Raw genomic sequence first — 271,635 nt, 5'->3', positions numbered from 1 at the left:
ATCTGGTCAAACTGAGGCCTGGACACATCAACGTAGTGCTGGTGCTCACCAACGCCTCCAAGAATGCCCTGCTCAGGAAATTTGCAAAGGAAGTTTTCTCTTTCTCTGGGTAAGTCTCAGCTTTCAGTATGGTGGAGCTTTTTACACACATTTTTTATGAAGGTTTTGTTTTATTGTTAATTATTTGAACACTTGTTTCTTGTTTCAAGCAGACTTTCTCAATAGCGCATATGTGTGCTCCCTGTATTAAAAAGTGTATAAATAGTAATACTACATATACTATGTAGATGGTAATATGGTATGGTATTATTATGGTTGTAGTTTCATAATAGAGAGGTAATATAAAGGCACCATTATTAGTTATTCCATTGGTCAGTTGGTCTATAAAATGTCAATTATGTGGAGCAAAGAAACCAGAAAATATTCACTTTTAAGAAGCTGGAAAGTTTGAAAGCTTGTATTTACTATAATTATAATATCAGTAATTCCTGCTTTGATTTTTGATTCTTATCAACTTATTGTTTCAAATTTTTCAGCGGTACAATATTTATTATTAAATATCACCATTTTCTTGACCAGTTGCTCCAGTTGCACATTTTCATGAGTAATTCTTTGTTCCATTTATTGATCCTAATCTGCTGTGCTGCTACAGGACACAGACCCTCCACTTCTCTTTCCTCAATGCGGACAAACACAGCTACTGGATGCCGTCGCTCCGTCACTCATCCTCAGGAGCTTCAGAGAGCAGCGGCCATTCAGATGAAGACGAGGAGCCTTCAGATTACACAGGGTACGTTCTGGCCCTGAACGGCTACAAGAAGTACTTTTGCCTCTTTAAACCCATCTTCACGGGTGACGATCCCAACGAGTCCTCATCGGAGACCTCATACTCCGCTGACAGTAGGAGAAAGTCCCGGTCCAGGTCCAGGTCTAGCTCCCGCTCTCGATCCCGGTCCCATTCCAGGGAAGATGGGTCCGGTTCCAAGAGAGGCTCCAGCAGAGCCACCACCTTAGAAGTGCACCATAAGCTTGATAGACTGGGACTGTGGATGGAAAGGCTCATGGAGGGAACCCTGCCTAGATTACACGTCCCTGCTTGGCCTTCACTTGATGAAACCACTTCCAACTCCTCCAGCTGAGGTCAAAGTAAGACTGGTACAAACGGTAGCACATACACTTGACTTGTCTCCCGATTAAGAAAAGGGTTATAGTTTTCTAATTATTATTTAATTTCTTTCTCGCGTCATGAAGTTGCTGCACTGAGTCTTTGCGACCAGTTTGCTGAAGGTTTTATTTCACCTGCTGTAGCATGGAGCAGTTCTCAGTCAGAAGATTAGAGTAGTGTAATCAACAAGCCCCTCAAATGAACTTGTTTGCAGGGTTACTGATCCACTGTGTCAGATTTAGTGACCTCTAATGGTCAGAATGCAGATCGTAACATACAGAGGAGTCAAGCGACATGAGCTGACCAATCTTTATAAATCATGGCAGCAAATGGTTGATGACTGATGTCGATTTGTTTCAGTTCATACATTTCGCTGAGTTACTTTTTTCCTCCATCTGATAAAATACAACTGTTGAATTATAACTAATTATACAAAAAATTACTTCACTTTAATTTATGTTCTGTCCCTCCAATTGCAATGCGTGAAACGGGACATTAAAAAACCTAAACTTTTGTTTTAGCAGAATTTATCAAGTTTCTCAGAACAAAAATGCATTATTTCTAATAAATATGTTAATGAATTATAATTTGCCAAGGCTAATTATTAAAAATGGCTAATATCAGCCCTCTTTTGCATACCAGAAAGCATGTTGACTGTCTTCTTCGTTCACATTAAAAAAAACAATGCACGTTTGTCAAATCAGATTGCAACCACTGTAAAGAAAGGCCCTCATTTAAAAGTACAAACAAAAATGATTATTTTAAGACATTGGAAGGAAACTATTTTTTTACTTTAAAGAGATAATACACTTAAATAAACATACCTATGCATAGTATATTTCATTTGTGCAATTAAATCTGCCTAAATCTACACACTTGACCTTTAAAGCGTCAGACGGACACATGTAGATGCAAATGCAAAGTGTGAGCTGCTTGACACAACCTTGTGGCTTCTGTACAGAGACAGAAGGAGCAAAAAAGGGAAATTCAGCTTAGAATATATATCATACAAAAATAGAAATTCATTTCTACAGAGCTAGAGCACAAACACACACACATAGATGTGTGTTGTTGGCTAGTTACAGTATGTCATTTTCCTCTTTACCACTTGTGTCCATTGTCATTCATTTACCTTTTTCTGAAAGATCTGACGTAATCTTCTTGGTTCCACGTATGAACACTTTTACAGTTTCACAGCAATAACTCGACTTGTACGCGTTCACCCGTGTTTGTAGAGAAGGATTGAAGACTGGAGCTGGTCCTGGTATTTTTCTGCTCGCACCAGGTTGCTCTGCCATGTCTTGCTGCTGTTTTGTTTTTTAGGGATTTGACATTAACTTTTTGTTGAGCGGTTCCCGCAATGTCAAAATTTGCCTTCTTGTCTTTGAAGTTGCTGTCGATTTGGACCTGTTTTTATGTATGTCTTGTCCATCAGGGAGAAATAATACATCCCACTTACTACCATCTGCCCCTTTTAGATCAATGCCCTAATACCATTATAAATGTTAATGCATGTAATACGTAGACCTAAAATAAATCGCTGATAAACACTTAGTGAATGTTTCACCCCCTCTCTAACTGAATAATTTGCAGCTCAAGAAATAGTTCCTCGGTACACTGTAACTCAAAAGTAATGTTCTTATTTTCTTGTTATGACCTTACATTCATATCCCACTGTAAGAAATGAATTGTAACTTATTAAAAGAAACTCCTTTTAAAATGTTTATTTATTAAAATATGTGGATGACTTTGACCTGCTTTGATATTTGTCATTTTCCTTCTTGCTTTATCTTATAAATATGTTTTATCTACAACAGAACAACACTCATAATGTCAATGTAGGTAAATAAATGATTAACAATTAATTCATGAGTTCATCGTCAGGCTACTGTCTATGTATTAGAACATTTAAATACGTGTTTAAAATTAGCACCTACAAATAAAAGAACACGTTTACCATAAATATAAATGCCACCTCACGCTTTTGCGTAAAATGCAGGACATATCATGACTATTTAAGTACCATTATGTATTCCTTTTTGTTTTTTTGTGTGAAGGCATAGGCTCAGTACTCATTTGGAATGTCAAACACTTTCTTCATGGACAGGTCCTCGGGGCCAAAGGAGAGCGGCAGCAGCTCGTCCACGGTCATCTTCACGCACGAGCCGTTCGGCTTGGACAGGTACACGTCCCAGTTTGATCCAAACTGTAGTGTTAAAAGGGAAAAAAAGATGAGTCACAAAGACTGCACACAGCACCTTTTAGAAGAGCTTGCATGTTGTGTGAGTGATGCTGCTCTGCTTTACTGTCTTTAAGGGCTGAACAGTTTGGAGGAAAACAGTGATATCTCTGACATTATTTATCCAAACAACATCAAGGTCAGTACTGCACACACTGGTGTCCTTTGTCAGTCATCTTTAAAGCCTGTCCAGCAACGTTCCCTGCATTTTTAGATATCATTTATGTCTCTCACCAACATTCTATATGTACATACAGTATATATACATTCTATTGTATATCGAGACGGATTAAGGCAATGGTTCTCAAACAGTGTATGCAAACTTCCTGTGGTGGTACTTGGAGGAAAATACTATTACTGTATAAACAGTATACATATTAAATTAAATTAAAATAATTAGAGTCTCTGATTAGAGAATCACTGTACCAGTGTGTGAAGTATATGTGAGGAAGTGGTGGATGATGAGCGGACAAATGAACATGTTGGGAATAAATCTGCCTCCTGTGAAAAGTCTGTAGCTGACTTTGCTCGACCTATTTACACCACTGTATTTTAACGTTGGCGATAAAGGTGTTACTTCAAGAGCTCAGTATATTCTCAGGTGGTACTTTGTATGAAAACATTTGAAAACCACTGGACTAAGGCAACAGTAACATTGCGGTAGTAAAGCAAACCCTGTGACTGAAAACAAAGAAGAGTCCATGAAAATTCTCACGTAACCCGGTCATTTCTTGTCCCACAGCCTCTGTGTTGTTTAGTATTTGGAAGTGGATAATGTTTATGGGTATGGTTGGAATTGTGGTTAGTTTAAGGTTTAGCCTGTCCAAATGCCTAAGTCGGTGAGAATTGGATGCGTCTTCCTCACAGTGGTGTCTCTGTCACTCAATGCAAAATCTCAGTCCATGTCTGTTTTTTATTTCCAGCAGGTGTTTATTGAACTTTAGACCACAACCGCTGAGAAACTATTGGGAAACGTGTGTTTTTGAGACCCGCCGTCAGTGTTTTGACAACAGAAGTTGCCTAACTAGTTACCGTGCAAACATCACTGACTTAGAGCTAGTTGTTCATTAAACCAAGGCGAGCAGAGGTAATACCTCTCGCATGAACTGCCGGCAGCCACCACAGGGGGAGATGAACTGGTCTTCCAGGTCACTGCAAAGAGCAAAGGACAGGCTTGTTGATTTCAAATCCTATGATGCAAATATAGTGAAAATGTCCTCAAGCAAACATCATGTCGAATCAGTGTTAGCTGGTTATGTGCATCAGCCTCTGTATTACAGTACCATTAGAAAGTGCAGGAAATGCGATTGCCGTATTAAAATATTAATAACATTATTTTCAGAAAAAAAAATATGCTTCAATAGGCTCAAGTTGCAAATATTCTGTGGGACCTTCCTTTGAACATTTGAACAATAGCAGGAACCTGTCTCTCTTTAACCCAAATGGAGTGGAACCCTGAATATGGTAATTGGTAAAAACTGTGTTGGTTCGATTTCACGTCCAAAACCTCTGTTGTGGAAAAGTTAGGTGAGGTTTATTTAAGTCATGCTGGGGCATTGGCAGTTTATTATGTAAGAACAGCTTGATAGATAACATAGTGATAACTTAGCAACAACGTTATTCATTTATTTTTTGCAAAAAAAAAGAAGTTATTTTCTCATGTCAATTGAAAAATAACAAACAGATTTAAAAGTAAGGTAAAAAGTAAGTAACTTAGAGTATATTAACTTTATGACATTAATTCAGTAAATTAACCTTTTTTTCTCTCTTTTTGCTAGGATAGAATAGAATGCCCGTATTGTTATTGCATGTGACATTCAGTACAAAGAGCCCATTCTTTGAGAATGGGTTCATATTTCTATGTAAACATGAGACGATCACCGTTTAATGTGGTGTCTCATGAGGACTGTATACGTTCACACACACACCCTCAAAGACTTTATATGCAGGCTTGTGTTGACATTGAGCGTCATTACTTCGTCAACTCGTTCACCTCATTCTTGCTTTTGCCCGTAATGTTTGACTCACTGTCTGTGACGTTCAGTGCATTGAGTCATGATTTGGTAACAGATGAGGGGAATGTGTGCATTGCACATGTGCACATGTGCACAACACCCGCACCGACAGTTATTGGAGAGTGAAGTGTACCTGGAGATTGCGATAGCCTTGAAAGTCCTGTAGCCTTCTGACACGGCCTTTGATAGTGCGTTCCTCTCGGCACACACCCCCAGGTTGTAACATGCGTTCTCCACGTTGCAACCTGTCGATTATAACAATGATCAAACAGGATACTGTGTCGTCACATTTGCGACAACCATAAAGATAAAACCTGGAGTTGAAATAATAATAATAAAAAAAAGAAAATCCCTGCCAAAGCCACAGTCGATGTTTACTTCTCCTGCTCTAGTTAAATAGTTGCTTAAATAGGGCCTTTGCACTCACAGGTGTTTACCTGCCATTTGTCCCTCAGACATTTTGGACACATAGTTTGCATAGTCCATAAAAGGGTAGGAGTTTGTGCAGATTTCTGTGCAGATTTCTGTGCAATGAACAGTTTCACATTCCAGTCAGTGTAAACCAGGGGTTCTCAAAGTTTTGATACCTGAGGGCCAATTTAGGAACCCAACATTGGACTGAGGGCCGCCAAAGGAAAAAAAAGGGGGAAAAAAACCAGAAAGAAATCCCATTTGTAATAATTTTAATGACCTGATTGCAGTTTAACGTTAAGTAATATAAGCGTTAATATAAAGCAATTTAAGTGTTAATATAACTTAAGCCTTAATATAATAATGCTTTATAATTTACTGGGTAATTACCCAGTATTTTGGCCATTGTTCTTACCTTCTAATTACAGGTTAATACCAAGTAACACATTTCTGTTACCATATATTTACTGGGTAAATAGCTAGTAATTGGGGGCTGTAGCTACCTGCTTATTACCAGCTTATAACCCAATAATACACTAAAACTCACCATATAGAAACCAGGTAAATACCCAGTATTTTTGTTTACACATTGGTCTGTATCCAGTAATGTCCAATAAACATTTAACAAGCTTAGTAGCTCCTGGATTAAAACTATCAACTGTAATTCATTGCGGGCCGCCAGAAATGTTTCTGCGGGCCGCCATTGGCCCCTGGGCCGCACTTTGAGAACCAATGGTGTAAACAGTGCTGCCTTGGAGAATTTCTGTCTAGAACATAATCATAACACTAGGTCACAGGTTATCATGATTGCTTATGTACTCTTATCAAACATGTTAATATTCATTCCACACAAACTGATTATGACTTGTTTATTATATATATTGAAACAATGAATAGATTACTCAAGTCACAGTGTTGCTTGCGTGACTCAAACTAGGGTCCACGTCGATCTAGCGCTCCATGCATACATTCTTGATTGTACTTGCTGCTGTTTCTCGCAGACGTTTACCGACTTTTGCGTGTCCTTAAATCCCTTTACGGTTGAGTTGAACACGTGTGGCTACAACTCGCATAATCTAAAGCAAGTTTCCATGTATTTTGTCTTCATCGCAAAAAATAAGTGGTGCACGACACCAAATGGCAAGACAGGTAAGCGTTTGTCTAAGACAAGTCCACACAGACCACCATGGAGATGCAGCTTCTTGGCATCTGCGGTGCGAAAACTGCCTAAAATTAAGAAACTTCTGTTCTGCTATTTGTAATTGTTGAAATATTTAAAAAAAAAATTGCCTATTGAAAGTAAATGGAGAGAAATGTGCAGCTTGGCAAGTAACAACCTTACCAACCGCAACATGAGAGTCGAAGATGGCTGTCACTCTGACAAATGCCACCATTTTTACTGATAATTGCCCCTCTGTCTTACTTGTTATTAATCATGCATGTTAAAAGTCAGGTTTTCTTGATGTCACTAATGTGATTACATTAGTCAGACTATTCCAAATGGTGAAATGCATTAGATTGTGTCACTTCTTCCACGTCAGAGCAGCAGGAACTGAGTTAACTCAGACACAAGTTACATAATACTGTAGCTCTGCAAACAACCCAGAACTTGACACATTTCAGAGGTTTGGTATAACACCTGGCTATCTTGACACATTACAAAAATAGAATTAGAAAGCAACCCAGGGGCTGAGTTTCAAATGTACTTTACCTGTAAACATATGGTTGTCCAGGGTAAGGAGAGCAGCCCCCACTCTGAATTTGCTGTATGGACAGTAGGCTTGTTCCTTTGCCTCCTGTGAGAGGTGGATCAGCTTCTTGATTGTTTCTGGGGCCAAGTGTCTGGAGCCCGGGTCTTTAAAATGCATCACCCGGCTGTTGAAGTTCACTTTGTCCATTCTTGCTTTAAGGCTGTTCTTCAGTTAGTGAATGAGTCAGCTTGCTTTGTTGTTCAGTTTTAGATGTAAATGAGACGGAGGGAGGAGCCAGCGGGTGCAGTCACAGCCAATCACGCACAAGGAGGATAACTCTATGTCACGAGGCAATGGCACTGCTTGTTTTGCTACAATTATTAATTAAGTAACAGCAGTGAAGGTGTGGTTTGCTAGGGTTGTAGGCCTGCGGTAACTAGTCATCCTGCTTGAGTTCCTTATCTGTCGTGTTGTCGTATTTTGCAAAACACTGGCACATCAAAGCATCAAAGGCTATATTGTATAAATATTTTATAAATATTTCAAAAATTCATCTTAATCAAGAAATAATGTGCTTTACTGTTGTTTTATGGGAATTATTGAGTGAAAACAGCAATTTTCTCTCAAGATTTTTAGGCGTGTCTAAAAATATGGCTTCATGACATACTGGAGCTTTAAGCCCATGGTATACTTCAGTGCGCTCGTCACATATATCGGACCCTGGTGTACTCGCATGTCAGGGTCCTGTATCTATCAATCAATCAATCAAATTTTATTTATATAGCCTACAGTCTACGAAACACAGTTTGTCTCACAGGACTTTACAGGGTTGGTAACATCCTCTGTCCTTAGACCCTCGACGAGGGTAAGGAAAAACTACCAGGGGGAAAAAACCCTTATAACAGGGAAAAAAGGTAGGGAGAAGCACAGGTGAGGGATCCACTCCCTGGACGGACAGACATGCAGTAGATGTTACCCAAAACATACAATACACAATTACAACAGATAAAGAGTAGTATCCCAATTCATCGTTGGGTGGTGGTATAAGACTGCAGGCCATAGGACACATTTCTACCAAAGACGAAGAGGATAAACGCACGGGTCCACATGAGAGATTCATTGTGCAACCATGGCAACGATAAGGATATGGAGAGAATTTTGTTCCTTTGTTATCCAATCAAACATGACAGATTTGAAACCAAAAAAGAGATTTGAAATTGAAAAAGAAAAAAATATGAGAGAACATAATATGTTCTCTCATATTATTTCTTCAAACAAAACTAATGTTTGTAACTAAAAACATACAACCATTTTGCTTATAAATCAGTCCTCATTGCTTTCAAGTTAAAAAAAACTTTGCTTGCAAATCAGTCCTCTTTGCTTGCGAGTTACAAAGTTTTGTTTGCAAATCAGTCCTCTACGGTGGCCCAGAGGTGTCAGGCCAAATGCAAACGCCACAACACAAATACAAAAGCCACAACACAAACACAAATGCCACAACACAAACACTCCCGTCTCCGGGTCACGGGTCCCGGGTCCCGGCGGTCCTACATAGTGGAAACTGGCACCGCGTTCAGCGGCGACTCTGTTCAGGCTGCTGCTGCTAATCAGTGTGCTTGCAGCAACAGGGCATTATAATTCAGTACTTGTGTTGTTGTTGTGGTTGTTGTGCAACACTAAATGTTTTAATCATAGCCATACGCTGTAGCAGTGGGTGTGATGCAGAAGACGTAGCTGCGCCGGAGTCAGGTCAAACCAACCAATAGAAACTCTTCTCCTATCCACCAGCGTAGGCCAGTAGAGGGAGCTCTGTCGAGCCGTAGAAGAGCAGCTTTGTCGCTGTTGCGAATAAGACAAGTGTGGCCACTCAACTTCAGCAAAACCATTCTTTTTTTAACCACACAATTCTCACTGATTCGAAACACTTTACACCAAATGTAAGCCAAAATGCGCCCCAAACTGGTGTTACGTCATTTCATTTGCGACACAAATGCTAAAACAAGCAAATTTGTTGTTTTCGGTGTTATTAGAATCCGTTGATTAAAACAATTAGTTCAGTACTTCCTGCATGAGCGGAGCACAGACTCTGTCTGACACAGTCACTGAACTGAAATACTGCTGAACGTGTTCATGATCGCCAGTTTTCAGCAGTGATGTCGCAAAATACACCAGACTATTTTATTTCCGAAATTTCCTTGCTATATGTTGATTAATGCACGTTTTCAGGATTTTTAAATTCCTTTTAACTGATCTACACTTTGGTTTGATTCTTGTCTCGGAAGTCCCGCTCACGACTCTTCCAGTGACGACGCCCTCTGACCAATCAGTGGACGACAGTCTGTTCACGTCACATTAGTATCGGCTCAGCTCGTTTGAAACCTCGCCAGAGCAGGTAGTAAAAAAAAAAGCACCAGGTGCAGGTGTCACTAAAAAAAGCAAAAAAGAGTCGAGCCGAGTAGTGATGCAACATCTGTATTTTATGTCTGCACTGCACTGCCATTATGTACGTTATTTTATCACAAAAATAAACTGAATATATAAAAGCGTTAAACACGCCATCAAAAAACACTTTGTTTTAGTGACAAAAATGTATTACAAAAGAAAAAGCAAAAATATTGTCCCAACCAATTAATCAGTCTACCTCATGAGTGCTGGTGATAAGGTGTCATAAGATGTGTGATGTGTGTATCTGTGAGTGTTTGGATCGGTATTCTCTAGGACTCAGTCAAGTTCTGACAGAAAAATGCAGCCTAAGCCCAACTCTAATTAGTAAGCGAAAAAAACAGAGGAAACCGGTTGTGAAAATCTTTATTGCCATTTTCTTTTAAACTTTAAAGGTGATATATACAGTAGCATCAAACGCCATAATGATCCCTGAAATGATCAGAAACGACACCAAAAAGACAGTAGAGTAACAAAACAATACATTTTAATGTGCATTTAGTGTCATTCATATATTATGTGAAGTGAAATTTGCTTTATTTTCTGTAATAACCAGAGTCATCTTCTCTCTCCCTGGTGATTTTCACATTGAGTGAGATAATTTATTTTTTAGCATATGAATTCATTGATATATACATATATTCATTTTTATATGAAAGTAACATACAACAACAATAACAAAATCCATTGAGGATAAATAAAGTCCATTCAAATTGTCCTCACAGCAGCGTCTTGGAGAAGTTAGTCTCTTTCATCTGTATCTCATTACCCAGTTAATCCAGCCGAGGTAGTTTTTGACTTTTGTGTAGACACCGGGGTAGTAAGGGTAGGCACAGCCGATTCCCCACGATACAATACCTTCAACTCGACCGTTACACACAAGAGGTCCTCCCGAGTCTCCCTGAGGACAGAAAAGACATGTTCCTGTAAACTGAAGTATCATGACAGATGGACCCTGTGGTTCTGAACTGAGAAGAGTAAACATTTTTGCTGTTTCTGTATTTCCACATAAATGTACATGCCGACGATTCCAAAATGTTGCTTTGTATACACTACTCACAAAAAGTGATATTCGACAAGAATATCCCTATGAAAAGTTCATGCTACAGTGATATTCTCCCATGAAAGCAGGGCATTCAAGTAGAAGGATGCAATGGTAATTTCTTTATCTCAAACAAGAAAAAAAAATCTCAATGTCTCAATACCGTAATAAATAATAATAATAATAATAATAATATGTGTCATCTTGGTCTCATGATGTCAAAATCTGAACATCATGATGAAGACGAGTGTTTGAATACAAATTGTCATTGAACCAGAACTTTTAGTGAACCACTACGTCAGACAGTTGTGATTTTTGCGGTTAATCACCTTGTTAGAGAACTGAAACGTTGACCAATTGGACATGTGCATTCAAAAGTTTAGACAAGGTTAACTTGAGTTCACCTGTAAAGGTTACAGTGCATTTTAGGTGCATTCTGAAAATGAATCCAAAAGCCAAACATCCCTAACTTTTTGTTAGCATTGTGCAGTATATCACCTTTGCATTAGCATATCTTAAAATGACGCTTCACACGTGAACTGTTTCGTTGAATAGTTGTGCTTACATTAGCCATTAAACGTTTCCAACACTTGCTACAACTAGTTAGCCAGTGTGTTGTCTTTTTGAATGTTATTGTGTGTATTTATAACTAATGGATCACTAGTAATTTGAATTGGTCACTCTAAATTGAGCGTAGGTGTGAAAGTGAATGGTCGTTTGTCTCTATATGTGTCCCTGCGATGGACTGGCGAGCTGTCCAGGGTGTACCCCGCCTATCGCCCTATGTCAGCTGAGATAGGCACAGTGAACCCCCCCCCCCGGTGAAGGATAAAGTGGTAGATGATGGATGGATGGACGTATCACTCGTACTAGCTGGCTAAAACTGGCTATTGACTATATCACTTTTTCTCACACACACACACACACACACACACACACACACACACACACACACACACACACACACATAAACTTTTCACTTACCCGACAGGAATCCCTCCCACCCTTGAGAGAGCCAGCACAAATCATGTTGTTTGTGATCCTGAAGTAGTAGTACTGCCTGCAGTTAGGGATGATGTCCACGGTCACAGACCTCAGGTTAGCGGACAGTTGGTAGCCATTGGGCCGGGTCACGCCCCAGCCGCTGACCGTGCATTGGGTAAAGGGCGACAATGGGGGAGCTGCCGCGTCAGGCAGGTTGACTACTCTTACCGCTGAGTTGAGGACCGCCGGCCTGTCCAACTGAACCACAGGGAGAACATCTGGTCAGTCAGTCTGTCAGACGCACTGTACATGTTTGATTCACAACGCTAGTAAAGACACAGTAATAGATGATGGATGTGACTCATTAAAGGTGAAATATGTCATCAATTATTGTTGTATTAAGGGCCACATGGTGGGGTAACGGCTAGCACCGTTGCCTCACAGGACTATTGAAAAAGACCGAAAACCTAGTGTTCGAGACCATTAACTCCATTTAAGTTTGCTCATAGTTCCTCACGTTTAATTATGGAAGATTTGAATGTTAAATATAGTGTCTTATATCCCTTTTTTCCAGCAGTCATTTATATATAAACACACCTGAGCCAAAAGTACTCAAATTTTTAAAAATCGGATTGAATTTGTGAAATTTGGAAATACATGACAGTTCAGATTTGTTCAGATAACCGGCTTCGTTGTTCAAACCAGATTCAAATCACATTTCACAGCTCACAGTTCATGTGTGAGCACTAATCATACGTTAATGTGTAAATTACAAATTTGTGGTTGACATTTAGCTCTAAAGCTGTGTTTTCCAAGCAAAGATGGCAAACTATTGAGACAATATCTGTCATGAAACAAAGCAAAATGTCTGCATAATGACGTGACTTACAATCTTATCTGTATAACCTAATATCATTTCGCATTAAAGAGAACACAAATTAAAATTTAAGTCAGAATTCTGACTTTAATCTTAATTTTTTTTTTAAACTTTCTTTCCAAGACTTTTTTTTTTTTTAAATGTGGCCCTAATACTCTTCCATAGTAACGAGTAACAAAGATAGTTAGGGGAAATGTGTTGGAGTAAAAGTATACAATTTATTTAGTAAATGTAGTGATCATCAACATGAATTGTACTTTTGTACCGTATAACAGTGAGTACATCAAATGAGTCATCACACAACCTTGTCTCACCTTAAGCAGCATGATGTCACTATCAAACGTCCAGGGTTTGTACCGGTAATACCGGATGATTGCTTTGACCCTGAATTTCTGCTCAGTTCTGTCGACCTTGCGGATGTTTTGCTCTCCGAGGTAAATGGTCATCAAGTGACTCCTACAAAAAAATAGGGTTACAGCTTCATCAGATACTGATCAGACAAAAAAAAAAAGCATCACATCTTTCCAAGTCACATAAATGTACCAGATTATGATAAGATTCTGTCAAACATAGCTTTGAAATTCAGAGACGCACTCATTCCCACTTCAGAGAGGGCTTGATTCTGTGTGTGAGGGCCCTCTAGTGGTCATTTTCACAATTTTACATCCACCTGCCCTAAGTCAGCATCTTTGCAGACTTTGCTTGAGGGGACTTCCGTCACAGTATAACCCTAACTGGGGCCACACGGTTGGTGTAGTGGTAAGTGCCTTTTGACTTCGGGTTCGAGCCCCAGTTGGAACAAGGTCCTTTCTGCATGGAGTTTACATATTAGATGTTCTCCCCGTGTCTGACTTTTGACCGTTCTCTGACTTCCTCCCACAGTCCAAAAAACATGCAATACGGGGATTAGGTAAATAGGTCACTCTAAATTGACCATAGGCGTAAGACAGAACGGTTGTTTGTCTCTATATGTGGCCCTGTGATGGACTGGTGAACTGTCCAGGGTGTAATCCGCCTATCACCCTACACTCTTAGAAATAATGGGTCCTTCTACAAGGGCTGAGGTTCTACCTGGAACCATTTGCTTCTGAATAAAGGTTCAGGAATCAAGGTTTCTTGGTAACTCTAATGGTTCCAGTAAGAACCATTTTGAACCCTTTAAAACCCCTTTCCTGAATAGAGGGTTTTCAAGGGGTTCTTGGTGGAACCCTCCAAAAGGGTTCCAGGTGGAACCTTTAAAAAAAGGTTCCAAGGTGGCACAGCAGCCTTCATGGCAGTTAGTAGCCACATTTACACACATGCATAGAACAAATCTGGTTTCCAGTATGGATCAGAAAGCCAAAGTCTCTTTTCAATCCTTAGTCACTGAACCCTGACAGACTTTGATGGGACAAATAGTTTAGTTCTCTGTCTTGTAATGTCAATAATAGAGCTGGTTGTTAAGTTGCCTCTTGGTTTGCGACCTACATGCTATGAACTGTGGGTAATTCCTTCAGGAAAAGTCTGTAGTGACTGCAAAGGCTTATGGAAAGTGGCCAAACGTGGCAATGGAACAAGGCCACAAAGCAAGAAGGTCACTGGTTCAAATCCCGGGCCTTTCTGTGTGTAGTTGGCATGTTCTCAGCTTACGTGCATTTCTTCACTTTCCTCCCACAGTCCAAAAAAACATGCAGATTAAGTTAACCGGACACTCTGGAATGGTTGTTCTCTCTGTGCGTTGATCCTGTGACGCACTGGTGACCTGTCCAGGGTGTGACCCTGTCTTTCACCCTATGTCAGCTGGGATTAAATCCAACCCCATGTGACCCTCATGTGGAGGATAAAGTGGTGAAAAGAAATGAATGAAAGAACACGTCCCAAAGTCACAGTGTGACTGTGAGGTTGGACATTGGGACAGGGCTTCCGTCCTCTCCATTTCAATGTGTGTTTTCCTCTAAACAGGAAGATCATTTACAAACTGAAACTACGTAGTGAGACCTTAAACCTCAGGAAAATATTAACTGACCTGGCCTGTGGGAGCGACCATCCCCGATAATGACATTACAAGATTTAAAAAAAAAAAAAAAAAAGTATATAAAAGTGAAAAATTACTAAAAACTGTAGTAATCAATCATTTATTTATTTTTTGCATAATAATGATGCTTTTTCCTAAAAAGGTAGCTAATTATTTTTGAATAACCCCTCGTCCACTCTTTAAGTCAACAGAAAGGAAACATTAAATAAAAACAGCCAAATTTGACAAATTACGTGACTGTCATTAATGCAAAATGGGGCTAAATGGTAATAAATGGTTGTCCTGGCTCCAGAATCTATTATATTAAAGTGAGTGCCTCAGGTGTAAATGTGCAGTGACTCACGGCCTCCAGCAGTGGGCAGCAGACATCACCCACTGTGAGCTGATGAGGGTGCCTCCACAGAAAGGGTGGTTCAGGAACCTCAGGGACGCTTGATACGTAATCTCCCTGGCTGATACCACCTCACCCCCGATGATTCTGTCCCCAATCACACCTGAAAACCCAGGACAAGAGACAGACATGTCAAAACTCAAAGGGACTCAAAGGGATTCAGCAACACAGACGTAGCTCAAAACTTCCTTGTTAATATCTGCAAGTCACTTTTAAAGCGTTAAAACAAAGATGATGCTGTCAAACGCCATTGTTTCTCACCTGTTACGTTTATAACCAGCAGAAGGACCAGTGAGAGGTGACAAGATGGAGTCTGGCTCATTTTCGAAGCTTCTGAAAATGTAGGTGAGGAAAAAATTAACACATTCACATTAACATATCAAGCTTTCATGAACCAAAGTAGTTAATGTAAAGCCTTTATGCAGAGTAAAGGTTAGTTACATAGGTAAGGGGAAAACATAAAACAAATCATAGTACTTTTTAACCTCAATCAAGCCATGAGTGACTTATTTTAATATTATCTTAACTAAGATTATCCCCAACTTTCCAATGAGAAGGATAAAGGATAATACTTTTATTTTTATTTTTTAGACAAACTTTTTTTTGCCATAGCAGCTCCACAAATCACATGAGATAACAAGACAAGTGGCTGACCACATACTACAACTATAACCACATAGACCAGTCACAGTCAAGAGAGAGAATCCCTTTCACGGTGTATTTAACCCTGTTTTAGTTTTTCCATTAAGTTTGAGAATGGATAAACGCACAAGCACACACTTCAATCCCATCCATCCATCCATCCATTATCTTAATTTGGGACTCCACTGGAGGATTGCGGGGGTGCAGTGCCAATCTTGCTGCAAAAGGCAAGAGCGCTAACCACTACACCAACCACATGGCCCCACTTCAATCCCATCCTATTAAGTCCTGTATCCATGATTTTCTGGTAATGGTTCTTCTTCATCACACTATGTTGTTGGCTTTTTAATCATGATCCACTGTGTTTTACATTCTACGAGCTGTATAAATAAAGTTGACTTGACTTGACTGACAATCTCTGAGCAGGTTTTTTGTCGCAGACCCTCACTGTCTGACAGTTTAAAAAAAAAAAAACAAAGAAAACCCCACAGAAGCAAAGCTGAAACACGTTGGAATGGAGAAAAGGCCTTACCTTATCAAGTAAGAAAACAGTTGAAGTCCAGCATCGACACCCTGACACTCTCACACACTCCTCTCATACCAGGACGTACACCTTGAGAACGCTTAGACTTCTTTTATATACTGTAGCCTTATCTGTCACTCTCATTGTTCCCTGCCATTGTCCGCCAAATGTCCTAGTGCCTCACACACACACAGAGAGTCTGACCTAGTACAGGGGAGAAAACACACATATCAAAAGCAAAAACACGGCCCTGTCTTTTATTGTGCCTGTCTTTCTAAGGCCTTTGTGCTCATTGATGCGGCCCATTGTCCAACAGTGGAGACAAAGTGAAGCTTAATAGAGATGAAACCCAACAAGGCAGAGAAATGATAGAATATACTCGCCAGACATGTTTTTCTCTGTATCCAGTGATGTTTCAGAGGGCAGGACAAAAGCTGAGTGTGATATGACACGAACATAAGACTGAGTAAGACTCTTTACGTGGACAAGGAAAAGGCTTCTTTTTTTCTTCTTCTTCTCAGAAATTACATTTAATTGATGTGACACATCACAACATGTCTTGTTGTCACATTGAATTATTGTCTTTCCAGCATTTTATAGCAAGAAGAGCTATAATTATTACTCCATGTTGATAAGTCAGATTCAGCAGGGAAGAACTGCGTTGTTGCCCACGTCTTCAGTGTGCTTGCGCTTCTCTTTTTTTTTGGCCTTTTCCATCTCCCCAGGTGTTTTTCAGCAGTTCCCAGCAGGGTGTTTTTCCACACATGGTTTGTAATGCAAAGCCTCCATGCAGTCCACACTCCCCAAGGTGTCATTCCAATTGTGAGGGTGAAAGGCGATGCTACCCAAGCAAAGCTGAAGTGACACACAAGGAAAAGGAGTGCGTTAGTTTTTTTTTTGTGTGTCAGAGACAGAAAGAGAGAAGGCGAGATAAGGAGGCCTTGCACATGCAGTCTGCCTTACATACCTTACTCGTGTGCATGTGCTGCATGTGCATCTCATTGGTGAGTCAGAGACCAGCACGTGTCACTGAAATCTAGACAGAGCAGCGACGCTTTTATTTTGCCCCATGCTGACTTTTATGCTGATCTAACAATAGAAACAATACAGAAATGTTTATTTGTCCTCTGATTGAATCCAGTCATGTTTATATTATTGATGTTTCCGCACAGGTTATAATAAGAAAAGTTTCATCATTTTTGCATGTTGTGACAGTGTGACAATCAGCAGCAACAGCAGGACACTGACACTGAAGCATGGGAATTTTCTGAGTCATTAAAACACTCCAAACAGACATTTGGGTAATCCAGGAAGTTAAACCTGTGACTTTTAAATATAAACAAATGTTTGTGACATTCCAATTTTTGTCAAATGAGTTCACACGGTGTTGAGCCTATCAGCTCCACATGACTGTCGTTTTTTCGTTCGTTTTTTTTAGGTCTGTCAACGGATAACATTTTTTTTTGAATTGAAATTCGTTTATCTAGATTAATCATGATTTAAAGTTTGCTTTTCTTCTAATGACTAAAATTAATGAGAAATCAGTGTGAATTTCAGATACCATGGTGTCATTGTTTCTTATGTTTAAACACAAAACTACACGTAGAACTGTGTGATTTCAAAGAGACTCAGGTCTATCAAGTGCAGACCAGGTCGTCTTAAAGGGATCATATTATACCCTGTTTCTCCATCCTAGTGAACATGTCTTTGACTGTGATGCTTTGGTCAAAATACCATAAGGATGAAGCACCACAGCAGTTTAATCACTCTGCCAAAACAGCCCTGTTCAGAACGCTCTGTTTAATAGTATCTCTTTAGGTCCACCGTAAAAAAAAAAGAAAAGTAAAACAAAACTTAAGGGACAGGAAAGGGAGCCACAGAGGCTACTGGGAGCTAACAGCAGTTAGCATTTGGAAAAGTGATCATTTGCAGGCTCTAGCAGGCACATTGCTGTCATATAATATGTATCCACTGGACAGATAAATCCTCTGAGGCTGGAAGTTTGTGTAGGACTTTGTGCTGCACTGTGGAGCCAAGAATAGAACTTTTCGCGGACTTCCGGTTTTCGGTTTGACGTCCCAATGAGTGCAAAAGTCATTAGACTGAGGAGGACCACAAAAACATGAGTGAGTCATCTTTTTTCACACTTTTGCCCCCAGAGTCTCAAATATAAGTATTTAAATGATTAAGAAGTTGATTTTGCATAATATATCCCCCTTTAATATAAGGGATGAACATGGATGCCATCCTGTATGCAACAAGAACAAAAGAAATGTGTTAAGTACGTCCACCTGAGAATGTTCTTAGAAACTCAGACAGAGAGAGAGAGCGAGCCTTCATCAAAACAGATGAAGGCAACAGCAACATTGGGGTAGTAAAGCGAAAAACGGGTTGGCATATGACTGGAAACACTGGAAAAACCTCCAGAAGTGAATTATTTTCCGCCTCTGTGCTGTAGGTGTATACAAACAAACGCTCCCTAGGGTCAGGTCTGATAGTATTGCTTGTCAGAGCCCATTTTCAGTCTAACAATAGAAATAACAATGATAAGTTACCAAACAGAGGCCGATTAAAAACAACAAAAACAAAAATCAAAAATCAATCATTTTATGTTTGAATATTTCAATATTGCATTATTTCCATAAAGGTTGAACACATTGTGGAATATATGCACTCACCAGCCACATTATTAGGTACCAGGTTGTCTTCTGCTGCTGTAGTCCATCTGCTTCAAGGTTTGACATTATTGGATGTAACAAGTGTTTTTTTTTTGAGTTACTGTTATTCAATCATGTAGCTCCAGTCTGGTCAGTCTCCTCCTGGGTATTATATCGTTTTCTGACCATTCTCTGTAAACACTAGAGATGAAGGTTTCTGAAATACTCACTTAAATCACCCTTCTCTGATGCTCAATTTGAACCTCAGCAGCTTGTCTTCACCACGGGGTCACAGGGTGGTTTGTGCCAATCCCAGCCGAGGAAAGGCAGGGGGTCACACCCTGAACAGGTCACCAGTCCATCGCAGAGGAAACACACAGAGATGAACAACCATTCTCACACACATACACACACTCAAACCTAGGGGCAAGTGTCCAATTAACCTCTGCATGTTTGTGGACGTGTGGGAGGAAACCGGAGAACACGGAGGCAACACACACACACACACACACACACACGCACACACACGCACACACACGCACACACACGCATACACACGCACACACACACACACACACACACACACACACACACACACACACACACACACACACACACACACACACACACACACACACACACACACACACACACACACACACACACAGTGACAGCATGCCAACTCACAAAGAAAGGCCTGGACTGGCACATGGACCTGCAAACATGTGCAACTTTGCCAAGTCAAGTCAACTTTATTTCTAGAGCACATTTAAAAGCAACCACAGGTTGTGCTTTACAGATTTTAAAGGCACAGCAACATAAAAAGTATAAAACATGAAATCAATAAAAAGAGAAGTAAAATAGTGACACAATAGAATAGTAAAATGGTAAAAAACTACATAGAAATGTCTAGGGTGGCTGTTTTTATCTTGAGGTGAAAACCAAGGAGAAGAGGTGGCTCTTTAAAGGCGATTTAAAATGTTCAATGGTGGGGGCAGATTTAATTTCCGTGGGTAACCCATTCCAAAGTTTATATAAAGTTTAAATGCCCTGGGAATTTGGCACATCCAAAAGCAGCCTGTTATTAGAACTCAGAGATCGGGATGGATGCGTGAAGACAAAGACGTTCTGAGAGGAAAGATGGTGCCAAACCATGAAGAGCTTGTGGAAGAACTAGGTCACTCCCTCCCCGCTCGGCGCACGTTGGCTGGCGTCGTTTGCGGAAGATTCACGAGTGAGTGACGGCTTCTGCGAACGACTTCGCGAGTGATTCACAGAACGCGGCAGTTCCACTCCCGGGCTGCCATGCTCGCTGCTGAGCTCAACTGAACTAAGAAAGGAACGAATCAGTTCATGAAGTGATCCCAGTCAGTTCGTTCACTCATGACCGACACAACACTACTGTGCAACAGTAACAACGAGCACTCAAACACACCAGACCAGCAATTACTAAAAACACACACAAAAACAGATTTTGCACGGTCACTGCACTAGTGTTTGTCAATTTCCCAAATATGTGCACGGGCCATCTCTTCTCAGTGAGTTGTCAATTGGAAGAAATAACCCGATGTTTGAAGGTGAGCGTCTGCAGACTTGAAGAAGTGTTGGTCCAGGAAACACATGAGGCCTCACAAAGCTGTCTTTCCCATTCTACTCCGCGAGGTATCAATTATTCAGGGCGCTCTAAATGTGGGACAAGAGGAGGTCAGGCAAGATTCTCCTCCCATGCTGCGGGGGATGCTGACTTGCCAAGAGGTCGACGATGATATTAGTGCTGTTGACGATGACGAGTTTTGATGACACACACACACACACACACACACACAGGTTTGTGCAGCTACTCTTCTGAGGACACGGCTCTGTTATCCCTAACATTAAAACCATAACTAGTTAATGCCGAACTCTAACCTTAATCTAACCACAATTCAAAATGAACCAGTTCCGCAGAAAAGAGGTTCTGCCTTATTAGGACCAGGTTTTGGTCTCCAGAAGGACTAGGGGTCCTGACAAGGTCAGTGTTTATGCCAGAAAAGAAAAAAAGAAATACAGTCACACAGTCAGCCATTGAAACATTTCAGCACAGATGATCCTGGTTGATGACACAGACACAGAGTGTTGATACAGTATAGATGACAGTAGAGACAGTAGCCCGAGTTGCCATAGCAACGGTGTAAAGCCCTTTCCACGAGTCTGGAGGTTCAGGAAAAAAGGAGTTGTGATAATGTTTGGATGTGAGGAAGAGTGTTGAGTAGTTTCTGAAGGTGAACTTTGTTGCTCTCTCACATTTCTTTCCTTTTCAATCACCGCAGTGCAAAGGATGGAATTGAAAGCTTTTTTTCTTTCTGCCCCAGGGAGAAACTGACTCCTACTGTTAGCAAAAAGACGCTGACACTCAGGCTGATCCGTCACACAGGCACAGAAGACACCGCTGCTCTGGCTGCAAAGGTTTACCTGCTTGTACAGTTTAAGTATTTCGGGCAACATCCGAAATTCTCTCCAGCGACGATGAGCCTGCTCATGTGTTCGTGTGTTGTGCTACTGCAGATCTTGAAAGTCCACAGTAAGTACAGTTGTTTTTACGAACAAAATATGTTTTTTACTTGCTGTTTTTTTTTGACTCTTCTACAATCACAAACACGTGTCTTTTATTTTGTGTGGTTATTGAAAGTTGAATGACAAGATAACAGTGAAGTTTTGTATGAGACACTGATACACACTGTGTTGACTTCACGTGCACTGCCGTCATTCTGTCACTGACACTCAACCTTATTGAAATAACAGCTGCCACTGGGGACACAAGAAAAAAAACAGAATTTAACCACTTAATCAGTGGTTAAATCAGCTGCTTAAATCTATAATGTCTTAACGCGTTCATCGGTTTATGAAAAGCTCACCAGAATCCAGAGAGAAAATCTGTGTTTTTACCGTTGATTACTTCTCTATCGTTTGATATGTTTTTGTCTCTCGGTTCAGCCTAGAGGAAGAATTTCAAACTCAAGTACAAATACTTAAGCACTAAATTCATGTATCTGTACTTTATTTATATTTCTTGCCACTTTTACTTTTACTCCACTACTTTTCCACTAACTATAAAAAAAACTAATTCCTTGTATTTATATAGACCTTTTCTGGTCTTGATGAAGTGCTTTACACTACAGTTTTCACACGCTTCAACATGGCCTTAATTGAAGTGTATATTTTTTTTTATCACAAAATTACTTTTGATACTTGTAAATGTCATAAACTTTTACGTAATTAGTTAATTAATTAATTAATTAATTAATTAATTAATTAATTAATTAAGTAAGTAGTAATTACTTAAGTATTATTAAAAGTGACTTCAACTTCTAAGTCATTTTCTTGTAAGACACTTTATCTCAAGTATCCCTTTAATGTGCTTTATACCAGTGTTTTTCAACCGTTTTTGAGCCAAGGTAAATTTTTTTCATTGAAAAAATTACGAGGCACACCACCAAACAAAAATGTTAAAAAAATATACTCTGTAGCCTATATTAACAATTTAGTCATTCTTATCAAAGTGTCTTGAATATTTATATCCATATTATTTGCAGATAATTAATTATTTTATTTTAGTTTTTAGACCAATTAGGTGAAATTGGATAATTTCCCACGGCACACCTGACGATCTTTCACGGCACATTGGTTGAAAAACACTGCTTATACAAGACTTTTTGAACTAACCGATGATGGAGGCAGCGGTGGTGCAACAACTCCTGTGTGCTGTGATGTAAAATTGCTGATTTTCTCGATGGATTTTGGGTGTAGTGAGCATAAACTTCGGTTTCATTTGGAAAAGGCCGGCTGTGGCTGAATAAAAGCCTTTATGTGCCTTTATTAGAAAGCACGGCCTTTTGTCTGTGTGTGTGTGAACAGTAGGGCAAGCAGACATGCAGACTAATCTCACGTGTCAGACATAAAACGTGGATAAAACGTGTTCGATAAAACGTGCGAGATTGAACATGACGTCAGGTGGATCCTGTTGTCTTCACACAGTGAAGTGTTCTCAAGTTTCATGTTTACCGTACTGCTTTTGATTAGTAGTCATTGAACATTCAAATAGGTTTCCAGGTTCTACAGTTACGGGAAGGAATTATATTTTCCAGGAAATTGTCCCAGCGTAATTTCTAACAAGTTTCCCACTGTTGCCTGAAACCAATGCACAGTAATTTTTATATAAGGCAGGTGGTGGTGGTGGTGATGTAGTGGGTGGGAGCCCCCCTCTCTAAAGTTCCAGAGCATCTAAAGTGAGATGATGGCAGCAGAAGGTCATGCAAATATTGAGTTACATTCATTGCGCATTGGCCTCGCAGATGACAGGGGAAAAAACCCCTGCTGTTAGGCTGGGTACATGGGAAAAGGTGGGCGGGTTGAAAAGCCCCACTCTTTATTTTTCTCCTTTGTTCACTAAAGCCTATCCATTTTAATAAGGTAGACACTCTTTAAAGCATCTTTGAAATCCATACCAGTGGGGCTGTGGGATGTCGCCGATGAAATTCTCTGATATGACATTTAAGTCACTGGCTGTGGTTTTAGGGGCTGTCCACACCTGAAACAGCGTTTCAGGAGCCCACGGCCATCTCCAGCTTAGCCTTGCATTTGCTGCCGCTTATCTTCGTTGAGGGCCGTACCAATGGGATTTATTAATTCTGCTCGATATTAAATAATATATTTATATTAAAAAAAGCAATAAATTGTATCATTTTATGTAAATTTGGCAGCATACAAACACACAATAGACAAAATGAAAGTAAATGCAGATTTTATTCAATTATAACTAACTGTTGAAAATATAAAATTACTACACTATATAATGATTAATATTACACTATACCACTGTGGTGTGTGGTGTAGGGACTTGTGTACCACAAACTAAGCATAACTGTGCAGACAGACGCAGATGCGTGCGTCCATATGTAAATAATAAAAACGCCAGGCTTTTCAAAATAAAAGCAACACAGTTGTATTGCATGCACAGCATAAATAGTTGTTCATTTGTGTTTATGACTGGCATAACGTGGGCCGTACAGGGATGGCCTGTGGACCGTAAAATGCCCAGGTCTGATATATATTGTGTTATTTAAAATAGCCATATGTCATATGCTCAAACATCTAAGTAACAAAACCACCAACATTCAGGTACAATACAATTTGTGTATAGTGCAAAAAGGTTACAGTTACAGTACCACCAACATTTGGGTATAACAGTCACAATTGGCTCTTACAAAATTAGAGGTAACAATATAAACAACATTAAGGTGCAAATGGCCACAATAGGCTATTTCTGCAGAAATATAAGTAACAGTACCAATAATATTCAGGTACAACTGCTACAGTTGGCTCTTAGTGCAAAATATTCTGGTACATACATAGGCTGCCTACAATTACAGCTGTACTAGTATTTGCCAAAAAGGGACGCAAAGTATCACAAAGTGTTGCGAAGTGTGGCGAAGTGCCAGAAATAGGCGACGCTACGGTTTTATTGGCTTTTTTAATAATAAATTCATTATTTATGGGTTAATGGACCGCGGCCGGTCCTAATTGCTTGAAGGGCCTGATCTGGCCCCCGGGCCTTAAGTTGAATAGCCTTGGTTTAGAGTCTTTTTGGCCCTTTTGTGTTGATGAAGACATTTCCCTGAAACAATGCTGTTGTAGGCCTTGCCTCATTTATTTGTGAGATCTCCCCCCCCATCCCAACCACTAGGGGTTGTATTTTATTTATTTTATTCTACTTGAGGCTGACTCCGGCCCCAGGTTATTTAAGGTCCCCTGTCATTTTACTCAGGTGTTGCTGACTGATACAGGCAAACCAGTTTCTACTGTGTTTGGCTTTACACTACTATTTTTGAAGGAAAAGCACTTTTTCCCCAATTAATATAACATTAAATGAATCAGAAATACTCTTTACACTAAAACATTGTTAATGTGGTAAACGACTATTCTAGCTGCAAACGTCTGGTTTTTAATGGAATATGTACATTTCCAGTGTTCTAATGGTACATTGTGTTTGCGTTAGAAGGCTATTGATAATTAGAAAACCCTTGAAAACCCTTGTGCAATGATGTTAGCACAGCTGAAAACAGTTTTGCTGGTTCTTTGACCAAAGCAAAGTTTGAAGGGCAACATTATCATTAAATGTCAAGACATTGACAAGATTAGAAATAATGCTTTTTATTAAAAAATTTTGAATAAAAAGCATTATTTCTAATCTTGTCAATGTCTTGACTATTATTTTCTATTCATTGTGCAACTCTTTTGATGATTAAAAGTGTGACTTTTAATTGAAAACATAGGTAGATGACCCCAAACTTTTGAAAGTTTCGATTTGTTTAATGGAAATGGAAAAATAAGTGGACATTGGAAGAAAATAAATACCTATATATATATTTATAATATATAATGATATAATTTCAGGCATTAATATTCACTTTTCATACTCTCCATGCCACTTATTCCCAGAGACTGTGGAGAGAGATTTTTATTTAAATTTTATCTTTGAATTTGAATTAAGCCTATCTGTCCTTTTCTGACTTAAGTCCCTGAGGAATGCCCGATGACTTAGTGTAGTATCCAGAATCTGTATTTAAAAGTGAGAGTGTGAAAGCTTCAGCCAACACGTACGTCACAGTCTCCTCTTGTACACCTATCAGTGTCTCTTCTGTGAACTATGTCAAATGCATTTGTAAAGAATAATTAACATATGCAGAAAGTGAAGTTGTGATTCAAATCAAACTTTATTTCTGGTGCTACAGTGACGGCACTAATGTTACATTTGTCACGATCTCGTCTCATGCAATTCATATTGTGAATTATTTATTATATTATATTTGGTTTCCTTTTGCTTTGTCATTATTGTTTTGGAAACAGTGCTCCACACTGCTTTGTGAGTAACACCGTTTTAACATCTGAAAAGAAATTCTATATATGGTATATGATGCGGATGACGTCACAGTTCTATTCAACAATTGTACATGACTCTGCCACACCTCTCCCTGCTTTTCTTAGCAAATGTTTCTTTCTCTTTTTCTTTTTTCTCTCTCTTTCTTCTACACAGGCGCTGTGCCCATGCGGGGCCGTATAATGGGTGGCTACGATGCACTACCAAACTCCAACAGATACATCGTGTCACTGCAGAACAACGATGGCCGACACTTCTGTGGAGGATGCTTGGTCCACAGGTACTGGGTCCTGACGGCAGCGCACTGTAACATCGGGTAAGAAGTTCATTCAGCTCACAATCAGTTTTCATAATGGGAGGGTTTTGTGCTTCTTGACTTGTTTATGGAAATGTAGTGCGGTCTGTCGGGCCATGGACCTTTGTACAAGTTCATGTTCTCTTAATGACCTGGTGATCCCTTATTCTTCGTGTGGTGCCATCACCAGGTGATGAAAACCCGACAATGACGAAGCCAAAACTCTGCTTTTCCATGATCCAGTTCTATGGGGTCTTTACAACGGGGCACGAAACTGCCGTGACGTCCCTTTGCACGCGACACAAACACACAAACTAGTGACGAGCAAAGCAGTTTTTTTTCCAGTGTAACTGAATGCCAGGAAGCTGAACTCTGCCCTCGGACTGTAACTGTACTGTAACCCACGCATTTGCACATAATCACTACCTTCTGCTTTTAAAGTATATTTACGATCTGACTGTCTCTTGCACTTTTTTGCACTTTTACAGTAGCCCACTCCCGTATCTGCTGCGGTTACTGTCATTGATCATCTGCACTACTGTCCTAAAAAATGTCTAGTCCATTAGTTTCTGTTTTTTTCAATACTTTTATTTCCACTTTTCTATTCATATTTATTCTAATTTAGTTTTAGCTTTTCTAATTGCTTGGCACTAAAGTGCTAGGTGAGAGAGGATTCCTCTGTATGTCCTGACAATATAGGTCTTTGAATCTTGACTCATCCGTCTTCTACCACTTTATCCTCCACATGAGGGTCGTGGGGGGAGCTGTGCCTCAGCTGACATAGGGTGATAGGCAGGGGGGGGGGGCAAAATCTGGACATATCGTCAGTCCATCACAGGGCCAAAGAGACAAATAACCATTCACTCTCACCTACAGCCTAGTGTCCAATTTACCTAATCCCCATATTGCATGTTTTTGGACTGTGGGAGGAAGCCTGAGCGAACATGCAACTAGGGCCGTTTGAAGGAATTTGTGGGCCCCAAGCAAAATGGACATGTAAGAGGGGCCCCCTTGAGGGTGATCCCGATAACAGCGTCATTGCACTTTACTGCATTGACTATCAAAGGGGTGCTGGCACAGTTTGTCGTTGCATTTAATTCATAACCAGTTGTTGTCTTGGGGCCCCAAGCTTGGTTTGCCTGCCCTCTCGCAACTGGCCTGCATGCAACCTCCATGCAGAAAGGCCTTTGTTCCGACCGGGTCGCGAAACCGTGTCTTCTTGTTGCAAAGGCAAGAGTGTTAACCTCTACACCAACCGCGTGGCCCTCATTAGAATCAGTTTATTAAAAATATTGTTCAGTACTTCCTGCATGACCGGAGCACAGACACTGCCACAGTCACTGAATTGAAATAATAATACTAATAATGAAAGTGATTAACGCATGTTTTGACTGATCTACAGTTCAGCATTGTTTGCTTTGATTCTTGTGTCAGACGTCACGCTCATGACTCTTCCAGTGACGACACTCACTTACTCAAGTCACATTTTAGTGACTTCGCCTTAGCTCGCTTGGAACTGACCAGAGCGGGTACTAAAAAAGCGCCACTATCACTATTGGAAAAGCAAAAAAAGTGGAGTTGAGCCAAGCTGTGCTAAAACTGTATAATGGAAAAGCGCCATTAGATGGTGAACAGCACATGGACATGACACCTGCTTAACAGCAGCACATTGGTGTTGCTGTCGACTCGGTGTTCAAATCGCTGCTGTGCTGCGCCTTTTAGCTGCCAGCATGGCTGGAGGCTCAGTGACAATCCTCTGGCATATTTTTAAAATTCACTGTACGTACAATTCACTGCCTACTTGGCATGATTTCTCTTTGGGGAGCAGATGGTAACCAACAGATGCCTGAAAACAAGCGTCCATACTGTTGCAGGCATAGACGTGAACGTCAAGTGGACGCCGCTGCGATCGTGACAAAGTAAACCTGTAAACAGGCCTCTGGGAAGTCTGACAGCACACAGATGTGGTCGAGTTGGCTGACCTTGACACATCATCTTGGCTTGAGAGAGAGAAAGAGAGAGAGAAACCCAGCAAATTGGCTGTAAACCAGTTATATGGTCCCAGCCTTGTCTGCACACAGTACGCTGTTCGCTGGCAGGAAGACAAACACTTCATGGATTCACAGCGGCCGTTCACGGTCAACTTATGTGCACACGTTGTGACTTTGAAAACTAGCCATCATTTTCTAAACATGTCATTCAGCGTCACTTCCATCCTCCCTGTCCAGTTGTTCCCGCTCTGATTCAGATGAGAAAAATGATCAGAATTTGATTTGTTATGCTGATTGTTCCACCTTTCTCCCTGTGTGATCTACCTTGTTAATGGAAGTCATATTAAATTGAAATCACTTGTGTTTTAGGGTTCAGAACATGATGATAGTGGCAGGCGACTACTCGTTAGACATCTTCGAGGGTTATGAGCAGTATGCTTTAGCCGACCGGCTGATCACCCATCCCCTCTACAACAAGAGCAGCAACAATGCAGACATCATGCTCATTAAGGTAAGAACATGGCAGAGATTAAAATCACTGAGATCAATCTTAACAATGTGTGTCTCATCTTTACTTGATTACTTCATTTGTGTCTCCAGCTCAGCTCAGGCAAAACAACATAATAAAATCTGTGTTGAATGTAGTGTGATGTAGGGCGTTATTGTCTGTGTGTCTTCATATCTCCTGCATTATTTATTCATTTTCCTTGGCCTTTCTGGGCCAGAGGTTCAAGTCTGTAAACAACACATAGACATGTACGCTCGGCCGCGTTCGAACCTGATATTAACGTCTGATTGCTTGTTCAGACGTTACACCAAGCAGATTAGAAAAGTGGAACTTTGCAAGTCTGGTCGTTTTTTTCTCTTCGGAGCTCCCCCTACACTTTCGGAGTACGTAATTTTGACGACTCCATCCCCTTGTCGACGCCGTGGACTGGAGCCATGTCCATGACTTGCTGGTTTTCAATTCTCGCTAGGGGTGTGACGATACACTCAGCTCATGAGACGAGACGAGACACGATATTGGGTTCACGAGAACGAGACGAGATTTTGAGAAAATTACAATGACAACATATATATGACTGGACCAACAGATTTATTTAAACAATTTGCACATGCATTTTGAAATGTATAACTCTTTACATGCATGATGTAAGTAAGGATGAGCTTTTAATAAACTTCTTCTTCCACAAATTGAAACAAAATTCTTCTTTTCCTTCTCCTTCTTTAGGTCACAAATCTCGCGGGACAGTTTTTTACCGCAACGAGAAATATCGTCAAGTTTAATCTCGCAAGATCTTGTGGCACGAGATCTCGTCACACCCCTAATTCTCGCCATTTGAAAACTGAGTTCGTCCTCGGTTCAGTCAGAAGTGGTTTGAGGACAAATGTGGCTGTCATTCAGAGTCATTGTGGTGGTTAAATGTCTTGTTGCAGTGAGATTGGGGGCTGTCTCCCCTCTCCCTATTGTCTTTTGGCAGAAAACCAACCCATGACACCACACACACATACCCTAATTTGGTACTGGCTATTATTTTAGACCGCGCCGAAAAACTGTCTGAGGAAGTGAGGAAGGGGAACCGACTGTCTGACCGAGTGACGGTACGATGATAGCTCAATGGTAGAGCGAGTCATCTTTCAACTTGTTGGTTTGATTCCCGGCTCCGCTAGTCCACATGCTGATGTGTCCGGGGACAGCTCAGTGTTCCGAAATCCCTATGTTCCGAAAGCACTATGAGGTTTGACCTTCTTGCCCTGTTCCGACCAGTGCTTTGAGATTACAATGTAGTAACCTCCACATTTTAAATACTGGCCTGGCCTGTCAGTGGAGGGCGATATCGCGGCGCTGACAAGTCCGTGGTATGTGTTTCGCAGGGTGGCACGAGCCATACGCGCTGGGGGAAGCGTGGGTTTATCCATTCCCCAGTGTAATGGTCCAGATGGACCCGCCATCAATCGATGGCTGTTAGGGTTAGCATTCTGTATTCTGTAGGGCTTTTGGAACATAGGGTTTTTGGAACGTAGGTGTGTAACCGATGTTAACCCCATGTTGCTTACATATGAATTGGTATGAAAGAAAAGTGATAGAAAGATGTAGTGTAAAGCAGCTTTGAGTGGTCATCAAGACTAGAAAAGTGCTTTATAAATACAAAAACACAGAAGCAACTGGCGTGGCATGGACACCACTCCACGGCTTATACAATCGATGGACGTTTAAGGTGGAGTCGTAAAAATATCTACTCCGAAACTGTAGGGGGAACTCCGTTGAGGAAAAAGGCAGAAAAAGTGACCAGACTTGCAAAGTTCCACCTTAAGTGGTATACAGAAATCCTTGCTCTTTTGTAGCGAGTATACGGGGCAAACTTGTGTATTACGTCGACTATACGTCGATGACACCACTTATAGCACATAGTCTTTAGATCCTCTGATGATATAGAGAATACAGATGAGTTCAGCAGTGGTATCTGTGGACAATCACACGCTCACATGGAATCTCTTGTGGTTTTCTCCCCAGTTGCAGGTGCCCATGGTGCTGAACAGACCTGGGTTGAAGCTGTCGCTGTCGCACCTCCCCAGGCAGGGGACAGGTGTGGCTGAAGGTCATCTGTGTCAGGTGTCTGGTTGGGGCTACAGCAGTCTCAACGAAGGCCAGACCAGCTTCACTCTGCAGACGGTCACAGTGCCCATTATTTCGAACGCAAGGTGCAACGGCACTGAGTCGTATAACGGAATCATCACATCCAACATGATCTGTGCCGGATACATGACTGGAGGAAAAGATGCGTGCAAGGTACGAGGAATCCAAGCGATCACACCTTCTTTCATTAAAGTCGAGCCGTTATTTTAAACGGCCTCAGCTACCAGATCAGCGGGGGTCAAACATAACTGTCTGATCTTTGAAAGTATTAAGTCTGTTTTTGAAATTACAAAGTCTCCACGGCAGTGGCCTTGGTTCCCAGCGTATATCAAATAGCACAGAGTCATGTTCTTTCATCAGCTCACATTAGAGCAAAAACAATAACAGTTTTGAGAGGCTAATCCCCACGACAGAACCAGGATGCAGTTCATCATGTCAGTCAGTGTTGGTTCAGCTACAAGCTTTTATTAAACAGACGCAGCGCTCCACCCCCAGGAATTGTATTAGTTGTAATAAAGCAAACCAAAAATAGCGGCAGGATAGAAAAACTTGCTGTAACTTTGAGGTATAGAGTGAATTATCCGAAATCAAGTGTAGGTTATATTTGGCCTTAGGTAAGGAGATGTGTATTATAGTGTACCATATTTAATGCTACTCTTGGCAATTTAAGTCATATTTAAGATCAATATACTACACAATTAATCGAAATTATATCAAAATCGCAATACCAAAAAATACACAATCACTATGACATGTCACTAAACTCTGGTACATTCAGGATTTTAACCCTGAATGTATAATTATATTACAATTAAACGTGCATTATGTAATAAAGCTAAAGCAACTGGCCATAAAATCCTCCTAATATGTCACAGAGACTCAGGAATAATGTTCATATAACAAACTGAACTCACCAACAACAACAGTACAGACAAAATATTTGCATTAAAAAAAGTATTTTGCAGACTGCAAATCATGTTTATGTTTTGAAATTATGTTTTGGCATTTGGCGCCACTTACCGCCGTCTACCAATCATTGCAGTCAGTAGAGTCTCAGCTGCCGAGCAACCACGGGTTGCCAATTACGCCAGAAAACGAAACCTAAAAGACCTAAAGGTATTTTGAATTTGAATTTAGTAAAACCGTTTTTGGCCACATTCTTACATATGGCACCTTTAACACCAGTCCTATTGCCTGTAGTTGTGTCTAAATTGGCATCACATACACTGCAGCATATTTATATATTGCAAATAAAATGACTTTTACAATTTTGGTTTGAGTGACTTAGCAACATTCATCAATTTTCTGACAAAAAACAAAAGGGTGTAAACTTACATAAATGTGACAAATTGATGGCTCTATATCTGTCATTTTTGTCTGCTCTCCCACAAAGAAGTGACCTGATGTGGCTGAGACATGCGAGCTCTTGGAATAGTAAATAGTGTTTGAACTGGTTTGGCCCCTCTGCTGAGACTCTTTGTGTGATTTACTGTCTCCTGTGACACCCATCATCAAAGACATTAAAGCAGCTCACCGGCTAAACCGCAGCTGTTCTCCTGGAGGCGCGTTACATGGCATGGAAAAATGACAGAGGATGTGGTTTTTGCAGGGCGACTCCGGCGGGCCGCTGGTGTGCGGGGGGCGAGTCTACGGCATCGTCTCCTGGGGGAAAGGCTGCGGAGATGTTGGCTTTCCAGGAGTCTACACAGCCGTGTCCAACTTCCGCCGGTGGATAGATCAAACCATCTATGCGTCCTATGGACGCTGCACTTAGTACCAAATGAATTATGTAAAACCTCTTTTTTTTAATGTTCATAATCAACTTTTATGCCTTAAAATGGTTGATGTGACAAAGATGCAGCGGCTTCACAACAAACAGCAAATGCAGTTTAAGTCGTCCCACAGGAAGATTCATTATCAGTGCTCTTCAGATTTGGGCGATAATAGTTTGGAATAATGATAACCCTTCTCATGTTCACAGATTATCTCACTGATCTCTCACAGGAGCCACACACACACACACGCACACACACACACACACGCACATGTGAAGTTCCTGCACCACTTAATGAGAACACATTACAATTACAACAGAATGTGTGAGCTGAGTCGTAAATGCCTGGGTCTTGAGTTTTGAAGATTTTATTGTTATTTTTTTCAGTGAAGAATGATCAAACCAAAAAAAAGAGAGGGTTTTTATGTGACATGAATGTAGAGGGCAAATGTCATATACAAATCCAGGACGAATGAGTCTCTATTTCATTATCACTGGTTTATCCTGCTGTATAAAACATGGTCTCTTTGGGAAACGGCCTCTTTTGTCTGAGGCTGCACTAACAAAAAAAAAAAAAGCAGCTTTAAATGCTATTTTGTACTATAGTTCACTGTGTAAGATTTATTTTTATCTAACATTTGTAATTTTTGAGTGTTTTCTTAACTTGTTGCTTGTTTTAAACAATTAATATTGACTTTTTATGAATAAATACATCTACGTTTTCATCAAATTTTGAGTCAAACTGATCTATTTTAATCTAGCAGGTAGTGTGATGGGCTTTCTAAGCTCCATATAACAGACGTGGTTCTGGTTCCGTTCTGGAGTCTCAGAACCAGTTTAAGAAGCACCAAAGTGGGAGGACGTTATTCTGCGTTACTCTGGCGGATGTGAACATAACAATGGCACTTTTTCTTCATACTTTCTCTACTTCCCGCTTGTCATCACAACCCAGAATTTGACACGCCCACTGATGATGTCACGGTTCACAAGGAAGAACCAAACAATTTTTTTTGGTTCCAATTGCGAGATGTCTCTGATGCAACATGTCCTCCAACTGAAAATACTGTAGGTCTGGGTCCTTTTTGGTCAACCCCGCGAATACGACCCATAGGTAAGTTTTTTATCACACCGGTATTTCTCAACTCAACAAAGCACGAAGTGTTAGCGAGGTTAGGGTTAGGGCTAAAAAAAAAAAAGACAGGGTGAGGCAGCAAGTTACAGAAAATAGCAAAAAATAAAGTGTGGAAAAGCTTAGCAAGAACACACAAGGTACCAGATTGCTGTTATTTATACTAGCCATTCTCAACCTTGGGGTCCTGCCCCAATTGGGGTCGCGAGATGATGTCTGGGGTCGCCAAATAATTTTGGAAAAATATAAAAATATATATATATATTTTTTTTTAATGTCATTTTTCGAACTGTCCAGGGTGTACCCAGCCTATTGCCCAATGTCAGCTGTGATAGGCATTTTTAATCAAAATTAAAGGTGAAGTAAGTAGTTTATAGTGACATCTGGAGTAGAGGCTGATATTTACAACAAAGTCCTGCTCCTCTTCTCACCCCCTCCCTTCCCTGAGCGCTACGGTATCCTCAGCCGGTCAAATGTCGTCCTCGTCGTCTTTCTCCGTGGTCGCGGACAGCCGTGCATGTTAAATTGGGGGTCGCGACTCAAAACGGTTGAGAACCACTGATTTATACTACCACTAGGATGGCTTTAACACATGACTATGGATCATAATTCCTGCATATGATGGTTAGTAGTTAAAATAGTCGTTCGTTGCAGCCCTAGTCTACTTGAATCTGTGCATTTACTTAAAGGGGACATATTATGCAAAATCAACATTTTAATCATTTTAATACTTATAATTGGGACTCTGGAGGTCCTATCAGTAGGCAAAGTGTTAAAAAAGATGCCTCGCTCATGTTTTTGTGGTCCTCCTCAGTCTAAGTCCAGGAGATAAAACATGCGATGTTGACTCCCGCACTCATTGCTACGTGCAGGCGAGGGCAATAGTACAAAGTGCAAAGTGTTCTATTCTTGTCTGCACAGTGCAGCACAGAGTTCTACACAAACTTCCAGCCTCAGAGGATTTAGGTGTCCAGTGGATACATGTTATATATGATGGCAATGTGCCGGCTAGAGTCGGCAAATTATGGCTTTTTTCCGAATGCTAACTGCTGTTAGCTGCCGGAGCCGCTGTGACGCTGACGTAGTTTCCTGTGTCTCAGTTGCATTTAAAAAGACAGGATCTCAAAACAGAGTGTTCTGAATAGGGCGGTTCTGAACAGGGTGATTGAACTGCTGTGGTGCTTCATCCTTAAGGTATTTTTGACCAAAGCATGTCACAGACATTAGGACACCAGGGAACTAGTTTAACTTGGAGAAATAGGGTATAATATGAGTCCTTTAAGTAAACTCGTCGTTGTTCAGACCACAGCATTTAGATCTCGTGTCACCCAGTGACGTAAAAGTGACTGATTCTACAGCAGCAGTATTTTGCGGGTAAAGTGAGACGATTGCAAAAAGGTCGGAGTGAGACGCCCATGAAATGTTTCAGACGTGAATTGTACTGTTCAAAAAAAGAAAAGAAAACCCCAATCTTACAGCAATTTGACAGAATAAATGCTTCCTGTCTCCACCCACTCCTGCGCTGTCAGTGTACACAAACAAATGCCCCCCTCTGGTCTGATATTACTCAGATGAAGGACACAGCCTACATTGCTTCTGCTGACAAAGACCAAACAGAGGCAGAATAATAATCAAAAAATGTATTGAAAGTTACACACAGGAAGATTAAATGTAAGAAAGCATGATGATCTGAGAACAAAAACAATCCACATAGAAATCAGATCACGTGGAAACTGTGGCCATGTTTACTGGAAACTAAAATTACGAAACTAAGAGAGTTGTTATTGAAACAATCTGATATGAAAGGTGAGCCTCCGGTAAAATGGTGGCTTCTCCAAGTCCACGGAGAGTAGGTGTGTCAGGACTGCACCTCCTTCATGAATAGCCGGCAGCATATTCACCTCAGTTCTGCTGCGTACTTGAATTTCACCTTGCATTGTCCGTATAATGATATTTGATTAATTCTCCTGAGAAAGAATCGTCAACACTGTCTATTACTCCCCGCCTTTTGTTGACTGTTGTCTGTTTTGTAAGACCACCGTCTTTGATGTTGCTTCTATAGCGGGCACAATTTGTGCTGTTTACAAAATTTTTGTAAACAGCACGCACAGCGGTGGCCGATGAGTCCGATGAGAATATGTCGCGATTCAAGAAGAAGAATCCCAGGTGGTTTCATTTAACAAAAGATTTTGCGTCACATCAACGTTAACAAAACATTCTAAAATTGGATCTGTAAATAATCTACAGACTTAAATAATATCTACACTTCCTCAAATATTGAGCGGTTAGCGTTACATTTTGTTTTTTGAAACACAGACAAAACATTGGGCGTCTGCTTTTACGGGCTCCCGTACAAACCTGGCAACCGAAGGACACCAACACCACCATGTGAGATTCCATTCGACACGTGAATCAAAAGACCGTTATGATGAGTGTGTGAAACTCTGTAGACTGTGGTTTTATTTATTGTAATTTTCATTAATTATATTAGTTGTTTTTTTTGTTTTTTTTCAAATAAACAATTCAGTTGTATGGGACCATGAAGCAAACCTTACATTGTATGTGTAATACAGTGTTTCTGTTACTAAAAAACTGGCTTTTTTTCCACAGCACATTTAAATGTGGAATATCTGGAAAATCTCTCTTATAGTCATACGACTTGAATTGTAACTTGTTCAATTCTTGCAAGAATGACTTCAGACTTGGTTGAAGGTTAGAAGGTTAAGTACAGCACATATTTTTGCCTGTGTTGCCATCGGGAATAGCATCAAAAATAATGTTATAATAAGACTGGTTTGTTTGTGTCTTGTTTGTATCGAACAGGCACAGCCCACGCTCCGCCAAAGGTCAAAACACAAGCCTGACCCAGGGCTTTACCATTCCAAACCGTACCGTACTGAACCAAACTGAACTGTGGAAACACAGCGTAAGCTTAGAGTTATCATGACGTGTGTCGCTCATAATATCAGTGACATTTCTTCTTCTCCTTTTCTCGTCAGCTTTGAACGAAACCTCTAAAAACAGAAAATCGATAAAAGCCAGGATTCCTGTTTCAACACCGTCTTTGACAGAACTTGCACTCTAATGAGATTGACATGTGGTCACATTGTTTCTCAAAAAACCTTTTATACCGAGTACCGCCTGAGAATATTGAGCTCTTGAAGTAACTCCATTAAATAGGTCGAGCAAAGTCAGCTTCAGGCAGATTTATTATTCCCAATAAGCTCATTTGCTCTCTCATCATCCTCCTCTTCTTCACATTTACTTCACACACTGGTATAGTGACATTAGATTTTTTAATTAGTTTTTATTTAACCTTTATTTAACAAGGAAAAGCCCATTGAGATTAAGAACCTCTCTTTCAAGGGAGTCCTGGTCGAGATCGGCAGCACCACAGATTTCAAATGTACAGTTAAAACACAAGCAGAAGACAAATAAAAAGGAAACAGATTTGGCCTCAACAACTCTCAGTTTAGATTTAAAAATACTCAATGAATTTAACTCAGTTTGTTTCCAGTCTTTCTGCGACATATTTCATGCAAAAGGTGCAGAATGGACAAAAGCCCTTTTACCCATGTCAGTACAGGTACAGTATATGGAACAGACAGCAATAAATGAAAGAGTGCAGATCAGCACTTCTCTGTGCACTTAAGGTACAAATGTAGGGAGGCAGTAGTCTAAGTATTACCTATAGTGTCATGACTGATCCTTCAGGTGGCCTGAGTCCGCTAGACTTGGTACGATATCACAAACTTGAGTATCTACCGATACTGATATTAGTCCAATGCATTCATTTTAGACCATTTATGATCTACACTCTTAGAAATAAAAGTGCTTAGTAGAACCATATAAGGTTCTTCTGCTTGTCCTCATAGGAGAACCCTTTTTGGCTCCAGGTAGAACCTTTTTATAAAGGTTCCACCTGGAACCCTTTTGGAGGTACAAATGTTTATTCAGGAAAGGGGTTTTAAAGGGTTCTCTGGATCAAAATGGTTCTTCATGGAACCATTATTGTTACCAAGAACCCTTAAAATACCCTTTCTTCGGGAAAGGGTTTTTTGGAGGAAATGGTTCCAAAAAGAAGGACCCTTTTGGAACCCTTATTTCTAAGAGTGTATGAAGCTGTTAACAGCACATTTATGCTGAGTCATTTCAAAGACATAATTCTCCAACTGTAATATTTTTATAATAAAAAGACCAAATATGACTCAGCTAGCCTTTGCAGCAAGAAGACCCGGGTTCCTGGGTTCGAGCCCCGTTTGGAACAACTTCGGAACAAGGGCCTTTTTGCCAGGAGTTTGCATGTTCTCCCCGTGTGTGCGTGGGTTTTCTCCGGGTTCTCCGGCTTCCTCCCACAGTCCAAAAACATGTGATATGAGGATTAGGTGAATTGGTCACTCTAAATTGACCGTAGGTGTGAGAGTGTGAGTGAATGGTTGTTTGTCTCTATATGTGGCCCTGTGATGGACTGGTGAACTGTCCAGGGTGTACCCCGCCTATCGCCCAATGTCTGCTGAGATGGGCACAGCACCCCCCGCGACCCTCTGGTGGAGGATAAAGCGGTAGATAATGGATGGGATGGATGGATGACTCAGCTAAAATACTTTTGCTGGGGTTGTACATAGTGAAGCATGCAACATACGGTATATGATGTTTGGCTTCTACGCCTTTATCTGTCCGATATTCGATCCAGTGATTTTGACCAATATCGCACTGATACCGATTCCCTACACTTTTGCACTTTAGTGAAACGAATCGAACCATTTGAATAACCTATTCCCCTCCTCGCCTGAGGTGGCGTTGCATCAATAATTTGTTACGACCCCAGGGTTGTGATTGCTTTCTCCTTGTGTGTGTGTGTGTGTGTGTCTGCATGTGAGTGATTGGGATGGGTTGCAGGTGTGATCTTCAGTGGATCCTGGGAGCTGATTGGTCCTGCACAGGAGGAATCCCATTAAGAGGCCTGATCATCTCAGCTGTAGTGGACTTCCTCAAACTGCTCACAGCCAGACGGCCAGCAGACATATTGTGTTGCTGGTGGTTTCTTGGGAGTTGGGAAGAGGAAGTCTCATTATTCGTGTTGCTGTCAGGTTTTCCCCTAGGCCTGGTTCTAACAAATTACTAAAGGAGAAGAAGAGACAACTATGAACAAGAAAACTTGTTTATCCGGGCCCACGGTTGGTGTAGTGGTTAGCACTCTCACCTTTTCAGCAAGAAGGCCTGAGTTCCTGGGTTCAAACCCCCACAACTTCGAGCCACAGTTGGAACAAGAGCCTTTCTGCAAGTAGTTTGCATGTTCTCCCTGTGTGTGCGTGGGTTTTCTCCGGGTTCTCCGACTTCCTCCCACAGTTCGGAAAAAAAATGCTATGTATGAATGATGGTGGTGGGAGGGGCCGTTTGGCGCACACATTTACAGCCACGCTTCTGTCAGTCTGCTCCAGAGCAGCTGTGAGAATGTGTTAATTAATAATAGCCAATTTGTAAAGCGTTTTGGGTGTCTAGAAAAGCGCTCTAGAAATGTAATGAATAATAATAATAATCTGTCGGTTAATGCAGGGCTACTTCTGTTTCTTCCACATCAGAGCAAAACATGGCGCTGCATCAAATACTGTCTTTTTTGCAAACTTACGACACGTGTACGCTGCATTTGGTCCACAGAGATCGCGTCTTTCACACCTTTCACACAAACCACTTTCTGAGCAAACAAACTAGGGTTTGATTAAGAAGGGCTGGTGTAATGCCTAAAGACACTTTAACTCAAATTAGTTACATGAAGATGGAGCGGAAGATAAGATCTCTTATTATTATTATTATTATTATTATTTAATGTATTTCATGTTTTATTTTCTACTCACTCTGGTCAAAATTCCTCAGCTCCACTCTGATCACTGAAGTATCACCAGAGGAAGGTCACGTACCGCTGGTGTTACACATACCACAGTTTGAAAACTATAGTCTACAGCAATGAAAATGAAATTGAATACAAATTTCAGGGCATTATTGCACACTTTATTGAGAACTATAATGTCATGGGCCACATGAAAAAAACATTCAAAAACAAAGTTTGAAAACAACACAAATCCTTGTTAAGAGGGCACGAGGACAGGTGTCTGAGGTCCGTGCATCACCTCAGTCTTATGAAAACACTGCCATCGTCTGGTCACATCTGACATCATACACAGGCTCTTAATGACACGATAAACAAAGAACCATTTCCCTTCTTTGTAAAACGTTTGAAGGTTGTTGTTGTTGTTGTTTTTTACTTCTCAAAGTCGTCGAGTGGTGGCGCGTAAAACTAGGGCGTTTTCCCGCAGACCTGAGTGTGATTTGGCGCATATTGTCGTGCCATCTTTGAACCCTCGTTTGTTTGATTACCACCTGGAGAGTGGAGCTGTTCTTCTATTTCTTTCTTTTGAGAACTCGAAGCTTCTCTGGGCTGCACCAGAAAACCCCCTCAGTCCAGCTGCTCCCTCGCGTCGTCACCAGGTTTCCCCAGGATCCTTTTTTTTGCACATGATCTTTTTCTCTGTTTGCATTTCTTTCCTTTCCTTTGATTTTTTTTTTTTTTTGCGCGAGGAATCAGCCGCTATACAAACCAGCGGGTGTTTGAGCTCCTGCACGGCTCTGCTGTGCGCGCCTCCATTTCCAGGCAATACGCAAAGAGAGAGCGCGCGCGCGAGAGAGAGAGGGAGAGAGAGAGCGAGCGAGCGAGAGAGAGAAACACCTCTGGAAATTTTGAATAATGTTGCCGAAGCCGCACGAGCGAGGAAATTGAGGACATTTTTGATTTACTGTTATTTGCGCCGCGCACCCGCGAAGACAGACACTTGTCTTCGAGGGTAAACATTAATAAAAGGGCTACACAACGTGTCATCATTGTTTTCCCTCTCAGCTCCATTTGTTTTGTTGCTGAAGAAGGAGAAGAGGAGCGAGTCTGAGCTCGACGAACGCGCTTCTTCTCTTTTGTTTCGTGGTCACATCATTTCGGCTCGTGCGCCTTTTTTGGGGAGGCGATAAAAAAAAAAGACGCATTTCGGAGATGTCGGAAGTGCTGCCTTTCAACGAGGAGAAAATGAGTCATTATGGAAACGAGGGCGACGAGGGACACCTTTCCTTCACCTGTCGTCTCCAAGACACCAACAACTTCTTCAACGGCCCACAGAACAAACGTCCACCCAAGCTCGGACAAATAGGCAGAAGCAAACGAGGTAAGTGTTCATTTAAGGCGTTTTTCCCCCTGTGTGTGTGCGCGCGTGTGTGTGCGCGTGTGTTGTATGCGCACACATTAGAGCCATAATTAAAGGCTGTCTGTGTTGTCACATGTCTCCTTGTCACGTTAACTTCACAGAAGCCGCGGCTCATTGTTTCATGTGGGGCTTTTTTTTATTTATTTATTTTTTATTTTTTAAATATTCTGTTCGCATTGCAACATAAGTTGGATATACGCAGTGCGCGCGCTGAAATCTCGTGAATCTCACACAGACACAGTTGATGTCCTCAGTGTCTCCTCCCCATAGTGAATGAATGAATGGATGGATGGATGAATGCTTGCTCCATAATTAAGATTTAAATGCAGGGTAATTAAACATCCTGGTGTTTTTTGTTTGTTTGTTTTTTTGCAGCAGGTTGAATTCATGGTTTTGTTTTTATTCTTTTCTTTCCAGCTGTTGTTTGTCCTGCATTCCTGGTGAAACGAATGACACACGCACACACACACACATAGTACAGTAGTAGTGCACAGGTACATCATGGGGTAGACATGGTGAAGATGAAGGTGTTGCATCTGGAGGTGCAGATATGCAGACATGCACATCACACACACACACACACACACACACACACACCCTCGCTTGCATTATTTGTGTCCTTTCATATACATATTCATATACATATAAATAGGCTCTTTTTTCTTGTAATTACTGATTATTTTTGCATGCTTTTGCCCCTTTTTTTGACATCAATAAATGCCACTTTAGCTCATGAAGCAGCGGCACTCATGTTCCCACTGTCAGTTGATTGTGAATTTCCAAGACGCCACACCAAGATGAGCCCTCTCTCCCCCTCTCCCACTCTCATTAACTCCCTCTCTCTCCTCCCCTGTCATCCACAGTTGTGATCGAGGATGAGAATGGCGAGGATGAAGCACAGAAAAATGGAACAGAGAAGACCCCGCCAGAGGCTTAGATCACTCGGCTCATCGTCTTCCTCCCCTCCCTCCTCCTCCCTCCCTCCTCCCTACCGCCCCGACACACACACACACACACACACACACACACACACACACACACACACACACACACACACACACACACACACACACACACACACACACACACACTTACAAAAAAGACACTCTTGAAATTTTTTTATGGCGATATTTACTAGTTTTAATCCAAAGACACTGTATATAAGCACTTTCTCTCATGTGGCAGCAAGCAGCACTTCCACACCCTCCTCTACCTGTCAGTCATGGCCATCTGGGTGATACAGACTGACTGGCAGGGCTGGGAGACGGCAGCAAAAGGGGACCCCCCCAGGTGGACCTACCCCCCCCCCCCCTCGTCCTCCAACACACACACACACATATACACAAAATATCCAATGCCCTTGAGCACAGGGTTTCGCCATAAATCCAAAAGTGGAGAAGACAAACCAGGGGAAGAGGAGGGGAGGGGGGGTTGACGTGGAGGAAGGAGGCGACGCTGTCGAAATGCAGAAATCAGGGACAGGATACAGAAATGAATCTAGTATAAAAACTAAAGCACACACTTCTCCTACGTATATATAAGTATATATATATCGTATCAATTTAACTTATAATGGTACCATTCTTTGTTCACGTCATTTTAACGGAGAGAGAAGAATAAAAAAAAGCGCCGCGTTTGTAAATATGGAAAGGGTAGCCCATATTTTTCTTGCACAAAGTGGGAGTGAGTGAACCGGCTTGTTCTCTGTGTTGAAGACTTTATTTATTGATCCTTTGGAATATGTCTTTTTGCAGGGACCACGAGGCCCAGAGGGAGTATTTTTTTGTATGCGGAGAGAACTTTGAGCGAATGAGAGTTGATATTTTTTTCACTTAACAATTCTCGGTGTTGCCTGAGTGTTTTTTGTTACCATATTTTGCAGCTAACGAGTCATTTATATACCGTGTACCTCCCACCTGTTTGTAAGCTTCCCAGGCTTTCACCTGGAATGGTTGATACTGTAACTTGACTGTACAACACCCTATTGATAAACTATTTATATTGCATTGTGCATTATCGTGTGTGCCAAACCTCATGAGGGATATACTGTACCGGATTACTTTGTTTTGTTTTTTTTGTGCTTTACACATTTTACTCGGACAGTTCACGTTTGTTTCGTTGGTTTGCCATTTTTAGGGCTCTTTCTTAAAAAAAAAAACACTGAAATACCAACTCATGCATGGCAAATATGAAATCATGCATGCACGGCAGACGTTCTGAAACTTGTGTATTCTTGAAGCACCTCGTATACAGCTTTGAATGACAAACCTCGAGCAACAGTCTTAATTCTGCGTTGTACTGTACGACTCGCACTGATTTGTACAGTGGACTAATATCTTGTAATAAAGATTTGACAAAGTACTATTTACTGTTTAGTGTTGATTGTGGTTTCGCAGTACGGACACAGACGTACTTGCTCTCGCTTTGTGCTTTGTTTTTTGTTTTTTAAAAACCTGTAGCAAGAACACAGAGATATAGTTTTGTATCGGAAAGATAAAGATGACAGCAAACAGCTTGGCTGACTTTTGGATAATGTTCCTTGTACAGTTTCACCCTGTTGTTATTGAATTGCCTATGTCCTCTCTGCCAAGGAAGGTCAAGTCAGCATTTTCCACTGTGAGAAGTAGCATCCCATTCCCCTGGACAAAAAAAAAAGATCAGATATGGACGGAGACAGAAAGATGAGCAGATAATCTCCACAAAGAATTTGAATCCTATACTTTGTTTTGATTCATTTAGAGGCGAGCGGAAGGAGAACTGACTGTGACGACAGACCACAAACTCATCAAGAGCTTCAGTATTGCAAAAAGAAACAAAAAAAAAAGCATACTCTGTGAGGAAAATGTAAACCACTGCTTCCCGATGCAATAAACGTCTGTTTGCACCTGAAAAATCTCAGCTCCTCTCTTTAATCAAAGCCCCATAAATGGCGCAGATGCAACGATGCATGAGGAAACCGTGATGAGACGTGACATTTCCAACTCTGCTGTGGTGACTAAATGATTCATGCTATGTGACGAGCCTCTGTCAGCATCTTAACCCCCCCCACACACACACCACCGTGATGTGGATACACACAGGCACACGTGTCTGTTTCAGCTCCAACTGCAGGCGAGACCAACATATTGCTCGTCTCTCCCTTCCCAGTCTTGATAGACATGAAAGGAGCTGCCTGGGCCTGGGTACCATGGTAACAGATGCACCTTGCACTCGATGGGTGCTGCGGTGGATTGTTGTTTTTTTTTTTGTGTGTGTGTTTTTTTTTCAGTGCAGAGCAGTCTTTCCCTGAGCCTCTGCTTGATACCATCACCATCTTTAATGGAATGTTCTCCATTGCTCTTATCTCTGAACCTCGTCTCTCAAGAACCACAACCCCCCCCCCCCATTCACTCACACAGTGGTGTGACCGCATTATCCTGCCAAAATAGTCCCTTCTTCCAAAACGGCAGTCAACCATGACGCTTGCTGCAGTAACAGCTGATCCCTCCCTCACACAGGATGAGGAGATGTTTAGGGAGTAAAACTTTATCACCGTCTGTGCGGTGAATCCTTTCAGCCAGCATGTGAAGTGGGAAAGAATATCTAAGTGCACGAAGCGTGTGTGTGTGTGTGTGTGTGTGTGTGTGTGTGTCTGAAGAAGAAACCAGAAGACTGAAAACTGGACGTATGTTACACCTTTTTGCAAACTTGTATATTTAGATTGTCCTAACGCCAAGTGCACAATTCATGTTAGTTGGTGTCCTGTTATCATGCTGTCCCTCCAGGACACAAATGTGGCAAAGAGTCAGTGGATATAACTCAACAATATTGAAAATGTTCACTTCCAATAGATTGATAAAAACTCTAGACAAAGGTCTCAAACTATTGGCCCTCCAGTCAGTTCCATGCAGCAGGCCTTAGGGCTGAACTAATATCAGGGGGAATGGTCATTTTTACATCATTATTGCCATTTTCATTCATATTTGAAATGATTACCGTGTGATATTTGCGCAGATCTGTGAGAAACAAAGACACTTCTGTCTGTAGAATAAGATGTGCATGGATCAAAATAATAATAATAACTAATCTAAAATTTGATGTGTTTGTCTCTATGTGCAATCTGTCCAGGGTGTACCTGCCTATCGCCCTATGCTTTATTTTCCCATTTACAGAATCATTTTGTGACATAATGACTGAATATTGTGATAGAATTTTAAGCTCTTATTGCTAACCTCTACTAATTAGTAGAAGAAGTTTTCTCAGAAGTTTGACCCCTGCACCTTTTATAGAAACAAACACTCAACTCTCGTGAGCATGAGATAACATCATGTAGTGCAGCCTTGGCAACGATTCCAATCTAAATCCAATCCAAATGTATTTCTTTAGCACATTTGAACCAACCAAAGTGCTGTACACTTCGCATAAATATATGCGTAAAAAAGACAGGATATGAAACAATAAAACACAAAAAACAGCCAATAAACGATATAAATATATATAAAACACTAAAACTGACAGCTCTTATACATAGTCAGGGAACAACGCCAAGGAGAAGAAGTTTAGCTGTTTCACAAGTTTAATCTCCACCTTAGTAACACAAGAAGAATCCTTTCTGCAGACCTCAGTGATCGTGACGCTGAACAAGGATGTAAAAGATCACTGAGGTAAGTTAGGACCATTCAAGGCTTTCTAAGTAAACAGCAGAAGTTTAAAGTGAATTCTTAAATAAAATAGATTGGGAGCCAGTGCAGAGATGCCAACGCAGGGGTGATGTGCTCTCGGGTGTGTGTTCCAGTCAGCAGACGTGCAGCAGAGACAGGGCAGCCCGGGGCATTACAGTAATCCAGTCGAGTAGAAATGAAAGCATGAACGACCCTCTCACAATCATTAAAAGAACGGAAAGGCTTGACCTTAGCTGGATTTGACTTCTGAATTTATCTGTAGATACATTATTATAGAGTGCTGCTTTCATCCAAAATAAAAACACAGTCAAATCAAACATCCTCTCTTTTTTTCCCTGCGTCCACAATCAAAAAGAAGCAGGAGGAAGGAAATCTAATGACACAAATAAACAATGAATTATGAGAAATATAAACTCAAGTAGATTATTTTTTATTATTTACAAAATACAGTAGTGGGCAAACAGACAGGAACATCAGGTGCCCTTTAAAATCAGTTATGTGAAGGACACTTTTTGAAGGGCCTCAGCAGCTACCCTAGGTTGTTCCAAACTTCTTGAAAAACTAACCACAGATGTTCTGTGGATGTAGGCTGCACTCACATCCTTTCATCAATTTATGTAATCCCAGATGCATTCAGTGATGCATAGCATATACATCTGTGTGTGTGTGTGTGGCAGAGCATGAGGAGGAGAGGACAGAGCTCTGTTGGACACAGACTCACATTCCTGAGACCAGAGCAGGTGAACATCACGTCTCTACGTAGTTGTTTGTTGATCAGGATCATTTATGTTAATATTCTGCACAAATAACCGACTTTGGTACGCAGACTTTGGTCCCCGCTCAAGTGTAAATGTCTGCGTGTGTGTGTGTTCGGCTCCTACAGTGTCCTGAGACGATTTAGAGTGTTTTTGGACATGTGGGAGGAAACCGGAGAACCTGGAGCAAACCCACGCACAGAGAACATTCAAACTCCACACAGAAACACTGCAACACTAAAAACAACTTTTTTTTTAATCGTTCAAGTTTGGTACACCCTGGACAGATCACCAGTCCATCGCAGGGACACAGATTGAGACAAACAACCATTCAGTCTCACGCTCTTACACCTATGGATAATCTAGAGCAGGGGTCACCAACCTTTTTGAGACAGAGAGCTACCTTAAGGATAAAAAATAATATGGAGGGCTACCATATAATATTTTTTTGTTTGTTTACCATTTAAATGATTAATATTATGCATTCAACTGCATACACATTCATTCCAGTGCTTACTCCTAACGATTACCAGTTTTTATAAACAATATCAAAGATATTTTACTGAGCGATCATACGGATACATGCAAGTGAGGTGAAGTGAAGTGAGCCCGCGGGCACCGTATTGGCTGCCTGCGGGCTACCAGGTGCCCGCGGGCACCACGTTGGTGACCCCTGATCTAGAGTGACCAATCCCTAATCACCTAATCCCAATGTTGCATGATTTTGGACTGTGGGAGGAAACCAGAGAACTTGGAGAAATCCCATGCACACACAGAGAGAACATGCAAACTCCATGCAGAAAGGCCTTTGTTTCGACTGAGAAGTTAACTGGACACTCTAAATTGACTGTATGTGTATGTGTGAGTGTGAGTGTGAGAGTGAATGGTTGTTTGTCTCTATATGTTGGTCATGTACGGTGGCCCTGAGGTGTAAAACACAAACGCAAATCACAAAACACAACACAAATCAAAAACACAAACGCAAATCAAAAACACAAAAACATTAACTCAAAACGGAAACACAAATCACACAACACAAACGCAGAAAACACAAAAACATTAAAGGTGAAGTAAGTAGTTTATAGTGCAATCTAGAGGAGAGGCTGAAATTTAGAACAAAGAACTGCTCCTCTGCTCACCCCCTCCCTTCCCTGAGTGCTACGGTGTCCGCAGCTGGTCAAATGTCGTCCTCTATGTCTTTCTCCGTGTCAGCAGATGAGGTTCGTGAGGCGAGGGAGAGGGCGAGCTACCGTGGCCGTAGCAGACGAAGCGGAGAGAGTGGAGGCGGGACTTCCACTACAAGTAAAGACACGCTTGTTTTGTTCTCTCGTGTTTGTCCTTACAGGCTCCGGTACAAACATGGCGTCTCGCTGCTAACAGTGGCAATGCAACCGCGGCCCGTGACCATGTTATTTAACATGACACATTGAAACACTACGAAAATGAAACAAAAAATATTATACAGCCTAGATTGCGCCACAGACTAGACAATGCAGGAGCACATAATATGTATAAAAAAGTGGATTTTGGGTTATATAAACCCATAAATACTACACAGTGTCCCTTTAACTCACAACGCAAACACAAATGCAGAAAACACGAAAAACATAAACTCACAACGCAAACACAAATCACACAACGCAAACACAAAAGCAGAAAACACAAAAATATTAACTCACAACGCAAACACAAAAACGGGCTATCTGTAGTGTAGTCTTCTACATGGAACGGCAGCTCTACCAAGTGAGCTAAAGTGAGTTAATGTTTTTGTGTATTCTGCTTTTGTGTTCGCGTTGTGAGTTAATGTTTTTGTGTTTTCTGCTTTTGTGTTTGTGTTGTGAGTTAATGTTTTTGTGTTTTCTGCTTTTGTATTTGCGTTGTGAGTTAATATTTTAGTGTTTTCTGCCTTTGTGCTTGTGTTGTGTGATTTGTGTTTGCGCTGTGAGTTAATGTTTTCATGTTTTTGATTTGCGTTTGTGTTTTTTGATTTGCGTTTGTGTTTTTGATTTGTGTTGTGTTTTGGATGGAAGTTTGGTAAGGTGCTGGTTAGTAACAGATTTTCCTGTTGGGGTGACGAATGGCGCTTTTCCACCATACAGCTCTAGCATGACTCGGCTTGACTGTACAACAGTACAGACAAAATATTTGCATCAAAAAAAATATTTTGCAGACTGCAAATCATGTTTATGTTTTGTGGCGCCACCTACCACTGTCTACCAATCATTGCAGTCAGTAGAGTCTCAGCTGCAGAGCAACCACGGGTTGCCAGTTACGTCAAATAACGAAACCTAAAAGACCTCTGTATTTTGAATTTGAATGTAGTAAGCGTTTTTGGCCACATTCTTACACATGGCGCCTTTAACTTATCTACAGTTCACCATTGTTCGCTGTGATTCCTGTGACATCACGCTCATGACTCTTCCAGTGACGACACTCTCTGACCAATCAGTGGTCTGACGACATCACGTTTTCGTGCTGACTCAGGTCACTCGGAACCTCACCAGAGCAGGTACTAAAAAAAGCATATACAATAAAAGGAGTAGAGTCGAGCCATAAGTCATCACTTTACTGGGACTTTCATTGTGCATTTAATGGGTTAAAAGTTCAACTCTTCACCAGAAACAGTCACGACACGTCTACTTTCTACGCCGTGTCCCAGTGTGCTGCCTTCAGTGGGAACCAGGCTGTTATCCAGAGATTAGGCCTCCGGCGAGGGCTGCATGAAGAGTACTTGGAGTCACCTCTAGAGTCAGACTGCTGTGGCTGGCTGCTCCTTAATTGAATGCAGAATTGATTTCACACATTTCGACTGTTCCACTGGGATAGATAGATAGATGATGACAGTGGCTTTGTATTGTGCTGAAGGAGATTACATTGATCTTCGTTCCGCTGTCAACGCCCAATGCCAGTGTGTGTGTGCGCGTCAGTCCGAGTTTACCTACATGTATGTGTGTGTGTGTGTGTGTGTGTGTGTGTGTGTGTGTGTGTGTGTGTTTGTGTGTGTGTATGTGTGTGTGTGTGTGTGTGTGCACATGTCAGTCGATGTGTGTGTCAGCATGTGAGAGAAGATATACAGGGAGTCTCTCAGATCGTCAATTTGGAGACAAATTTGTCAAAGGCTTGGAAGAGCCCAGTTTATTGTTGCCTCCAATCAGCTGCCGTGCCGGAGGTATCCATGGCAACTGAAAGAGTAAAAGTAAGGTTTGAGGTCTCCGGAGAATTTGGAAGATTCGCAGAGAAGGACTTTGTATTGGCACATAAGGACTCATTTCGAGCACTGAATATGACAGAAAGGATATCAAAGTAGTGCGGTTCATGGTTTTTCTGCATGAACAATCTGAAGTAATATAAGCACTCAGCTCACAAATACAGACGTAAGAGCCCTCGAGCGGTGCTCGACACTCACACATACACCGCGTGTCACCATTTAGGCAGAATGATTACTCTCCTCTACATTTACAGAGTAACACCTTGTGAAGGTGTGAGCACAGGAGGCTGAATCAGAATCTGTCAAAGATGATCTGTCCCTGTAAAAAAAAAAAAAACATAAAAAAAAGAGAGAGAAGGGAATATGTTTGTTTGCCATTAATATTAATTAGTGTTCATTAGTGTCCACTTTCAGTCTAAACTAATTAAACACTAATATGGTCATGCTCCGCCTTCTTCTCCACCTATGTCTCCTCCTTTCTCCCCTGCACTCATCAGTTCACCTGTGGCAGGAGCACACCTGCTCCCACTCCCTTCATCAAGCACCTCCTTATTTCCTGGTTCTCCACAGACCTCTGCGTGCTAACGTCACGGCTCTCTTGAACACATCTAGTTCTCTAGAGCTTAGTTATTTGTGTGACTTCAGTGTTGTAAACTCCTGTGCTCTCCTATGCGCAGAACTTCCTCCCTTGTGTGTGCCGGCACGTTCACCTCCTTCACCTCTGGCTCCTGCATTAGTCCGTCTCATCTGTTAACCCGTTCATCGATAAACTGTTAAAACTGCGTTCTCTCTGTGCCTGCCTGCTCTTGGGTCCGGCACCACATCACCTGAACAAATACAACTGTACTTCTGTACGTAGCATATTCATTTTTTGACAGTCTAAGTGATTTCATTGTGTTTTCCAGTTTGATTTTGGTACTAATTATGACAATGATATTGTGAATTGCAGTTGTGTTATTTTGACACACATGCACATCAATCAGTGCTAGAGATTTTGATCATGTTTTTATATACAAACCAGTACTGAACACTCAAGCCATGAGCAATGGGGGGATTGGAGAGTGGCCAGTACCCCAGCCCTATTGACACACTCCTGGATTTGAACTGGCAACCCTCAAGTTACAAGCCCAATCCCTTCCCTCTTGGCCATGGGCTGCCAACAAGCGTCCCAGTGTTCATGGCATCATATGACGGTATGACAGTGATTATAGTTTTGTATAAAAAAGTTTGAGGGTAGAATATTAGAGGTCACATAGAGTGGTCCTGTTGCACATGTTAGTTATGGAGGTCTACTTACATACATTAACTTGTTTTTATGGTCAAAAACCTCCTAGTTGCTGTAAACGAGCCGATTGAAATCCTCTTTTCTGATGGTGTTCCAGCCGCGAGACTTGAGACTCAAATCTCTCAACCCGGAAGTGACATATCAGCACACCTGCTCTCAGAAGCGCAGCTCCCCCTTCTGGAACGGTGGATGCACTGCTACTCATTATCAAAACATTGTTTTAACAATGTTTAAAAATTGCTTCTTCACGACTCCCCGCCACAGTCCCTTTATGACTTTGACCCGGAGTCAGACCCAGAGTCAGAAGACACTGTCGCTCGTGAAACACCTCCACAACGGACGTTATTCTTCTTCTGCGGTTCAATGTACGCAACCGGATGTGCCTTGACTAGTGCCCGGAGCAGGACAATCTGGTGTTCAGGAGAACCGCTGTTTACGTAACCGGACATTTTTGATTTCAGAGATCTCGCTGAGCCCGAGATTACAATAAAACACAGCGTTCTCAGCAATGGCTGAACTGTTTGTTTAGAACCTTCAGGGCTTCATAAACAAGGTAATGACGCAGATACACACTAAAAAACAGCGTTAATTGGAAACTCAGCCAATCAACGCTCAGTATATGCTACAGAGTGGTCCTTTAACTTTTCTGTCTTTTCAAAGTCATTAAAGTTGTTCCTGTTTGGCTGTGTTGCATTTTAGTATTGAAGTGACTCTAAAAAGTCCAGTGTGTAAAATGTTGGTGAAATAATTTTCAGTTTAAAGACATTTAATGAATGAAACAATTTCACTGGTTCCAAAATGGTTCTTCTGGGGCTGAGGTTCTACCTGGAAACATTTGTTACTGAAAAACCCTTACCTGAAGAAAGGGGGTTTCAAGGGTTCTTGGTAACACTTATGGTTCCAGTAAGAACCATTTTGATCCAGAGAACCCTTTAAAACCCCCCTTTCCTGAATAAAGGGTTCTCGGTGGAACCCTCCTTCTAGGTGAAACCTTTATAACCCTACCTGGAGCCAGTAAGGGTTCTCCTTATATGGTTCTACTTGGCACTTTTATTTCTATGAGTGTACACATGGAAGGGTGAGATGAGAGAGACACAACTGCAACTTCACCAATAAATGTTGTTAAATTGTACACACTGCGCCTTTTAAACAAAGAAAATATTTTGGCAACTGATCCAATTTGACTTTAAAAAATGTTGTGTTTCACTGGCATAATGTATAGTACATTTGTCTATTTAGTAGTTTTGTTTTCTTTCTTTTGCAGCAGACTTTTATTTTGAAAATATTTTAGTCCGTGTTGAATGGTCACGTGTCATGTTATACCATGTTGGATAGTCGTCACAGTGTTATGACTAAGGTAAAATATTAATTACGCCACTCTCTTTCAATCATTCATATACTGTCTCGAGGCTTCTTCCTTTTTCTTTTTTTCATCAGTGAAAGGATGAACAACTCGTTCACACGTGGCCACTTTTGCTTTCAGTGTGGAGGGAAACACAGTTAGTCTTAGTCAAATAGCCAATGGATTTAAATAATAAAAAATAACTTCTCCCGTTAGTCACATTTGACTGTTTTTTTCTAATTAATATAAAAATGAACATGCAATCATTTTGATTATTGACACTTTTAAAACAGAAATTCCATTTTCAGCTAAAGGTGTTTGTTATTTTGTGATACATGACAATAAAATTAAAGACTTCACCTTGTTTACTGACATTTTATAAACAGGTAAAATATGAAACAAATGATGTTGTTGTTGTTGCAGAAATAATCACCACATTCCAAAACCATGAGCACATTTTGGAACCTACGGCTTTGATTTCGCTCTTCAGCCACAAGAACGACACGAGCAGTGGCTGACTGTAATCAGTCAGCCACATGGCAGCAACTCAGTGCAAATATTCACGTAGACATGGTCAAGATAACCTGTTGAAGTTCAAATTGAGCATCAGTGTGGGGGAGAAAGTCGATTTTGAATGTGGTTGTTTGTGCCAGAAATGTCTGTCTGAGTATTTTAGAAACTGCTGATCTAATGGGATTTTCATACATAACCATCACAAAGGATTTACAGAGAATGGTCCAAAAAAAGTGAGAAGATCCGCAGGTCAGCAGTAGTTGGATGGATGCTCGAGGTTAGAGGAGAATGACCAGGCTAACGGCGCTTTTCCACTGCACAGTGAGAGCGCAACTCGACTTGACCCAGTTTTTTTGATTTTCCATTACAGATCGTACCTGGTGCTTTTTCTGCTCTGGTGAGGTTCCAAGTGAGCTGAGCTGATACTAAAATGTGATGTCAACAGACTATCGGCCACTGGAAGAATCATGAGTGCCACGTCCGACACAGGAATCAAACTAAAAAAAGACTTAAAGCGGACCTAGACCGGAAGTTCCAATTAACGCTGTTTTTTAGTGTGTATCTGCGTCATTACCTTGTTTATGAAGCCCTGAAGTTTCTAAACAAACAGTTCAGCCATTGCTGAGAAAGCTGTGTTTTATTGTAATCTCGGGCTCAGCGAGATCTCTGAAAAAAAACGGTCCGGTTACGTAAACACCGGTTCTCCTGAACAGCAGATCCTCCTGCTCCGGGCACTAGTCCAGGCACATCCGGTTGCGTACATTGAACTGCAGAAGAAGAATAACGTCCGTTGTGGAGGTGTTTCACGAGCGACAGTGTCTTCTGACCCCGGGTCTGACTCCGGGTCAAAGTCATCAAAGGGACTGCGGCGGGGAGTCTGAGTTTAAAACCGATGAGAGTTGTGCTGTGCAGTGCAGACTGGAACTGTATAGTGGAAAAGCAGCATTAGACAAGATGATAGAAAGGCAACAGTAACTCAAAACTATCCTTACCAGAAGACTCTCTCTCTGAATGTACACGTTGGACCAACTCAAATCAGTGCCATGCCTGTCCTGTGTACTGAATAAAGTGGCCAGTAAATACACAATTTACACCAAAGTTATTCCTGGCTCAGGGTAGTTTAATTTTCAGAGCGAAAGACCTGACAAATTGGACCCTGAGTCGTCTATTCTGGCCCGGGGTGTACTCCAGGTTTATTCAAGACAACCCACCCCCTGGAGGTGAAGATTGGAGGAAGTGCAGTCAAAACTGTCAAGGTAAACAAAAAAAGTTACACTTGCCACAGAAAGGAACGTAGTTTAGTGGACCCTGACCATTACCTGAAATATAATTGTCCCATAAATTAGTGGTTGATCATATTTTGTGTAAATAGGCCGAGCAAAGTCAGCAACAGACTTTTCACAGGAGGCAGATTTATTCCCAATAAGATAATTTGCTTTCATCATCCTCCTCTTCCTCACATATACTTCACACACTGATATAGTGAGATTAGATTAAGATGGAGTTAGAGATAAAGGTGACTCTAATTATTATTATTTTATGTTTTATTTTCCACGCACTCTGGTCCTCAGCTCCACTCTATACAGCAGAGCAGTATTTCTGATTTTCCAACAGAGGAAGCTTTCGTACCAAGGGTGGTACAAGTACTACAGTTTGAGGCTGGCTTTACACTGCAACGCTCCCGGGTGAAACAGACACAATATTTTATCAGATGTGCCTTTCGTTGAGACGGCATCGGCGTTTTTGGGGCTTAAAAACGCAAAAAATATTAACCCACCCTCCAGAGTGGAAATCTTAAAAACGCTCCGCTGTCGCATTCCCGTCTAAAGGGTTGAAAACGTAAAAGTGTTCTCTGAGCTGCTCACGCTGGCTTATCCTCCTGTATGCGTTGACGTCAGATCCATGTGCAGTACAGACAATACCAGTCGGACATTCACGTTGCCTTAGCTGCTCTGATACCTATCCAGGAGTCATTTCAGCAATTACGGCGAGTTAATGTTTTGGTTTCCGACTGTGGGCTACTCAGCGCTACTAGAGAGAAGTAGAAGGACGTTTCAGCGCATGCGCGCGCTCCTGGTGTTGTTGTATGACAGTGCTTCACAGTGCCACCTAGCCACCTAGGAAGCATACTCAAATTTCACACACGTTTGCGTGACCGTGTGCATGCAGATTTCCACCCAAAGACGCTCGTCTAAACCAGAAATAAAAAGTTGGAACGCAACACCACTTTTGCGGTTTGTGTTCAGATCGTTGTCGTGTAAAGCCAGCCTAAGAACATGTCTTTAAATCACGATCTATACAGTAAAAGGCTATCAGGAACATGCTTCCATCTCAAAATGCTTTGTAACATGCTTCCATTCTATGGGCCTATGACCCAGCTATAGGTTTTTTACTGTGATGTCAAACCCAGAATGTGTCGCAGCAGGAGAAGGAGTCTCCTCCATCTTGTTCTGTCTGTCTTTAACGCTGCAGCTTTCAGGTCCTGGGTTGTCCATCGGCAGCTAATTAATCAGAATCAAAGGGAGACAAATCCTGTAAACACAGACAAGCTGTCCACTGGAGAGAGGGAGAGAGAGAGAGGAGTTTAAGGGCGGATTCTCCCCAGACCTCTTCTCCTTACTTTCTTCTTCATTAATTTTCATAACCCTCATCCTTTGCTCTGTGCTGGGTCCTCACTTCAAGAAAGAAGGAAAAAAACAAAAAAAAACAGAAGTTGCATACCCAGAATTAAAATGGTGATGCTGTCAACAGAGAGAGAGAGAGCATAGAGGAAGGAGAAAAAAGGAGAGAGAGAGGGAGAGTGTGTGGTGCTGTCAGCTGGTTGGTATTCCTGAGGCTTAGCCAGAGAGGCTGATGGTGCAGAGTGGACATCACTGAGGAATTTCAATGTGGAAAGAGCAGCTCGCTGTTGTCAGAGTCACAACTCTCATTTTAATATTAGAACGTCACAGGCCTGACTGTGCTTCAACCTCCTGTGTGTTTAACTGAGTGAAACACATCTTTAACTCTTTCTAAACTGTGTTTTTATGTTTACGTTTCACAGAATAGTCTGGCACCATCCTGGATGCAGGGTAGTGAACTTTTTAGGTCAATACATTTTTTTAACATAGCATTTTTTCACAGATATGGAATCACAAAGTGCTTCACAAGGCAGTATAATACATAAACTAAAGACAGGATCCATTAAAAACAGACTTTTGCAGATAATGCCGATATGTTGGTATTTATATTATATATACATATTTTGCCCTGTGTCCAACTGCAAAGGTCATTTAATCTCTTCTGAAGTGACATTGACATAATGTTTTACATACTCATGTCATCACAGCAGATAAAGATATACATGTTCTTCATTGTGCAGAATAAATAAGCATAAAAAGAATATTATAGCTGTAGAGGACACACACGTAGAAGTCAAGGAGGTTGCAGCCTTTTCAGTCTGCTGCTGTAGTCATTAGTCACATCAGGAGATATTTGTGTGTTTGCTGCTGTAGATGATACATTTTAAAGACAATATCAGCTGATACTGATAATATCATGCATTTGTTTTCACCTAAAATTACCTGGGATGTTTTATTCGGTCCATTTAAAGCTGCAGTGCGTAACTTTTGTTGAAATGACCAGGTGTTCTTAGAGCAGTTGGAGTAATTTCTGAAACTTTGCGAGCTTCTTTTGGTGTCCTGAACACAACTTAATCTCCAACATTTAGCATGACAATGCCCCTGAAATCTGATTGGACCCCCCAGGTGCCCCCCCAGATGATTGACATATCACGGTACCGCACGTCTTGTCGAAAGGAGCCAGTTGCATTTTGAAATCAGTGACGCCTATTGACTTGCATTGTACAGTCCCTCCTGTACACTAGTTGGCGCTATGTACCACAAAGAGTTGTAATCCACATTATTAGGAGAAGAAGAAGAATCGCCACATAAGAAGAGGAAGATTTGAACGAGAGGACCGGTTATCGCTGGTGGAGTGCGTTGAGCCAGGAGAACAGGACAGAAGATAAAGAAGAAGAGAAGTAGGATAAATAGACTTCATGGATAGTGAAATCCTCATTCTAAAGAAAGTTTTACGGCGTGTCCTAATTAGGTGTGTTAAATTATCGTGTTAATCGCAAGTAATTAATTACAGTCATATTTAACGTTATTTTTTTTAATCGCGGCACCAGAGTGTCAGCGTGATTATGTAAACAAACAAAAAACACGTGTCAACTGGACAGCGGAGAATCTACAGATTCTAACGGTACCATTTTTATCACTCTACGAACAAGATTCACGGATCCAGCCCCAAAATAAGAGCAAAACAACAACTGACTTTCAAGAAATACAAGCAGAAATGTTGTCTTACCTTTGCTGTTTATCAAAACAAGTTATTTCCACCGGAACAAAACCACTTCTAATGAAGAACTACACTTCCACATTATATGGACCTGATTTTTATTTGTATTTTCTAATCATTTAGAGTTTGACAATAACACAGCAGAATGTAAATGGCTTTGTCAAAACAATAAATTACTTTATAAAACCACTTTTTTATAAGAATCTTTTGATCTGCCACAATAATGTAGTAATGCATTTAAATGAAAATACCTCAAGTTGAGGGCTTTTCTCAGCAATTTTTAGGTGAGATTAAAAATTAGATTAATTAGATTAATTAATTGCACAATTTTTTTATTCGCTTAGTTTAGCACTAGACAGCACTAGTCCTAATGAGTCACTGTTTAAAATCACTTTTGTGTTCAGATAAAAGTTAGTTTTGCTAGAAGCCACGGGTATAAAGTTAACGTGAGTAAGTACCAGAGAGAGAGCATGTTGATCATTTTTGTAAAAAATTATGTCATTGAAAGATTTAGTAAATATATTAAATACATTTTGTAAATTGTTAATAAACTGAAAATTATACACACAAATCTGATTACCTGTGTGCTTAGTATGTACATTTTAACATTAAGAGACTCTGATAGCAATTCATTGCTCGAGAAACAAATTCATTGTCATAGTCTGTGGACCCCTTGAAATAGCCTTGACCCCCCCTTGGCCACCCCAAAGATAAAAGTCTAGCTCCGCCACTGCTAGTGCAGTATCACTTCCTGAATGTAGCACAGGATTGTCTTTGGTTCAAATTGTCTGTGAAGCAAATTGGCAATGTAGCAGACCTGTTTCTATTTAAAAGGTATCTGCTATAAAGTGTTTTAGTCTTTGAGAAGTGATTCTCAAAGACTGGGTCAGAACCCACAGATGGGTCCTGGAGGATGTTTTGTTTTGATTTGTTTGCACTACATTGTGCACAAATTTGCGAGATTTGGGTCGCGACAATTTGACATCGTTAAAAAGTTTCTTTCAGAGGTGAATATTGTGCTGAATTTTAGGGAAATTTGTTTTTAAAAAAATGCATGTATAAATATGCATTGGAATACAGTTTGAATGTGTAAACACAAATTTGGCCTCAATGTTGAGCTGGAAAAACATGATACATGGACATGGTTACAGTCGTGTGGAACTCTGTAAAGCTAAGAAGAAAACAACAATAATGAAAAAGGGGTAGGTGTAGGAGGGTTAAATTGCTACTCTATGTAAGGGGTATGAGAAAAGTGGAAAAACAACAACAGCAAACTCATTCTGGCCTGGATCCCATGTAAACTTAAAGATAAATACTCCAGACAGACATGTTATTATTAAGTCCCTCAGGTCATAGAGATACTGGACATTTACAGTCTCCTACTGACAAAATACAATTATCATCCGCACAATAGTTTCCTTCATGGAAGAGAAAGTATTGATAAAAATGTCCTCATTCAGCTCCAGTTTTTCTGCAGGTTTGGCCTCACCTGTTGGCTTTACCTCTGTATGTATGTGTGTTAAATATGAGGGTCAGGTGTGACGTAATGTAACAAATGTTTACTCGGAAGAAAGAAATCAGTGTTAGGGTTGGAACTGCTGCCCTGTTTTTCCTTGTGTTTCTTTCCACCTGCCTCTTGTTGTTTGTCCCCATTTTGTCCTTTGTGTCTGTGTGTGTTCAGCAAAACTGCATTCAACCATATAGGCTGTACTGTATACTCACTATACAGTATACGCCACTTCATTATGTACACAGGACACCTAATAACGTGGCAGCAGTGACACCCACTCCTGTGGCCCATTTAACTCAGGATGTGACATCAGAGCCGGTCTTCTTGCATACCTTGCTTTTAATGAGTGGTTATTATGAGAGTTACCATTGCTTTTCATTCCTCACAAACCAGTGTGGTCATTCTCCTCTGACCTCAGGCATCAAAAAGTCATTTTTGCCCAGAGAAACCGCTGCTCACTGGTCATTTTTTTTCTTTTTCTCAGTAAAACCTGGAGATGTTTGTCCCCTTACATCAGCAGTTTCTGAGATAATCAGATCAGTCCATCTGGCACTAACAACCATGCCACGTCCACTCACTTAATTCACCTTTCTGCCTTTATGGGCTGCCACTTCCTTTGACTCTATTTTCTCCTGTTTGTCTTTAATTAGGGAGGTCATTTGCTGTATTTATATGTTGAGAATTTTCAGGTAAGATAATGGTAATGGTGTTTATTTTCTAGTTACATTGCTTTCTTTGTTATTTTGGCCTTTGCCCTTTTATTTATCATTAATTGTAAATAAATTGCACTTAATTGATTCAGTGGGTCTGTGGCTATTTTTAAGTCTTGAGGAAGTTGAGTATTGTTTTGCCTTGGCCTGCAACTGCAGTAGGTTGTCTGCAAAAAAAGTTGTTGCATTGTGATTGGCTGATTAGATATTTGTGTTAATGAGCAGTTTAGCAAGTGTACCTAGTAAAACTCTTTGTACTTCCTAGTTTTTGCACTTGAAGTAAAAGTCATCAGTCTTAACAATATTATGTCCATCATCTATTTAAATCAGGGGCCTCAAAGTCAAAATGACCTAGGAACGTCTAGTCTGTTTTCAGGAGGGGGCCAGGGTACGGTGGCCCTGAGGTGCAAAACACAAACGCAACTCGCAAAACACAACACAAATCAAAAACGCAAATCAAAAAACACAAAAGCAAATCAAAAACACAAAGGCAAATCAAAAAAACACAAAGCAGAAAACACGAAAACATTAATTCACAACGGAAACGCAAATCATAAAACGCAAGTGTGAGTTAATGTTTTCGTGTTTTCTGCTTTTGTGTTTGTGTTGTGTGATTTGTGTTTCCGTTATGAGTCAATGTTTTTGTGTTTTTGATTTGCGTTTGTGTTTTTTGATTTGCGTTTGTGTTTTTTGATTTGCGTTTGTGTTTTTGATTTGTGTTGTGTTTTGTGATTTGCACTTGTGTTTTGCACCTCAGGGGCACCGTCCCGGGGGCCATGAAAAAAGTCCCAAGAAAAGTTAACTGTTTAGTGATTAGAAATTAAAATCATATCTTGATAATACGTGTGTTTGAGGTTAATATTTAACCTCTGAGTCTCTTAACTGTTCAACTAATCCATTCACATGCAGCTTGTGCTTCGTTCAGGTCTGAACACGTCCAATCTGTTCTGAATGTGTCTTCAGATCTGATCACAGAAACACGTTGGGAGGTGGTTTGAGGACGTGTCCACATTCTTCAGCTGCATGATGGATTAGGGACCAGCTTCTCATCCGATGTAGTCTGACCCTGCAGCAGAGTCACTTATTTTACACCAATCAGCACTCATACATTCATTTATACATACATAACTTCTAATGGTTAAAATCTAATTTCATGTTGCAGCAGAGTAAGTAGGGCTTAAATTCACTCAGGTTTCTCCCATCTCATTTTTTGAGAGTGCATACACAGAACACAATGGGCACATCTGTACAGACAGATGTATTAAAATTTTTTATTTTATTCTAGCTAATACTCTATGGTATCGGAGTGTTTTTTGAATAAAGGGCAGGGAAGACAGATCAGGGGACAAGAGCTTGACTGAATTTGTGTGGCGGAGCTACATGAATTTCCCTACATCTGATAAAACACTGCTGCTTAATGATGAACAAATTAAACAAAAATAACTTAACTTCAGTGACCAGTTTTTAACATTAATGGTTTGTCTCTCCTCTAACTACATGTATGTCCACACTGCAGTGCAATTATATCCAGTGTTTTCGATAAAAATGTCAAAACTTTTGGATGCAAAAATAAAAGTTTAGTGACACATTCAGGTGTGAACAGTTCTACATAAAGCTGTCTAAAATGTAATTGGATCACTGAAGACAGATGTTAATACCAGGTTGAAACTGGGCATAAAGTACTGTTTGTGTTACTAAATTGTGTGAAAGTAAGATAAGAAACTTATGTTGTGCTGTCGCTTTGAGATCCGACTCATTGCCAGTCCAAAGGATGACTCGGCATCTCCAAGCATCTGGATGCAGCCTCCCTCGTTTCTCCAGGGACGATCCACCTATCGCAGAATCCAACCAGTCCACTCAGTGCACAGCTGGAATATTACATAACATGTGACGGGAGCTAAATAGCCCTGCGATCTTTGAAAAACCTGGAAAAAAATAAGAGAATTAATACTTTTTCCTCTCACTCGTGCAGGTTAGGGCTCAACAGTCACTGACAATCACGTGGCTGCATTCATTCATTCATTCATTCATCTGTTGCGGCCAAAGAGATGCAGGGCTGTCAAGCCCCGGCTCAACAATTTTCAATTCCTTAATAATTTATTGATGGCAGGCAGTCAAATTGCATATCAATAATGTAGAAGGGCTCAGTACAGTGTTGATACAAAACACCCTTTCATTCGTGTTCATTCATGCTCACAGACCTGCAGACATATGTACTGTGTTTAGTCCCACGTGGTCTGGAGCTGGCACACTGCATGAATCTGCATCAGTGAACTGTGTAATGTAAGATGATGATCAAGCAGCTAAAAATCTTTTCCCATGTTTTCTTTTGTGACTCTGGACGGATGGAGCAATGGACCTTTTTTATAGGCAGAGAAAACCAAATATGGCCTATAATGAGACACTGATATAAGGAAAGAGCAAAAAATAAAAAAAAATACATTAAAAGTTCATTTCAAATGCTTCGCTTTCTTCATTTCCAATGCAAAAACTAAAAGTTTGTGACCTGTTCCTCACACTGACCACTCTTCCATGTCAATTGGACAGCTCAATTGTGTTTTTGGGCATGAGCCAATCACACATGTAGCACAAATTAAGTGACCAATGGCAGATTTCCATCTAGGTCAGCATCTTTTATTCAGGAGGCACGCGTACACAGTTACATGCCATCCTGCCCCGGGGGCCCTGCAGCCAGAGACCCACTCTGCCACTGAGGGACGGCCCACCATTTTGTTTCTGCTTTAAAAATTATCTCCATGCATGATATTGGCTGCGGGGCCCACGAGCAAGAGCTTGCCTTTGCGGTGTATTCCAGTTTTTCCGCCTGTCTGTGTGTGTGTGTGTGTGTGTGTGTGCACAGCAAAGTGCAAGGCTGCATTTGTGAGTGTGCATATGCATGTCTGTGTGTGTTTCAGCGTAGTGCACTGCTGCTGAGCTCGAGAACGCTTCTAGCATCTCAATCTGTCTGCAGTGTTTACAGCAATGCACACAAACCCTCCGCGTCCTTACATGCGGTAAATGCAAAGCAGGGTCAAAGTTAAAGGGGAGGCACTTAAAAAAAGTGTCACCAGAGACTTCCGTGACCTGTCCGTGACCTCCACAGTGGTGCACTGCGTTGTAATGCATGGCCATTTGCTCCTAAAGCGTGAATATTTTTTAGGGATTACTTCCATGGTAAGTATGAAGAAAGCTGCATCGCTTCGTGCAGTCGATACAAATCAGCTGTCGAGAAAACACAACCAGGAAGCAAAAAAAAAAACCAACAACAAACAACAGCAACACTGTAGTGGAATGTGTTTAAGTGGGAACACCAGTGTGTAAAGTTGGTTATGAGGCTTTGTGATGCCCCTGCACCAAAATCTAAAAAGCTGCCTCTCTCAGCCGCTGGTTTCCCTCCACAGACTTTAAGCAGCTAGAGGTAGAGAGAGAGAGTGTGTGTGTGTGTGTGTGTGTGTGTGTGTGTGTGTGTGTGTGAGAGAGACTGGGGATGTGGTTGCTATAGTAACCATCTGGTAGGTCTGAACTGTTTCTCCCTGGCATTCATTTCATCATATTGAGCCTCTTTCTCTCTCTTCTTTCTCACTCACTTTTGTTTTATCCCTCTCTTCTCCTCCTCCTCTCCTGTCTCTCCATCTCCCTCTCACACCATTCTCCTTCTCTTCCTTCCAACCTCCACCTCTCCTCTCACCTATTACTGCCTCACTTTCCTCAAAAAACAGTGAGAGTATGTTTAATGTCAACATGGAGTTGTCCCTCCATCACTGCCTCACTGAATGTTTATGCATTTCTCTCTCTCTCTCTCTCTCTCTCTCTCTCTCTCTCTCTCTCTCTCTCTCTCTCTCTCTCTCTCTCTCTCTCTCTCTCTCTCTCTGTCCCCACACACGTCCATCTGTTAAACCTGGACTTCTCTTCTTTGTTAGATAAGAGCAGAGCATGAGAACAGTGTCAACAATGCCAGAATTTGGGTGGGATTAAGGCGTTTTTTTTTGGAGATGGATAAAAAAAAAAAAAAGAAAGAAAAAGAAATGTGAGGGAACTTTTCCAAACACTGACGTCATCTGCAATCACGAGTTAGCTGCAACCAGAGTGGATTTAAAATCATATCATAGGCAGGTCTGATTCAGTTCTGCACCAAAAAAAAGTTTAATTTAAATCACACCTGGAAACTAACAACACTGTTCGGAAGCTGCTGTATTTCCCCTTGTCTGCTCTTATCAATTGTGCCTTGTGCATTCCTAGTAGGGCCTCAATTGGCAACAGAATACATGGATTCCAGACGCACACACATACACACACACACACACACACACACACACACACACACACACACACACACACACACACACACACACACACACACACACACACACACACACACACACACACACACACACACACACACACGTACATATATAAAAAAATGTCCTCTCAAAGATAGGTTTGACTCAAAATTTTTCCTTATGACCTACTGCAGACATGCATGTGTGTTTGCTCACATGCACTGGTTCCTGTGACTTCAGAGGGCATTGCATTGACCTAGACTAAGGGCCAATTCCAATTCCTATCTTAACCCTCAATCTTAACCCTCAAGCTCAACCCTTAATCATAACTGGCCTCAAAACCAAGTGTTGAGGGTTATTTTGTCACTTAGAAATGAGACACCCCTTAAATGCAGATACGTCTTCAGACTGTAGGGGGCAGAATAACGTGAAAGTTGCGTCCAGTCTGTCAACTCCAAAAAAGAATAAGAGGAACACATTTACGTCAGGATTATTTATTACGATCCGTTTGTCAGTCAAGTTATTAGGTTGTCAGTTAGTTATAAGATGATACTCATACAAATACCACAACCACGGACATATTCAGCTGACAGTTACCACACACCACGGCTTATTGAAAAGTAAACCATAACAAACAATCGCTTATCCGCACCAGCCGGCTATTGACAAAAGATCGTAAAAATAAAAATAAATGTTACACAACAATGACGTCAGTAATCCATAATATGGGCCTAAACTAAGATAATACAATGGTTTTCATCATTTTTATATCTCTATTAACAAAGAAAATACTTAATTTGTAGCGTACTCATTTCGCTGCTTAATTTTTCTGAGAATCGGGACAGCACTTGCACTAGAGGGAGCGCGCATTTTTGAGATTGAGGGTTAAGCAAGGAATTGGAATACACCCCAACTCTAACTTTAACCATAATTAGCTTACTACATGGCCTTATCCTAACCCTGACCCTAACTTTAACCTAACCATAACATTAACCTAACTTTAAAACATTTTAAAATGTAGTCATTTACATTATGGGGACTTGATTTTTGTCACGGGAAAAGAACACAGGAAAGATTTTTAATTGAATGTGACTATGTAAAGAGATTTCGTTATAATGTATAATACATTATTACCAACTACTACTTAGCTCTATGTAGTTTATTTTCGTGAAGACAAAACTACCAGCTTGAATCAGTTTGGTGTCATAAGCTAGTACTTAAGCCACAACTTTCTAGTTTCAGATGAATTGAGCAAGATGGTCCCTAAAAAATCCACTGATCGGTTTTATTTTCGTAAAAATGGTTTGGTCCAGTCTGGCGATAGAGCTAGTTTAAGTTAGCCACAACAGACACCCTGCGTACTCTATGAGTAAGGGTGCTTTCACACCAACAGCAGTTGGTGCGCACCAAACGATCCATTCGAACCAAAAACTCTAGTTCGTTTCCTTTTCGTTGGTGTGAAAGCATCAATCGCACTCGGGTCCGCACCAAATCAAGTGGACCGAGACCGCTAAAAAGAGGTGGTCTCGGTCCACTTGACTCCGCACCAAATGTCAGACTCTGGTGCGGTCCCTCTGGTGAGAACGTGAACTCGAGTCCAAATCATATTCTGCAGTAAATGCCATGGACATAGCCTACCTTGTAGGTCTTTGGAGCAATCTTCGTCACATTCATGAAAATATCGCGTCTCCTCTGCCTGAAATGACGCGCTATACGTCTTTGCCGACTCCAGCGCATCAGCTGATTGTTCTCCAGACGCAGCCGCGACTCATTCTCAAATTGGATATTTTGCCAAAAATGGCCAATACAGAGAATGTAATAAACGAAGATCAGAGCAAGTAGCAATGTGCGAACGTGTTGCTCCATAGTGAGTCAAAATTGGCGATTTTCTACCGGAAGATATACACATTGATGAAATGTCAATCGTGCCAATTTTGGTTCGTTTGCTGGTGTGAAAGCGGACCACACTGTGTCGTATGTTACATAATAACAATTGTATTTCCTGGTGCGGATCAAATAATCGAACTAGTGGTGTGAAAGCACCCTAAGTAGCTTTAGCACATAGCTGTCTAGTACTTATCTAGCAAAATGATGCAAGAGGGTGTTGAATGAATTACTTCAGCATTTTAAAATTTTGGTCTGTTTTTTGTATTAGATTAATTTGGCATTATAAATATGTTTATGTTCTGAATGATGTATCGTTCCACATCAAAACAAACACTTTTATTTGGAAATTCTGTGAAATATCATCAGCGATATAATAATTTTGATATATTGACCAAACTAGACACTCATTGGCCCACATAATGTGATGAGTGTAAACAGATTTAGGCCCCCACAACATAAGATATACCAGGTACACACACACATACAGTCAGAGGTGGGAAGTAACGAAATACATTTACTCAAGTTACTGTATTGAATACTTTTTTTGTGTATTTCGTATTTTTTAAGTACAATTTAAAATCAGGATTTTGTATTTTACTTGAGTACGTATTGACTCAAGTATTGTACATAGTTACTTTATAAATCCTATCCGTTACTGAGTAAAAATAAAAATTCAGCACAATGAAGACCTACAGGGGGAAAATATACACCAGAACCCAAAGTGACGTAATATCCTGTGTCGCGCCGGCCGCTCGAGCTCCAAAATAGTTTTGGATTTCTGACCCCTTGTATTATTTCTACTACCCTTACACCCCACGCAAAGTGACTAAGTAACTTTTACTTAAAGTACATTTCAAATGAACTAATTTTTACTTCTACTTGAGTACATTTTCAGATGACTACTTTTACTTCTACTTGATATATATATAAGTATGGGTACTTTTACTTGAGTACAATATTTTAGTACTTTTTCTACCTCTGCATACAGTGAGACAGAGAGGATCTGGATCTGCTGTACACTACAGTATTCCCACAACACACATACAGTGGAATGAAATGCAAATGTTGCCTTGTGCATTTGCATGCCATAAACATTCTGTGACAGAATCATACAAAGTCCATTGATTCACAATGGAAAAAGAAAAAGTAGGTGATTTTTCCAGTGAATGTTTCAGTGTGTGACGTGGCCACTCGTATTTCCCGGCTATGACGGGGTCAGATCCAGGAGCAGATGAGGATAAAGCACTGGGGAAATTGTGAATGAAAATTAGTCAAGTTAGTGTGTGTGTACTTGTATTTGTTACCTCTTTAGGACATTTTCTTGCATAAACACTGACCTTGTCAGTCAGGACCAGTAGTCCTCATGGAGACCAGAACATGGTCCTAATGAGGCAGAGGTTGTGTGGTTAGGTTGTGGTTAGGTTATTATCAGGGTTTGGCATCAACTGGGTTAGGGTTAGAGTTAGCCACATACCCTTACCTAACCGTATAGGCTGTTTATGAGTTAAAACATGGTTTTAAGGTTGGGGTTTAACTTTTAGGTTTAGGTTCAGGGTTAGGGTTTACCCTTACTAAAAATGCTGTACAATCGGGGTCTCAAACTCATCACAAAATAACCTGGTGGCCACTAAGTGTCTAGTTTGGTCATTTGGGGGCAGTCATTGTGAAAAAAGTAAATATATCGAAAATTGTAATAACAATGATAATATTTCACAGAATTTCCAAATTAAAGTATTTGTTTTGATGTGGAACGATAAATCATTAACAACATGAACATATCTATAGTGCCAAATTAATCAATTAATAAAAAATAACAGACAATAAAGACTTGATATTAAGTGGTGGGTCCATATGAAATTGATTGTGATGCTGCAAATGTGAGACCTCTGTTGTACAATGACGTGTGTATGAATGTGTGTACCTGTAAATCCACATAATGTAAATTACTACATTTTAAGGAGCTGTTTTAAAGTTAGGCTGAGGTCAGGCTTAGGATAAGGCCAGTAGTAGTTACAGTTTAAGGTCAGAGTAAGTGCAAGTAAATGCAATGTCCTCTAAAGTGATGTGTGGAAACGTGTGTGTGTGTGTGTGTGCGCGCGTGTGTGTGTGCTCGTTACAGACAGGTGGTGAGTCTATGCTAAACATTTTGGCGCCACCTAAAGGTGTGGCTGAGGTGCGTTTCTTAAATTTCAGCCTCCAGTTTGCTCCATTGTGACACAACAGATGGATTAACAAAAAAAAAATCTAATCTAAAAGAGGAAATCTTATGTATTTATTAATATCATGCTTTTTTGTTTGTTGTTGTTTTTCAACTTTATTGAAAGAACATTGAAACAGACATCTACTTAAATTTTTACTGTGTCAGTAAGCCACAAATACAAAATATAAATGAAGAAAAGTTCACAGTATAGGAAAATTAAGAAAATTGAGTGGTAAAAAAAAAAAATTAATTTACATTTGTGTATGTGACATTGCCAAACAAAATCAGCAAGTTAATTACAAAATAGTTGTATCTTAGAACATCTCTGTCTGTGATTTAATGTATGTTGTAGCTTTGCTTTTCAGATAATTTTCTAATCAAGCCCAGAAATTCATGGAGTAGACGTTGGTAAAACTTTAAAATCAAAGAGTCGCTGGGAATTTGCGGCATCTCGCGTGAACTCCACACTGATGGGATGGGAACTTTTATCGTTTGACGTATGCTTTTCTGTCCGGACATGTGAGCGGGTTGCACAGATTCTCAGAGTCGGACTCGGCACGCCATTGTGGGGAGAAGCTGTTACTTTCTCACTTTGACTGACTCCACAGTCTGAGCTAAGCTTTCCCGGCTGAGTTATTAACCCGAGTTTAGTAACAACAGGGGGAAAAACTGTCCCACGATGGCCACGGACTCATGGGCTCAGGCAGTGGATGAACAAGAAGCTGCGGCGGAATCGGTAAAGTGAAACTCACCCGACACGAGCTAACGTGTTGTTCACCTGCGTAAATGATGCTACGGCCCGTTCGGAGACACTTTTGACGCTCATGTAACATTATGTTTTTAAAAACTAAAGTGTATAATACAGTACAGGGATGTAACTGACCCCGCGGCTGCTTGGCTTTAAATGTTTTTTTTTTCATAAAGACAAAACTGCCGGCTTGAACCGGTTCGGCGTCATTAGCTAGTGTGAGTTAGCCACAACTGAGAGTTTCTAGCTTCACTTGTTAGCAGGCTAACTAGCAAATGGAGAAAGATGGTCCGGTGGTCGCTTTTATTTTTGTAAAACTATCGGCTTCATCCAGTCTGGCGACACCGCTGGTCTAGGTTAGCCACAACAGAGACGATGCGTGCTCTATGATTTAGTTGCTTTAGCACGTAGCTAACTAGCACTTATCTAGCAAAATGATGCAAGAAGGTCCAAAATATGTTGAATTAATAACTTCAGCATTTGAATTAAGTGACCGTTGTTATACATCGACAATGACCTTTGTTTTAAAATTTCTGAAAAGTATCAAAATTAAACGGGACTATCTAGTTTACTACATCACAAGTGTACTATTGCATATTTTGTTTATGGGTCAATGACATAGGTTTTTGACGGGTAGATTTAAAAATACGATAGCTATTAATGTCTGTTTCAATTGGTCAAAGCTTTACAATGTAATGTGTACATTCATACATGTTAAATCATTAATATGGTGGTTTGGTGCTTTCTTTCATTGAAAAATTGAAAACGATACATTCATGTATATTTTTGTAACCATTTCATAAATCAGTAAGGAACTAGATGAATTTAGACACGTCAAACTCGAAGACATCAAACTGTTCATACTGTAGAACTTTCCAGCAGGAAACTGCAGTTTGTCATCAGTCAGACATCAAAGCACAGCATTGATGTCATCATGGTACTATAAGTCAGACATCAGAGCACAGTAGTATTGATGTCATCATGGTACTATGTCGGACATCAAAGCACAGTAGTATTGATGTCATCATGGTACTCTGTTATAGAAGTTTGTATGAAGTTTGATGCTCTTGTGTGGTCATCAAAACCTGTATGTTTATCAAGACACTCGAGTTGTTCCTGCCGTACTAGTTCTGGTTGTCCTTCGCAGTGGGGAGTTTATTGAGCTGTCGTAGGCAGTTTGGTCAAATCTGGACAGTTGTAAACTGATAAACACAGGTTCTGATGATCATACAAGAGCATTGAAACGATGTTATACAAACTTCTATAACAGATAGTACCATGATGTCATCAAAACTGTGCTTGCTTGTTTTTTTTCTCTTGAGTCTTGACTTGCCATCAGTCTGCCTTGCCTCTTTTGAGATTTGTATTTCATCTTTCTCATCTCCACCAGGTTTTTCCTCAAATACACAACCTGCTTTTGCAGAATATCCTTGTCGTTTTGCAGTGTTTTTCTTCTGAACTACTCCTTCTATCAAGCCTCTCAACCTTCTCTAATTTGGAAGCCAATGGTGGACTAAAATCTGTAGTCAATCTGTATTTTTAAATTTCTTCAGCTTTTACAACAAACCTTTCTCTTCTTGCAAGGTACTTGCCCTCGCTGCAGGGTCAGAGTTCACACCCTGCCTGTGGCACACAGCCTTTTCTTTGCTTGAGAGCAGCATCTGATGAAATGCATAAAAAACGGCCAGAAAATACATTTAAATGTAAATAGATTTTGATTCATTTCAAAAAATTATCCAAAACTGGATGCATGACTGGACTGTCACACCACATGATGTTTTTACCCTTTCAGTAGCAAAACAAATGAAATGCATAATGATTTTTTGAAAAATCTAAGTGGACAGGAAGTAACTATATATGGTATATTTTAGTTTTCTAAAATGTGTTTTCAACAAGAAAAAATGCAGTTGGACAATATATTTAGGCATCACGTCATTGACCCATATACTCACGGAATTGAATACTGTTTACTAGAGATTATGCTACTTGGAACACCTTTTTAGGTAATTTAATAATAATGATTTTATGAGCTGCAATCGTCGCATAATTATGTCGAGGTGTTCACAGTAACAATAAAATCAATCATTAAAACACCAAAGAACAAATCATCAAACAGTATAAACAAGGAAGTCATTGTCGTGGTTTTGATTGTGCAACCTTGTTATTTGTGTTTTTATGATTGCAGTCATCCTATCGGTGAACATTAAATGTATTTTATTCATATTATCCTTAATAGTACTGCCACCACTAGTTGGGTATCAGTAACTGGACTTGCTTCATCCTGAAAATGACTATGGTTGTTTCCTGGTCAATTCTGAGTGAATTCACAATTATTTTTCTATACATTTTGTTAAATGGACCAGTTTTATCATGTTGATATTTGCCATTTTTTAATACATTATTGGCCAATTATTAGAAATGTTTTTTTTTTTGTAGAAACTTGATACATCTTGTTAAAGTTCTTATCACAGGTACAATTTTATCAGATTGTTGAAAAAATAGTAAAGAGCGTGTTATGGGACCAAAAAATCCAACATAAATTATTGGCCAACTTCTGCAGATAAATCACCTTAAAATCGACCTCCAACAGCTACAGAACCCCCCCCCCCCCAACACACACCGTATCTGTCTACCTCTAGTCCTCCTCCCTGACGTGCCTGATACTAAATAGTTTTGCAAACCTTCTGATGTTCACAGATCGGAAACCTGCAAATAAAAGACAAACCAGAAGAAAACGGTGAGTTCAAATGGATAAGGTGTAAATTTTTTATTCTCAAGAACATTTGGTTTTCAAGTGTTTACACCATTAACCGTAATTTTAAACATTGTAGGCACCGCTGCAATAGCACCAGACACGAGTTCTGCCACTGCAAAGTTACAAGGTGCAGGAGAAAAGAAGGAAACGGATGAGGATGACAAAGGTGAGTGGTTGAATATTCACATACTAGTAGATTCTTCTGGTAATTGTGTTCATCACATGGTCTTTTGTCGAGATGCTGAGATTTTACTTCTAACCGTGATTGTTATGTCATTTGTTTGTTTTCCAGATGACAAAGCGGCACAGTCGTTACTAAACAAACTCATCCGGAGTAATTTAGTCAATAATCCCAACCAAGTGGAAGTTCTTCAAAAGGACCCCAACTCTCCACTTTACTCGGTCAAGTCCTTTGAGGAGTTGCGACTGTAAGTATCTTTATAATTTAAATTTAATTATCAGTTGTTATTTTGAAGTCAATATTTTAAGGTTTGCTTGTGCACTCCCACATTTATCTCTTTTTTTTTTCTTCTCCCCATTGATAATTGCATTATACTAATTCAACATCATGTATATCAAGTCAACTAGGAGAGCCTTTTTTTATGTTCACCTGCTCTATTAACAGCTTCTTTACTAAAAATATGTTGCCTCAAAGTAGGATTTGACGAATCACAAAGTTAGTGCACTGATGGCAAGTTCTCCTATTACCTACACTTAAGCCTGGATAATACTTTCCCTGTGTCCACATAGGTCACTCTAACTTTAATTTACTCATGGTCCACATTGACGAACGGAAGGACGCATGCACTTTTGGGTCAGCACGAATGCTCATGCCCCTTATAGTGCATAGAATGTTAGAATGTTTCTGTAGACATTGATTGTGGAAAGTGTGACCTGTGCCTTAGCATGCATACAAACCTTATTGGAAAGAGATTAAAAAAAAAAAAAAACCAACAACACAATAAAACACATGTCCATGCTCCTCTGCTGAGGAGTGCTCAGGACAGAGACATGATCCCAAAGAATTTTAATAATAACATGCAGGTGAAACAAATCAACTATTTTGCCCACAAACCTGCCTATAGCAGCTGTAACACTTGATTATGTCCTCTTGTGTGCAGTAAACCTCAGCTACTTCAGGGAGTTTACGGCATGGGTTTCAACCGGCCATCTAAAATCCAGGAGACTGCCTTACCTATGATGCTGGCTGAGCCGTGAGTATTCCTGACATTGCATTACAATGTTTTGTGTCTTTTAATTAGGTATTATGTCTCTCGATACCCACCAAGATGCCAAGTAACTTAACACCTGCGTGTAATGCAAAATGTCAAAAAAATAAAGGTTGCTGCAACTGTCTGAGATTAATTCTTTATTTCTTCCAGTCCACAGAATTTAATTGCCCAGTCACAGTCAGGAACAGGAAAAACAGCTGCCTTTGTCCTGGCCATGCTCAGTCACGTTGACCCCAACCACAATTATCCCCAAGTTAGTTCATTCAAATATGGCTACACATTTCGATGTTTTTATCACTTTACTCATTCATCTCAAAATGTTTGTAATTTTGTGTCCAACAAGATAGAACACTCATAACTTGAGCTGAATAACAAGAATATTTATCTCTCCTGTTAGTGCTTGTGTGTGTCACCCACCTATGAGCTGGCCCTTCAGACTGGTAAAGTGATCGAGCAGATGGGCAAACACTATCCTGAGGTCAAACTCGTCTACGCCATCCGAGGAAATAAGTGTAAAGCTTCTTTGCTTTTAACATCGTTCCTATGGACAATACTGAACATAAATGCCCCTGAGAGGTTCATTTAAATGCTGACCACTGTTTGTTTCTGTTCCAGTGCAGCGTGGAATAAAGCTGCAGGAGCAGATAGTCATTGGCACACCTGGTACAATGCTGGACTGGTGCACAAAGCTGAAGTTTATAGACCCCAAGAAGATCAAGGTGTTTGTCCTGGACGAGGCTGACGTCATGATCGCCACACAGGGTCACCAGGACCAGAGTATCCGGATTCAGAGGTCAGTGGAATTAACGCGGAATTTAGAGTAGCAACTAACGCTTATTTTCTTCTGTCTGTCGAGTATTTGTCTGTAGCAATGATGTTTCTCAAACCTCAAAATTATGTTCTCAGATGTCTCGTTTTGTCCACAAGTTTTCGTGATTTCTTTAAGATGCTGAAAAATCTGAAAACTTGTTTCACTATTAAAATAATGTAATGATCGATTATCAAAATAGTGGATTTATAATCGATTAAACTAATAATCTTTGCAGCCCTAGTGGATTAATCAATTAATTTGAAAAGCTTTAATCATAAAAGGATGTATGTTAATGTTAGGGCTGCAAATACCAATTATTTTCGTAATCAATTAAGTGACTTATCTGGTCTATAAAATATGGATATGTGGTGGTCAGTGTTTCCCTAACCTCAAAATAATGATGTTCTCAAAGTTTGTGATGTATTTGTTAAGTGGAACAAATAAACTAGAAATTATTCACATAGCGGGCCCACGGTTGGTGTAGTGGTTAGCACTCTTGCCTTTGCAGCAAGAAGACCCGGGTTCCTGGGTTCAAGCCCCGTTTGGAACAACTCCGGAACAAGGGCCTTCCTGCAAGGAGTTTGCATGTTCTCCCCGTGTGTGCGTGGGTTTTCTCCGGGTTCTCCGGCTTCCTCCCACAGTCCAAAAACATGCAATATGGGGATTAGGTGAATTGGTCACTCTAAATTGACCATAGGTGTGAGAGTGTGAGTGAATGGTTGTTTGTCTATATGTGGCCCTGCGATGGACTGGCGAACTGTCCAGGGTGTACCCCGCCTATCGCCCAATGTCTGCTGAGATAGGCACAGCACCCCCCGTGACCCTCTGGTGGAGGATAAAGCGGTAGATAATGGATGGATGGATGGATATTCACATAGCTAACAAATCACAGAGCTTGTTTTATGAACGGATTCATTGATTAACAAAAATGTTGATTCATTTAGTAATCAACTGTTGCCGGTTAGTTAAAGGTGCATTATGTAATAAATCTAAAGCAACTGGCCATAACATCCTCCTAATATGTCACAGAGACTGAGGAATAATGTTCATATAACAAACTGAACTCACCAACAACAACAGTACGGACAAAATATTTGCATTAAAAAAAATATTTTGCAGACTGCAAATCATGTTTATGTTTTGAAATCATGTTACTGCCATCTACCAATCATTGCAGTCAGTAGAGTCTCAGCTGCTGAGCAACCATTGGTTGCCAGTTATGTCAGAAAATGAAACTTTAAAGACCTTGGTATTTGGAATTTGAATGTATTAACAGTTTTTGTCCACATTCTTACATATGGCACCCTTAACCACTTCTTCCGTGACCCTCTTTTTGGAGTCCCTGCTTGAAAATGACATGCCCAAACTAAATAGAGTAAACCTCTGCAGTTACAAGCTCTATGTGGATTATCTTGGTATCAAAATGAAGATAACACTTGTGAGATTCCACCAGAGGTGCAAGTTTCACTGTAGATGCCACTGTGTCAGAGTAAAATGTACATGGAACACAGCATAATTGAAGGATTTTTTTTTCTCGCCTAAAAAAATATTGCATTTTAAAACAAATATCACCTTTAAAATATGCAGTAGGAGCTTAAAGACACATGGAGGTCATGTAACAACATGTGGACATGAGCTGTGCAACGTCTGATGCTGCTGAAATGAAGCAGAGTGAAATTACAAAGGGTTTTATTAAAGAGATGTCTGTGCGTTCTCACTTTTGGCACAGCTTGGCACCATCTGTGCCATTTGAGGTACCAAATTATTAAAAACCCATTTAATTTTATTTACATGTCACTACAGATCTAAAAAAAACTTGTTTAAAAAAAAAGAAAAAAAAGAATGATAACTCGCTGTAAATCGATGCTTCCCGTGCGGTGCGTAATAATAACTCTGTGAGTCTGCAGCCTCTTTAGTTACCCAGCGCCATAGCTCTGGCTTACCTTGGTAAATTAGGGTGATTGGCAGCTTGTTTTAAACCTCTAAACTGGTAGAATCAGACCCCGGTCTGAATCACTTCATTAGCGAGTCAAAAGGACATAAATGCATATGACGCATTTGTGCAGACATTCGCCCTTCTCTAATCAGAACGATCTAATGTCGCTCTGTAATGATCAATCAGACCGGGATTTGTTCCCAAAGCATGCTGGAAAGTGTAGTTCTTCATTAGAAGTGGTTTTGTTCCAGTGGAAATAACTTGTTTTGATAAACAGCAAAGGTAAGACAACATTTCTGCTTGTATTTCTTGAAAGTCAGTTTAGCTCTTATTTTGGGGCTAGATCCGTGAATCTTGGTCGTAGAGTGATAAAAATGATACCACTGGAATCTGTAGATTCTCTGCTGTCCAGTCGACACATGTTTTTTTGTTTACATAATCACGCTGACGCTCCGGTGCCGCTTTTCAATGAGTGCGCTGTGACGTTTTTTTTCCGCTCCTGCTGTTTGATCCATCAGTGTTTTAACTGTGTTTCGTGAACATAAGAATGGTTTATATGAGCTTTTAGCTGAGTTTCTGACCTTTCTGTGGGTATGCATGTCTGTGTTTGTTAAAGTTAGATATGGTTTTATGACGCTTTTGTCGCTGCATCTGATGCTGCCCCCGATCCCGGGGGCAACCTTGAAGAGGAGGTTAATGCACACTGTCCTAAACCATAATAGATCTGATAGTTGTTTTTTAATCCAAAAATAAACTATTTTGCAGCTGCTGCCACTGACTGTTCTCTCCTTTCACACAGGATGCTGCCAAAATCCTGTCAGATGTTGCTTTTTTCAGCCACATTTGAAGAAACGGTGTGGAACTTTGCCCAGCGCATTGTGCCTGACCCCAACATCATCAAACTGAAGAGAGAGGAGGAGACTCTGGACAATATCAAACAGTACTTTGTGATGTGCTACAGCAAGGAGGAGAAATTCCAGGCACTCTGCAACATCTACGGAGCCATCACTATCGCCCAGGCTATGATCTTCTGCCACGTGAGTTCACATGAGTCTTTTCAACGAGTCCTTTTATTCCAGTTGACGGAAAAGACCGAAGCAATAGACGGAACCAGAATGAAAACCATATATATCATACGCCTGAGTCTAAAAATGGAACTGTGAACGCATGAAACTAAATCAAAATCAACTAAACTGAAAGTGTAAATACTGCTGTGCTGACATTTCTGAAGTAGCTGTGTTATTTCAGGCTTTCATAAAATGGACACACAGGCCAGAGTTGCTTTCAATGGACATATGTCAAACTTGACCTTTAACACTCTCCCCTCTCTATAATCCAGACAAGGAAGACTGCAGGCTGGCTGGCCGGGGAGCTGTCCAGAGAAGGCCACCAGGTGGCACTGCTCAGTGGAGAGATGCAGGTTGAACAGAGGGCTGCCGTCATTGAGCGCTTCAGAGATGGCAAAGAGAAAGTTCTGGTCACGACAAACGTTTGTGCTCGAGGTAATGACCACGCGTGTCTACAACAGGATCATGTGACCCTGACTTTTGTTTAGCTCAAGTAGATTTAGTATAACGTGAGAGCAGTGGCAAGTCATAATTGCAAATTGAGTGTTGGAAGTTTCTTTTTATAGCTGAGGTGTCCTGATCTTTCCCTCTACTTGTCTTGTATTCAGGCATCGATGTAGAGCAGGTTTCCGTGGTGATCAACTTTGACTTGCCGGTGGACAAGGACGGTAACCCAGACAAAGAGACCTACCTGCACAGGATTGGCCGCACTGGCCGATTTGGCAAACGGGGTCTGGCGATCAACATGGTGGACGGCCAGATGAGCATGAACATCCTCAAAAGGATTCAGGAGCATTTCAGTAAGTGTGACCGCAACTTGTGGCTCTCTTACGGATGAAACTGAAGACCATTTAGTGTGATCTGACACTGAGTGGAGCTGCTACTACTGCAGTGGCAGGTGACGGTGACTCACTGCCTGCTGACAGTGACAGTGGTGTACACAGTGAGATTAACCCTTTTGTTACCATCCTGTTGTCGCCGACTCGATTTGGCATGCATACGTCTCATTACTGAGACTCCTAGACTGCTTGTGATATAAATTCAAAAACTATGGACTGGCAATTTGACCAGGGTGTATCCAGTGATTTGTTTTATTTCAAGACAGACCAAAGCAACCGTCTAATAAATTCCATCTATTATTTGTTATTAAATCTATGCAATGATTAATTGTGTGTAAATGGGTCAACCCTCTAAACGAGCCCCTCTGTGTTCCGTGATCTCCTCACCCCCCCCCCCCCCCCCCCCCCCCACAGATAAAAACATTGAACAACTAGACACCGATGATCTGGACGAAATTGAGAAGATCTCCAGCTAAAGAATGGGACGTGGCCGCATGATGGATGCCGAGCAGACTTCCCTTCCCCTCTCCACTCTCCAAGGACTGTGTGCTCCTACAGTGTTTTATGCTTTTATTTTTTTAGCTGTTGGAGGAAAGGGCAAAATGACAAATACAGCATATGTTTACATGTGGATATGTCTCCTCTCAGACATGTGTTTTTGTATGTCTCTGGAACATACCCCATTTCACTCTTTGTACTTCTTTTGAATAAAGACCATGAGTTAATTGCTGTGTTTTGTGATGCTGCACAAGAGGCAGGATTTAGTTTAGACACAGTTTAACTAAACACTTCTGGATTTTATAAAACGACAACACTGCTACTATGTGTTTGCATGATATAAATGACTCTTTCAAAGAGACTCACAAAACAAAAAACACCTCATTGACAAATTATGTGCCACAAAGTTTCAAGGAACAGCAACTTGAATGAATGTAACTAAATCATGTAAACTGTATAAGCTCCTGTTGTTTCTTACCAAAATCAAAAAGAGTGAAGTTGGGTATGTTGCTCCAAGTGTAATCATTTATGATTGTTACTGAACTGGTGGTGGTCGAGTTTCAAGGGTCTATGCAAACTTCTCAAACCTGTGACAGCTCTGTAATCACATGACACAAAAAACAAAAAAAAATTATAATAATGAATCCTCAAACAACCTCAACTTTAGCATCAGGGTGTGTATTTTGTTAAATGCCAATAATGTCTCTCTAGAGTGATAATACACTACTAACTCCAATTCATGCTCACTTCTGATTTCTGTCTTTAACTGGTAATTAATCAGCCAAGTATACATTTTCACCTGTTATTTGTCATTTTAAAAACTATCATGGCCACGATCAGAAATATCTGCTCTCCCCTTCACCTGTGCTCATGAAGGTAAAACTAATTTTAGTTCCAAATGTGGCCATTAAGTTCTGACGTGATCGGTTTCCTTTTGTCAGTGGTGTTAACACAATCTTTTCAATCAGGGTCTCGACTTGAGCTCAGCTCCCTTCTTCACCCAGGCTGTGCTGTTTTTAGGGATTATAAGTTTTAAAAAACATAACTACTCAATGCTTTCCTCAAGTGCATTATATATACATTTGCTTTTTGTTACTGATATACTCAGATATTCTTGAAACCAAATGCTGAATTCACTTGAGGACCTATGCCAATCAGATTCACTGTGTTGCTCTAACACGGAATAGTAAACATGTACTTGTGTACATATTTAAAATTTTTAGGTAAAATAGTGACTGAACTATTGACAGTTTGTCACTTCTAAGAAGTGCAAAAAAAAACAAAAAAAAAAACGACATTCCTCATGAGGTTCAATTTTGACAGACACGCAGCACTTCGAATATGATGAGTTGAAACCCGTTGCATTGCAGGATGACTGGATGAAATGAATCTTGTGCGTTTGATCAAAGTGCTGGAACATTAAGGGCAGTGATTGGTCAGTCTGAACCTTATTTTGAAACCTCATGTGGCTCACAGAGCGACTGCCGGCGGGAGTCTGGTTTTAACGGACTGTTTATGGACAACTTGCCGTAACGTCACTCCACTCACTGAGCAGGCAAGCGAGTGTGAAAAGCGGTGTGTGCGTTTTATTTGGACATTTGGATGTAAACATGAAATATGAGCGTGTGAGTTTGTTGATATGTAATGAAAATGCCACTGTACGAGAGCCATGGACACAGGGAAGAACTTAACTCTCCTCTCCACATGTATACTCTGAGAATTGTGAGAGCCTACAACATCCAGTTCACATGTATAAATACACAAACACACAGATGTAGGAGTAAAAACTGCCTAACCAGGCTTAAAGCAAGTTGTCTGTTGTTACCTGAGGGTCGTGTGTGTGTGGTTATCTGTAGCGGAGCTGCATTCTTGGACAGTTGTATCTTCATAATGTTGAATTAAAAAGAACATATAGATGTACGTCTGTAGTGTGGAGCTTATTTTTATGGAACAGGATTCACAAGGAAGCCGCTGTGATACAAATATATAAACAAAAGTTTATTATATACAGTCTTTTCATGAATATTGTTGTGTCCATTTAGTCCTCAGGGTTCCCAGTGGAGTCAAGTTGCTCCTTCGATGTTTGTTGTGAAAGCTGCAAATCTGAGGAAGAAGAAAATACATCTGAATGATTTACTTAAAGTAGAAGAATGACCAGGATGTTAAACTGATTCTGATGTGTCACATTTAAAAACATTCGGGATGTAAGGGTTTGAATCATTTGACGTATAGCAGAAAATAATCAAATGGCTGGATCAATTCCGCTTAGCTTCTTCAGTTTCAGGTTTTGTACAAGCCCAGCCTGACCCATTGGGTCCCAGAGCCATTATTAATGTGATTGGGGACGCCTCTCTTTTCCTGTTTGAACACAGACACAATGCCCCCTCACCTTCATCTCTGTAGTCCACTCTGGTGAGGAAGAGGCCGTGAGCTGGAGCAGCCATACCCGGTTGGTACGCTAAAGGGTCCTGAGCCTCCAGCAGGTCCTTGACCTGGGACACTGAGAGCTGTCCCTGACCCACTGCCACCAGGGCCCCCGTCATCCTCCGCACCTGTACCACAGAACCACAGAACGTGTTGTGATACCAACATACTGTAAAGTCAGATATGTTGTGAATAATCCTCACTAATGGATCCACATATTTCAGTCATCTCCAGCAGATGGCAACGCCATCACAGAAATAAACTCACCACCCACAAAGACCTGCTGAAGTTTACGGCACAGGAATGAAGAAGGTGATGAAATGACTTGGTGCCAGACAGGCACTGGTGTGAGTGTTTCCAGAAACTGCTGCTTTTCACAGACACACACACACACACACACACACACACACACACACACACACACACACACACACACACACACACACACACACACACACACACAATCTCTGGGGTTTACAGAGAACGATCTGAGAAGGAGGAAATATCCAGGACAAAGCAGTTCTCTGGGTGAAAATGCTGGTCAACAGTTGCTCAAATAACCACTTATTACAACCAGAAATCTGCCTCTGAACAAACACACAACAACAACCCTGAAGCTGCTAAGAACTGAGCTGATGAAAACTGGACAGGAGAAGATTGTAAAACGGAGCAGTTTTCTGTAGTGAGCTGTAGGCGACTTCACCTAGGAAGCTTCTTCAGAAGATGACTATGACTATATTGTCTGGGCTGATGACTCTTGGGTTCTGCTGCTATGTTCTGAACGCCTGCCTCTATCCTGCCTTCACAAAGCTCAAATCATAGCAAATTGTTTTCCTGAACATGACAATGAGTTCCCTGGGCTCAGACGGCCTCCATTGTCACCACATCTCAGTCCAACAATAGAGAACCTTTAATGGGAGATTCACATCGCACATGTGCTGCTGATAAATGTGGTTTAAACTCTCCCAGGAACATCTCCAGCACCTTGTTGAATCAAAGCAGTGAAGACTCGAGGAAGCTCTGAAGGCAAAAGGTGTCCACAACAGTGTCCACAACAGCTCAAGCAAGGTGTGCCTAATAAAGTGAGTTGCACAATATCAGTGGTGAACGGTTGGATATTTTCAGGTTCAGGTTTTATGTCGTCAGGCTATATAATCCTTATTTATCATGTATATTTGTTTTTCCAGATATCCCCAGCGGGTGGCAGCACAAACACAGAAATAGAATAGCATTTAAAAGGGAACACACACCTGCCTGTAGAGGAAAGATCTGCTCCTAAATGTCAGTTCCCACAATGGGATGTCCCTGAAAGAGAAACAAATGGTAAGTGCACAGTATATACTGTATTTTCTGTGTATACAAATACAAATATACAGTTATTTGTTTATTTATTTGTGCCGTCTGCAGAATATCATGACATATAACTTCAAATCTAAGTGTCACTTCACTGGAAAGCAATCTGTAGTTTTCCCCTTGATTATTTGTTTGGTTCATAATATGTCAGAAAATGTTGAAAGATGTCAAATGGTGTTTGCCAAACCCCTTGAAATTATTCAGTTTTAAAGATTTCTTTCTTATAAGGAGCAAAGAAACCAGACAATATTCACATGTAAGAGGCTGAAACTGTATTGACTATTTAAAATATTAGAATCAATTTCTTTATCAAACCCAAATCTGAAACTGAAATGGCTCTTTTCATCTCCCGTCTCATGTCTGTCATGTGTGTCCTCTTTAAACAGTTCTTTTGTTAAACGTCTCTATAAAGCCTCCTGTCACTGTGTGGACAGCGCTCCGGGCTGATGTGACATTCATTCTTATGCCAGACATCAGATAAAAAGACGCTCATTTAAATGTCTGCCACTGCAGCTGAGGCCCAACAGGATTATATGTGATGCTTGACACTTTTATTTATTTATTTATTTTGTTTTCACAGCAGTCCCTCCCCAAAATAATCTTACTGACTTGATATTTTGGGGATAAAGGAGAGAACAGGCTCAGAGGAAGAATTGGGTCAAATGCAAATTTTTTTACTCAGAGCTTGCTGACGAGTGCAGAGACGAATTTATACAGCGGTGCACACATTTAAAGCTTGTGCAGGGACTCTGGTGAGGGACAATGTCTTTAGATGAGGCTGGAGACAGTGTTCTGTGTCTCATATTGAAAATGACAGGACAGAACAAGAGCAGTTAGACAGCACTTTCTCGATCTGTATTATCGTCTTACATAAGCATGACAAAATTCATCCTGATCTGTTAAGATGTCGCTGAGATATACACTATCTGAACTTGTTAAATGTAGGGTATCCGTGGGGTCTTGAAAAATAATCATCATCTTTTTCTCTTCCCATCCACAGACTATATAGAAAAACATCATCTTACTATTGCAAAATGTACTCTTATTGTGAAGCCTCCAGATTTCATTTGAACATTGCATGTCAGTTTTTGAAACTGCAAATTCAGAGACCAGACACTGATTAGATGATACCAGCCGTCAATCACACCCATGTCGAATTACTATATGATGAAAGGTAGACTTGTTTTCCCATAGACTTCCATTCAAACGGAGTCCTTTATGTAGAGTTGCCCCCTGGTGGCTAAGTGCTGCAAGTGTGGCTTTACTTTTTTTGGTAAAGAGTCCTTTTATTGTCAGGTCATCAGGTCACTGTGGTACATGTTTTACACATATTACCTTTACAGTTTTGAAGTAAAAGTACGATTTGGTCCCACTCAACCGAATAATAACAAATGAACTGTTATGTAAATGTAAGATTCTGTCAACAGTAAATGCGTTTTTCCTGCTGCAAACCCACAGTTCAGCATGTTATAACCAACGACTTGTGGCCTCAATGTGATGAGTTTTGCTTGATTTTACTGTGTATCCCACCTGTGGAAGTGTGCGTGAGAGAAGGAGGTTCCCGGCCGGATGTCGACCACTTCCATGGTCTTGACAGGGTTTTTAAAAGGCATCTCGGAGCTGACCGCTCTGAAGCTGTTGAAGTTGTGAGTCCCGAGCAACAGAGAAGCAGCTTCTCGCATGGCTCCCATATCCAGCTCCCTGATGAGAGGCGAACAAAAAATATCTCAATATAGCTCAATGATGCCTCAGAGCCATAATTGGCATAACTTCTCAAATGCTGTAATGGTATAAAAACTCTCATCGTGGTTAATCAGCATTTACTCGCGAGTCACTGCACCTGGTTCTACACTACTGCCTTTGATTTGCTGGTGAGTGGTAAGTCCAGGAAATGAATGTAAGTCAATGTAATGTCCCCTGAAGTCATGGAAACCAGACTGTGTGTGTATACTTGTGAGGACCAAAAAAAAAACTATAAAACACATGATGTGAGGACATTTTGTGAATGAGTTTAACCACTTCTTCCCTGACCCTCTTTTTGGAGTCCCTGCTTGAAAATGACATGCCCAAACTAAATAGAGTAAACCTCTGCAGGTACAAGCTCTATGTGGATTACCGTGGTATCAAAATGAAGATAACACTTGTGAGATTCCACCAGAGGTGTACGTTTCACTGTAGATGCCACTGTGTCAGAGTAAATGTACATGGAACACAGCATAACTGAAGGATTTTTTTCTCTCACCTAAAAGAAATATTGCATTTTAAAGCAAATATCACCTTTAAAATATGCAGTAGGAGCTTAAAAACACATGGAGGTCATGTAACAACATGTGGACATGAGCTGTGCAAAGTCTGATGCTGCTGAAATGAAGCAGAGTGAAATTACAGTGGTTTTATTAAAGAGATGTCTGGGCGTCCTCACTTTTGGCACAGCTTGGCACCATCTGTGCCAGTTGAGATTTCTTAGTTACCAAATTATTAAAAACCCATTTAATTTTATTTATATGTCACTACAGGTCTAAAAAGAACTTGTTTTGTAAATGGATGCTCCCTGTGCGGTGCGTAATAACAACTCTGTGACTCTGCAGCGTCTTCTGTTACACAGCGCCATAGCTCTGGCTTACCTTGGTCAATTAGGGTGATTGACAGCTCGTTTTAAACCTCTAAACTGGTAGAATCAGACCCCGGTCTGAATCACTTCATAAGTGAGTCAAAAGGACATAAATGCATATGATGCATTTGTGCGGACATTCGCCCTTCTCTAATCAGAACGATCTAATGTCGCTCTGTAATGATCAATCAGACCGGGATTTGTTCCCAAAGCATGCTGGAAAGTGTAGTTCTTCATTAGATGTGGTTTTGTTCCGGTGGAAATAATTTGTTTTGATAAACAGCAAAGGTAAGACAACATTTCTGCTTTATTTTGGGGCTGGATCTGTGAATCTTGGTCGTAGAGTGATAAAAATGGTACCGCTGGAATCTGTAGATTCTCCGCTGTCCAGTCAACAAGTGTTTTTTTTGTTTACATAATCACGCTGACGCTCCGGTGCCACTTTTCAATGAGTGCGCTGTGACGTTTTTTTTCCGCTCCTGCTGTTTGATCCATCGGTGGTTTATATGAGCTTTTAGCTGAGTCTCTGACCTTTCTGTGGGTATGCAGCATGTCTGTGTTTGTTAAAGTTAGACATGGTTTTATGACGCTTTTGTCGATGCGTCTGACGCCGTTGCCCCCGATCCCGGGGGTTAGAATTTGGCAAGGCAGTTACCAACACATTTTCCTGTTGGGTGACAAAGTCAGAAGAGATCATTTTTTATCACTTTACACGCAAAGTGTAGGAAAACCCACTTTCCCAGACGTTGCATTATTGTGAAATTATAAAGAAAATAAACCTGTGTGAACGATGAGGTTTTGTAATGTGGTTAGAGCTAGTTAAAGGCTTCCGAGATCCTGCTTTCAACAATTATTTATGTCGTATGAAATTTCCCAGGCCAACGTGAGCGAGCAGAGTGTCGACAATCGGCAAACTGAAAACAGGGTCAGATTAATGCACGTCCAAAATGAATAGTTCATATTTTTTTTTTGCAGTGGGAAAGGTGGCGTGAGAGGGTGAGGAGGGAAACGCAGATCAAAGAGAGAATGGAGAGAAGCTGCTGAGGCAGAGACGCTGGAGGATGAGCTGCAGCTTAAAATGAGAGAGAGAGATAACGAAGCAGAGACACTAGAGAGAGAGAGAGTCAGGATAATGTGTGCGGGTCGTTCTCTGCATGTCTAAAAGCCTGCAGCTCATCTTGCCCTACTTCCCACCCCCCCAAAAAAAGAAGTGAAGGCAAATGCTCATACATACGCTCTCTTTAATGACTGACTTTATGTTCCCTCTTGTCCAACTGTAGTGAAAAGAACATCGTCTGAACCATGAAGCTCTGTCTCTTTCCCCACTTCATCGTCCCAGTCTCTTTTCTCTCCTGCCTTTTCCTTTGTTTGTTTTTGGTTTGTCGATTCACATAAAAGACTACTGTGTTTGACTTGCCCTCATTTGTATTTCCACTGTGGTGTGTGTGGATTATTCATGTGTTTACTGTGCCACTGTTTCTGCAAGGCTTGGCACGAGCTTATTGAGGGGACATCTGTTTGAGAGCTCATGTATGTGGACCCCTTTATTAGACTGGCATTTTGTCTGATCTGCTTTTGATAAATTTAAGGGACAAAATTCACACAAAATGAACACTGAAGACTCACCTTTTTTTAAACCCATAATTCGGTTGAAACTATGGTTCAAAGGTGGGCCTTAAAAAACCCATTTGAATTCATAGTACACAGCCTAGCAGCAGAAGGTGCTTGGATCCATTTTGAATGTCCTTGTGGCTCTTGTTTACAGTGAAAATGTACAATCACGACACAAAAGCATCCGATAAAATGGCACCTGGAAGTAGTTTGTATTCTACACCATATATGACAAAGTCACAGACAAATAAACCAGCTTATCACCCGCTAGCTTAGCCGTTAGCTCCACCCATGCAGCAAAGAGGGAACCACAAAAAGACAGTGAACGAGTGTTAAAGCTCATGTGACTGATAGCTAAAGTAATATGTTGTCATGTTTTTGTTAATGTATTTGGTGTTCTACACCATATATGACAAAGTAACAGGGAAATATACCTCACATGACTCAGTAAAAGTAATAATATATAATAATGGTTTGTGTGAAAGTATTTTATCTTCTGTGCCAGAGTAACAAACCAGCTGAGTCATCTGTTAGCTTAGCTGTTAGCTCCACCCAGGCAGCAAATAGGGCATCACAGAAAAACATATACATGTAATACAATGTATATAACGTAATACATGCTGTCATGTTTTTGTGAAAGTACGTCATGTTCTACACCACAGATCAAAAACAAACCAGCTGAGTCACCTATTAGCTTAGCTGTTAGCGCCACCAATGTGAGGCGGCAAGTGTTAAACCTCACATGACCAACAGTGTAAGTTAAAATAATGTCATGTTTGTGCGCGTGTGCGGCAGAGGGGATACCTAAGTAACTCTGAAGGAATGGTGTGTGTCACCTAACATTCAGCTCTACTGAGGACACAGATAACTCACGTGCTGCGGAGGCTCCAGCACAGCTTTTGATCAGTGAGGGGAAGGAGGCAGGCACGAGAGAGACCCAGGGAGATCCGGTAGACGTAGGTTCGAGACTTAGCACGGAAACGGGCATGGAAGTTATCCGGCACACGGTGGGCAAGGGTTACCCTGGAAAAGTAAAACTACCATCAATTTTAAAGAGAAAATGTCAGAAAAAAATGTTATAACTAGTAATTTCTCATCTATAGCTCTGTTAACCTGTGTGTGTGTTGTGGACAGTGATAGAAAGTAGGTTACATTTCTAAGGGAGGAGATTTTATTTTTAACTTTATTATCAGGCAATTAACCTCATATAACAAAAGAGTAAGTCTAAAAAATTTTTTTTTTTTAGCTCCGTTTTGCTGCTCAGCAGTTTCCCCTTATGGGAAAAGGCCTTTTCATTTCACATTAAATGAGGTCAATTGTGTGAAGGTGAAGGCCGAGCACATGAGATAAGTTTTATCTACTCACAGTCTTCAACATATTGTACTGTAATTTTAATTGGAACAATAGTGTTGTCTACATAGTATTATTTATTTACCCCAATTTAAGGATAAGGGTTCAAATTGTATTTTTTCGAGGCATTTATTGTTGTAATGATTAAGGGTAAAGTAAGCGGTTAGGGAATGCCTGATGCCTATGAGTGTATAGATGTTTTCATCTTTAACACTTTATTTAATATATATTTCCCAGCTTTGGGATCAATAAAGTACACCTGTCTCTACTGATGACTTTGGTCTTACCGGATCTGTTCTGTTCCGAGGTGGTAATTCAGGGCCTCGACAAGAATGTCCTCAGTGAATGGCGGCTTGTTGTTTGTGCGCTGAATGTCAAAGTGGGCAGAGTTACAGAGGGCATGGACACCCGAGTCTGTCCGGCTGGAGATGGTCAGAGACACAGGGTTGAGGGGCTTCAGTTTCCTCACTGCATCCTGCTCACGAATAACAAGATTATCAGAGAAGAGATTTATTAATGAATGCCAAAAGTGAACGACATAACTTGTTTATTTAAAAGCCACATCCTATTATTCTATTACTGTATTTTTGTTTTCACTTATTACTGTCACTGCGTTTGTGTTAATTGTTCTGTTCTTGATTTGTCTACGTACTCTACTAATAAAAAATGTAAGTCATACATTTTGGAAGAAATTTATACTTTTATATTCTGTACTTTACATTTTCCAATTACATTTCTGAAGAAACATGACTTACTGTACATATTATATTGTAAAAATTATTTCATCATTTGACAGTGACGTAGAATGACAAACCACAATATTTGGCACACCTGATCGACTACTTGTATATCTAATCGACCAATCACACGGGTGCTTTTGGACAACTATTTGTAGGGCATACAAGCTGTTTACATCAGAAATAGTTTTACAGAAAACAAAGCAAAGACCGTTACTCATTTAATTGTGTAATACACATATAATAATCTTATTTTAATGTTTGTATCTGCAAACCTCACCTCCAAATGGTCCAGGACCCCTTGTCTGTGCAGCTGAGGTACTTTGGCTGCACCACTGCAAAATGAACACAAAGTGCTTCATATAAAAATAAAGGCAAACACACACACATACAAAGGCCAGAATGTCTCATTAAAAAGAGGAGCTCAGGAAACACCATGTCATTTTTGTTTGAGTTAATATATAGAAATGTATATTAACAATACATCCAATAAAACCCAAATGACACAAGAGATGGGCAGAATAATAACACACTGAATTAAAAACGGTTATAACTAAGCAAACCCGATTAAAATAGTAGCAAACATATACATACATAACTAATAATGGTTTATACCATTGAACTTAAGTTGCACTGAAATGTTAAGTCTCGTCATGCTGTGTAACTTACCTGTATTTAGTTCCAATGTACTGAAAGAAGATGAGGTATCGCGTGCATGACTGCATGGTTCCTCCGTGAACACAACACTGAGACGTGACAGTAGACTGTCGTTAAAATAGTCTAACTGTGATTTAACAAACGCTCACTCACTGCAGTTCTGTGTTTGTATGCTTTCACAAGTCAACTCACTGACTCTCACCTCGAAACTAACCCGAAGCGTTCCTTCACGTGTTTGAGGTCGGACACATAAACCAGGAACACACATGCAAGGGCAGGAGGCGGGACCCGCTTTTCCGCAAAGGCTCACGGTTACATTTGTAGTCCGAAAGGCACAATTCAGGGCCGGAAACTATTATTTATTATATGAATATAATACTAGATAAAGTGAATGTAAAAAGGTAAAAATAGATATTTATCATTATAAAGGAAATGATATGTGTCCTTATATCAAGAGTGATATTGTTTATATGTACTATCTAAGGCTTCAACAATTATTCTATGAATCAATTATTACTGTAATTCTGCTCCCAATATGAGGTTTGTGCCATAGCTACACTACATTAACAGCATTGGTAATGATCAAAATCTTTTTTCTATGTTTCTGTAATGGTTAAATTATATTTTAATGCTGTCATTTTCAAATGTACTGTTTTACAAAACCCCCCAGAAAAAATAGTATTGTTATTTATTGATTAAGATGTACTCACCGTATTACTTAGTTATTAACTTGCATTCCTGAACATAAACATGTGTTTGTGTTGGAATGTTATGCTTGATGAATTGCTCAGAGAAGCCCAGTGAGCCGGCTCATATTTGGGCATAAAAGGTGAATTCAGTTTGTTATTTGCAAAATATATAACAATGACATTTTTATTCTGCCTAATAAATATGTACATTTCATTTCCCTCCGTTTCAGTGCTTCAGGTCGTCGCCAGTCGGCGCAGTCCTCTCCTTTTTCAGTCTCCACCTCTGGTTTCCTCCACGCTGCAGCTACGCCTCCCTCCTGTCTGTGTATCGGCAGCAGCAGCAGTGAGCGTAGTAGTAAAATCTGCCTTCCTCACAGTCAGTTCGCATTTTGTGTCACGGTGTCACCGGGAGAAGGAGAGAGGAGCGACAGACTGCTGCTGCTGCGCGCCTGGGCCAAACCACTCTCTAAATCCACGCGACGCGTCGTTGCGGGCTATGACATTGGCGCTCTGAAGTGGGAATACACGAGAAAACGCAAAAATGACGGTGGACTTTGAGGAATGTATCAAAGATTCACCCAGATTCAGGTGAGACTGCTTCTGTCTTCATCACAGCGGTGCGCAATAATGGCACACCTTCTTTTACGCATGATTTTTCTCTGTGACACTGAACGTTTTCTTCTCATGCTGAGTATGTGTCTACATCAACAGGGTATGTGTCTGAATTCACCCATGTGCTCAGTGACAGGATGGCGGTTATTGTATTTTTTTTAATAAATCTGTTTTTATCTTTATTTTATTCATTTTTTATTATTATTCAACATCACTACAATATGCATGTTTCGTCACTTGGTTGATTGCAATGAAATACAATAAAACGTGTGTTTTGTTTGTGATAAAGGCAGACGTGTGTGTGTGTAGCTGATTTTTGAGTGTGGGTTGGATGTGAGAGGAGGGACAGTCGAGCACAGCCAGGGTCCATTTTCTGGAGTGTGAAAGATGTCAGTGATTTACATGTTTTATTCAAACCATCTATTAAATATCACTCCCTTTCAGCCCCTGCTTACATCATGAGAGTGTTTTCGTGATCCTCACGGGTGTATGAATGAGTGTTGGCATACATGTTAGGTGCAGTCTCCTCATGTGTTCATGTAGAGGAGGCCCTGCAGTCACCTGGTGTGTCTCTGTGGTGCAGCAGCAGCAGCAGCAGCAGCTGTGGTGGTGGTGATGATGCTGGCTGACTCTCTCGGCAGGGATGGAGTTTGTATCCTGGGCATTTATCCAGCTGCTTGGTCCTTTGCCCGCCTGCTGGAGCGTTGTAGACACACTCAGTCCACGTGCCAGTCTGGCTGCTCTGCTGTGCAGCAGATCAGTGGGAAACTACAGTAGATCCTAGCAGCCTTCAGGCCAGCGATCCCCCTCCTTAATGTGTCAGTTAGATGTGCAGCAAATGTGTGATCGGTGTGTCGCATAGTATGAAAAGAACTGTTTATATGTATATAAACAGATGGATATGTCTCATGTCAGTGCGTTTATGTTAAACGTTTGATTTTAATCAGACTATGACAATAATTAGGTTTTATTAATGTCATGTATACACACTTAGTCTGACTAAAATCAAGCTAGTCTTAGTCGGACTAACATATCGATAATGCGAGTCATAGTGCGATTACTTCTTGGGGTTTTGCGCATACAGCAACATTTTCTCTCGGTCTTTGACCTGGATTTAGTAGGAAATGACTTATGATCTGCAGTACTGCTGCTGGAAAAGAACACGGACAATACTTTAACCACAAGAGTCACATTCAATGTAATTTGTATCACGATTAACATGTACTGCAGCACAGCACGATTCATCTCACCATCCATCTCTCCGTTCACTGTTTTTCTGTAATGTAAAGGTCAACAGGTAACTGATACGTCAGACATACATGGCCAATATATCAATTTTCTCCTCCGCATGTGTACTCGGACTACAGCCATAGCTTGATTAAGCTGTGCGTGTAAACATACTGTGTTGTTTAAATGTAACTGGTGGACTCACACACTCTGGGTTGTGTTGCATGAAACCGTGATTCCCAAAGACTGGGTCGGGACCCATAGATGGGCCGTGGGAGATTTTTGTTTGACAAGTCTAAATTGAATGAGTTAGTTTTAGTATTTGTATTATTTAGGTCCTTTGTGTATCCCATGGCCAAGTGGAAAAGGAACTTGGCTTGTAACTGAAAAGGTTGTCAGTTCGAGTCCCCACAAGGTACCCAGTCCCCATTGTTCATTAGGAGACGAGACTCATACGTCCATGGATTTTAACAACATGGCTTCCTCCCAAAATGGCGTTGTTTCAAATCCGACTGTTGCATGACGGGATTCCGGGATTCAGCTCCTAGATCTGCACTGGTGCCTTCCACTTGTAATTAAAAGTTCTGAGTTCATGGTTGGAGGAGGTTTTAATTTGAGCGCTCCTCACTTTGGATTTCCACCTCGGAAAGTTGGAGCAACTTTAGCCCCCAAGATGGCTGCTGCTTGCTTTAATAGTGAAAACACTGCACTTCTGACGTATTTGTTTCACAATAAATCAATTCTACACATAGAGCTGTTGAATTGTTTATCTGTGGATGTGTTAAAACGCTTTGTTTGTGTGTGCAAAATCCTGAGAAAGAGCGTTTTTATCAGCTGGTATTGCTAATCGGCTAACGGTGGCTTACCTAAAATACCTTTCCCTCCATTTTCCCCCCAGACTTCTTGTCTGGAACAAGGTGAACACAGAGGTGATGTCAATTCTGATGTCCAACTTCCAGTGGAAATGGAACAAGAGCTGAACAATTAATCAAAATGTTGTCATCGCAATGCGGCACAATATTTGTTCAAGCCAAAAAATAAGCCGAAATAAGCTACAAATTATTTTACATACAGACTGAACAAACATCTTGGTTTTGCACAGATCTGCTAATTTCATGTAACACAGTAATCACTTAAAATATGTTTTTCAATGAAAATGAGAATGAATTAGGTCAAAATGACCATCGTTCAGCCCTGCTTCTTATTATGTGTTTCTCTCTGTGTTATCTCGTTGCTTCCCTCCTCCTCTCTCGGTCCAAACTCTTGTCCTGTTTGCTGAACTTGACAAATATACATGTCCACAGACACAACTACAGTCAGCGTTTTAGAGTAAGCAGGCAGACGAGTGTGGCCAACAAAGAGGAGCCTGAGCGAGGCAGACGTTCATCTGGCTGCTCCTCAGTGCTGGTGAATGGCCGGGAGACGGAAGGTCACAGGAAGAGAATCAGCGCACATTCAGACACTTCCCCCTTTTTTATGCCTGGTTCACTTTCCCATGATCTTTTGAGGGACTGTTATTTGGGAAAATACCGTCACTGTAAAAAAGAAAAAAAGAAAAAAGGGAAGCTAATGTGTCGTTAAATTGATTTTACAAGCAACAGGGAAAGTGTAAGGTTGTGTAATACAGTGACGATGGTGACGATGAGAATAATACTTTCCTTTGCAGACGTGCATGTGATGATTTCAGTGAATCTGCACACACACATCACTCCGTCAGTCATGACTCTTCCAGCTTTGATCAAGCTTTTGATAGGGTGTTTACTCGCAGCATGAGTGACCTTGTTTTTCATGTAATATTTCACAGGTTTTTGATCATATTTCGACACATTCATGTTTTCACTTTGGTTTCCAACCGCTCCGGACAGTCTGCTTAATTTTTTTGTTTCCATCTGGTGATTGTGTGAAGTCATGGTGTCATTTATTTTTGAGTTTCTAATCCTATAATGAGTTTAAGTTTGATTTGTTTTATGAACCAAATGAACTCAGTGAGCAAAAACGCTTCTGGCACAGATGCAAGAGGATGCTTTTCCAGCTCCGTCCCTGTCCTATTCTTCATTCATTCATTCATTCATTCATTCATTCATTGTCTACCGCTTAAAGGCCTCATTGTACTTTTCCAACTGCATAACGCGTTAACCGACTGCGTAACCACGGAGACCCATCGAGCCTTCATAGTTCTCCGTCGTGGTGCCGGATAGGCACTGCAATTTCCCGCCCGATCAGTAGGGGTCGCTACGCAAGGTTGTTGTGCTTCTGGCTACAGTGAGCAATGGCGTCCGAGAGAGAAATACTGTTGTTGTTGTTGCAGCTGAATAACATTGAAACAGTGGCCATTTCTCACATGAAATAAATATTTTTCTGTGTCCCGGAACGCAGCTTTAAGATCATTTGAGGCGAGAAATTGGCCATTTAGAGTCTAAACATGTGGTTTGTGTATTAAGATATGACATATTTATAGTTTGGCAGCGACGTTGTTGACGGTGATCAGCTCCGCCTCTGTGGACGCTTGGTGAGCACTGTGGGCAGGCACAGAGCAGCGTTAGCAGCGTTAGCAGCGTTAGCAGCGTTAGCAGCGTTAGCAGCGTTAGCAGCGTTAGCAGCGTTAGCAGCGTTAGCTCGGCCTGTCCAGTGGACCAATTAAGAAATATTCTGTGCAGCCGGAGACGACGGAGAGGCTCTCCGGCGAATAGAGGGAAAAAACGGAACTGCGGGTGTTCCAAAATCTGACCAAGGGCCGTGATTAGCCCACGGGCCGGACTTTGGACACGCCTACTTTTTTGAAAAAAGTGGGAGCAGTTCTGCTGTCAGTGTTAGACTTGTGTGTGTCAGGAAGACATAGTCATGGCCAGTATTGTCTGTTTTCCACACACACACACACACACACACACACACACACACACACACACACACACACACACACACACACACACACACACACACACACACACACACACACACACACACACACACACCCTCTCACAGCAGGTCCAAACTTGTGCCAGTGCTGTAAGTGTGTATGCATGAGTGGGTGAGCATGTGAAGGAATATTTAAGGTATGCCTTCATATTGCGAGCGCTCTTTCACACGTTTTCTGTTCACTTAACTTCCATTTTCCCTTAAAGGTGCCATATGTAAGAATGTGGCCAAAAACGGTTACGACATTCAAATTCAAAATACCGAGGTCTTTTAGGTTTTGTTTTTTGACGTAACTGGCAACCAGTGGTTGCTCGGCAGCTGAGACTCTACTGACTGCAACGATTGGTAGAGGGCGGTAGGTGGCGCCACATGCTAAAACATGATTTCAAAACATAAACATGATTTGCAGTCTGCAAAATATATATTTTTAATGCCAATATTTTGTCTGTACTGTTGTTGTTGGTGAGTTCAGTTTGTTATATGAACATTATTCCTGAGTCTCTGTGACATATTAGGAGGATTTTATGGCCAGTTGCTTTAGATTTATTACATAATGCACCTTTAACTTCCAATCATTTATTCGTCTGTCACCTGCCGCTTTCATTCATTTCACAACAATGACACAACCTGTGCACCTGCCTGGAAATGTTGGTGAATGGTTGTAATCTGATTCTTATCGTCTCTTATAAACCTAGTTCGAATTTTCACACCAGTTAAGTGAGGTTTTCATTTTGATGTGTTAGCACACGTTTACACTGAGGTCATCACTATAAACCAAAACCACTTGACTTTGATAAGCAGCACTGAGAGCAACACATTACTGTAAATGTTCCATTCCATTACTGTACAATTATCCTAAATAACCCCATAGGCAATGGTCCGCTGCTCCCTAAGGCAAGCATCGCACAATATTTATATTTAGTGTCTTCATATGAGTATTAATATGCTTATGTGGGTGTGAGCTGTTGCTAGGCAACTGCTCCTCTATAGGAGACAACTGAGAGCTTAGAGAGAGGACGAGGACAGTAAATGGAAGAATGGGAGAGAAGACGCTAAAGTGGCAACGATTAATCTGTTATCAATCGTAAACTACATTAATCACCATTAATACATTTTATTGGCAGCTTTTTAAAAGTGAATATCTTATGGTGTTTTTCTTCCTTTGTGTCCAGAACTATAGAAACCAAATTGCCATTTTCTGGAATTTTATGGTCCAAACAACTAATGGATGAATCAAGAAAATAATAATAACATAAGAAACACTGTCAATATTTCAAATTTCCAATAAGAGATTGTCGTGTATCTGTCAGTATTTACTGTTTTGGTATATTTTAGATCGAGCTTCCTCTGATGGTACTTAGAGGAAAATCAGAAATACTGTTCTACTGTATACCATGTGATCGGAGTGGAGCAAAAACCTCCTAGTTGCTGTAAACGAGCCGATAGAAATCCTCTTTTCTGACGGTGTTTCCCAGCCGTGAGACTTGAGACTCAAATCTCTCACCCAGAAGACAGAGTCTTGTGATTGGCCTGTATATTCAGCACACCCGCTCTCAGAAGAGCAGCTCCCCCTTATGGAACTGCTACTCATTATCAAAACATTGTTTTAACAGTGTTTAAAAATAGCTTCTTCACGACTCCCCGCCGCAGTCCCTTTTATGACTTTGACCCGGAGTCAGACCCAGAGTCAGAAGACACTGTCGCTCGTGGAACACCTCCACAACGTACGTTCTTCTTCTTCTGCGGTTCAATGTACGCAACCGGATGTGCCCGGACTAGTGCCCGGAGAAGGAGGATCTGCTGTTCAGGAGAACCGGTGTTTACGTAACCGGACCGGGTTTTTTCAGAGATCTGAGCCCGAGATTACAATAAAACAGAGCGTTCTCAGCAATGGCTGAACTGTTTGTTCAGAACCCACCAGGGCTTCTTAAACAAGGTAATGACGCAGATGAACACTAAAAAACAGCTTTAATTGGAACTTCTGCTCTAGGTCCGATTTAATCTAATGTCACTACACCAGTGTGTGAGGTATTATGTGAGGAAGAGGAGGATGATGACAGAGCAAATGATCTTATTGGGAATAAATCTGTCACCTGTGAAAAGTCTGTAGCTGACTATGCTCAACCTATTTACACCACTGTATTGAGGCATTAACGTGTTGAAAAGCCTCATTAACTGAGAATTAAGCAAGAGTTCAATCCAGATCATGATATGTTGTGATTTGGTGCGACGCAAGTGATATTAAACATTTCGATAATATTGAAGAAATACCTGTTTTACAGCAACTTGTCGAAACTCCAGTCTGATTTCTGGATTTAAACTGAACTGTTGTTATATAATATTCAGTATTTAATTGTGTCATATATGCCTCTGGCACTTTTTGTCTCAGGTCATTGAGTGTACACTCTTAGAAATAAGGGTTCCAAAAGGGTCCTTCTTCAAGGGCTGAGGGTCTACCTGGAACCATTTTCTACTGAAAAACCCTTTCCTGAAGAAAGGGTTTTTCAAGGGTTCTTGGTAACACTAATGGTTCCAAGAACCATTTTGATCCAGAGAACCTTTATAAAAAAGGTTCTACCTGGAGCCAAAAAGGGTTCTCCCATGAGGACAAGCCGAAGAACCTTATATGGTTCTACGTAGCACTTTTCTTTCTAGGAGTGTAGTTTTCTGATGTGGAGAACCAGCTGCACCTGTCTGCGTATATATATGTATACATAAATACACACACACACACACACACAGTATCCAGACTGAGTCTTTAAACCAAATTAACAACAGTGCAACACAGCCACATAAGCAGAATAATCAGGTGTCATTAATTACCTGTTGGACGGGATTGTGTTTGTGTAACCCTGAAACACGTTCAGGTCTGAACTTGAAATTTGCCAAACCTTACCTACATGTACGTATGTTATAACAATCATTTAAAAACACAATTTCATCACTTCAGGTTTGGGGTAGCGATGTCATATGAGAAATGCCACGTTATTGTTTTATTATAAAGAAATGCAGGGATATATTATACCATTTTCAAACTAACCTTCTCCGGTTACAGTCCAGACCTCCTCTCTGGTTACCATGGTTACTGGCAGAAGAAAAAAACTGATGAGAGGTCACAGCATGTCAGCTTTTAATAGAGTCACCTTTTAAGCACCAGTGTAAACAAAATAGATTCATTTACTCAGCAGTGTTCCTCATTTCATTGTATGCTGTGCTTACAAATACAATAAAGCTTATTCTATTTTTATCAAGTTCTAATTGCTTGTACTGCAAATCAGCAGAACATCTTATACACTTAATCATGAAATTGAAAGAGAAAATATGAACTTAAGTCAAAAGGTCAAGTTTGATTGAGTGAGGTAATGTTCCCCAGTGATTTCTGTTTTTGTGAACCAGGCTTAGAGCCTGAGGCTTGCTGTCACTAATGACATGGCTGCCGTCACGAAATGAAGGAAAAAAACTGATTTGAACCACTTGACAAAAGGCTTGCTTCAATCTTTAATATCTTGTGAATATGTTTGCTGCTTTATCAAATCATTAGGGAGCTTTTTGTTTCGCTGGAAACTCAAGTTTTAAAATGATAACCTTCCTGAACCGAAGTCCATAGAGAAATTTTTTAGCTCACAGTGACACAGGACCTGCTGGTCTTCTGCTGCCTTGTTTGGTTTATTTGTGTCACTTAGGTAGATCTGCATGAAGGATTTCAATCACAGAAATCCCAAGATAACATATTTTAACTTATTTATGGCAGCAGTGGATCAAGAAAACCTGTGTGCCGGCCGTGGGGTAAAATCACTGATTTTCGCTATGGACTTTGGTGCAGGAGAGTGAGGCGAGTTTACAAACTTAAGTTTAATGCTAGGAGGAAGCAACCTACATACTCTTAAGATATCATAGACTAAATGCAGATATTTAATTAAGCCTTTTGTTAAATTGCTAAAGAAAATCTGTTTTTCCTTGTGTCTCTGATAGCAGCCATGTTGTCAGAGACAGTGACACTTAAAACCACACATACGTCTAAACTAATCTTATAAAATGGAACAATTCTGAAAACACCTAATAAAAAGAAGCTTTTATCCCTCCCATTTCTGATTTCCTGCATTACTTTAAAACAGAGCCTCACTTATTGGCAGATTAATGTGATCATGTGATGCTTTAGATATCTTGAGATATCTGTCTGGCGCCCTGCTTTCTATTCCCCACCTGCATCATCATCATCAACATCATCTTCTTCATAACCTACAATCCTTTTACACACGTCACCACTTTGATTGGTCTGAGATAATGAGTTCTTTTTGGTCAAGTCGCTAATGTGAAATATGTAAAACTCAACCAGGCTGCCTTTTCTAGTCAGAGGAGTGGAAGCAGAGAAGCGGTTGCCATGGGTGACGATGAGTCCTTTGATGGGCCTGGCATCTACACAAGCCCCCATCTCACTCCAGGGTGTTAGTGTGTGTATGTGTCTCTGTGTGTGTGTGAGACAGAGAGAAAGAGAGACAGGCTAATATCTGTCCTCTTCATCACAGCTCCATACACAGCTGCTGTGTGTGTGCCAGCAGACAGAGAGACAGGGAGAGAGTACAGTATCATTATTCACAGTGTAAGGGAAAGACACATGGTCACCTTGAGAGAGTGCAGATTTACAGTAGAAAATAAATTGTGTTAAAGTGCAGAATTGAGTTGCTAGAGAAGGTCTGACTCTGATGTCCTGTGTGTTTTGTTAATGTGATGATGCCCAGAAAGTGTCTCAGTCGGATGACGATGGTATTAAATCCCAGCTTTTACCTCATCACCCCAATGTGAAAATTTCCTGTCACAATTGTCCAGACAAAAATAACTGTTATTGACAATATTATCGCAATAATTGTACAAATATGCTTTGCTTTCGGGCTGAAACAATTATTGGATTTATCAATTCTGATTTCTGATTTAGAATTTCCCATAAGGAGAATAATTTCATTGTTGTGTGCATGAATGCTTCTACCTGTGCTGTGACCTTGTCGTGGTGGAGAGGCTTGCGTGCTTCTATGATCCTGTGAGCTATACTGGAGGGAGCCTATGGCTCCTGGCAGGTTCAACCATACCAGATTGGTCTTGGGTGAGGAGCGAGACGAAAGGCAGCACCTGGTCCTCCAAGTTGGGGGTTGGGCGTGGCGCTAACAACGCCACCCCGTCAAAAAAAATAGTGTTACAGAAACTAAAATGAGAAATCCTATTGACATCAGGCCCATAGAAGACCTTGGCCACCCAAACTCTTCGGGTGGCAGTATGACCACTTCTGATGAAATCCGAAAGGAAGTCAGGAGTGCGAAAGAGGGTCTACTAGGGCCTAAAACCAAGATCCGCATTGGAGCATGGAGCGTCCGAACCATGTTTGAGAACACAAAATCCTCAGTTAGATCAAAAGGTACCACTTGGACATCCTGGGGATAAGTGAGAGTCACTGGACTGGCTCCGGTCGTCAAGCCCTGCATGATGGGTCTGTCATCCTCCATTATGGCCATGAGAACACCCACACACATGGTGTAGCCATCTTAATCTCCAAGGAGAAGGCCAAAACCCTGCTGGAATGGGAACCAGTAAGTGAAAGGCTGATCCGAGTACGCCTCAACTCAAAGTTCTGTAAACTCACCATCTTACAGTGCTATGCACCAACCAATGAGACTGAGGAGGAGGTCAAAGAAGACTGGTATGAACAACTACAAATGGCAGTCTCAAAGGTACCCCAACACGATGTTCTTCTCCTAACTGGCGACATAAATGCCAAAGTAAGAACAGACAATTCCAACAACGAGAGGGCAATGGGCAGGCATGGATGTGGCGAAAGAAACAACAATGGCGAACGCCTTGTTGATTTCTGTATGAACAACAACCTGGTCATCGGCGGTACCATCTTCCCACACAAGAATATCCATAAGATCTCATGGCAGTCACCGGAGTGTCAAGGCATGTGGCATAGATGCTATTCATTCTAAGATGCTCAAGGCCGACATTCCAACATCAACACGAGTGCTGAAGGACCTATTCCAAAACATTTGGAACAGTGACACCATCCCTGAAGACTGGTCCAAAGGTCTTATTGTCAAAATCCCCAAGAAAGGCAACATTAAGAACTGTGACAGCTGGCGTGGAATCACCCTTCTGTCTATTCCAAGCAAGGTGTTCTGCAGAGTCCTTCTCAACCGGATGGAGACAGCCATTAACACCAGGATAAGACAGGTGCAAGCAGGCTTCAGGAAGGGAAGAGGATGTATGGACCAGATCTTTACTCTGCGTAACATCATAGAGCAGTGCTTGGAATGGAACTCACCCCTCTACATCAATTTTGTGGACTTCAGGAAGGCCTTCGACAGTGTCCACCGAAACACCCTCTGGAAGATACTGCACTCCTTTGGAATACCATCAACGATCATCTCAATCAAACATAAATGTTTTTATGATTGAGAGTGGGTGCCCTGATGTGCCCTGATGATGATTAATATGAGGTAGCACGCAGCGTAGAAGTTCATCAAATTTTCCAGCCGACATTCTGATGTACCTGAAGTGGGTTTCTTCGTCCATGTCCCTCATAGGTCCAATGAGACTGTTAAATTGGCCTGCCATCAGTCTGGGTACATTTAGTGGACATACATACCACCTCCGGACACGTCTCCTCAGTCTTTCATGTCTCGATTTTTGCATGCAGTTGTAGAAGCATAATGTGGGCTTTAGAGCTGGGGGCGAGAACTGGATTGAATCAGAACTGCACTGTTGTAATTACTCAGGGGTCCACAGGGGGTGATAGAGGTTCCGCATGGAACTTAATAGAATAAAAAATATCAGTTTCTCTGGTGACGATCATCCCTATAATGTAAATTCCTCACAATCCACTGGTTGTGAGAGCTTTTTAAACTGCGTCTCATCCCTGTTCTGGAGAAAATCTCTGTCAGAGCCACCCTGACCCTCTTTGACCCTGACTTTGGCAGAAGGACGTTCAGACAGATTCCAGACCACTCACTCACGTTAAGTTGCTAATGTCAAGACTCTCATTATGAGCCACTCTCACTAATGCATCCATGTCCACAGGAGATGCGCTGGTGACAGAGACAAACTAACCCACCATCCTGAAACCACTCTCCTCTTACCCTCCAGACATGAGACCCTACTTTCATCAGTCCTGTTTTTTGTAACGCTAAAGATGTCCTGCTTCAGAATTCTGTCTTTCCTTTAAACCGTTCACTCCCAGCTCCACCATAACTGTTGGAAAACATCGTAGAACAGCGAGCTAATCTCTGACATTTGGCCCTAATCTTGATGGATTTGCCCCCTGAGCAATAGATTATTTCTTTGAAGCTATAGGAAGGTCAAACAATTTATTTCTGCTTCCACACATGGGAAGGACGTATTAACATTGGCGCAATATTTCTGTGGTGGGTTTAATGCATGAGCAGAAGTTTATGGAATTATTTGCATTTTAGAGATGGTTAGATAATACCCTTGGAAAATAATTAATCTGAGTTTAGAGGGGAAACTGCAGTTGTTTTAATTGAATTGCTCCTGTTCCCCCACTATACTTACATTTGAGTTTTAGTTTATATTCTGTATTTTATGTGTGTTATTTTAACTGTAACTGGTGAGTTGTCTTGGCCAGGTCTCCCTGGTTAAAGAGAGTTCCTGGTTTAACAAATAAGAAAAGATAGCATAGTGTGGCTTTTTTGTTGTTAATCTGATTTAACAATATGTCAAATTCTCTGCTCAGTTAATGTTGCATTGGGACAGATATACTGTATATTCTGTATATAGTGGGTGAGTTACTTTTATGTGGTGACTTACTTTGTAAAGATGATCATCGTGACCCAATTTGCATTTATGCATTCATTTAGGTTCATTTATGTTTTTTTGCACTATAAAAGAAAACATGACCTAGTCTCTGAGAGTGATTAGTCTTGGTCATTGGATTAGAGCTACAACTAACTAACTAACAAATTATTTACATAAACAATTAATCTAGCGATTATTTTCTCGATTAATCGAGGACTTGTTTGGTCCGTAAAATGTCAGAAAATGTTTAAAAATGTTGATCAGTGTTTACCAAACATGATGACGTACTCAAATATCTTTTTTTGCCCACAAAATGATTTCATTGTTCTGTGGAGCAAAGGAACCAGAAAATATTCACATTTAAGAAGCTGAAAAATCTGAAAAATCAATTAATTTAGTAATTGGTTAATAATTGATTAATTTAATAATCTAACAGCCCTACATTGAATTGAAAATTAGCAAAATTATTATTTAAATTCTCCATCAGAAGTTGCAATATTAGTGTTATGAATGAATACATTTGTAAAGTTTCACTATTGCATATTCAGCAGCTGTTAGCTTATATGTTGTACATTGCTGCATATTGCTTTATGTTTAAATTATGAATGGGTCCTTACCTAAATTTAGTTTCTTTTTTAAAGTATGATACAATAATTGAACTTTATTTAAGTCTTGAGGTTAAATCAGGTTGACGATGACACGGTGGATGTTTTTTGTTTACCCTCAAGGACATTTAACCACCAGTTGACCTTTTCAACTCTTCTAACCTGTAAATGTTATAAAAAGACAGCGTTGGTAGAGCATCAGAGCTTGTAAAAATATGTGACAGCCTCCATCAGTGTGTATAAATATTTTAGTTATCAGTGTGTGCATAAGAGAGAGAGAGAGAGAGAGAGAGAGAGAGAGAGAGAGAGAGAGAGAGAGAGAGAGAGAGAGAGAGAGAGAGAGAGAGAGAGAGAGAGAGAGAGAGAGAGAGAGAGAGGCCTCAGTGGAGTGTGTGAACCGCAGGAAACAAGTCTTTCATGTTTGATGCCCGAGAGAATGTGGCCATGAGATTTGGTGCTGCAGCATTTTACTGTATGTGCTGCATAAGATTCTAATTCTAACAAACCAAATACAAAAAAAAACATCCACAATTGAAAGACAGCTGGTGAACAAAGAGGAGGTGAACAAAGAGGACGGCCCCACCCATGTTTGTCCTGTATGTGTGCACTGAATTAATGCTCCTATAACAAAATGACGTCATGGGCACATTCATTTGGATTAATTCATTTGCTCAATGAATCGATTCATTGTTCAAATGATGTTTTGTTTTATCCACAAATGAAAAAATGATCTATTTGTTATAAGGAGCAAAGAAACCAGTCTTTATTCACATTTAAGCAGCTGAAAAATCAAACAACTTGTTTTGATTATTTAAACCAAATAATTTTTAAAGTAAAGTCATTGTCACAGTCCTAATCTGAATGCTTAGTCATTCATAAAGATGATCCGTTCACATGTCAAAAGAACAATTAATAGAAGATTTGAGAGGAAATCTACAGCAATAGAATTGGTGAGTCACCAGAGAACTGATAGTGTTCCATGTGAAATTCAGCTTTTAATCCAAATCATTTTCACCAGCACTGTCTTTGGACATATTTGTGTAAATGTACAAGTCACAAAGACAAAATGCATATTGGAGAGAAGTCATTTTACGCGATAAATGTTCATTTGAAGCTTCAGCGTGTATAGAAAAACCCACGATGTTCGAACTCCAGTTAAAACAAGATTAACTCAGCGTTATCTGATTGTTTAATGAGACCATTCAAATGATTTGATCAAATCAGTTAATGACATTTCTTCTTGTTAATTTGGTCTGGTTTGCATTAATAATGCATTAATAATGCAAACCAGACCAAATAGGCAGCATAATTGGCAGGCTATAGCTGCACTGTAAAAACTGATGTAAAATAAGCCCAATATCTGGGAAATTATTCTTACTTTTTGCCTAAAATTTTACCTAACAATCTTGTTTTGCACTAGAAAATAACCTAATTTTAAGAAAAACTATATATTTCTTTGTTTTAATAAGATATGACGGCTTAGTTTTTAGATTTAATCACAAACAAAACGCTAAAACAGAAGTACAATTCAACTGTGAACCGTAAATGAAGGATTTGTTCCGTATTTGAAAGATACGTGTTCTGTATTTAACAGATAAGGAACACTTTGTTCCTGAATCAAGTCAGGGCAAAACCATAACGCATGAAGATTACGTGATTTGTATGAGGGGGTGCAATGCGTGTTCCTTATTTTCTTATCAGGATGTGTGTGTGCAAATATAAGACATTCATTTGATTTAAAAGCAGACTAATTTGCTTGTGATAAGTACAACTTTCTTACATTTTGTCCAGTTTAGTCGTTTTTGGGGCATTTTACAGTCTAAACGTGGTTCAATTTAGCTAGTTTGAGGTTTTCTAGCCAAGCTAAATGCGCTCACACCATTAGTCTCCTGCTTCTCCAACAGTGTCACCAAAGACTACTTCTTCTGGAGGTGAGTGACACTCATTTAGATTATTTTTCATTTAACAAGAAAGTTTAATCAATTTGAACATTTGGCTTATCTCCAGAAGAGTTGGATTTTTTTTTTTTAAAGTGTATGTGTGTTCACTGGCCAGCTAGCATGTAGGCTAATCATGCTGCTGTCTCAGCTGACATGTAGTGTTTTGACATGTTCATAAAAGCGCATCATTCCTGCACGTGGACACTTGCGCTGCAGATTTCCTGCTGCTGTGCTACACGTGTAGCCGGCCGGGGGACTGAGTGTGCAACCCATTTATGAAATGGGATTATCAGTAACCACACTCTCTGATTAAATCAACGGGATGGCCTACACACCCTATTAAATCAGCCTCATACCCTGGGAATCTCAACGCAATTTCACATCCCATTCCGTGGAGGTGGTGTGTGCAGGATAACGCACAACTGCAGCTATGAGAGTGACACAAATATGAGTGTTTGCAGTTCAAAGGAGCTGTGGATATTATGCGGCACATGCTGGATTTCTCTGCTTGCCATAGATGGTTTTATTTATCCGTAATCTGAATCTGACCTTTACAGATTGTCCAGCCTGGATTATTTTAGGAGCTATGGCATAAGCTGATGATATGCTGCACAGTATGATGCAGAAACCACATTTAAAGTGCCAACTGTGTAACCTTTAGGGTTTATGGGCAGAAATTGAAGATAATTAAAGATAATACCCTATAATTATGTTTATTAATGTTATCAATTAATCAGTTTGAGTGTTTTTTTCTTAAATCAAACATTTTCTGGTTTCCTTGCTCCATATAACAAACAAATAATTTTGGTTTGTGGCAAATCAAGGCAAATCATTTGTAACGGCAGACTATCGATGTAAATATCTGTGTTGATAGAATGTTTGAAATAAAACCAACCTTGCGATTTAAAGGATTTATGTCTCAGCAGCAGCAGTGCGTCATATCGCATGAACTTTCTCTGCCGAGAAAGTAGTCCCTCAAAAATAAATGCGATGCGACGTTAGTTTTGTTTCAAATATTATTCTATCAACACAGATATGTACATCAATAGTCTGCCGTTACAATCGACTTGCCTCGGGTGCACTGTGGAGTCAGTATGAGTGTTTCTAATGCCATGCTAACTTGTGCTAGCCATAGCACCAGCGAACTCGGCAACTAGAAGAACTGAATGAAATTTCTTGAAAACATCTCCAGACGTCTCCATCACACCGGCTGAGTTGGAAATTAGGTCTTATGTCCAAAATTCCCTTTAATATTACTATTCCCTCTAGTGAATCATATCGCAATTTCAGTAAAAAATAATTGCAATTATATGTTTATTCAAAACTGTTCAGCCTTCATCAGAATTAAGATTTTATTGTTGCCACAAAATTGATGACAAAGAATTTAAGAACATAATTTTATTTTTAATATGTGGTCACCCGGAGCTTCATGACGTATCTACTTGAATGCATGAATGAATGAATATCTTTATCCATCACAAAAATCAACTGTACCTCCAAAACTGGCACACATCTACAACTGATACTTGTTCTCCCTTTGCTAGTTTCAAACATAAATAATCCTCATAAATTATAATTTCCTTCCTTATAAATGTTTCCCCAAATTGAGTGAAAAATACAATATCCTACTTCCAGTCTGATTAACTTCAGCCGTGGTTGATGATGAAGAGAAACAGCCACTCCTCCTCTCTTCTCCTCCAGCGGAAATATGTAGAATTCTGAAAATTGCTGTAAAATGATCCCACGGGGCCTGAGACGTGAAAGACACAATGCAACAAATCACATCCTGTTCAGTGTGAGTGTACAGTTAGAATGGAAATGAGCCATTTACTAAATCTGGTACAAAGCATGTGTTCTGTTGCTGGGATGAATGTATTTAGTCAGGTAAATCTAATAAACTAAACTAACCTAATTTACATGCACCTTAGGTAAGAGCCTTGCTATACAGCGTTACAGTTTCTTATCTTCGTTCGTCCTCACTGACATCAGGACTTGGCCGGAAGTTTGTGAAAATCCTGCCAATGCCGGTTGAAAGTCAAATCAAAACTATTAAGAAAATGTCCTGCAGCTTGTTTCTCTTCATTTTGGCAGCGCACTTGTCTTTCCTTGGGCGTCATTGCCAATTCAAACTCTGCTTTTGTCTTCTCAAATGTTTCCCTTTGCTGTTTTTCTTTTAAAGCGTGCTGTGGCAGTTACATCTTTTGTTTTAAAACACCGTCAGACCAACAAGCTGACTGACAGGGGTTAAGCGCTCATAATGGAAGCCGTGTCTGAACTATGAACCCGCGAAAGTTGCTGCGGAGAGTTTGCTCCGCAGGAAGTCATTAAATCTCACAGGGGGAAACGAGCAGGACTGTTTGGCATGTGTGTAATATGTGGAATGCATCTGTGGTGGCCAGACTTCAGCGCTCACTGCCACACATTTAGGCGTGTGTTTGCACATACAGTACACGACAGGAAACCTGCTGGTGTGCGGCACATGCTTCTAACCTGTGACCATGGCCGCTGTCGTGTCAGACAGTTGTTGGTTTCTACTCTTACACTGCAAATGAAAATGATTTCAGAAGCTGCAAAGAAAGCCCAGAACTCTCAACTTCACGGTGGCTTTTTTTGTTTGTTCTGGAAGTTTTTAAACACAATTTTTCCATTTTCTGTATACAGTAGAAAGATCGGCATCAGTGAATCAGAGAGAACTATTTAAAATCTAAACTCTTCAGTGAAATATCATCTGCTGTCCTCACTGCTTACACGTCCAGTTCGAGTCAAAACATGCAAAAAAACGGATCTGGAAAAGCCTGTTTCACAAGACAAACTATCCATCACAGACGCACACATTCTTTTGTTGTTCATGTGTTTATCGTTGGAGGATCAGGGACGGTCAAAGAATTCCCTGCCCCCTGATGCTTGTGTGACTAACAATGTGTTGCTCCAGATATGGAGCCACAAGTGGGCGTTTTGTCGCCTGAACACGATGTGGGAATAAACCCGTGTTGTGGCGGTGCCCTGCTCGCCTTTTTAAAAAAAGTGACCCCACTGGTTTTAACAAGTGGCAGAGGAAATACAAACAAATACGAGGTCTTTTCATCTGTCATCTCTATCTACTCTCACCCTGTGTGTTTTATATGCACAGCTAAATCGAGCTATGATTTAATCTGGCTGCTGTCCTTTCCAGGGGCGGCCGGTGTACAGGGACGATTTGGGCGACGCCCTCCCAACTAGGAGGAGAAAGAGAATTTTTTCCCTCAGCAATTCCAAAGGTCCTTAGTATTAATATTCCTTTCAGTCGTCTCTGCCAGCAAAGGTAGTTATTATCAGTGTTCTAGACAAATTATCTGTCATTGTCCAATCAGAATCGTCAGATTCAAGTCACGTTTTATGGTTCCGCCTCTTCTGGGGCGATTTGACTGACGTGAAGAATCGCCCGAAAATTCTCCCATTGACTCTCATGTTAAAAATGTTTTTTTCGAAAAACATACCCTCCAATGCATTTTTAATGAGGATTTATGTGCATGCACTAACGTGCTTGCGTCATATGTAAATTGAGCAAAGAGAGGAGGGGATAACTTCTCTTCACCTCTTCACTTCACGTCTCTCGATAAGTCGTTTGCAGGTTTAAACTTCACGCAAATCAGACAATCGGACTGTTTGTGTAAGAGAGTATTGTAAGATGCATTTATCAACACATCTAAAGATCAAATTCTGCACTTTCCCTGATCCTTGGTCAGTTAATAAATACTTGACTTAATATGCTGCCCCTGTCTTTATGTGGTTGCTGGACACATCTTGTGTCCTGTTTAGCTATTTTACATCATACATTAGATTCATGTAAATATTTGTTTATCAAGTTGCCATCTAGTGGACACAAGGAGGACTGTTAATCTCCTAACAACAAATTGATACTGTCTTGCTTTATGCACCTATTGAATGGGTCAACTTAATCATTATCAGACAAAATTGCCCCCCCTGAAATTTTCTTCAGGAGCTGCCACTGGTCCTTTCACCTCGTTCTTATTTTTTTTGGTTGACCTAGTAAAACAGCTATAGCTGGCAACTTAAACAACTTTCAGTCGTTTTCAAATAGAAATCACAATTTGAAATGACAAAATTACCAAATAATAATGTTCTGATGGGGCTGTGTTTAATGCTCTATCATTTGTTTTAAGCAGTGAATATTGAATTGAAGCTTGGCTTAAAACTTATATTGTGATACAAGAAAAAACGTTTAGTCCTACTGGTGGCTAGTTGTTCGCATATCGAGCACCATTCCATGTCTTTCTACGTCTATTAACCTTAAAGGACTCATATTATATCCTATTTCTCTGTCAGACAATGACAATTTCTTCTTATTATCGCTGTAAACTCTCTTTTATCTCTGTCTTCTCTCGCTGTAAACACACTTTTTTCTCCGTCTTCACTCGCTGTAAACACTATTTAGCGGGATGCACAGATTTGATTGGCTTTTAGTGGCGTCACGTGGGATGGCTCAAGTTGAATGCAATTGGTCAGTGGATTTCCGGATTCGCTCAACCAGTACCGTAAAGTCTAGAGAAGCTGCGCCGGTCAAAACAGAAGCACCACGCCAACATTTAAAATACTTAAATAATTTATTCACTGTAGGTCCAGGTCCGTACAGGACGGCGTCTGGGTCCGGACTCGGACCGCGCTCCGCCTGTTAGTGACCTCTGCTCTACAGAATGAATGGATCTTGAGGAAAAGTCTTCCAAGGAGTGTGGAAGCTGTTACAGCTGCAAAAGGGTGACCACCTCCATAATAAAGTACTGGTGTAATGCTCAGGTGTCCCAACACTTTTATCCATGTAGTGTATGTATTGGAAAAGTCTGGTTTCAGTCAAACACCAAGCAAACATAGTGAGTGATTCTCTCTTTTCACTGCAGCAGTTTGTCACATTCATCTTCCTTTCATTTTCTCCTGACAATCTATCCGACAGACAGGTATTCTTTCTACTTTCACCTTTTCACCTCTTTACCTCTTCCTCCACTTCTGCAGTGGCGGCGATGCAGATGTGGGGATGGATATGAATCAATGTCAGCGCAGCAGCGCGGCGGTGTGTTGGGTTTCAGCAGGTCACCTTAGTCTGCCTGAATGTTTTCAAGCTAAATGTGGTTAGAAGGCTGCAGGAAGAGAGGGAATTATGACTGCGGGGCTGATAGATGACTGACAGGTTAGCGGAAATAATTGTTGGATGGGAGTTTCTGGGGGAGAAGGAGCACAGAGACAAAGCAGTGGGTGGACTGGAGGGATAAATAGACTCAGAGGAGGTGTTGACTAAAGGACAGAGGAAGGAAGACGGAAAGCGGAGAAAGATTAATGGTCTCCATCGTTACTGTGCTGCGGTCCCATCTTGGTAACCTGCCTGATATTTCACAGATTTATACACCAAATGCGTCATGAGTTGCACTGTGAGCCAGAATCCATTGAGGCACCGAAGAATGAATGAAAACACAACTTCACTCAAAACAATTCCCAGCAAATGATGCCAAAAAGGAAGTGGGAAAGGACAAAGGTGGAGCTGGGCAGAGGAAGTGGACAGATGTCCTGAGCACAGTCAGTCCCTGAAGTGACAAATGGAGTAGTCATGGGGTTTTTCGCTGTCTCAGGGCTGTATCATGCAGGCGAGGAGGACAGTGTGTGTGTGTGTGTGTGTGTGTGTGTGTGTGTGTGCATTTGTTACCTCTTTAGGACTTTCTCTGTCATAAACACTGACCTTGTCAGGACCAGTAGTCCCGATGGAGACTATAAAACCTTGCCATAATGAGGCAGAACCCCCACTTTTTTAGGAACTGATTAAGTTAAGGCTAAGATTTGAATTGTGGTTATGGTTAAGGTTAGAGATAACGCTTTGTTTAGGTTGACCAAATGAATGTAAGTCAATGAGAGTCCTTAAAGGGATAGCTGCACAAACCTGTGTGTGTGTGTGTGTGTCTCACCCTCTCACACATCTGGGATCCAGTCGAGCAGCTGGTTCAGATTTGACCCAACTTTCTCTGCCTTTGTTTTAGCTCTGCTCTCTCACTAGTTTGCATTCCAGTTTTCATTTACATGCTTTTATTATTGTTATTATTTATTAACGGTGTTGTTGTTATCATTTTCAGTTTAAATATTGTTCCTTCTTCCTGTTTACTCTTGAGCCTTTTCCAACTCCTTCAATCTGTCTCTATTCTGCCACCCACGTTCCTGTCGCCCTCGGCGATGTGTGATGCTGTTGTGGAGGAAGATGAACCGAAATGCGTCAGAAATGCTTTTTTAGCTGACTTTAACTTCTGAAGATTTTTTGTTGTTGTCGCTTTTTTTTGTTATTATTCCACCTCTAAGCAAAGCCCAGGATAGATGGATGGAATAAAATAGACAAAACATATGATTGGACACCATGTGATTGACAGTTAGTATGATCCAAGAAAAAAATGGAACATGTCAAATCTCGGGGCTTCAAAAGGTGAGTTTTGCCTTGCAACATTTGAACATAATTTGAAAGCAGGCTCTGTCAAGCAACACTATCAGACATGACTGGCGGAGCATTTGTGTGTATACAGCAGCAGCACAGGGGCAGGTGGATGTTTGCAATGTTGCAATGGATGGTGGGAGGATGTATTGAAACGTGTGTATGCATGTGTATGTGTGTGTGTAAGGGTGAAAATGTGCAATGAATGTGTTGTAAATTAATTTTTTTAAAGGGGAAATAAGTAGTTTATAGTGCCATCTAGAGGAGAGGCTGAAATTTACAACAAAGACCTGCTGCTCTGCTCACCCCCTCCCTTCCATGAGCGCTACGGTATCCACAGCTGGTCAAATGTCGTCCTCGTCGTCTTTCTGTCGTCAGCAGATGAGGTTCGTGAGGCGAGGGAGAGGGCGAGCTACCGCGGCCGTAGCAGACGAAGCGGAGAGAGAGGAGGCGGGACTTCCGCTACAAGTATAGAGACGCTTGTTTTGTTCTCTCGCGTTTGTCCTTACAGGCTCCGGTAGAAACATGGCGTCTCGCTGCTAACAGTGGCAATGCAACCGCGGTCCGCGGTCATGTTATTTAACATGACTTTTTGAAACACTACGAAAATGAAACAAAAACTATTATACAGCGACTAGACAATGCAGGAGCACATAATATGTATAAAAAAGTGGACTTTGGGTTATATAAACCCATAAATACTACATATTGTACCTTTAAGTGTATATGTGTTGACGCACTTTACTGGAGTAGCTCTATGAATCTCATTGTACTTAAATGCAATGACAATAAAGGCATTCTATTCTATTCTATTCTATTCTATTCTATTCTATCCTGTTGGCCTGAATGACTAGATTTTGAATTTAGTTGTAGAATTTACTTCAGAAACTTTTTGTCTGCCTTGACATAAAGTGAATCACTTCCTGTGTGCAGCGGGGAAAAATTTCCCCGTGAGAGCGCAAGAGCTAAACACTGGTATATATAGAGAGCTTTAAAGAAAACAAAAAACAAAACAAAAACGTATTTGACTATGCTTTGAATGCAACAGACATTTGTTTACATTTAAAAGTTACACACCACCAGAGTCATCATCTCACACAGGTTTGCGGTGTGTTTGGCCGCTCGCCATCCCCCAACTTCCTGAACACAAACACCTCCCGTATGACTGACTGACAAGCCAATCATCCACAGAGACAACAGGATGAATGGAAACAGATAGATTCTCCTGTCTCTCATTCTCACCCGTCCTTGCATTATCCGGCCCGTAGCTCTGCCTTGCATCTCTGTGGAATTCCTTGTAACCAAATGAAAACATTCCCATCTGCAGTGTCAGCAGCAGTCCCGCGCTTTCTTGGATCCGTAGTTCCGACCCCCCCCCCCCCCCCCACACACACACACACAAAATCACATATATACACACATGCACTCTTTGACACGGGGAGCTCTTTCTTTCCATTTGTTCCATGGATCGCATACATGCGGAAAAGCTCAGAACAGCTGAAACTGCGGTCAACAGTCGATAACGCACACAGTATGTCTTAGAGCAGGAAGGACGGATGCTCAATATACCATTACTCTGGTATGTGGGCGCAGGGAATAACAGTGTGTGTGTCACAGTGGAGTGGACAGATGTGGCCCAACAGTGAGGTTTTGTCAGATAGATTTTTGGCCCGAGTGGAGGGAGATTAAGACTGAACAGTAAATGAAACAAGCATGACTAAAAGTTCACAGTCACTGCAACTGTAGCGGTTTACTTTGGACCAGAGTGCATGAAACGGATCAGATTGTGTGTCGACATGACTCTGTTTTCCCCCTGCAGCCAAACACATTTTTCCCCCAGTTTTATGATGTACGCATTAAAAAGCAGAAGCAGTATAGTAAATCTGAACGTAATAACTCTTCCAGAATAATACAACTCTTGATGTATTGCCCTAACCTTTTTGGCAAGAACTATCATGAGTCCATTGATTCGTAATTCTGCCCCGTGGCCAAAATCAATTGGCTGTTTTGTGGTTTAAAATGTCTCCAAAAATCTCATTTCAGAAGGCCAGATTGTTTTTTACCCCGAGGCACATGTCAGCACAAACTATATATGTTTGCTTTCATGAATGAAGAGGTTTGAATGTCGTTCAGCTGATCCATCCAGGGTCCATTTACATAAGTTTTTCACTTTTTAATAGCATTTTAAATGTCTTATAAAATTGGTTCTCAAACTTTTTATAGCAAGTACCACCTGAGACAATATCAAACTCTCAAAGTAACGTAAGTGAGTAAAGCAAAGTCAGCTACAGACTATTCCCAATCATCCTGCTCTTCCTCACATACTTCACACACCGGTATAGTGACATTAGATTAAGATGCAGCGAGAGATAAAGAGATAAAGGGTGCGTTCACACCTACACAAATGCTGTAGTTCAGTTCGTTTATGTAGGTGTGAATGTAATCTCTGTACTTTGGTGCACACCAAATCAACCGGTCAGCCTCGGAACCTCAGCGGCGCGGTTTTGCGCCGTTCTCTGCCACTTCGATCCCCACCGGGCGCTTTACGGTGCAAGCCAGCCGTATTCACACAAGACGCCGCGGTGCGCCCGGTGGAAATGCTCACATCGATTAGAGTGGCAGCGATCAGCTCCGGTGACCATGGCGCTGATGTTCTGCGACGGTGAAACGCACAGTGGAAATTGGGGATTCTGGTGTCGATGGTCTTCACGGTGTATTTTGCTTCATTTAGAACTCTGCATATGTCAAAGCAAACCGTACCCACGTCTGTTTGCTACATTGTAATTTTTCTGACTGGTGCAGCAAGCAATCGAACTATAGGAGTGAAAGCGCCCAAAGTTAATTTATTTCATGTTTCATTTTCTACGCACTCTATACGCACACTATACGCACACTATATACACTAGAACAGTATTTCTGTACCACCAGAGGAAGCTTGCATACCACTGAAAATATTCTATATATATGTATATATATATATAGGTTGAATAATCAATTAATCAAAATAATAATTGCAGCCCTTATCAGGATTCATTTAGTTGCAATGTGCAAGTTCACTCTTACATTCTACCAAATTCTACATACCGGTCCTTTAATATTTTGGCTTTGTCATGTGCGCCATCATCTTCTTAGGACACAGCATTGACTTCCTAAACCTAACTAAAGTGTTAATGTTACTTAACCAGTTTCTTTGGAGATGAGGTTCTGCCTCATTAAGACCAGGTTTTGGTCTCCATGAGGACTACTGTCGGTGCATTTTGACTGTAACGTCATACATGTTCCAGACCACGTCTCTCTGTGTCCTGCTTGCTTTGTTTCTGTAGCTGTGTCTCAGTGTCTCAGTGTCTCATTGTGTGTGGGGGTCTTGCGTAAGACCACCCGTCAAGTTAATGTAAACTAGTCTCTTCGTTCTCTCTCAAACCCTGAACTTTCCCCAAACTTTCCAGCCAGTTTCTCGTTTCTCCCGCCACATCAGTGTCTCGTGTTACGAGGTCGTAACACGTGCGCTGCTGAGAGACGTCACTGTCGTCTGACCGAGAGCTGAACATGTTTTCCATTGTCCTCAACTGTAAAATAATCCTCTGGTGTTGGCTGTCACCTCGTCGTTAATCCCTGCATTCAGCTGTATGCAGGAGTAAAAAATAAACAGGAATCAGGATTACAAATAGTAATGAAATCACAAATACAGTCATAAATTACATGAGCTTTCTGTCCTGTGTCACAAATGTGTCAAAACACAAGTTTAAACTGATTTTTGACATTCCCACTGGACAAAAACTTGATTGAATACACATTTAAAGTGGCCCTTTCCATTCCCACTGGACAAAAACCTATTAAAACACAAGTCTAAATTGGATTTTGATGTTCCCACTCGTCAAAAACTCAATTAAACTCAAGTTTAAACTGTTTTTGTTACATTTCCACTGGTCAAAAACTTGTTCAAACACAAATTTAAACTGGTTTCTAATATTCCCACTGGACAAAAACTTGATTAAACCCAAGTTTAAACTATATTTTTATATTCATACTGGTCACAACTTTGTAAAAACACAAATTTAAACTGGTTTCTGATATTCCCACTGGTCAAAATCATCAATAAACCCAAGTTTAAACTCTTTTTGTTGAATTCCCACAGGACAAAATCTTGTTAAAACACAAGTCTAAACTGGTTTTTGATTTCCCACTGGTCACATAACCTGTAATGAAAATTCCTGCATCGTTTCCAGTTTCACATTATGTACAGGCATCTTCCAGCCATCGTATACATGTAAAAAAAAAACCACATTATTGTTTGTAGTAAACATTATTTCAGTTCTTTTTTTAAATGTCATCATTCAGATCCAGATGCAGTGCTGGCGAAACAGCGAGATTAGTTAATTTACTCCGAGTTATGTCACTATTCAAACACAGGTGAGGCAAGAGTTGGAAAAAAATCTTTTAAAAAAAGGTTAAAAAATGTACCAGAAAATGGTTCTAGTTACAGAAATGATAATAATAATACACACATGATGTTATTCAAAATCAGGAGATTGTTGCCGTTAAATCAGAGGATGATTTTCTGCGTTTGCAGTGGACTGAGTCACGCTCTCTGAGTTCACTGGCATTTGGAATTATCGTCCTCCTTTTGAGATAAAATGAAGACGTGGAAACTGCAGTCACCAGCGTGAAGTGAGACTTTAATATCGCTCAGCGTGTAAACATGAGAACGCTCTGATTACAGGTTTTACTGTCTAACTTTGCCCCATAAAATGTAACTTCTATGATTAGATGTAATTATTGTCAAAATGGTGACTCCAGGAGCTGCAAGTGGTTGAACTGGTTAGTAAAAGTATGATGAACCTGATCATAGTTATCCAATTATAATTACAGGGTGGCACAGTAAAGTCATCGGTGCTCGAAAACTGAAGCTGTGTAAACAAATGTAAACAGAAGAGTGATTTGTTTCTGCCCTCAAGTCATTTCAAAATATTGAAAATTATTTTATATGGATATTCAGCTCATGCTGTATTTATCCTATCATATATATTGTACATTCATAGATGCTCAAATGAAATGCTGTTTTGACCCGTTGCGGGTAACCAATGAAAAGGACTTATCTTATTTTATTGTACAAACACAGTAACAAAAATATGAACAATAAAGCAGATTAAAGCAGATTAAATGAAGAAAAGACAAGAATTCACGCTTGAATATCCTAAAAAGATAAGTGTACCAAAACCAGACCTCGGGTTACTTTGTGGCCAAGATCTGATCAAAGGGCCTCGAGCGTAACATGCTGCACACGATCACATAATGACTCAATGACGAGCAGACGGCGAGTGTGTGAATTAATTCTTTGTTATGTGGGGCAAAGAAACCAGAAAACATTCACATTTAAGCGTTTGAAAAATCAGGAAAAAACACTCAAACCGGCGTATCGATTATCAAAGTATTTGATGAATAATTTAGTAATCGGTTAATCCAATAATTGTTGCAGCCCTATGTATTTATCATGATATACTTTTCTTTTGTATCATATAACAAAAGTGCAAACACCTTATTAGATACGACACATGACTGCTGTGAGTGTTTCACCTCAGATGTGTGAAATGTTTTTTACTGTGTTTAACAGATGATATCTATATTTTTTAATCTGGATGAGATTACAGATTTGGTGTTTAATTTAAGTGAAATGAATGTTTCAATCCCATCGGACACGTTCAGACGTGTACATTTCAGCAACATCTTTGCAGATGAGGATGAGTTTTGTCATGTTTATGTAAGATGGTAACAGCTGTAAGCAGGTAAAGTTCTGGATCCAGTGGATCAAAATGTAAAAATGTCAGGTCCCGGTTCCTAATAAAAAAATCTAATAACTTAGGGCTGAGGTTCTACCTGGAACCATTTGCTTCTGAAAAGCCCTTTCCTGAAGAAAGGTTTTTTCAAGGGTTCTTGGTAACACTAATGGTTCCAGTAAGAACCATTATGAGCCAGAGAACCCTTTAAAACTCCTTTCTTGAATAAAGGGTTTTAAAAGGGTTCTTGGTGGAACCCTCCAAAAGGGTTCCAGGTAGAACCTTTTTTATAAAGGTTCTACCTGGAACCAAAAAGGGTTCTCCTATGAGGACAAGCCGAAGAACCTTATGGTTCTATTTAGCACTTTTATTTCTGAGTGTAATAGCTGTTGTGTGTGTGATGTTTTGCGCTGAGAAACACAACGTGGATGAAGTCATGGCTGAGAAGACAGAATCAGCTTGGCTTGTACAAGTTACAGTTCTAAACAAAACTACGCTCTCATTGGTGATTGTAGCGTTGTGCTCACGCCCCCAGTCGTGAGTTGTTCAGTCCTCCTCGCTCTCCCATGCACATCAAGCGCGATGCAAAAAAATAAATTAAGAGGAGGAGGGGGGAAATATCACATACTGTAACTATTTAGAAGCAAACTGATACATGTTTATAAATGTTTGGACCATACATCATCAACAACGACAATCGGGAAGAACGACCACAAACCGAAAAAACAACAGTCACAATTGAATGGTGCCTTGATTGATTGGTGAGAATAATTTTCATAGAGAAAAAAATGTGCCTGGCATGCGAAGGCCTTCACGGTTTGAAATCAGGAAGACTCATGATGCATCCGATAACGTCAAAATAGCGTTTGTTAATCCCTCACGCTACAGGATAATTTGGCCAGATTATTTGCTCAAACCAGCCTAAAATCGGAAGACACCCATAATTGTCGGCGAGTTAGTGTAGGCTTTACACTATTCATTGTTCCGCTAGTATCGACAGGGGCTGAAATGAAGTATGTCAAATCAGCTTCGCCTGCAATTCACCGATTACTGCCGTTAAGTACCCACGTAACGTAAGTGAACTAGCGTTCGCTAAACTAGCTTCTTCTATGATTTTCTGACTGATAGACGTACGACACAAACACATTATGTACTTGCATCATAGGCTAACGGTTTAAAACGGTTTAATTGATAAATGAGCATGTGATTAAAAAATATCTACGATATATCTCTGCGGTACGTTGATGATACAGCGGCTCCAGGATGTCGGGAATCGTGTAAGGTGTTCGTGAATTGCCGTAGTGCTACCATGGAACGAGAGTTGCTCTTCGCAGAGATTGCATTTAACGTGTTTCGCTGGTTTATTTTCAGTGAAATGTTCCCAAACTTTGGGTCGGAGTTTTCGAGACTCTTCGCCTGTTTCTGCCATAATTTATGTGTTCTTCTTCTCTTCTCTGCTTCCTGTAGCTAGTTCTTGATAGGGCTGGGCGATATATCGAAAGTTTATCGAAATGTACAACGATAATCCACGTCATTTTGCCGTTATCGATATATTTGATTATTCAAATTAAATGAAAAAAAAAGAAAACTAAATAGAAGTCGTTTTTGGCTGTGTGTGTAGGTAGGCAGGCTACCTGTATGTTCATGTCCCTTTAAGACACTCGGACACTTATATTAGGCAAATAGTCAATTATGCAAATTAGGCGATGACGTCATCACGGCAACTTCGAACTTATCGTTCATTTATCGTTATCGAGGTGAGCTGCTCAATATATTGTGATATTGATTTGAGGCCATATCGCCCCCAGCTCTAGTTCTGGATCGCTCGAGTGTGTGTCTGGTCGTGATTGTTTGCGCTGCACTTACAGATGAGCATGAAGCGGCCGATAGAGTAAGTCCACTAATCGTTGCAGCCCTACTTGAATTCGTGTGATCTGAGGTGTGTGCTCTCTCTGAGTGTCATACACGTGTGTGTTTCAGAGTCTTATCTGTGTCACACATTCTTTAAGGAGGAAAGTCACTCTCTTCAGTCCAGAGCAACAGTGGCTCCTTGTGCTCAGCACAGCGGGAGGAATGCAGAGTTTAAGCTCACCGGCATCTAAACCTGTCTGTATCAGCTTGTTAATATCTTCAGCCATATAAGGACAGCGAGCAACGCAGTCAGAGAGAAACTGCGATGACATGTGATGAGATTTTGTTTTGATAAGATGTTCGCACTTCCTGCGTTCTTAGCAACACAGGTTTAAACAGGTGTTTCACAGAGAGAGAGAGAGAGAGAGAGAGAGAGAGAGAGAGAGAGAGAGAGAGACGGCCTGAGTCCAAATTCTTGTTTGCAACTTGACTTTGACGACTGTTGGCGTTTGTTTACAGTGAAGAATCGTGCTAGTGTGTGTGTGTGTGTGTGTGTGTGTGTGTGGCCTGAAAAGCCTGTTTTGGTGAAGGTTGAAATATCTTAAAAGAAAACACTTTCATTCTGATTTTTAGTTTCTCTTTCTGTCTCTCCGCTCCAGGCTTATGGGGGCGATGATACGTAGGTGTGTTAGTCACTGGCGTCAAAGTGTGAGAATTATCTATTAAATAGATCATTCTAATTTCAGTCAGTACAAAGTAGAAAATAGAAAAATGACACCTACATCCAGTTAAAAAAACATTTAGACAATGAATGAAAAGATCCTTTTATGAGTTTAAATTTGTTTGTTTTTTTCTATGAAAAACTATCAGTATTTAGTGTGATTATCCTCAATAAAAAAACGGAGATTTAATTGGATTAGATTTGATTTAATTGGATTAGATTTGATTAAATTAGATCATATTAGATTCGATTTAATAGGTTTATGCTCCACAAGGGAAATTCATTTTGCTCAGGTCAGCAGCAACAAATAAGACAAATAAAAAACAGAAATAAACTTGGAACTCGGAAAAAAAGTAACACCCCCTGAACTCAGAATACCAACAAGTTGGGATTCCAAGACCCCATTTTGTCACGTGCGGGTCCATCACATACCCACCACTCCCTGGTCAATTAAGACTCATGTGGAAATATATTCACATGCCTGACATACTCACATTTTTCCACTAGTGAACAGATCACTTGAGATGTGATGATGAGTCTGTGGGTGGTTGGATGCACATGAGGACGGAGGCGAAAGAGTCCTGGGAACAAAGTAGTTCCACGCCGCAGGGAGTCTTCTTCTGATTCTTCTTCCTCCTCCCCTGCTTTTCTCATGCATCTGTGCTGTTTGTGCTGAATGTGCTGGTTGGTGAAGAAGTTTGGGAGTCGGGGATGAGCATGAAGTCCTTATGTCATCTTACTTTCAGGAAGTTTACCCATGAGGATTAGTTTGGGAGAATCAGCAAAAGTTTTGCGATAGCGTCAGCTTTCTCTCCAACATAGAACCTGTGTTTTGGGAGCACTCAAATGCTATTTTTGGGAGAGAGCAGGTCCCAGAGTGAAAAGACTGAAAATACTTCCACATTTAAATGCATAACTTTTTTGTTTGTTCTCACCTTGTGTGAGTGCGTGTGCGCGCTTTCTCCAGCTACTTCTGTTTCCTCGCACAGTCCAAAAACATGTAGAGGGTAATTGGACACTAAATGAAACGTAGGTGTGAATGTGTCTCCTGTTGTCCTCAAGATGAACTGGTGACCTGTCCAGGATGTACCTGTCACCAATAAAACAATTGAAGACAATGAATGAATGAATGAATGAATTAAGTAATACCCCCACCTAGAGCTGCAGCTAACGATTATTTTCGTAATCGATTAATCTGTCGATTATTTTCTCCATTAATCCATGAATCGTTTGGTCCAGAAAATGTTAAAAAACGTTGATCGGTGTTTGTCAAAGCTGGAAATGATGATGTTCTCGAACGTCTTATTTTGTTCACAAACCAAAATGATTCAGTTTTAATGATTTCTTTGTTCATGTGGAGCAAAGAAACCAAGAAAATATTCACATTTAAGAAGCTAAAACAATCAGAGATCTTTTTTTAATAATGAAAAAAGCTTCAAACAGATTATCGATTATCAAAATCTGTGGCGATTAATTTAGTAATCGATTAATAATCGATTCATCGATTAATCGTTTCAGCTCTACCCCCACCTCTTTCTCTTGTCGTTGTCTTCTTGTGTTTAAAGGTGCCATATGTAAGAATGTGGCCAAAAACGGTAACTACATTCAAATTCAAAATACCAAGGTCTTTTAGGTTTCGTTTTCGGCAGCTGAGACTCTACTGACTGCAATGATCGGTAGATGGCGGTAGGTGGCGCCACATGCCAAAACATGATTTCAAAACATAAACATTTTACAGTCTGCAAAATATTTTTTTAATGCAAATATTTTGGCTGTACTGTTGTTGTTGGTGAGTTCAGTTTGTTATATGAACATTATTCCTGTTCCTATACTATTTTCTGTGACATTTAGATGGATTTTATGGCCAGTTGCTTTAGATTTATTACATAATGCACCTTTAAGTCCATTCCCACTGATGTCCACTCATGTGCTTTATGTTTTCCTCTAAATGGGAATATGAATGACAGAATTGACATCATGTTCTACTGAAGGAATTACAAGGTCAGATGGAGGTTTGATCAGAGCCACACAATGGACCAACCTCACCCATGGAAACACACACACAAAGGTCCCAGACCGGGAATCAAACCCAACACCTTCTGAAATGAGCAATTCAGACCATTAACTATTCAGTAAAATGTGTGCTGACCTTATGAATCAAGTGAAAATCAAACAAATGTTCCCATGGCTGTTTACAAAGCTGTCACTCAACCTGCAAACTGCACGACTATATCCACTTTTCATTCACACCGGCTGACACTTTATTATGTGTCCCTGTGTACCTAATAAAATGGCCAGTTTGAGTTTTTAAACTCTCTGCTTCTTGCTGTCACGCGGGTTTAAGGCATTCGGGCAACAGAACGATGGTCGTGTGACTCGATGATGATGTAACTCTGGTTGTATTTGTCAGAGTCAGCAGTGTGGTTTCCTGTGGAAGTTGTCGTTCTCCCTGTTCCACTCCCTGCCATCATCTCTCAACGGGAGAGGGAGGAGAGAGAAACAGCTCTGTTCCACCTGGCCTCGGTCGCGGTTACAATACATTAGAGAGGAATTATTTCTGTCTGCTTTGCACTCTGCAGCTTCCAGCACACTTCCTGTGGTCTGCTGCTGGAATGTACTCAAGAATGATAAAATGATGTTACCACATCCCAGACAACTCTACTGCACCGGGAGTATTCAGAGATGTATTGTGTTTATAGTGTGTAAGAGGGAAAATATCAGAGACAACATCACATTCTGGTCAATGTTGGGCTTCATTGAGGCCAGCGAGCAGGTGGTCTGACAGCTGCTGAAGCACTGATACACTGTCTTCTCTCTTAAAGTGAGTTTGGCCAGTCGGTTGTAGAATGGATCTACTAAAATGCCTCTGAGAAACAGCCTGGCACTCACTCAAGATTTTAGCCACTTAACAAAAGGCTCAGCTGACAAAATCTATGCCTGCTTCAACCCACAATATCTTGATGTTTCACTGTTTTCTCCCTGAAAATTGGAGAAAACAGTTTTCTAAACTGCTCACGCCCTGCACCAAAGTCCACAGATCCACGCAAGAGTTGTTGATGCCCTGCTGCGTCCATCCAAAAGTAAGTCCAAAAGTGTCATATGATGACTTCAGTGTTTGAAAAGCTTAATTCGGAGTTACTCAAGTGACACAGACATACCAAACGAGGTCCCGTCAAGCTAAAAACGCTGATTTTCTCTATGGACTTTGGTGTGGGAGGGTGGGCACACTTGAGATGCCAGCAGGAAAAGGCTGTCTAACATCTTAAAAGGTGTCTATAACATAAGATATTGTAGACTTGAGCAGGTGTAGATTTTATTACATGAGCCTTTAATTAAGTAAAATCTGTTTTTCCTTGTTTCTTTGTCTGTGCGGACACACTGTACCACACCAGTTCTGAGAGTCGGCAACACAACCGCACTTAAAAAGTGTCACCACTGTCATCTATTATCCTATGCTGCTAATAACATCCTGTACGTTATTAGACTGTAACTTTATCACATGTATCTGGGTTACACTTACACGGATGTGAGGCATAAATCCACCAGTACAGTCGTGTCAGAACTTGTTGTAACGGCTCTGTATGTGTGCATACAGAACACTAATTAGAGTTAACTGTTGAACCCTGTAGCACATCAATCTCTGTATCATTCTTTCATTTGTTTTTCAAAATAAAATTAAAAAAATGGGTAACGAGTGTTTCAGTTATGGAGGTCTACTTACATACATTAACTTGTTTTTATGCTCAAAAACCTCCTAGTTGTTGTAAACGAGCCGATAGAAATCCTCTTTTCTGACGCTGTTTCTAAGCCGCGAGATTTGAGACTCAACTCTCTCACCCAGAAGACAGAGACTTGTGTATTTTATATTCAGCACACCTGCTCTCAGAAGTGCAGCTCCCCCCTCTGGAACGGTGGATGCAGTGCTACTCATTATCAAAACATTGTTTTAATAGTGTTTAAAAATAGCTTCTTCACGACTCCCCGCCACAGTCCCTTTTATGACTTTGACCCAGAGTCAGACCCAGAGTCAGAAGACACTGTTGGTCGTGAAACACCTCCACAACGGACGTTATTCTTCTTCTGTGGTTCAATGCCAGTATCTCGCTGAGCCCGAGATTACAATAAACACAGCGTTCTCAGCAATGGCTGAAGTGTTTGTTTCGAAACTTCAGGGCTTTTTAAACAAGGTAATGACGCAGATATACACTAAAAACAGCGTTAATTGGAACTTCCGGTCTAGTTCCGCTTTAATCGTGGATGTTCAAATCTGGGAATATCTTTCTAACTTCACTTTCTAACATTTTTCTTTTGAACACAATATCGGAAAATGGAAAATGAATTTCAAGTGAACACACGGATTCACATCTCTGCTGTGAACTGTCACAAAATCATTCAAACAAACAACATTGGCTTTCTTTTCCTACAGGCTGGTGGATAATGGGATGAACCTATATTTATAGATTACTTGATAATAATTATTAATTGCTTGTGAAATTCTGCTTTCTCTGCACTGTTAGCCGTCCTTTATCATAATATGTAAATAAGTGTTTGTCTAGTTTGACCGCATGCTTGATTAATGTAGCTGACGAACACTGGATCAACACATTACTTTGTTTGTTGTCAGCGAAGTTGTTTGTGAAACCACAATGCCGAGGCTGCAGGACACAAGTGAGGGTTGTCCCTGTTTTTTTGTTTTTTTTGTCTGCATCATGTTTGGTCTCTTTGTCTCCGCAGCCATCGCTGCAGTCAAATGTTTTTTCAGGGGAATGAGTGTGATGTTTTGTTGTGTGTTGGGGATGCAGGGAGGCGGGGCTTATGGGGAGTGCAGTGAAGGCATCTTTGTTGACCACATATAAGATACTAGTGTTTGGCTTGGCTCCTTCTTAGAGTGAAAAGAGAGTCTGTTTCAGTAAATGTGTGTGTTACTCTTTTGTGCCGATCATTTAGTGAAAGCTCTTTTAATTTAGTCTCAGTGTGTGTGTGTGTGTGTGTGTGTGTGTGTGTGTGTGTGTGTACATTTAGTGGTATGGAGCTATAATGCAGAAATAATCATACAGACATTTTTAGCTGAGTCATGTTTTGGGTAGTTTATTTCTTTTTTGGGGGAGATCAATATTTGTTAGATGGAGAATTATGTCTTTGAAATGACTCAGCACAAATGTGTTGTTAACAGCTTCATAGTTCATAAATGAGCTAAAATGACTGTATCGGACTTAAAAAGGTATCGGTAGATAATCGTGTTTGGGATATTGCTATTGTATGGAAAAAATGTGGTATTGTCTAGGGCTGTAATGATATGCGTATCGAAATCGTGATACTCAGAGCCACGAACCTGTCTCGTGGCGTGAGAAAACAGAATCGCGACACGCCCTTTCTAACTCCCAGTTAGTTTTCCAGTCAGCCACATGATCTGAGCTGTTAGTGCTACCAAACTTATTTTTATTAGGGGTGTCAACTTATCGTGTTAATTGTGATTTATTAATTACAGTCATCATTAACGTGTTATGTTTTTTAATCGCGTTAATCTCTTCTTCACTGATGTCCCCGCTACCGGGGCAGCGTCAGACGCAGCGACAAAAGTGTCATAAAACCATGTCTAACTTTAACAAACACAGACATGCTGCATTCTTATGTTCACCAAACACAGTTAAAACACCGAAAAAAAACGTTCACCAAACACAGTCAAAACACCGAAAAAAAACTTTACAGCGCACACAAAAGCGGCACCGGAGCGTCAGCGTGATTATGTAAACAGCGGAGAATTCACAGATTCTAACAGTACCATTTTTATCACTCTACGACCAAGATTCACGGATCCAGCCCCAAAATAAGAGCAAAACAACAACTGACTTTCAAGAAATACAAGCAGAAATGTTGTCTTACCTTTGCTGTTTATCAAAACAAGTTATTTCCACTGGAACAAAACTTCTCATGAAGAACTACACTTCCCAGCATGCTTTGGGGGACAAATCCCAGTCTGATTGATCATTTACTTTGTATTAAAGAGAGTAAAGAGAGAAATCTTTGGTTATTCATTTATTTATGTTCACATCTGTTCACAGTGTTCCAAAATATTGTTATTAAATGTTACATTAAGTTGCTATATAAGTAAATGTTGTTTAAATAAAATGTTTTTTAAATAAAAAAAAATTGTGGAATGTATCGAATCGTGGGGTCAAAAATCGTGATACAAATCGAATCGTGAGTTTGTGTATCGTTACAGCCCTAGTATTGTCCAATTCCTAATCAAAATATGAGACTTCTGAAAGGATGAAACCTTTAACATAATATGTTAAATGAATATTATTCATTGTTGGAGGAGGAGCAAAGAAACTAGAATATACCCACATTCAACGTGTTTTTTTTAATATTTTTTTTTATGATAGAATATGTTTTTAGAAGAAGAAGAAACCCTCAGACTGATTATTAGATCACAAAAATAGTAGTAGGAGTAGTAGCTGCAGCTCTAACACTGCAGCCGTTGTAATTTGCTAATTGTGTGGTTTCCAAATGCAATTTCAATTTGAAAATGATTCATTGTTCAGACCCCCTCACTGTCTGTCTGTCTGTCTCTCTCTCTCAAACACACACACACACACCCCCCCCCCCCCCCCCCCCCCCCCCCCCCCACACACACACACACACACACACACACACACACACACACACACACACACACAGTCCATGGCAACAGCTGATGAAGGAGTGCCACAGACAGACAGTCTGGGCAGAGGGAGACATGCACGAACGAAACAAAGAGAAAGGGGAAGTGAAGGATTTCTGCGGGATGAAACTAAGACGTCGTAGAGGAAGAAAAAAATCAAAGCTAAACACTGAGACGGTTCAAAAACGTATCGAAAAACCCCTTTGAAGATGCAGACGCTTTAATGAAAAAGCTGCAAATGCTTGTTGCAGGTGAATAAAACTGTATTGAATGTGGAATTGTTGTTGGGAATGAAGAACAAAGAGAATTAGGGCTGGGCTGCAGTTACTGTCCCCCCCCCTCCCCAAAACCACCTGCTCACCGTCAGACAAAGACAATTATCCAAAGTCATCTGATCTCAGCTTCAATTTTGGGGGAAAATATGTGAATGTATGCAAGAGGTAAACAGATCATCACTGTAAAATATAATGTTTAAAAGGCATTTTTAGCTTTGTCAAAATGAACAGGGATTAAGCAAATTCCATCATTATTGAAATGGGGCTTTATTATAAAAGATACCCTTAAAATAACTGCAAAATGCTTGATTTTTATTATTATATATTTAACAGCACGTGTATACATATTTTACATTTTTTTCTGCTTCCTTATTATTAATTCTGTTTATTACCACCCTTTTTTTACACTGCTGACTTCAAGACATTTTTTTCTCTTTCTAAATGTTTTAAGAAAAATGAATTTTGCAGTAACAACAGAGCTTTTGGTAGCTTTAGAGGGATTTACGGGATACTTGCGGGTACTTTCCTCCTCTCCTCCTGACACACTGGGTCTTTCCATGGCTACATCAGCAGCAGCTTCCTGTATTTTGGTCAATGATGTTGATGCAGGAACACGAGTCAGAGGAGAAGGAGCTGTTTTTTAAAGACTGAAAGAAGGATGGACAGACACATCAGACAAAGAGGAAATTGGTCAGTAACAAAAAAAAAAGAAGCAAGGCGTGAGCAATGCTGATGCCTGTTGCCATGGTGATTGGGGTCAATGAATGGTTGCCATGGAGCTGCTACTTGGAATTCTGGGAAGGGGATATTTTCATGTGTGTGTGTGTAGTCTGAATTTGTGGGTGGAGCCAGATGAAAATGTCCTGTATATATATTATAAATGAGTTTACAGTGGAAGTCTATGAAAGAAAACGCACACAAAGAAAATGTTTAACAGGTGGAAAAAGTCAGGACAGAAATATCTGCCCAGTGTTAATCCAGAGAATGACGACACTTGTCGTGTTTCCTTAGAGTTGCCGTGGTTACTGCTTATGGATGCAACTACTGTCTGACAGCAACATGTTGATAAAAATATTAGACCACCACAAATACAAATTCAACCCAGTCACCTACTACATGTGACATGTCTGTTCTCTGTCACATGGTAATTAGAGTCTTCTGTACTGTGCTATATTAACTGGACATGTCAACAACACAATTATATCCCAAATAGATAGAGTACTTGTTGGTGGATTAAGGTGTAATCAGATGGAAAATACATACCAGCCATCAGATACACAAAATACAGAGGATCAGCAGCAGTCTTTTCTATAGAAAAACCCTTGACCTTGAATTATTTTTGTATGTCGAAGCAGATTTAAGTCAAGAAAAGGGTGTACTGGTGTCAATTAAATTAAATTAAATGATTGTAATGTGTTTTTATTGTGGTTTTAGGTTTTAGGTCTTGTAGTCAGTGTTGTTTTGTCATCCAAGACTAGACTGGTCTGTAATTAGTGAGGCAGATCCATTCCAATGTATTCTAGTCTATTCTATTCTAGTAGGTGTCTCTTTCTCTCTGTATGTGTTTTGCTTTAAAATCACCTGATGTCAGTGCAAAACGAGGTCACAGCTCATCACAGCCTGAGCTGCTGAGTCAGCTTTCAAATATCATCAGAATAAATTCACAGGCAACTGTTCATCCTGTAGTAATCTGTTCAGGTAATGGTATGTGTGTCTAGATTAGAACAACATATACAGTATAATTTTCATGCATTTTAGGTCAGTGGATCAGATTAACAAGCTCTGCACGTCAGGTTGACCTTAAAACTAAATCTAATCCAGGACACACATGTCCGGAGTTTAGAAATGGTCAACTTTTCGTTTAAGCAGCAGCAGTGGGAACGTTGGCCATTCAAATCATGTGCAATATTCAAATCATATGCAAATATTCCTACACAGGAATTAACCCATCAAATCACATGTATGTTCTGAACTCTAACACCAGCCAGTCTAGTCGTGGACATGGTTGTTGTCCCCAATTCTTATGATTTTTGCTGGACAAAATGTACCCAACATGGCTGTCTTCATATTAGCATTACTTTAGCAACATTAGTTATGACAAACACTGCTCTGCTAACCTCTGATAGCCACCTTTAGCACAGAGCGTCAGGCGACGTGTGAGTCAGCATGGGACTGTATCTATGTTCCCTGGCTCCTATGTTCCCCGCTTTCACCCAAAAGGACCCAGGGAACATAGGACCCTACCCCTACCCCTAACCCTAACCCTTTACCCTGGAGCTCCACACCCAGGCTTCCCCAAAGTGGGGAACATAGGACCTTTTTTGGGAAAAACAGGGAACATCGGACCCTTTTTTTAAAAAAAAGGTCCGATGTACAACTAACATCATTTTAAAAATAGAAAACATAAGTGCATTTAATTGTAAAAAAATGCAGAATTAAAAAAAATTATACATAATTATTTATTTTTTTTAAATGACATCTTGGCGTGCCATGACTTTCTGAAGTTGAAATCCGACCTTAGTGGACGTTTACACTTCTTAATGTAACTGGAAAGCACCAGTCTGCTATCACAGGACAAAAAAGCAAAGTTGTAAAATATGAATTGTAATTTTATAAGTAAATAAAAATTTTAATCTTTAAAAAAAAATGTTTTATTCGTATCTGATGAGAGCCATTGTTACATTTGAACTGTGCAAATGGAAAGCACCATGAGTGAGGCCTTGTTGGCTGTCAGAGGACTTGTTGGTCTTTCTGCTGCTGTTCCCCTGGTCCTCAGAGAAGCTGATGTGAATGTGATGCTGTGTGACACATGGAGTCTGGAAGACATGGAGGCTCAGATGTGCCGTATCTCTGGGCTGGAAGCCTTGCCATGTGGATTTGCGTGTGTGTGTGCGCTTTGCTCTCGTGTGAGGAGATTGGACTGGATTGCCACGTGAGCTTCACGCTAGAGTACACACACACACGCAGCGGCCAGAGTAGATGTGGACGCTTGTTGGAGCTGATGGGAGAACACATGGAGCAAGTGCACGTGAGGAACCCCTTCCCCCTCACTGGTGATGTCAGACTGTGTACAGTATGTTTGCACTGGCAGCAAATGAGCCCACCCTCCTCCTCCATCATCATCATCACCATCATCATTACAACAGCTAAAATGAGTTTATCTAATCTTTAAAAACACACACACATTTAGCAGGCGACACTGGAACACAATTTTCATCTACATGTAACCATTATGTCTCGCCACGTTACCCATAATCCTCTGTGGGAGTCAGTCTTATGCCATTTCGCTTTAATCCTATAACTCTCTGGTGCATTTAGCCCGAGGAAAATGAATAGCTGAATATGATACACTACAGGGGGGTGAATAAGGAAAAACATACAATCACTGACCACTTTATTAGGTACACAGGACAGGACACCTAATAAAGTGACAGGAGTGGCTTCCTGTGTGGTCTGAAGTCCAGCTGCTTCAATGGTTCAAACTGTGATGGTCTTCTGTTACAAGTGGTTACTACTACGAGTTATGTTTTCGAACTGCTTCAATAACTTTTTCAGTCCACTCTCTGTAAACCCCAGAGATGGTTGAGTGTGAAGATTCCACTAGATCAGCAGTTTCTGAAATACTCAGACCAGCACGTCTGACACCAATAACCATGCCACATTCAAAAGCACCTTCCTTCCTCATTCTGATGCCGGCTTCAAACTCCAGCACATCCTCTCGACCATGTCTACACGCCTAAATGCAGTGAGAGTCTGCCATGTGACTGGCTAGTTTAATGTATTTGAAGTTTCCATATCCCTTACATGTATTTCATATTTTTACATGTTATACTACCCCACCTTTATTCAGTGTGCTGTGTATGTGTAAAACTCATCTTTGTGGGCACATTATTGTCTTGGCCCCACAACTTAAAAGGGCCTTTTTAAGGGTTCAGACCTGGATTTTTTGAAACAATCAAACACTCAAACAAACTTGTCAGCTGAGAAAACACTTGAGAGTCCAGTCTGAGACACAAAGCACAAAACCCCACACTAACATTTTTTATTCTACCGCAGTTAAACTCTGACGGGCAGAGCATCGAGCGGCTGTGGTAAATCGATGCAATCGAATGTCAGCTAGCTCTTATTGGCAGTGTGTGCCGCAAGAAACACGACACGCTTATCCTCTAGATTGAACAGCTGTTTGACATTGAATGTGTTTGGTTCAGAGTGACTTAATGGCGAACATGATGCATGTTGGATCTGACTCCCTGCTTAGGGGAGCAGTATACGGTCTGTGTGTGTGTGTGTGTGTGTGTGTGTGTGTATATGTATACGTGCGTGTGTGTTCTTGTATTTGTGGCTTTGTGAGGGCCAAAAATCAGATAAACCATAGAGAGTGAGGACAATTTGTCTGGTCCCCACATCTTCAAAGGGCTTTTTAGGAGGTTAAGAACTGGTTTTAGGGTTAAGGTTAGACATTAAGGTAAGGGGCTAGGCCCTAGCTAGGGAATGCATTATGTCTCTATTTGAGGGTCCTGAATGAAGTACAAATATATGTGTGTTTTTACTTATATGTATATCTTTGTGAGGTCCAAAGACACACAAATCTTTCTTTGTGAGGACAATTTGACCTTGTGGTTTTAGGGTAATGGTTAGAACTGGGGTTAGGTTAAAGCTCACAGAGTGGTTCCGTTGCACATATATGTTAGTTATGGAGGTCTACTTACATATTAACTTGTTTTTATGGTCAAAAACCTCCTAGTTGCTGTAAACGAGCCGATAGAAATCCTCTTTTCTGACGCTGTTCCCCAGCCGCGATATTTCAGACTCAACTCTCACCCCGGCTACCCAACTGTCTTGTGATTGGCCAATACCCGGAAGTGACATATTCAGCACACCCGCTCTCAGAAGCACAGCTCCCCCCTCTGGAACGGTGGAGTCCTTACGAGGACAGCTGTGCGAACCTGTGTGTGCGTGTAGTATTTTTAATTTACGCGCAGCAGAAAAGCAGGAACTGTGAGCCAGTTTGATGGATTGGACTCCATGCCAGAAATTTCTCGGCAACACAAGTGCTACAAATTAAAGCGACAGCTTAATGAAGAGGCTTTTGCTCTCATCACCTCTGTTTTCCCAGCACTAATTCTCTCTGAAACAATATAAATCAGCTGTGTGCAGGCCACACAAGAGCTGCGGTCCAGAGATACAGCGCTGTCTTTATAAACACTGTGTGAGACAAGAAAACAAGTGCAAAACAGCCACAAGTCAAAAATAAGCAGCTCCCGGGCGTTGACTAAATGCTCAGGAGCAGAAAGGAATTCTGGGAATGTTGTTCTTTGGAGCAGGTGGTGAAGCGGTGATGACCCCGCTGTGCACTGCCCATCTGAAGCAGGAACAGTCGCAACCTTTGGAGTGAAGCAAAAACCAAACCATGTGCTGCTGGTGTTCAAGGGTTCACATGTTCTGAATGTTCTCCTGTCGCGAATCAGATCAGCTGTCATGGTGTTTGTACAAGTAGAAAAGCTGAGGCTGAGGGTGGGGCTGAGCTTGTGTGATGAGATCATCGTCTCCCACGTTCCCCCCCCCAGTTAACTGTCGACGTGTTCCAGCACATGCAGGGTGTGACGCAGATTCTTGGCCTGAGCCGTGAAAAATCCAGCTGATCCTGCATGAGGACTTTGAGAATACGTTTAGATTTATTTCTCTGAGGAGATACACCGTGTTCTTTTTAATTTAACGAGTCGCATTCCAAGGAATATGTGGTGCCCTTTATTATGTACTCTTGTTCAACTGCTTGTTAACACAGATATCGAATTAGCAAATCACATGGTAGCAACTTGTAACCATTTAGGTATGTCATGGTTGAGACAACCTGGTTCCTAACTTTCAAGTCCCACTTTGTTTGTGTCCAAGACAAACTAGGTCCCTGAACCTGAACTTCACACCACCACACACCAAAAGAACAATATTAATTATTACAAATGTTGAACAAGGGCCTTTCTGCAAGGAGTTCTGCATGTTCTCCGGCCTCCTCCCACAGTCCAAAAACGTGCAGATTCGGGGATTAGGTGAATTGGTCACTCTAAATTGCCCGTAGGTGTGTGAGTGAATGGTTGTTTGTGTCTCTATGTGGCCCTGCGATGGACTGGCGAACTGTCCAGGTTGTACCCCGCCTATCGCCCTATGTGAGCTGAGATAGGCACATCGACCCTCCGGTGGAGGATAATGGATTGATGGATTACAAACGTTTATATGCAAAAATAAACAGCAGTTATAGGTTCTTGTTCCTATTCTCACAGTATATATGGATAAAAACTATCCTGTGCTTCCATAAACTCAAAACCAAGGTAACTCTTGAGATATTGCCTTGTTTTCTTTTTTGATACCAGTGAGTCTTTGGTACTTTTGCATTTCTCAGACGTGATATTTATCACGTCATACAGGTGTTTGTAATAAATAGCCAAAGTAATTTTAAAGTGGACCATAAAAAGGCTTTTATGGGTGATACTGAGTTCTGATTATCCAATAGAGTGTGTAATTGGGATTTTCTAAATGTAATACGTAAAAATATGGTTTTAATAACCTTACAACCTCAGAGCAGACAAAGCTCTGCGCCCCCCACATGATCTTTGGTGACATCCTGAGGGGGGCCCTGACCCCAGGTTGGGAACCATGGGTTTAAGTGACAGTGAACATGGTATAGTTGTTGGTTGTTGCTGGTGGTGAGTATTTTCAGTAACTTCTGATCTACTGAAATGTTCCTGCACAATCATATGTAGGGTTTTTGCAGCTGGATTTTGTCAGGTTGCTTGCGATAATTTGTGCGTGACATTTATCTTTTGGAACACTTGTAAGATACTTTGGACATAACTCAATGAATCATGTTTCATTTTCACCTGTACATGTCATTTAAAGACATTCTTGCTGCTCTACGTCTTAGACACAGGATTGTCACAAGTTAGCACAAGTTCCACATCCTTACTTCAGGTTCCTCGTGCCGGGAGTGAATCTGCTTTAGTGTCAGTGCCGCAGTGTCTTAGAAACATTGAATACCTCCCTCAATTTATTATCTTGTGCACATATGCAAAAGAAATATACATTTCTGGGTCTTAGTTTTCAGAGAATGGTTGGGGGAAAAAAGAGAAAGCATTTCTCTGAATGTCAGGACAGAGCAGACTGTCATCTCTGAACATGTCAAACCTTAAATTAAAAAAAAACCCACACAATTCCACTCCTGTCACTTTATTAGGTGTCCTCTATACCTAATAAAGCGGCCAGAGGGTGGAGGTGGTGCATTTGCCGGAAACATAATGTATACAATTTGACATATTGAGTCAACCTTTGTGCCCCACATGCAAGGAATTACCATAACAACTGACTGGTCGTGAGTGTGTGTGTGTGTGTGATAATCGAAGGAAAGTCCTCGGGGTAGAACAAGGTAAAAGCTTCTTGTCCACTGAGAACCATCAAATCCCATTGTATTCAAATTTAATAAACAATAAGATACAAACAAAAAGTGATAACATATTAGTGCTGTGTGTTATTGTATTGTTGTTCAGCGTTGTTGTTGTTACCTTCCCTGATCGCTGCTGATTGTCCTATGGTTGCCTAAGTAACGGTCAATGTCTCCGCATGATGTCATTCATTGATTTTTTTTCCATCCTGCAGCTCGGCCGTGGCCACTAATCTTCCAGAGCGATGCCTCTGTCGATGCAGTCATCGGGGCTGACGTTAGACTGTGAGACTGTGGTGACTGATTGCACTTTGATTGGCAGTGAGGGGAGGGGAAAACATAAAGAGATGATGCTGCTGCTGCTGCTGCTACTGCTGCCGGTGTTTGAATACGGACAACTTTATTCACACGGCACCACACTGACACTCTTTAGAGCCTTCTTTCATTCACGTTCTACAATAAATGTTGGCTGCCTATGGGTCAAAGCCTGGATCAGTACTGTGATCTTCCTATGCATTTTATGATTGATTTTAGTTCCCATATTAAGCAAAATCAACTTTTTAATCATTTAAATCCTTATATTTGGGACTCTGGAGGCCCCACAATTCGCTAAAGTGTGAAAAAAATGACTCACTCATGTTTTTGTGGTCCTCTAAGTCTAAGAACAGGAGATAAAACATGCAATGTTGACTTCCGCACTCCCTGGGACGTCACTATGCGCTACATTCCTGGAATTGTTGTCTCGCGGACAAAAGTTCTATTCTTGGCTCCACAGTGCAGCACAGCGTTCTACACGAACTTCCAGCCTCAGAGGATTTATCTGTCCATTGGATACATTATATGACAGCAATGTGCCTGCTAGAGCCTGCAAATGATCACAAATGCTAACTGCTGTTAGCTCCCAGTAGCCTCTGTGGCTGATATAATTTATTTTATTTTAAGGTGGCCCTAAAGAGATACAAATAAACAGAGCGTTCTGAACAGGGCTGTTTTGGCAGGGTGATTGAACTGCTGTGGTGCTTCATCCTTATGGTATTTTGACCAAAGCATGTCACAGACATGTTCATTAGGACACCAGGGAACTAGGTTAACTTGGAGAAATAGGATATAATATGGGACCTTTAAAATTGTATTGTTATTTTTTAAAGCTCTTAATGGTTTGACACCATCTTACCTCTCTGAGCTTCTTTTCCTTCACACCTCATCCCAAGCTCTGAGGTCTAATAACACGCTGCTTTTAGATTTTCCAAAATCCAGACTAAAACCTCTGTGGCTGCCCCCAAATTATTTCCATTTCAGTTAACCATGGAAATGAAATCTGCCCCGACTGTTGAACATTTTAAATCACTTTTAAAGAGCCACTTCTTCTCTTTGGCCTTCACTTTAGGATAAATAAAGTCAACCCGGACATTTCTATCTAGATTTGACCTATTTACTATATCATTATGTCACCATGTCAGTATTTTTCTGTTTTACTATTATTTTATTGCTTTTAGGTTTTGTACTTTTAATGTTGCTGTGTTTTTAACTCTCTAAAGCACTGGTTCACAGTACTTCTGTGTACTGTACCCGCATTTTTATACATCTCATGAGATGCCTGTACACTGTTTAGCCTGCCTGTCCAATCCAATATTATGGCCCAGATTAATAATTTATTGGGCTGCAACTAACAATTACTTTCATAATCAATTAATCTGTTAAGTACAATGATGATGTTCTCAAATGTCGTTTGGTCCAGAAACCATAGAATATTCACATTTTATTTATTGAAAAAACACTCAAGTATCAAAACAGTTGACAATTACTTTAGTACTTGGTTGATAATCGATTCATCAAATAATTGTCATCAAATAAACCTAATCATTTCTCAGGCTGCACTATGTGACTATCGCTCATTCTTGCGAGAGCGCCCCCTAAAGGTACAAGCCAGAAAGAACAAGAACAAGAACAACTACTCTGTGATTGAAGTATAAAGCAATCAGTCCAGTGTTTAGTTATTTTAAACAAATAGATGTTGTGAACAGCACCAACATCTTCTGGTATCTTCTATTTACTGAGGATTTTCATGATTTAGCATTGAATCACTTAGTCATACCAACCTCACATACCCGCCTCATATGGCACTTGTTTTTCACTCTCTGGTCTAAAATCTGTGGAGAAAAAGTGCCAAGAAGGTTTGTTTGCTTAGAATGATATGTTATTTATATTCTCCTCTGTCTTACTGGTTTAATCTCTGGATAACACAACAATAAAAAGAAGGCTGTCAGTCATATTGTGGTTTGCTGCTGCTCATCATGTCATTTGCTGTAGCTACCAAACAAGAATTTGAATCTTTTCTCCATCTGTGGTGGTTTACAGAAATGGCAATGCCAATTACTGAGGCGCACATGTGATTAACTGTGCGGCTTTGTGTGTGTTTTCTCCGCAGAGCTGGCATCGACGATGTGGAGACGGATGTGGTGGAGATCGAGGCAAAGCTCGACAAGGTATGAACCGCACTGCACAATGTTCAGCTCATTAAAACGTCAAATCGGATAATATATACACAGCACAGCGCGTGTCGGTCGCTTTACAGCGTCTGAAACTGCACCAATGTTTGGAAGAAAAATACACAAATACACATGAATATGTGAGGACAGTGCTTATCGACTCACAGACAGACATTTGGGTTTTATTCATTAACATTTCTATTGGGTGATCACATCAGCTTATTTTATTTTGTAACAACATTTTGCAAAAACTTTTGGTGATGTCATTTTTAATAATTTTATAGCTTTATATATTTTTTTAATCATAACATTATGTCATATTTTCATATGTCATCTGAATAATAGTTAATAACTAGGGCTGTCAAAAGATTAACATTTTTAATCAGATTAATCACAGGGTAGCTGTTGATTAATCACGATTAATTACCATATGCCAGAAAAATTCAAATTTTCTCTTTATATTGTTGTAGGAACGGAGAGATAAATAATGTATGTGAAAATATAAATGTAAAGAACAATAAAATACTGTAAATAACTTGTAAAAACCTATACAAACTTAGTAAAAAATAAACATTACATTGTAAAGAACCCACATTATAAGACAAGATAAATAAATAGAAAAAATAAAATACTGTAAATAACTTTGAAAAAACTACACATTGCACTGTAAATAACTCACATTATAAACAAAATATAAAGTATAGAAGTTAAATAGTTTTCTTGGGGGAACTAAACCCACAGCAGGAGAAGCACTGCTTCTACTAGTTAGCGTTAGCATCAGCTAGCATTCTGACGCTAATGTTAGCTGCTGTCTGTGTCCCCGTTAGTTAGACAGTGACTGTTAATGTTATGATTATATCATTATCTGCGCCAGTAGCGCCACTTACAACTGTGTGTCTTTCTTTCTTTTTTCTTCCTCCTCTCTTTTTTCTTCCTCTTCTAACTTCCTGATTGATAACTCCTCTTCATTTTCCTTCAGCTTCACACAGGTTAGCGTGAGGTGACGTGGGGCCCCTTTAGGGAGGTTTCCTACTGAGATGTCATTGCTAATCAACCATTGTTGTTTAAGGGGGACGGGGATGCAGCTGCTCACTGATGAATTGCCTGTCTTGCCTGTTCATAAACTGCACGTCTACTCGTAGCACGATGAAATTGAGAAAGTGCGTTAAAAAAAATGTATGCGTTAATTCCACAAATTAATCATCCTGCGTTAATGCGTTAATTTGGACAGCCCTATTAATAACATAGTTTTGCTACACTTTATCAATTTATGACATTTTTTGAAGTTACATTTTCTAACATTTAAAGGTGCGTTATGTAATAAATCTAACCCTGGATTTCCACTGGACGCGGAACGGCCGCGGAACGGCAGCGGCGCGGTCGCCGTTGCCAATCGCTTCCATTCTAATCAATGAGAGCATTCCCACCGGCCGCGCTGCGGAGTGTCTCAGCAGCGGCCCAGAAGCGGCTCGCCGCGCCGCAGCGATATCGATAGGAATCAGTTCAATTTTTTCCGTTGCCGCTGCTGAACCTCGTAAATTTCAACGAAGCAGATCGCACCAGACAGGAAAAGCGACACAGAATCAAAGTAAAACATTTCCGCCCCCCTTTCAAAATAAAACACAATACGCAGGTAATATCGCCTGTCACAACTTCACATCAACATTACGTCGTCACTGCTGCTGCCAGGTAAACAGTCAATTAATCAGAGCGTCTCTGAGAGTCATAATGTACGACGAGAGACTGATTGTTGAAGTGGAGAAACATAAAATCATTTATGACTCCAGATCAACAGTTCTTCCACGTCGGAGAATGAAAAGAAGCTGTGTTGTTGTTGTTTACTTTATACACACAGTCTATCGCTGGATCTTGCGAACTCGCGTCCGATCGAGATTATCGTGCGATCTTCCGTGAATACCGCCGGCTCCCAAGGCTCCGCGCCGCTGCCGTAACGCGCCCGGTGGGGATTGCCGCTGGGGAGAGGACGAAGCAGAACCGCGCTGCTGCCGTTCCGCGAATAATGTTCATGGTGGAATTGTGTTGGGAAGGTTGTAGGTTTGATTCCGTGTCAACATTATTTACCTTATTATTGTATAAAGCATTAATAAGCTTGCGATGCATAAAATATTACCATAAATATATATATTGGGTGTGTGCTGGTAATTTGCCCTGCATGCCACGATGTCTCACTCTAAGGTTTTGTCAGAAGTTGGCATCCCTGCTATATAACATTGTAAAAGGGGAGGCAAAAATGAAGGACAGTTCTGTCAAATATCATGCATAAAGTTATTCCATCTGATATCCATCCCTAGTCAACAGCTAATGTAACAATAAATTATTATACATCTAGATCTTTACTGAGAGAACAGAATTGTGTGTCTTAGAGCCACTTATTTATGATAAAACGCTCGCTCCTCGCTCGTTGCTGACAGAGTTACATGTCAACCGTTCTGGCAACCTCGACTCTGGAAGGGAGGGGTGGAGTGGGAGGCGGTTATGACTCGAAGCAGTGTTAACCGTTTTTGGCCGCATTGTTACAGATGGCGCCTTTAAGGTTAAAACATTTTACTGCAATTTTGGGTAATGTCAGTCGTGTTTTTAACATTATTTTTTTTTTACTACATTTCATCATTTTACAGCATGTTTTTGTAACATTACAATACTTTTTGGTCACCTTTTTTGTAAAGATAGTTGTTTTCTTTTTGTCATCAGGGATTTGTCTTTGATGTAAATTGTTTCTATTACTTTTTGATTTCTTTCTTCCAAATATAGTTTATAGACATATTTTTTGTTACATTGTGCAGAATTGTTTGGTAATGTCAGTGACTAAAACACTGTTAATCTGCTTCCTGCAAACGGCAAAGAAAATGTGCATGAACACAGACATATTGCAGATGGAAGGTCCTGACTGTTTACATGTACAAAAAAAACAAAAAAAAACACTTTCTTCCAATTATCACAATAATATGGTGAATTGTGATTATTTTTGTCACAATAACTGTGACAGAAAAGGTCCCTGTTGTAACCTGCTCCCGTCTTGTGACAGAGTGAGAGAAAGTGATGAACAAGCTGTTTAAATGACTGTGACATTTCTTCAATGGTGCGGTCTCCAGGTTTATCGATAGGTGCACGCAGTCACTGGCCCCACTCTTAAATTAGCAAGCCAGCAGGCAACACTTTGACATCTCAGACAAATCACACACCAAACACACATCCCATGATTATTTCAGCCCCTGAAAGGTCAGGACCTTCTATTGAACCCTGAGCACTGGAGGATGACCGCGTCAGGGAGAGAGAGAGGTTTCAATCAGGCTGATTTGTTGTGTTCAGCAGTGTCCTCACTCCTCACACTGCTCTGTCACTGAAGCTCTGGATCTGCTGACGGATGATCTTGCGGAACATATTTGAGATTAATGACAGCTGACGCTGCCTGCAGTCAGTGTCCTAATGACTGATTCTGCTATAGAGCTGCACAGTGTACTGTATGGAAAATTTATGTGATATCAACACGGTCAGTTGACAATTCTGTGTAAACTGTATAAATATTGTGCTTTTTTTTTTCTTTTATAGATTTGATGACCACTCATTCACTCACACAATCATTCAGCACAACATGTGCAACACTTTTTCGATCACACATCTTTTTTTACCCAGTCACACTGCAGCTGTCACTTTCGGTTCAAACTTTGATATTAATTTGAACGTGGGATGTAGAGTTCACATTTGGATTGTAATGACTTGCTCAAGATGCAAGCTGCTTCTCTCATATGCTCCAATTTAAAGCGGACCTAGACCGGAAGTTCCAATTAACGCTGTGTTTTATTGTAATCTCAGGCTCAGCGAGATCTCTGAAAAAACCCGGTCCGGTTACGCAAACAGCGGTTCTGCGGAACAGCAGATTGTCCTGCTCCGGGCACTAGTCCGGGCACATCCGGTTGCGTACATTGAACCGCAGAAGAAGAATGACGTCCGTTGTTGAGGTGTTTCACGAGCGACAGTGTCTTCTGACCTTGGGTCTGACTTCGGGTCAAAGTCATAAAAGGGACTGCAGCGGGGAGTCGTGAAGAAGCTATTTTCACACACTGTTAAAACAATCCTTTGATAATGAGTAGCAGTGCATCCACCGTTCCAGAGGGGGGAGCTGCGCTCTGAGAGCGGGTGTGCTGAATATACTGGCCAATCACAAGACTGTCTTCTGGGTGAGAGAGTTGAGTCTCAAATCTCGCGGCTGGGAAACACCGTCAGAAAAGAGAATTTCTATCGGCTTGTTTACAGCAAATAGGAGGTTTTTGTATATTAATGTATAAGTTAATGTATGTAAGTAGACCTCCATAACTAACACATATGTGCAACAGGACCACTCTAGGTCCGCTTTAAGTAACTGGCACAAAATCAATATTCACGGATTTTGATTTCGTCACCAATCTGAGACAGTCGATCAAACCGAACTTTCCAGAAAAATTACTCACACTATTGAACCACCACCGTCCATTAAAGTCTTGGCTTTGTTGTTTTGCTAATGCAAAATCGTGATTTTATGTATGTCAATTCTGTGATCTGTGGTATTTTTAATGGAATGGTTATATGATATGAAAATATATTAGAAACTGTTAAATTAGTTATTTTTATAGCAGCCTTTTTCAAACACAGACATTTGAATTGTAGTATTTACTTTATCTAGTACAACATGGGCTTTTATGTTACAGTATGTGTGCCTAGAAATGAATAAAATGCAGTAACAATTTCCTGTGGAATATTAATAAAGTATCTATTTATTTAGAGTGAATAATTGTTCAGTATTTTTTTGCTTAAGTGTGGCTGCTATGGGCCATTTATAGTTTGTCAAAATCCTACACCAGTGACTGTCTGTTTTATCTGTTTCGGTCGATTAACGCGGCAATGTCTGTCATGTGGTACCAGATGTGGCGTTGTGAGAGCAAGTGGACCCCCCATGGTTCTTCCAGTCCATTAATCAACAAATCTTGACACGTACACTGTGCCTATAATGGCCACGTTCAGACCCTGAGGGCTTAGTGCAACGGCACGAGATGAGATCAGATTCCCTCCACCAGCCAATTTGTTGACAGATATGTTGCCAGACCAGCCTGAGAGCAGCAGCAGCAGAGCAGACATTGTACTGTTGTACATGGATTCATAACCGTGTCTGTGGTGTGTTTACATCACACATGAACACCAATGATTCCATAAGACTGGGTCAGAAGTCTTGCTACAGATATGGCTGTAAATAAGTCCCGAAAATATGCACAAATGTGCTTTTGTCATGATTTAAATTGTAATTTGTGTCACGATGATGTGTCAAGAAAAGTGAGTTTCAGTATAGGATGTTTGGGAAACACTGATGTACACTATGTAACTATACATGTACAAATACACAGTGTTCGCAGAGAGTATTTAGCAGATCCAACACACACGTTTTCAGCCTGCATTTAGACATGCTGCACAGATTGTGCAATACTTTGTCCATAGTAATAGTAACTAGTAATATGGTATACAAATACTATAGTAGTACAGAGAGCAAATACTAGTGGGGAGTAGATTTATTGCGTCCGTGGTGATATTTCCCCTTTAAGCTCATCAGTTATTAATAATTTTCTATTTGACCCAGTAAACCACCGACCAAAAAAACCCCCAAAATATTAAATTATTGAAGTCAGTCCAAAAATGCATTGGTCTGAATTTCACCGTGTTTTTCTCACTGATGTTTTCTTTTCTACTGTATATGGGTAAAAATGCTCAGGGAAGGGAACTGTGGAGCATGCATTAGTTTGTTAGTTAGTACAGTTGAACGTATACAAGTGGGGCTGAAATTATTAGATTAATCGATTATTAACAATTTTGATTTTAAGGGTTTCTAAAAATGAAAAAGAATCAAAGCACATTTTCAGATTTCTCGGCTTCTTCAATGTGAATATTGTCTGGTTTTCTTTGCTTCATATAATAAAGAAATCATTCAAACTGAATCATTTTTGGATTGTGGACAAAGCTTTATACAAGTAATAGTAGTTAAACTCTCAACCTCATTTTCTGTTAGTCCGAATTTGATTTCGTAAATGTTTAACATGTTTACATGGATTTTAAAACTCCAACTTTAGTCAGACTTTGACAGTAATTTGACTTTTTCTGTTAAGACTGTTAAGTTGTTCATTTCCAGCTCTGAATAAAAGTCAAAAGCCGGAATACAGATTAAAAGTCTCACTGTGAGCCGAGTCGCACATCGTCACACCACACTCGTCCAGCAACAACCTTGGGAACTTCTGCACCGAATTATTTAATTAAAGGTTTTCAGCCGTCTCGCTTCTGCAACCTCCACCACCCCCACTCTCCCACTCCACCCCTCACCAACACCCACACCCACACACACACACACTCAGATTTGTGATTCTGCAGTGTGCACAGCTGGGTAAGGACAGTAGTAATGACAGTGTGCCACTCTGTAGCTTATCATATTCCCTATAAAGTGGGTAAGTGTGGCGGTTGCCAGTTTGTGTGGTTGGGTGGTGTTTAAAAGAGCACATGCCTCTGCTGTGAACTGTCTGCACCTGGTTATAAACTTTACATGTTTACAATTATGGTTTGTGATCTGATATCACTCCCTGTGTGTGAACTATACATTTTCAAAAATGTGAGCGATGTCTAAGATTGTGCTTCTTAAGCGTTTTCTATATATTGGGTGTATAGAGGCTAAAAATCCTATTTCTATATCCTTTTTGGGGGGTTAGTGATAGTACATCGTGTATGTGTGATTTGATTCATGTCCTCATCCGTGTTGAAAATTAACCTAATGAAGCTACAATAGTCGGCCTTGTCAGATTTTTAAAGTAAAGATAATGTCATTGTTTCTCTTCCTGTCCTCACTAGTTGGTGAAGTTGTGCAGTGGGATGATCGAGGCCGGCAGGGCCTACGTCAGCGCCAACAAGCTCTTCGTCAATGGCATCAAAGACCTGTCCCAGCAGTGCAAGAAGGAGGAGATGATATCAGTGAGTGGGAATCATACAACTTGATATATCCATCCATTGCTATACCGCTTATCCAAGGTAGCAGCTCTAACAGAGAGCCCCAGACCTCCCTTTCCCTGGCCACATCATCCAGCTCTGTCGGGGTGATCCTCATGTGCTCCCAGGCCAGGGAGGAGATATAATCTCTCCACCTGGTCCTTAGTCTTCTCCTACGTCTCCTCCCAGTTGGACGTGCCAGGAACACCTCCCCAGGGAGGCGCCTTGGTGGCATCCTTACCATGTGCCCCAAACCACCTCAACTGACTCCATGCCATGCAAAGGAGCAGCGACTCTGAGCTTCTCACCCTTTAGCTAAAGGCCTGTTCATACTCTGTACAAATGTGTTCGCTCTCCCAGGGCTGCAAGAAAAGAATGACATCACTATTTACTTGCAGACATAATAACAAATCTTTTTTCAATTGGCAGAAAATGTAGTTATTGTATCAATTGTTTTACACAAAGATGAGCCTTTTATATTTATGTCAACAGCTGGGTCTAAGGAGGCCACCATTATGGACGGTCATGTTTTTAAAATAGCCCACAATGGACAAACTAAACATCTATGATGTTCACTGAAGGCTACATAGGTTCTCCAACGCCATGTTTCCATCATGGTACAGTATGGCATGGTTTGGAATGGTAAAGCCTTGGTTTAGGCTTGCGTTTTGACTGAGAACAGTACTTTTACGTGGCAGGTGGGGTGTTAGCATTGAACTCGACAAGACAGCTCTTTTATTTCGGGCTCGGTTTGTTTGTTGTGTCTCAACAAGAAGTGAAGATTTGTATGAGAATAGGCTCGACTTCCGTGGGATATTTACACCGATCGCAAGATAGTCATGTTTGCCTGTTTGCCATGTCGCCTGATCAGCTGTTGCCAGTCTAGCTCCACCCAGAACATACTGTACCCTTTTACTCCAAGGAAGGTTGGGGCCAGTTGTTTTGGTAATATTCCAAATGGAAACACAAAAACATTTGTACCCTACCAAACACGGCTCAACACACTTAAGGGATATTCAGCTGCGACATGCAACTTTGCCAATTAATGTTGCAGACTGTGCCTTTTAAAAGCTGACCTCAAACCTGTACATTCAGTGAGAAATGTTTGGTGGTCAACTTCTCAACAATTTGGCTCTCAAGTGTCTTTGCTTGTACATTCCAGTGATTCCCCACTGGAATAATAACAGTAAGTCAGTATAAACAGCATTGTCCAGACACACAGTCATCTGGCTCTTTTAAACATGAGCGATGTGACCACATGCACACAGGAGATGTTTATGCTGGGAGTTTACTATGGCTACGTGCAGTGAGATTTAAAACCTGCTGCATGCTTTTACTCTCAAGAAAACATTTGGAGCAGATTTCCTACCCGTGTCACCCCTGCAGCTTTTCTACGTGTTAATTGTGTCATAGTCACTAACTGCTGAGTCTTTAAATTGTTTTATATGTTTAAGTATACAGCGTTTGTGTGTTGTCCACGTTGCAGGAATGCCTTGAAAAGTGTGGCGAGAGACTCCAGGAAATCGTCAACTACCACATGGTAGGTTTCTCCCAAATATAGTCACTGAAGTTATCTATCTATCTATCTATCTATCTATCTATCTATCTATCTATCTATCTATCTATCTATCTATCTATCTATCTATCTATCTATCTATCTATCTATCTATCTATCTATCTATCTATCTATCTATCTATCTATCTATCTATCTATCTATCTATCTATCTATCTATCTATCTATCTATCTATCTATCTATCTATCTATCTATCTATCTGCGCTGTATGTACAGCAACCTTAGTGAAGACACTCAGAGACATAATGCGTCCCCTTACCCTGACCTTAACCATCACAAACTAATGCATCACCCTGACCTTTAAACTTACCCGTGACATAAGCCTAATTTTAACTTAACCTACAGTTCAGGTCTTAACCCTGAAACAGCCCTTTTAATGGGTGACAGAATGTGATGACCAGCCAAAATGTTCTCACAAGTCATCTGGTTTTTATTTGTCCTCACAGATCTACATACATTCTTCTCAGGACACTGCATTGACCTTCATTCATCAGCCTAAACAAAGAATTATCCCTGATCTTAATCATAACCAGTTCATGCCTAACCCTAACCCTAACCCCAACTCAAATCTTACCCCTAAACTTAACCAGTTCCTTAGAAGTTCTGCGTCATCAGGACCAGGATTTGGTCTCCATGAGGACTACTGGTCCTGACAAGGTCAGTGTTACAGTAATGCCAGAAAATGTCCACACGCAGACGAACTACTCTTTAATATCTTAGTGAGGACATCACAACTATGTGACTAACCCTAACCCTTTCCCTAAATCTAACCCAATTCTAACCCTAACCCCCCAAAAAACACTGAAAGAGATGGGTTTGTGTGGTTTTTTTTTAACCTCACACACACACACACGCACGCACACACACACACACACTGGTTTTGCATTCTTTGTGAGGACATACACTCAAAGACATAATGCATTCCCTAGCCCCTTGCCCTTACCTTAAACTATCACAACTAAGTGTGTAACCCTAAAAAAAACATGTCTTATTGTCCTCACAAAGATAGGTTTGCATTACAAATGGTCCATCCAGCCTACTAAAGACATGCACACACACGCACACACACACACGCACGCACGCACGCACGCACGCACGCACGCACGCACGCACGCACACACACACACACACACACACACACACAGGCTTTAACTGTGACTTCACAGGTCAGTGTACATTTGTGTGTCTAATTCAAACTACATGCTTCACCAGATTTGTATGGCAACACACAAACACACACACACACACACACACACTGGATTTGACCCCAAATTTAACTGGATTTGGTGGAGGGATTTTCTTCTATGACTCAATGTGAGATTTTGAGATGCTCCATGGGTTTGGAACGCTCCCAGGCAGAACTGCATTAACAGAAATATGATGTTATTATGCCTATGCTTTTTTAATCTACTAACGACAAGCAGATACTTTGCTGTCGTAAAACCTGTTTGTCCTCTTTAATAATCTCCCTTGTTTTATTCCCATATTTTCCATTTCACTCCGTCAGAATCCAGCCTGTTCATCCCTGAGCTTTTCTTTTCTTTTCTTTTAAATCAAATCAAATCCATCAGCTGCACCAGTGCAACACAATCCCCTCCTCTCCCCTCTTCTACAATGACATTGTTATTTCTTTCTCTCTCTATCCATTATATGTCTAAATTTTCTGTTGTGTCAGATTTCTGCCTCATCTTCATAGTCATTTTCTCAGCTGTTTTCTCTCTTCTTTTTTTCTTCAACACCTGTTTCTTCTCCTCTTCCGTTCCATTCCGTCACCTGTCCATCTATCCTCCTCCTCCTCCTCCTGTTGCTCCCCCCTCACTTACCCTTCACCACACGCCTCCCACTCCTCCACTCAAACACCAAGGAATTACACTAATAGCTTGTCTGGCAGACAGTATGAATGGAGGGATGTAGAGCGCGGAGGGAAAGACACAGTGAAAGGAAATCTCGTATTTGTTTGACCACCCACTGATTCCTGTTTCTGCACCTTCGCAGCTCATCTGACACAAAAGACGGCGTCTGAAATGGAAAGTAAAATCACCTGATAGTCAAATTATTTTGCTTTGAGACATAATCCAACCACAAATCTAAGCACAGTTATAATTATATCGACATGGATTTGAGCAGATTATTTCCGAGATTGGAGCTTCTTCATTTGCACACGGCGCAGCTTTTGCTGCTCTGGATCAGAGGTTCCTAACCGGGGGCGCCCAACCCCAGTGGGCGGCCACATACATCCACATAATTTAAGATTTCGATGCCTCAGCTTTTACTCTTTAAATTTTCAAAGTCAAAGGTCTCTGCCTGAATGACTGGGTCTAGCATTGCAGGTCTAGATTTATGTTAAAAGAAAGGCTGATATGTTGTTTACTTTGTTTTTCCACATTTTATTATGTATGTATGTTGTGTTTATATGTGAAGTGTTGTACTTTTCAGTAGACATATTATAATCTCTTATAATTTCAAGAACAGTTTATTCTTTTAATGCTTTTAATAAATGGAAGATTCTTCTTAATCCGTGAGGTTTTACACAATCAGTTCACATCACAGTGTGCGACACTCATTAGAACAAAGGCTGTGATGTAAGTTAGTACTGATTATTATTTAAACTCAGTATCAATTCATAGCTATGCTGCAACATGTTGGTTGCAAGATCATGAAAATGTGTCTTTGAGCCTCTATCACTTATTTTTTTCGGAATCTTTAGTCCTGTGTTGAATCCTCCAGGGTTGCGTTTTGCCATGTTGATATTTTGCAAACAGAGGATAATTAGGTGTTTTCATTTCTCACGTACACACTCAAAAATAGGGGCACAAGATGAGAACACTTCTGAACCTGTAGCTACACATTTGGAGAATTCACTAGTACAATATTGTGCATGGAGATGCCAGACATGTACTTTTTGACTATCAGAGAGCTTATAAAGTGAATTAAATGAAAAAAGAAAGACCATATTTGTAACTGGGTTAACCTAACAGGACAGTACATTTGCACCAATGCCTTTAAAATGTTTTTTTTTAAAGTCTCTGCACATTTTATAAACAGTCAAAAAGTAGTTATTGTGTGGACGATTACGGTTCACTTCTGGTTCTTTTAAAAAACATGTGTACCCTTTTAGGAAGTAGTAACACATCAGGATTTCTACTTAATTGTGTGTACTGAACATACGGCAGGGATTAATATTGAGACATCAAGCTCTTAGTCGCTCTATTCCCTGTGAAGACGAGCGCTTGGATACACAACTCAAAGTTGGGTCATGCCCAGGCCACAGTAATCCAGAACAGGTTTGGGTGGAAACATTTGGATTAGTGCACGTGTTCTTAATGTCTATCTGCTGGAAGTGATTTAGATTTATTTATTTAATTTATTTTAGTGGATTTTCTTATGTTCTGTCAAACTGGCAGATATTGTAGGTTTATGATACACCAGCTTGGAAAGTACCAAACCTTCATTCAGTGCAGCAAAAACTAACCGTCTACACTCCCATGACTCACATCGCAAGATGTTTTTTACTAAATGACGCTGACAGTTTACTGCACAAGAGTCGTAATGTGTAGAAATTGACTGCAGGTGCAAGGATATGAAAGAATGGAACGTCTGACTCCTCGTTGACCTTTGGAGTCTTGGAGAAGCACTTTTGTACTTTTGTAGTCCTACAAAAAAAAAACTAGTACTTGTGAAAAGCCAGGCACAAGAAGAACCAGCCAGTGATGTCATCAGACTGTGCAGGGACGTCATATGGGTGGAGAATTAAACACACACACACACATGCGGTATCCCTTTCCTAAACCAGTTATTGCTTAACCTTAACAACAATTCAAATCTTAGTCATAAACTTAAACAGTTTCTCAGAGATGAGGTTCAGTTTTATTCGGACCAGGTTTTGGTCTTCATGCAGACTACAGGTCTGGTCTGGTGTTTATGCCAGAAAAGGATCCTATAGCTGTGTCAAATACAAATACACATAGATACATGATTTTATATCTTAGTAAGGACACAATGCATTCCCGAGCCTCTTACCCTGACCTTAACCATCACAACTAAGTCCCACATAGATTGGTCCTGTTGCACATAATAGTTATGGAGGTCTACTTACATACATTAACTTGTTTTTATGGTCAAAAACTTCCTAGTTACTGTAAACGAGCCGATAGAAATCTGTCCTTTTTGAAGCACTTGTCAGCCATTTCAGACATAAATCTCCTGAGAAGACAGACTGTGTTGTGATTGGCCAGTACCCCGGAAGTGACATTCGGCACACCCGCTCTCAGAAGCACAGCTCCCCCTTCTGGAACGGTGGATGCACTGCTCCTCATTATCAAAACATTGTTTTAACAGTGTTTAAAAATAGCTTCTTCACGACTCCCCCGCCGAAATCCCTTTTATGACTTCGACCCGGAGTCAGACCCAGAGTCAGAAGACACTGTCGCTCGTGAAACACCTCCACAACGGACGTTATTTTTCTTCTGCGGTTCAATGTACGCAACCGGATGTGCCCAGACTAGTGCCCGGAGCAGGATGATCGGCTGTTCAGGAGAATCGCTGTTTACGTAACTATAACGGAATTTTCAGAGATCTCGCTGAGCCCGAGATTACAATAAAACACAGCGTTCTCAGCAATGGCTGAACTGTTTGTTTCGAAACTTCAGGGCTTCATAAACAAGGTAATGACGCAGATACACACTAAAAAACAGCGTTAAGTGGAACTTCCGGTCTAGTTCTGCTTTAACCCTAACCCCAGAGGTCTCAAACTGTGCCCCCGATCAATGTCAAGTTATAGATAATAGATTCATTTTGCATCATGAATATGTTTATATTGCAAACTAGTTATCGTTCCTTATCAAAACAAACACTTTTATTTTGAAATTTTTAACTTTCTTTTTTCACTTGACTGGCCCCTTCTGACCAAACTAGACACTCAGTGGCCCCCAGGTCACTGGAGTTTGAGACCCCTGCCTTACCCTAAACCTAAAACCAGGTTTTAACCCTGAAAAAGCCCTGTAAAGCTGTGGGGTCCAAACGAAATATCCCCACAAAGAAGGTGTTTTTTTGATACACATACACACATACACAAAGGCTAGGTCTGTAGGCTACTCCTCCATGTGTATGTTCATTAACTGGTGGAGTCCAATAGAAAGTTTAATCCACACTCTGTGATTGTTGTATACATATTCTGTAGTCACAGTCTAATGTGTGTATTCCAGTATTACAGTTCTGCCTTTTAATCCTCCACAATTCACAAAATAAAGTCTATAAGAAACATTTTCTACTTGTTATAAAATACAAATATAGTGATAGTTATATATTAAAATGATAAAATCATTCAACTGAATATAAGGACCTGTAACTGAGTCTTTTTATGTGGAGATGAAGTGGACACTAGAGTCTAACCTTAGGATGGATGAGCTGTTAATCAGCAGCCATTTTACTGAGAGTATGATCAGAAATGTTGAAGATGGAAGAAAACGTCCATGTCCTGATGCAGAGCAGCTGCTGATCCTAAGCTGCACATAGAGATACAGCATGCACAGCAAACCAGGAGGAAGCAGGAAAGGAGGGAGAAAGGAAGGAAGAAGGAAGCAGAGCAGGAATCGTGCACTGAACAGGAAAAGACGTCGGGCATCCTGTGAGGCTACAAATCTGTTGAGGCAGCAGCTGAGTTTGTCCTCATCTCTCTTCCACCACCCCCCTGCTCCTGGTGTTGTCACTGACAACGTGTAACGGCTCATGCTGCCATCTTGCGGTGCTTTGTGGACACTACACGTCCTGATAGTTCACTCTGTCCACAGATTCTGTTCGACCAGGCTCAGCGGTCCATTAAGCAGCAGATTCACACCTTCATTAAAGAGTGAGTACCTTTCATAATATTCAGTTCAAGATGTAACAAAGATGTAACAATATTATATTATGTAACAAAGTATAAATACTTAATTCACGTATCTATACTTTATTTGTATTTCTAGCAACTTTTACTCCACTGCAAACTATCTTTGGTACTCGTTACTACCAAATAAAATCAGAAGAAGAAGAGTTGGTAATGGTCTGCATTTATATAGAGCTTTTCGAGTCTTGATGTAATAATTATAAAAAGTCACTTAAACTTCCTGTATGTGGCTCATACAGGAAGCCACAGTACAATTTATATTTAAAGAGGCAGAGAAACCTCATACAGTGCTCGATTAGGTCGTCAGAATGATTTAAAAGAGGATTTAAATGCATGGCAAAGTCTGAAATCCAATAGGAAAATTGAGGAAAACAGCTCCTTTTGACATTGTTAAGTCATAAACTGGCACAAAGGTGACATATAAAACAACACATACGTGATTAAAAGCACCAAAATGTAGATTTTAAGTTTTTATGTCACACTTCTTGCCTTCTTGCCTGCTAAACCTAACTGCTCTCCTGCTCGTCATACACACATTTAATGTGTTTGGATTGTAAATGTCCTCCTTGTTCATGTCCCTCTTTGTCCTTTAGGGATGTGCGTAAATTCAAGGACACTAAAAAGCAGTTTGACCGCGTCCGTGAGGACATGGAGCTGGCCCAGGTGAAGAACGCTCAGGCGCCCAGGAACAAAGTCCACGAAGCAGAGGAGGCCGCGCAGGCCCTCATCCTCAGCCGCAAAGCCTTCAGGCACCTGGCACTGGACTATGTATTACAGGTGAAACACACACGCAAAACCCAGCTGTATTACCAGTACTGTCCAATAGGTAGAACTTGATTCATCTTCTACCGTTGTATGCTCTGCATGAGGGTCTCGGGGTGAGCTGTGCAAATCTCAGCCGACATAGGGCGATAGGCGAGGTCACACCCTGGACAGTTCGCCAGTCCATCACAGGGACACTTACATAGAGACAATCAACCATCCACTCTCACACTTAGTCAATTCAGAGTGTCCAATTGACCTAATCCCCATATTGCATGTTTTTGGACTGTGGGAGGAAACCGGGGAACCCGAAGAAAACCCACGCACACACGGGGAGAACATGCAAACTCCATGCAGAACAGAACATGACTTCATCATGACAAACAAATTTTAATCTACAATTTGTTTTTGTTTTTTGCAGATTAATGTTCTTCAGGCGAGAAAGAAGTTTGAAATCCTGGATGCAGTGAGTAACAGATTTCTACCTGCTCATCACTGTATTCATAATATTTTTAGATACTTTTTCAATAATCTTGTATTGTTTTATTATGATTTGTATGAACTCAATGGCTCTTAATTCACTTGCCTGGTTGTGTTGTCTGCTGTGCGTTAACAGCTGACACACATTAGCCACTTTATTAGGTACTCAGGACACATTAGAACATGGCAGAAATGGCACCTGGTGTGGTCTTCTGCTGCCGTCGTCCTCTGTATGCGTCATCTTTTTGAGTTACTGTTTCCTTTCTACCCTTTTGAACCAGTGTGACTGTTCTCTTTGACCTCTTGCATCAACTCAGTCTGCAACAATTGTTTTATTATTAATTGAATACTATATTATTACGACTAAACAATTTTGATAATTTATTCATCGGTTTGAGTGTTTTTTTTTTTTTTTTTTTCAATTCTTAAAACAAGCTTTCTGAATATTTAAATGTGAATATTTATTTGCCACATAAGAAATAAATCATTAGAACTGAATGATTTTGGTTTAGGGGCAAAACACGTTTGTAGGCTTAGCATTAATGAGGCATTTTTGAGTGCAGGTCACTGCAGTGAGCATATTCTCTCCTTTTCAGACCAGAGACGGTTGTAGATGTAGATCAGCCGTTTCTGCTGATCTGCTGGAAATACTCCAACAACCACGTCACATTCAAAGTTAATTAAATCACCTTACTTTCTCATCTCGATGCTCGGTTTGACCTTCAGCAGATCGTCTTTTCCGTGTCTACATGACTAATGCATCAAGTTGCTGCCATGTGATCAGCAGATTAGATATGAGCATCAACAAGCGGTTGTACCTAATAAAGTGGCGGGTTAGTGTATGTCCTCCATTATGTTAAATACTGTGTAATGGAGTCATGTTATTAAAATGCAGTTCCAGTTGTGACTTTGTCCCTTGTGTCTGCTGCAGATGTTGTCCTTCATGAGAGCCCAGTACACTCTGTTCCAGCAGGGCTTCAACATCTTGGATGAGATCGACCCGTACATGAAGAAACTGGCAGCACAGGTAATAACAAAGGGTCCTTGAAATCCTTGAATCTGCCCTAAATAGACATGGGTCACTGAGAGTGATTGAATTTTGTGCAAGAAAGAAGTTAAGTTGATATTTAGTTAAATGTCTTCCTTGTTTGTTACTCCACGGCCAAGTTCCTAGTTGTTCTCACATCATTTGGGCCTTGAATTTGAGGGAATTGGTCATGGAAGGTCCCTAAAAAAATCCTTGAATTTGAAATCAAACAAGGTGTGAGAACCCTGATGCAGACATAAACTGGCTTTCTCTTTAGTTTTACGACTTTATACAACTGTTACTTTTTGTTGTGGTTATGCAAAAAACGTTAAATGTTCTTGCCTTCCACTCATATTCTTCTGCTTTTTCCTGTTAAATTGTCCAAATAGGAATATATATTCATGTGTCACTAACTCTCCTGTCCTCTTCTCCGTGCAGCTGGATCAGCTGGTCATCGACTCGGCCATGGAGAAGCGAGATTTGGAGCATAAACACGCGATCATCCAGCAGAGAGTGAGACACAACACAACACTTTTATCTTCCCACACACGTTAACCTCTTATTCCCTGCAGAATTGGATTCTGCTGCCAACATGGAAGGTTATATATATCCACTTGGCCCTAAAATGAGCAGTTATTTTTAAATTGCAGACGTTTTTTCCAAAACAATTCAGGCAAAAATGAATACATTCTAAAATGACTGTTATTTTTGCCACCAGTGGCATTTTAACTCCCACTTCCTTGGCCACATCCATTTTTTTTTACACAGTTTGTCGTCTTAATCAAAAACATCAGTGTCTTCAATAAAGACACATAAAGCCTCCAGGAAACACTTGTACAGTTGTTAAAAGGTGGCTGACGGGCCATTAGGTTTGTTTGGCCGAGTGCCTCCACTTGGCAACTGAATCAATCGGACGGAGGAGCCAGAAAAACCTCCACGTTTGGCATCTCTTTTGGTAACAGATGGATGATTTATGTGCATCTGTGCGGGAGGCAGAATCACCTGATGATACACAGTGCCAAAACTGTCAACCGCAGTTTGAACACGAAGTCCAAAACTACATCCACGTTTCACTTATTTTGAAAGCTTATTTCGGTGCTAATATCGATAGCATCTAAAGGAATAGACTTCCCTGAGTCTCCACTGGAAGGTTTTTTTGTGTGTAAAATGAGGCGTTGTTTAAAAAATGTACGTTTTTGTTGTGAGATGCATTTTTCATTAGATGCCAGGCAGACAAACAGACTAAGGGTCTGGATAATGATCACATGATGTATATTTCCCGCACGTATTTGATTGTTTATTGTACATAAAGCACTATACCTGTACATGTAAGCAAAAGGTGTTTTTAAAATGAATAATTGAATAATAATAAGAAAGAATATATACATGTAAACATACTCATGCACTCACAAAAACACTATACACATACACACGTTCACACCTACATTTAAAAAAGGACAAAAGCATTTCATCATTTATCTTTCTTCATGTATGCACAATGTCATTTTATTAATGACATTGTGAATGTGTGTGTGTTATTTCATTTATGTTGTGTAATGAATGTAACGTTCTTTCTCTTCTTCTTCTTCTCACTCTGCTGTTCCTGTCTGTGACCACATCATTTTACCACCAGACTCTGATGCAGGTGAGTTAATTTATTTATTCATTCATTTTTTTTATATCTTAAAATGTCTCCATCCTCCCGGGTTCGTAATGAGCTGTAGTATCACAGAAAATATGATAAGAACCGCAGGTGATTTAAGGGTTTTCTGAGGATTTTTAAAAAAAAAAATTTAATATTTGGTGTGGCATCATGATGATGGTTGAGGAGAGAAGAAGATAGAGGGATTTACTGCACTGGCATCGCTGCTGGATTTCTGTAAAGTGAATAGATTTTCTGATATTTACCCCCTTCATACAGAGAACTCTTCTTGCCTTTTATCTCAAGTATATTCACACATACATCTGCTCTGTTCTCTCATGTTTACAAACTCCAGGTTTGGCCTGCACTTAAAGTGGTACCTCATAAAATGTGCACCAACAGATGTCCCTCCCTCTGTGTGTGTGTGTGTGTGGTATTCCTGTGAACAGAGTGAGTGACTGATGTGTTGTGAGCAGTTTTAATGGCTCACATGCTTCAGCGGCAGAGATCTATTGTTGTGGTGGAGACACTGTGTGTGTGTGTGTGTCCGTGCGTGTGTGTCTGAAAATGAGATGGAGTTAGAGATAGGATGAGGACAGTGCATCTGTGTCAAACAGTGTGCTAACTCTGCTTCTTGTGAACTTCTTCCTCGTGTAACTTCCGGAATCACTCAGTTATCATAGTAACTTATGCAGGAGAACAAGTATGGCCGTCTGGACCAGGCTAACTGTTGAGCTTTATTCAGTTCATCCATCCATCATCTACCGCTTCATCCTCCACCAGAGGGTCGCGGGGGATGCTGTGCCAGTCTCAGCTGACATAGGGCGATAGGCGGGGTACACCCTGGAAGGTTCACCAGTCCATCACGGGGCCACATATAGAGACAAACGACCATTCACTCACACTCTCACACATACGGTCAATTTAGAGTGACCAATTCACCTCATTTTATTCAGTTCAATTCAGCTCCATTCAATTTATTTGTATAGCGCCAAATCACAACATACATTATCTCAAGGCAAAAATCTTTACAATATTATATAGAGAAAAGAAACCCTACAATTCACACAATGAGCAAACATAGAAACAGAGAGAAAAAACTTCCTTTTAACAAAGAATAAATCTCTGACAGAACCAGCCTCAAAGATGTGCAGCCGTCTGCCTCAACCGGTTGGGGTGAAAGGAAAAAATGGGTGAACAGAGGAGAGGCAGGGGAGAGAAAGGAACGTCTGTAGAAGATTCATCAGATGAATTCTGCGCTCATGTGACTCACGTCATGAAATTAAAAATGAGTCTAAAAGTCTATTAAGCCTCAGCATTTCCATTTTCTCAAAAATGATATTAATTCATTTTAAACTGAACAATATTGCAAAAGTCAAATGTGTGTGCGCGTACCTGTCAGATTATGGGGACTTGTCTTCCTTATGGGGACAAAAAGGTGTTTTGAAGTTAGTCTGAGGTCAGGGCTTAAGGTCAGGTTAGGGTCAGGGGTTAGGCCAGTAGTGGTTAGGTTAAGTTTTGAGTAAGTCTCCAGGAAATGAATGTAAGTCAATGCAATGTCCTCTGAAGTTATGGAAACCAGTGTATGTGTGTGTGTGTGTGTGTGGGGGTGTGTGTGTGTGTGCGCGCGCGTGCGTGTGTGTGTGTGTGTGTGTGTGTGTGTGTGTGTGTGTGTGTGTTTGCTGCATTCTTCCACAGTCGTGGCTGATTTAAGGTGGGAAGAGCAGGGCCTCCTCGCTGGTGTTTGGGGAGCAATAATGTCAGCTTGATTAGGCAGGAAGAACAGTGATCAGAGGCACAGACAGATGGAAAGCTGACTCCTCCAAAAAGTGAGGGTGACGAAAAAAACAACAACAGCAACCTGGGTTTGAGGAGCGCTGCGGGGGTCACGGGGTCAGAGGGGGAGCTCTTAATCGTGTCTGTGGGTCGGGACGATGATGAGGAAGCGGAGGAAGATGTTTGATGTTTGATCTCCGGCAGCCGTGACGAGGTCAGCAGGTCACTCTCTGTGACAGCTGTATGATAATGAGCGCCAGGTCCACGCTGCCCAGCAGTCCACTGGTGGCATGGAGTGGAGTGGAGTGGAGTAAAGGCACGACACGAGCTGTGGGACACGTGTGTGTCTTTGCTTCAAGGGAATAACGTATATGGTGATATAGGGGTTAAAATAGCAAACTAGTTTATTTATTTAAGTTATTTAAGTTGTTAGTGTTGTTAGTGGACAATGCTGTTGGATGACAGTGTGGTGAGGATGAAGATATTTGGCAGACTGGACCAAACACTGGTGAGAAATGTGACTTATTTCTTAGTTTATTATTTTATTTTCATATTTTTAAGGTAATTCATATTTAACACAATCAGAAATATCTTAATTGTTGTTAAGCTTAGGTGTAATAAAACATATATGGCTTCTTCATGGATAAGGTTATACTGTATGTCTATAAGTGTCCTCACAACAATTGAATTTATGTTACTCAATTACTTAATTAATTGTCAACTGTTTTGATAATTGATTATTAGGTTTGAAAGTTTTTATTATTATTACTATTACTATTATTATTATTATTATTTAAAAAAAACAAAAAAACAAGCTTTATGGTTTTTCAGCTTCTTGAATGTCAATATTTCCTGGTTTTATAATTAAATCATTAAAAGTTTTGGTTTGTGAACATTTGAGAACATCATTATTTCGAGGTTTTTCAACATTTTTTGGACCAAACAAATATTCAATAACTATATAATGCTAATCAATAATCCACAGATTAATTTATTATGAAAATAATTAGGTGCCTGCACCGCAATGAATTATAGGCTCAACTCTAGTGGAACTAGAGTTCAGGCTAAAATCTCTTGTTGTTAGTTGCTGCTCTAGACCTCACTAAGTGCACGTGTGTTTACCTGTATTTGTTACCTAGTAAGGACTTTTTCTAAAGACTGACCATGTCAGGATTAAACCTGGTCCTAATGAGGCAAAACTGTGGTCAGGTTAAGGTCAAGGTTAGGGATAATGTTTGTTTAGGCTCTCCAAATAAAAAGACGTCAGTACAAGTCCATCTAAGGATAGCTGTGAATACCTGTGTGTGTGTGTAACAGGTATTACTCATGTTGTAGGGACCTACATTTAAATTTACGCAGTCGTAATGTAAATGCTAACATTTTACAAAGGGCTACAACTAACGTTTAATCGATTAATCGAGAACTTGTTTGGTCCATAAAGTGGCAGGAAATGTTGACAAATATTGATCAGATGTCCTCAAATGTCTTGTTTTTGTCCTTATTAATGTGGAGCAAATAAACCTGAACATATTCACATTTTAAGAAGCTGAAAAATCTGAAAAAAATTTTGATTCACAAAAACCAATTGAGTGGTTGTCGAATCATTTCAGCCCTAATTTTAAGGTTTTATGGTTGGGATGAGGTTGAGGTTCGAGTAAGTCTCCAGGGAATGAATGAAAGTCAATTTAATGTCTTCTGAAGTCATTAAAACCAGACTCTGTGTGTGCATGTGTGTGTGAGAGAGAGAGAGCAGCTTGCCATATGCCAAGTATCACTTTACCTCAAACCAAAAGCTTCCGTAACAATACTGAAAGCTGAGCTGCAGTGTTGACAGTCATTTAAATCAGTGTTATTCATGTCCCCGGGCAGAGGGCATCAGCTCTGTGTGCCACAGGTGTCAGCTGACAGGCGGGCAAGCGACCTTTGCAGGTAAACTGAACTGCACAGAACAGATGCTTGTTGTGGTGTCGATGTTTGAGGCGAACATCAGCTATTTGTAGTGCGAGAACGTCGCCATGGAGATAGACAGACATGATGTGAAGTCAAGTACAGATGACGAGGTCTCATACTCTGTGTGGTGCTGAGAAGCTTCCCTTTGTTTCCTATTGATGTGAACGTTCCAAGTACACACCAGTGTCACGTGATCTGGTGCATAATCTGTCCACTGAGTGAACACCTGTGCTTGTTCACAAGCTTGTGATATCAGTGTCAGGCACAAAAATAGTGGTGTTGAGCCATCCCAGTAGTCATGGAAACATTGCTTTTTTTTCAATATTATGGCTTTTAAAATTCAGTCACACAGTGACACTTTCCTTCTGTTCTTAAAGGTGCATTATGTAATAAATCTAGAGCAACTGGCCGTAAAATCCTCCTAATATGTCACAGAGACTCAGGAATAATGTTCATATAACAAACTGAACTCATCAACAACAACAGTACAGCCAAAATATTTGCATTAAAAAAAATATTTTGCAGACTGCAAATCATGTTTATGTTTTGAAATCATGTTTTGCCATGTGGCGCCACCTACCGCCGTCTACCAATCATTGCAGTCAGTAGAGTCTCAGCTGCCGAGCAACCACAGGTTGCCAGTTACGTCAGAAAACGAAACCTAAAAGACATCAGTATTTTTAATTTGAATGTAGTCACCGTTTTTGGCCACATTCTTACATATGGCACCTTTAAATGTGCATTTTCAAATTTCATTGATTGTTATTTTACTGGTTTTCCTTACAGTTTTATTGTGTATTTTATTCATGCTATATTAGCATTATATAGTGCTTTTCTAGTCTTGACGACACCACTCAAAGCTGCTTTCCACTACTGGTTTGCCAGTCACCCATTCACACCCATTCACTATCACTTTCATACAGTTATTTCACACAGCTGAAAGAGCGGTAAACCCCCAATACTTACACACTTGTGTGTTCTCCTCACAGGATTTTTCCTATGATGACCCCAAGCTGGAATTTAATGTGGATGCTCCCAATGGTGTGGTCATGGAGGGCTACCTCTTCAAGAGGGCGAGCAACGCCTTCAAGACCTGGAACAGGTGAAAGAAAGCATAACAGAATCTAATAATTAAGGCCAGGAGTTTACTGTTTTCCAAAAGTAACAGAAAATATATTAAAGTACCTTATTATTTCTAGATTAAGATGTTATGACAAGTGGTCTAATGAATGTGTTTAGCACTGTACATAAATGTGCATTAACTACAGTGAGCACAGTAGCAGAGCAGAGGTCATGATGCAAACATTTGTTTGTCTATTACTAATTGAACTGAATTCATACCTTCTTCCCTTCAGACGATGGTTTTCTATACAAAACAGTCAACTGGTTTACCAGAAGAAACTCAAGGTATGGTTTAAATTTTATACGTTTTGATTTTCTTTTTCGTTAAATATGATTTTTGTAATGCAGTCGTTGTATTGGTCTGTTGTGGTGAAGAAGGAGCTGAGCCGAAAGGCAAAGCTCTCGATTTACCGGTCAGTCTAGGTTCCTACCCTCACCTATGGTCATGAACTTTGGGTTATGACCGAAAGAACAAGATCCTGGATACAAGCGGCTGAAATGAGTTTTCTCCGCAGGGTGGCAGAGCGCTCCCTTAGAGATAGGATGAGGAGCTTTGTCACCCGGGAGGGGCTCGGAGTAGAGCCGCTGCTCCTCCACATCGAAAAGTGACTACGTTGCTCGGCTGAAGAAGATGGATGGATGGATGATTTTTGTGTGTATTTGACTGCAAGAAGCAATTATTTATGACCACTTAAGGTCCAGTGCCCTCTGTAGATTTCTCTCTCTCACGTCTATGGTACTTTGGCAGGTTATGTGTTGTATATGTGTCTTTTAATGTGGTATTATTTGTCCAGGAAGCTGCATTTGAGCTGCATGCTGACGGAAACAGCAGTAGGTGTGATTGGCACTAGGGCTGAACAATACATTCAAATTTGATCAAAATCACAATAACGGCCTGCTGTAGTTTTCAAATCGCAGGAGGCGCAATATTTCCTCAAGCCAAAATGAGTGTCAGATTAATTGAATTTTCAATATAAGAGGCTCACATTCACAGGTGGCCAAAATAGTGCATTATTATAAATGTCTCTGTTTTCTCTGTCTTGCTGTTCGATGCCACTAACTCTTACAGACTGGACCTTAAAGAGGAGGTTTTTGCCTGTTAACTTACAGTTGTGACCGTCTTCTCTGTCAATGACAGGACTCTTTGACCGTGGTGGTGGAAGACCTGAGGCTGTGCTCAGTCAAACCCTGTGAAGATAATGAGAGGAGGTTCTGCTTTGAGGTGGTTTCTCCCACCAAGTAAGTGTGTGTGTGTGTGTGTGCATGCGTGCGTGTGTGCGTGTGCTCAACTACATTTATTACTTTAACCCTTTGTGCTCACGCGGCACAGATCTGTGCTGCAGGCCCACCCTCGGTAAGTTGCCGCGGGAAGAATACACTTACAACCCCTTATATTATCCTGGGGTGTGTGATTATAGGTCACATTTTCAGGCCTAACAAATTGCGTTTTTTCGTTTTCTTATGTGTTGTTCAGTCAAACTTAATAAGTTATGACTAATTTTATATTGCATATTTTAAAAAAAACGAGCCAAGCAAACTTTGAGCTGTGACGTATTCCCAAATTTCACAAATTCAATCAGATTTTCAGGTGTGTTTAGTTGAAAAAGAAGATATAAGACAATCCAATCCAATGTATTTATAAAGCACATTTAAAAAACAACAGCAGTTGACCTAAGCGCAGTACAATAATATTAACCTTTAGAACAGAGCATTAAGGCTTTTTCAATTACTTTGCTAAAATGTACTGTTTATACAGAGGCTATAAGAATGTGCAATATCGAGTGTCTTATATCCTTTTTTCCAGCACAACCTCGACAATCTGATATAATTTTTTTACACATTTTCACAAACTATATAAACACATATGAGCAAAAGGTACTCAATAAAAAAAAAATATCTGATTGAATTTGTGAAATGTGGAACTAAGTCACAGCTCAGAGTTCGCTCGGCTCGTTTTTCTGAACAAAAATAAAATTAAAAAAAAGTATTTTGTGACTTCTGCACAATTGTTGCTACTTGATATCACTGGCCAAAAAGTGTGATATAAAATGAATCATAACTCAACAACACATTAGAAGACGGAAAAACGCATTTTGTAAAGCCTGAATATGTGACCTATAAACACTATAAACAGTTGTGTATTATTCCCACAGCAACTTACCAAGGGTGCACTAAGTGTTAAATATAAATAAATAAATAAATAGAATAAAAAATAACTATAGAGATGTAAAACAAACGACTCTCTATATTGCACATATTCTTAAAGCCTCTGTATACATTTGAACATAGTCATGGTAAAAGTCATCCTAAATGCAGTGTGTTCTAAGGGTTAAACATCACATGTCATTCTGTCTCACTCTGAAGGAGCTGCATGCTGCAGGCTGAGTCTGAGAAGCTGCGCCAGGCTTGGATCCAGGCCGTGCAGGCAAGCATCGCCTCAGCTTACAAAGACATCACTGACAACTACTACATAGAGGTAAGAACACACACACTCACATGTTTTATGTTTTGTTACCTTTTGTTCCGTCTCTGAACTTGCCTCTCCTTTTGTCCCTGCAGCGCCTGGACCGCACAGCGTCGCCCTCCACCAGCAGCATCGACTCCGCCAGCGAGCCCAGAGACAGAGGGGAGAGAGGGGATAAAGGAGTGAGGGGAGGAGGGGGAGAAAGCCTCCTTCAGAGGGTGCAGAGCCTGCCTGGCAACGAGCTGTGCTGTGACTGCAGCCAGACCTCTCCATGCTGGGCCTCCATCAACCTGGGAGTGCTGCTCTGCATCGAGTGCTCGGGCATCCACAGGTATGTGCACAAACAATCACAAACTGCCACATTAGTCTCTGTATGGCTGCGGTTACATCACCAAACAGGTTATCATAGTTAACGGAAGCTAATGAAATAACAAAACTTAATTGGAAAGACTTTTTCTGAAATAAATGTATGTTATGTTCATGTGTTGGCTATTTGGCACACTATCTGCATCCAACCTCAGCACAACGATGCACATTTTGCACTTCAGGCTAATTTCTGTTCATCTGTCCTACTAAACTTTTAAAATGGCATCTTTTGTTGGGTTTTTATGACACAATACTTATTTGACCTTTTTGCATCTTGCACCTGGCAAATACTCCATATTACAAAAAACCTACACTAAAAATAAGCATTTACAAAAACAAAAAACTAATAGAAAACTATCAAACCCGCTCTTAAAGTGAATTAAAACTAACTCATTTTAAAAACAAAGACTCTAATGAAAAATCCGAAACTATTATAACCTTGGTAACTATTATTACCAATCACGTTCTAGACATCTGATTCAAATCTATTTATTTCCAGATCTGATCTGACTGTTCACAGTGACTGTCAATGTGAAAATGTGCTGAAATCTTGATGTAAACGTCTTTTCCCCTCTGTCCTCCTTGTTTCTTTCAGGAGTTTAGGCGTCCATTGCTCTAAAGTGCGTTCACTGACGTTAGACTCATGGGAGCCAGAGTTACTGAAGGTGTGTGTCTTCAAAACGTGTGCAAACAGCTTTGATTCTTTTTTTTTTTCCGATTGTAGTTTGATGTTATTTTTTGTGCTTTGCTGAAACAATTTTTAAAACTATACATGTTTTCCCTTTCTGTCTCTGTCTCTTCTCTTTGTCCTTTTCTTCATCCACATTTAGCTGATGTGTGAATTGGGGAACACTGTGATTAACCAGATCTATGAGGGAGGCTGTGAGGAACAAGGAGCAAAAAAACCTGGACCCTCCAGTTCAAGGTTGGTTTCCTTCTCCGTGATAGGGAACAAAACTCAAAATAATCATTACTTAGGCTGTAATGGGTCCGTCGTTAATCGTCCTTCAGGCAGGAGAAGGAAGCCTGGATCAAGTCCAAATACGTGGAGAAGCGCTTCCTGAAGAAAATGAGCGGCAACGAGGCATTAGTGGAGGGTGAGAGGAAGTCCCGCCCCTGGACAGTGAAGAAGTGCCAGCGACACAGCAGTTCTGTCCGCGCCCCCAACAAGGCCCGCAGGAAGTACCACCGCTACGAGCCGGGCAGCGCCTCACCTGCAAACCTCTCAGCAGGTGAGTGAGATAGATGTTTTATGTCCTATGTTTATGTCAGTATCAGTTTACATCATGAACAACACCAAATGATTACATTAGTCGGACTAAAATTGGACTTTTAAAAGAGATCTGTACATGTTAGTCCAATGGTTCCACCAAGTACCACCACCAATGAGAAATATTGAGCTACCACATTTTGAGAACCATGGTGTTCAATTCATTCTAATATTTATGTCGTTCTTATAATTTTTCTATAGATTCATAATGATTAAATAGAATACATGCCATTCCTTTTGTATAAAGAAAAGTAAATTATTTCTCACACTAATATTCAATATTTTAATTGACATAAGTGCATTTCACTGTCTTTTTTTTTCTTAATACATCAATAATCATTTTATAATCAATCCGTAGCTCTCGTAGAATCGTAATTGAATCGGGAAGTACCCCCCACACACACACATACACACACACATATCTATACTAACATTTATATGACATAGCGTGTCACAGTCCTTACATGAGATTTAAAATCGCTCGTGAAACACCTCCACAACGGACGTTATTCTTCTTCTGCGGTTCAATGTACGCAACCGGATGTGCCCGGACTAGTGCCCGGAGCAGGAGGATCTGCTGTTCAGGAGAACCGATGTTTACGTAATTATAACAGGATTTTCAGAGATCTCGCTGAGCCCGAGATTACAATAAAACACATCGTTCTCAGCAATGGCTGAACTGTTTGTTTAGAACCTTCAGGGCTTCATAAACAAGGTAATGACCCAGATACATACTAAAAAAACAGCGTTAATTGGAACTTCCGGTCTAGGTCCGCTTTAAATGCTAGAAGGTAAAGGCAAATATTTAAATCTAATAAACTTAAAAGGGGATTGATCAGTGTTCTAGATGTGATAAACTTGGTAAGCTCTTTTAAAATGTCCATTATAGGTGTAATAATGTAAAATATTTGAGCTAAACGTCTTCGTTCATCAGGGCTGCATGTGTGGCACTGTGTGTGCCAGGCAATTCTAGTCTAGTCAGCCTTTTACAGCTGATTCAGCATGTTGAGGCAAAACCTGGGAGTTTTGCTTAAGAAAGTGCTGGATCTGTTTGACAATGCTGGAGGTGTTCACAGTCAAGGAGAGACTTTTTCCTGACATCTGCAAATTTTAAATGCTACATTCTCTCCTCCTCCTCCTCCTCCTCCTCCACTGTGGAGCCACTAAAACTGAGCGGTGTGAGTTTAAGAGCAGATGACTGTGGTGGTTCAGCAGTGTCTGGGGGCGAGTAAATGGTTAAGGTGTCAGACAGATATTACACTTGTGGAGAGACTGAAATCGTGTGATTCTCTGCTTTTTTTTGGCAGCAGCTGCTGCAGCAAAGTTTCGCCGGGACTCCCTGTTCTGTCCGGATGAGCTGGACTCACTGTTTTCCTACTTTGACACTGGTTCTGGTCCTCGCAGTAAGTCCAGAACACAGTCAGTGCACAGACACACACATACACACACACTCTGCATAATTAATGTCTTATGTTAATTTTGTCATCCTACGGTGATGCTGTTTGTCTGACCAGTGCAGTATGTGCTGTAATATAATATTGTGATTAACGTGTCCGTGGCTTGGCGATACTTGGCCCCGCAGGTCTCAGCAGTGACAGCGGCCTTGGAGGAAGCACTGACGGCAGCAGTGACATCCTGGTTTTTGGCTCAGTGGTGGACAGTGTCACGGAAGAAGGTAAGTGTGAGCTTGTGTGTTTAACGGAGAATAGGAGAATGTTATGACTGTTTTATGACTTTGGTACCCACATTTCAACTAAAAACTTTGCTGTATAGACTAAAAAGGTTGCATCAAAGATCAAAAATGTCCCTTTAAAACAACACATAATACAACTTAAAGGTCCAGTGTGTAACACATTTGTGTTTAAAATTGAATATACTACCTATAATTATGCTTGTATGACAGTATACTTGCTTTAAAAAAAAAAAAAATGGTTTTGTTTTTGTCATCTTAGATTAAATCTTTAATATTTAAAGGTGCCATATGTAAGAATGTGGCCAAAAACGGTTACTACATTCAAATTCAAAATACTGAGGTCTTTTAGGTTTCGTTTTCTGATGTAACTGGCAACCCGTGGTTGCTCTGCAGCTGAGACTCTACTGACTGCAATGATTGGTAGACGGCGGTAGGTGGCGCCACATGCCAACACATGATTTCAAAACATAAACATGATTTGCAGTCTGCAAAATATTTTTTTAATGCAAATATTTTGTCTGTACTGTTGTTGTTGGTGAGTTCAGTTTGTTATATGAACATTATTCCTGAGTCTCTGTGACATATTAGGAGGATTTTATGGCCAGTTGCTTTAAATTTATTACATAATGAACCTTTTAATGTAGACAAGAGGTTTGTCTTACGGTAGGTCATCACTTTGTGCTTGTTTCTTTTGCAAAACCATATAAAACTGATGCATAAACAAATGAAGAAGAAGAAAAACTGGAGTGAATTGAACTGTGAAAGAGTGTTTACATGCTTTCTGGTAAGCACAGGCCACCGTAGTTCCCTGACACACTTGGAAACAGGGAGTATGTCCAACCGCAGCACAGCTACTGAGGAAACCCATGGAAAGACACGCCCCCTTGGAAAACACTCCTATTTGATGATGATTGGGTCTAAAACTAGTGGTTACATTTGGTCTTTTTCCAGTAGGTAGACAATAAGTGCAGGTGGCCATACTTAGTCTGTAGTCTCACCCTTAGCTGTCACCAACTCTTATACACTGGACATTTCAGGTCAAGAAATGCTCTCTGGTCAGCTGACAAACTGCCTAACTGTGCTACATTTCATCAGGGGCGCAGTTATTACCATTGTCCTGTTTCCTTACCTCCCTGTAGAGGAGGAGTCGGAGGAGTCCTCCAGTGGTGAGGTGGAGATCGAACAGGAAACGTCTTCAGACCCAGAAGATCCCAGAGAGCTGCATCCCGGGGCGCTTCTCTACCGATCCTCGCGTTTGCACAACCTGCCTCTCATGGCCGAGGCGGTCGCCCACGGCGCTGACGTCCACGCCTCGAGTGAAGAGGAGGAGGGAAAAACGCCGCTCATACAGGCCGTGATCGGGGTGAGACGCTGTGTTTGTGCGGGCCTGCAAATGTTTAGATGAACAGATAGATGGAGAACTTCCCAAGAACGAAGAATGTGCAGATATGGAGGAACTAAGCTAAGTAGAGCCTGACAGATTAATAACAGCAAGAATGCAAAATTAAAACAAGGGCCAATTCCAATTCCTATCTTAACCCTCAAGCTCAACCCTAAATCTTAACTGGCCCTCAAAACCAAGTGTTGAGGGTTATTTTGTCACTTAGAAATGGGACACCCCTTAAATGCAGATACGTCTTCAGACTGTAGGGGGCAGAATAACGCGAAAGCTGCGTCCAGTCTGTCAACTCCAAAAAAGAAGAAGAAGAAGAACACATTTACGTCACGATTATTTATTATGATCCGTTTGTCAGTCAAGTTATTAGGTTGTCAGTTAGTTATAAGATGATACTCATACAAATACCACAACCACGGACATATTCAGCTGACAGTTACCACACACCACGGCTTATTGAAAAGTAAACCATAGCAAACGATCGATTGTCCGCACCGGCCGGCTATTGACAAAAGATCGTAAAATAAAAATAAATGTTACGCAACAATGAAGTAAGTAATCCATAATATGGGCCTTAACTAAGATAATACAATGGTTTTCATCATTTTTTATATCTCTATTAACAAAGAAAATACTTAATTTGTAGCGTACTCGTATCGCTGCCTTCGGCGCCATCTTTGTTATATCAAAACACGCAAAGCATTCTGGGTAGCCCTTGCTCCCAAGGGTGGTCTCGGAAAATCTCAATATTGAGGGCGATACAGCCCTTAAACTTGACCCTCAACTTAATTTTTCTGAGAATCGGGACAGCACTTGCACTAGAGGGAGCGCGCATTTTTGAGATTGAGGGTTAAGATTGAGGGTTAAGCAAGGAATTGGAATTCACCCCAAGACTAACAAAGAGGAAATAAAAGAAGTAGCTTCAATAATAAAGAATTATCAAAACTTATTTTATCTGGTAAATAAAATAAAAAATAACATAATGTCTGTTTGTGGAACAGGGTTCTCTCATTGCTTGTGAGTTCCTGCTACAGAATGGTGCTGATGTGAATCAGCGGGACATGAGAGGCAGAGGACCGCTGCACCACGCCACCTACCTGGGACACACAGGGTGAGAAAGCATTGTTTGGCTTGATTCTTGTGTCGGACAACGCGCTCATTCGTGACTCTTCCAGTGACCACACTCTCTGACCAATCAGTGGCCCGGCGGTCTGTTCACGTCACATTTTAGTAACGCCTCAGCTCACTTGGAACCTTGTCAAAGGTAGTAAAAAGGTACCAGGTACTATCACTAATGGAAAAGCAAAACTAAACATGCCATGCTGAGCCGTGCTACAACTGCTACACCCTTATTTATACGCTAACTTGTGTCACCTCGCTACATCGTGTAATTACGTCACCTTTTATAGCACGTTTTGACAGTTAGTAAAGGAGGCGCCAACATGTTCATTATGTAAAGGGAGGATAATGTCTGGGCCTTCAATGATGTTTTATTATTTAACTGAAGACGCACTGCACGGGATGTGATCTTCAAAAGAAGCAAAAAGGCAAGACATTATATATATATATATATATATAATTTTATTTTTACATTTACTCCAATAGACATTGAAATACATAACATTATTTTTGGGATAAATGCAATATAAACCTTTGATAAATGCTTTCAATATACCAAGTTACTTCACTAAAAAAAAAGAATAAAAGCTCCCTTGTGTTAATGCAGTTGTTAAAACTGTACTAAAAAAAGCCTGAGTAGGTCCTTTTGGATTTGACGTAAGAATAGAAGACACAAAGGGTTGCATTTCTCACATGCCGTCTCACAACTCTCACTTCATGTTTTGACCGACGTGTCCAATGAAGATGGAATCTACATTTTTGTCATGGCTGACTAGACGTACAACACAATGAGGGTTATGTGGAATTACCTTCACTGATATGAGACAAAGATAACTCAACTGTTCAGATTTCGCTGGCCGCTGGTTTGTGATTATCACTTAAAATCAGTTTTTTTGTGTCATTATTACAGTCAGGTGTGTCTGTTCCTGAAGAGAGGAGCGTCACAGACGGAGGTGGATGAGCAGGGTCGCGACCCACTAAGCATTGCCGTGAAAGCTGCCAATGCGGACATCGTCACACTGTAAATCATCCTAAATCTTCTTTTATTATTACTTAGAGGTGTTATCTGTAAAATATGTACAACTGCTTATTTACTCTTTGCATTGATATAGATTACCTTTTAACCTCTCTCTTTGCCTTTCCCTTCCTCCTCTCTGTCCTTGTTTCTCCTCAACAGATTGCGTCTAGCGCGGATGAACGAGGAGATGCGAGAGGCCGAGCCTCCGTTGGGTCAACCAGGTCAATACCACAGCAGCAGCCCCACTGAGCAGCAGTATAGGAAGTGCATCCAAGAGTTCATCTGCCTCACGATAGACGAATGCTAGTCACTTCTGTATCCAGGAGCATAGCTTGTGCCCTACACATACAGTATATATACAGTACATACTATGGTATATATTGCTCTTGAATGGAAACGGAAAGTGACCCTGTAGATAAAGTTGCCCCTAGACACTGATCTCAGGTCTGTTAGTCGTGTAGATCAAGGCTTATGGGGAACTTCTTCAGGGCGTCTGAGAAGAGAGTGGAGCGTACCACTTGGTCGTTGTGAGGGTGTGTGGTGTCATAGGGAGACCCCTGATGGACCTTTTTCTAACTTGACTGATGATACAGTCACCACCTCCATTTCTCTGCATCATCACCATGTCTCTGCTTGCTATGACTCAGCACCAGCCATGCTATATTAGCTCCATCTCACACACACACACAGACGGCAATTCCTTTTTTGGGGGGGTGTTTTAAGGTCCAGTGTGTAACATGCAGGAGGTAATATTGTATAAGTGGATAATCACTTTTACAAGTAAAAAGGGCCAAGCTTTGCGACCGCCATAATTCTACAGCAGCCAAAAAGGGACAAACTAGCCAGAGCGTTCATTTTGCATTTTGAAGCTGAAGTCTAGTACCCAAACAAAGAAGAATGCCATCTTTTCTGGTATGTAAAGGCCACTGTAGTTCCCTGACATTCTTGCAAACAGGAAGTACGAGCAGAGGATTTTTAAATTTGATCATTAGATGCGTTTACCTGCATGTTAAAAGTTCGATTTTAGTCAGACTAAGACCATCATTTGGTTTTCTCTCTGCGATTCGTTTGTTTTTCTGTGACAGCAAACTAATTCAGTACACACTAGCTTGTAGAGAGACACAGCGCCACCTGCGGAGGTGGAGTCAGACGTACACAACCAATTAACCTTTTTTCCCCTCCGCATGCATACTTGGACTCGGCAAGTTGCCTGCCTTAGTCGGACTATGGCCTTAGCTCGATTGAACTGTGCATGTAAACGTATTGACTATAAAGCTTCTCTCACACAAAATTTACAGTGTATACTTGGGAAATGTTAGCAACACCATTCCCACAAATGTGACGTCACATCATTCGCTTTTGTCCCACTTTCAAGCAGTTTTGCCAACTTTGCGAGTATTCAGACGCCTCTACCGACTCTTTTTCTATAAAGCGACTAGCGGCAAAACTAGAGACTTTTTCTGGTTTTATTAGAGACTTTCGGGGACTCTAATAAGACCAGACACACACAGCAGTGACAGCAGCTCAGAGCGAATATTGGTGGTTACTTTGTACTATCTAAGCACATTTATAATGTTTTTACTCACTTTTTTGTCTCTCTCTCCTACAACGTGTATTAATTACACATGGGTCTATTATGCAAATTAGGTGATGACTTCATGACAACCAATAGCATCTTTCCTTTCGAGCGTTACCTTGATCCAAATGATGAATTTAAAAACGTGAGAGTGCTGTCCCAAGCTGTAAACAGTAAGATTCTGTACATTTTGCATCTTTAGCAGAAATGAAGACAAAAGCAGCATATTTCCCCTGGGTCTGGTGTTACCAGTTCCCACCAATGCTGATCGTAGTCGCAGGCGTACTTTGATCTGGAGTGAATGCAGATTAATCACATTCCTAGCGGTCATAAACATGTTAAAACCTGGGTTTAAACTGTTTTTTAAGCCTATAATTCTTACACACTGGACCTTTACAGAGTTATCAAACGTGGTATAACCTCTTGTGTGAGAATGTGACACCTCTGACCTCTGACCTCTACTAACCCCCATCACTTCATATCTATCCAAACCTTCTGTGTGACATCCAGCATAACCAGCTCTTCTCAATCAGAAATGTAAATATAGATATTTAGAAGTTACATGGGTAATCTTTTAAATGTGTTATGCTGTGGCATGAGGTGATAAAAAAAATGGTATATGTGTGCCATTGCTTTTGGAAAAATTAGAAACTGACAAGCTACATTAGACGTGGGTGGAGTAGTTTCCTGTGTGTGCAGAGGAATCAGGAGGGAAATTCAGTGTGAAACTGTGACAGAAATACTGAAGGACTTGTGGGGAAGAGACCCTCACCTGCTCTCTTAGATAGATTGTGACATGATGAGTGAGTGAGTGAGTGAGTGAGTGAATAGGAGAGAAAAGGAGTGCATGTGTCACTGAAAGAGTAAAAAAAAATATATCATAATATGATACACTATGTAAAGGAAAAAAGAAACTGTGCACTTTTCCCATTCTTAGTATTATATCATTTTTTTGAGCTAGTGTGACCTTTTTTGTTTTTAGATTGTTCTTGTCCACTTGTGTTATTGTATATCTTTATCTATATGTATATTTTATTTCATTTGTATTTATCTTTATCTCCCCAGAGGACCAGTGCAATGCATTTCTCGGGTGCAGTTTTCATCTGCACTCCTGTTAATGATTGTCATTTTAATCTAAGTGTTCAAATTACACCCTGTAATAGCACTTCCATGAAAGACTTTTTGCTTTCATTTCCACTTTAGAATGGCCTTAGATTGAAATGTGTACAACTATTTGGCATTCAGACAAACCACTGATAGAGATTTTACTGCCTTTACTTTGGAAATTGTAGTTGCGGGGTATCATTATTTAAATTATTCACAGTTAGTTTTTGGTTTCTTGTGAGGATGGAGTTGTGAAGGTGATGTGCAATCACATCGTGGCAGTGTTGCAGTGCAGTAAAGGAGTGAATCAAACTGGATTCACTCCAACTTCTTCTCTGACAATTTCAGAACAACTGTGATTCTTGGTAAATAACCCCTCGCCCGGTTTTGTTGTAAATACTCATGCATTTGACGGTACCTGTGGTGAGACATTACTTTAGAACAGTCTACTTGCTTGTGGGGTCAAAGGACATGAACATTTCTGTCTTCTCACACTGGTTAAAGGTGATATATGTTAAATATGTACAACATTGACCTTTGGTGTTCAAAACAGTTACTGCACATTAAATGTAAACATTGTGGGCCGTCAGACTTTCCCTAACACAAATTGCACACATAACCACTTGAGAGAGAGTTACGGTATGCTGTGTTTCCATCATGGTATGGTTTGGTTTGGTACAGTATGATAGGGTTTGTAATGGTAAAGCTTGGTTCAGGCTTGCGTTTGGACTGAGAACAGTACCTTTACTTGGTAGGCGGAATGTACGGCCACATTTTTCTGTGAGCCGGTCTAGCTCTGGTACCCGAAGGGAAGGGTGCCAAAAATGGAACGGTTGGGGCTGGTTATTTTGGTACTGCTCCTAATGGAAACACCAAAAAGTACCTAATAGGGATGGGACAGCTCAAACACTCAGCTAAAATGCTTTTGCTGATTTTTATGTACATTTTTACAGCCTCTGCATAGTGAAGCATGCAGTATACATTTTTATCCTACCAAACTGTAACGTTTCCTGTCCTGTAGTCAGTCTTCAACTTTCTGCTTTCAGTTGTCTCAATTTTAACACATCCCCACTGCAGACCCTCCTTTTGTCTCTTTGGTCATGACGTTTTTGAGAGGAGTAGTGAGGCTGTTTGGTAACATTGGGCATTTTGGACCCTGCAGCTGCATATTGTTGTGTCAAAGTGTGACTCAGAGTGTTATTAGGTTGTTATTTGCGGCCCACAAATGAAAATTTAAATTGTCAATCTTTTGATTTATCATGTTCCCGAGCCTTACCTGAAGCAACATTATGGTCATTTTATGACTTAATACATTCCTGACATATATCACCTTTAACGCTGACCATTATTCTCTGCATGCCTTTCCAGAATTGTTTTTGGGAAGTTCGACATCTTTTACATTATTAAGCATGATGAAACAATTCTGTCTGTGGTTTGACCACGTCGTACAGTGCAGTCCAGTGGAATAAGCATGCATCGCCATGACACCTCTGTGCCATCCTTCTAACCACAAACAAAATCTGTGGCGGCTTCCTCATTCCTGTCATATTTGATTCGTTTTTTTTTTTACCCGCGCAAACGTACAGTTGTTTCTGTCGTGGTATTATTTTCCTCTGCCAAAGATTTTTTAAAGGGAAAGTGTCTGACATTGTTGTATGATAATACAGTTGTTTCTTTCTTTATGAAACTGTTCCGAGTAGATACAGCATAGTTTTACACCATGCTTTGTGAAGTGACAGAGTGATGAAAACACTTTTGATGTACTCGCGTGTTCAAAAGAGGTCACAGAGTTGTGACTCACCACCTGACAGATTTTGATGTGGCAGGTGCGTTAGTTGTAGATGTGCTGCAAGTAGAACCAGTCTATCGGGTGATGTGAATCTACTGTGACCAAACTGTTAAGGGCCCATGCTCTAGCAGAAGTATTCAGTGTTGTGTCCATTGTCTGTGTGTGTTTTGACATAGGAGTGGTTAAAGGTGCTGCTCAAAACAAACATGCTGTAAATAGTACACTTATGTATTTCAACTCAAAGCCAACTGCCTGCCTCTCAGCATTCAATCACGGATCCTGACTGTCTGATCTATTTCATGTTTGTCTTTTTACTTATCACAAAAAAAAAAAAAAAAAACAGCTATCAGACAGAACTGTAACGTCTTCTGTTCACTGACATTTCAATATCTTTGGAATACTTTCTTTCTTGTGTTTAGGAGCACTGAGGGGGAAACAAAGTAAAACAAAATACATACAATAAAACTGAAAAATTCCGGATGAACTAACCCTGCTTCCTGCTTGTTGCTCTCATTTCTGTTTCCTGTTTCATCTCTGATCTGTAACATTCTCTCAACATTAAAGCAATACATTTGAAATGGTTCTATTTTTAAAAAGAAACATTTTTTTAGATGTCTCGCTGTTAAAGTATTGCTGGATGTTGGGAGAATACTGTTTTTCTAACTTTTGACTTGAAACGCAATGAAATGGTGAATTAAATCAATGTTTCCCACACTTTCTGTATGGGGACTCACTTTTTAGACGCCACATCATAAATCTTGATAAGAGCAAATTTGACCATAATGTTTCAGCCATTTCTGTTACATGGTTAACAAATGAGACGTTTGGTGAAAGAATTACAGCTTAATTTTATGCATGTCTTTTAAAACATAGACACATAAATCTTAACTTACATTCTGTAAATGTGTTTGGGGACACAACGTTCCCGTCCCAGTCTTTGGGAATGACAGCATATGTAAATGAGGTGTGCACAAGGACACTTTTAATTTAGATCTTAAAAGATCTCATGGGTATTAAATCACGTTCCCAGCCTGAAGCAGCAACATTGTGCCTTGAATAATTCAGTGTTCCCAGTGTGTTAAACATTTATATGTGATCTCATTAGCATTCATACATCATCCCTGAAAAAAAAAAATATATATACTGTTCTCACATGCCAGAAATGACTAATTCCTCACCTTACACTAAATGCAGCCAACACGTGTCCACTTGTGCAAATAAACATTGTGATGACGTATCATTGCTTCTGTTACCACAGGGGTTGCCCCAGGCAGCAGGAGAGTTAAAGCCAAGGATGTTCGGGATAGAGTGAGTGAAGTCTCCTGGGCCGTCTTAACTAGAGGGATTAGTGTGATACGGTGATTGTATTCTTTGGTGGTGTGGGGATGATCTTCATGGTGTCTCCATCTATCACCTTCTCTCATAGCAGCACGCACAAACTCTTTCTCTCTCTGTGGGAAATCATTTAGAGCTTCCTTGAGAACGCTGATTACGGCATACATTGTGATCAGTTTAAATATTAAAATGAGCATTTGACATTTTGTGACAAGGGTTCCAAAGGTGGCGGAAAATTACTGGTAGATTTCAGGTAAATTTTCAGAAACTTTGCATGGGAACTTTGAAACCTTGAAAATTTTGGAAATATTTTTTATTTTACGATTTATGGGAAGAAAGTGATCATTTAAAGAAACTGTGTCATATACATATACAAATACAAACATTTTCCTTTGTCATAAGCAGACACGTATGCAAAAACTTTACATGTCAAATAAAAAAATTGTGACGTGTTTAAGCACATAAAGACAACAAAGTCAAGTTAGTATTGATGACATTATGAGGTAGATATTTGATCTATGGGGTTTAAGTTTAAAGCTATACTTACTATAGTTATTTTTACACTTTTCGTTTGTAATCTTAAATTGCTCCTAATAAGCGTATTGCACTCTAAAATGTAAGATAAACCCACCAGGTTTTGAAACTCACCATTATTTAATTATCATATTATTAGGATAAAAGTATGACCAATTAAGAATTTCGGACCGAATAAAGTAATTTGCAGAGCTATCTGTCTGTCTTCTGTCGCATCTCTGACAGAGCAGTTTGTCGCTAAATCTGCCGACTTTTCGTGGTGTTTGGAGCCTCTCACATGAAAGCACTTATCACTCTGCAGTTACTGTGCTCAACAGGCAGCGTGTGTTGCCGGGATCACCTCCCAAAGCACAGTCAACTCCGCAGTCACAGCCTACAGTCAGAGTAGAGCGGAGAACCTTCGCACTCTGTGTACAGGCTCCATAGATCAAATTTCTACCTCATAATATCATCCAACTTGACTTTGAATTTTTTTCTAGTTTATTCCTGTATAAAACCATAAATAAACAATAATATTGTTTTATAATGTGGGTTATATATAGAACAATAAAATACTGTAAATAACTAAAAACATTAAAACATTAAAACATAAACTGAGTTAAAAAGATATGCATTACACTGTAAATAATCCTCTTCATTTTCCAACTTGCAGAACAATAACTTCACACAGGTTTATGTGAGGTGGGGCCCCTTTAGGGAGGTTTCCTACTGAGATGTCATTGCAAATCGGCCATTGTTTTTAAAGGGGGACGGGGAGGCGGCTGGTCACTGCACATTTCAGTAAAAACAGCCCTCAGGCTCCGAGTGTCGGGGGGCCCCGAGCCTGTTCACAAGCTGCGCCTCTGTGTGGTGGTGCTGTCTTTTTCTAAAACCGTTGCTTGATAAAAAAAAATCCTCTTTGATGATTATATACAGGAGTTTCGAGAATTTTAATCAGCACTGATAAATTATAAATAGTCCCACAATCTTTTCAAATTATACGTTTACTTGTTTAATGGAGAATTAGTCATGTTATATTACTGAAGATATAAATGTCTATATATCAGGAGTTAAGCATTCCGAGGGCTTTACTCTTTCTTGGGTGCACAAAGCAGTGGTTTCTCTCCTTTTCTTTCTTCCTGAAAACAACAAACTGTTTATGATGTTAAAGCACAATACAGCAGATTAACCACTACAGTCTCCACAGTTCCCGCAGCTGCCTCCCTCCTTCCTCCCTGAACTTATGTGAAGTGTTGCCTTTTGCAGGTAACGTCACCTGTGTTGATGTCTTTCGCGAGTTTTCTGTCCTCGCGTCTCTCCAGCCCGAGAAGTTGAGGAGAAGGAGCTTACAATTCTGCCGCTGCCAGAAGCCATAGTGACCACAACTGAACTCCACTTCATCGGACTACTGTGGAATAAAAATTGTGGCAGCTCGCTAGTGAAAACAGACTATATTCTGCAACTCTTGTGCTGTAGGTACCCTGCAGATAAAGTGAGTTTACAATGTGCTTTTAAGCGTAATTGTTCTGAATTTATTTTCTTATTTTGATCGAGATAAAAGTCTTTGCACTGTTATTTCAGCCTGTCTGACACCACATTGTTGGGATATGTAACATGAATACTTTGAATGGACGGTCCTTCACAAATGTAGTGTTTCGCTTCCATAAAGATGATGTAATCATTACAGTCGTATACTGTCAAGTACCCAAATTACTAGATTTGTAATTTGACATAACGTAACACAATTTCATATTTTGTCAGCTTGTGAAAAGTCCATTTAAAATCCATGCTTTCTTATGATTTTCTCCTGTTTGAAGTCAGATTAACAATAATGTTGTCTGAGATATTTCCTTATTGACAATGACAGTATTTACAAAAACACATTGGCTTAAAAATACTCTCTGTGATGAGTAAATTTAAACTTCACGTTTAAAAGAACAACTGAAATGCCCATAATTCCTTTTACATTTTAATATTGTTTTTCTGCAAAATCTCTAATAAAAAACTTTTTAAAATTGTTTGGTTTTGCATTTGCCTGGTCAGAACAAGGGCCTTTCTGCATGGAGTTTGCATGTTCTCCCCGTGTGTGTGGATATTCTCCAGGTTAGGTACAGGAACACAATGGAAAGTAACTATACAATCAGGATCTAGTCTAGGCTTGGCTCAGTCTAGTTGACAACAAGAGTGATGGCTGAACACACTGAATATGATGAGGTTATGATGAGGTGATCCGTACAGGGGGAGAGGGACAATTGCTGCGAGGGTGAGACGGACGTTGTCACTCTCTGAGTCTTTTGGTGTTATTCCCCAGATACTTAAAGCTACGGACTTTTACTCAAATTTACATGAAGAAATATGGTTATGAAATAAATAGATACTATTATAAATTGCAATATTTGTTTTTACTGTATGAAAATTCCATTGATAATCAAAGAACAAGAAAGAGTAGCCTAATGTCTTCTCTACTTTTTTCTATTATTGTCGATACCAGCCTGAATTTTACTAACCAGTAATATCGCACATTACTACTTTAAAGTGGAAAAAGTAAATGTACACCCCATACCAGTTGGGGCGGTAATGTTCCTAAGAAATGTTTGTCAATCGACATCAAGTACCAAGGAGAAGAAGTAGAAGAAGAAGAAAGCCGGATGTGTCACTCCTGCTGCTGGCGATAGCTGAAGCTACGTCGGTGTCATCATCGTCTTAGCGGTTTGGGGTTTGACAACACAAACAGCAGCATCGTTCCGGGCCCAGCCGCTGATTCCTGTTTCCACTGTGGTTTCTGGAGAGGTACGCCATGTCCCAAATGTTTTTCGGGTAATAAATGCAACAGACACGGGGTTCAGCTCTCGTGAGTAACAGAGCTAGCGGATGCTAACGCCAGGTAGCTAAACATAGCTGTGGCCTGTGTTAGCTAACGTTAGCAGGCGAGGACAATTTACACTTCATATAACACAAGTAAGCGGCCAACACCAACAGACCTGTGAATTATACACTATTGACAGTATTCGGCCACCTTTGATGGCGTCCAGCGGTTTGGAGCTGCTCTGTTTTGTTTGTTTACACTTTTCGAACGTGTGACTTTGTCGATGTAACTTGTTCAGGTAGAGATTTAACAGCAGCGTTAGCGGAGTAGTCACAGGTAATACACACATACACTTGCAGGTAAATAGATTGTTTTTATAAAAGACGGGATTCTGACACGGTTTCAACTCTTCTCAGTAACGTGTGCATGTCAGGTGTTAGGCGCATGACAGCAGGTCACTATGCGCTTCGTGGAGTTATCTTGAGTTCAATGGACTGGGGCGGAGAGACCGTTAGCACGGACACTTCCGTCAACGTGATGGAGCTTGTTTACTGTAGTTAAATAGTAAACAAAACCAATTTAAATTGTAGTTTTTAGAATTATAACAGATATTATAATTGCACGACTTAGTGGACCTGTGCACTTTGAAATGCATGTTTAAAATAATATCAACAATATTAAGAAAACTGTACATCAGTGAATGGTTTGGATCTTAGAGCAGCTGCACAGAGGACTTTTCAGTACCTGGAGTCAACAAGAAATAATAAAACGACAACAGAGGGGAAAAAACATCTATTTAACTTGACGCAAGTTGACATGTTCAAAAGGTATGGGAAGAAGACTAGCCTTCAAATCCCACCCCTATCCCTGATGCTAGGTTTCATATCCATCTGGTTCATCTTTCATTGTTTGTGTAAATATGTGAACTACTGTGAATCAAGCAATTAGTCAACTACCCTAATCCCTAAATTTGTGACTCATCATTAGAGATTTATAAAACAAAAATCCTTATAATCAAAACAAGAAAAATGTAACATTTATCTTCAAAAAGACATTATTTTGTCTCTATATGCATGTGTGTGTATGTATGTATGCATTTATTTATTTAATACATTTCAAACTTTGAAGACTAATATTAGTCATTTTTTTTTATCTGGAAATAAATGTATTTTACTTGTTTTCATTATAAGTTTTTTTTTGTTTGTTTTATAAATCACGAATGATGAGTGACAAATGCAGTCAGGGTAGTTGACTAATTTGATTATGTTTTTCGGTAAGTGCATTAGTTTAGATTATTCTTGTTATTCTTGTCCCCACCATCTCCGTTTTGTAAGGATATGGCTCGTGTACTGGGCTCTTCACCCCATGAAAATCACCTTGTTGTCCAGTGTAATTTCATTGATGATAAAAATAAAGATGGATGAATATGAGACTTAAGTTTAATAGCTTAAGCAAATATTTGCAACATTTATACATGTGAATCAAAGAAATTGATATAATAATACAAATTAAATAGCAAGTTTAAGTGCAAATAAATGACTCAAAATAGCAGCATCTGTCCAAGTATGGGGACTGTGAACATGCCTTACAGGTAGCAGACCCAAAACATACTGAAGAATAAGTTAAAGTTACAATCAATTCCAAAAAGTATCCTATTTGAAATCTTGTTGGATCTGGGTCCAGACTGCAACCATAGTCCGAAAGGTCAAATGTAAGACTTCCAATAGACTTCAAATGTTAAAATTTAAAAGGCTTCGAACATGAACATAAAGAACTCTCGGTAATGACTTAGAAACCTAAGTAAGTTGCAATGCGGGAATGTGAGCTTATTGACGAGCTCTGTGGCGAGGCGAGTTCCCAGCTGCAGAGAGGTGGTGCTTGGAGGATGTTGCGCTACTAGTGTCACACTACTAGGTATTCACGGGAATGATTTAGCTAGTGATGCATCAGTTGGATAATCTCTGTAATTCAACTTCCAACACAAACCCGAGGGCTGCTTTGCAAAGTATGTGAGCACCTGTTGTGAGTCTAGCAGTGGTAATTAGCGGTGAATTGGTCTCACTGTCACTGGCTGGTGAGTAACATCCAAGCAGAGAATCGAGAAGTGAAACAGACCTATTTGGAGCTGTGTCAGCTGACACTGTGGCTCATATGTTGTCTCATTTTGTGGCATTCCTACTAGGGCTAAAACATCAATAGAAAAATCACCTAGTGCAATTTTCAAATCACAGGATGTGCAATATTTCTTAAAGCCAAAATGTGTGTCAAATTTCCATTTTAGATATAATATTGTCCTGACCTATACGCAAACTTCACAAATCTGCACAAGGAACACAGTCATCATTTGAAATTATTTATTCAAATCAAAATGAGAATAATTATGTAAAAATAACCATTCTCGCTGATATTGCAAATCATAACATGTTTTCTGTCAAAATAATCGCAATTAGATATTTCCAGTGATTCCAATGATTCCAAATCGTTCAGTGCTAACTCCTACCGGCATACTGGGTCTTTGCAGTAGTATTAGTACAGTAGTATTTTGCACAGTGAACCTCTCTTGTGTAGGTAATTTTACTTTTCCAAATCTTGGGTCTAGCGCAGCTGCAATGATCTGTTTGCCTGGGTTATCATCTGTGAAGGTGGCCTCTTTGACCGGTGTGCAGTGTTCTCCTCTGAAGCAGCTATCTGGAAGGCCTGCACAGGAGGCAGTGGCACATTCAAAAGCCTGGAGAGCTTTCGCAAGTTCTTCTTTAAGGATCCATTGATCAGCTTTGAGGTCTCTGTAATATTTATATTTGTAGATTACCGTCAGGTCAGACAGAGTTGCAGCCCGTGACCATATCTGTCCACGGTGCCAGTGACCATATCTTACAGTACGTACAGTAGGTGCTGTTCCATCATATAAGGAGATCTTGGGCAAGTCTGTGTTCCAGAGTCCCCATCTATTTTTGCTAACTTCTCAACTTGCTTGAAGCCAGTTCACTATGTTTAACATGCGCCACAAGATCTTAGTGCTTTACTGATATGAGGGTGTTTTAATGCATGATTTACCACCAATTGTATGTAAGTGTGGCCTGCACAACGGACCGATAGACACCCATTTCTTTCTTGGAGGATGTTTACAGCCAGCATGATATTAGGGTGTAGTTTGGGAAAATTTGTTTTTCAGGGTAAACTGTAACAGGAGTTAAATGTCTTGATCAACTGCTTAAAGCCATCATCTTCAGCTGTAGATATTTGTCCCATGTTGTTGACCAGAATCATCTCTGTCAGGACTCCAGCCATTTGAGGGGTGCCTGGGCCTCACTACAGGACAAAGTCATCAACACATCTTTGCTTTGTACTTCTAAAGAAGAATCAAAACAGAAATTGTATTAATTATCATAACTTGAAAACCACTACTGCATGATAAATTAAGCCATGTACCAGATTCTTATCTTATCTTATCTTACAAATGAACTTGTTAAATTTGTGATGAAAGTATTTATTAATTAAAATAATTACTTAAATGACTTGTATGATATGAATTATTACACGCCCAGGTTATTATTCAATCATTTTGACTGGTTATTGGTAGTCAAGATTAAGTTCCAATTCCTATCTTAACCCTCAATCTTAACCCTTAATCTTAACTGGCCCTCAAAACCAAGTGTTGAGGGTTATTTTCTCACTTAGAAATGGGACACCCCTTTAATGCAGATACGTCTTCAGACTGTGGGGGTCAGAATAACGCAAAAGCTGTGTCCAGTCTGTCAACTCCAAAAAAGAAGAAGAAGAGCACATTTACGTCACGATTATTTATTTATTATTTTATTTCAGTCAAGTTATTAGGTTGTCAGTTAGTTATAAGATGATACTCGTACATAGCCACAACCACGGACATATTCAGCTGACAGTTACCGCACACCACGGCTTATTGAAGGGTTAACGATAGCGAACGATCGCGTGTGCGCACCGGCCGGCTATTGACAAACGATCGTAAAATAAAAATAAATGTTACGCAACAATGACATCAGGAATCCATAATATGGGCCTAAACTAAGATAATACAATGGTTTTCATATTTTTTATATCTCTATTAACAAAGAAAATACTTAAATTGTATCGCACTCGCTTTCGCTGCTTTCGATGCCAACTTTCTCATGTGAAAACACGCAATGCATTCTGGGTAGCCCTTTTTCCCAAGGGTGGTCTTGGAAAATCTCAATATTGAGGGCGATGCAGCCCTTAAACTCGCCCCTCAACTAAATTTTTCTGAGAATCGGGACAGCACTTGCACTAGCGGGAGCGCGCATTTTTGAGATTGAGGGTTAAGATTGAGGGTTAAGCAAGTATGTTGTGCTGCAACAATTATAATTATATTATACAATTTTGAAATTTGAGATTTTGGCATCTGTGCACTTGAAGTGTACCGTGGAATTTTTTCAACCGTTGAGCTTTTCATCTCACAGAATGGAGATCAAGGACAATGAAATTCTGTTGAGCGTAACATTCCTGGCATATTGTCTCGGTCTAGTACCTATCATCATTATTATTATTATAATTATTATTTTAATGCCGTAGCCTACCTCAGTATTGTTGCCGTCGATGTCCATTCTTTTATGACCAAAGTGTATCGTTGTCTGATGACACGTCATGACTCATGAATGAATAACAATGAGTTCACTAAACTCAAATGGCCTCCACTGACATCAGTTCTAAATTCCAAAATAGAAATGTGGTGTGTAGGAGCCAGTGTTGAGTTCATTTAGTTTAGAGTTGGTTTAAATTATTAATACAGGATTACTTTTTGCAGCATAATTTGTGCACAGTTAAAGTAGTTAGCCATTGGCTTAAAACATTTGAGTAAATACTTACAAGGAAAGGAATGTGGCTTTGTGGACCTTTGATGCTACAAAAAACTTCCGTCGTACTGTCGACCCTTTGACAGCTATGATAGATGGAAGGATAGGTTTACTGGAAAATAGCTCGCATTTTGGGTTGGTGGACGTGTCCATTAGAAGCTGTGCTAGGTTTGGTGTAAAACGTTTTCTCTGTTACTGTTAAATCTTTGCATCGTCAGTCACAACCTGGAACATCAAGGGAATATTTCTGTGTTGATGATCTGAGAGAGGCTTGAATATATGTGGATGGAAATGTAACCTTGAAATACGGCAAGTGGAAATAAATGCGTAAACCCTTTGCACATGCATTTAACATGACTCTTCCTTGTCTTTGTGATTGAGGAATTGAAACAGTACCTATGGGTCAAGCCCATAGAAACCTGCCTGCAGCTAATGACTTTGAGTGGCTTTGGAATTTAGTCTACATTTGTCACTACATGGTGGAACAGGGGATTCAACAGGGTGACAAATGTGCTGCAACTGTGTGTGATGTCATCATGGGAATATGGAAACTTGCTCAGATAATGCCACATTATCTATTATTTAAAAAAAAAAAAGAGATAATACCACAATGGATCCAACCTCATATTAGGAACATGTACTGTACATAATGTACAAGTGATTGTACTTCTAGCATTAAATAGTAGCTGGCGCTAGTTTGTAGTTCATTTAACCAGGAAATTCTTAATCTAAATGGACAAGTGCAAATTTGTGCATAATATGTTTCTGACTATTTTCACTGTCACTTAATAAGATCTAACACCTAATATTGTTTTTAATATGTAAACTTGGCATTTCTTAAAGATTAATGAATTCCCAACTGCAACAAATCAGTTAACACAGTTATGTTCAATGGTGTGAGCACAGTTTAAAGTCCCAAAGAAATAATGCAACTGATATTGGTGTCACACTAAGACACTAACAGTCTCTTCTTTTTTCATGTCTTCTAAATCCTCAGATGAACAACAACGGGACTAAGAGAGCTCCAACCACAGCCACTCAGCGACTTAAGCAGGATTACCTCAGGATAAAGAAAGACCCTGTGCCTTACATCTGTGCAGAACCTCTACCCTCCAACATCTTAGAATGGTAATGTGTTCAAGAAATGATATCAAATGACTTTTATTTGTATTGTGGTGACCCAGTAGGATGCTGTGACGGGCTTGTCGTCCCTGTCCAATCAGTGGGGTGCATGTTGCTTGGTGCCCAGTGCGGCCCGCTGATTGGTGGGTCGCGGCAGCCATGTTGAAGAAGACAGTGTGTGTTTGTTGACATTCTACGTCGTGTTTCACTGTGGTAAACGGCTGCGGCGCACGATAACGCTAATAAAGGCTAAACAAAAGAGTACACGACTCCAGCCTGTTTGTGTCGGCGTAACACTGGTGACAGAAGTGCCTTCGCACCGGATTCGCCAGCCGGCAACATTCAGCGGCGTGTTTACCCGACGTTAGCCTGTTAGCCGCTAGCCGGCTCGCCATGGATTCACCCCAATATGCTACAGGTGGCTTTGGAAATGGCAACAGAGAGGGAGACAGTGTGGGCTGGGGCTATGGAAAACAGGAAGAGTGTGTGTTTTGCCGCTACAGAGACCGCAACAGAGAGCTCAACAGCTGGAGAGAGACCAGCATGGGCTGCAGAAATCACTGAACTGATAAGAGCAGTGTCGCTACAAGCAACCCGCCGTCCCCCACAGAGGCCTAGGGTTTGTTGGGGGTGCGGTCAGCCTGGTCATCTGGCTCGTGAATGCACCAACCCACGTCAGCGGCCGGGAAACGACAAAGAGTCGGCATAGAAGGGGATATGCCGGGCTCAAGACTGGTATCTACCCCTACATGTTCCCTGCCACCAATACCACGGATGATGCAGGACGAGCAGTGTGCCCTGGAGGACAGGCCAGGGCTGGCTCCTGGAGGAGCGGACTCTACAGGACAAGGACTGATGGTTGGTGTGGGACAGACTGTCAGTGGAGGCTCCAGCTACATCGCGGTCAAATTGGGGGGCGTGCCATGCACTGCGCTGATCGACTCGGGATCTACTGTAACGTTGGTGAGACCAGATGTGCTGCCAGAGGGGACCCAACTGGAGATGACAGCGACACAGCTGCGAACAGTCACTGGTGAACTGGCACCTGTAAGGGGACTGGTGACGCTCGAAGTGTCCAAGGGAGGGTGGTCGGTGTTGCAGAGATTTTGTGTGGCGGGGGTGCAGGAATCTTGTATTCTGGGTTTGGACTCCCTGGAGGCTACGGGATGTCTGCTGGACTTTGGCTCTGGCACAGTAAAGTTCTATGGGGGTTCGACAGTGACGATGATCCACAACCCATCCTCGACCAAGAAGACGGTGTGGCCATTCTCACCAGCAGTCAGCACAGTAGAATCTGTAGGCGACCAGCCCGCCCCTGCCTGCCCAGTTTGCCTGGCCTGATCCAGCTTCAGACCGGCTTGACACGTGGTCCTCAGCTCAGCATTCGTCCACTGAGCAAGGGAAAGGAGAGGAAGGACCACTGCAGTGCCTGGAAGAAATCTGGAGGAGAGACGCCTGTCCCAAGAAGTGCCGGCCCAGACGCCTGCCACAGGCGTGCCAAGAAGCATGTGAGGAGGCTGTCTTGAGCCTTTTGCGGGCTAACATCATTGAGCCGTCTGACAGCCCCTGGTCTTCAGCCGTTGTAATGGTGCCAAAGAAAACAGGTGGCTGGAGATTATGCCTCGATTATAGGCAACTGAATGGGGTGACGAGGAAGGATTCATACACCCTGCCGCGCATAGATGAGTCCCTGGATCTGGTAACTGGCTCCTCATGGTTCTCCTCCCTGGACCTCCGCAGCGGATACCACCAGGTGCCACTGGCCCCAGAGGCAAGACCTAAGACGGCGTTTTGCACTGGACGTGGATTGTGGCAGTTCAGGGTTCTCCCTTGGCTATGTAATGCCCCAGCCACCTTCTCCATGCTCATGGACCGAGTGCTTGGTGGGGTGCCACGCCAGCAGTGCCTGGTCTATCTTGACGACATACTGGTCCATGGTGCCACGTTCGTATCAGCGTTGAGCTCCCTGCGGCTGGTATTGGAGAAGATGCGTGCAGCAGGTTTGAAACTTCACCCCGCAAAATGCCACTTCATGCAGAGAGAAGTTACCTTCTTGGGCCACAGGTTGGGAGGGGAGGGGCTTGGCACCTTGCCGGATAAAGTGCAGGCAGTGATGGAGTGGCCCCACGCCTGACAACCAGAAGCAGCTGAAGAGTTTCCTAGGGCTGGCTTCGTACTACCGGAGATTTGTTCGGGGTTTCTCCTGTGTTGCAGCACCCCTCTTCAAGCTGTTGGAAAAAGGCATGGACTTTGTGTGGACCGAGGGTTGTCGGGAGGCATTCAACAACCTGAAGAGAGCCTTAAGCACAGCGCCAGTGCTTGACCCGGCCGACCCGTCTCTATCTTTTATCTTGGACACAGATGCAAGTAATGCTGGGGCAGGTGGAGTGCTTTCCCAGAGGGGACTGGAAGGAGAGAGAGTGGTGGCCTATTACAGCAAGTCTTTCAACAAGGTTGAAAGGCGTTATTGCGTGACACACAGGGAGCTCCTGGCCGTGGTATTTTCGATCAGACACTTCAAGTACTACCTCTCCGGCCGGCCCTTTGAGCTGCGGACAGACCACGCAGCTTTGCAGTGGCTGATTTCAGAGAACCGGAGGGGCAGGTAGCTAGGGGGATAGAGGAGCTGCAGTCTTACGATTTCACCACTAAGCACAGAGCAGGCACCAGTCACACCAATGCTGATGCCCTTTCTCGCCGCCCCTGCGCTGGTGAGGACTGCAAGCCCTGCGAGAGGAGGGAGTCCCGGGAGCGTGAGTTGCAGGACGTGGTGGGCCCCCTTCCTCACTCCGACAAAGGGAGTCTCTACATTCTCACAGCGATGGATTACTTTACCAAGTGGCCAGAGGCCTACGCTCTCCCGGACCAAGAAGCTGAGACCGTGGTTAACGTGCTGGTGGGAGGCATGTTCAGCCAGTTTGGGACACCCCACACCCTTCACAGTGATCAATTTTGAGTCAAGGGTCTTTTCCGCCATGTGCGAGCGTCTGGGGATCCACAAAAGCGCACCACCCCCCTTCACCCACAAAGTGACGGCTTGGTGGAGAGGTTTCACCGCACCCTGGGCCGACAACTGGCCATCCTCGTCTCGGAGCATCAGCGGGACTGGGACGACCACCTACCCCTAGTGCTCATGTCTTTTCGCTCAGCGGTACAGGAAACCACCGCTTGTACCCCTGCTCTCCTCATGCTGGGCCTGGAGCTCCGCACACCAGTCGAGCTGGTGTTTGGCAGGCCGAGCTGCCTGCTCCGGGCCGGGAGTATGCCAGGAGGCTCCAAGACAGGCTGCAGTCTGTTTACAGTTTTGCCCGGGAACATCAGCAAGGTGCGGGAAGAAGACGGAAACGCAATTACGACGTGAAGGCTAAGGGGAGACACTTCGACACCAGGAGAGCTTGTGTGGGTCTATCTGCCCCAGAGGAAGAAAGGGAGATGTCCCAAGCTGGACAGCGCATGGTCGGGGCCCTGTAGAGGTTTGGAGAGACTGGGGGAAGTGGTTTACCGAGAACTGCTGGCCACCAGAGGGAGGAGAGTCGCCCTTCATCGAGACAGGCTGGCCCCTTACAGAGGAAGAGGGACGCCGGTCTATGATGTGGTACCGATGGAGCGTCCTGAGTTGGCCAGCGATCCCCAAGGATTGGAAGGCTCAGATGACATACAGTCAGCGAGGCATGAAGCGCCTGTTCATTCAGCTCCAGCTGAGTCACCAGACGTAGGCCCGGCCGGGTCTCTGAGGGCTCACCGTCCTCGCAGAAACAGGAGGCCGCCAATACGCTTTCCTAATTGTAGTGCTCGTTGGGAGGGTAGTGTACCTAGGGGTGGGACCTTAGGTTCGTAGAGGGCAAGAATGCGCCCTGGTCTCACCGGAAGTGAAGGCAGTCTACCCTGATCTTCCTAGTTCAGAAAATGAGGAGTGAGTTTTGCTGGGTAGGTGCTGAGTTTGTGTCTTATGTGTAGTTTGTTCCAGGAGGTTCCTCTGGGCGAGAAACTTTGTAGTGGGGGGGTAGTGTAGTGACCCAGTAGGATGCTGTGACGGGCTTGTCGTCCCTGTCCAATCAGTGGGGTGCATGTTGCTTGGTGCCCAGTGCGGCCCGCTGATTGGTGGGTCGCGGCAGCCATGTTGAAGAAGACAGTGTGTGTTTGTTGACATTCTACGTAGTGTTTCACTGTGGTAAACGGCTGCGGCGCATGATAACGCTAATAAAGGCTAAACAAAAGAGTACACGACTCCAGCCTGTTTGTGTCTACGTTACAGTATTGTGCCAAATCACTGCATACATTATCTCATGGCACTTTACGTAGGCTGTGTTCAGATTACCATTTACTATATTTAATTAGCTTTGTTTTGCGTTTTTTCTGTTTTTAAAATAAATCTTTCCTATCCTCTGCAGGCACTATGTAGTGAGAGGTCCTGAGAAAACACCATATGAAGGTAAAAACTCAAGACGTTATGGAATGTTTATGGAACAAGACTAAACATGCAGGTTGTTTTATCACATTTTCCATGACCTCATCTCTCTTTCATAGGAGGATATTATCATGGAAAACTCATATTTCCACGAGAGTTTCCCTTTAAACCACCAAGTATCTATATGATCACACCGAATGGGAGATTCAAGTGTAATACAAGGTAAGAATGTGAGAGTAAGATTAAGTGAGATTTCAGGATTTAAAGAAAGTTGTTTCGGAAAGACCCTGGTTCTTATTTTTGTCTGTTTTTACGTGTGTTTTTGGCCTACAGGTTATGTTTGTCCATCACAGACTTCCATCCAGACACATGGAACCCTGCGTGGTCCGTCTCTACCATCCTCACAGGTCTGCTCAGCTTCATGGTTGAAAAAGGCCCCACCCTCGGAAGCATTGAGACCTCGGACTATACGGTGGGGTTTAATTAGAGCTTTTTCTCTGGGCATATATTTACAAATCATTGCAGCAAGTACAATTAGGTATGTACATATTTTGACAAAGACTTTGTCAAGATTTTGTTATTTTGCCTCTGTACCACAATTTTAACACAATGAATTTGAAATGAAACAATCAAGATGTGATTAAAGAGGGAATTTGTAATTTGAGGGATTGAACAAGGAAATCCCATTAACTGTTGAGGAATTCCAATTTTCATACATTATTGTCAATTTTCAGGGGTCTTGGAAATAATATGACAAACTCAAATCAAATCACGATATAAATAATACTTTTAAAATATTACCGTTTTTAAATATAAAATACTTTGGTTGAAAATCCTTTGTAATTGCAAAGGTGTAATTCATGGACATAACCAAATACTTAGTTTCCTCCCTGGACATACATTGCCAGGACGACGACTGACTTGGTCACTGAAGACCTTGGCTTTGAAAGCGCTCATCTCCCTTTTGCAGTGTGTTTGGGATCATTATCCATTTGTAATAGGAATTGCCGTCCTATCAGATTTACAGCATTTGGCTGAATCTCAGTAAAGGCGATGATAATCCTGTACAGTTCAGAAGTTTTCCTGTAACTTCTATCAGCAGTCACATCATCAACAAACACAAGTGAGCCGGGTGAGGCCTCCTCCATGTTTGACTGATGAAGTGTATGCTTTGGACCAGGAGCTCTAGTGGGGTGGGGCTCTAGTGGGGGCGCTTGAGAGGTGGTTTGGACAATGCCACCAGCCTGGGCTTCTCCGTAACGAACTGAGTAATCGCTGCAGGAGGAGGAGGGGGAAACTTTAAGGTCCCTGGCCAACGATGTAGAAAGCCTGACCCGCCGCGCATATGCCCATATGCCCCCTGGTGTTCAGAGTGAGCTGGCGCGGGATCAATTTATCAGGGCTATCTCTCCAGCCGAACTACGCATTCAAGTGCAGCTGCTTCACCCCAATATGCTACAGGTGGCTTTGGAAATGGCAACAGAGAGGGAGACAGTGTGGGCTGGGGCTATGGAAAACAGGAAGAGTGTGTGTTTTGCCTCTGCAGAGACCGCAACAGAGAGCTCAACAGCTGGAGAGAGACCAGCTTGGGCTGCAGAAATCACTGAACTGATAAGAGCAGTGTCGCAACAAGCAACCCGCCGTCCCCCACAGAGGCCTAGGGTTTTGCAGTGTGTTTGGGATCATTATCCATTTGTAATAGGAACTGCCGTCCTATCAGGTTTACAGCATTTGGCTGAATCTCAGCAAAGGCGATGATAATCCTGTACAGTTCAGAAGTTTTCCTGTGACTTCTATCAGCAGTCACATCATCAACAAACACAAGTGAGCCGGGTGAGGCCTCCTCCATGTTTGACTGATGAAGTGTATGCTTTGGACCAGGAGCTCTTCCTTTCCTTCTCCACATTTTTCTCTTCCCATTGTTTGGTGCAAGCTCATCTTTGTTTCATCTGTCTGGAGAATCTTTTTAATATGTTCTAGCAAATTCTAATCTAGCCTTCCTGTTGAGAGTTATCAGTGATTTGCACCTTGTTGTAAACCCTTTGTGTAATTTACATTCATGAAGGCCTCTTCTGATTGTGGACTTTGATAATGGGTTTTCATGCGATAATCCCCTTTTACTTCTGTTGATTATTTATATGTCGATTAATCGTTTGGTTCATAAAAAAAAAAAAAAAAAAATGTTGATCAGTGTTTGTCAAACCTGGAAATAATGATGTTCTCAAATGTCTTGTTTTGTCCATGAACCAAAATGACTCAGTTTTAATGATTTCTTTCTTATATGGAGCAAATCAATGAAGAAAATATTCTCATTTAAGAAACTGAAACGATGATGCATCTTGTTTTGATCATGAAAAAGGCTTCTAATCGATTATTAAAATAGTTGACGATTAATGTTGTAATTGATTAATAATCGAGCTCTATCTCTGTTTATTTTGTTGTCTCTGGTTAAATCATGGCCTTCTTCACTTGCATTGTCAGTCCTTTGGACCTCATATTGATACTTTCAGTGAAAAGCCAACAAATGCAAATTCAACGCTTGCAATCGGCCTCAAGGCCTTGTTCTGACAGAATGGTGAGGTAACATGCCACCCTTGTCCATGAAACAGCTTCTTAGGCAATTGTCCAATTATTTCTGAGCCCCTGAAAATGGACAATGCTTGTCATTTCTCAACAGTTAACGCAACATTTTTGTTCAATCCCTCAAAGAGCCCCCACTTTAATCACATCTTGATTCTTTCATTTCATATTCACTGTGGTGGTGTAGAGAGGCAAAATTACAAAATATGTGCCTTTGTCCAAATACATATACTGTACGTACCAACTGTATAAGATGTTAGAGTTTTTGTTAATATTTGGTTGATTGTCTTCTCATGCCATCTGATCAAAATATAAGAAATGATGCACAAAAATTTTTAAACCATTTACCTAATTTTTGGGGGGATAAATCAGTAGAACCAGGTTGTTGAGTTAAATAATAATATTTGAAAATGGCAATAAAACAACTATCATGAACACAGAGCAGTGACACGAACATACACACGGATATTTAATGTACCTTGTAATATTTATATCCACAGAAAAGACAGCTGTCGGCCCAAAGCCTGGCCTTCAACCTGAAGGATAAAGTGTTCTGTGAGCTGTTTCCTGATGTAGTTGATGTAAGTATGTGCCGATACCTGAAGCTGAGTTCACATTAGATTACGGCTTGGGCCACATTTTTTCTGTCTGAACCAGAGAGAATATACTAGACACTGTTTGAGGTTGGTTATTGGTCTTTATTTATGTTTACAGCAAACAGCAGATGTTATTAATGCAGTTCTTCATTAACTCTTGTTGAACTGTAACCATTGGTAACAATTAAAGTAATTCAGCCATCATGGTCTATTTTCAGTTGTTGTGGGGGAAGGCACATTTTTAAGAAAAATTCCACGGCACACCACAAACCAAAAATGTTACAAAATGACACCTTACAGCCCAATCAACAAGCCCTCCAACTCATACGACCACATAGGCCGTTTGTGCGTGCCCTTGAATACGACCCGTGAGAGCGTTTCTTACAGGGGAGCATTGCGGAATGTGCCATCATATGTACAGTCAGACAAGTAAATCTGAAGAAGAAGTAAGTACAGTAAATGTGTTTAATTAACATTTGAGAACCATAGAACATGGCAGCGCATTTTAATGTTGTTTCGCCATCTAGTATAGTATCTAGAATTAATACAGTGGATCATATTATAAGTGCTAATATTAACCGGAAAACCGCTAAAAATGGCCCTGTTTTCCCGTCTGTGTGACTCGAGTTCATTCATCTGTAGAGGAGCTGAGGAGCAGGTTCTCTCCCTTCAGGCTGATTAATAATCAACGTTTGCATTGAATTCATATTTAAAATTCTATTGAGAGTTGATGGGCGGCGTTGACGAGGAGGGTGGGTGAATGGGGAGAGGCAGTGCCTCGTGTGCTGTCAACGGCGATGGGATGAAGCCGACACAGTTTAAAGTTTGTTCAGACATAATGTGGCTTCCTACCTATACGGTGCCCCATATTAGTCCATCCATCAGATCGATTAATAATAAACGTTTATTAGCTAAACATTGCCGCTTGTGAACGTACTGCAAGGACGCAATTGTCGGACTTATCAATGCTACGATGTTCAATCACGAAAGGATGCAACTCCTCCCCCGCTTAGTCTGTCTTATTGCAATATTTGATTGGTAGCGAAGGTCAAAGATTAAGACAAGTCCTGTGAGACACCGGAGGGTCGATATTTACTCGACCGCAAGAGGTCACTTGATTTTAAAACGTAACGGGCGGTCTTAATAGGCTGATTGTACAAACGACCTATGTGGTCTTTTTTTGAGGAGGACAGTCTCGCCCAATACAGTACATGCAATCACAGTTTAGTTTTTAAATGTTTTCATACTCGTTCAGTGAAAGCTGCACCTGTTTTGATGAACACAAAGCTGATATCCTGGCACAAAATTAAGAAATACACACATGGAGGCACGCAATTCCTTAACAGTGCTCTGTCTCTCTCTGTTTTTGTGTTTGGTCGGTCACGTTTGAAAAGCTGAACACTCGTAGATGTTGTGACAGATGGGAGCAGTGTGGTTTGCCAGCATGGGGAAATCCCGTGACAAACCAACTCTTTAATTAAAGTAATTTAAAACGCTCTACTCTTAAACATACAGCTATACTTTTATTTTCAAATATAAAGTACAAAAAAAACCTCTGAACCTGATGATCATTTCTGGATTTTTGCCTGAAACTGGCGGAGATCCCTGAACCTGGCCTGAACCCGGCCTGATATCCATGCTCCATCCAGCCTGACATAACACTCGGAAAGTTGTTGCAAGTCACAGCTCGTCTCCCCAGTCATCTGATGATCCGCTTACATCATTAATTGCTCAAAAACACAAACCGTATAAGAGGGGGCAGGGGTTTTACCATCAACTGTACTTTTACACTGGAAGCATGAGTAACTATGGGAAGCAGGAAAATATCTTGGCCTTTCACAGGAAAGCTTTTATTGTTCTTGGAATAAATAACTAAATATTCACACAACATATTGAACATTATCTTGTAAGTGATCGATAGGGGTCCCACTGGTCCTTGAAAGTTTGTGAATTTGGGGGAAAAAAATCACAACAAATCACTTCCTGTATGCAGCGCGGCAATGTAAACACTATACTGAGAGAGTCGTGTGGAGCTGACCGTTAATCAACATTGTGTGAACTCGCTGTGAAGCAGTGGTTTGAAATAACAGACATTTATTTGTATTTTACAAATATTCTCTCATCCCTCAGGAGATGAAGCAGAAACAGAAGGCCCAGGAGGAGTTAAGTGCCCGCACACAGCCCCTCCCTTTACCTGACGTGGTGCCTGACGGTGACCCTCAACACGCCCACTATGGCCTACCCGCCCTCAATGGTGGCCCTGTCCCCCTGGGGGCCGCCAACCCCGCCCCTGGTCTGCAGCAGGCCAATCGTAACCATGGACTTCTAGGTGGAGCTCTGGCCAACCTGTTTGTGATTGTAGGCTTTGCAGCGTTTGCCTACACGGTCAAGTACGTGCTGAGGAGCATAGCGCAGGAGTGAGAGGAGCTGGCCTTGTAGGGCAAAGCTCCCCCTGCAGGCTAGTGGACTCCAAATTCTACAAACACACTCTATGTGCGGGGGGGGGGGGGGTGTTCAGTCCTGTTTAAAGCCCCCGTCCACACCACCACCACAACCACGACCACCATCGACTTTGAAAGATGGAATCTCAAAGCCAAACCCACCCAGGAAGGACTGGGAGGAGGAGTGGACTGGGTGATATCAGTAGAGCTGTGGGGGGAGGGGGGTTTTGAGGGGCTCATTGAAACGGTTGTGATCCACTCTGTACGTCAGAGGTTCATGTCAGCTATAGGAACAAACTTGGCTCATGGGTTGTGGAAGAGCGTGAAATCGAGGGCGTAGTTCGTGGTGTTGCCGTGTTGGACGACTGGTTACTACAGAAATCAGATTTTCTGAGTCGGAATAAAATGTAACGGTTGTTCTCCTGCGCTGTCATGAACATCTGTGGCAAAAAAAGGTAGTTGTATTTGTTCATTATTCTAACATTAGACCATCAAAGTCTTCTTTCCCCTCATTCATTATCACAACGGCTCCTCAGGGTGGCGCTATTGCTGAGCGAAATCAAAGGAAATCACTTAACAACAAAAGTGGGTCTTAGGTGAAGTCGTTGTCCCTGGAGTATGACGCATTGCTTTCTCCATTCACATGGTTTCAAGCAGACGAGTGTCTGTGTCCAGACATAATCAACCCAACCCTGAATAGGTTGCTTTGGTAACTGTGTAGATGGAAACACGTTTGCGGCAGCAGATTTTTGTTGAAATGGGGCAAAACAGAGACACATTATCTCTCTCTACAAACTCCTCTGACTGGTGGATGTAAATTGCAAGCAAGGGTTAAGACACTTGGTCACCTGCTGTGTCGTGTCGGAGCTTACACTCGGTTTGTTTCCAGATAAACTACAACATTAGCTCGACTAATGCCCTTAATCCCGGGATACCAACACTACCGGGGAAACCTGTTGATTGATAACCTCCTCCTCTACACTAGGTGGCAGTATGCTCTCTGTTTATGTCTTAGTATAAGATGGTCTTGCTGAAGCTAGGTGGAAGAATGTCGAGCGGCATTTTGAGTCTTCAACTTAAAAAAATATAAAAAATGATTTGAGCTAGCAGAGCAAAATTACACCAGCCTGGAGTTCATATCAACAACTTCCAAATCAAAGCTTGAGGCTGGGAGCAATTTTAAAAGTCATGTTTCAATCACACTAACGGAATTATTTGATGATTTGTTTTCTTTCTTACACCACAAGATACAAGCGTGGCACGTGTAGAAATCTGATTTAAATCAAGTTTAAAACGTTAAATTATTTTGTTTGCCCAGACTTTCAAAACAAATGGGAATATAATCCGGATGTGTAAAGAAAGGCGGGCTGCCTTTCTTTACACAGGCAGGCTGTGTACAGGGCTATATTTGGGCTACAAATGGCCCCGTTTCCCGTCTGTGACTCATGAGTTCATTCATCTGTAGAGGAGCTGAGGAGCAGGTTCTCTCCCTTCAGGCATCCCTTCAAGGACGAAGCCAACACAAACCTGATGAGTCTGATACACTGGTTAATGTCTGACATCAGATATTAATCGCAGTCAACCCATGAGCAAAGCAGTGTCCCCAGTATCTGCACATAGACTTGATGAAGACCAGTACCTTTAGTTCAGAGATTAGTTAAGATTTGGTGTAGCTGACCAGTATATGGAGTTCCACTCTACTATATAGGTCCAAATAAGGAGACACATGGAATAAACCAACATTTTGTGTCTGTATATTATATTTTTTCAAAAAAGTTCAACATTTTTTTGGTGTTTTTTTTTCTCTTTTCTTTTTCTCTTTATTTATAGAGCCAGCCTGGCTTTGTCTGTCATGGTTCTGAGGAGACGTGTCTGACAGACACACAGGCAGGCCGTGGACCGGACTCGCATTCATTTGCTGATCATTTACTTTTGTGCATTGCATTTTAGTAAAGATGGTTCTATTGTGTCTGTAATGTTTAGACAGGAAAAACAAAAATGATCTGAAGGCAGAAGATTGGCTTTTTATTGTTCTTCTTTTCCTGGCAACAACAACAACAACAAAAAACAAGTCGATGATGAGGGTGGGAGTGCGTTTGTGTGATTCTACAGCAAATGCCTACATTTCCATGCTTCAGTTAATCTTGTGTGACATAATGTTTTCATAGTAAATGCAAATAAATAACCCTGCTTGGCGGGGCATTTTAGAAAACCTTCCCCGTTGCTTCTTCACTCTAAATCAGGGATCAACAAGTGGACCAAAATACCTGGTGTTGTTGTTTTTTGAACATAGTTTTAGCATACAGTGTATTAGAGTATCTGTCATAACGGAAAACCAAATTTTAAATAACAAATTCACCTTTTTTTTTTGTTGCCACATTTGAGCCTGGAATGAATCGAGCGTCGCATTCAACCACTAAACTCATGTTTCTGTTCAGCAATGCAAGTAAATCACTATAATTTGATGTCTTAATCAAAAAATGATCGCATGCTTTACTATTTGTTTCTGTTTTTTTTGTACACAGTACATTTGAAAATTCATAGATAACAATAATAAATATATTTATTTAAAAGCTTCTACCATTACATTAACAATTACCAATATTTATTATCAATTTAAAGCTGCAGTGTGAAGTGGCGTATCTGACCAGTATAGTTCCACTCTACAGAGACACATGAAATCAACAATATATTCTTATTATTATCTGTAGATGTTTTTCTCGATTCATTGAATAATTGTTTTAATTGTTATTTTCATTTAAGAAGCTGAATAATCTGAAAACTTGAATTGATAAAACATAATAATGGAGTAATTGTCAGCCCTACACGTCTTCTCTTCAAATTATAAGCTACTGTATCTGAAGTCTGTATCGTCAGCATGTTTTTAATTGGTAAAGAACACAAACGTTTGCAGTTAGAAAGGGTTCATTGTTCAGCTCTAATATAAGTTGTCATTTGAGTTGTTCGACAGGAAGTCTTAGCTCATTTCTTACACACGGTTTGTCGGGCTCAACACTTCATCAAAATCGCAAACCTCTAAATATCGCAATTATTAAATCACAACTGCTGGTATTTAATTGATCAAATAAAAAATGGAATGCACACAGACGCAGCAGTAACCCGAACCGGTTTAGGATTAGGGCCACATATGAATTTCTTTGGAAACAATTTAAAGGTGAAGTAAGTAGTTTAGAGGAGAGGCTGAAATTTTACAACAACGAACTGCTCCTCTGCTCACCCCCTCCCTTCCCTGAGCGCTACGGTATCCTCAGCCGGTCAAATGTCGTCTTTCTCCGTGGTGCGGGCGTACATTCAGGTACTGGTGTTCCTTTATCCGCTGTAAAATACGTGTGTTGCTCCATTCTAAACGCGTAAAAAGATCCGCTCTCAGCCTCGTCTCGGCGCTCGTTTTGTTCTCTCGGGTTTGTCTATACAGGCTCCCGTAGAAACATGGCGTCGTGGTAATGCAACAGCGGCCTGCGACCATGTTATTTTACATGACTTTTTGAAACACTAATGAAGATGAAACAAAAACTATTATACAGCGACTAGACAATGCAGGAGCACATAATATGTATAAAAAAGTGGATTTTGGGTCATATAAAGGTCTAAGGACAGAGGATGTTACCAACCCTGTGAAGTCCCGTGAGACAAACTATGTTTTGTAAACTGTGGGCTATATAAATAAAGATTGATTGATTGATTGATAAATACTACACAGTGTCCCTTTAACAATAATAATAAAAAAAAGAATAGAATTCTGACTTTAAACTCGACATAAGTCAGAATTCAGAGAAAAAAGTCAGAATCTAAATAAAGATATTGTTCAGCCCTCGCTGTGATTATAAATCACGTGATCCCATAATAAAAATGCTTATGACGTGTCACTTATCAGCCTGTCATCAGGCTTGAGCTATTCCACAGAACAACCACACTGTCTTCCACTTCCTCAGAAACAAACTCACAATGCGTGACAGAACAGGTATGGGGACTGCTATAAAAACACCTGAGCCTAGAAAACACCAGTCACAGCAGCAGCAGCAGCAGCTCAAAGAAGAACCTGAGCGTCTTCCAGTCCATCATCAGCCTTTATTAAGTGAGTATAGATCACTTTTTATTGTTTCAGAGCATTCATTTAAAGTTGTTTATATTCTCCTTTACACTCATGAAACAAACTTTTATTTTGACACGTGTGTCTCTCTCTGCTCCAGGTTGTCACAAAACACACCATGTCTTCACAAAACTTGACCGTGGTGGACAAAGAGGACCTGGAGTGCATCGTGTGCTGCCACGACTTCTGCCGCAGAGGTCGCGTGCCGCTCGTCCTCAACTGCAAACACACCTTCTGTGTCCACTGTCTGCAGAGGATATCCAAGAGGACGGACGCCATCTGCACCATCTGCTGTCCTCTGTGCCGCTGGAAGACGTGCGTCCTGGCCGGACAGCTCCTGGTCAAGGCCCTGGACGTGGACTACGAAGTCTGGAAGCGGATTCCAGAGAAGCAGCCGCAGGAGACGCACAGTAAAGTGTAAGTACGCGCTTTGTCCTGCTCTCGTCCACTGGGGGGGACACGCTACATATGCAGCTTTAATGTGCTGTTTCAGACAAAAACACCTGATTTACACAAAGTATTCAATGAGTTAGAGTTGAATTGTATTAGGATTCTCACACATTTCAGTTTAGTCAGCAACAACACAACATTACTGCAATATTATTATGCAATATTATCACAAATAAGACAAGTAAATAAGACCGTTATAATAATAATAATGATAATGGTAATAATACCTCCTTATTACAAATAATTACTGTACTCTAGTGTGTTTGTATAAAAAAGTACTGGAGCAGCGTAGAAGTTTAGATTTGTTTTTACTCATTATTTTATTATTATATTTATAAAAAAATGTTTAGTTTTAAATTGTCAGTGAGAGAAAGACTGGGTCAGGACCCACATATGGGTCACAGGATATATTTTTTTTTTCCTTAAACAAAGAATTTTCCCATATGTAGAAACGTTATTTTCTTATTTTCTTATTTAATGCTGAAGTTTCTGCCAACAATAAGGTCTGTATGTTTGAATTAACATGCCTTACTTATTACTTATTACTAATCTAATTCAAAAGCTTTTAAATGAATCAAAGACTTTATTTATAACTTATGACTTATGACTTATGAAATGATGTGATCATTTTTTAATATGATAACCGTTTATGGAGTTATTTAAGGTGCTGGTCAAAGTTGACCTTGAAAGTGCTTGAAAAGCAAATTTGTGCATAATTTTGTCACATTTCTGTAACACTTGATACTGAAATATTACCGAGAAGAAATGTTTGATATATGAACCACTACTTAACAGAACTATAATATAATATAATTCTTTAGTAAAAATCTCCTCATTTACTTGACCGACCCTAAAGATAATCAATCACCAGTGACTTTATTATATTCTAATTTATCTGTCAAGCTCAAATCTAAACAAATCGCTCTTTTTTTTTTGCAGATCTGATCCTCGGTACGATTTCATGTCCACAGTCAGGACACGACGACCACATGAAGGACAGACGGTGTTTCAGAGTTTCTGTCATCGCCCTTTTCTACGCAGAATTGTGTGCAGCCATTAATGAGATGGATTTGTTTTTTTATTGTTGTTGTTGTGTTTTCTGAAGCATAAACGTCTGAAGTCTCTCTGAGCCAAAAAAAATTCTCAGGTAAAAAAACAAAACAAAAAACAATGTCATTCATTTATTTATTAAAACAGTGATGGAATCTTCTTCCCTGGCTGAAGCCTCACAACACTGTTACTTTTCATTTTTGCGCACGCTCACATTTGAGTGATTTTATATTGTTTCACAATTTGTATTTAATGTTTTTAATGTTACTTAATATTTGTACTTTACTGTGAAAAAGAATCAAGTGGTGTTACTGTACTGATGTGTATTTAAAAATAAACAGTGAATTTCAGAAACTGTGTGCTGACTGTTGTTAGACTGTAGACTTTGATGGAAAGCCAAAGGGTTTGATGCCTCGTTTCTCCCCCCGTGTCAACGTTTAGATTGAAAGCATTAACCTTATTATCTAAAATAAACAGATTTGTGTTTTGGGGAGGAGTTAAGTGCAACTTTGTGAGTGAGGACCTGTTGGAATTCCTGGAATTGATCTACTTTTCTTCAGAAAGGATCATATTTTTAAAAGCACTGAACGTTGGTGAAAACGGACTAGAATTGGCATCACAGTGTTAACAGCTAAAATATTTTCATATATTTTATATTAAAATATATTAAAAAGTTTAAAACCATTATGTGTATATGTTTTCTTAATGCTTTAGTGTTTTTGTTGTTATCTTAATACGTTATTTTTTTCTTAATGATTTAGGGTTTTTGTTATGTGTTTTCTTAATGCTTTAGTGTTTTTGTTGGCCTTTTCTTAATGTTGTAGTGTTTTTGTTGTTTTCTAAATGTTTTAGTGTTTTTAGTGTAGTGACAAAAAAGTCATAGTCATAGTAAATCTTTTGTCCGAAAAATTGAGAAAAAAGTCATAAAATTGGTATGTTGTCCAAATTTTGAAAAAAAAAAAAGTCCAACATTTGACAAAAAAGCCGTACTAAAGTATGCCGTCCAAAATTTAACGAAAAAGTCATACTATAGTCTGTTGTTCAAAATTTGACAAAAAATGCATCCTAAAGTAGGTCGTCAAATCTTTGACGATTGAAACATTTTGTCCAGAATTTGACAAAAAAGTCATACTATAGTACGTCGTCCAAAAATGTACTAAATTTTTTTTTCCATAATTTGACTAAAAAATCATACTATAGTATGTCGTCCAAAATTTGACAATTAAAACAATTTTGTCCAAATTTTGAGAAAAAAGTCATCCGATAGTCATCCAAAATTTGACAAAAAAGTAAGACTATAGTATGTCGTCCAAAATTTGACAAGAAACCTTTTTGTCCAAAATTGGACAAAGGTCATACTATAGTATGTCAAAAAAGTATGACAAAAAAGTCGTTCTATAGTATGTTGTTCAAAATTTTACAGAAAAGTAATCCTAAAGTATGTCGTCCAATATTTGAGGATTAAAACATTTTGTCCAAAATTTGAGAAAAAAGTCATACTCCAAAAATTGACAAAAAAAAATGTTGTCCAAAATTTGACAAAAAAGTAATACTTTAGTATGCCGTCCAAAAATTGACAGAGTCACACTAAAGTATGTTGTTCAAAATCGGACAAAAAGTAATCCTAAAGTATGTTGTCCAATATTTGACGATTAAAACATTTTGTCCAAAATTTGCGAATAAGTCATACTATAGTATGTCGTCCAAAAATTGACAAAAACATTTTTGTCCAAAATTTGACAAAAAAGTCATACTTTAGTATGTCGTCCAGAATTTGACAATTAAAAATTTTGTCCAAAATTTGTGAAAAAAGTAATCCGATAGTCATCCAAAATTTGACCATTTCAAAATGTTGTCCAAAATTTGTGAAAAAAGACACCCGATTCAAAATTGAACAAAAAACTTCTCTGCTTTTACTCAATATTCCTCAATATTCCATTTCCTCATACTCAATATTTAAGATGCTACAGCCAAAATACCTTTGGCTCAACTAAAGCCCAATTTATACTTCTGCGTAAAGTGCTCTGCGTAGGCTACGTAGAGACTCTGCGTCGACACAGAACCTGTCGAAGAGCCTCTGCATCGTCTCCGGGTGCACAGTCGCAGTCGGAGAAGTATAATGTGGCCTTTACCCCAGAGCTTCCATTTTGACTTTATTAAGGCCACATTATACTTCTCCGACTGCGTATGCGTTATCCGTCTGCGTCACCACGGAGACGCCTCGAGCATTTATACTTCTGCGTCGTGGTGACGGACACTCGCTGCAATTTCCCGCCCGATCAGTAGGGGTCGCTGCGCAAGGTTGTTGTGCTTCTGGCTACAGTGAGCAATGGCGTCCGAGAAAGAAAGAGAGAGAAAGACTGTTGTTGTTGAAACAGTGGCCGTTTCTCACTTTTCTGTGTGACGGAACGCAGTTTTAAGATAATTTGAGGCGAGAAATTGGCCATTTAGAGTCTAAACATGTGCTGTGTGTGTTAAGGTATGACGTATTTATAGTTCGGCAGCGGCGTTATCGGCGGGGATCAGCTCCGCCTCTGTCAGGACGCCCGGAGCGCACTGAGAGCCGGCACAGGGCAGCTTCGCTCAGCCTGTCCTGAGGACCAATCGCAGCTCTTGCCGTCTCCGTAGTCCCTTGACGGAGTGACGGACACTTAAAAAATATTCCGTGCACCCGGAGACGACGCAGAGGCTCTTCAACAGGTTCTGTGTCGACGCAGAGTCTCTACGTAGCCTACGCAGAGCACTTTACGCAGAAGTATAAATTGGGCTTAAGTCCCACAGCTAAAATGGTGCATTTTTATGCTAGATTTATGACCTCTTGTTGTAGCACATATACCACAATTGATGTATGAAACACATTTAAAATGATCTATTTTGGTCTAAACACAATTCTCATGAAATGTATGATAGACTCAATTCACTTTCAAGAGTGAAAAAAGTTTTTGGGAAATAAATGGCTAACCACTTTACCCATGTGGTTCCATGTGGTTCTTACCTTCACAGACTCCACGAAATGATGCCTTCCTCCTAAATATTTGGTCACATGATCAATGTTTTTTACCGTTTCCTAGCAACAAGGGGTGGCTCAACTTAACTTTTGGCTCAACTTACCCCAGTCTCCCCTACTATAGTATGTCGTCCAGAAATTGACAAAAAAAATGTCCAAAATTTGACAAACAAGTCATACTTTAGTATGCCGTCCAAAAATTCACAAAAAAGTCATACAGTTTGTTGTTCAAAATTTGACAAAAAGTAATCCTAAAGTATGGCGTCCAATATTTGACGATTGAAACATTTTGTCCAAAATTTGACAAAAAAAGTCGTACGATATATTATGTTGTCCAAAATGTGACCTTGAAAAAAACCTTTGAAAAAAAAATCTCATCACAAAACAGCCATGGAAATAATAAATGGAAAATGGAAAGTTTGTCTATACAGGCTCCCGTAGAAACATGGCGTGGTGGCAATGCAACAGCGGCCCGCGACCATGTTATTTTACATGACTTTTTGAAACACTACGAAAATGAAACAAAAATATTATACAGCGACTAGACAATGCAGGAGCACATAATATGTATAAAAAAGTGGATTTTGGGTTATATAAACCCATAAATACTACACAGTGTCCCTTTAAGAGGTTCATTAAGAACACTAATGGATCCTTGCTCAGAATGATGCCGACTATTATTAAAGCAAATATCAAGGAATTTTTTCTTTCTTTGACTCTTGACATCAGTCATTCATTATTATATCCGCGAGAAACGCGCGCGGATATTATGGAATCGGTCTCGCGATTCCATAATCACGTCCACGTCCACAGATTTCAGCCGTTAAGGCGATAACTGGAAAGGCGTTTGAGATTAAATTTTTCTTAGTTTTTTTATGGGTCACATAACCCCTGTAGATGATCCCTATTGATTTTGAGCTGTCTACCATTATTATTAATTAGTGAATTAATAAATTAATTAATGATATAAAAACCATATTTTCGCCTGTATCTTCCAAAGTATTGCAGGTATTGGCTTCAAATTTTGCATGGGCATCACATACCACCTGAGAATTATCCCTATCTTTGTAGCTTTATTATAAATTAGCAAATTGATTAATTTATTATGCTAAAAACACATTTTCGGCTTTATCTTCCAGACTGATGGAGATATTGCCTTCAAATTTTGTACAATGATTCATGCAACAACTATCTACAAGTACAATCATTATTACTTTGGCTATGATTGGTAATAGTTACATAAAAAGTTAACTGGTTAACTTATTAGTGAACACAGAAAAAATAGTTAAGGCATTTTTCTTTATTATTGAGCTCATTTGGACACATTGAGGATATCATGGGTTTATTTAGCACTTATTCTTAATATTTATTACATTATAATATAAATGTATTAATTATCATATAAAAAATAGTTAAGCCTCCATTTCTTTATTAATGCATTGAATGGAAAGTTTAAAGCTTTTTCATGAAATTTAATAAACAGTGTATGCTTTTTCATGACATTTGGACACTTTGAAGATATGGCAGGTGTGGTTAGCATTTTAGACAGCGTAAGCTAGTTATAATTATAATATTCTTGTATTGTTTTCTTAACGCTATAGCGTTTTTGAAATGTGTTTAACGTCTTTTGTAATGTTGTAGTGTTTGGCATTCGAGGGCCACTGTAGATAATGGATATGGTGACATTTTGAATGTATTGTTCTTTACAGATCCAGTGGATCACAATGTAAAAATGTTCTGGTGCTGGTATGAACACAAGTGTTGAAGTGCTCTTTCCCGTTTTTGTTTTTAAATCCACAAAAACATAAAACAGCCGGTGAGTTTTTGTGAATTTGTGGTTATTTTATTGAAAACAGTGACTGTGGATGATTTGAGCCAAAACCATTTTTTTTCCCTGAATTACTTACTACCAAACAAGTCTCTCAACTACACTACATTTAGATGAAATACAGTTTAACAGTCAAGACATTACAACACAAAACTGATGCAAACACAGCAGGGAGGAAGAAAAAAAAAAAGATTTCATAACAAAAAAAACAAAACCACCATCCAAATATATAACCTCCTTTTGTCAGACACACACGGCAGTTGTTATTGTTGGTCTGTGGAAAAACTGCCTTCAGTAGCGCCTTTGATTGAACGGTGTTGAAGGATGTCACAGCTCCAGCGTCTGCTCATCAGACAACAACTGACCACACAGACCATTACACAACTGTTTGTGTACCACTAAATTCATTAGTCACCGTATTGCAGTGAGGGGAGTTTCCAAATCGTCAAATATATATATATAGTAACAAAGACTGTTATAACTGGCCATGTATCCATGTTTAATAATAAGCAGGTCCTAAACAATCAGGCTTCACACATAATATAGAATATTTTTTTCATATTTGAATGAAAATCTGGATTAAAAAGGTTAATTTGTCTTTTTTTCCTCTCACATCGTTCTTCAGGAGGTTCCTCTCTACTTCATAAATACAATCGAGACTCAGTTGATACAGTTTTTTTTGTTTTCTTTTTTAAAAAGGTTATAACATGGTTATTCCCGTCTAAACAATATCACTACATTAAGAGACTATTATCACATGTGCACTTAAATTAACACGTATCCATCACAGTTTTTAACCACACCTTTCTCTTAGTCCTCTCCCGACCTCTCGCCGACAAACATAATTTAAACATAGTAAAAGACATAATTGTGAGTAAACAGACGCATGTGTAAAGTACAATCAGTAATAAATGTGCTAAAACAGAGGGCCTCGCTAGATTAGTGTGAAAACTTTGGAACAAGGATCACAACTCTTTTTTTCCCCCCTCCCCATTTCAACTTCATGATCCTTGTGAGTCAGGTGTTAAAAAATGAAATCAAATTAAAATCCTAAAGTGTCATCGCAGTTTGTGACAGGAGGAAAAATCTCTCTTCACACGAAACCTCAAGATTAACGGTATTATGGGGATTAAAATATGGGAAATGAAATGGGATTTTTAAGGGGAAACAAACCTGACCTGATATCAAATACCAAAGGACATTAAAAACATTAAACACTCAAACAGTCCACAGTTGGAAGTGAGATTCTGCCTTGTGGACAAAAGCAGCAAAAACAAGTAAGTGAGTAATAGTTATTCTATTAGAAATACAGATTAAATGTCCCTTTGTGATAGTATGAGGGGAAGTGTATTTTATTTTCTTTTTTCACAGAGTGTTTGTGGCTCCCTATAGGTACGGGTACTGCGTGAGGCGCCTGGGACTCAGCTGGTAGGCACTGTAAGCCTCGGCCCGGGGCGTCACACTAACATAAGGAGAACCAGTGGTGAACTGATGCTGGTAGGCTGCGGGGAGGCCGTGCAGCAGGCTACTGACGGAATCCCTGCGGCTGGCCGAGTCTCTCCTGGAGGACGAGGTGTACGTTGCTGCATAGGTGGAGGGCGAGTGTCCGTGGCTGCTATGACCGCGGCCCAGCAGATGCTCCATGGCCTGAGAGGCTGAGGACAGGGCGGTGGAGGCCGGGTACGTGTACAGGCCGGAGCCGGAGGCCGTGGCCGAGGTTAGCGCCGACACTTCTGGGAAGTTGTAGTGAGAGGCCGAGACGGCCGGAGGGAACGTCTGCTGTCGACGCAAAGATGAGTCAGTGTGGGACAAACCCGAACGCTCCTGAGATGAAGAAACCACCGGCTGAACCTAAACAGCAATGACAAAGTAGACAGACACAATAATCAGCCGAGGAGTGAATTTTGCAACCTGCCTCAACTCCTGAACATGGAATTCTCCCTTTAATTTTTAGGTTGTACATTAAAGTCAAGTACAGCTGCAGTGTTGGTGTTTTTTTTTTTTGTTTTTTTTTCAATATTCTGACTCCCTTATCTGTAATCTCAAAATTGCCAGACCTGACTGAGGAGCTATGACCTTTTAGTCGCACTTCAAACCTTAACAAGATCTTAACACCGGCACACTGAGAAACACAGTTGTGTGGAACTGGTAGACTCAGTCAACATAAATAAACTAATTTCACAGTACCGCAATGGTCGGACTATTGAGTGCACCTGAATATAAGGCGCACCAACAACATTTAAAAAGAAAAATAAACCTGTATAGGCCGCACTTGTCTAAGTCGCAGGTGTCCACGTTGTAACATGAGATATTTTTAAAAATGTTTAATTACTAAAGGCAGTAAATCATTTTATTTTAAGTGGTGATTGTTTTGGATTTCAGTCGGCCGTTTGCTCTGCGTGTGTTCACCCGGTCTTCATGAACATTTTCAAGTTTTACCCATCTGTTTTTTTTTTTACCTCTGAAAGCTTTTGTCGTCTTTTTGCATCGAGTCAGTTATTCACGCTGCCGTCTCCAACGTCTTACCATCAACGTGCAGCAGCTCCATTTCCTTCTTCGACAGACAGATCAATTGCCTTTAACTTGAAAGCTGCACCATATGCATTTCTTTGTGTGTTTTCCATGACGAGCAGGGTTTCCCCCAGTGTATTATATTATATATTATATATTATAAGTGTACTTATAACTTACTTGCCCCCCGCCAGGCTTAGCGTTGCTTGTTTATTTATTTAAAATAGATTTTTTTATACACCACAGCTTTTTCTATACCGGGTAACAAGAGCGCATGTGTCCCCAAGTAATCAGAGGCAGCCCACGCTTGTCCAGGTGCCGATTGAAACCCAAGTCACACTATCAAATACTGTCGAAACACAGCTACAACACTGTGGAACAGCACCTGTTAAACTCTGGAAAGTCTCTGCGCAAAAGCGAAACTTGGCTGCGTGCGGCACAGATTATCAACTCCCCGCGACATTCACCTCACACCAGAGAACATTCTCTCTCTTTGAGCAGTTAACTAAAGACATCAGCTCATCTGATGCATCTGTTATTCCCTTAATTGCAGCGTTAAAGCGTCTTCTTTCACAAAGATTAAGTCCACGGAGTGAAAAGTGCGCTCTGCTCTTCAGAGTCTGTCACCACGTTTTACGCAGATCACCTGCACTTCATCGCGACTGTACTCCATCCTCGTCATGAAGATTATTATTTTTATGTGGGGATAAAACACGTAGAGAAATTATCCAGGCTGCTTTGGAAGAGACCGATTGGAGACGAAGAGCGACGAACGGCGCAGGAGAGGGAGAAGAGAACAGCGCAGGGGCGGCGCGCAGAAATAAAAGGGCCGTTTGTCTGCACCAGATGAGGCAGATTAGGGGGCACTACCACTTTTATGTTTATGTTGCTTTATTTTACTTTTAAATGTAACCATTGCATGGCTTGTTTTAAGATTCACTGGCCGATTACTTAATTAATATTTAACTTAAGTGAAAAAAAATTATATTATTTATTTAATTTCAAGAGTGTCTTTTTGTAAGACTCTATAGTTGGTGTTTAAGTATTGGTAATAAATGTCTTACAATAACACATAATAGTCATAATTAAAAAATTCCAGAGAACTTTTAATTATTAGTTTTTTTTTTACAAAAACACCGTGGCCCCGTGAGATACCACTGGGCTAAGCTGGTTTTCTAGGGGAAACCCTGACGAGGGTGTGTGCATGATCCACCAAATGACGGTTCAAACTAGCGTCTTCCTCACCCGTAAAAATGTATCGATTCGCTGCATCATTGTTTAGGGCGCAGGGTTCAAAGTGTGAAAAAGTAGTGGCTTATAGTACAGACATTACAGCAGTTTTTTGTTCGATAACTTGTTTTCTACCATTTGTTATTTTTAAACTGCTATATTTTAAATCAGATGGAGGGGAAAAAACTGACATATTGGCATTGACGTCATACATCGGCTGCAGTGATTTAACAGTTTTCCTCAAAATGAAGATCTGAACCTTTCACTGTCCAGACTGCTCGTCAAAGGTAAAAGTTCAGAGAGAAACGTGGCCAGAACAAATAATGTTTGCGTAGATTTTTTGTTGCTCACATTTCCTTTTACAGCTGATAAACTCAACTGTTTAAACCCCGGCTTTCAATCATTTTCTCAGTAATTTAAAAGAATCTATCACGACACAATATTCAAAACAGTTCATTGGAAAATACCTGGATAACAACCTGCTAAGATAACAAATTAATTACACCTCACCTGGCTCAGGTTTAATGGGTGTGACTGACTTGGCACTAGTCCATGATGCTCCACACTCTCCCCAGAACTGCACGGCTGCCGGTTGGACCGTTTAGGTTTCATGTAATTCACTGTGGAATAAAGGTTTATATAAACATACGAGGTGCTTTTAACAAAAATAATTGAAATGTGTCGACGGAGCAACGAGCGACTCACCAGTCTCCAAACGTCCACGTGAAGCGGCTCCTCTCTCAGAACCCTGCGTTTTCACTGACGGTGCAACCACAGCCAGAGACTTGACGTGACGCGATGACACGCTGCTGGCTGGGTTGAGTGTGCGGGGCAGAGGGGTCAGAGGGCTGGCTGTCGACGAGTCGGAGTCGTGCACCGTCACGCAGCTGATTACGTTTGTGCGCTGGCTCAGGCTGACACTGTGTGAAAACAGAAACTGTGTAATTGCTGGGTATACACTAGCTATGTGAACCTGATTGAACCCGCTAGAAAGGGCAGTCAATATAATTCCCATAAATGATCTGCCCTGTGGCATGTCTTAACCCACTGCATCACAGATGCGCAAATTGTGGCACCACATACACAACAGCAACAAAAGAAGTAGGAGAAAGTAGAAAACAAAAGGTGGTTATAGGGATGCACCATAAATCGTAAAAAATTTGATTTGTGAAAAAAATCATGCCAGGGAATCGTGATCTCAAGTCTAAGGAAAACAATCAGGACTTTTTTACTTAGATTCCAACATAAAACGGTTAAAAATGCTTTCTGAAGTTGTCAAACATCAGATTCACCAGAAACACGCATGGCTAATGGCTCCGATAATGACAAAGATAAAAGTGAGTCATACAGTGCACCAGAAATTATGCTTTAATTTGCATCAAATGATGAGAAAAGACAAAGAGAAAAAATAAGCACAAGAACCAGTGTTCCTACTATTGCCGACCGTGGCGACTACTGAGTAAACATGTTGGCATTGGACAAAAATCAATTTTAAACCTGCAATTTTTTGAATAGTGGCAAATGGGGAGTATGATAAATGCATGTCAGCAATTAACAATGCCCATATTTAACTGTTCGTTAGAAATCAATCAGTCATCTTAGTGTTGGTTAGTGTAAAGGTACAGGATGAGCAATTCAAGCACAAATGCCATCTATCTGAATCAGACACAATTTTGTCTGGGGATGCAACCAACATTTATTTTCATAAATCAATTAATCCTTGCATTTTTACACATTTCTTTTGTAATCTTAAATTGCTCCTAATAAGTGTATTGCACTCTAAAACGTAAGATAAACCCACCAGGTTTTGAAACTGATCATTATTTAACTAGCCTACGCTGTCGGGGGCCGACAGCAAGGGGTATATCCGCGAACTTGTCCAATCCTCAACTTTCCAATATACCCAAAGTATACACACTCGCACCTGCCACTAACTGTTTTAATTAATTATTAATAAATTCAACAAAATAACTGTTAAATATGATATAATGCTGACTACACTTTATACATGTTCAAAGTATCCATATAAACTCGATATTGAACACAGAATACCTGAACTCATAAATTTCTCTCTAGTTTTTAATAAAACTAGTTAACCTATTATACCTTGTTAAATATTATGAATATTAAAATGCTAACCACACCTGCCATATCTTCAAAGTGTCCAAATGTCATGAAAAAGCATACACTATGTTTATTAACTTTCATGAAAAAGCATACAATATGTTCAAACTTTCCATTCAATGCATTAATAAAGAAATGGAGGCTTAAATATTTTTTATATGATAATTAATACATTTATATTATAATGTAATAAATAGGGATGGGAATTTCACAAATTTTTAGAGTCGATTGTCGAGGTCCACCTGTCGAATTATTTTTTTTTTTTTTTACAGCAGCAGCAACAGCAGCAGTGCGAGGGTGGAAATTATTCTACAGTGTACTACTTCCTTTTAGGCTCAAAAACATGGCTGTAATGTCCATTATTGACCATCAGAACAGCGATAATAATGAGGGGCAAAAAAAAGGAAAGAAAGCTGACTCTCCGCTGGAACGCGTGTCGCCACTCGCCAGACGGCTCAGGTTTTTGAACCTGCGCGGTGTCTGGTGGACACCTAACGAGGTGTCCACCAGAGTGAAGTACAGTGATCCTGACTGGGTGAGATGCAGTCTTCATTTGTGTAGCGCTTGTGTAATGTCGCTCACCCACCCCCATCCTAATCTTAAGCACAACCTCGTTCGCACTGCACGCACACACACATGCTTGGAGGCGCACAGCGGTGACGCGCGCACAATCATCTGAGAGCACAGAGAGCCTGGACAGCAGGATCACCTTTTCTTGCACAGCTTCTTTAACCTCCGTGGTTGTGAAATTTACGTGTTTGTGACACTTCGACTTTTTTTACTATAAATTTTTTTGTCGAGGTGCGCGCGTGTCGATTGTCGGTCAATTTGCCGACAAAAAAGTCCCATCCCTAGTAATAAATATTATGAATAAGTGCTAAATAAACCCATGATATCCTCAATGTGTCCAAATGAGCTCAATAATAAAGAAAAAATGCCTTAACTATTTTTTCTGTGTTCACTAATAAGTTAACCAGTTAACTTATTATGTAACTATTACCAATCATAGCCAAAGTTATAATGATTGTACTTGTAGATAGTTGTTACATGAATCATTGTACAAAATTTGAAGGCAATATCTCCATCAGTCTGGAAGATAAAGCCGAAAATGTGTTTTTAGCATCGCGGACGCGCGAGACCAATTCCATAATATCCGCGCGCGTTTCTCGCGGATATAATTATCATAGTATTATGATAAAAGTATAACCAATTAAAATATTCGGACCAGACTTTATGTGCAGAAACCAGACAAAAATCAACACTCAAACCGGTTGATTATTAAAAATAGTTGACTTTGGCAAATGATTATTAATTGATTAATTGAGTGAGCCATCATTTTGTCAGAGGGAAACTTAACCTAACACGATGCATTCAAAAACTCCTGGTACATTTCAAAACGTCTGCACTGTCCACAGTGTGTTGAGCTTGGAGAAGCAGCTACAAGACACAAGCAATACAATCTAATCACTTCTGCAAACACACATGGAGTCCACAAACTAAATGCTGCCACCTTGAGGTAAACGATGAGTCAAAATAATTTGTCCAGCTTTCCTTCTTTTTAGATACAAATAGCTGCATTACTAATCACCTTTTTTATAGTCAACCAAATAATCAAATATTGATGCCTATTCCTGCTCTGTAGCAGCAAAGATGGAAGAAAACAGGAGAAAAAATAATCCCCTAACCCAGAGGCAGAAACCCAGTAAAAAAACAAAACAAAAAAACAAGACGTGTTTATCTGAGAGGAGCATCTTTTCATACCTGGCAGGATGGAACTTGCGCTCGTCTTCTGTGTCAGTGTCGCTGTGAATCGTGATGATGCTGACTGCCGGGCTCGGTGTGTCAGAGATGATGATTGGCTGGGACAACGTGGTGCTGGAACTAGTTGGGTCACAACCACCACTGCTAAGTAATGATGCAGTGGGCAGACCCCTAAAAAACACACACAAACACCAAAACATAATAAAAAGTTAATATTGAAAATGACAAGAGGAGAAAAAGAATGGTGGAGGAGTAAGTATACAAGAATAATCAGAAGTAGACAAACTGCCATAGAGTTGTAAGCCTATGCTTCCTATAAAGACACAGTTTAACTTCAGGTCTGTCAAGACTTTTAAATGTTGTGAAGACTTCATTATAACCACTGTATTTTGTCGTTATAAGCTCAACATTTCTTGATTTAGGGCCAAAAAACAAAGCAAAAAAATCCTGAAAGAATAATTTATCAACCTGTTCCTGTTCTCTCCACGTCTCGCTTTGACCTTCTTCCTCTCCTGCTGAGTCCTGGCTTGGTTCGTGGCCCTGTAATGGTTTACGGTTGGAACAGGTTAATAATGGACACATGAAAAAGAAAGCTCATTATTCTGAAAGGTTTTATGATAATGAATAGCCACACTGGGCAAAGATTGGCTGACTGACCTCCAGCTGTGTCCCTGCTGTGTGGCAGCATCTGAGTGATGTGTTTCGAGGGGAGACTCGGGAACAATGGACTGGTGGGCAGAGCTGTGGACGGCCACACCCGGGACCTGCTGCCATGACGATGGTATGAGGATCTGTTGGGTGCCAGTGGGCCAAGCCTGCTGAGAAAAGACAAGAAAAAAATTGACACTTACAATTCAGAGACTTAAATATCAAGGATCAGCCATTTAAGAAATCCACAAATTGTTTAGTTACTGGAATGGGCCAGGCAAACTGAGCCATGCTGAGAAACAAATTCAAAGACTGAAAACAGAGAAGGCATAACCATGGAGCAAATCTCTTCTATGAGCAAAAGCATAAAGCTAAGCGAGCAACTCTTCCAAGCCATTCTTTCATTAAAGCATAGCCCTACAATATATTCACAAGAGGATAACATGCAAAGCACAGACAAATTTAACATTTTGAAACAGGTCAGATTGTAAAGAAAAGTTCACAAAGAACCATGGTGCCTGTTAAAGAAGAAACATTTGAGAGAGATTAGTTCACTTCACTGATTCCAAATAGTCTGCTGATTAGCTGTCTTGGGGGGGAAAAGGCATGCCACGTGTTCTGGGGCTGAAATAAAAGGTGTGTATCAGATCAGGCTGTGGAGTATGGATTTTAGTCAACTCTGTAGCTGCAACCTCCTGTGCTGAAATCAAGGATGGATGGGAACAAGAGAAGCTGCAAGCAAAGCGCAGACCAACTCAGCAGCACATGCGCTCAATGCCCTCAGCACACCTATGAGAGAAGACTGAGGGAGGGAGGGAATGACTGAGTGAGAATAGGGCGGAAAGACTGTTCGTCAGGTGTGGAAACCCTGAAACATTTTGTTCCTCTATTAATATAATATTACAAGGGAGAATTTAAAATCATGAGCACCAAAACACACAATGGTGATCAAATTAAAAGTCATTTTAAATGATTGATCAGTCATTATTCTGACAACCATGGCAAGTCCACATCATGTGGAGGAATAAGGTAATAAATAAGACATACAATTAGAGACTATCCCCATACAGTGTGCGGCACAGAGGGAAAGGAAAATTTGCAAATGCATGAGAAAGAAAATGGAAAGTGGGGCAGGAGCGAGATGGCATTGTTAGTGGTATAGCGAGTGTGCATGTGCATGTCTCTCTTCAGGGACATCATCATTGCTTTACCAGCACCGTGGCTGTGTGCTCCAGGAGGGTGGGCCGACCCACCCCAGTGCCCAGCCCCAGGGGCAGAGAATACTGTGGGGCTATGCCTGCTGAGGGTGGGTGCAGGGTGGCCACCATCAGGGGTGTGCAGGAACCCTGGAGGGAGTGGAGGATAGGTGAGGGCATGTTAGGGTAAAGATAGAAAAAGTACGTCCCTTTCAAGGCTGAATCTTATTTAAACAAAAGGGATGGAGCAGATCTGACCCCCTGACCTCTGATGGATCTAGAGCCATTTAATCCAAAATGTTGATACATGGTAGAACTTGGAGAAGAAAATTCAATTCTTCAAAAGTCTAAAAGTGCAGCAGGCGGTCTGAAGTATTGAGATCATGGTCCAGCAGAGGACGCTATGAGCACACCAGAAGAATTATACATCAATGTTGTGTTTTGCTGTGAAACCAGGGACACGACCAAGAGAGTTAGGCAGTAGAGGAGACATCACTGATGGGCAATGAGATTTCAACCTCATGTGACTAATGGTAAGAGTAATAATAACAAATGTCATGTTTGTATGTGTGGGCAAGTGGAATAATCAAAAATCCTCAATGGAATGAATAGCTAATCATGTAATATTTGTTTGAGGTTAGATTTTTTGGAAAAAGTAAAAGCCCAATTCAAGTCAAGCAATCATTCCTAATTTTAGCAAACAACCTCTTGTGCCAGATGAGTCTCTTGCCCTAAACATCTGGATTCCATCCCAGACAGGAAAACTGGGAATAAGAGAGGCCTGGGAGTCAAATCCGGTTTGGAAGCAAATCCAAAGCAGGGTGCAATCAGCAAAAACAACATTGACCATGTCACTAAAGCCACACCTGTTACTGCAAAACACTGGTATGTGTGTGTCAACACAGTGAAACAACAAACATCTCGTCTGAAAATAAAACCAGTTATTTGAAGATCATTGTCTGCCCGTCTTTCCCACCACACTTTGGCCAGCTGTGATGGCAGTAAAGAGGAGAGGGGACACGAAAACAACATCAGGATGAACTCAGAATATCCACCATGATGGCACCACTGCCAACATGTTCACGTTTACAGAAAACTGGAGATTAGGTTACGGATGCACAGAAAATAAAAACAGCTGCACAATATCAGGTAAACATGCAATATGCAAGAACATGTTGCATATTGTTAGGACTTAAACCTGAAAACTTTTACTTTTTGGAGTTCAGTGCCAACATTGACCCAGACAGTGACGAGCCAATTAGGACACTGAATTTAATATTAATTATTTTCCATTCCCACATTATGGTTTAATGGGAAAAAATCATTTTCTTCTACTCTAAATAAATGTGTAATATAAATCTGAATCTCAATTTTGAACAATGTGAGCAACTTTTTTTAATCCAACTGCAAGGTCTCTGACGAGCCAAATTGGGAAAAAAATAAACAGTCAAAAAAAACTAGCACAAGGAATAATCTACATTTATTGCTGTTAAAGCAGTTTTTGTAATATTTATGTTGTGCATCTTAATATTGTGATGGAAACAATGTATGATATATTGTGCAGCCCCAATTCAGAGATGTGCCCATGAACAGGTTCACTCTTTGCTTTTCAAATGAACTGCTTTTGCTCACTCTTGAAGTTAACCAGAAAATAATGAAAAACTAGCCAACAGAATTTCACTTTTCACATGAATGGCAATTACCTTTTCCCCATTCTTATCTTCTTACTTGCTTTACATTCTCTCAAAGAAGTTGGTTCTATGACATTTAAATGTCAGTATCATTAAATTATTTTGTATTTTAGAGATATACCAATTAATTGAGACAAGACAGAGGTCTAAGCTGACACATGCTGAGCCATTCAGATGGAAAATGAGGCCGTGAACCATGTTCCCATCCGTCTGAATAGAAGTTTATGTACAGAACATGTCATTGCAATTTCTGTCAACCTCAGGTAGGAGCATGAGTCATTCCAGCAGTTTACATAGTATGAACTGCGTAAGGTTCCTGTAACTCTTAGGTCACAGCTCTACTGGAAGCATGTCCTGAAAAAGGTTGAAAATTAGCCAAATGCAAGTTAATGATTTCTGTTTTGCCAGAGGTTACCCAAAATGAAAATTACAGGACAAACTTGTTTGATGGTACATTTACACAAAACAGTAATTACCTCCTCTCACAAACATTTGAACTATAACCGTACACTTAACCTCACAAACACACTCAACAAATACACAAATACTGTACAAACACACTATACAAGTAGACAAACACTGCACAAAGTCTTACCTGTGTGAGCATACTTGGCTGGATCTGCAACGACTGGGCAGATTGGTTCTGAGGTACAATAGGTACAGAGTTCTCCATCCTCACAGGGAAACTGGAACTCTTATTGGATGGCTGTAGCCCTGGAAATGGACAAACACACAAAAACAACTTCAGTATCTTTTTGTCCTAAAACAGCAGGTACCTATGTGTTTCTGGTAATAGATGGTGTGTGAGCAGTGTTATTCTAGTTATAATAGACAAATAGCCATCAGACTGCCAGTACTTACAGGATAAACAAATTCAAAAAGTGTTAATTTAGCTATAAAACAAACATTTCAGTCCATAAACTAATACTCTCTGCAGTTGAAATGTCATGTCACATAATTCACAGGACATATTCAAATTATTATTTTTTTCTTCCTTTAATCATGGCCACAATGAAGCTCTTTGTGTAGTTTAGCCTTGGCCTTCACCTTGAATAGTGGAGGGTGGGCAGACAATGAGAGTCTGCTGGAAGGGTTCTGCCTGGCTACACAGCCCAGTAGGACGCGTTGGAATCGGCACACTCTGCTGAGCCAGCCCCGGAATGTTGATGGTCGCCTGCTGATACAGCGCTGGCTGGTAGTTCAACAAAGGTACCGCTCCTCCCGCAGAAGGCACCTTTATTAAAAACACCATGAATCAATAAAAGCGGAGACTTGAGTCACAGGTTCCTTTACATATGCTAAAGTTTACTGTGAAGCGAGTCATACCTGGTTGTGCTGGTTGAGTTGGCTACTAAAGGTAACAGTGAGGTTCCCTGCTGCAGCACTGGGAACAGCACTGGTAGAGTACAAGGACTTGCCAGTGTCATAGGAGCTGCGGCGCTTGCAAATCTCCATGTTCTGGAAGCATGATTTCACACTGGAGAGAATTGAGGAACAGTGAGTGATTATATTTCAATAAAAACACCTAAATTAACACAGTAAGGACATCAGAGTAAAACACTTACTGAGAGCTGTGGGGATAATCCATGAGGTGGCTCATGGTCACAAAGGGGTGACCCAGCGTTTTTGTGGGCGTGATCCTTTTGTCTGCATCCAGACGGAGCATCCGCTTCAAGAGGTCAATAAACTCTCGCCGATCGGCTTTCTCAGCCAACATGTCTGTCCCCTCCAAATGAGATGACAAGTTGACCTGGAATTCACAAATTAATGTCAACTTAGATCAACTAAAAAGATATAAATAAAATAAAAAATATACAAATATGAAATAAAAAAAGTGGGCAAAATGCACAAACATTGCAGTAACCGTAGTAAATGTGGTGATCTACCTGCATCATGTCATCAAGACAGTTGAAGATGTACTTCCTGGCCTCCTTGGACTTGATGCCCATCTCCATTTCATGCTCTGATGGGGTCTGGGAAAAAAATATCTATTTACATGTGAAGGCCAAAAAGCATTTGTCCAAGAAACTATTCAGATTATGCATGTTCGTCTCAAATAAGAAAATGAGAAATACCACCAATACTTTACTTCTTGACATATTTACCAATTTTCTGATATCTATAAAGATTGTTTTATAAGCAGAAAATAAGCCTGTCTTTATGAGTGGATTTATTCACCTTCAGCCTCCAGAGTGGGTAGCTAGAGTCAGGGCCGCGGTTGAAGAAACGGCTGGTCTTAGTGCCGGCACTCAGCAAGTACTCTGCTGGGAGGCCTTGAGTCTGGGAAATGTAACGAATCTGTAGGAAATATGGAGAGAACACAAGGAAACCATTACTGCAATTCCCTTAAGGTTTGTAGTTGGTATTTTATACTGAAGTACTTAAAACCTCTTTGATTGAAAACAAAACAAAAAAGTATTTATTTACTCATGATGATCTAAATTTTTGCAGCCTCATGGACGAAAAAAACTGAAAAACCTAAATTAATTATTGTGCCAATATTGTAACATTTATTTTATTTATTTATTTTTATATAATTTTGTTGTTATGGCTGGGGCTGTGTGTACTGACATCACTAAAGTCAAGGCATTGCAATTATAGAGGGTGCCCCTCATCTGGTGCGGGCCTTTTTTTGTCTGCACAAAGCCCCTGCCGACTGCTCTTCTCTCTCCTGCATTGTGCGTCGCTGTAAGCGGACCCTTCGTATGGATGGAATGGATCATTTCTCTATGCGCAGTTTTATCCCCACGTACATAATGATCTTTATTTTATTTCTCATTTCTTTTTTATTTTCATCCCCAGGACGCCCTGCTGGCTTAAAGCCTGTTCGTGAATGGTTTGTAAAGGTTGCTGAGGAAAACTGGGGATTTGTGAATTTTGATGGGATAATTTGAGGTCCTGCTGGAGGAGGCAGCAAACCAAAAGAGGATTCCAACTGCCCAGACAATGTCTCTAAATCTGAGGCATGTTGTCTAGGGTGCAAAACCTTTGACCAAACGAAAACAAAATGTCCACAATGGACAAACAAAACATCTTTTGAGTTTTGCCACAAACTGAAGGTTACGTTGGTTTTCCAGCACACTTGGCAGGTGAGGGATATTCAACAGCAACATGCAACTTCACCAATAAATGTCTAAAAAGAATGTTTTAAAAGCCTGGGAAATGCAATCACTTGTACTGACCTGGTCATACTCAGAAGCTCCAGGGTAGAGAGGCCAACCTAGAAACAGTTCAGCTATCACACAGCCTAGAGACCACATGTCAATGGCCTCACAGAAAGGCAAACCCAAGATGATCTCTGGAGCCCTAGATGGTAAACAGAAGAAAATGACTTGTACCAAAGAAGTAAAGCTGAGCTGCATTAAATGTGGCATATTTGGTAGCACCCATGCTTCATGACAGCAAGGAAAAGTGTATTATGGTAAGCAAAAGCACAATCTCTTGCCACCAACCTGTAGTAGCGAGACTGTAAGTAGGTTGAGCAGACGGCCTTGGACACATGACTTGCTGAGCCAAAGTCGATAACCTTCACCCTGTAAGGCTGTCGAAGTGGGTCAACCAGCATGATGTTTTCAGGCTTTAGGTCTGCATGAATTAGACCCAGACTCTTCAACTTCATCAGTGCTGTAGCCACCTAAATATACAAACATACAAATATTACCCAAGATGAATCACCAAGAATGCAAAATGGGAAATTTCAAGATGGCTAAAAAACTAGCAATAATGTGTGCGTCATAACATGTGCTAACCTGCTGAAGGATGGGTCTAATGTGCCGTAGTGGGAGTGGACTAAACTTGCTGTGCTTGAGAAAATCATAAAGGTTCTGCTCCAGCATCTCAAACACCAAGCAGGTGTGGCCCTTGTGTTGGAAGCATTCATATGAACGCACAAAATTATATTCATCTGCGTTCTCTGCACTCAGCCGGTTCAGGATGCCCACCTATGAAAGAGGCACATACATTCACATCATGAATGGCAAGAACAATTCAGTGAATAATAATATAATACAGTAATATGTTGCAAGTTTTATTTGGCCAGTTAGCTCTACAATGACTAAAGTTACGTCTTTATTTGACAACAAATCAAAAAAGGCAGTTTTAATGGTTTCTTTGTCATCTGGGGCAGAAACCAGAGAATATTCACATCTATAAAATATATGTATATATATATATATATATATATATATATATATATATATATATTTATATTGTTTTTAAGTTGACAATTAATTGGGTAATTGATTAATCACTTCAGCTATAGAACGCACTGTTAATACCAGGTCTAAATGGGGACAAAAATACTTAAGGGGGGCTAGTTACTGAGGCAGAGCAAACAAGTATTAATTTGATTTACCTCAATTTGGCCCTGACGAGCATAGGAAGGATGGTTCTTTAGGATCTTGATGGCCACAATCTCATTTGTGCCCCTCTTCCAACATTTAGCTACTTGTCCAAATGTGCCTCTTCCCAGGAACTCCAGCACTTCATAGCTACAGGACACTGAGCAGAGGATCTCGTGCTGCACTAGCTGATAATCTCCTTCGCCATTGGAGCTGCTGCTCTTGGTGGTTGGAGCTGAGTGTGGTATAGATTGCCCTGTGCCCCCTCCACCACCTCCACCTGTGCGGTTGGAATATGTTGCTGCAGGAGCCGAAAGCTCCTCTAATATTTGCACACTCCCACATCCACTCCCACTGCCTTCATTCGTCTCCTCGATTTTTCTCTTTTGCCCATGCCTGTGCGCCCTGGTTTCAGACGATGTCTCAGCATGAGCGTAAGAGGAGGACGTCGCATGCTCAGCAACACGTCGACTGGAACCTCGTGGAAGACTGCCGGTGCTATCAGCTGCCCGCACCACCACTTGACCCCTGGAGCCAGCTGTAGGAGGGAAGACCAGAGAAGGTGCAAATGGTGGCACAGCCATTGCAGGTGTGAAAGCGTAGGCCGACTGGCCTGCTATGGAGCTGTAAGCTTCAGAGGTGGACACGTCCCAAACATTGCTCTCCACCTTCAGCTTCTTAACACGGCAAAAGGCACTGGAGGTGATGGAGGGGGGTGAGAAGACCTGCAGCTGAGAGCTCATAGCTGAAAAGAGATTTAAAGAAAATTTAGAAATAACAAATGGTGCCCAAACCTCTTGAATTACCAAACAATCCCATATGAATTAATATATATAATTGTGAATCAATAATCATAAGAACTATTGGAGCCAGTGCAGGTACTATTAATTAGTGTACTGATTAGGGCTTTCAAAATTAACGCGTTAACGCAGGATGATTAATTTGTGGAATTAACTGCTTGGGGCCCTGAGCCGATAGGGGGGCTCCCGACACTCAGAGCCTAAATGCATCAGTGACCAGCTGCATCCCCGTCTCTCTTAAACAACAAGGGTTGATTTGCAATGACATCTCAGTAGGAAACCTCCCTAAAGGGGCCCCACGTCTCCTCACGCTAACCTGTGTGAAGCTGAAGGAAAATGAAGAGGAGTTATCAATCAGGAACTTAGAAGAGGAAGAAAAAAGAGAGGATGGAGAAAAAAGAAAGAAAGACACAGTTGTAAGTGGCGCTACTGGCGCAGATAATGATCTAATTAACAGTCACTGTCTAACTAACGGGGACACAGACAGGAGCTAACATTAGCGTCAGAATGCTAGCTGATGCTAACGCTAACTAGTAGAAGCAGTGCTTCAAAGTGCTGATGAGGAATTTCCTGCTGTGGGTTTAGTACCCCAAGAAAACTATTTAACTTCTATACTTTATATTTTGTTTATAATGCGAGTTATTTACAGTGCAATGTATAGTTTATTTTTAAAAGTTATTTAGAGCATTTTATTTTTTCTATTTATTTATATTGTGTTATAATGTGGGGTTTTTACAATGTAATGTTTATTTTTTACTAAGTTTGTATAGGTTTTTACAAGTTATTTACAGTATTTTATTGTTCTTTACATTTATATTTTCACATACTTTATTTATCTCTCCGTTCCTACAACAATATAAAGAGAAAATTTGAATTTGTTTGGCATATTTACGAATGGTAATTAATCGTGATTAATCCACAGCTACCCTGTGATTAATCTGATAAAATTTTTTAATCTTTTGACAGCCCTAGTACTGATATTTTTCACACTGGTTGTAGTGACCAAATCATAGAAAATTAGATCAATCAAGGTTTGTACATTAACAAAGACACGATCGGTAGTTTTTCCTGGGGCTCCTGCCAAATCTGGCCAGTTGTGACGTGCAAAGTATGATTTGAGTTTTGTAGATCATTTGCAAACTTTTTGGGGGAAAGAACTTGCTATTCACATTTGAAAGCCTAACTCTAATGAGCCTTTATGGACACCAAGTTCATGTGTGCTCCAAAATGTCTGACTTTCAAAAACATAATGTATGATGTTTTTTTTTACTGTTACTAAAAGCACATGACCATTTCAAAATTAAATGACACGGATCAGTAAAACTAAAAAGTATCAGACTGCACATTGTGTGTAAAGGCAATAACAGGGACATTAGTATGAACACTGTGGACATACTCCAAGAGTTGGATGCAAACAATGATTTACATCGTCTAAAATTGCTGTTTATATTCTTCAATAATTGTTTCATTTTTATTTTTCAAATTCAAGAAACTTCATTTGTCTTTTTACTTGTTTATTTTCTCAAGAAAATGTGAATGCTCACCCAACCAACAGTTAACACTGAACAGCAAACAAAGGTGTATAATCAGCACACACTGACGCTGATTTCCAGAAGTGTTAAGACAGTTTGTGTTTTGGTCTACCACTTGCATAGCTCTGTTTGAGTGGGGCGGTTTGGAAAAGGGCTGTATATGCACAAAAATACTGTTCATGTATCATAAGCCATGCAAGTGGACACCATACAAAGCTGGGATACTGACTACCAACCACCATCATCCACTGTTTGTTGGTATTTTATAGTCAATGAGTGTGCAGTTTTATTTGACATGCACTAATACGTGTCCAGTCTGCTCAAACTGACAAGATGCTACAATAACATGACAGAAAACCACATCCAGTCAAAAATATAGTGCTGTTCCTCCATGTGAGAAGGTTTGATAAAAAAAAATGCTGAATCAAAGACTTTCTTAGTGAACAGGAAATGCAATATCAATTAGGAAAACAAGTCAAAAAATGTATTCATTTTTGCAGAAAAAAGGGCCCGTTTCTCCGGATGTGATACACTTAACAATAAAAGTAAAGGTTCATGTTATTTTCAACTTCTCCCTGATCACGAGAGCTGAAATGTCCGGTTTTCCTCTGGAAATGAGCGGAAGCATCTGGTTTCAACTGCCAGAGGCAAAATTCCACATCTCAACAGAGCAAAGAGACTTGCACTGCTCAGGTTACAGGTGTCACACTGCTCTGAATGGTAAACATTTTGAATGAGGTTGTATGGTCCTACAATAAATAAACCTGTTTTTAGCACTACTGTTAGGTTTTAGTTGTTGATGTGTTTATCCGTGTGGGAGCTAATGGTACTGGAATTTCCAAGGGGATAAATTACGTAACTGTACAGTATGTCCCTATCTTAAGTTTGGTCTTACATTAATTTATTTTAAACGTCTTTAGTCATATAAATCAAACAACATTTATGTATACATGTTTTACATACCCCTAGGAGGACCAGTTAAGTATATTCTTTACTACATGAAAGATAGTACAAAATACATGACTTGTTCTATTAAATTGTTAACAATATCTAATGAATTAAAGTGAAATTATGATGCTAACATTGTGTTGTGAATGCTGACATGAAGACTGGTTGACATTGGTGGAAGTTCAGTTGTGATTGTTGTTGTTCAGTAAGAAAAAATAAATAAAAATCACTGCTAAAAGTGTCATTAACCTGCCACTTTATTCACCACAGAAATCTGTAGCTTACCACACTGACACAGGCAGCCTTACAAGAGCCAAATCAACAAGGCAACGCTTCTTAGCTCGCTAATGCTAGCAAGCCAGTCGTTCAACTTTCTGTTAATATTCTCTTGACCGGTTGATAAAAACTCACAATGGATGCGTTTTAAATGACACAGCTCGTATGCAATTAAACACGAGATGCCAAAACAAAGATGCAACCTACCGGACTGGATGGAATAACAGCGTCGAAAAACTGCTTCGTCCAAGGTTTAAATCCCACTGCAGTCTGCTGTTGGACTAGCCTTCTCCGATTAGCTTCTGCTAGTTACAGTTAGCTGCTAGTTAGCTGCTACAGTTAGCCGCTCGCTAGGCCTGCATTGTTTCTTCAGTCGATGAAGTGCTAGGCATCGGGACAAGACGTCACAGAGCCCCGAACTCAGAGAAAAAACACCAAGGCCTCATTGTCTTACAACATTAAATGTCAAAATCCTTAAAAACTCACACAGTTATTGATTAAAAAATAAAATAAATTATATTATAAAACCGCCTTTCTTGGAGCAGCGAAAGCCACTTTTCACCGGAACAAACCACGTCCTTATATCAGCTGCGAGCCTTACGGCATTTCCGCTCACTACCGTAATTACCGGCAGCTTGATGCCGTAGACACACTGACGTTAGTGTTATTTTTAACAGGATAAAGAGGTGAAAAGTATATTTGAAGCAAATAAAAATATTAATTTACGTCTGTAATACGACGCCACCGCGGTCCAAAGAGTGATCGAGTCATGTGTTCGATGGTTTTAGACGTCAAGGGGAAAACGGGAAACAACATGTATTACGGTAAAAGGAAACGTGTAGTGGGAGGAATCAGTAATTTTCCGTGGAGGGCCAGAAATATTCCACAGTTCTACTAGATTTTACATCAAACCATGTGTTTCCTTGGTTATTTACACGCATGTATGTATAATATATGCGATACAATCACAGTGAGTGGCTCGGGTTTTATTTAGAAGTGCTGTAAGGGAGAATCTGCATTTCTAGACCAGTCATTCCATGACCTCATGGTTTATAATGATTTAATTTAAGGTTCTTATTTTTCTGCTTAAAACATATTTTCACAATTGGTTTTTGTGTATCATAATTTTAAAGACATGAGTTTTTAATTTAGTCCAAAGGATCACAGGGTTTTCATTTAAGTGCCTTCAATAAATTCTTAATTTTGAATGAGGGATAACTGCATTTTTACAGATCTAGATAAATAGGACACACTTCAATTTAGCAGATTTGAGCAATTTTTGAATATTCAAGCTATTTTTAAAAATATATATAAACTGTTGTGTCCAAACCTGAGCCAGTTTTTGTGCTGCAGAAGGAGGGCATAATTGTTTTTACTTGGTTTATAAAAGATTATTTAATTGATTTGAAAGATTTAAAAAGGATTCATACAAAAATATATTGGGGCACACCTCCATGATATGTCACCCACTGTACAACTGCGTATAAATGCTGGCTTTCGTTGTCAATTAAACACACAGCAAATGGTATACCTGATAAATAGTACACAATTATACTGGTTTTACTAGTAATGAGCCTTAATGCCAGATAATTAGTGGCCAGTTAACACCTCTAACTGGTCAAAAAATAGAATAGTTGATATACAACAGATATTCTGATAGTAAAGTACCTTTATGTCCTTGTCTAAATGAAAAACAACACCCACTGCTACCGTTGTCTTCCATAGACCACAGGAGGAATACACATCAGGCAAAAATAAGTTAAAGTGCAAATTTTCTTTTTTTATTCTGATTTCATTTTACAGCAGAAATTATGTAAAGCATTCAGAAGACATTTTCCACATATAAGGGCAATATTCAAAACACTTTGCATGGCCTCAGCAACAAAATATTCTTTTAAAAACATCAACAATTTAATGATGCTTGTGCATGCACATTTGTTAGAACAGAAAAGAGAGGAAAAACTAGGCTACAAAATAAAGAGGAATGACGGACTGTGAAAAGCATGGAGAACACAACAGCAGGCAAGGTGGGAATAGAGCAGGAAATGAGAGAGAGAGGGAGGAGGGAAGACAGGGTGAAAGAAGAGGAGGGCGAGGAGAAGTCTAGCCATAGATTATCTATAAGGATCTACCATTCTAGCATGCATGTGGTGTTTGGCCACGCCCTCTCAAAACAAGGCCTGAAAGGTTATACCATTCATTTCTAAGCGGACTTATGAGAACAGAAGCCATTTCTGTGCATGTTTACCAGCTTTTTACTATGGCAATATTTCTTTGTTTGTTTGTTTATTGTTTTTTTTTGGTTGTTTTACTTTTACTTTTTTTTTTTTTACACTACATACTCTTTATTACAGTCACCATCCTCTCCATAAACATGAACATACTGATGGGTTTTCTGCAATCTGTGTGTTCAGCTACACATGTGTGTGTGTGTGTGTATTTTGTGTGTATTGGCAGGCGCAAGCATTTGGAGTTGGTGTGTGTCTGTGTATCTGTGCATGTACACAATATATATGTATATATATATATATACATATATATTGTGTATAAAGCAGTTTTTTTGTGTGGTTGTGCTGATGTGAGAGGGGATTTAAGTGATACTCTTGAATGAATGCTCCTGACAGCGCTGTCCAAACCACGGCTGTCTCTCAGTGTGACAGCGATAAAGAAAATAAGTTAAACACATCATAAAGATCTTCCAATTTTAGTGAATTAACTTTGTTTTATAAATTAAGGTAATTGAGGTGATACATTTTTTTTTAACATTATTTAAGAATATTTGTATGAAGAATCAAGACAAACATATGCGTAGAAGTAGAAATTACTTTGAATTTAGTTTGTATCCAAGTAAAAGTCTATAAAATAAGGGATTTGGAGAATTATTTTCCTTGTAGAAAAGGTGACACAAGCGAAAGGAACATTGTCAATCAAGAGGATGGTTTGGAAATCTGTGGACAACCGGAGAATCCTAAACATACTCGTGTTTCTTTACATACACATGGATGAACAAATGCACACTGTCACCAGTGTTCCAAGTGTGTGTGAGTGTGTGTGTGTGTGTGTGTGTGTGTTGACATTACACTCCACATACCATCTCCCTGTTCTTTAACCCTGAGTAAAATCTAAGGGAGAGATTTAATTGTTCCCAAAGACATAAGCACAGAGAGAAAGGGTGTGGCTTTTTGTGTGTGTATGACTGAACATGTACCATTGTGTATGTGTTTCCTGTGTGTGTGTGCGTGTGTGTGTGTGCGTTTCTGTGTGTGAGTCTCTCTCTGTGTGTGATTGCTCATGAGTGAAAGACAAAGACAAAGAATGAAAGTCTGTGTGACAGTTATTTCTTCTGGAAAACTGCTGGGTTACACTTCCACTTAAATGCTGCAAGAACATTTGTGAACAAAGACAGAACAAAGCGAATCCATGCAACAAAACAAACACCACACTTTTCCTCCCGAACACTGACACTGGGACGTTAAACAGAGGCTGACTTGTAATCTTCTTTTCTTCTAATACTGAAAAAATGCACAGACAAACCGGGCATTAGGCGACACTGTCATTTTGTCTTATAAACACAGAATCCATCAGGCCATATGGGTTCATTCATACCATCGACAAATTACAGCTACCATGGGTTTGGGCAGAGTTTAACACTGTCAAGCACTCACAGCTTTTTTTTTTTTTTTTTGGAGGAACATACAATAGACATTTTCCTGATTATTGTCTTGCACTTTTTCTGTTATTGAGCAGGCACTTTCTAAAACAGAGCTTTCCAGAAGTTAAGAGTACACGTCAAAGATGAATGGCAGTGACAATGGCAGAGGAAAGGAAAAGTCGATGAAATGATATGTAAAAAGAAAACAACAACAACCAGGGTGGGGGGAGGAGGAGGAGACATTCTGTTTGAGGATGGAGTGCTTTGACTGGAGGCTGGATCTGCTGAACGTGTGATTAATGGTCTTAAAAGCTGTTATGTTGCTGAAGTACAACCACATTGTTAAGAACGTAGCACCCCCTTTCCCTTTTTTGGGTCATTGCATTGACATGAAAACAATCATCATTTTCATACTTGCATCATCATCATCATTATCATCATCCTCATCACGTGCACGACAGTTGGCCTCAGAAACAAACTTCAGAAATTGTAGGGAGCCTTACGGTTGAGCGAGCGCTAGATCTCTTCTACGGTTTATTGTGTGCATGTTTGTGTTTGTGTGTGCGTGTGTTGCCTCTGTGGGTCTTACTGACTGACAGCTTTCGGGTGTTGGTTTCCCCAACATAATATATTGTTAGGCAAAATAGCATTCATAATAATTGGCACTACTGGCAAAAAGGGTTTAATTTTTACTAGCCAAGAAACAAAAGCACAAAGTGTAAATGTTTTGTCTGAAAGATCGTTGTTTCAGCTAACTTTTGTTTTCCCACTTATAACTCTAACATTAGATTTTTCAGTTTTGCATGCTTTAACAAAATTGTCTTTTCAGTAACACTTATACTGGATACTCTTAAAGTGAAGCAGTTAAAATCCTCTCACAGTCCATAGCCACTAACATGTTCTTTTTGCTGTTTCTTTGTCTCATGCACATTACTCCATTTGTAATATCTACATTATTTACAAGCAATACAGCCATCCTGTGTACCCAGACCTCTGTCTTTAAGTTCTCATTATGGGAGTAAAATAATTTATAATCTTAAATACAGTCCTCTTATGAAAAAGTTTCAGGGTCCTCGTATCCCCTTACCTCGTCAGTTTATATACAGGAATATGCAATAGTCCAAAATATGGATTTGATCGCCCGTATGGGCTAATATGGGGACCAATGCCCTGTTTAGGGGCAGGTATAGGACCCATGTCCTGTACAGAGCACGCATAGAGACCTCTCAGAGTCAAGAAGAAGTCAAGGCAATGGTATGTGACTCTCTCCTCAAAACCACAGTTAGGATTCAGAGGTTCACGCAAAGAACAAACTAACAGAGACATTTAACCATTGGAACATGTCATATTTTACCACACAAGGGGGGAAAACCAGTCTCAAGCGAAACCACTCTTGAGCCAATCAAATTAATAATTATTTCCTTGAATAAATTAAGTTAAAAACAAAAAAAAGAAAAAAGAAAAAGAAAAAGAGAGAAGCACCCAAAATAAGTCATTTGTCCTTACACAGTTCACATTACACAGGGCAAGGATAAGTTGATGAGGACGTAAGTGAGACACAACTACACACAGAAATACGAAAAAAGAAACAACACTAAAGCAGTTTGGCGAGCATGCAGGAGCTCGTGGCTCAAACACATGCATTGAATTGAACAAACACGGACACCACGTCAGGCGAGCAAAGTGCTGCCTCTGAGAACGACTCCATACAAAGTCCATGTAACAAATTAAGACATCGTTTTTCAGACCCCCGCCCTTTTTCTAACAATGCCCCTCTTACATTCAAGTGCAGTTCCTCCCCATTGGTTCGGGTGACTGATAAATAGGTCTTTAAGCCAGTGAGTCAGGGTGGTTGATGATGCTGTGATATACTGAATCAGCAGAGTGATTTGCCACTATAGCTTGTTCTGGATGATGGAGAGGAGGAATAAGCGAAATAATCTTGCATGCAAATGCAACATATAAGTGAGTCTTTTGGTTTTTATTTTTTTTCCTTCTTCTTTCATGGATCGCTGTTCGGGTACAAAACGCAACAGGATTTGTACATTTTCTGCATGTCAAAGTCGTCTCAGGCCCGTTTGCCCACGTCCAGTCGCTGCCATGAACGGCAGGACGTCGTTGTCGTACGCTTCCTTTGCGATCCCTCGTCGACTTTTAACTTGCAAAGAAACATACCCATGGAGAGTGCAAAGAATGCCATGAGGTTAATGTGATGGCCTCCCAGTGAAACTGTGGAGGAGGATCATGTGGGCAGAGCCAGGTCCCTGGGCTCTACCCAGCAGTCTGTCTGTCTGAGCTGCCATGATGGACACCTATCCTGTCCTCAGTCTGTCTGGGAAGAGTTTTTTTCCCTCTTGAGAGAAGAGGGGAAAGAGAGGGTGAGAGTGAAGGGGTAAGAGGAGGAACGGGTTGGGGAAGAGAAACAGGGACAGGGAGTCTGGGGGAGATGGAGGGGGGAGGAGAACGGAAAAAAACTGGGGAAGATGGAGGGCAGGGAGGGTGTAGAGTTTGCTCACAGGCTGAGGGGGCTGTGTGTGGGGCCGGGTGGTGGAATCTCAGGACCCCTGGCCTTTCTCTGCTCTCTGACCCTGAGGAAAAAGAAAACACATTATAGTGAGTTTTTTACAGCACAACAGGGATGAGCCCATTATGAGACTCAAAATCAGTATTTGTCCGATACTCAAAAATCACTGGATGTATGTATAAAATGTAAATGTATATTGTTTATTTCTTATTCTTCATAGGAGCAGAATATTTGTAAGGGCCGTTCACACAATAACGAGTTTAGGAGAATTCACAAAAGCTTACGCAGTTTTTGGAAGACTGGTCCCAGAGTGGAAAAATCTCACAACACCACACTTGCGTTTTTGTATTTTTCAACCAGTACTCAACTTTTGGAAAGTGATGATGTCATTGCCCCACCTCTCTGTCACTATCTTTGTCATCTATTTCTTGTTTTTGGATTTTGTGCAAACAAGCTTCATGTGCATGCTCCACGTCTTCTTCTGCATTCTTGGTGTATTTCTGTGGCAGTGTTACAGAGCACATACAGGCCTTTTTGTGGAAGAAAACAGTTGCTTTGTTTACAAGTGCAAAATTTCTTCCAAGGTTTGTTCCAACTGGAATAAAATACAATTACATGGATGCATAATGAAATGATCTAATTGTGGTGTGCGTACAGTGCACATGCATAAAGCTTGCAAGAACTTCTACTACTCTGGTAGTAGAAGCAGAAGAAGAAGTTTCACTTTAATAGTAAACAAACGCTGCATGTTTCTGTTTGTCCCCCTCACCATCCACTGTCTGTCTCATTTTCCATCGTCTTCCAAGTTTATGTCTTTCATGTCTATTCATTGTTCCATGACGTTCAGCATATACCAGCCCTGTCTGTATGGGCTATATCCACTGTGTGAAATACAGGGGGGTCTGGGGGGGTTAGACCCCCCTGATTAACATTCAAGACCCCCTGAAAGCCTCAAATGCAACAGTTTAGTTAAGTTACAGTGTAATTGGAAAGCATGTTTTTTTCCTAGATTTTTGTAATTTCAGTTTTACATAATATATGATCTACATACATAATACATGCATGCTTTCTTATCCTTTTTAACCAGACAAAATCTCAATTATTTTATTTCTTTTGTGTATTTTTAATGTTTTAATTAATTGCTTTCCAAATGGCGCTGTGGAAAAGGCCCACACAAGCCCACATCTGACAGGGAATATATCCAATACTGCAGCATGGCACCTGAGGTGGTGAAACAGTATTGCGCAATAAATGGGAGATGGTACCCCCCGATTAGTAATGGGTATTTCGCACACTGGCTGTAATGCATGTTTACGTGACATGTTTTTATTCCGATCACTTGTCCATGTTTGCAGAAAACCTTTTGATAACTAGTGAAAACAATTGCAGGGAAAGTGATGTTTTCATGTGGACAAGGCCTGGAAGAAGTCAGAAGTGTTAGGTTGTGCTTCTGTCACACCTGTGGTTGCTATAAGCGACTAAAACCTGGGAGCTGCAGAGGAGACTGAAGCTGCTGCAGCTTCACTGAATTCATTTAAACACTGATCAATTTCATGTAATTCTTTGGCTCCAGTATCAGAAGACATGTTGAAAGCTCTCACTGCACTCTTCTATCTCTCTATTGCTTTGTTGTCATTTGTGCATTCGTCTCCACGGATAATAACGCATGTGTGCGCTCAAAGGACGCTGCATGTGAACGGCCCCTATACAGTTGGTGCATGAGGTTCTTAAATGGCCTAAGGTAGAAAATGCACCAGCACAAATGTGTTGTTAACAGCTTGGTAGTTTAATATATGTACAAACATGATGTTAATGTTGGTATCGCATGAGCAAAAGTGCGATGGAGACATCCCAGCGTTTTTTTGTTTTTACAACTTTTGTATCAAATGGCCATACTCAGCAGCAGATTTATATGTTTTTAAACACACCCAGCGCGCGCACACACACACACACGCACACACTCACACACTCACACATGCACACACTCACCATCCTGTTATCGTCCCCCAACCATCAAGGCACAAAAAAAATAAGAGATTGTCAGGCCAAGCAAGACACTTAGCGTCCGTTCATGATGTCAGTCAGAACATGCCCCCAGGAAGACCATATGCAAGAATCACTTCTCTATCTACCTGTCGGTCATGCACAAGAACCAGCATCATTCAGCAGTCGTCGGAGAGAGGAACAGAGGGAGAGAGGCAGGTAGGTATGTAGTAGATCAAGAGAGAGAGAGAGAGAGAGAGAGAGAGAGAGAGAGAGAGAGAGAGAGAAGGATTATAATCCAGGACCTCCTCTCCCACTCCCTCCGCTGACATGCAAATTAGGCATCAGCCACCAAGAGAGAGGGAGAGAGAGGAGAGGGGGGAGACGACTCACCCATTTCAGAGGCCTATGGTCCATCAAGGGGCTTCACAGGAACAGTAAAACAACACCAACTATTAGCACCAATGCAGTGAGCACACATGTGGCAGTGGGCTGTGGGTAATGTACATGATGAGCAGTGGTGTTTGAGAGCGAGTGCAGAGATTTATTCACGTCTCACCTGTGGCGGCATCGGAGCAGGAACCTCAGGATCTTGCGAGCAGCCTGGTTCTGTCTTTTAGTGAGGAGGCTGCTGCAGGAAGAGACACACAGTATGGATATGTGTTTCAGTATGTGTTTCAGACCAAGTCCTGTTGAACGCTTTCTTCCTAATTGTATCTTAACTGCCTGTATCTCTTTCTTAGAGCCAGGATTGTTTATTCTAAGTGGAAAGACAGGACAGGTCTCTTTATCCACTGCACAGCTGATTTTAAAAACTTCTGTTTCAAGCCAGTCATTGTATTCTGTTTTCTAAAAAGGATGACATTTATATGTGACAAGCAGGATAAATTATCTAAGTAATTCAGTCAAATGTAAACTTTTTTAATTTCAAGTGAGTGCAATACGCTTCCATCTGAGTGTCTTTGTGTGCATAAAGTACCCAAGGGAGTGTCTGTAGGAGCGGTAGTATTGCTGGATGAGGACCGCTGCCCTACGACTCTGTTGGAACTTCCTCTGCTCATGGAAACTCCGGAAACGACTCTGGATCAGGATGGCTGCCAGGGTCATCCTCTTATAAAGTGCATACTGGGGGAGAAAAGAGCAGCAATTCATTTACAAGTCATGGAGGGAGAAAAGAGGAGGCAAAAGAAGGTGGAGGAGAAGAAGAAGAAGGCAGCAGTGGGGAAAACCAACCACCTTAAAACACAGAGAACAAATAACAAATGTATTAAAGTCTATCATAGTTTAGGTTTGAACCAGTGAATCTACTGTTTGTTAAAGGAGTCATATTATACCCTATTTCTCCAAGTTAAACTAGTTCCCTGGTGTCCTAATGAACAGGTCTGTGACTGTGATGCTTTGGTCAAAATACCATAAGGATGAAGCACCACAGCAGTTCAATCACCCTGCCAAAACAGCCCTGTTCAGAACACTCTGTTTAGTCGTATCTCTTTAGGTCCACCTTAAAAAAAAGTAAAACAAAACTTAAGGGACAGGAAATGACATCAGCCACAGAGGCTACTGGGAGCTAACAGCAGTTAGCATTTGGAAAAGTGATAATTTGCAGGCACATTGCTGTCATATATAACATGTATCCACTGGACAGATAAATCCTCTGAGGCTGGAAGTTTGTGTAGAACTCTGTGCTGCACTGTGGAGCCAAGAATAGAACTTTTTGCGAACTTTGCGGACTTACGGTTTTCGGATACCGTTGCCCTCGCCAGCACTCTCGCGTGTGTTTTACAGACAAAGCGGAGCTTCACGAGACAACAATTCCAGGAATTTAGAGACGTTTTGTGACGTCCCAATGAGCGCAGAAGTCAACATCGCGTGTTTTATCTCCTGTACTTAGACTGAGGAGGACCACAAAAACATGAGTGAGCCATCTTTTTTCAAACTTTGCCGAGTGATAGGGCCTCCAGAGTCCCAAATATAAGGATTTAAATGATTAAAAAGTTGATTTTGCAAAATATGTCACCTATAAATCAACTGACTGCAAATAAAAATGGACAGTCTTGCAGTTTAAAGTAGCAGTAGCAGTAGCCTTTTTGAATGGACAGGATAACAGGAAAATGAGCCTCTATTTCTCACATTATTTATAGCGTCTATTAACATTTTCCTGGAGAGTTAATCATCTCAGTCACTAGTTTCAGCTCTTCTTCAATAGGACAACAGGATATACATTTTGTACGCTCTGTTCCCATTTGGAGGAAAATAGACGATTAAGCACGGCAGATATTAAGATAAGATAAGATAAGATAGCTTTATTTATCCCACAGTGGGGAGAGAACAGGGTTTCAGCAGCTCCGTATACAGATTAACAATTACACAATGTTATAAAAACTACTAATTACTGTTCGGTTTCAAAAACTGTTAGTTGCGAGTTTGTTTTTCCTTCGGAAGACCATGTGCATTTTTATACACGGTCCATGTAAAAAAAAACATCTAGCAAGAACTCAGATAGTGATTATTGAATTAGGCTGCCAATATGATTCAAGTTTCATTAGCTCTATAATTTTAATGTTATATCCTGTGTTTAGGGATTCAGGGACAACAGATGAGACAAATTTGCATTATCAATGTACACTGTTCCTCACTAAATTTACGAAAACCAATAAAACAAATCAAAAATAATTCTTAAATCACACGCTACACAGTCAAACCTTACCTGCTTATATCTCTTATAGCAGCGTTGAATCACTGCTGCAATCTCTTTGCGTTGTTCCTGAATGGGACCCTGAGGGAAGTGACATTAGCAGTTTGTAATAATATATATACATATATACATATAATATATGTGAATTATTACATATATTATGTGTAATAATTCACACATAAAACATTATATGTGCTGAACAAATGTATTAGACCACCTGTCATAAAACTAGAAAAAATAAATATTTTTGAATCAAGCATAACGTTCAACCACAAATACTAATGTTTCTGTTAAGCAATAATAATAATAACTATAATTTGACAACTCAATCAAGGAATAATAATGTGCTTTACTATTTTTTTTGTTTTTTTTTGTAAAACAGTACATTTGAACATTCATGGATAACAATGATAACTATATTTTAGCTTAACAATATATATCATTATATATTGATATAATAAAAGAGCCTACATACTGGTGTATTAACCATTACTGAAACACAGTTTAAAAAATTGTTTATGCCACAATTTAGGGCAGTTGTGGCATACACCTTACATTAGGTGGTGGTCTAAGGAATTAAGCACGGTGTGTGTTTTGAATTGCATTTCTTTTTTTGTAGTTTTCAATTAATATTGTTTCAAATTTTGATTTGAAAACAGCTCTAATGTAGAGGTTCTTGCAGTGTTTCCATAAATGCTTAGACTCCCTGAAGAGGTTTTGCACTAAAGCTTTAATTTATGTTGATAGATCTTCCAAACTTCTAAAGACTGGACTTTGAAATGGAAGGAAATGGATGTACCTTGTGTTTTCTGAGGGCGTGCAGGGCATGTCTGATAGTCTCATACAGCTCCGCCTGCTCTGCTTCAGTCATGGCTAGACAGGAGGAGTTACTTTTCAACCTCTCCTCTTTCATAGCTGCACAGAGGAAGGAGTTCCAGTCAGAGTGGGAGGAGGACGGGGCTTGCTTAGCCTGAGGACTCTGCTGATCCTCGGGCCCTGAGAGAGAGTTTGGTTTGGGGCTGGGAGTCCGGGGCTTGCGGTTCAAGAACCTGGAGATAAACAAAGGGGCAAAGAAATTATTATTATTTTTTTTTAATGGTATTGAGTTTGGTGAAACAGATGTGGTGGATTTTAGGCACTTTGTTACTCACCTCTCCACCTCGCTGAGGTAACCAGACAGTAACCTGACATCACTGCTGATCCTCCCGGACTCTGTTTCAGTCTCCACAGCCTCCTGTTTGAGCCGAGCACCTGACGCCTCCATGATGTGATCAGCTAACATTGTAATGTCCATCTGAAACAAACACAAATGACATGAATTAGCTCTAAAGAGCAGTTGTCCCCGCAAAAACCTTTAACATGTATTTTCTTTGTCTATGCTGAGGACACAAGTCTGTGTATTAACGTTACTTATGCTGTAAGTATGATCAGATTTAAGGTAATCACATTTAATCCCTGCAAGCACATTTTAGTCAGCGTCAGAAGGGCTTGCTCTGTTCTTACGATCATAAGATGTATGTATATAGAATATATACATGTCATGTGTTTGTATGCCTAATTAATCTGCAATATCCTAAATAAAAACCTTTTTGTCGTGTGTATTATTTGTTCAAGCTCAGAACTACACACATGCTCACAGTGCTTCCGTTAATGCACTGGTTCCCAAAGACTGGGTCAGGACCCACAGATGGGTCGCAGGAGATTTTATTTGGATCCCCAAACAATTTTTCCAACCCTTTAAGTTTAGATTTGTATATAAATACATGCATAAAATGAAGCTGTTCTTAATGTACCTACTATTGGAAATTATTTGGTTATTCATAAAAATACTATATTATATTTTACAGAAATGGCTATAAATTAGTTGCTACAGTGTGTGAGTTGGGTCCTGATACTTTAGCATTTTTAAAAGAGTGGGTTTGAACTGATTGCTACTGCATTTAGTACATGTGCGGTTTTTTCACTTTCTTGTACATATGTGCACTGGATCATTGACGTTTCTGCTTGTATGAGACCGAGTAAAAACGACAGCACTGATAAACCTGCACCAGGTGTTTTTATAATGACACATTTAATATAGACAGTTGCTGTAGACAATAAATAACACGATAAAAAAACTTGCCCTCAATCCTTACCCAATATATCTTTGGTGTGTTTATGCTTCATTTTCTTATCAACATTTACTCATATCATCTTTGGGCTCTCCACATGGTTTGACATTTCCTTTTTTTTCCAAATAAGCTTCAGGGGCTGTTCACATGCGGCATCTTCAGCACGTAGAAATACATTATTTATTATTTTCCATGGAAAACAAGAGCAACATGGTCACAACGTTGATTTGTCGCAGCGCGCCTGTGGGTCCGCGTTGAGTTGGAAGGATTAAAAATGAAACTTTTTGGAACGCGGCAGGCACTTTCAGCGCGTCTTTTGATACTCTTGGCAAAAAAGTTGGTAAAACTGTTTTTTGTCGACTCTGAAATAAATTTTGAACCTCCACACTAAGCTCCTAAATCAGCTGATTAAGTAGAGGATTAACCCGGACACTGCGTTTTTCTCTTTTTTCTCCACATACAAATTGAATAGCAAAGCTGGGGTGAAGGAAAAGCAATACTGGGAATTTATTTTCTTAGCTTAATGCATTAATTAATTCCATGAAGCTGCAGCAACATCAACATCAATTCTGCAGCTCCCAGGTTTTTGTTGCTGTGACAGAAAAGCTCTGGTTTAAAAACACCTTTGGCCACCACCTCAAGCTGCATGTGAACGACCCCTAAAACAAGAATTTTTCCTTATCCTGAAGATTTGTGGAGGGTTGTTTCCATAGTTTCGTCACAAACACGGAGCTCATGCAAGCAAGCTGTACACATATTCCATCACATATAATACAAAGAGTTCAATTTTGCATAAGGAACAAGATCCAAACTGCCCCTAACAATCCACTCCCCCTACCTGCAGGTCCTCAGTGTTCTCCTGATAGGTCAGCAGCTCTGTCTCCTCTCCCCTGTCAGACAGCACTCTTTGGCGCAGGTGACTGACCAGTCGCTCTTTTCCTAAAATCCTCCTGGCTAGGCTACATTGCCCAAGAGTCTGTCTCAGACTCCACCTGGTGCCCCCTCCAGACTCCCCTATCCTGGCCTGCAGGTGGGAGAATGGGGTGCTGGGGAGCTGAGGCCGGTTAGGGCTGGCACTGGCAGGAGGTGTGTTCTGACAGCTGAGGTTGGAGGGTTGAGTTTGTAGTGTGTGGGTGTTGGGGAGGAGAGAACACATAGGGTTAGGATTTTGGGAGGTGCTGAGGAGGGAGTTGAGGGTGTTGGTGCTGGGCGTTGAGTTAGCTAGCTGTTGCTGTGTGTCTGGGCTGGGTTTGAGTCTCTTGGCTGGGGGTGGACCTCCCTGCTCTCCCTGGTTGCCCTGTGGGGCTCTGAGTCCAGTTTGGCTCCAGCCTTGGCTCTGGTTGTCTGGCTGGCTCTCTGTCCGGGCTCTTCTGAGCTCTGAGGAAACACATGATGGAAAATAAGATAATGACAACATGAATTCCCTCTAACACTGGACATTAGAGGTCATCACATATGGGATTGTCTGTGGCTGATGCCAATGCTGATCTTATGAAATCAGAGGAGCCGATGGCCATGAAATATGAGTTCTTTTCACAGTTCATGCATAGTGGTCTCTACAGGGGACAGCTATTCAATTGCTATTTTCTTGCATATATGTGGGTGCTGATGGTAGAATTGCATACAAGCCACCACATTGGACCATTGTGCAGGCCCCGTACACTGCCACCCACTGTCCAGGTAGTGCAAGTGCAACAAAAAATTCTCTAAAACTTATGATCTGTCTTTGTAATCTGCAGTCTGACCCAGAGTCCACTTACGTATTTTTTGTTTGATCGATATTCAAAATACAAGCAAATTTCATTGTCTTTATTCACGTATTCTTTACTTCTATCATATTTTTTAAAGCTTTTTTCCCCCCTCTGCAACCCTTTTTACCACTTTTAAACTCCTTCAACAATTAGTTATTGATTGTAGTTTTTAACTTTTGAATGATTTGTTGTCCGATCTGGGTTGTTTTTAATTGTTTCTGCACTGCACCTTGAATCTGCATGAAAAAATAAAACTTTATTTATCCATTAATGAAGACACGGAGAGGATATAAAACAAATATAATTAGCACAACACTGCAAGCTCTCCAACCTGAGTTAGGGTTTTGAGTGGGGCTGTTGCTTATTCCACTCATCCGTGACTCCCCCCTCCACCTGTCCATCCATGTGTCAGCAGGCTGGCCCTGAGCTTGAGGAGTCTGTTGCAGCTGCTCTAAGAGCTCAGCCAGTCGAGTGTGGCCCCTGGATCGAGCAATGTTGAGTGGCAAGCGTCCCAATGAATCGGGAATAGACAGAGCCCGTGGATCCCACTGGTAAAGCACCAGTGCTGCCTCAGTGTGGCCCAGAGCACAGGCCCACATCTGGGGAGAAGAAAAAGAAAAACACAGGTCAGGCACAGGCGTGGAAGGATAGACACATGCCCTTAAATGTCAGCTGTATTAGGATACATCCATACTGTGACATTTACATTTAAAGACAGCTTGTCAATACTGCATCAATAGCTGAGGAAGTCTGGATAGAGATATTAAAACATGTAAACAAATCTTGTATTTGCACAAGACAGGACAGATCTCCCACTCGTCCCCGACTGAAACAACTGGGACATTTGAGGAGAAATAGTGGTATTGTGTTGGCTGTAAGGTGGATCATATGCTGTTGTTTTGACTAATGGTGTTTTGGTTCGAGATGACCTTTTATTAATACTCTTTTGTTGTGTTCATTTTTATACTCAAGTTGTTGGGTATAAAGCAATATGTCAACTGTCATATCCTGCACAATGTACAATTTCATTTTATGCTTTTGTAAAGCCCAATAAACAAAGTTAATAAAAACAAAAAAACAATCTGCGTTCGGCTGAACATCGTAACTAAAGTGTTCTGCATCTGTACCAAAATGCCTAAAACATTATATATCATATACACTGTAAACAGGAAGTAGATTCTTCCCTCTGCTGTTGTTTGTTTACTTCAGTCAGACAAGAACCAACCAGAACGTAAATACAAGTAAATCATCCACACAAAAATGGAGCCAGTGGAGTTTTTACACTTCTAAGTTTTCGGCCCTCTAAAACGTTAGGGTAACATGTTCAACATTAGGAATTGCAGATTGTAATAAATGTAAAAAAAATTCCTTCTCGCTCACATTAAGGCTTTCCACAAGTCTTACAGATCTACTGTGACCCGACAGATACTGTAGTACATAATACAAACACTAGAAAAGAATGTTGTTCTTGTTTCCACTTAAACATGTCAATGGCTGCACAAGATGGCACCCTCTGTAAAGCAAGGCCCTTAACTAAAGTATAAATAAAGGCTTGTTCTAAGGCGACAGAAATGTTACACACTGCACCTTTAAAACACCATTAAAGACATCAGTCACTTACCAGTGGAGTGCAGGAGAAGTGGTCCACGTTTAGAGGATCCACCTCCAGCTCGAGGTCAATGGAGTCAGCGTGTTTTGTGCTGTGAGGCAAGACAACAAACGTTCATCTGCACCGTCTGCACATTCACGTCAGTCACGTCGTCATTATTGTGTCTTACATACCGCCAGCGGATGAGCGTCTGAATGAGTCCCGCGTAGCCCTGAGCTGCAGCCAGATGCAGTAAGGTCATTCCTCTGGAGTTCTTACTGTGCACGAGCTGATTAGAAGACGCCCAGCATGACTGAGACATCATCTTCTCACATACCACCACCACACGGCCCTCAAATGAACCCTGATCAGGAGACATCTGGACGGTGGGATGGGGGGGGAAGACACAGTAAGTGAAACATTCTTCTTACAGTCTTCTTACTTGGTCTATAAAATGTCAGGAAATGTGGGAAAAACATCAAATGACGATGTCTTGTTTTTGGCCATAAACCAAACTTATTCAGTTTTAATGATCTATGAAAAATTCTTCCCAACTAAATTCACTCCACGTTACTTGAGACTGCTGATCAGTGGCTCCTCCCCCCTCCACTCCTCCGCCCTTGGTTGCCGTGGTTTCTGAGCTGGGGTTCTGATTGGTTATCTCAGCCATCCTCTGTTCCATCTGCTCCAGACGCTCCAAGATGGACATCCTGAACTGGGTATCTGGAGAAATAGAGGTGGGAGAGAGAGTGGTAAATTTTAAAGGTTATCATTTAGAACATTTTACTGTGAGAAGGTTAGAAAAAGAACAGCTTCTGGTTCCATACAGAGACAAAAATCCACTATTAGTGGGGAATCAAGGAAACTGAGTGTCTGTGTGTGTGCGTGAGAAAAACTGACACCCAGTTGACTTCAAATGTGTGTGTCCTACATGTTTGTGACTGTGACCCTTTGTTTCAGTGCTGCTGCAGTTTTGCTGCAGTGCTCACATCCCACCTGCTGCTGCTGCTGCTGCTGCCGTCGTCGTCTCACTTACTCATTTCACTTCTGTTTTTCTTACTGCTGTCTGCAGCTGAGAGGACGCACGCGACACAAAGGCTCAGGCTCCTCCCCTTCAAACCACGCCCCCCCACCCCCCAAAAAACTCCCCCAGTCAGGAGCGGATGTGAGTTTCCCAGCACTAGAGCTCATTTGAATACAAAGCAAAACACCCAGCTACACAAAAGCAGCTTCAGCCGTTATACACGTCAGTAACACTTTACAATAACACACAAAAAACCATTAAGTAACCAATAACTAATGATTTACTGATGATTTTTTAACTAGGTTGCTTTGATACAGACACTCCTGTAAGCGTTAAAGCACACACACATCCACAAAAAGGACATTGCATTAGAATTTGTGATTAAATGGAGTAACTTTAACAACTAAAATGAGACGATAAAGTTCAGTGAAATGTGAGAATGAAGCAGGGATTAAGGAGTAATTTAAATCCCACCCTTTTTTGGAAGTTAATGAATGAAAACGTGTTTGAAATTTGTCCATATTTGCTGCATCTTTTTGTTTATTTTCCATTTTACACTTCATTAATCTGACATGTAGGCTTATGTTAAATGTTACTGGACACCTGTGGATGTACTGAGCAGCACTGACAACTTCTTTTCATTTGAATTTTTCGACAACCATCTGCAAAAATTGTGTGATGATAACTGTGGATTTCTTTCAGTTTATTTATTCTTATTTTTATTGATCTACTCTGCACATACGACATCCACTGCATATCTGACTAACTTCCTTGCCACATAGTTAAGTTGTTCATAACACAAACCAAGTTGAATAAAAACAACTACTTTATTTATTAACGTTATTCTGTTATTTATTTATTATTATTTGTATTGATTTTAATCACATTAAAATTACCTCTTTGTTTTTACTTCTTTACAATTTAGTATTTAGTTGTAATCTTAAACATCGATAAAGGTTGTACAAAAGTAATTTATTCTGAGTAAAACTATAATAAAAATGTCCTTAAAATTACATTGGAATGAAACATATATTTGTAACATTTTATTTAACCTTTAATGTTCATCATCATCATCATCATCATCATATTATTATTATTATTATTATTATTATTTTTAAACGTACCAGTTGGGACTTGTTTATAAAGCTGCATTGGTAATGTATTTGAATTGTGCTGTTACTAATACTAATTCCAGACTGAGTAGGAGTAGTTAATTGTTTTTTTAACTAAACAGGTGATTCTAAACTTTCAAAAGTAAAATGTAAAACAACACCAACAGCAGCAACATCAGCAACAACAACAACAACAACAACAACAACAACAACAACAACAACAACAACAACAACAACAACAACAACAGCAACAAGTCTGTCTGAGTCTATGGTCTCGTTCCTAAAACTGTCCCACTTTTACAGCAGCAGCAACAACAGCAGCAGCAGCAGCATCATCATAGCATCGATTGCTTTGTTGTTATGGAAACCGGTGGCGCTGTCCACTCCTGCTGGTGCTGAAACGGTACAGGTTGTTCGAAAAAAAATAATGATAATAATAGCTAGACACGATCATGCTAAAGCTTAATGTCAAAGAACATGTTTGGCGGTTTAAACATACAAACAGTTGAAATGCTTGTGGCTTTTTTGTCTCCCTTTGTCTGAAAGAAACACACATTTAAACAATGCACTCACGTGTATGTGTGTATGTGTGTGTGTATGTGTGTGTGTGTGTGTGTGTGCAATCTCTAATGCAGACGTGTAAACAAACAAAAACTTCACTCAGCTACAAATAACAACAAAGAGTGAAAGAGCGCGACTTTAAGTTTAGAATAAAAAAAATAATCTACGAACCCAAACAGCGAACAGCGTCTCCCTCTCTCCCTGTCTCTCTCTCTCTCAGTGTCTCTTTCTCTCTCAGTGTGTGTGTGTGTGTGTGTGTGTGTGTCTCCCTCTTTTATCGGCTGCTTTCTTTGTTCCCGTTTATGTCCGAAATGCGCGAATCACGCGCTCCTGCGCTCCGAACGAGCAAAACACAAATATAAGCGCAGGGATGGAGAGAGAGAGGAGGAGGAGGAGGAAAGAGAGAGAGGAGGGGGAGAGAGGGGGAGTAGAGTCTCCACCACGTTGTGTCTGTGGAGCTGAAGAGCAGCAACAGCAACAGCAGCTTCTTCTTCAAATCCGCCCGCCAGACCAGACTCACAGCTGCAGGAGACTCACTCGTCATCGGCAACAACAGAACACCGCACACTGAATAAATTGGAGCAAAAATACTGCGCCTAGAATATCTCTCTCTCTATATATGTATATATCTAGCTCACTCTCTCTCACTGTATGTGTGTGTGTGTCTATCAATTCGAGGTCAAACCTGCCCAAAGTCTCGTTCCTATTGTTACAAAGTCACTACATTCATAATGTTAATGTAGCGCCTTCAGCCACACTTTGACGCTCACGTGGACCGCGGTGCTTCAAATCTTTGTCCTTCACTCCTGCAAACAAACACGCGCACTGCTGTGTGACTACAGCGCGTGCAGCCGCAGTGCCGCACTGCGCAACGCAGAGACAGAAGGGTGAAGAGAGTGAAATCCATGCAGGACAAAACAAGCCTCAGTCGCCGAGGGGGCAGACCCGTGCGTTCTCGCGAGCTGCAACTGCATCCTACGCTACATCTGCATTACAGAAACACTGTTTTGTTATTGTTCACTCACTACATTATATTATTATTAGTAGTATTATGAGTATAGCACTTTTCAAAAATAAGCTACAAAAACAACAAAAAGCATGAATAAATACATACAGTAACAAAATAATTAAAAGCATTAAGTGGCCCAGGGCCGGTCCTATGCACTGTGGTGCCCGAGGAGAGATTGAGAATTGGTGCCCCTTCCATTCCCAATCTCACCCAACACACACACACATGCACACACACACGTCGGACAACAATGAGATTAACACATTAATAAAGATATTATAAAACACTATAGAATAGAACTATGGACACAGTGCAAGGAAATTTTGCAAAAGTAAATACTCTGCATAGTAATAAATAAGTGTAAATGGTAATAAGACTGATACAAATAAAGATAACTGTAGAGTTTGACACCTCCCCCTCCCAAAGACGCCAACTGCTATACCATAGCCTAGCCTTTTAAACATTTTAATGGAATCTTATCTCAAAATTTTTTCCGTTATCTGTCCGACAGCTAATATTGAGAGTTAGTGGGTGTTGCCATACAGAACAAGAAACGGTGCCTTCCAATTGTATTCAGAAGTCAGAATTTCCAAGTTGTTTTTCCAATTTGGAAAGTTGGAGCAACTTCACAAACCCTGACATAGGACTTTAACTAGACTCTCTTCTTTCATCAGACGTCATTGGCGGTGAACGGTTGTATTTGAATTGACGTCTATAGACAGAAAAAGCCAATTAGCAAAGATGGCTGCCACAAAAAAAACACCTTTTCTGTCTTATTAAGGCACTTTTCAATATATATATGTATATGGTTTGATATCAGGCACATCGTTGTCCTAGCACAGCTGCACACTGTAAAACCAGTCGTGTAGACAAGATGCTGTGTTGTGTGCAAATGCAGGTAGGGCATTGTTTACGTAATGTATTGTCTCTGGAGAAAACATACAATTCAAGTAAAAACTACAAATAAAACATTTTCTGTGTCACGGAACGCAGTTTTCACATCATTTGAGGTGAGAGAAATTAGTCATTTAGAATTGAAAGGATATATGTATCAAGATATGACATATTTATTGTTTGGCAGTGATGTTGTCAGAGTTGACAGCTCTGCTTATGCAGGCGCTCGGTGCTCACAGTGCCCGTCACAGAGCAGCGCTACCCCAGCCTTTCCTAATGAACCACTGTCTCAGGAACCAATTATTCGACTAATTAGATAAGACGTTTGAATCGTATTTTCTTGCATGGGAATTCCCATCCCTTGTTTTCACAGTGGGTTTATTTTTCCAGGGTCATGTTTTCCCAAGTGGAAAACTCTCCTGAGAGTACAGTATGTGGCTACAGTTGGACTGTTCTCGCCCAGAAGTGTAACAAAGTGAATAAGTAGCACCATGGTTGGTCTGGTATGAGTATTTCAGAAACTGCTGATCTAGTGGGATTTTTTCATGCACAATCATCTTTAGTATATACAGAGAATGGTCCAAAAAAAAGAAAATATCCACTCAGCGAGAGTTCCCTGTTTTCAAATGTCTTGTGGATACCAGAGTTTAGAGAAAGGCAACAGTAACTCAACAACCTGTTACAAACAAGTATGTAGAGGACCATTTCTGGACACACAACACCAATAAACCATGAAACAGAAGAGCTACAGGAGCAGAGGACCACAACGGACTCTTTAGTAGGCACACAAAATAGCTAAAGAAGTGTCCAGTGATTATATATTCCTTATTGAATCAGTCTGTGACAAACTTTTGGTGACAAAAGTTGTTTGCAGACACAAAACAATCCCAATCCCAATATCAGCTTAATGAGACACAATATGTAAACAAAAAAATGTAAACACAATATCTCTCAACATGACAGCAAAAAAAACAGCCGCCACATTCCCACATTCCCACACACACACACCCCCACACACACACACACACACACCCCCCCCCCCCCCCTCCCCCACACACACACACAGCTTATCAAAAATATCAGAAGCTTGTGTCATAAAAGATACAAAAATAAAAAGAGACAATGAGAAACATGTGTATTTTGAATGTAAATTGAAGGTTAAACTTTTAAGGTATATTTCATGCCGACACAGCAGTTGTCAGCAGTTTGCTACAAGTCACCAAGAACCAGCCTGAGACACGGCCTGAGCAGAGACAAAAGAGGACAGATTTTGGCTACTTATCTAAACGATCATCTAATGAAATGACGTCTTGCAGTTTATCCTTTTTTTGAGTGGAAACTGATGTCTGTGTGGCTCTGTAATCCACTCACTCACCACACCAAAGTCCATAGAACAAATCATCAATTTTACCAATCATGGTAAACAGGAGTTGATGGTCCACTGCTGCCTCCAACCATCAGTTCAAATATGTTATTTTGAGTCTTCAGTGTTTGAAGTCCTTCCATTGGATTTACCTCAGTGACACAAACTTTCCAAACATAGAAGCAGAGGACCATCAGCTCCTGTGTGTGCTGGGGCTAAAAATGCTGCTTTCCTCTATGGACTTTGGTGCAGTCGAGGGGAGGGATTATCAGACTTCAACTTTCAGGTAAAAAAAAGGCTGTCTAATGGTAAGATAAAGCAGCACATATCAACTTTAGATACTGGAGACTTAAGCAGGCATGCATTTTATGAGCTGAAGTCAGTGCTGACAATGTGTCAGTACCTCATAGATCTATCTATTTAAATCACACATACAAACTTGTTTTGCTATCTTAGTGAGGACACTTCAGGAACCTCATCATAACCTTAACCATCACAACAAAGTGGCTTCACCCTAACTCTAACCTAAACCCAAACATAAAACCCTAAAACCAGGTCTTAACCCTGAAAAAGCCCAGGCCAAATGTCCCCACAAAGGTAGGTTTTTAAGTGTTTCAGGAGCTCACAAAGCTATAAATACAAGTACACACCGACTCCCTCTATGTTTTGCTTGTTGAGACATTACTACGCTCCACAAAACACAGCAAAGCCATTCTGCACGTGTCTCACTTGTGTTTTATGGCTCTTAATTGAGTAAATAACTCAGACTGTAAGTGTGCAACAGCTGTCTCCTTCTGTATTCAAAAATTAGTGAATGCTCTTACCATCCAGGGACAGCCAGTCATGCTGAGAAGACGGCAGAGCAGGAAGGTCTCGTGCCTTGTATTCAAACACCACGGAGGAAGAGATGACTTCACCACCCATAGCGACCTGTAGCATCACCAGTCCAGTGTCATGGGCTGGAAACGAAGTAAAGTATTAGTACAAATGACAATGTCTGATCATAATAGACTTAAAGTCCTAATTCAGGGCTTGCAGGCTTTTGTGGGCTGCATTTGCGACAAGACCTGTTCCAGACATTTGCAGGCTCCTCCAAATGTAGTCTATTTTGCTGTGTTTCAAAGGATCCAACAGGTGGGACTTTCGTAGCCGAACATACTGTATCCACAGTGTTGTTGTCAAAGTTAAACATATAATATGTCAGGGATAAAGATAAGATTATATTGTCTGTACCCAATAGTGACAGAAACCTTTCTCAGACAAGGCTCCAAGAATCACATTTTAAAACATTCAAAACACACACATTAACATACGGAATCAAGGGATTAAGAGATGTACAGTTTGGATAAGGGGAGCTAGAATGATTTGTTATGGGGCCACACGGCAAGAAGACCCGGCTTTGAGACTCGGGTCAGAACAAGAGCCTCTCTGTATGGACTTTGCATGTTCTCCCTGTGTGTGCATGTGTTGTTCTCTATATGTGTCCCTGTTACGGACTGGGTGTGCCCCACCCTTCGCCCCATGTTAGCTGAGATTGGTACCAGCGCCCCCCCCGTGACCCTCATGTGGAGGAGAGAATGGTAGAAGATGGATGGATGATTTATTATGTGTGAGAGTCTTGTTTTGTGTGTGATAGGGAGCAGGCTGTACCATGAGGAAGGTGACAGTTTAAGGGGAGAACTGATTTAATAAGTGAGTGGAAGAGCAAGATTACAATGTCCTTGTTGACTTGAGTTTCCTCAGCAAGTGGAGACGTTGCTGTGCTGCTGTTGCAGGTCATGAGTGAAGCGATTTCTGTTGACCGCTGAAGGTCAGATCATCCCATTGAGCAATCAGTGCTAACATGTTAGGGCAGCAGCGATTAATTTAGTATGATAACTAAATGAATAGTCAACTATTTTGAGTATTTTTTCTCTCTGATTTTTCAGCTCTTTCCTGATTTCTTTGTTAGAAAGAAACCATTAAACCATTATTCACTAGTTGCAGCCCTAAAACATTTAAGGTACTAAGTAGAAGTTCTCGGACTAACACATCCTGATAATGTTGTTTCATGTATATATTCAACAACACCCACACTGGCCTGGGTGCTCTGCACATACACCACACATCCTGTCCTTGGCTTTAACACAGGAATAATAGAAGAAGAAGAAGACAGTGTAAAAAAGACATGAAAATCAGAACTGGTGTATTTTCAAACAGACGAGGAGACTGAAGGCATAGAATGGTGTTTGGCTTTGCCACCAGATAAAGTTGTTCTACTCTGTGAAATAATAGGTCAGTTGGATAAAGCTAAGCTTAGAAGGGGGCATATTGTGATCTAATATAGTGGAGGCAGACACACTAGATTCAATAAATCGATTCCCCACTAGTGCTAGTATACGGGGAAAAGGACAACAGTCCAATTAAATGGCGGAGTCGAGGTTCAAACAACAGCTCGATGTAACTGTGCATGGAAACAAACTGACTGTTGACTGGAGCCCACATGGTCTACAGAGGCCACAGATGCAGCCAGCGAAGGCTGCAGACCCTTAATTGAAACACAGATATAGACTGTGAATATCTAGTGTTACTCCAGCTCTTGTGTGCCTGCGAGACACTATTTGCCAAACACTTTCCCCCCTGATCAAACTTAATGTGGCGGGATATGACTCATGTATCACTTCCTGTAGAGAACCAGTTCTCTGGTGCACTGTGCACACAGCATGTTTGCCAGACACTGTCTCTCCTCACAATGATCTAATAATATTCTTGTATCAAAAGGTACTGCCTTTTCCTGTATGCTGAATTTAAGATTAAAGATTTATTTAAGAGTTGTGTGCATGTTTGTGTGTGTGTGTGTATTTGGACATAGGTGTGTTACCTGGGCAGTAGCAGCGCAGCACCCCAGGCTGGATGAGGGCAGCAGGGACACTGATGTGGTCAAAGAGGCAGCTGTACTCACTGCTCGACTCCAACCACGGGCCTGTGATCAGCACCTTCACTCCGCCCTGCAGCACACAAATACAGACCTCACAGACTTAATATGAAGGCAGCTTCTTCCTCTACAGGAAACTAAAACGCAGTGCAAGTACATACACTTGGTAAGGTACAAAAGTTGAACTGCTCAATGAGCCAATCACATGGCAGCAACTCAATGCATTTAGGTCAAGACAACCTGTGGAAGTTTAAACCGAGCAAAGAAAAGTGATTTAAGTGACTTTTAACAGTGTCAGACGGGCTGGACTTTATTAGAATCTTAGAAACAGCTGATCTAGTTGAACGGAGTCAGTGAGGAGTTCATTTTGAAGAATTTAATGACGACAGCTGCAGTACTGAGGAGAGCAGAGGTAACACCAGACATGAGCATTGAGACATCACCGCAGAGTCTGACAAGCAGCTTGTCAGGGCTGATTCATGTAGTCATCTCTCTATGACTTTAACATATTCTTCTATAAGATATGTAAGTAGATCCTGGATGACAAAAACTGTCTCTGGAATGATCTGCACCGGTGTCTGAAGTCCGACAGTGGCGGGTTCTGATTTCTGTGAGTTCCGCGTCTAATCATGTCCCTTCAACGAGAGTTGAGGAAACAACAGGCATCTAGTGTGAAACTGTGACTAATACACTAATATAAGTTAGTGAGAGAGACGGCTGAAGACCAGACCTTTCCAGAGTGTCAGTTTTCTCTGCGATAAAAAACCAGAGATCAGAAGAGCGTGAAACGATAGACAGGAAACAGTTATAACCAGTCATTCAAATAAATACTGAAGACCACATGTCAATCTTAACTAAAGATGTGAGTGCACATTAGTGAATGAATGCAAATGTCAACTGAAATGTGTCTCAGGGCGAATAAGTGCACGTGTTTCCTCCTGTCGGTCAGAAAAACACGATTCAGAGACACAGTGGCCCAAAAATTATAAAAAAAAACATACACACAAAAACATACTTTAATTTTTATAACTTTATAACCTGGCTCGTTTTTAAGGTAATCACAGCAGGTTTGGTGTTGTATCTGAAAGACACTGCCATGTGAAGCCAATAACAACATACTGTATTGTCGCCCACAAATGTTGTCATTATGAAGTGAGATGACACAACAACTAATGACATTCAGTTTCAAAAGCCATTTACCTGACTTGTATAAATATCACACAAATACCCTTTGAGCTTTTGGGTGAAAACTGTGATGTTTTTTTCCAAGAAACAATTATGGAATAACCAGAGTGATGCAACACTGATGAGAGCAGAGCAAAGCCGAAAAAATATGAGCTGAATGTGAGCACATTTTGGCGAAATTGATAGTTATTTAAAAAAAAAATAAAAAAAAAAAATAAAAAAAATAATAATAATAATAATAATGCTAGGAAAAAAAATAAGGCTATCAGCTCCACATCAACAGCAACAACATTGTGTTAGTAAACGTAAAAATACTGTACATTGTATTTTACCTTTTGATAGTCTTATTATTAACATTTTCTGTATTGTACTTTCACATATTATGTGAAAATGCATGGTCTTTACTTATCTTATCGTGAAGCAAAACAACTGCATACAGGTTGGAGGATGACTGAAAACTCAAAGAAGCCTCCATGTAAAGTTTCAGAAATGAATTGCACTGTGAAAACTTGTCTTGCAGCAGTTTGACAGGATTTATTGTAAGCTTCTTGTCCCCGCCCACCCCTGGGCTACTGCTGTATGCATACAAATGCTCCCACAGTCAGGTCTGACAGTATTGCTTGACAGAGCACATAACATTAGCCTAGTTACCATGAAAGAATAGTATGCTGAAAAACAATGATGTAAACTACAAATCATACACATCAAACACAAAAAGCAAAAAAACAAGGTACATTAAGAGATTTGTTTTCTAAATTAAAGGCGAGTCACGTGATCTAACCATTAATTTCACCTCCTAGTTTAAGGAGTAGTTGTTAAGTTTTCGGTCGCAATCACTGTTTCTTCTATTTGCCATGTTTCAGGAGAGTCAAATGTATTTGTTTTCTGTTTATATACTTTCTGTTGAGCTCTTACATTGTTCTGTGCACTACATCAAACTAAACAGTCAAAGCCTTCCTTTTCTGTGACTGGATGTTACATTAATGTTATATTGTTTCTGTTCATAAAGACCAAACAGAGGCATCAACTTCAAAACTCACTAAAAGTTATGCACTGCAGCTGTTTTTCCTATTTTTTCTGCAAGCATTTACTTTTTTTTTGTCACTGATGGTTGTAAGATGCTGTTTCAAACGTGTCATCATAATTCAATGACAGTATTAGTGTCACTGAATTGTTATAAGTGGTACACTGGTACATTAATGAGGCCACCCAGGGGAATCCGTGTGAAATTGCAATTTCATCAAAATCCATTCAGCTAAGTCTGAGATATTCTGACTCCTTAATGACCGCACAGTCAGCCTGGCAGTGCGAGCAGCACACGTTGAACAAACTTCATTTCAGTGTTTAACGTCGTTATGAATCACCCTCGACCATGTGGGTGAGGGACTAATTTTGTGTTAGTGAGAACAATGAATAAATAATAAAGGATTATGTTGAGTTTACTAACCTCTGGATAAGACCACTCTGGGGAGTAGTCTGTCACACCAAACAGCCTCCCAGTCTCCTGGAGGAGTCCCAGAGCTCCCTGCTCCACCTCTGAGCCCTGCAGGTGGCCTGCGCCTTGCTCCTCCCCAGCTGCGCCCTCCTGTGGCATCAGAACCCCAGTGACTGCAGCTCCCACCCCACCCCCAGACCCTTCCACTGAGATGAAATCATTGATGAGATCAGAGAACTGGCTTCCAAATGAAGCCTCAAAACCTTCCAGGCTGATGGCCGATCCCGCCCCGGCCGCTGTGGCTGACACGCCGCCACCTTGCTGTGGCATAGGAGAGCTGAAGAGCGCCCCATCCATGTTTGCACCAGCAGCTATTGACTGAGGACTGGCCACCACTGACCCGCCAGCCCCTGGTAAGCTTACACCGTTACAGAGTATCTCATTCTCCCCTCCTCCTCCTCCTCCACCTCCCCCTCCTCCACCCTCCTCTCCTCCTCTGTTGTCATCTGTGGGTTGCAGATAGTGCTCTGTGTCCACGCTCGCATAGGCCTCATGAGGATCCCCATGCTTAAGTAGTAACTCCCCTCCGTTCTCAGACGCTTTCTCTAAGACTACCACCTCTTGATGCCCGCTGCTGACGGACTGGTCGACGGTCGTATCCTGCGTTGTGAGGGGAAAAGAGCTCACCGCTGCTCCTTGTCCGTTCCGTCCACATAGGGCCTGCTGGTCTGGGTTGGCTTGGTGGAGGTGTGTATGTGGATCTCCGTTGGTGATGGGAGAGTCCGTTGGCACCGTGGGCAGACCGATGTAAGTTTGGGCCTCACCTGATTCCTGCGATCCCTCAGTACCGTTGGTCTGCAGCTGGGAGGATTGGCTAGTCTGGGGGGAGGCCTGGAGGAAGAGGCTTGGGGAGGGGTGGTGTGGGGTTTGGCCAAGACTCGGGACACAGGCAGATGACATGACAGCACTGAAGTCCATTTGCTCCAAGGTGGTGCTGGGGCTGAGGCCTGTTCCTTCCCCCACGTAGCTGTTCTGAGCGGTCAGTGGCTGCTCCAGTGGTGACGGTTCGGTTTTGATGTTGTTGACGAGGGCAGGGTTGTAGACGAAGCCATTCGAGGGGCAGTGGAGTACTCCATCATCACCATTACACCCCTCAGTCTTCCCTCCACCTCCTCCATACGTCTGGCCCTGCTTGGGGTTGTTGAGGAAGCAATCTGGGTCAAACGTCATGGTGGTTTCAGGAAGTGTGACCGCTCCTCCAGAGTCTAGAGAGCTGGACAGAACCAACTCTCCTCCCTCGCCTAAGCCCACTCCACCAGGAAACGATGCAAACCTCTGGTTGTCAGGGGCGACGGCCAATAGGATGCCAGCGGTGGTGCTGTCATGGGTGGAGGCCAGAAGATGGGTGTGTCCAGCGGAGTAAACCGAATCCCCAGTGAGTGTGGTGACCTCAGACATGAACACAGCTGTGCTCTGTGACAGCCCAGCCCCAATGGAGAGAGCAGGACTGTCGGCCATGTCGCTGGCGATTGACAGCGGGGAGCTCTGTGTGGTGTCAGGAACCTCCACCTGGTTGTTTGAAGTTGAAGAGGAGACCTCCATGCTGCTCTGAGGGAGTAACGAGGGTTTGGTTATCCTGCCATTCCTCCTCTCTCCTCCGCCCACTCTGGTCCTGCCTCCTCCAGGACTAGGATCTGTCTGGCCCTCCGACACATCGCTGTTCTGGACCTCTGTGGCCTCCGACTCCTCATCTCTCTGGCCTGCTGCGACGCCGGTACCCACTGCAGGTCCACCTCCTGCTGCTCCCCCTGTCTCCTGCTTGGATGAGATGATGCGCTGCTTGACACTGGAACATTTCTGATGTAGGCTGCTCCCAGCACCTGACGGAAGAGACAAGGAAAACGCCATTTAATTCAATGTCATCAAACTTTATTGTTTCAGCAGCTCAGGTCAATGTGACTATAATAGGTGATGCTGCTATTATTAAATGCAAATATTACAACTGTCTTTACTCATGCAAATTATATCAGCTCCTCCTCTCCCTCTCCTCTCGCCCCTGTTTTTGAGGCAGATGGCTGCACATCTGAGTCTAATTCTGCCAGGAAATTCACCAACTATTCACTTTACAAGACAGGAACAGCTATATATATTATGTTAATAAGGTCAATGTGTGGTAATGATGTTGAAATAGGGAGGTAATATTGTGGTAAAGCCATCATATTTCAAAGTAATATCTTGGTAATAACATAGGAAAAGGTGTATGGGACATGGGGGAGGATTATGATATGGTAGTTATAATTCTGATTCCCAAAATGTGAAAGTATTACACTCTTTTTAAAACAGGGTCATTCTTATTATCAAGCTATTAACTTACTATGACTTGTGGCATATGATATACAATATTATCTCCTTATTACCAGACTGTGATTCCAGACCTAGAAATAAAATGATATAACCATGTTGTTATTGTACTGTCATGTAAACAATCTTCCTGTTAAAAGTGAGTTTCTCTTCTCTCAGTCTTACTATGTAAAGAGCCTTGAGATAAATGTACGTAGTGATGTGGTGTTATACAAACAAAATTGCTTTGATTTAATGTTGCATTCCTTCACATCTATTTGACAGTGTACACTGGCGCCACCCAGTGGTCAGAATCTACACTACAAAAGTTTGTGCTGCAGAGAACAGAGCGCATTAGCAGGGATGAACAATATGGCCAACACATTATGACGATAATTGTTTCTAACATTAATATACATATTAAATAATAATTGTAAAAAGAGGCAGATAATTAAAGACCCATAGACATAATGCATTCCCTAGCCTATTGCCCTTACCTTAACCATCACAACTAAATGCCTAACCCAAATGCAATTTTAACCCTAACCTTAAAACCAGTTCTTCATCCCCAAAAAGACCTTTAAAGTTGTGTAGACCAGCCAAACTGTCCTCACAGCCCACAAGAGACATGTACACACAGTGAGCGGTTGGTTTGGCTGTCCTTTAAGGCAGTAAAATTGATTTCCATTTATTTGGACAGCCCAGTTTAACCATAACCAGTTAATGCCAAACCATAATCTTAACCTAACCACAATTCAAATCGTATCCCTAAATTTAACCAGGGCCTCAGAAACCAAGTTTTGGTCTCCCTGAAGACCTCGGGTCCTCACAAGGTCAGAGTTTATGTCATAAAGGTCCTAAAGAGGCCTTCATAGACATAATGCATCCCAAGCCTTTATCCTAACCTTAACCATCACAACTAAGTGGCTAACCGAGGTCTTAACTCCCAAAAAGCCCGCACACGCACCCCCCCCCCCCCCACACACACACACACACTGCTGCACACAGACCAAGGACAGATGGAAATTGATTATCTCTCCTTCATGTGACAGTTTAATGACATCCATTCAACAGATTATGTGAAAATACAAAAAGGTTCTTGACTGTGAAGTAAGTCTCAAGATGGCTATTCCACACACTCTTTCAGATCCAGCAGTGTGTTTTCTTCAAGCTAACTTCACCAAGGTCTTTATCAGGGAGTGAAAAAAAAACAGCTAAACCTGCTCCACACACTTTAAACTACAAACTCCAGCACATGAGAGCAAGTAAAAGTAATGCAGGGTACAATAACTATTTATTTAATCTGGCTTTATTTTATCTCAGAAACCTTTGTCTATGGAGAGTCAACCATAAAAGTAGAGACCATAAAACAATTAAATTAATAAACAGCTGCAAATGTATTTTACAGTGTATTGTTTTAAATGTCTAGATTTTAGAAAAAACATAAAAAAGAGGGTTTATAAGTTCAAATGTTAAAGTGTTCTGCAAGTAATTTCATAAACATGAGGAAAAGTCAGACAAAGTTCAGCATCAATAAATAAATAAACCCTTGGATCCTGGTGAGATTGCCACCTGGTGGAGGGATGCTGAAGACTATTTGAGGTCAATGTGTGAAGAAACTGCATATACATAAGGGGGGGATTTATCAAATATGACACTGTACTCGAAAATAAATACATGTATGCAAAATGAACAATTATCTTCTTTTAGATTTCAGTTTTAACACCCGAGAGCCTCACCAGTTCCCAAATCAACATCGAAATTAACATTTCTAGGATTTAGCTTGAGCAAAAATAACAAACATGAAATAGTTTAAGTGTCAGGGACCTATGCCCAGAAACCCCACTGACCGCAGAGGGATCAAGTCAGTGATTAAGAGACAAGAGCAGAGAGACTTTCGGGCAAATCAAGGAGCAAGAGGGGGAAATGGGAGTGCGAAGTGAAGTTGTACTTAAGTCAAAAAGCCTCTTAGTTTTGCTCATCTGTCCTTATTTGGCCTTTCAAACCAGATCAAAGCAGGCTGAGATTAGGTTAGTCTGTGTGTCTGTGTGTGATGCTGTGTGTATTGGACTTATCAACTCCCTGATGCTCATTTATGAATAATACATGCTGGATATTTCAGGCTCTGTCTTCTTCCTTCCTTGTTTTCCTCCCTTCCTTGATTGCAATGTTTTCCAGCCTCTAGGTGGCAGCATGGTGCTGGCTGCTGGAACGGCCGTGGCTCTAAATCTAAGAAGCCTGGCTGAAGATTAGTATGTAAATACTGACCGCCTTGACAAAAAAAGTAGCCTTTTTAAAAACCAATGCTATCTTGAAATGTATCACTGCTTTGTTAGCTGCTGTTCTCACCTCATATTACACAAGGACGTTGTGTTCAGAACCTTCTTTCATCAAAATGTAAATAAGAATAAGGCCACTTTCAATGTCTGAAAACCCTTTTTGGCAAACCAGCTGTTACGTTTTGCTCTTCTTCTTTAATTCTACTTTGAGCAACATGTCAGCCAAATTATTAACTCTGGCAAAATTAGATATTTTCCTCTTTCATGCAAGAGAGGCATTTTCATATCACCTCCACTGAATTGTCGTAAGCACCTGTTGTCTCATCTAATAAGTGATGGCACGGCTCCAGACTCTGCTGCTTTTCTGCTGCCAAGTTGTTTATAAAGCATAAAAACCAGCCGGTGAACCAAACTGTCTGTTTTGGATTTACAACACCGGTTCCCCACAGATTAATTTTGAAGCTTGGCTAGTGTAGGTCATCATCTTTTTCATCACTACTGTACCATGACAAGTGTGGCATTGTTATTGAGCCAAGGTGACTCATTGAAAAAAGAAAAAATAGAAAAAAAACTGAAATATGAAAACTTAGATAGAGGTGAGTGCTGACGTGACAGTAAAGTGAACTCACACATGGGTTTGAGTTGTCCAATCAGCTCCTCCTTGCTCCACTTGGCCCACTCCTTCCTGTCTGTGTTGATGGAGCAGAGGACAGGACCGCATGGCTTCCCGCTGTCGTCCACCGCCGGTACATTCAGGTAGTGCACCAGAACAATGTCTGGGTTCTGCAGCAGCAGAAGCAGCAGCACAAGGACACAAACACAGGCAAAGACACGCACAGGCACACGTGGTGTTAGTTTAATACTAGCCTATGTTCAGTGATGTATAACAGAATTAAGCGCACAGCATGTCATTTCTGCAGCTTCAGTCTCTTAATCAAAACAATAAAAAAAAGCCCCAGTTTGATGATATAGTAGCACGGCATCATGGGAGCTGTTGCAAAACAAAAGAGGTACCAAATATTTCCCCCCCCCACACATGATTGGTTCTGGGCATGCACCAGCCACCATGCATGCGTTATGGCAAAACACAATAGAATAGATGTATTTTATTCATCCCAAACTGGGAAATTAGAGTGTAGCAGCAGCACCAAGACACATATCGTATACAGAGAATAAAAATATAATGAAATTGTATGTACACAACCTCAAGATGAGGAGTGAATAATAAATAATAAATAAATATGTAGAAAACTGTGAACTGTAAAACTATGATGGACTATAATGTGCATAAAAACGTCTTTTTCCCAGAAAAAACAATGAACTCTGAATAGACTAACAACAACAATAATAGAAAAACCTAAAAAAAAATTGTTTGTTTGTTTGTGTTGTGTTGTTTTGTCTGTAATGTTTTAGTGTGTGTTCTTTTATCAGCGCTGTACTGTACATTGTTATTGTATTCTTATCAGTTTTTAATCTCTGCACTGTGTGTATTTTACGACACTTTATATGTTTTTTATTGATTTACTGTAAAGCACTTTGATAGAAAGCGCTATACAAATCAATGTATTATTATTATTTCTATTTTCTGAATGTTTTAATGGACTCTTCCAGTAATAAAATCAAGTTCATTATTCGGCAAATGACCCAGTGAAAGTCAATTTACATAAATAATATGCATGGAACAGATGCACTGTCGTAAAACATGTTTGGTGCATGTGTTTCCGGGCACAGATCGGACAAAGACAGAGGCTTTAACCCAAACGTTAAAGCAGAGATTTTAAAACTGATGATGTCAGTAAAACGCAACAAGAATAAAAAGAAATAGTGATTTCCTCTGTATTTAAAGATAGTTGAAAACATTATAGCTATTGTAAGTACACCACTCAACTAAGTATATAACATTACAGTTGGTGTTTTAAGACATTTCATTGCAAACGAATGTTACATACTATAACTTTAAAGGTGCAGAGTGTAACTTTTGGTGATTTTTCTGCCTCCATTTGTTCTCCGTGAACAGAGAAAGTTAAACATAATTTGTAAGCTGTGTCCTTCATCTAAGATCAGGCTGTCTGAGAGCAGACCTGACTGAGGGAGAATTTGTGTGTACACAGAGGCAGTACACAGGGGCCGGCAGGGACAAGAAGTGTTTATCCCCTCAAACTTGCTGAATGAGAGTTTTATGAGCAGGAAAATTCACACCTGGAACTTTTTATGGGCGCCTATTTGTGTATTTAGTCTTATTTTTTAGCACAATGTTACTCCACTACACAGTTCCAGCACTATTTGGCACAGCTCGACCCTACACTGTTTTGGTATCAGACACAGCCATTACAATAGAACCTCCTCAACGTAGGAGGGGGCGTCATAGCACGGCTGCACGAAACTGCCTTGACATCGTTTTATGTCCACGGCACAAACACACAAACTACGGTCAAAGCAGTTGTTTTCAGTGTAACTGAATCATTAGAATCAGTTAATTAAAAAGATTAGTTCAGTACTTGCTGCATGACCGGAGCACAGATTCCCTCTGACACAGTCACTGAACTGAAATACAACTGAATGGGTTGTCGGTTAAATATTGAGACTTTAGAAAAGTCCTTGCTAAATGTTGGAGATTAATGCATTCGCTTTGATTCTTGTGTCTCTTGACTCTTACAGTGACGACACTCTCTGACCAATCAGTGGCCGACAGTCTGTCGACGTCACATTTTAGTATCGGCTCCACTCGCTTAGAACCTCACCACGGCATGCACTAAAAAAAGCTCCAGGTACCAGGTACTATCACTAATGGAAAAGCAGTAGAGTTGAGCCGTGCTATAACTGTATAGTGGAAACGCAACATAAGTCTGTCTACAGTGCAGGACACAAGATCTGAACACCATTATACTGAGAACCACAGGTCATGTGGAGCTGATCGGCTTAATCGGCACTGTGGGAACTCATTTACACAATGTTACAGGGATTTGTTTATATCTAAAAGTTACGCACTGCAGCCTTAAATGATCGAGTCTATTGGAGGAGGAGGAGGAGAGGACGTGGAGGTCAGGGAGGAGGTCGGACATAGCGTGTCAAATGAGATTCTCACACCTTTCCATAAAAGATTTAACAGCTAAAGCCCACTCATCACTCTCTGTAACCCTGCAGAGGCTGTGGAAGTGTCTACATGTGTATATATGTGTGTGTGTGTGTGTGTGTGTATATATATATATAGAATAATAGAGCAGTATACTGTAGGCCACCAGCAGACCTATGGAATTTCGACCCCATGAATGATTCAACAGGTGCGTTCATGTACGCGCGTGTGTGTGTGTGTGTGTGTGTGTGTGTGTGTGTGTGAGAGAGAGAGGGGTTCGGCGAGAGAGGCGCTCCTCTTGATGAAAGATTCAGTAGACAGACTCAGGTGAGGGGGAGGACCTGCTGAGGTGGAACACGTTTCTCTCCAAAAGAGGATGGCACAGTGGGCTGCTACAGCACCACAGTGTGCAGTGTTACTGCGCTCGCAGACTGATTTACGATCATATCCACTGACGTGTTTTGATATATGTGCAAAGAGCAGAAAATAGCACATTACAGATAGAGCAAAAAATTTCCCTTCAAATTCCCCAGACTGCGGGGATCTAACTAGTTTGGCGTGCTGAAAGGGAAGATATACAGGGCGAAGCCATATTTAATTTTCTAGTCGGTGACTAGAATGCCCTTGCAAGTTTCACGTGGCAAATTATGCAGGCAATTCTAGTGACGGATACATAAATACATATGCATGTCCTTATACAAAATGAACTTTGCTTGGTATTCATATTTTCTTTTTCTTTTTTTCCTCTTTGAATTGAATTGAGAGAAATGAAAAGTGAGGCGGTGTAAAGTATGGGGACATGTTTAAGATTCACCGTGTAACCTGTCGCCTCAAGATAATGAGATTCTGGTGACCCTAACTTGCATGGACAAGAGAGAGAGGGAGAGAGAGCCAATGTGTGTGTGTGTGTGTGTGTGTGTGTGTGTGTGTGCGTGCGTGCGTGCGTGCGTGCGTGCGTGCGTGTGTGTGTGTGTGTGTGTGTGTGTGTGTGTGTGTGTGTGTGTGTGTGTGTGTGTGTTTCTTGCATAAACACTGACCTTTTCAGGACCAGTGGTCTGAAACCTGGTCCCAATGAGGCTGAACCTCATCACTGAGGAACTGGTGTTAAAGTCAGGAGTAATGCTTTGTTTAGGCTGTCCAAATAAATGGAAGTCAATGCAGTGTCCTCAGAAGAAGAAGAGCTGCACAAACCTGTGTGTTTGTGTGTGTGTGTGTACTGGGTATTCCTTATGTTGTGGGGACCTAAATATGTTCACACAGTCACATTATGGGGACTTGTCTTCCTTATGGGATCCCCATAACGTAAATGACTACATTTTAAGGTGAAGACATGTTTTAATGTTAGGGTAAGTGTTAGGATTAGGCTGGTAGTAAATATGGTTAAGCTTAGAGTAAGTCACCAGGAAATGAATGCAAGTAAATGCAATGTCCTCTCAAGTCATGTAAACCAGTGTGTGTGTGTGTGTGTGTGTGTGTGTGTGTGTGTGTGCTGTCTGTTGTCTCCCAGATGAGCAGTAGAGTGAGTCCAACATCTCTATGAAAAACCTTTATACACAGGAGACACCTCTGTATGCGTATGTGTGTGAGTACTTGAATTTATTACCTCTTCAGGACCTTTTCTGGCATAAACCAGGAGTCCTCGCAGTGACCGAAATGTGGTCCTAGTGAGGCAGAACCTCACTTCTGAGGTCTAAGGTTTGAATTGTGCTGAGGTTAAGGTTTGTTTGGGTTGTCCAAATGTGAGGAAGTCATTGCAATGTCCTGGGAAGAATAGCTGCACAAACCTGTGTGTGTGTGTGTGTGTGTGTGTGAAAGAGAGAGAGTATGGGCATGTGGTGTTTGTAGCTCCAGGGTGTTTTCTTTGAAAGGACCACATAGTGTAATACCCCAGTGCTTAAAGCTCACTCTAAGTATTGGGCATCAGGGTTAGATGTGCTGTGGAAGTTATTGTCAACTTCGGGCAAGGAAATGCAGTGCACTGTTGTGTATGTGAGCACGGTACAGAACCTATAGGCCTGGCTGCGTCTCCTAGTCATTGCACTGGTTGTTTGTGCGTGGGACACTCCACTCAGCCACACAACATCAAGTTTTATTACGTGCCCAGCTTTGTGATTGTATTTTCAGTATAGTCTGCCTCATTAATTTAGAAGAGGAGGATGTTTATTGCAGCTTTATGGTTGAGCCTAATGTTTAGTGTTTTGAAAATACCATGGACACTTTATAACATTTTGTGTATGTGTGTGTGTGTGTGTGTGTGTGTGTGTGTGTGTGTTATACTATAGATTTTATGGCTGTCCACTTTTGTGTGGAATGTTGAATAAACACAGCTGGGGATAAGCGTTAACAGAGTGGTCACAAAAAGGGCCTGAAGTGATCCCGATGTAAATGACACATGCGGTCCAAAATGCCGCGTTGTATGCGGCTGAATGTGTGAGAGACGGTAAGGTGGGGTAGGGGAGGCGAGCTTACCTGCAGCAGCCAATAGCATCTACGATGGAAGGTGGGGATGATGGAGGAGTGGACGTAGCAGCCATACAGACACTAGAGAGAGGAGAGGAGGAGAGGGGAGGGGCGGAGAGTAAACAGAAATAAAGATAAAGGAAGGAGGGATGACAAAAAAGTGAAAAAGGAGAAGAAGAGGAGTGAATAGTGAGGGAGAGAATCGGAGAGGAGAGCGTAGGTTATACCCACTTAGGTTGTATTGATTGCGGTGCTAAAACTAAATTGCAAACATGCTGTATGCGTTTTTTCCTAATGTCTTTTCTAAAATACCATAAATCTGCAGTTGACAATTACAGCACAAGAGATTGTGAAATTTACTGCCTTAACAGAACTAGACACAACCCACTTGGAATTCACAAAAAGTCACAATGTTGTCAGCGCGCGTACACACACACTGCAGGAGGAATCAGTAACAGTGAGGAGGAGGAGTGTGTATACGGTGAAAGTGAAGCCTTCAGGTGGACAAGATGGAGAGGCAGTTCTACCAGCAGAGGATCACAGCCGTACAAAATAATGTATTCATACGTGTAGGTGTGGGAATCTATCATTGCAGAGGATTATGTAGAGTTTTTTAGTAATCTGGTGCTACTAAACCAGTGCCACGGTTGAAGAATATTAAAGGTCCAGCGTGTCATAATTAATGACATCTAATGGTGAGACGGCAGATTGTAACACTGCCCACTCGCATGTGCCTCGGTGGAGGCATCAAATTAAACTTTTCTCATGCACGTCTGTTGCTCGACTTTGTTTGCGTCAAACACTGATAAATGTTGAACTTTTCTTGCGTCAGAGTTGGACAAAGAGAAACACGGTCAAACAGAGATATGGGGCAAGATTATACTCCACGATGCCGATGTTTTTGGTGCACCCAGGTCGGATTCACTTGAGCAACGTTAGCAGCTCTTGCTACGTTATTTGCCATGACGGCTACTTTTAGAACAAAGCACAAGCCTAAGGATCATCGTAAGAAACTGATAATTTGTCCTTTAACTCCTCCCTTTTCCAAATTCGACATGGAATTATTGTAGCCTTTACATACTTTATTTTCACAGTAGCATCTGCTTCAGAAAAATGAAATACATTTTTTTTTATTTCAAAGTGATTATTAGAGCTGCAACTGACGATTATTTTCGTAATCGATTAATCTGTGTATTATTTTCTCGATTAATCGATGAATCATTTGGTCCATAAAATTTCAGAAAATGTTAAAAAACGTTGAACTGGAAATGATGATGTTCTCGAAAGTCTTGTTTTGTTCACAGACCAAAATGATTCAGTTTTAACGATTTATTTGTTATGTGGAGCAAAGAAGCCAAGAAAATATTCACATTTAAGAAGCTGAAACAATCAGAGATCTTGTTTTAAACATGAAAAAAAAGCTTCAAACCGATTAATTGATTATCAAAATAGTTGGCGATTGATTTAGTAATCGATTAATAATCAATTCATCAATTAATCCTTTCAGCTATAGAGATTATACACTAATTGCACTTTCTCATTACGCAGTTCTAGAACGTGGCTCTACTTGACTCAACGTGGGTTGCACGAAACTGCTGTGACGTTGTTTTATACAAACGGACAAACTATAGTAATGGCAAAGCAGTTGTTTTCAGTGTAACTGAATCATTAGAATCAGTTCATTAAAAAGATTTGTTCAGTACTTCCTGCATGACCGGAGCACAGACTCTGTCTGACCGTCACTGAACTGAAATACGACTGAAGGGGTTGTGATTCGGCTCACGGTCGCCGGCTTTCAGCAGTGCTGTCACGACATACACCAGACTCCTCTGTTAAATATTGAGATTTTAGAAATGTCATTGCTAAATGTTGGAGCTTAACACACGTTTTCAGGATTTAAGGAAGTCTTTTTAACTGTTTTGCAGTTCGGTACTGTTCGGTTTGATTCCTCTGTCGGACCTCGCACTCATGGCTCTTCCAGTGACGACACTTTTTGACCAATCAGTTGCCAACGTCACATTTTAGTATTGAACCTCATCAGAGCAGGTACTAAAAAAAGCACCTGATGGAAATGCAAAACAAACAAGTAGAGTTGAGTCAAGCCGGGTAGTGCTAGAACTGTAAAGTGGAAACAAACTTATGGGGACTATTTTTCAATTACTACAAATAAACCCTCTTAAATGTGACACTGGACCTTTAAAAATGTTAAGCTAAAGCGCTTCTTTTGTTTTTAACACATTAACAATATTCTCGAGTGCAGAGTTTAACACAAGGCATTTACATACAACAGCACACTGCATTGGTCTAAAGTGAGTCGAAAAATTACCATTTTAATTAGTAAATTCTGTACATGAGTGAAGAATGGGCCAGATTCTATTTTCCTGACAGTTTATGTCAATATCCTGTGCTGTGGAAACATTTTGGTAAAGACTCCAAAACAAGCATTTAGGTGTCCACACCCAGTCCTTGAGAACAGTGGGCTTGTGGTTTTTGAAAGAGAAAGAGTGGAATGATGACACAAGTCCTTTTTCAAGGTCATCGTGGCCATGTTTTTTTTTAACTGAACTAACCAGAGGTCTCTCTCTATCTTACTCTCTATCACACACACACACACACACACACACACACACACACACACACACACACACACACACACACACACACACACACACACACACACACACACACACACACGCACGCACGCACGCACGCAAGCACACACACACACATACACACGTCACACTATGTATAAAAGAAACAAAGCGCACAAACACCAATAATCAGGTTGTATATAATCAACGTCCTGTCTTCAAAATGGTGCGTACAAACTCGCGCACTTGATTATAGTTTCTTGCCTCTGCTCAGAAGTCGCCCCGTCCTCTGTCTAAAGTGTGTTTTGCCAAAGGCAGAGTGCATTTCCATATATTTCCATTTGATATGAGGAGACCAGGGTTATGTTTTTCCTCCCTCAGCTTCCTGCCTCTCCCCATTCTCCCTCTCTCTCCCTCAGCTCATCTCGCTGCTCTGCTCATTGTTGCTCTACACGCTGCTCGCATGCTCGGGGGAGGGGAGGAGGAGGAGGAAGGGGTGGGGAGGGTCCTGGGAAAAGGAGGGGGGGGGGGGGAGTGGTGACACAAACAATTACCGAGCAACTACCAGGCAAAGAAACACTTGCCTTTATAGATGCATGTGTGTATGTGAGTGTTCATGCACTGGTGCAGATAAATACACGGAGTGTGGGATGAATGCCAATGCAGGTGTGAGGTCGCAACCAATAAAAGCACAGGTGGAAATATAAGACCTCAATTATTCTCTTAAGCTCTGCGGCTCTTTTTTTTTTTTTTCACTTCAGTTAATGCACAGTATGTAATTTCTGCCGCTATCAGCCTCTCAAACAAAACAACAACAAAAGACTTTGTTTGATGATGTTGCAACGCAGCACGGGATCATGGGAACTGTTGACTTGTTTGGTTCCAGGGATGGGCATGAATACATGATTTTTCCTTTGTCACAAAAAGTCAATCAGTTGATGAAACTGATGTGACGAGTTGTAATTTGATTGAAAGTACCAAAACAACCTTATTTGTGGTGCATCTATTACCATGAGGTGGCAGCAGCAGCAATAGTGCCACGGTTGAAGAATATTAAAGGTCCAGCGTGTCAGAATTAATGACATCTAATGGTGAGACGGCAGATTGTAACACTGCCCACTCGCATGTGCCTCGGTGGAGGCATCAAATTAAACTTTTCTCATGCACTTCTGTTGCTCGACTTTGTTTGCGTCAAACACTGATAAATGTTGAACTTTTCTTGCGTCAGAGTTGGGTTAAGAGAAACGCGGTCAAACAGAGATATGGGGCCAGATTATACTCCACGATGCCGATGTTTTTGGTGCACCCAGGTCCGATTCACTTGAGCAACGTTAGCAACTCTTGCTACGTTATTTGCCATGACGGCAACTTTTAGGACAAAGCACAAGCCTAAGGATCATCGTAAGAAACTGATAATTTGTCCGTTAACTCCTCCCTTTTCCAAATTCGACGGAACTATAGTAGCCTTTACATACTTTATTTTCACAGTAGCATCTGCTTCAGAAAAATGAAACACATTTTTTTTTTATTTCAAAGTGATTATTAGAGCTGCAACTAACGATTATTTTCGTAATCGATTAATCTGTGTATTATTTTCTCGATTAATCGATGAATCTTTTGGTCCATAAAATTTCAGAAAATGTTAAAAAGCATTGAACTGGAAATGATGTTCCTGAAAGTCTTGTTTTGTTCACAAACCAAATTTGTCGTAATTTGATTGAAAGTATCAAAACAACCTTATTTGTGGTGCATCTATTACCATGAGGTGGCAGCAGCAGATATAGTATTTGGTCAGTGGATTGCAAGTGTGTTTACAGAAGTAGTGAAATTTAAGAGGTTTCTTGAATGCAACTCGAAGCTGCTCCTCGTAGTTAAACATGAAGTAGATTCCACAGAAGTGAGGGTCTCTGAATGCATGTGGAAGCTGCTCCTCATAGCTCAACATGCTGTGAACCCTGCATTACGTTCACAAGCTCTCATGCGCTGGAGTTTAGAAAATATGAAAATTGGACAAATCATTTTCGAATAGCATTTTTGCTTGAAACGCCCGTCCCTATAGCTGTTCCGCTGTGCGTTTACTTTTTATGGTGAGAGCTTCTACAGCACAATGTGCAGTAAACATCACAGGACTATTTCACACTAAAATTAGCAGATATACTTCAGATAATTAAGCCAGAGCAAAGCCGTCAAAACATGATTACCATTGCCCGTGGTTGTTCTGCCCTGTGATGTTTTTTTGAGTCAAGCAAATCAAGTCGGAGGAAGAGTCACCTCAATAGCGCTTACTATTTTACATGTTTTACTTTGGTCTGTCTTTAAATCGAGCATGTAGATCAGTGGTTCTCAAACTTTTTATACCAAGAGCCACCTGAGAAAACACACTGAATTCTTGAAGTAACACTATTATCACCAAGGTTAAAATACAGTGGTGTAAATAGGTCGAGCAAAGTCATCTACAGACTTTTCACAGGAGGAACATTAATTACCAATAAGATCGTTTGCTCTCTCATCGTCCTCCTCTTATATACTTCACACACTGGTATAGTGACATTAGATTAAGATGGAGCGAAATAATGTGACTCCTTTTCTACGCACTCTGGTCAAAATACCCTGGTATATACAGTAGAGGTACCACCAGAGGAAGCTTGCATAGGTAGTTTGAGAACCATGGTTTTAGACGATCTGATTGATTAAGTAAATGACACCGAACGCTGTCCGAAGGAAATGGCTGCAAATGTTAACACTAATGACTGTGCTCGTAGCCAGAAGGTGAACGCAGGTCAAAGTATTTCGCCTGAAAAGATGCATCGCTGCCGAAAATAGAGCAGACAAAGAAGAAACACACGTGATCGCGCCGGTCTTAAGTTCTCACTGACAGCGATCAGAGCTGAAGCTGATAAAATCCTGCACACGTTGCACAAGTCGTTTCCAAAGGGAGTGAATGCCAATTAAAAACATCACACTAGCGACAAATCAGTTTAAACCCAAGATTAAATGTTTTTTGACCATTGGGGATTGGGGATTAGTGACAAATATACAGAATAAAATTAAAAAGACAAAAAACAACACACTGGCCAAATACTAGTAAACGGTTACCTTGAAGAGAAATACTGTTTTGGCTTATGTTACCGACACTATATAACTTTAGTCTTGTTGTTTTTAAACATAATCACATCTTTAAAGCTTTAGTGACGCTCTGGAAAGATCCATGTGCCTCCTCACCGTCTCTCCTTCACTCTCCCCTCCACTTCATTCCTCCTGTTTCTGACACATGCACACTCACTCCTCTCACCTCTTGGTATATTCCTGCTGAATAATCAATTTTTGAGCTGGCTGATGTGACTAACACACACACACACACGCACACACACACACACACACACACACACACACACACACACACACACACACACACACACAGACGCTGCCTTGAGACTGGATCGATACCCCTCTCTGTTCTGCTGAAGGAGGCATTGACATCATTCCTGGCCTCAGGCCAAACACACTCTTATCTTTCAGAAAGAGAGAGGGAGAGGGGGAGAGGACAGGGGGGGAGAGAGAGGGACACCACTCGCTCTCAGGTAACATATTAGCCTCTCAGTATGTGTGTGTTTGTGCGTGCACTCGTGTTACACGTATGTCTCCTCAGAGTGAAGGAGAGTAAGTTAAAGACAAGACTGACAGTTAAACCGAACTCGGTGCCAAAACCATCATCGACTTGTTGTTCCTCTGCAGCCTCTCACCTCGACTCCCTGCACTTTGAGCTTCATGTGATCCTCTCGGGTGGTCTTCCCGTCTTTTCTCTTCTTCCAGCAGTAGCCATCTTTCCTGTACTTCACCTTCTTACGGTTGTAGAGGATCATAGAGCCATTCTGAGGCCTGGTGGAGGACAGGATAAAGACACCATTACACTGTGTTAATCACACACTAGACCGAGGTCTTGACCAGGGATATCCGCAGCTTTTTAGATGAAACCCACGTTTTAAAGGTGGCTAACCATCGTTTGTTTCTTTGTCAAGTTGATTTCATTTATTTAAACTAAACTAACAATACCAAAAAGAATGAAAAGGAGCAAAAAGAAGAAAACATATTATAATATCTGCCCCTATTTTACCATGTGTCAGTGAACAAAACACACAAAAAGAGAAGAAAAAATGAAAAAAATAAGGCAAAATTATGTTCAGTCATATTTGTTCAAGATGAATATAAATTACTTAATAAAAAAAATATTGATGTTGATTGTGATTCCTTTCTTTAATCTCAGTTTGTTCACTGTGATACTGTGTTCCATCAAACTGGTTCTGATTCTCGTTCTTTTAATCTCTGTTCCCTTCAGCTCGTAAACACATTTTCTTTTTTTTTCTATAACTTACTAAGAATTTTATTGTGTCCCTTATATGTTATCTGCAGAAAGCGATAATCTACCCGATCATCAAATTTAAGCACATTTCCATTTGACAAATAGGGAATTTGTTGGATCCCGATATTGTTTCCTACTAATGAGTCTTATGTCTTCTATAACACAAAAATTGTGTGTCAGATCGTGAACCAATTCACAATAAAAATTATGAAAAAAACAAAGTTGTGCACACTATAGTGTTTCTGGCCTTTGCAGTAAGAAGACCTAAACAGATCGGAACAAGGGTCTTTCTGCATGTTTGCATCTTCTCTGTGTGCGTGGGTTTTCTCCAGACTCTCTGGTTTCCTCCCACAGTCCAAAAACATGCAGATTTAGGGATTAGGCAAATTGGACACTCTAAATTGACCGTAAATTGACACCCCCCGACCCTCATGTGGAGGATAAAGTGGCAGAAGAAGAATGAAAGAAGTACAACATTGTTGTCAATGTCAATGTCATTTTATGCACGTTTATTTAAGGGCTGGAAACAATTCTGCAAATGTATTTTTCCCCAAGAATACCTATGACCTGAAAACTAAGGGTTTCACACTGACTAGAAAAAAGCATGGTACATTCTCAAATACATCTGCATCCACATAAAACCAGTGTTGACATGCCGACTCAACAGGTGACGATATAAGTGAACCTGTAAAGCCTTGTTGGCCAATCAGAAGACTGATAAAAAAACAAACTGTATGCATGTTAAAAGCCCAGTTAAGTTCGGCTACATCCAGTTTACGGCCTGATGATATTATGAGCAAAAAACTCCCCGTTTACACATTATTTCTATGAACAGACATCGTGAAAGTCTTTACCCTGACAGGAGTATGTGAGTGTTATTTCACATAACAAAACAAGACATAAGACAATAAGACAAAAACACACCAAAAAAAGTTATATTATAAAACTGCCCACTTTCAACTCCACCAACAGCAAGTAAAATTTAAAGGCTCAGTTATTTGTGCCGCTCAATCAAAACAATCACAGACCTAGTTGCAAAGCAGCGTGGGATCATGGGAATTGGTGTCTTGTTGTCTCAGTTGGTTCTTTTGTGTTTTACAAAAGACTCAGGGGAACCAACTGGGACACTTTCAGAGACAGAATGTGCAGCAAATGGCAATGAGTCATCTCAATCCATTAGTGTCAAAATATACACAATAAAAAAAAAAAAAAAAAAAAAAAAGACCACACAACAGCTAACTAGTAATACTGAATATTTTGTTCCTGGCCCAGAAGCTAGAGTGGACACAGACAGAGTCATTAGAGTCTGTTATCTTGAATAGAAAGATACACTTCAGTCAATGATTCAATGAGGTTTGGTAATATTTTGTCCCATGTACACTATTCAACAAAATATATAACATCAGTCTTGTCATTTTTAAGTTTTAGATAAATCTGGATCATGTCAATGCACAAATGTATTATCGCATGGTTGCCACACCTTGGTTGACATTGAATTCACTGACTTTTCAAGGACTTTCCAGGGCCATTCACTCATTCACTCATCTTCTATCGTTTTATCCTCCACAAGAGGGTCACGGGGGGCGCTGGCATAGTCTCAGCTGACATAGGGCGAAAGGTGGTGGTACACCCTGGACACCCATGTGCTGATGCAGGTGAAGATGGGAGGGCAACTTGTAAGAGCTGCTTCGTCCATGGCGTCCACTTTTATTGATTTGCAGCACGTTCTGTATCTGAACAAGTGATTGTCCTTGGGATCTTTGTCAAAGTCTGTCTTTGATGAGACAGATCTTGGAATTTTAATTTCCCAGGCATCACGTCATTTGCTCTCTCTTGCTTAACTTTACTCGCCCATTGTTCTGCACTGAATCTCATGACAACGGCGGAGAGAGACAGTGGACAGACAGTGTCCACAACACTGCAAGTAATTATGACTCTGTTTGTTCTGTGAGGCCGAGTCTACGTACATCAAGCAATGCAGGGCTGAAACAGTAGCTGGCGTTAGGGATACATTTACTTAATATCAACTTAACTTCTTTCTTTCACAAACATAAAGCACTTTTAATGATTCATGTCTATTTTGAGCAATTTTCACAAACGTTTCAAGGATTTCAAGGACCATAGGGAACCTTGATATAAGGTTCCAGGAAAACCGATGGCTAGTGCCATATGTTTCATCAGCTTATCCAATAAAGGCAAAAAGATCCAAAATATCTTCCAAAAAAAAGGATGAATTTTATATATTATATCTTGAAGTTCTCTTGCTTTGTTGACTCATAAATATAAACCAAAAAAAGAAATGTTTGGTTTACATGGTCACACGCAGTCAAGTTAGCCGGTCTCACGCTTCCCCACCCCATACATAGACTCACACACTCCTTTGGTGTTAATATTTTAGTAGTGTGATTCATCAGCGCAGTAGGAACCCTGGCCTCTGAGCTCCCATTCTATACAGACATGAACCTGCACACACACACACACACACACACACACACACACACACACACACACACACACACACACACACACACACACACACACACACACACACACACACACACACACACACACACACACACACACACACACACACCGGGAGCCACACATGTGGAGAGACAGAACTGCTGTAGTGATATCAGAGATGGCAGGACCTACAGCTGTGTGTTCTTTGGACTCAATGTCAAACCCGCTGCTCAGCAATCAGTCACTACACTTCAGAAACATTAAGGGCAGGCGTGTGCGTGTGTGTGTGTGTGTGTGTGTGTGTGTGTGTGTAGGTGGAGGAGCAATGCTTCTCAGCCTTATCTCATGACAACAGAACGAGCGCAGGCCCGTTAACAATCAATAAACTAACACATACTCACAAGTGCTCTCTAACACACACACACACACACACACACACACACACCTCACCTCACCTCTTCTGATCAACCTCAAGTCTTTATCCCTCTATCTCTTCATTTTCCCCTCCCTGGCTCCTCAGTCCCTCCGTTCTCCACACTCCTTCCCACCTTCCTCTCATCTTCTCATTTCATCTCTTCCCTTCTACTCCCACCCTAACCACTGTTTTTGCTCATTTATTTCCTATCTCCTCTCCTCTGGTTTTTGAATTTGATGTAGACACATCTATATGGACCGAGATGATTGCAATTTGCTCCGAACACTGTGTGTAGTGAAATTGAATTTACTTTGAGCTGATTTTTTTTGACACCTTAAATCTGTTCTGTTTTGGCTTGAGCCTGCCAGTTTCTTAGCGGAGTGGAGACCCCCACCCTCCCATCAAAGCCGAGTTTAGTCTCTGTCTCGAGCAGTGTGAGTCATCTCGGGGCTGCTGATTCTAATTATGTTATGGAGAAGATGGATGAGATCAGCTGTGTTCCCGGCGTGTGTGTTTGTGTGGGTGGCGAAACACGTGCGCGTGTGTGCGCGCGTGCGCACGTGGACGGTGCAATGTTCGCAAACCTTCCTATTCAAGCAGACATAAATGCTATTGATCGTAACTGGACGGTGATGTGTGGGATATAAAAAGCTTTTCTACCATTCCACGGCGTAGCAGAGCGAAAACAGAGAAGGCAAGGGAAGGAGACAGGGGAAAAGAAAAAGAAAAGATGGCATGAGAGAGAGAGAGAGAGAGAGAGAGAGAGAGAGGGAGTCCAGTAATGGGAGGAGTAGATGAGAAAAGTGAGAGGAGATA

At 40.7% G+C, this 271,635-nt stretch overlaps 11 protein-coding genes across 11 annotated transcripts in view; 6 read left to right on the top strand and 5 right to left on the bottom strand.

The window, feature by feature from the left end:
* Positions 1 to 2,782, top strand: part of LOC310929234 (dnaJ homolog subfamily C member 16-like) — a 15,674-nt gene extending 12,892 nt beyond the window's left edge. The window contains exons 14-15 of the mRNA XM_083891955.1: positions 2 to 109; positions 653 to 2,782. Coding sequence (XP_083748081.1) covers positions 2 to 109; positions 653 to 1,139 — 595 coding nt within the window. The 3' untranslated portion in view covers positions 1,140 to 2,782. The remainder of the gene's footprint in view (position 1; positions 110 to 652) is intronic.
* Positions 2,783 to 3,230: 448 nt separating this feature from the next.
* cdab (cytidine deaminase b) lies at positions 3,231 to 7,728 on the bottom strand (the record flags this gene model as incomplete). Its single annotated transcript, XM_083892847.1, has 4 exons — positions 3,231 to 3,371; positions 4,499 to 4,556; positions 5,553 to 5,664; positions 7,542 to 7,728. The coding sequence occupies 4 exons, from the start codon at positions 7,726 to 7,728 to the stop codon at positions 3,231 to 3,233; spliced, it is 498 nt and encodes a 165-aa protein (XP_083748973.1).
* A 2,986-nt stretch (positions 7,729 to 10,714) lies between these two features.
* LOC310929233 (trypsin) lies at positions 10,715 to 15,593 on the bottom strand (the record flags this gene model as incomplete). The annotated part of the gene is made up of 5 exons (XM_083891954.1): positions 10,715 to 10,864; positions 11,990 to 12,247; positions 13,181 to 13,322; positions 15,224 to 15,374; positions 15,533 to 15,593. 5 exons carry the CDS (start codon positions 15,591 to 15,593, stop codon positions 10,715 to 10,717), a joined length of 762 nt encoding a protein of 253 aa, XP_083748080.1.
* Positions 15,594 to 21,598: 6,005 nt separating this feature from the next.
* On the top strand, positions 21,599 to 32,707 carry LOC310929232 (trypsin; the record flags this gene model as incomplete). Its single annotated transcript, XM_083891953.1, has 5 exons — positions 21,599 to 21,653; positions 26,166 to 26,325; positions 28,665 to 28,806; positions 30,811 to 31,086; positions 32,543 to 32,707. The coding sequence occupies 5 exons, from the start codon at positions 21,599 to 21,601 to the stop codon at positions 32,705 to 32,707; spliced, it is 798 nt and encodes a 265-aa protein (XP_083748079.1).
* An 8,168-nt stretch (positions 32,708 to 40,875) lies between these two features.
* Positions 40,876 to 42,020, top strand: LOC310929587 (calcium/calmodulin-dependent protein kinase II inhibitor 2-like; the record flags this gene model as incomplete). The annotated part of the gene is made up of 2 exons (XM_083892391.1): positions 40,876 to 41,044; positions 41,947 to 42,020. 2 exons carry the CDS (start codon positions 40,876 to 40,878, stop codon positions 42,018 to 42,020), a joined length of 243 nt encoding a protein of 80 aa, XP_083748517.1.
* Positions 42,021 to 68,315: 26,295 nt separating this feature from the next.
* Positions 68,316 to 77,796, top strand: ddx19b (DEAD-box helicase 19b). Its single transcript, XM_083891842.1, has 12 exons — positions 68,316 to 68,511; positions 71,221 to 71,260; positions 71,355 to 71,444; positions 71,571 to 71,706; positions 72,400 to 72,492; positions 72,661 to 72,763; positions 72,908 to 73,022; positions 73,126 to 73,303; positions 76,057 to 76,294; positions 76,597 to 76,759; positions 76,933 to 77,124; positions 77,578 to 77,796. The coding sequence occupies exons 1-12, from the start codon at positions 68,455 to 68,457 to the stop codon at positions 77,637 to 77,639; spliced, it is 1,467 nt and encodes a 488-aa protein (XP_083747968.1). The 5' UTR covers positions 68,316 to 68,454; the 3' UTR covers positions 77,640 to 77,796.
* Positions 77,797 to 79,699: 1,903 nt separating this feature from the next.
* Positions 79,700 to 88,472, bottom strand: pusl1 (pseudouridine synthase like 1; the record flags this gene model as incomplete). Its single annotated transcript, XM_083892962.1, has 8 exons — positions 79,700 to 79,764; positions 80,051 to 80,213; positions 81,336 to 81,390; positions 82,969 to 83,139; positions 86,534 to 86,683; positions 87,298 to 87,485; positions 88,028 to 88,082; positions 88,417 to 88,472. 8 exons carry the CDS (start codon positions 88,470 to 88,472, stop codon positions 79,700 to 79,702), a joined length of 903 nt encoding a protein of 300 aa, XP_083749088.1.
* A 1,137-nt stretch (positions 88,473 to 89,609) lies between these two features.
* Positions 89,610 to 176,069, top strand: LOC310929930 (arf-GAP with coiled-coil, ANK repeat and PH domain-containing protein 3-like; the record flags this gene model as incomplete). The annotated part of the gene is made up of 26 exons (XM_083892799.1): positions 89,610 to 89,681; positions 135,799 to 135,856; positions 142,739 to 142,858; positions 144,360 to 144,413; positions 150,238 to 150,296; positions 150,926 to 151,109; positions 151,516 to 151,560; positions 152,506 to 152,601; positions 153,040 to 153,114; positions 154,235 to 154,246; positions 158,959 to 159,071; positions 159,325 to 159,376; positions 160,230 to 160,330; positions 161,456 to 161,567; positions 161,651 to 161,886; positions 162,517 to 162,586; positions 162,752 to 162,846; positions 162,933 to 163,153; positions 164,502 to 164,594; positions 164,765 to 164,866; positions 166,024 to 166,247; positions 167,282 to 167,391; positions 168,310 to 168,420; positions 168,577 to 168,638; positions 174,145 to 174,194; positions 176,001 to 176,069. The coding sequence occupies exons 1-26, from the start codon at positions 89,635 to 89,637 to the stop codon at positions 176,067 to 176,069; spliced, it is 2,571 nt and encodes an 856-aa protein (XP_083748925.1). The 5' UTR covers positions 89,610 to 89,634.
* A 1,331-nt stretch (positions 176,070 to 177,400) lies between these two features.
* ube2j2 (ubiquitin-conjugating enzyme E2, J2) lies at positions 177,401 to 193,571 on the top strand. Its single transcript, XM_083892800.1, has 7 exons — positions 177,401 to 177,524; positions 183,385 to 183,515; positions 187,901 to 187,941; positions 188,037 to 188,139; positions 188,251 to 188,389; positions 190,998 to 191,078; positions 193,224 to 193,571. The coding sequence occupies exons 2-7, from the start codon at positions 183,385 to 183,387 to the stop codon at positions 193,512 to 193,514; spliced, it is 786 nt and encodes a 261-aa protein (XP_083748926.1). The 5' UTR covers positions 177,401 to 177,524; the 3' UTR covers positions 193,515 to 193,571.
* A 10,451-nt stretch (positions 193,572 to 204,022) lies between these two features.
* On the bottom strand, positions 204,023 to 223,511 carry hipk1b (homeodomain interacting protein kinase 1b). The gene is made up of 18 exons (XM_083892801.1): positions 223,245 to 223,511; positions 219,496 to 220,226; positions 218,891 to 219,082; positions 218,594 to 218,775; positions 218,324 to 218,447; positions 217,320 to 217,439; positions 217,028 to 217,114; positions 216,707 to 216,891; positions 216,468 to 216,618; positions 216,189 to 216,375; positions 215,737 to 215,855; positions 213,466 to 213,600; positions 212,264 to 212,424; positions 212,075 to 212,146; positions 211,607 to 211,777; positions 208,427 to 208,641; positions 208,232 to 208,341; positions 204,023 to 205,831 (listed from the first exon to the last, which is right to left on the bottom strand). Exons 2-18 carry the CDS (start codon positions 220,222 to 220,224, stop codon positions 205,367 to 205,369), a joined length of 3,405 nt encoding a protein of 1,134 aa, XP_083748927.1. The 5' UTR covers positions 220,225 to 220,226; positions 223,245 to 223,511; the 3' UTR covers positions 204,023 to 205,366.
* A 5,449-nt stretch (positions 223,512 to 228,960) lies between these two features.
* Positions 228,961 to 271,635, bottom strand: part of LOC310929607 (calmodulin-binding transcription activator 1-like) — a gene marked incomplete at both ends in the record, with an annotated part of 97,339 nt that continues 54,664 nt past the window's right edge. The window contains 18 exons of the mRNA XM_083892414.1: positions 228,961 to 229,042; positions 229,206 to 229,277; positions 231,756 to 231,827; positions 232,176 to 232,321; positions 233,904 to 233,972; positions 234,691 to 234,940; positions 235,043 to 235,185; positions 236,841 to 237,379; positions 238,085 to 238,352; positions 239,375 to 239,453; positions 239,536 to 239,720; positions 239,916 to 240,064; positions 246,129 to 246,263; positions 248,165 to 248,291; positions 250,851 to 252,718; positions 256,087 to 256,240; positions 261,000 to 261,071; positions 267,325 to 267,460. Coding sequence (XP_083748540.1) covers positions 228,961 to 229,042; positions 229,206 to 229,277; positions 231,756 to 231,827; positions 232,176 to 232,321; positions 233,904 to 233,972; positions 234,691 to 234,940; positions 235,043 to 235,185; positions 236,841 to 237,379; positions 238,085 to 238,352; positions 239,375 to 239,453; positions 239,536 to 239,720; positions 239,916 to 240,064; positions 246,129 to 246,263; positions 248,165 to 248,291; positions 250,851 to 252,718; positions 256,087 to 256,240; positions 261,000 to 261,071; positions 267,325 to 267,460 — 4,546 coding nt within the window. The remainder of the gene's footprint in view (positions 229,043 to 229,205; positions 229,278 to 231,755; positions 231,828 to 232,175; positions 232,322 to 233,903; positions 233,973 to 234,690; positions 234,941 to 235,042; positions 235,186 to 236,840; positions 237,380 to 238,084; positions 238,353 to 239,374; positions 239,454 to 239,535; positions 239,721 to 239,915; positions 240,065 to 246,128; positions 246,264 to 248,164; positions 248,292 to 250,850; positions 252,719 to 256,086; positions 256,241 to 260,999; positions 261,072 to 267,324; positions 267,461 to 271,635) is intronic.

The sequence above is a fragment of the Microchirus variegatus genome, assembly GCF_963457635.1.
Source record: "Microchirus variegatus genome assembly, chromosome: 7".
NCBI classification, from domain to species: Eukaryota; Metazoa; Chordata; class Actinopteri; order Pleuronectiformes; family Soleidae; genus Microchirus; species Microchirus variegatus.
Note: the sequence above shows the minus strand (reverse complement) of the source record. Positions and strands in the feature narration are given on the sequence as shown.

What these genes read in the sequence shown, in the direction of transcription:
- hipk1b (XM_083892801.1), bottom strand. Translation starts at nt 220,224, where the DNA reads ATGAGCTCTCAGCTGCAGGTCTTCTCACCCCCCTCCATCACCTCCAGT. An exon ending in CCCACCCTCCACTATTCAAG is followed by an intron (nt 215,856 to 216,188) that starts GTGAAGGCCAAG and finishes GTCCATTTCCAG; the next exon opens with GGCTACAGCCATCCAATAAG. An exon ending in ACCCATTAAACCTGAGCCAG is followed by an intron (nt 205,832 to 208,231) that starts GTGAGGTGTAAT and finishes ATTGCTGTTTAG; the next exon opens with GTTCAGCCGGTGGTTTCTTC.
- ddx19b (XM_083891842.1), top strand. Translation starts at nt 68,455, where the DNA reads ATGGCCACGGACTCATGGGCTCAGGCAGTGGATGAACAAGAAGCTGCG. An exon ending in TCCTTTGAGGAGTTGCGACT is followed by an intron (nt 71,707 to 72,399) that starts GTAAGTATCTTT and finishes TCTTGTGTGCAG; the next exon opens with TAAACCTCAGCTACTTCAGG. An exon ending in CAGAGTATCCGGATTCAGAG is followed by an intron (nt 73,304 to 76,056) that starts GTCAGTGGAATT and finishes CCTTTCACACAG; the next exon opens with GATGCTGCCAAAATCCTGTC.
- ube2j2 (XM_083892800.1), top strand. Translation starts at nt 183,385, where the DNA reads ATGAACAACAACGGGACTAAGAGAGCTCCAACCACAGCCACTCAGCGA. An exon ending in TGAGAAAACACCATATGAAG is followed by an intron (nt 187,942 to 188,036) that starts GTAAAAACTCAA and finishes TCTCTTTCATAG; the next exon opens with GAGGATATTATCATGGAAAA. An exon ending in AGATTCAAGTGTAATACAAG is followed by an intron (nt 188,140 to 188,250) that starts GTAAGAATGTGA and finishes TTTGGCCTACAG; the next exon opens with GTTATGTTTGTCCATCACAG.